The following is a 277,974-nucleotide window of genomic DNA, read 5'->3' as shown; positions in this document are numbered from 1 at the left end:
TCTTGCAGTGTTTCCGCTGTCTGAGGTGGGGCCACTGTCAAGTTAGCTGTGGACTCCAAGTGAAGTGCAACCGCTGTGGTGGTGATCACCACTACACGGCCTGCGCAACACTTAAGGAGGCGCCGGTGTGCGCCAATTGCGCGGGGGGCCACCCGGCCTTCCACCGCAGTTGCCCAGTCTACAGGGCCATGGCGCGGGCAGAGAGGAGGGAGGCCCGGCGCCATGACCCACCCCATTCCAGGAGGCCCCCGCCTCGGCGGGCTTGGCCTCATTCTGCGGGATCGGAGACTGGGTACGAGCTACCCCAAGAAGGTGGAGCCGTGCAACAGGCCCTAGTGATACTCGACGCATGGCTCCGCAGCCGGCAAAGACCGCGCTAGTCCCAGCAGTGCCCAGACGGACTGATCCCCAGGCGATGGAATGGCGAGGAATTGGTTTATGTTTTGTGCATGTTACCTGTTCCTAACTAACACAACCTCTGGTCTTTTTCCAGCCCACATCCTTGCATGTGGTATCAAAAGATGTCAAGTTTTACATGTAGGCTCTTTCTTCTTTCTGCCTATGTGGTTTTTCGCTGACCCTTCAATATCATACTTCAACACCATATACCTAACACAAATTCTTGCCGCGGTAGCGAGTCTGACTCGGAAACCGGCAGATACTCCTTGTATCACTTCCCACTCCTCCCTGCTATCTCTTTCTTCTTCTTAGAAATAATAGCATGTCGGAGGCCATGTAGACTGAGTCGCTGGTCACGCGGGGGGAGCGGGCTTCGGGGCCCCCCCGAAAAAAAAAAGCAGCGAAGCGTATGTGGACGAGCTTGACAGTGCTAGCGAGAACACATACGTGCCTCTCGCTTAGCCGTCTCTCTCCTCTTACCGAGACCTTCGAGAGATTACACTACCTGCCCCAACCGGTTACCGCTTCTCGTACCAAGGGTTAGATAGGGAACTCTGTGGTCCAGGGACACGCTTAACAACGGATCATCCCGGGCCCTCTAGCTCGATCTAGAACGTCCCCACATCTACACACACGGAACCAGGCTCGCAATTCCCGAAAGAGCAATAATTCGCTTCGGAAAGAGCAATTTGTCGGCGAGTCTGGGACCGCTACAGACACAATCGCCGAGCAACCAGAACGTCCAGAGGCGACCGAGAGGGAAGATTTGCTGTTATCACAGCGTTCTGACCAACCGGCGGTCGCCAATTCTATGGCGGAGAGTTAGACCCCCTCACCTCTCTACTCGACTGTGGCGACACTGTTTTCACAGCGCTGCAACCTCAATACCACATATCCGTGGACAAGGTTTGAGGGCAGGCCCACAGCAATGGTCGCTGGCAGGCGCACCGAGCCAGCCTTTCTTAAGGCTGACTCAAGTAGCCCTGCCACGCGCGGCCCCAACAGGTCACAGACGACCCTCGCTCCGGACACTGACCCCGTAGAGCAGGGAATTAATGTGACATATGTTGTTTCACTCACGAAAGACTACATATTACACATGCTAGACACAAACACTAACTCACACACGACCACTAAAGCGAACAGGAGTCTAGGCTCGCACCTTATGGTCCAGCCCATGCCGGCCCGCGCCGAACGCTGCATAGCTGAACCGACGCGGCAGCTGGCGTGGCCAAGACTGGGGTCGAAGTGCCGTCCGGCCCGGTGGCGCAAGAGGCCAAACCCAAAACGGAGAGCACCTCTCTCCCCAACGCAACCCACCCCTCCTACCCAACCTGGTGGTTGACCAGCCGGACGCCGGGAAAGCGGGACCGAGTCCCACCAGCCCGAGTGAAGAGGTGGCCCCCGGGAAGGAAAGAGAGCAATAAGAACCGGACTCAGCGGTTGGCGCCATCTAAAGTCCACCCCCACCCCCCCGTGCAAATCGGACTCCGAATCGGACGAGGCCAGGCTGGTGATGGACTTATCAAGTTCATCCCAGGAGGCCGACTCTGAAAGCTCGGAGGGAGAAGAGCTGCGTGAGCGCGGGGAGTCCGAAACCTTGGACCCAGCCACCCAGCCACGAGACCACGGGGACGGCTATCGGGAGGCTAAAGGGAGGAAGAGGGGGAAGGGGAAAGACAAAGGACCCCAGCCCCTGAGCCGCAAGGCTCAAAAAGGCGGGAGCGAAACCCGAGTACCCAGGCCGATAGCTCCACGGACACTACAATCGACACGATTATGTCATCACCAAACACAAACACGAGGCAAACACATCAGAAACTACCTCAACCAACACAGTCAACAAAACCAGCCACCCGTAAGGGGTCGAAACCCCCACCCCTTTCGGTCTACACCAACAACATTAAGCAGACTGAAATGGTGCTTCTGAAAAAGGTGACATATGAGCAGAGACATTACTATTTCTCTAAGCCGAGAATAAATGCGCACAAAGCAGTCCGGATACATATGTCTAACTTCGAAAGCTATGAAATCGCCCTACAAGTGCTGAACAGGCTAAATATCAAATTTGTAAAGATATTTCCCAACGCTACAGTTAAGCGATCGTAGTGAGAACGCCCAACAACACGTATGAGCCGGGTAATATCGGGCTTGCCATGCAAGCCCAGGGTATCAACGCTCTCACAGAGTATCGGATGCGAACAGAAAACAGGCCAGCCAAAGACTGTCTCTTCCTAGTTGCCGTGGCGGACACCCCAGGAGCAGACAACCTGCGGAGAATGCGGATGCTAAAGAACATGCTGGTGACGGTTGAGCCGTACCGCCCCCCGAGCCACTGGCCCCCAATGCGGAGTGTGTCAGAGGCATGGGCATTCAGGAGCGGCCTGCCATCTGGACCCCAGATGCCGCAGACGCGCCGCCTCCCACTTGTCTCACGACTGCCCCCACGACACCGACCCCGCGTACTCTAAGTGCGCTAACTGCGGGGGGAAACACGCGGCTAATTTTAGAGAATGTCCCAGCCGCAAGGACTACCTACCGCTTATCAAGGCAAAGGGCCAACAGGTAACAAGCGTGGCGACCCTAAATCCCAAGCAGGCCCTTCAGGCACAGGCGCTTCACGCAAGCAGAAAATATTCCCCTCAGGCAAAAAGGACCCTTCAAGTCCTGCAGGCCCTTCAGGCACAAAGGGCCGAAAACAAGACCAAACAGGCAAACTAGACCCATCAGGTGGAGGCAAAATTAACTTGCAACCGCCAGGGACGGAGGGTAAACACAACGCCGGGTCCTCAGCCCAAGCATCCCCCACCAACGTCCAAGGAAAGACCTCCAAAAACAACAGAAAGAAGCAGGCCCTACCCCCTAAAACTCAAGGCAGGTTAATCCCACACACACTGCACCCGAGTTGCCCCAGGGCCCACCCCAGGCCAGCTCCACCCCCCGCAGGGAACCTCCCACCAACAAACCAGCATCCGAAGCAACGCCCCCAATGCCCGCCCCCAGCACCACAACAACCCGACCCATTTTACCACACATACACAAATCACCAAGCCAGGTGCAACAGCCAGAGGGGGACACGGCAGGGAGAACGTTCAAGGAAAGGATATAAGAAATCCTGAAAACCATCTTCCCGAACTTGAACATCACTGCAATCATAACCTCTGCAGTTATGATAGCCAACTTGCTGCCTTTCCCCTGGCTGAGGGACCTGGCGAATGTGATCTACGAACTCCTAACCTAAGATAGCTGAACAACCCAACGATGATGAAAATAATAATAATAACAATAATAACACGCAGGGGCTTCGAGTATTAATATAGAACTGCCAGGGCGTCAGGTCCAGGAAATACGAATTCGAACCCTTCCTAGTCGTGAACACTATTCGTGTAGCAATCCTAACAGAAACGTTCCTCCCACCGGGGAAGAAGTTCAACATAAGAGGCTACAAAATACACAGAAGCGATAAGGCCAATGGAGTTGGAGGGGTGGTAGTTCTGGTAAGAAAGGACATCAAACATATGGGGGTGGACATACCAGAGCTGGTCGAACTGGAGGCATGCGGAATTGCCATGCCAGTCCGAGGAACACTCGTAAATGTCATGGCGGCATACTCCAGACCGAAAAGCCTAAACACACAAGACATAGAAGCAGTACTAAGGATAAATCGAAACACGATCCTAGGAGGAGACCTAAATTCGAAACACGCCGGCTGGGGCTGCCTGAGACCTAACTCAGAAGACACAAGGCTGTACAATCACATGCTATCCCAGGACTATGTGGTAATAGCCTCCAGCGAACCTACGTTCCTACCGCCAAACGATGAGGTCTCCGATATACTAGACATAGCCCTACTGCGACATATTCCTCAAGGGCATTGCACACCGGTAGTGAACGACCTTGGGTTGAGGCATCAACCAGTGATATTTACAATAAATGCGAACCCAGAAGAATATGAAAACAACCCCAAGGGCAGGCTCGACTATAAAGCAGTCAAATGGGGAAAATTCGAACACAAACTAGACACACTCCTACAGGGAATCGAGGGCATGCTATTAGACAGCACAGCCCACATTGACGAAGCAGTCAAAACCCTAGTAGAAACAATTCAGGCATCCGCAGCAGCGAGCATAGCAGTAAGCAAACACAAAGCATACCTTCATTTCGAAATTCCAGCCCACATTAAGGAATTAACACGCAAGCGCAACAGCCACAGACGCAACTGGGCACGACACCATGGAGCAGGGCCTCTCAGGGTGCATGCGCGTGGTGCATGCACTGTGCACGGTGCAAAAGACGACTTGGCTTGGTTGACCAGAGTGCAGACCCCCCACTCCTCGATTTGGAACAATAGCGCTTACTCTCTCTTTCCTCACGCCTGTCTTGCTCGCTCCGCCTGTCTTCCTCTGCCCCACTTGCGCCGTAGCGCTCCAAATCAGGGCTGACTTGAGCCGAGTATAGGCGAGTTGAGCCGAGCTTAGCCGAGTAGCCCAGAGACGAAGCGTTGATCCGAGACATGCCGAGCGGCAGCGATGCACAGTGCACGGAGCTCTTGCGCCTCTATCTGCACGCGTGAGATTTTGGGCGTTTGAGAGGCCCTGCCATAGAGGCTACGACCACATTATGAAAAATGAACTAAACACAGAAATACAAACAAAACTACAGGAATGCAGGTCGCGAGAATGGAACAATAAACTCCGTCTTTTCGACACAAACACCAGGCCTGTGTGGAACTTAGCGAGACACTTCACTCGCGAAACACACAGCTTCCCTACTATTAAGGGACCTAACGGCCCGGTATATGAGAACCGTGATAAAGCGGAAGTCATAGCGGACTCGATCGAGGCGGCATTCACTCCGAACGAAATACCATCTGACCCCGCCTTCACCAGGCAAACCGAGGCAAAGGTAGCTGAGTTCCTCGAAAACGCACCTAAGCCGGAGGTTAAGAGGACAAAATAATATACACGAAATTAAGTGGATTATGTATCATCTTAACCCCTAGAAGGCGCCTGGCCCAGACGAGGTACAGAACATTGTAATTAAGAAATTAACACACAAAGCCCTAACACTACTTACCAGCATCTTCAATGCAATGTTCAGACTCCAATACTACCCTGAACAATGGAAAAGGGCTAGGATACTCGTATTTGGAAAACCAGGCAAAGAAAAGTCAGACCCGAACAATTACAGGCCTATTAGCCTCCTGGACGCCCTTAGTAAAGTATTCGAGAAAATACTACTGAAAAGGTTAATACGGCATATCAAGGAAAAAGGAATAATTTGCAACGAGCAATTTGGCTTCAGGAACGGACATTCTGCCCCACAACTACTCACGCGATTCATAGGACAAGCTACCATAGGTTTCAATAGTCGAAGGGACACAGGTTCGGTTTTCCTTGATAAACAGAAAACAATTGACAAAGTCTAGCGAAACTAATAGACCTCGAATTCCACCCAGGCTATATAAGGCTAATCAAATCCTATCTGGAGGGCCGGGAGTTCCAAGTTGACGTACACAACACACTGTCAAGCATGCGAAGGATTAGAGCGGGCGTAGCCCAAGGGTCCCTTACTGACCCAATCCTCTTCGTCCTATATACAAATAACATGCCCACCACGGAATTTACTACCACGCACCTCTACGCTGATGACACTGCTATCACAGTCCAACACCCCCAACTAGCGTGCACACGGAAGAGGCTACAAGGAGCGCTACGCATCAAGGTCAATGTTGACAAGTGCCCAGCCGTGCTGTTTACTAGAAAGAACAGACGCACACGCAGACCAGTCAACATAAAACCGCTAAAGCTTTTCAATCAAGATATAACATGGCATGACAAAGCCAAATACCTAGGAGTAGTCCTAGACCGAAAGCTCGCCATGCTACACCACATCAAAGATATCCAAAGGAAAGTTCACATTACACTCAGCCAGCTACACCCTATACTGAACACAAAGTCCAGTATAAACACAAACGTAGCCATAAACATGCATAAGGCCTTAATTAGGCCAATAATCATGTACGCAGCCCCAGCGTGGGGGTTCACTGCAAAGACGAACGTGAATAAGCTAGAACGAATACAAAAAAAATGCATTCGAGCAGCGGCCAGACTCCGTTTCGACACACCAATACGCCAACTACGCGATATTGCGAAAGTCAGCTCGATAAGGCACCACATACGTAAACAAACACTAAGAATGTACACAAAGTCATGGTGTTAATAAGATCAACCCGCTAGTAAGCGGGATCGGACGCTACGACGTCGATCTTTACACCAAGTACCCCACACCGAAAACACATACTGTTCAGCCAGATGGTTGGGGGGACGGGGGGCCGATAGCCGGCCCCCTTCCCAAGCTGACACCTATATACCATATAAACCCACACACTGCAGTCAACATGTACATATGTAAATATGCAAATATGTTCCTTTGATTACAGCTGTATTTATCTCCAGGGACCAGGCGAGGAAAGATTGATAAAAGCACAACTTAAGAAGACGACGGCAACGCAGCCAGACGGCCAAAGGACGAATCAATCCACCTCGCCCTCCCCCCGCCACCCCCCGACGCAGACATGGGAGCGGAACAACAGCCTGCGCCCTATTATAGTTATTTATTATGTTATCTCACTGTTATTTAGGTAAAACACTGGACATGAGAACCGGCAAGCAAGCCGGCACTCCAATGAGCACATGCATATATACATAATTATGTTACTAATAATATTAGCATAGTTACAGATCTTCAGTGACAAGTGTGTTCCAACAACGCCGCATAGAGGGACATCGGCAGGCGGAAGAAGATAGCCCCTTGCACCAAGTAAGGCTTGGTTCTTAATCCCCCTCTCCAAAAGGAGACTTGGCACCAGGGACTGCTGGCTGCTGGACAATGGGACGAACCTGTGGCCCAAAGCCCAGACGCTAGCGGACCCGAGCCGACCCGGCAGTGACAAGAAGGACTGATACCCATAATATCAGACAATGGCAAGGAAATTGTTATGATTGCATGACACATATTCCTAACTAACACAACCTCTGGACTTTTCCAGCCCACATCCTTGTATGTGCTATCAAAAGATGTCAGGTTTTACATGTAGGCTCTTTCTTCTTTCTGCCTATGTGGTTTTTCCTGACCCTTCAACACCACACCTCAACACCACCTAACCAATACAAACTCTTGCCGTGGTAGCGAGTCTAACTCGGAAACCGGCAGATACTCCTTGTATCACTTCCCACTCTTCCCTGCTATCTCTCTTCTACTTAGAAACTAATAGCATGTCGGAGGCAATGTAGATTGAGTAGATTGCCACGGAGGGGAAGCGGGCTACGGGGGACCCCCCCCCCCCCGTAAAAAAACCTGCGAAGCGTATGAAAATATATTGTACCCAATAACCTTAGCATAGTTGCAGATCTTCAGTGACAAGTGTGTTCCAACAACACCGCATAGAGGGACATCGACAGGCGGAAGAAGATAGCCCCTTGCACCAAGTAAGGCTTGGTTTGGTTCTTAATCCCCCTCTCCAAAAGGAGACTTGGCAGCAGGGACCACTGGCTGCTGGACAATGGGGCGAACCTATGGCCCAAAGCCCAGACGCTAGTGGACCCTAGCCGCACCCGGCAGTGATGATCCTCATAATAATTGACAATGGCAAGGAAATGGTTATGATTGCATGAAGCATATTCCTAACTAACACAACCTCTGGATTCTTCCAGCCCACATCCTTGCAAGTGCAATCTACAAATGGCAGGTTTTACATGTAGGCTCTTTCTTTTCCCACCTATGTGGTTTTTTCCTGACCCTTAATGCCACGCCTCAACACCATCTACCCAACACAAACTCTGGCCTTGGTAGCATGTTTGACATGGAAACAGGCAGATACTCCTTGTATCACTTCCCACTCCTTCCTGCTATCTCTTTTCTCCATAGAAATTAATAGCATGTCGGAGGCAATGTAGATTAGTGACGACTGACACGTGGGGGGGGGGGGGCGGAGTACCCCTATTGAAAATGTGGTCTGGACAGGTGGACTGACGCAGGTTGTGAGGTTTAACTTCTACTCGCACAATCAGCCAATCCCTTTCTACCTCTGCGACTTCAGCGGTGTCAAGCGAAAGCTCATTGGAGGAAATTACTGGAGGTCCGTTATGTTTTCCGATGAAAGCCGATCCTGCCTTGGTGCCAGTTATGGCCGTGTATTGGTTAGAAGGAGGGCAGGTGAATGCCTACATTCCCCCTGTCTGAGGCGTCGACACATTGGACCTACAATGGGAGTTCAGGTCTGGGTAGTAATTTGCTATGACAGCACGTGGTTATCCCACGCACCCTGACTGCAGATGTGTGCATCCGTCTGGTGATTCGACCTATTGTGCTGACGTTCATGAACAGCATTCCCGGGGGTTTTTCCGACAGGATAATTCACGCCACCGTGCCGCTGTTGTAACCCAACGTGCTCTACAGAGTGTTGACATGTTTCCTTGGCCTGCTTGATCCCCGATCTGTCCCCAATCGAGCAAGTATGACACATCAGTGGACGACAACTCCAACGTCACCCACAATCGCCGTTAACCATCCCTGTATTGACCGACCAAGTGTAACAGGCATGGAACTCCATCCCACAAGCCGACGTCCAGCACCTGTACGACACAATGCATGGACGTATGCAAGCCCGCATTCAACAGTCGGGCGATTACACCGGTTATTAATAGACCGGCATGGCACATTTGCGATGGCTTTTCTCGCGCGGATATTAACCTGTAGTCTTGTAACTTTAATAAAATAAACATGTTACCTCGAAAAATATATTGCCAAAATGTTCGTATTCTACATTCCTTATTTCGCTGTTTCTGGATATTTTTCCGCTAGTGTTATAATAATAATAATAATAATAATAATAATAATAATAATAATAATAATAATAATAATAATAATAATAATAATAATAATAATATATCAGTCCGTCTGTCTGAACATATTGATGCTTCAGATGCAGGCTCTTAACGTATGATTTAAATCAATACTGTGTGACTAATCCGTACCTTTGGATGGATTCTAGAGTCCTTTTCAACAGAACCTAACCACGCAGCAGACGGTGATTACCAGTGGCTGAGATACGCCTCCTACATTCTCGAATTTGGAGCTTTCCGAAAAGAGGTTTATGAAGTGGTGAGTTTAATTACGGCAATTTTTTAATACTTGTGTATTCGTTTCTATAGAAATAAGCTAGAAATCGTACCCTTCACATTTCATTGTTACAGAATGCCAACCGTCAATGTAAAGAGCAGTGGTGGCGATAAGGACCCCGCCGACCCCGCGGGGCGGGGGTTGCCCCTGGCTTGTGAGGGGCCCATGAATGTTTCTTAAATTAGTACCGTAGCTGAAGTGTGATCTTACATATTTATAAATCTACAGCACATAACGCAGTATTATTTGTATTACAGAGTGTTATTCCAAACTTATGCCTTTGCTGGCGGGACCTAGTGTTTACACTGCACTATGTCTTCTGGTATGGGCTAGAGCAATCTTGTTACTTCCATTGATCTGTCTCACCTTTATCCTTGGCTTTGACAAAATGAAAGTGACTGAGGTATGAGTGATGCTAGCAATGCCATTCCTTCTGCAGCCAGTCCCTGCTATGAATGGTGTGAAAATATTGCTCATAGGGTCGGTTGGTGCATGCATTCCAGTGGGCTTGGCAGACTGATACGTAATAGCAACTTCTGGCTCGGTGAGGAAAGCAACGGGAAACTACCTCACTCTTCATTTCCCTAGTACGCCTCTTCAGTGATGCCTAGGCCATCTATGACAGCTGATGGCGGAGCTGTTGAGGATCCAACCAGCCTTCGGGCTGAGGACTAAACATACACATACATTCCAAACTTAGGCCGTCGTAGTGCAGAGTTTCTTTCGTCAATAGGATATGGTAGTTATTTCTGAAAGAAAGTCGCTTTCCCAACCTGTTCCAATAATGACCATCTCTTGCTGCCACTCACAACAATCAGCAGGGCTTTTGAAGTAATTAGCCAGTTCTGAGAACCAAGTAGTCGGCGAATATGCGCTAACAAGGATATCCTCCTTATCTAAACTATAAATACTGAAGTTTCGAGCCTGTTTTATAACTCTCGGCAGTCAGTGTAGTTAAGTAGGCTTACGAATAATAATAATAATAATAATAATAATAATAATAATAATAATAATAATAATAATAATAATAATAATAATAATAATAATAATAATAATAATAATAATAATTGTTACCGTGTTTTAGCGGTAGGTAGAGGTGAAAGAAGGTGCGGGCGTGAACGGGTCCCAAACTACGGAATCAAAGTTAATATAAAATTTAACAAGGTTATATTTTCTTTTTAAAATGAAGAAATAACAAGCATTGCAGGTACAGAGTAGCAAGTCAACAAAATGTAGGTACAAAAATTACTGGATTTGGGCTCAGCGCCCTTATTTCACAATTCGTGGGCAATCAGCCCAACCTTACTTCAAAATAAGTTTTACCAGAGGGGCAGAAAACCCCATTCATGTTCAGGAGCATTTGCTCCAAATTACACTGAAAAGCCTCCACAAGGCATACAACACTCAATTTTCGAAAAAGAGCCACTCGCTCTCAACTTTAAGCCTCTCAAAGGCCACACCAAACTCCACCTTCAAGTTGTCCTCTCAGGACATAGACACAGGGGTAACATACCCAACCTACTGAGGTCAATTAAATGAAAAAGGGTAATTACAATGACCTCTAAAGAAACAATTTGAGAGGAGGCGAACTGCACTCCTAATGTATTTGTTTCAAAACCTAATTTGGCACTAGGCCGCTGATGCAAGGGCTAATCCCATACTACGGAGGTGACTTTAGAAAAGAAACAAATTTACATAATGTTAAGGAAGAATAGGTTGAGAAAATAAGTTCACCTCAAAACAATATGAGTGGGAGCTCGAGAGGGTTACGCACTCTCTATCCCAATACGTAGTTTAAAAGATAGAATAGATACAAGTTTCTTTACATTTTTAAGGAAGGTTACATAATGGGAAAACTTCGGACCCGCCCCGAGAGTTAAACTGCTGAGCTAGCAAAGAAAGAAGTTATTAATTGGCCATTACCTTGTTGTTGACCGCTGCCGAAGAAAGAGGCGCTTCCCGCCCCCTGCTATGTACTTTACACACTGAAAGATGGAAGAGAAGTGGCCCGGAGACCCTAAAATCAGCAGTTTATATCCTCTCGCGGAAGGTTCGAGGCGTTAGGGGAATGAAAACACCCTCCCACAAACTCTTTATTGGATAGGATACAGCAACATATTCAAGTTGGGGGAAGATACCTCTGATTGGACAGAAATTAATAAAAGAAATTCGGGATTGGCTAAATACAAAACAAGGGGAAAGAGAGTGGTATACAGCCAACTTAAACAATAACAGAAAGAAATTTAACAAGAAACAAACTTTTGAAATACAAATTTCTCCAAAAAAACAGTTCTTTCACTCCGCACTAGGGTGCACTATTGTTGATCTTCAGTAGTGTCCTCTAGAAGAGAAAGTTCACACTTCTTACTACAAGCAAAACAAAAATACGTCGAAAATGACACAGTTCAAAAACTCCAAAATTTCCAGGTAGTGACATCTTCTGAGAAACTTGAAAAGTAATACCGTCAATAAAGTTCAGACTTCCTCCAGCAGAGGAGTTTCAACTGGCGCACATTTTAAATTAGCGGCGTGGAGGTGTACCGCCCGGTACAATAATAATAATAATAATGTTATTTTTTTACGTCCCACTAACTACTATTTTACGGGTTTTCGGAGACGGCGAGGTGCCGGAATTTCGTCCCGCAGGAGTTTTTTACGTGCCAGTAAATCTACCGACACGAGGCTGACGTATTTCAGCACCTTCAAATACCACCGGACTGAGCCAGGATCGAACCTGCCAAGTAGGCTTACGATGGACGGTTGAGTTATACATGATTTGATCCTAGGAACGAGATTATTTCTTAATACTGTGACGGTCAGCGTGTTTTGGTTACTATAGAATATGTATTTATTGTGTGTGTGTGTGTGTGTGTGTGTGTGTGTGTGTGTGTGTGTGTGTGTGTGTGTGTGTGTGTGTGTGTGTGTGTGTGTGTGTGTGTGTGTGTGTGTGTTCGTATGAAATACGTTGTAACCTTTTGATGACTACTTATAAATAATTTCATGAATAAAATATATAAATAAATAACATTACTCAAACACTTCATAAAATATTTGAAATAAATTAAATTAATAGAATAGTTAATCGAAATGTCCGTAGTTTGGGCGCCAGAGTTCACCAGAATGGATCCCTCGAATTTTGATAGAGCATGATAAACTTTACATCCCAGGGCGTGTACATAATGCTGCGTACTGGTACATCTGCTGCAGGCCTTACCTAATCTCCTGAAAACGACTAAATAGGTAGGAACTGCACCTAGGTTCATCAATAACTCCACTGATTCTAAAATAGCTAACTATATTCTTAACAAAATCCGTGGATGAGCACCTCATCAACACACAAAATTATACATATAATACACACATAAAATATTGCTGGAAGACTCCATACATACAACAACAATGAAAACAGTGGGGAAACGAAAGCGAAAACTACACTACCATTTGTAGATAGTCCGATGAACAATGTACATACATGTAGATAAATACCCTTCACTGCCTCTGTATCAATAATGCTTGCCAATTCTCATAATCAGCACTTCTAACATCACACAGATACTGTACCTCGTAATACTGTGTTCACGGACTTTAACACTTGTTGCAAAGATATATACCGTACCAGGAATGCATAGGACCTGGCACATATAAATTAAAAATATTATTTCCAGCATACAATTCCATTCCGATATGTGAACAGCTGATTGAAAGAACATTCTAGTACCTACCAGACTTCACGAGCAAGCCAGGCAAGGTCAGGTGACGTCACTGCCGCTTGTAACTTGCCTCCCCTATAAACGTTTCTCGAAGTTTTTCTCATGAACTTTTTAACGCCTGGACCGATTAAAACAGGACCAACGCTAAATTGTAGCTGACATTGTAAAAGTAAAACCCTGCAAATTTCAAGTCTATCTGTCCAGTAGTTTTTGAAATATAACAATTTAAAATTTGGAAAGAATGAGCACTCTTCGTCACATGAGTAATAGCGCCGCCCACCTGGCGGGGATATATAGGCCACTATGTCAAAGCCAGCAAGCAGAGAGAGGCAGAAGAAGAGAGAGCAGTCTGACCCTCGTGGCGAGTACAGTCTGTCAGTGCAGTCTCGTCGCGTTTCTCAAGTACATAGTTATGGCCATAATAGAACGCCGTTGAACTTGTAAAGAACGTCGCACCGTACTTATTCTAACGTGCCGCGACGACGATAAAATACTAGACATTTCCGGAATATAACACTTGTGAAATTATTGGAGTGATAATTCAAGTATTTGATATTTACAGACTAGTACATGGCATTATGGACTTTGTTAATTTTGCGTAATAGTGAACTACGACGATACCTCAAATTATCGTGTGTGATAAACAGAAACCATCATTTACGACAACTTTGATTATTCTAGGACTCATTTCTTTTAAGACAGTACATCCTTGAACTGTGTGTAACATTATTTTCTCAGTGTTCGTGCCATATTAGGGCAAGACTTTACTTTTTTCAGTAATAAACTCGGTGAACATTAAGAACTTTTTATTAGATAATTCATGCTAGTATAATATAATCACGACCAGAAAATCACCTCAATCTGCTTACGATAGTGGCTCAGAGACTGTGATAAAAATTATTACAAATTGCATTTTCAAGTGTTTGAACTGCACTTACTACTTCACAACCGTATTTACAGACGTTATCAGTGACGATTTTAAACTGTGTCTCATACAGCAAGGACTGTAATTATTCATTTAACGTCATAAAATTAGAATATGAACTGAACTGTGTTTTACGACAGTGAGTGATAATAACATCCGTGATTACTAAAATTAATCGTGCCAATTGAACTTTCCGTGTGCTAATATCACTTCCAAGAGCAGCGGAAATCTTGGTGAAATACTACAAGATCCAGTTTCTTCAAACATCATTTCATCTATGGTACCCATCGAGGGACGTCAACGTGGTCTCTTCATGGAACATCGCCGAGTTCGAGTCTCCGTACGCACTCCGCGGAATGTTCCAGACTTCCATTCTCCACTTCAACATTCGTAAGCTGATTTCTTTTTTGAGTGAGTAGTCACAAACTGACTGACTTTTTGCAAAACTATTAATCCAGAACAGTGATATTCCAGTGCTACGTGTGAATAATATTTCATAATTTTTCATCATTTCTAAGAAGTTCACGTTTGGTGATAAATTTATTTTTCCAATTTAATAACTAATTCACATTCACATTACGTAGAAGAACTTTAGGGTTTTCAAGTGTTTTATGATCCTTAATTTCAATTCTAACAAACTGAGAGACATTCAACAAGAATTTAAATCTTTATTTCAACTTTTCAATAATAAGTGTGTGTGTTCATTTTATGATTTAAGACTTAGAAAGACTTTAGGTGCAAAACTGATACTTAGTGCTTTCATAAAAGTTAAAAACACTATAGGATATCAATGTCCCATGGAGGAGTGATATTTATTTACTTTTTCCGAACTGATTTCAAGATGATCTCCGTTTAAACCTTTTGATTTTGACAGATTTTGATGACAGGTTTGAGTCCTATATTAAGATTGCAGGGTGATGAATCTTTGAATATTATTAATAAATGGTTTGGAAAAAGTATAACCATTTATTATTCGCCCTGCGATTCTGTCCTTCTCTGTATCGGCTCCAAAATCACCGTACACTACCTGAGGTCCTTCTCATGCCCAAAACCCACGAACATTTCGTGGTACAATACATTTGAGCAACACAAGCTTGTCGACCCCGAACATAAATTATGGAAAGTCTGAGATAGCTTTCACCAACATATAATGCCAGGCCGCCACAAGTGCTACAATACTTAATGCGCAAGCACTCCACAATCTGTCGATCAGCCACTTTCCACGAACATAACAAGACTACGCTCCACGAACGTTTGAAGTCCAGTCCATTGCAGCCGTGTCACTACAGTACCGTGTATCAGCACCACTTCCTTCCCGTACAGTGTGTCAGATGTGGGTCTTTCATACAGTGATGTCGAAGTTTTTATAAACATCCGCTTCTCCCTTCCTCTCGGATGATACGTCTGGATTGGTCCTTGCCAGCCAATCATGAGTGATGCTCTCGTCAAGACCATGTCCTGAACTCATACTTGGTCCCAAGAAATAAACAAACGCTGGGGTTTATCACATGACTCATAGCACTTTTCTAGTACAATAACATCAACAAACACATCTCATCAGACCCTAGGATGCCCGCATGAGTCATCCAAATTACCAGAGTCCATTATAGCAATGTTTTCCCACTCGGTGCAAAACAAATTACTCATACCTACATATGTGGATATCTCCCAGCTTACAAATATAAAAATATACAAATAAAATACAGATAATAATAATAATAATAATAATAATAATAATAAATCGAATACTGACAATAATATCTCTAACTTATACATATAATTCGGGGGTGTGATATATGTACTATCACAACGTGTATTATGTTTATTCCTTCGGATTTGAAAACTAAACTGTGTAGCTTATTATTATTATTATTATTATTATTATTATTATTATTATTATTATTATTATTATTGTCGTTGTTGTTCATTGTAATAATATACAACCTTGAAGTACGACATCAACTTTTAACTTTCCTTATTAGGAAACGAAGGACCCATTTTCAGTTATTGCGAGGGGGTGGGGTGGCGAGCTTCTTTGCGCCGCTACTGGTAAAGAGTGACGGGTTTTCAAAACGTTGAAGATATTTAACTATTGGTAGATTCCGAGAAAATGGAGTTTTGAAATATTAGTCTACTTACATTTATCGTTTCCAAGATATTGTCATTATATTCCTCTTAGATGGGCGGGAGTGGGGCAGACATGAAGCTTGAACTTCTCCGCGTTCTCATTGGTTGAGAATTTTAGATTTATCATTAGAACGTATTTTTAATTACGGTACAATAATTGGAATAATATATACGGGGATGAGTAAATGGAAGAAATGAGAAGAGCTTACTGAATTTCATTGCTCGTATGGTGTTAGTTAGTGGAACTTCATTCTTCAAGAGTTAGGCTATTTACCGGTATACTGATGGTAAATGTACCGGATAATAGATAATACCATTCATAAACGGGTTTGAATTCAAAATCAAAATCAAATCAAAATCTCTTTATTTGCAAATGAGATGTTTACCTCGGTGGCAAATGGTACACTAAAATACATTATTGTCAAGCACTAAATATTACATTAACAAGAGAAGAAAATGTTCCTATAATACAATATTATACAATTTACGCTAACATTTTTCTATTAAACACACAGTTCATCCTTAATAAATTTATTACGTTTACAAAATTCTACTTACAATGTCTCCTGTACTACTTACAAATATAGTCAACTGATATACAGTATGTGGAATTACTTCAAATGATACTATACAACTGGTATAAGATTAAACTTTACATTGTATTGGTTTAATTTTTAAAATTTATATTTTACCCATTCTGGAACCTAAGTAGCATAACGACCTGCTGCGTCTTAACCAGAGCCCCTTTTTGCCACCACTTTTCAGAGTTCCTGAAGGGCCTTCACAGCTACCGTAGCGGTCCCAGGGCCCTCGAAGTCCCCAATGTTCTTCACCCCTACAGGCAGTCCCCTACTTAGGCTGTTCAAACTCCTTAGACCAGGAGATGGAATTAATTTATTCACACATTTTTTTAATTTACAATAACCTGCACTGGTCAAATGCCCTCTAACACTTCATTTGTTTTCTCTGTTGCTGTTTATTCTCTTCTTGAATATCTGTACAGATTTTGGAAAAGGATCAAACACTACTCCTGGTAAACTGTTCCACTCCTTCAAACTCTTCCCAATGAATGAAAATTTACCCCAATCGCTTCTGCTAAAATTCCTTCTAATTTTATATTTGGGGTCTGTCCTGCCGATATAATTATTTTCCAACTGAAGCCTCTCACGGATATCTCCCCATGCTTCTTCTCTTGTATAGGCTCTATATAATCCTATAAGTCTAGTTTTCTCCCTTCTCTTATTTAAAGTTTCCCACCCAAGTTCCTTTAACATTTCTGATACACTAATCTTTCTCCTGAAATCCCCTGTTACAAATCTTGCTGCTTTCCTCTGCACACTTTCTATTTCTTTTATTAGGTATTCTTGGTGAGGATCCCAAAACACTGTTTGCATATTCCAATAATGGATGAACCATACTTAAGTAACTTCTTTCATTTAATTCTTTATTGCATCCTTTAAGTAGCCTCATTATGGGATGTAACGATCTGTATGCTTTCCCAACAATGTCAATAACATGACCCTTCCAGTGCAAATTACTTTCAAATCTCACACCTAGCTATTTGCACTTGCCATCTTTTGGGGTAACTACCTCATCCAAAGTATATTCAAATTCAGTTTTAAAGCTCCTGTTTGTAAAAGTTGTAACGGTTGATTTGCCTCCATTAACCTTCATATTATTTTCTTCAACCCATTGTTCGATACTTTCAAGGTCCCTTTGTAATTCTGAACAAACCTCAGTGTTATTTATTTCCCTATAAACAATTATGTCATCTGCATACAATCTTATTTTTGATGTTATATTGTTCCCTAAATCATTTGCGTATATTAAGAAAAGTGACGGACCGATTATACTACCCTGTGCATTTCCCTTCCAAACTTTCTCTTCCTGCGATACATTATTTCCTACTTTGACTTTCTGAACCCTTGAATTTAGAAATGTTTTTATCCAACGTGTAACCCTTACGTCCAATCCTATTCCCTCCAATTTCTTTAATAATATTTCATGTTCCACTCTATCAAAGGCTTTGGAAAGATCTATGGCTATGCAATCTAACTGACCTCCTGAATCCAACTGATCTGATATGTCCTGCTGAAATCCCATCAGTTGTGCCTCACAAGAAAATTTATTTCTAAATCCATACTGGCTCCTCATGAACCAATTTTTATCATCACATATCCCCCTGGTGTACTTTGATATTAAACTCTCCAGTATTTTACAAACTGTACTGGTCAGGCTGATTGGTCTGTAGTTCTCTGGTTTCCTTTTATCACCCTTTCCTTTATACATTGGTATTATTATAGATTCCCTCCATTCCTTTGGTATTACATTATTTATTTATGACATAGTCAAAGAGAAATTTTAAATAAGGCACTATGTACCACCCCATTGTCTTTAATACCTCTCCAGTAATTTGATCACTTCCTGGTGCGTTTCCTTGCTGAAACAGTTGGATTTCTTTGAAAATAGCTCCATTTGTGCATGAGTAGCTTCTTGTTTCCCTCTTTGTCTCTCCCTCTCTATCTTCTGTTTCGGTTTCCAACTCCTGGCAATCATCTACTGAATCTCTGAATTCCCTACTAAATAGGTTTGCTTTTTCAGTATCTGTTAAATAGTGTTCACCCCCTTCTCCCACCATTGTAGGAATTTGGATTCCTGTTCCTTTTTTATTCCTGATATATTGCACCCGCTCACCTCCCGAGTCCCAGACTAGCATTAATCACAGGGGTGATCAGTTCGAAAAAGATAAAAAAATTATTTAAAAAATTAAATTTACCTATCTAGGCGCACCAAATGAACACAGGGATGAACGGGGCATGCAAATTAAGGTAACGGGGGACGGCTCATTCATGGATATAAATTATAGACTTCACAATAGGACTGGGAAGTGACAACTTAAATTTCATGGGCATACTGGACTAATTACAATAAAAAGATATGGAAACTGTTTCCTATTGAAATTGCAATGAGGACCAATTTATTCACTTATTTTGCAAACTACACATGATGACAATTATTACATTGGGACACTTCCATCCTGAAAAATAAAAGACATACTACTTGGATTTACCTCACTACTGTGGTAGTATAAAACATTTGGTGAATTCGCCCCAGTTGGTTACTGGGGGTCGAATTCACATCCGTATGAGTGGACATTTCACCGCTGGAGATCTTCTTTCGGAGACGAAGGCATGACAGTAACTATTTACTGTCATCTCCTCGTTCCGTTTGGACATGAGACACTTCCGGTATGTACATTCTGGTGAGCCGGACACCCACCGTGGAAATGTTATCGTATCGAAAACGGGAATTTATAGTACGTACAAACTCTAGCCTATTATTTCCAGATTCACAAACATGCCAGGTAGAGCTCATTAACTCAAAGCCTATTTCAATATTTACACTTGTCAATACGACAAGACGTACGGAAAGGTTCATTACTACGCTCTGACAATGAAGACATGTGCCGTACGTGGGTTATCTTCGCATCTACCGCTAACAATCTCCCCCGTGAAAACCCAACATCTGGTTCAGACCAGTTCGACACATGACGACTGTCCCTATCATATCCTCCTATGATTATTAAATATTATTATCAATCTTTATCTGATCATTATCCTATTCTGTGATTACGATCAATTATTTTATTATTATCATTAATTTCAATTATAATCCTATATTTGATTATTATCATTTGTCATCCGGGATGAATATATGCTAACCCTTGCCGACGTTTCAAAAAACGAGTCGTTCTTCCTCGTACTTTATCCGCACAATTTAATGATCAGTTTCCTAATAAAATATTATTATTATTATTATTATTATTATTATTATTATTATTATTATTATTATTATTATTATCGTAACAATGAATCATCGCCCATTAAATATCTGAATTTCCTTTTATCATAATTATTATTCTCAAATTACTATCGCAAGTTTTTCTTCTTCTGCTTCGCCAATTTTTCATTATTATTATTATTATTATTATTATTATTATTATTATTATTATTATTATTATTATTATTATTATTATTATTAGTGGAGATTATCATTTTCGTATCACTTATTCATAATGGATTTAATATCTTACATTGATCTCACCATAATTATTCTCAAATTAATCGCATAAATTCTTCCTGTTATTCCCTTACATATGATTATTCTTATTATTATAGTAACTTAATTTCACGTGTTACGCTACCGTCAGCGATATTTATGGTTAATGCATAACCTTCTACAATTTTGGTCTACTTTGGCACTAAGCAATTGACTTAAGACAAGATTCACTTGGATTATTATTATTATTATTATTATTATTATTATTATTATTAAAATGGGAAGTTTGATATTTTAATCTCGACTCTTTAGAATTCAGTCACATATGTTAAATCCCGTTATGAACCACCAAGACCTGCTTTATATCGGTCGGGACAAAACGGTATTCGGTGCCGCAACCTTCAGTTTCGTACTGCCGTTAATTTTATGGGGACACATGTCCTCCCAAGACACATCTCACAACCTATGGCACGTCGCGGCTGGGAAAATACCTCCAATGCCGGCGATTGCTAACTATTCCTTCCTACTCATTTGAAATCCAACTTTTTCTTATTGGAACTCTTCAAACATTTAATTCATAAATTACTCCTCGGTGCGTGGATTCTGCCACTCATAACACCGGAATATGCATTTTATATCATCTTAGGCCTTGAGATTCATCTATTTCATCATTACAAACAGTACGGCTCAATTTTATTTCATGCCGGATTCTCGTCCATCATGACTTCCAACTCTAAATATGTGCTCAAACCACTCTGGGCTTTTAACATATCGTGACCATTCTAATTCACGTGCCTCTATCGCTTTTAAACAAATTGTAATGGTTAAGATAAAGTCCAAAAACGTGAAATCAACTATTTACGTACAAATCAAACTTACTGCCTGAATTAAAGTCTATAACGCTACAGGTTATCTCCACATTGATTATTATTTCCGCTAGCAAACTCACAAATCATTATCATGACTATGATAATATATCTTGAAAGCGCACAAAATCTGATTATTATTATTAATTTACTTTCCTTTGCCAACTCGCAAATATTATTATTTCACACTCGCAAACACACCGAGCAGTATTATTATTATTATTATATAGAACTTGCGAACGCCCAAAGCAGATAGAACAGTATCATTATTATTTTTAGGACCTTCCGTATGCAACACAAATTTTACATACTCTGGCACTTTCATAATCTGGCTGTCTGGTAGCAAATATTCCTAACTAAAATACAAATAATCACCGCAGTGATTGAAAATCAAATAAATTGGTTAGCACAAAAAGAAATTTAACACTTGAAATGAACTTAAATCAAAGTATTACAAACAGCATGCATTAATTGAAAGAAATATGTCCCATATTTACATTATATACAACAAACAAATACTCAATTAATTAATCTAACCCATTATTTCGTTGATATAAATTAGTTCGTCCGTCTATCATAAAAATCATGGATTCGTGAGGCGAACCATGTTAAGTAACCATGATTAATCTACACTGAACCCCGTTTAGTCGCGATAACATCCCCAAATATTACATTTGTGTACTCATTCCTATGTAGAATTCCATTGTCTCGTAGCGGATGAGAAGCCTCATGGCCCCATGGTGATTTATTCGGACATCATGTCGCACAATATAAAATTAACACAGCAAAGCACTTCTGGGCGATTACCCATGATTAACGCCTTATTAAATAATTTACAGTGATTTATACAAGAATAATAATAAAAACACTTATAGGTGCGTCTAGACCCATGACACTCGCACAATATATTCTTCATATGAGCCCGAAACACACGTCGTGACACATTACGACGAAGTGTCGTTTCATTCGAACCGGCGCGTATCGCGTCTTCAACCGGCACTTCCTGGTTTATTTCTAAGCCGTCTTGATAATCGCCTAGCTCCTACAGTTCCCTGTTCGGATAGTTATTCACCGTCTATCTTGAGCTATTTACTTCAGGCTTCGCACACTGCCTTCCAAAAGTACTATCGGCGTTCCGTTAGTTATTCATATTTAATCACATGACATATATTAAATTCAACATACAGTTGTACTGATTATTTACACTCGGTACTATGGATAGTCTCACTGTTCGTCTTCATTCTCATAACAACTCACGTACTTTCAGCTCTAACTGACTTCGAATGCGTCCCGAGGTACTGACTTACCGAGTCAACGTGTCAGAGTCTCAACTACTTCATACGACTGACACGACTGGTGACCGATAACAACTGGTGACTGGTAATAACTGGTGATGTGAGGTCCCACTGCTGGTTATTTATGGACGATATGGCTTCCCGCCGGGGTCATCCGTGGTCATACCAGGGAGAGGGGGGTTGGTTATCCTAAATCGGTATTTGCAGGTGGATTTGGATTTCTTAATTTATCCCACTTAATAAACTGGCGATACACATTCATGTGTCGTATTCTGAACTCATATTGTTCGGTGATCATGAAGATATCACCTGATTCCTGTCCTCCACCTTTCGCGCGCTAAGTCGGCATCCCTGATGGCGTGCTCATCTTGACCAATGGCGAGATAGCGTGGGTCATTTCCAAGAATTCTTTACTTTAATTTATTACAATTACAATTAATCAACATGGGAATGATATCACAAAAATCCCCTCTATACAATTCTGTGGTTGGAATAATTTAATTATTGTTATCGGAGAAGCTAACTGGAGTTCACTCTGAGTTTCTCTTACGTTGGTTCATCTGCGTGCCTCTGATAAATTTTGCCATTGGTCAACACCGCAGCGATTAGTTTAAAATCTCTTCCTTGCAACTTGACAACACAAATGCCTCGAGGAGTTGGAAAGTCTAGTTCGTCATTTTCTCCGTATCGCTGATTCACCTGGCCTCGCCCTTGTTCAGAAATAAATGCTCTTTCACTTCCTTATAGTCATTACTTCTGTTGTTGTGAACTCTAGATTTAATCCTCTTAACTTTTGACCAAGAAATATTCTCCCCATAATGACAGGCTTAACTGTGGCGACGGATTGTCGTGACCACGTCTGGCTATGTCGAAATTCTTCTTTCCACACCAAACTGACACTGTACATAATTTAATATTCCCATATATCTGCATTTATATTATAATCAAGAAATCATGATAACTAGGGCCCCTCTCATCCGGGTACAATATGAATACAGCTTTTTCCATTTCCCTTTGTGGTCATTACCCTCTTGAAGTATGCCATTCATATAATTCTTTGTTGCTTCCTTTTTCACTCTATTCAGTTTCCTCATTAGCTGTTTTCTAGTTTCTCTACTCTCCATACCCTCTTTGATTTTCCTGTTTACTATTCTACATTTTATTTTTTATTTTCTTATTTCCCTTGTATAATAAACAGGGTCTGAGGTCATTTTACCCTTCTTAACAGGTACAAATCTCTTCTCTCCTTCCCAAATGATTCCTTTAAATTTAGCCCAAAGTGTATCCACATTACTCCCTTCACTTATCCAACAACTGAATTGTGATTTAAGGTAAGTCCCAAATTCATCAAGTTTAGTTTTTCTGTACAATTTATTATCTTATGTAACCCTTTTATTAAGCCTTTTTGGTACGAGTCCTACATCCATTATTACAGCCTTATAGTCTCCTATTCCTTCAATTATCTCAGTTTTATCAACAATTTCCCATGGTTTAACCAAGAATACATCTAGTAAGTTATTGAGACGAGTCGGTTATTGTACTACTTGTGTAAATCCTCCCTCCCAAATTAACTTATTTGCCAGTTTCTGTTCATGGGCTTCACTTGCAGCTGCATTCCATTCAATTTCAGGCAAATTTAGATCTCCAAAAATTATTACCATATTATTATTGTTTTTATGAGTATAATTTATTATTTTCTCAAATATTTCCATGTCTCTTTCCTCTCTTCCAGGCCTGTATGTTCCTATAATTCCCACCTCCTTCATATTATCACAAACTAATTGTATCCCTAATATTTCATCCCTTTCATCGGTAAATCATTCATGTGAACAATAAGTTTCCTTCACCAGAATAAACACCCCCCTCCCTTTTTATCTCCTCGGCCTCTACGGTAGACTGTGTACCCTTCTAGAAATACTTCTCTATTACCCACCCCTTCTCTCAACTACGATTCCACTCCTATCACCACATCAGTCTCATAAGATTCCATCAATGTACCGAATTTTAATTGTTTATTTACTACACTTTGACAGTTTACCAAGAGCAATCTCAGACCCCCTTCCTCCCTCAAACTTGACTGTTGCAATTGGGTAACTTGAAATTCCTTACTCTTCTGAGTTTCATTTTCTAGTTGACTGAGCCAGCTTGAAGTACAGCTGGCTCTTTCTACTAGTTTTCCTGGTCAGTATTATAACTCAAGGGAGTTGCCTGTTTTACAGTACCGGGACATCGGCTATCTTAAGATTAATAAATCTAGAACAATATTTGATATCTTTCGTTTACCTGAATTGTTTAGATAGAGGCCATGTTTTGTATAACAGTATCTCTCAAAACTGCTGCATTGAATAACCTGACTATTCCGAAAATGTTTACAAATTTTAACAATATCTGTATTGACCTTGTCCACTTCAAGGTTCACACACGAGTCTCTCCTCAAATCATGCCTGTGGGGCACGTTCACTACAAAGACGTTAGTGTGGGTCAGCTTCCCTAGTGTATGTTTAAGTTGTGATCTTACATTCTTGGCGTCGTTGTGAGCTACGTCGTTCGTCCCACCGATGATAAGCACGGCATCGCCGCTCCCGAAGTTCCTAGTTGTTTCTTCTACGTTTTCCAGGACACTGCTGATAGAAGCTCCTGGATATATTTCTCCGGTTGCTGCTATATTCTCGTCGTTTATCACTCCCGCAATTCCCCTTCCTTGGTTATCACCAAACACAGCTACCTTTGCTGATTTAGGCCTAACTGGGTCTTGAATCTGAAATCCAGGCCTAAATTTTAACCTCGGCACGGCAACGGCAGCGGATCGCGATGATCTGGTTTCACGCGCGCGATCACTTTCTTCCAGAATTAAATTATTTAGGGCAGAAAACCTATTTCTGATGTTTATTTCCGGAAATTCAGTTGTAGATTTCTTCTTAGCCGGCGATCCATGAACTACTTGACACCACGTGCTCGAGTTTGTTACTGGTACCGGTATATCACTCGAAGAATGGTCAGTCCCAAATTCTAGCGATCGCAGTCTTTCTTTTAATTCTTGATTTTCAACTTTAAGAGCCTCATTGTCCTTTTGTAGAATGTTTATAATTTCTAACGCACTTTTGTATTCCTCATCGATTGTTTTCGGTGCTTCATCGTCAACGCCGTCGCCAACTACAACATTCCGAACGCACTGCTCACAAATCCAGTCAACATTTTCATTAGTTTTTACGTCTCTGGGGCAATTTCCGCACTTATAATGCCACCATCGATCACATGAATCACACAACATTCCATTTTTCACTAACCTTCGACATTTCCGCATTTTCGTCACATTTTACGGTTAATTTACTTGGAGGATAAAACACTACGTCGTCATTACCGAATTCAGAACACGTGTAAAGAAAGTGCTAATAAAGGGGGAAGGAAGGGGGCGGTTATATTCCGATGTGAGCGATCGCTACCTGATCTGCAGTGAGCTCTTAACAAAACTTGAAGTGCAGATAGTGTGAGTGTATCTGCCGTGTCGTCTCAAAACTCACGAATTCCAGGAAGAGGATTAGTAGCTACCTGGGCCAGTCTCAAAACTCACGAGTAGGGCCAGTTCTTCTTTCAATGGATTAATGTCCACCCTATTAGTTATGGAATAATGGAATACTTATAATAATCGAATAACTTCCATCCGATTATTTAAATAATCGAATGAATAATCAATTTAAATAGTCGAATGAGTTTCAGATATCATTCAGTTATATCGTTCAGTTATATCGCACAGAATAATCGGATGCGTCATGAATATTTTTTTTTCGGTTTAAGTGTGTCGGTTAGACAATCTACTGAAATAAGCGAATAAATGAACTCTTACGAAAAATAGAAATACGCCTTTCTTTCCAAATGAATCTCCAAGTGTTGAAACTAAATGAGTGAATTAACTGTCTTGATCTTTAATATCTCTCAATAGAGTTCTTTATTGAAGTGAATGCTGCGGTCTGGCTGTATGATGGAACTAAGCCCCAGTACTACCAACTGAGAGTTTCTTTTAACTAGCAGCGGGCAATATGCCAACTTTAAATTTATGTCGTCCGGCTGCATGCATACATTTTTAGCATGATGGCCTTTGGTCCAGGAGGTCCCAGGTTCGATTTTCGGTCGGGTCGGCGATTTTAATTTTCATTATTTAATTCCTATGGCTCGGGGACTGGGTATTTGTGCCGTCTTCAGCATTAGACTTCGTCTTATGTAGGGCTTCATCCTCACAGACGTACAGGTCACCTATACGGCGTCAACTCTAAAAACCTGCACCAGACCTCCCCGGAGGCCACACGTCATTACTATAAATTTATGTGAAGGGTAAAAATTACTTTATATTAGGTTTAAGACAACAGCAACATATTTTAATAATAACAACAATAATAATACACCTCGGTCTCTTTCATTCACCAGGCATTGTTTTTCCCCTGTGGGTTGGGGTGGCAGAATAACATCCACAGTATCCCCTGCCTGTCGTATGGGAAACGTGAGTCACCGGGCACCTCATCCCTCCTGCGGTCATCGCAAGCACCTGCTGTCCGGAGTCGTGAATTTTGAGACTCATTAGAATGTTTACTTTAGCTCCCAGTTTGTAGTCGTGAGTTTTCATACTATTTGTAACTAATTTTATCCCGTGAGTTTTGAAACTCGTGAGTTTTGAGAAGTAACCGTATCTGCAGACGGATACGAATAGATAAACTTCAAAACAAAGAATGTAAACAGACAAAAAAAACATTGGTCATGATAACTGAAAGAACCATAGAATGGTCAGAAATTAGATCCCGGATCAATGTTGCATCAGAAACTGTACGAAAAATAATGCACTTCGTCGTGAAACGATGGAGTTGGGACAGCTTGTAAACATAATATAGGAGGCGTATAACATGGTTCAAAACTAAAACTACATTAAGTGGCAAAATAAATAGTAGGACTACTGAAATCACAAACATGCTCTAAACATCGTTACCTTGCATGTTGTTCTGTTACCACATGAGGGCTAAAGTTCCCACTCTAAAATGCAATTATTTCTTTCTCTTTTTAGTCCGTTTACCCTCCAGGGTTAGTTTTTTCCCTCGGACTGAGCGAGGGGTCGAACCTCTACCACCTCAAGGGCAGTGTCCTGGAGGGTGAGACTTTGGGTCGGGGGATACAACTGGGTAGGAGGACCAGAACCTCACCCAGGCGGCCTCAGCTGCTATGCTGAACAGGGGCCTTGTTAGGGGGATGGGAAGATTGGGAGGGATAGACATGGAAGAGGGAAGGAAGCGCCCGTGGCCTTAAATTAGGTACCGTCCCGGCATTCGCCTAGAAGTAAACTGGGAAAACACGGAAAACCACTTCAAGGAGGGCTGAGAAGGGTCTACTCATTTGACCTCCCGAGGCTGAGTGGGCGTGTTCTGCGTATCTGTAATCATTTTATATGTTCATTCGAGGTACCCATAATGATTGAATAGTGGCGCTCACTATTCCTGCTGTCTTCTAGTCCGTCAACAGATATCTCGTTATGTTACTCCGGTTTAGGGAGAGGGACCGATGTCTTTCAGAAATGTAATACATGTGAAGAGATGCATAAAACTGGATCGCAAGTGTCTCTGTTGAAATTGTTAGCATTTCTACGTATTTCCACAGCTTCCCCTATAATCCTAGACCTGTAGTGTCTAGTGTGGGTAAGAGCTGGAGCATCTTGGAACATGACATCATGACCCGACGATAGAGCATGCCGATTTGTCTGGCTGGTTGAGACGAATATTACGTCCATGTTCCTTGAAACGAGTACCAATGAACCGGCATGTTTGACCAGTGTCAGTGGCTGCTCGTGCTGAATAATGTTGGTGGTTCTGCTCTGTGACGCCCAGTCCATTTCAGTAACTGTAATAGACAAAATAGACAAATCTAAATTTGTATTGCATACGGGAAGTGTCAGCTGAGCTCGTGTGAATCCGTCCTTCAACTCCGCGGAAACGCTTTACTCCATGTCGTATCAGTGAGAAGTTCTCGAAAATGTACCGAAAACATACAGGTAGACCTTCATCTCAATTTGTAAGACCCCGATTTCGAGGGACATCTACAATATAAATAACTGACTTGTACAAAAAACAACAATTAAAAAGTTACAAAAAATAAAGTCTCTCTTCCGCTTATCGAAAAAAATGTTGATCTATCGACACATTCATATTTAAGAAGGTTCCGAGACATGCATACCGTACATCTTTGGGAGCTGGCTTTCTTAATGAAGGGGGAACATCATTTGATGGTACTAGCGTTTCTGTTTTTATTTTCATGACTACCTAACTCGGAAGAATTCACTACCATTACGGAGAAATATAGTCATGATTACTTGTAGGCTTAAGAACTCGCTCATTCGCTTCATAAGAGAGAGAATGTTTTCGGTCGTTGAATAGAATTATGCTAAAATTCTGGTCATTTACTCAAAAGATAGAGAAATATACACACCCCTAATCTTAAGGCACGTTGTTTAAAGACTTAACAGGAACAGTAAATAGATTTTGTGTTACTTAATCACAACCGTCCTCTTTTATCACGCATTTATCCCGTATTTAAGCTATTTTGGCTTTATTTCTACTGAACAGAAGCATCACAACTATACTGTAATATCTGAGAATGTTGACATGTAAGAATTTTAAACCATATCAATATCCACACAGTTTTAAAAGTTCTAACGAACGGTGGCGCTGGTGCTACCTCTAGTGTATTATTTACTAACCGTATGGTCACGGGAATAGGCCAGACGTACACAACCTTATGGACGACTCTTAGCCACCTATCGGATGAAAGCTGTAGTTAAGTGTGCTCTCCTAATGTTCTGTCGTTCACAGCTCTAAACTGGGTTGCCAGATCACCAGCATCTGTATGGGTATCGATCTTTCGCTCGATATAAACACTCCATAAGAAGGGATCGCTAATAGCTATATATTACTGTACATCTTTCATTGTGGTGGTTCTGCAGATCTGCAGATCATATTATTGAGCCGCGCCTGGCCAGGGCATACCTTACCTCAAGTACAGGGAATTACGTATACCCCAGGATGTAAAAGTGGGGACAATTTGTCCTTGGTTTTACCCAGACTGTGAGCAATTTTAGTGACGGTGCCAAACACGATTTTTATATTGTGTTTGCGGAGGACCTTGGCAATTCGATCCGTGGTGTTGTGAATGTAAGGCAGTTCCCTTCATTTCTTCCTTGTGTGAGCTTTGCTTGGTCGTTTCTCTGGAAAACAGGGCTCTATGAATTTGCAAATTGCTGTAACCATTACCCTTGAAGGTGACTTTGAGTGTGTCCATCTCCACCTGGATACTTGATGGCTCGCAAATTCGTCTCGCCCTCTTGGTGAGTGTTGTGAGAATGTTGGTGGACCACCCGGTATAAATAGGCTCTATATAATAAATGCATAACACTTTTCGTAAAACGCAGTTGTAATTTTACAACCAACATAATGCCCTTGTATCCACTAACTTAATAAGAATCATTCGTGTTGTAATCGTCAATGGGCATAAGTAGAGAAATGAAACAAACAAACAAAATACACACAATTCATCGCGATTTGAACACTGCGCCACCGCTTCAGTTGAACTTGCTCCACACTAAAAGGCATATAAATCTCTTCGGAAAATTAGACCGTCATTTTCCTGGAAAAGGTCGAGTGTCTGCGAATAAGCCGAAACATGTGTTCACTTATTTCGACCCCTCTTCCACTCAGCGAAGTTTCTGGGTAGTTACCCTTGGCGGGTTCCCCTCGTCTGCCTTCCCCTTTTGTGTGCCGCCATTCAAACTCTCGGACTTCCTTGTTGGTTCTTAGCTAGCCATATCCTCCAAGTTGGTTTCTATGAAGTCCTGGGTCCAGCTCCCGTTCATACCGCGAAAATCCATGGTCCTGGTTCCTTCAATATCCACTCTTAATGCTGCGAACAAACACACAAGATATTTTCTTGTTTTTCGAACGTCGCCATACAACGCGCACCTTCTGATAGCGGAATGTTTCCCAGCGCACTGTTCTAAACGGGGGGACTTAGCAAGAGTCTCACTCATTCTTACATGTTTAACTTCACCAAGGCGGTTAGGGACGCACAGTTGTAAGCTTGAATCCGATAGATAGTGGGCTCGAACCCACTTGACCTTCAATGGAGGGGTAGTCGTCAGCAGGTACACCCCATGACCCAGATGTTCGTTCACTTTCATCGTGTTCGATCCACTTTGGTGAGAGGCCTGCATGCAATCCACAAATCTTGTTACTGATTGGATGATTACACCGCAGTACCTTCTGGCCTCGTCTTGTTCGATATCTAGAGCCTTGGCTTGGGCAATAGTTCTCTCCTCTGGATATGCTGCTGCTGGTTGTACTGTCATTCGATGAGGGAGACTGCTTTGTCATTTTGACCAGAAGTATGTAATGATTAGATCTCCCACTCACCGGTTCAATGTAGTTGGCGTCCAAAGCAGCTCTGCTGGGGAATATCCAATGATACGGTTGATACGTTTGATACGTCTTCGGAAAGCTAAGAATGATTGGGTAATTGATAGTCCCACAATTTGTGCTCTTTGTCCACCAGTTGAATCAGTTCTTGGTTCCGTCGTACAATCGGGTTGGACCTTACTAGTAGGCAAGGGGATTCTAAAACAATGGGTGACGAATCTGCATTTTCCCACGAGGTCATTGAACCCTGACAAGGTCGTTGACCCTTAGTACCACGTGCTGTTCTTTACAAACAAGACCACGTGCTTTTGTTTACCAACACGAGCATGTTTGAGGCTCGGATTTTGAATAAGAGAGCACGCCTGACCTCACAGACGTCATCTTGGAGGGGCCTAACCTCACACCACGTGCTCTTGTTTACAAACAAGACCACGTGTGAAGCGCGGATTTTGAATAAGAGAGCAAGCCTAATCTCACAGTCGCCATCTTGGAGGGGCCTAACGACACAGTCGCCATCTTGGGCGCAGTTTTTTATAGTTAGATGTCTCCCCCTCCTCACAGGCGCTATTTTGGAGGGGTCTAACTACACAGTCGCCATCTCGAGCTAAGTATTACGGTTAAATATCCTTCCCGTCGCCATTTTGGAGAGGCCTAACTACACAGTCGCCACCTTGAGCCCAGTTGTCCTGGATGTCCTTCCCTACGCCATCTTGCCAGATGCCCTTCCCGACGTAATCTTGCCAGAAAACCTTCCCGACACCATCCTGGAAGGGCCTAAGCTTACAGGGCATAGTTTTACGGCCATATGCCCTTCCCAACGCCATCTTGTAGGGGCCTAAATTTACAAGGCCTAGATTTACGGACGGATGCCCTTCCCGACGCTGTCTTGAAAAGCTTAACCTCACGGGGCCTATTTTTACGGGCAGATGCCCTTCCCGACATGATCTTAGAGTTTTACGATCAGATGCCGTTCCCGACGTAAAGGACCTAGTTTTATGACCAGATGCCCTTCCAGGCGCCATCTTGGAGGGGCCTAACTAGATCGTTACCATCTTGCGCCCAGTTGTACGGACAGATGCCTTTCCCGTCGCCATTTTGGTGGGGGAAGGCTTTACGGCTCCATCCGACGTACAAATAACTATGATCAATCCTACTCTTCCTTCTCCTAAAACGAATCTCTACTTAGTTGTGCACCTGCGTCATTGTGAGGTCTGCTCAAAACTTTACGTCCCCATTTGACAGATAGATGCCCTCCTCCTCCTCGCCATCTGGCCCTAGCTTTACGGATAGATGCCCTTCCCTCCTTCTCTTTCTCCCCATCGTCTGTCCCAATTTTTACGGATAGATGCCTTACCTCCTCATGGGCCCAGTTTTACGGATAGATGCCCTTCCCTCCTCCTCTCCCTCCTCATTGTCTCACTTTTACGGATAGATGCCTTCCCTCCTCCTCCTCCTCCTCATCGTCTGGCCCAGTTTTACGGACAGATGTCCGTCGCCATTTGGAGAGGCCAGTTTTACGGACAGCCACCGGATGCCCTTCCTGACGACAAGCCCATCAGGGAAGATAATAAGATGAAATGAATGACATGTTATATGATAGTAGGAAGGGAGAGAGTAAAAACTCGGTGGTAACACATGCCCCTTCTCCTATCGAATAGCATCGTGAGGTCAGCACAAGGCTTTACGTCCCCATCCGACACACAAACAACTGTGAACAGCGTTATATGCCTCCCTCGCTGCGCAGAAGATTTTGAAATGTAATCATGGCACACAATTGTATACTTACCCTGTTATCCTGGATGTCTCGGACGGCGCTGGTCTTCTCGTCGCAAAAACTGGGCAGGTTCAATCATGTTTTCAGCTGTATGGGTAGAAGGAGGGGAGAGGTCTGGAAATGTATTTGTGCGGTAAGAGCAAGATGGCTACACACCTGACAATTTTTTGAATGCATACAACATATATATATATATAGTTGGTGTTTAGAACATACGTTGTCTGTTGTTAACTTGTTCATAAAAATAAAATGATTTTACCCTTTTAGTCACTACTTACGACAGGCAGTGGATACCGTGAAAAAATATTTGACCTGGGTTTGAATCGAACATAGTCACAAAAATTTTTTTTGAATAAACGGAAATAATAAATTTAGTAATTACAATTGATGAGCTAACTGATATTATGTTGTTGGCATGCACGCAATCTAGATTGAGCCAAGTAAGTGTAGATGAGATAATACGATTATTATTGTTTCGTATTATTATTTTCACCACTAAAGTGTAGTAGTTATGCCTTTGCTGGCAGGACCTAGTGTTTACAGTGCATTATGTCTTCTGGTATAGGCTAGATCAGTTTTGTTACTTTCATAAATCTGTCTCTGTCTTGTCCTTGGCTTTGACAATATGGAAGTGACTGAAATATGAGCGATGCTAGTAATGCCAATCCTTATGCAGCCAGTCCCTGCTATGAATGGTGTGAAAATGTTGCTCATAGGGTCAGTTGGTGTATGCATTTCAGTGGGCTTGGCAGACTGATATGTAATAGCAACTCTGGCTCGGTGAATAAAGCAACGGGAAACTACGTCACTCCTCATTTCCTTAGTACGCCTCTTCAGTGATGTCTAGGCTATCTGTGACAGGTGATGGCAGAGCTGTTGAGGATCCCACCAACGTTAGCGCTGGCGGACTGAACACAGTGTAATAGTTAATATGATTATCTATTATCGCCAACCCACGCACCAAAGTTCAGACACTGGACCCCATTTAGTCGCATCTTACAACAGGTTTTTAGTGTTTAGAACACTGAATTTTTGATTGTAACACTTCGAACTTATAGATTTGAACACTAGAGACTTTTAATTGCCTGCTGTAATGTTCACATCACTTAGAAATTAAAAACTATGTGTTCAGAACCGAAAAACCTCAGCGCCATAATCGTTAAGGCGTTAAGTCTGTATAGTTTTACTTTGGTAGAAAAACCTACATAATAGACGTCATAGATAAAAGGAGATCGTATGTTCGAACCCACTGCCATAAAATGCCAAGCAAATGCTGGAGGGCTGTATCACGAATTTATCATTATCCCCCTAAAGCCTAGGAGTGGGAAGGAAGCGGACTGAACACAGTGTAATAGTTAATATGATTATCTATTATCGCCAACCCACGCACCAAAGTTCAGACACTGGACCCCATTTAGTCGCATCTTACAACAGGTTTTTAGTGTTTAGAACACTGAATTTTTGATTGTAACACTTCGAACTTATAGATTTGAACACTAGAGACTTTTAATTGCCTGCTGTAATGTTCACATCACTTAGAAATTAAAAACTATGTGTTCAGAACCGAAAAACCTCAGCGCCATAATCGTTAAGGCGTTAAGTCTGTATAGTTTTACTTTGGTAGAAAAACCTACATAATAGACGTCATAGATAAAAGGAGATCGTATGTTCGAACCCACTGCCATAAAATGCCAAGCAAATGCTGGAGGGCTGTATCACGAATTTATCATTATCCCCCTAAAGCCTAGGAGTGGGAAGGAAGCGGCTGTAGCCTTAATTAAGGTACAGTCCCAGTATTTGTCTGGAAAACTGACATCAGGACTGACAGGCAGGAGATATGAGAAATATTCTACTACTACTACGAAGGTATCGTTAGGAAAAGACAGCTGACTGTAAAGCTGTGCAAAGTGATGAAAACTACACAGCCACCACACATTGCAGTATGCTTGAACTCTCTGACGTGAGGAGGAAAACACCGGGAAACTATCTCACTCCTTATTTATCTTGTACTTCTCTTCTGCGTTGCCTACACCATAAAACGTAATTGAATGCAATTTATCTACGGGAAACTACTTCTTTTGTGTTGATTAGTTAATAGACACTTTTACATTCTAAACGAAACACGCACTCTCTACTGTATTATCCTTAAATCGAACACTAGACACAAAATACGGAATTGAACGACACATCGATAAAACATATTTGATCACACATACAGCTACACAGTACTACTGAAACGTAATTGAATGTGATTTATCTACATTGTAAAAAGAATCAAGCAACGGGAAACTACTTCGCTTCTCATTTCTCTTGTATGCTTCTTTTGTGTTGATTAGTTAATATACACTTTTACATTCTAAACGAAACACGCACTGTGTTATCAGAAAATCGATTACTAGACACGAAATACGGAATTGAACAACATATCGATAAAATAATATTTGAGCACACATACAGCGACACAGTACTTACCTTGAAATTAACATATTATGCATAAAAGAAGTGAAAAGATTATTATTATGTCAAAAAATCATCGCATTTTTATTGAATATGTACGGTCTTCGAGCAGCTTAAAGTACGTTCGAACACCCAATGCCAAGAAAGTGCTGGGAGCTGACGACACATGTACATATATCAACACTGCGCGCAGTAAAAAATAAACAGCACGGAAAACTACATACACACGCATTGGACTATATGACACCAAGCAACGGAAAACGATGTTTTTTTAGAAGCATATCACTTACGCAGCTTACATTTCTGCACTCACTTTATTCACGTTTCGTATTTTATTACTTACCTCAGAATTACCATTATATAAAAAACACGGCACTTACGCCCTTGAAAGGGTTTTGGTCTGCCCAGCGACAGCTGCTCAGAACGAAGGCCTGCAGATTACGAGGGGCCGTGTGGTCAGCACGACGTATCCTCTCGGTCGTTATTCTCGGCTTTCGAGACCGGAGCTGCCATCTCACTATCAGATAGCTCCTCAATAGGCTGAGTGGACCTCGAACCAGCCCTCAGGTCGAGAGAAAAATCCCTGACCTGGCCGGGAATTGAACCCGGGGCCTCCGGGCGAGAGGCAGGCACGCTACCCCTACACCACGGGGCCGCCAATCCATTATATATACTTAATGTAAAAATAAGGGAAAATAAACATGAATAAAAGTTAATATGTGAGGGCTGCAGGCGGTAATCTTAAGAAATGAACAAGTCTGCTGCTGTTTGCCTGTCCGCCGCAACCTGATGATTCAAATTTCAATCAAGTCAGCACACATGCACATGCGCTACAATATCCTTGAAATATCTCTGCTGTTAGCTTCTTGTGCAAGACAACGGCGATATTATATGTAGAGAGATGTCGAAATAATAATGAAAAATCCACAGCCTGTTTCCAGTTTTTCGTCAATGTCAGGGATGGAATGTATGAAGCCCCCATCTAGGAGCGAGGAGATATGGTGTGTTCTATGAACTTTTGCACTAGGCCCTGTGTAGTTAGGCCCCTCCAAAATGGTGACAGGAGGGACAACTAACCGTAAAACTGGGTTCAAGATGGCGATTGTGTAGTTAGGTCCATGACTAGGAAGTTGGCCGTGTGGTTAGTGGGCGCACAACTGTAAGCTTGCATCCGGGAGATAGTCGGTTTGAACCCCTACTGTCGTCAGCCCTGAAGATAGTTTTCCGTTGTTTCCCATTTTCACACCAGGCATATCTTGAGGCTGTACCTTAAATAAGGCCACACCCGCTTCCTTTCTACTCCTGCGCCTTCCCTATCCCATCGTCGTTATAAGACTTCTTCGTGGCGGTGCGACGTAAAGCAATTTCGAAATAATAATAATAATAATAATAATAATAATAATAATAATAATAATAATAATAATAATAATAATAATAATAATAATAATAATAATAATAATAGCATGTAGCCTCCGGAGAGGCTTGGTGCAAGTCTTTTGATTTGCTTTAGCCATGGAACCACCTCCATAGCTTAGGCGGCCGCCGCGCCGGCCTCTCACCGCTGAATACCGTGGTTCAAATCCCGCACACACTATGTAAGACAAAGGTGCGGCGGGGGACAGGATTTTTCTCTAGGTTTTCTTTGTCATCAACATGTTATTACACTAGGGATATGTAACAGGCTTCGACAGTCAGCACATTTTCTTATCCTCGCCGCTAGATGGGGACTTCAGTCGAATAACTGGAAAACAAGCTGTGGATTGATACAGCTACAGCATTTGCATGATGACAACGCTGATCATTCAGCAAGGAATCGTACAAATAACGAGCTCCGTCCCGTGGTATGTAAATGCAGATCAATACAACAGTCTAGTACATAGATAAAAGTCTGCAGGGAGGATGAATTCCAACACCTCATCTTCCCCGAAAACCTTCAAATGTAGATAGTGCGACTGTGTCTATGCGTCCATGCGTAACAACATTTGTAGAGCTACGATCTTTTACATTACAAATTATTATTATTATTATTATTATTATTATTATTTCCGGCTCCATGGCTAAATTGTTAGCGTGCTGGCTATAAACCACAGAAATTCATCTTTACGGCTGCTGACAGTGGGGTGCCTCCAAATACAGTATTTGGTGGCTCGTAGAGACGGATCGAAAGATAGCCAACACATGACGAAAGCAACGACAAGGCTTTACGTCTCCATCCAACAGACTGTAAAAATCTTGTACATTGATCATTCCGTTTACCTAATCTCACCTATTACATGCGTTCTCCTCGGTAGCGTAACGTTTAGTGTTATTAGCTGCCGTTCAAGGGGGCCCGGGTTCGATTCCCGGTATTGCCAGAAATTTAAGAATGGCAGGAGGGCTGGTATGTGGTTGAAATGGTACATGCAACTCACATGCAATGGGGGTGTTCCTGAAAAGAGCTGCACCACCTCGGTATGAGGACACGAGGTTTTTCCCTATTACATGCAGTTAACTAACGGTATAACACATGTATATAAATTAGCTGAGCTGGGTATGAATATGAACTATAGTATTTAAATCACATTGTACTTACTTTATTTATAAACACATAATCATTTTAAAAAATATTTCTTCATCCGTTTACCCACTAGTGTTGGTCACCCCCTCAGTTTTAGCGAGGGATCATACCTTTACCATCTCTAGGAACGTAAGAATTTTACGGTCTGGTAGGATACAGCTGAGGAAGAGGAGTAGAACCTCAGCAACAACAGGTCAGCATTTGGCTTTACGTTTCCATCCAACAGACTTTTTTAAATTTCGTGACAGAGCCGGGAATCGAACCCGAGCCTCCAGGTGTAGCAGCTAATCACAACAACCACGGTGGTGTGAAATAAAAATAATTGTACGGAGCTAAGGAGATGGATATGCTCCTATTTACGATTAATAAACACAGTATGAATAATAAACACTAATATTTTGATGTAATTTAAACACATCACATAGCACACGCATTGGACTACATAACACCATCTTTTAACGCAGTGAAGAAACCAACGGAAAAAGACGCATTTACACAGCCTTCGTGTACGTGTTTTAATTCTGCACAAACACTTCGGTCGCATTTTTTTAATTTTAATTATTTACCTCACAGTAGCATAATATATACTTATATGTAAAAAAAATAGTAAGAGGATTATTCATGTTTTGAAATGATGAATGTAATCTGCATTGTGTTGATAAGAAATGAACGCGCCTCCAGCACAGTACAGCATACTGTTAATGCAGGAAGGAAAATATTCAATATTTCACACAGTGGCATTTTCTTCAGCGGAGCGGTCTGCTCTCGCGCTCCGCGACTGAATCACACTTCTTCTTATTATTATTCTTCTTAATCTGTTTACACTCCAGGGTACGTTTTCCCTCGGACTCAGCGAGGAATCACACCTCTACCGCCTCAAGGGCAGTGTCCTGGAGCTTCAGACTCTGGGTCTGGGGATACAACTGGGGAGGATGACCAGTACCTCGCCCAGGCGGCCTCACCTGCTATGCTGAACAAGGGTCTCGCGGGGGGCATGGGAAGATTATTATTATTATTATTATTATTATTATTATTATTATTATTATTATTATTATTATTATTATTATTATTATTATTATTATTATTATTATTATTATTATTATTATTATTATTATTATTATTATTATATGTGCTAGATATCAAATTCGCGTAAACTAGAGTTCGACAATATGCCAGATGACACTAACACGCCTTAAATCCCACAATAATTTTTTATAGAAATCCGGCGTAACAAATCATGCCGTAAATCTGTCCCACACGACCCCCGAAAAAATATTTTCAAATTAAATTATTAATTATCGATGAGGACAATGACTTTTAAATTACACTAGATTATTAAATGGGACAGTTAGAATAATCGTAGAAGACAAACGCACGTTCTAACTATTCTAATAGAGACCAATAATCTCTCACACACAAATGACAACACTGCCATTTCCCATGTGAAAGAAGGATGAAAAATATTCAAGACTACTGCAAGACTAGAAGAAATACTACCACTAATGAATAAGTAAGCATTATTTCTACAAAGAAGAACAGATAAACATTAGAAAAATGGTACTTAAATGTATGATGAAACTGGATCTCTGCCGGTGATCTGGAACATGTGGTGGGTTATCTGCTTCCGTCGCTATCTCCCCATGTCAGAAGTCGCCTATAATTTAACACACCATTGTAGCCGTGATGTTCAATGCAGAATTGTGATAGGTCTCCTCTTCCAGGTGTAGAAACATCTTGACGCACTCGAAGAAACACGTGGCGATCCTCTTCCTTCTTCTAACACAGTAGAGGCTGAAACTGACAAGCAATTTTAGAAGATATTCTGCGCGCGCGCGCGCGCGCACACACGCGTTGAGTTTTGAAGATGAATGACACGTAACTTAGCCTGCGACAATCTGCCAGACTCGTTGACTAAGGTGTTATACAAGATAGTTGATCTGCACTGAAAAGTAGAAATATTCCAAGTCTAAAGCAGACCCTACACGGTCAGTAATACTGTCAGTACCGAAAAATATTGACAGTAATACTGATCGCGTGTGGACTGGAATGATGGAATGAAGGCCAGTACTGAAGCAGATCCGGATTTCCTGATCTGCGAGCGTCAGTACTGTAGAGTGGTGGGGATACTGACAGTTATACTGACCGTGTGAGTGCGCTTGTCATTATTTCTGTCAGTATCAACGGAGCAGCGGTGGACGACAAATGCGTTTCTCACCAAGGCCAAGTAGAGGTGCTTGTGGAACCGTCAAGTAGGCCTATTGCAAAAGTTTATCGAGCTATATGAAACGCTGCCAGAATAAACGTACTTAACACAATACTTTACATGTTTCCACAACTGCTGTACTGATGGAAACTGGTGACATTATAGCAGAAAACATTAAATCTTCAAAATTTATACCAGTTGTAAGATACCTCACTGTCACCGCTAATCACTCTGCCACCGATAAACAGCACGGCATGTTTGTATTTTGCTTTATTACAAAAGGCTCTACCAATCTTCAAAATTTATACCAGTTGCAAGATACCTCACTGTCACCGCTAATCTCTCTGCCACCGATAAACAGCACCGCATGTTTGTATTTTGCCTTATTACAAAAGGCTCTACCATTCGTAGTAATTTCGAAAAAGTACCCTCACGCATTCGGAGATAGTTCTGATAATCTTCTGCTTCGGTATATTGTGTTTCCCTCAACACTTCATATGAGAATACTTTTTTTTCCTAAGCCAATCTTTAACCCATCGTTTACGTTTAAAACTGCGTTTCGTGCAGTACTAATATGATAGCTACAAAATGCCCGTCTTTTACGATCCATTTTGATAGAATACCGCAATTGCATGTTATAAATCTCATTCCGTAGTGACGGTTATTGACTTTATTTGTAAAGTGAGAATGCCGCAATGGTAAGCTAGTGCACTGGTATTGACCAAAATATTGACAGTAATAATGATCGTGTAAGGTCGCTACAATATTGATGCGTACTGTCAGTATTATTGACTCAGTATTACTGATCAGTATTACTGACCGTGTAGGGTCTGCTTAATGACGGAGTGTCTGCAGTAGTATAATTGGATGGTTCGGGCGCCGCCTCCGCCTCAGGGCTCCCAGGGGCCCCTCCGCCACCGCCTCACAGGGGCCCTCCCAGAGGCCTCCTCCGCCTCCGCCTTCCGAGGGGCCTTCCAAGAGGCCTCCTCCGCCTCCCGCGGGAAATTTGAATTGGTAAACAAAGCCACGTGCTTTTTGACAGCTGTCATCGACAACAACGCATCGCTAACCTCACTGCTGCCATCTTGACGGGCCTAAGCCTCAGTGGTACCAACTTAACCTAACTAGCGCGAGATTTGAATAGGTAAACAAAGCCACGTGCTTTTTGACAGCCACGTGCTTTTTGACAGCCACGTGCTTTTTGACAGCCACGTGCTTTTTGACAGACAACACCACATCGCTAACCTCAGTACTGCCATCTTGACGGGCCTAAACCTCAGTAGTACCAACTTAACCTAACTAGCGCGAGATTTGAATCGGTAAACTAAGCCACGTGCTTTTTGACAGACAACAACGCATCTCTAACTTCAGCGCTACCATCTTGACGGACCTAAACCTTAGTGGTACCAACTTAACCTAACTAGCGCGAGATTTGAATCGGTAAACAATTCCACGTGCTTTTTGACAGCTGACATCCGCCATCTCTTATCAACAGAGCACAGTGCTGCCCTCTTTAGCTACTTACCTTTGAAATGTGGTGGCGGATAATTTGAAAAATGCTTTTTGATAGCAGCCATCTTTAATCGACAGAGCACCGTGCTGCACTCAGGTGACAGACAATTCCACGTGACAGCAGCCATCTTTAATCAAGAGAGCACAGGGCTACACTATATGTGGTGGCGGCAATTTGAAAAATTTCACATGCTCTTGTTTGGAAACAAAGCCACGTGCTTTTTTGACAGCTACCATCCGCCATCTTTAATCAAGAGAGCATTGTACTGCACTCCCTAGTTGAAATGTGGTGGCGGCAATTTGAAAAATTCCACGTGCTCTTGTTTGGAAACAATGCTACATGCTTATTTGACAGCTACCATCCGCCATGTTTAATCAAGAGAGCACCGTCCTGCACTCTCTAGTTGAAATGTGGTGGCGGCAATTTGAAAAATTCCACGTGCTCTTGTTTGGAAACAATGCTACATGCTTATTTGACAGCTACCATCCGCCATGTTTAATCAAGAGAGCACCGTGCTGCACTCTCTAGTTGAAATGTGGTGGCGGCATTTTGAAAAATTCCACGTGCTCTTGTTTGGAAACAATGCCACATGCTTATTTGATAGCTGTCATCCGCCATCTTCAATCTATAGAGCACAGTGCTGCCCTCTTTAGCTGAAATGTGGTGGCGGATAATTTGAAAAATGCTTTTTGACAGCAGCCATCTTTAATCCAGAGAGCACCGTGCTGCCCTCTTTAGCTAGATACCTTTGAATTCCACGTGACAGCAGCCATCTTTAATCAAGAGAGCACCGTGCTGCCCTCTTTGTGGCGGTGGCAAATTCCACGTGCTCTTGTTTGGAAACAAACTCACGTGCTTTTTTCTGACAGCTGTCATCCGCCATCTTGCATCACAAACCTCAGTGCTGCACTCTTTAGCTAGATACCTTTGAAATGTGGTAGCGGCAATTTGAAAAATTCTATGTGCTCTTGTTTGGAAACAAAGCCACGTGCTTTTTGACAGCTGTCATCCACCATCTTTAATCAATAGAGCATTGTGCTGCTATCATGCGGGCAATTTCGTCAGCTGTCATCCGCCATCTTTAATCTACAGAGCACCGTGCTGCCCTCTGTAGTAGCGGGCAATTTGAAAAGTTCTGTTAGCTGTCATCCGCCATTTTTAATCAAGAGAGCACCGTGCTGCCATCTTTAGCTAGATACCTTTGAAATGTGGTGGCGGCAATTTGAAAAATTCCATGTGCTCTTGTTTAGTAAACAAAGCCACGTGCTTTTTTGACAGCTGTCATCCATCATCTTTAATCAATAGAGCACTGTGCTGCTATCATGCGGGCAATTTCGTCAGCTGCCATCCGCCATCTTTAATCTACAGAGCACCGTGCTGCCCTCTGTAGTAGCGGGCAATTTGAAAAGTTCTGTTAGCTGTCATCCACCACATTTAATCAAGAGAGCACCGTGCTGCCATCTTTAGCTAGATACCTTTGAAATGTGGTGGCGGCAATTTGAAAAATTCTATGTGCTCTTGTTTAGTAAACAAAGCCACGTGCTTTTTGACAGCTGTCATCCGCCAACTTACATCGCAAACTTCAGTGCTACACTCTTTAGGTACATACCTTTGAAATATGGTGGCGGATAATTTAAAAAGAAAAATTCTACAGCAGCCATCTCTAGACGCTAATTGCACAAGATGGTGGCTATACATGACTCGTTAAAGGTGCTTATGCAAGATGGCCGCTATACATAGGCTCTTATGAGACGCTCTTGGGATGCTTGCGCAAGATAGCGGTTATACAAGGCTCCTTATGAGACGCCCTAGAGATGCTTGCGCAAGATGGCGGTTGCTCTTATGAGGCGGCTTAAGGGTCCTTGCACAAGATGGCTAGAGACGCCCTAAGGATGGCCGCTCAAGATGGCGGACGCAAGATGGCAGCTATACACGACGCCTTAAGGGTGCTTGCGCAAGATGGCTGCTGCTCTTATGAAGAAAGCTAACTTAGATGCTAACGTGTCATGCTAGTTCGATTCATTACATTTGGGGCTTAAATGTTAAATATCTCGAAAACGGTGCATCGTAGAGCAAAACGGACAAAATTTTTCTGCCCAATACCTCGGTTCGCAGAATGAGGAACAAGAAAAACATAGTCTAATGATGAGATCAACGGTTCGGTTCCTACTTAGGCCCTTTGGAATTCGCTCTGTTTTAGCTTGTATTGAAGCAAGTCTTTGTAACATGATCAGGTCTAGCTATGGTAGAGAGTATAACGTGCCGTGCAGGTTCGATTCATTACATTTGGGGCTTAAATGCAAAATGTTAAATATCTCGAAAACGGACAAAACATTTTCCACCGAATACCTAGGTTTGCAGTATCAGGAACATGATAGCATAAGAAAAACATAGTCTAATGATGAGATCGACGGTTCGATTCCTACTTAGGCCCTTTGGCATTGGCAGCTATCTAATTCTACAAGATGGCGGCTATACATAGCTTCTTATGAGACAGCTTAAGAGCGCTTGCACAAGATCGCTGCTGCTCTTATGAGACGCGCTAGGGGTGCTTGCGCAAGGTAGCAGCGACAAGACGGTGACTATACACAGCTCCTTATGATACGGCCTACAGGTGCTCACACAAGATGGTGGCTGCTCTGATGAAGAAAGCTAGCTTTGCATCGTGCAGGTATCTTTACAGCACTAAACCTCATACCTTTGAAATGTGGTGACGGGTAATTTGAAAAATTCTACATGCTTTTTCTTAACAGTAAGCACGTGCTGCAGTGATGACGTCATTATGCATGTTTAGACATGGAAATCACAAAAGAAACGTAACAACGTTGCTCTTTTAGCCCTTTAGCCCATTAGCCCATTAGCCCTTTTGCCCATTAGCCCTTTAGCCTATTAGCCCTACAAGGAACGTGCGGTAATCTAATATTCTTAGAACAAAGGTATCCCCTGACATGTTCTAAACAAATGTTGTATCGAGTACAGTGTTCTATTTTAGTCTTGATCACTTATTTAATGTTCTAAACACTTCAATCAATGTTCCGATCACATGATAGAGTTAACGGCATAGAGTGCACTGTTCGATTCTAGTCTTGTTACGTTTCTTTTGTGATTTGCAAGTCTAAACATGCATAATGAGGTCATCACTGCAGCACGTGCTTACTCTAGCTATCCCGTTAGAGCTATGCCTTGACATAAGAGGAGGCCTCAACAGCTTATGTCTTTTTTTTTGCTAGGGGCTTTACGTCGCACCGACACAGATAGGTCTTATGACGACGATGGGATAGGAAAGGCCTAGGAGTTGGAAGGAAGCGGCCGTGGCCTTAATTAAGGTACAGCCCCAGCATTTGCCTGGTGTGAAAATGGGAAACCACGGAAAACCATTTTCAGGGCTGCCGATAGTGGGATTCGAACCTACTATCTCCCGGATGCAAGCTCACAGCCGCGCGCCTCTACGCGCACGGCCAACTCGCCCGGTAGCTTATGTCTAGCCGGTATTGTTTAAAGATAGCTGCTGTTAAGAAAAAGCATGTAGAATTTTTCAAATTACCCGCCACCACATTTCAAAGGTATGAGGTTTAGTGCTGTAAAGATACCTGCACGATGCAAAGCTAGCTTTCTTCATCAGAGCAGCCACCATCTTGTGTGAGCACCTGTAGGCCGTACCATGAGGAGCTGTGTATAGTAACCGTCTTGTCGCTGCTACCTTGCGCAAGCACCCCTAGCGCGTCTCATAAGAGCAGCAGCCATCTTGTGCAAGCGCTCTTAAGCTGTCTCATAAGAAGCTATGTATAGCAGCCATCTTGTAGAATTAGATAGCTGCCAATGCCAAAGGGCCTAAATAGGAATCGAACCGTCGATCTCATCATTAGACTATGTTTTTCTTATGCTATCATGTTCCTGATGATGCAAACCTAGGTATTCGGTGGAAATTTTTTGTCCGTTTTCGAGATATTTAACATTTTGCATTTAAGCCCCAAATATAATGAATCGAACCTGCACGGCACGTTATACTCTCTACCATAGCTAGACCTGATCATGTTACAAAGACTTGCTTCAATACAAGCTAAAACAGAGCGAATGCCAAAGGGCCTAAGTAGGAACCGAACCGTTGATCTCATTATTAGACTATATTTTTCTTGTTCCTCATTCTGCGAACCGAGGTATTGGGCAGAAAAATTTTGTCCGTTTTGCTCTACGATGCACCGTTTTCGAGATATTTAACATTTAAGCCCCAATGTAATGAATCAAACTAGCATGACACGTTAGCCTCTAAGCTAGCTTTCTTCATAAGAGCAGCAGCCATCTTGCGCAAGCACCCTTAAGGCGTCGTGTATAGCTGCCATCTTGCGTCCGCCATCTTGAGCGGCCATCCTTAGGGCGTCTCTAGCCATCTTGTGCAAGGACCCTTAACCCTCTACTGCATGAATTATTTTTCGTTTCCGTTTGGTGAAGAAAATTTCAAGCTTTAATGTTCAACATACGCTCAGTGGTTTAGATATACCAGCAATTCTAATAGCTTAACACTCATATGTGATGTGGATTGCCATATTGGAATATATATATGATTTTCCACGATTTTACGCCAAGCTTTTAACATTCAAAGACCGAACATTACTGCCTACTGGCCATGGGTACGTATTGCAGGGCGCAAGTATACTTGCACGACCGTAGGTCGGTAATGTCTTTGAGGTTGAGCCAGAGGTACTCCTGAAGCCTGTGGTAATATGATGGGGAGGGCCCACGTAAAATAAACGGTGGTTGGTTCGCGTGGATGTTGACGGGGTGGAAGGAGTACCTTTGGTTGTAGGGCTGTTTTGTCTTATGTTATGTAAAAAAAAAACAAGGCATCACTGGGATATGTGTTTAATTGAATGTACAGTTGAAGGTGTGCCGTAAAACTACCTCTGTCTATAATATTTATCCATTTACACAGGTGAAAAGTTATTTGTTGCCTAATGGCAACAGTATGCAGTAGAGGGTTAAGCCGCCTCATAAGAGCAACCGCCATCTTGCGCAAGCATCTCTAGGGCGTCTCATAAGGAGCCTTGTATAACCGCTATCTTGCGCAAGCATCCCAAGAGCGTTCCATAAGAACCTATGTATAGCGGCCATCTTGCATAAGCACCTTTAAGGAGTCATGTAAAGCCACCATCTTGTGCAATTAGCGTCTAGAGATGGCTGCTGTAGAATTTTTCTTTTTAAATTATCCGCCACCATATTTCAAAGGTATGTACCTAAAGAGTGTAGCACTGAAGTTTGCGATGTAAGTTGGCGGATGACAGCTGTCAAAAAAGCACGTGGCTTTGTTTACTAAAGAAGAGCACGTAGAATTTTTCAAATTGCTGCCACCACATTTCAAAGGTATCTAGCTAAAGATGGCAGCACGGTGCTCTCTTGATTAAAGATGGCGGATGACAGCTAACAGAACTTTTCAAATTGCCCGCTATTACAGAGGGCAGCACGGTGCTCTGTAGATTAAAGATGGCGGATGACAGCTGACGAAATTGCCCGCATGATAGCAGCACAGTGCTCTATTGATTAAAGATGGTGGATGGCAGCTGTCAAAAAGCACGTAGCTTTGTTTACTAAACAAGAGCACATAGAATTTTTCAAATTGCCGCCACCACATTTCAAAGGTATCTAGCTAAAGATGGCAGCACGGTGCTCTCTTGATTAAAGATGGCGGATGACAGCTAACAGAACTTTTCAAATTGCCCGCTACTACAGAGGGCAGCACGGTGCTCTATAGATTAAAGATGGCGGATGACAGCTGACGAAATTGCCCGCATGATAGCAGCACAGTGCTCTATTGATTAAAGATGGTGGATGACAGCTGTCAAAAAGCACGTGGCTTTGTTTCCAAACAAGAGCACATAGAATTTTTCAAATTGCCGCTACCACATTTCAAAGGTATCTAGCTAAAGAGTGCAGCACTGAGGTTTGTGATGCAAGATGGCGGATGACAGCTGTCAGAAAAAAGCACGTGAGTTTGTTTCCAAACAAGAGCACGTGGAATTTGCCACCGCCACAAAGAGGGCAGCACGGTTCAACATACGCTCAGTGGTTTAGATATACCAGCAATTCTTAACTGGGCCTAATAGCTTAACACTCATATGTGATGTGGATTGCCATATTGGAATATATATATGATTTTCCACGATTTTACGCTAAGCTTTTAACATTCAAAGACCGAACATTACTGCCTACTGGCCATGGGTACGTATTGCAGGGCGCAAGTATACTTGCACGACCGTAGGTCGGTAATGTCTTTGAGGTTGAGCCAGAGGTACTCCTGAAGCCTGTGGTAATATGATGGGGAGGGCCCACGTAAAATAAACGGTGGTTGGTTCGCGTGGATGTTGACGGGGTGGAAGGAGTACCTTTGGTTGTAGGGCTGTTTTGTCTTATGTTATGTAAAAAAAACAAGGCATCACTGGGATATGTGTTTAATTGAATGTACAGTTGAAGGTGTGCCGTAAAACTACCTCTGTCTATAATATTTATCCATTTACACAGGTGAAAAGTTATTTGTTGCCTAATGGCAACAGTATGCAGTAGAGGGTTAAGCCGCCTCATAAGAGCAACCGCCATCTTGCGCAAGCATCTCTAGGGCGTCTCATAAGGAGCCTTGTATAACCGCTATCTTGCGCAAGCATCCCAAGAGCGTTCCATAAGAACCTATGTATAGCGGCCATCTTGCATAAGCACCTTTAAGGAGTCATGTAAAGCCACCATCTTGTGCAATTAGCGTCTAGAGATGGCTGCTGTAGAATTTTTCTTTTTAAATTATCCGCCACCATATTTCAAAGGTATGTACCTAAAGAGTGTAGCACTGAAGTTTGCGATGTAAGTTGGCGGATGACAGCTGTCAAAAAAGCACGTGGCTTTGTTTACTAAAGAAGAGCACGTAGAATTTTTCAAATTGCCGCCACCACATTTCAAAGGTATCTAGCTAAAGATGGCAGCACGGTGCTCTCTTGATTAAAGATGGCGGATGACAGCTAACAGAACTTTTCAAATTGCCCGCTATTACAGAGGGCAGCACGGTGCTCTGTAGATTAAAGATGGCGGATGACAGCTGACGAAATTGCCCGCATGATAGCAGCACAGTGCTCTATTGATTAAAGATGGTGGATGGCAGCTGTCAAAAAGCACGTAGCTTTGTTTACTAAACAAGAGCACATAGAATTTTTCAAATTGCCGCCACCATATTTCAAAGGTATCTAGCTAAAGATGGCAGCACGGTGCTCTCTTGATTAAAGATGGCGGATGACAGCTAACAGAACTTTTCAAATTGCCCGCTACTACAGAGGGCAGCACGGTGCTCTATAGATTAAAGATGGCGGATGACAGCTGACGAAATTGCCCGCATGATAGCAGCACAGTGCTCTATTGATTAAAGATGGTGGATGACAGCTGTCAAAAAGCACGTGGCTTTGTTTCCAAACAAGAGCACATAGAATTTTTCAAATTGCCGCTACCACATTTCAAAGGTATCTAGCTAAAGAGTGCAGCACTGAGGTTTGTGATGCAAGATGGCGGATGACAGCTGTCAGAAAAAAGCACGTGTGTTTGTTTCCAAACAAGAGCACGTGGAATTTGCCACCGCCACAAAGAGGGCAGCACGGTGCTCTCTTGATTACAGATGGCTGCTGTCACGTGGAATTCAAAGGTATCTAGCTAAAGAGGGCAGCACGGTGCTCTCTGGATTAAAGATGGCTGCTGTCAAAAAGCATTTTTCAAATTATCCGCCACCACATTTCAGCTAAAGAGGCAGCACTGTGCTCTATAAATTAAAGATGGCGGATGACAGCTATCAAATAAGCATGTGGCATTGTTTCCAAACAAGAGCACGTGGAATTTTTCAAATTGCCGCCACCACATTTCAACTAGAGAGTGCAGCACTGTGCTCTCTTGATTAAACATGGCGGATGGTAGCTGTCAAATAAGCATGTAGCATTGTTTCCAAACAAGAGCACGTGGAATTTTTCAAATTGCCGCCACCACATTTCAACTAGAGAGTGCAGTACGATGCTCTCTTGATTAAAGATGGCGGATGGTAGCTGTCAAAAAAGCCCGTGAGTTTGTTTCCAAACAAGACCACGTGAAATTTTTCAATTTGCCGCCACCACATTTCAAAGGTATCTAGCTAAACATGGCAGCACGGTGCTCTCTTGATTAAAGATGGCGGATGATAGTTAACAGAATTTTTCAAATTGCCCGCTACTACGTGCTTAAGGTAGTAGCCATAAAGAGGGTATTACGATGCTCTGTAGATTAAAGATGGCGGATGACAGCTGACGAAATTGCCCGCATGATAGCAGCACAGTGCTCTATTGATTAAAGATGGCGGATGACAGCTGTCAAAAAAGCACACGGCTTTGTTTCCAAACAAGAGCACGTGGAATTTGCCGCCACCACATTTCAAACTAAAGAGGGCAGCACTGTGCTCTGTTGATTAAAGATGGCGGATGACGGCTGTCAAAAAAGCGCGTGAGTTTGTTTCCAAACAAGAGCATGTAGAATTTTTCAAATTGCCGCCACCACATAGAGGGCAGCACGGTGCTCTCTTGATTAAAGATGGCTGCTGTCATGTGGAATTGCCTGCCACCACATTTCAAAGGTATCTAGCTAAAGGGGGCAGCACGGTGCTCTCTAGATTAAAGATGGCTGCTGTCAAAAAGCATTTTTCAAATTATCCGCCACCACATTTCAAAGGTAAGTAGTTAAAGAGGGCAGCTCTGTGCTCTATGGATTAAAGATGGCGGGTGAGAGCTGTCAAAAAAGCACGTGGATTTGTTTACCGATTCAAATCTCGCGCTAGTGAGGTTAAGTTGGTAGCACTAAGGTTTAGGCCCGTTAAGATGGCAGCACTGCGGATGACAGATGACGAATTTGCAGCTAATGCGATAAAGAGGGCAGCACAGTGCTCTGTGGTTTAAAGATGGCGGATGACAGCTGTCAAAAAAGCACGTGGATTTGTTTACCTATTCAAATCTCGCGCTAGTTAGGTTAAGTTGGTACTACTGAGGTTTAGGCCCTTCAAGATGGCAGTACTGAGGTTAGCGATGCGTTGTTGTCTGTCAAAAAACACGTGGCTGTCAAAAACACGTGGATTTGTTTACCAATTCAAATCTCGCGCTAGTTAGGTTAAGTTGGTACCACTGAGGTTTAGGCCCGTCAAGATGGCAGCAGTGAGGTTAGCGATGCGTTGTTGTCGATGACAACTGTCAAAAAGCACGTGGCTTTGTTTACAAATTAAAATTTACCGCGGGAGGCGGAGGAGGCCTCTTGGAAGGCCCCTCGGGAGGCGGAGGCGGAGGGGCCCCTAGGAGCCCTGAGGCGGAGGCGGCGCCCGAACCATCCAATTATACTACTGTCTGCGTCGCAAATCAGAGTACGGCGAAAGCAGCAGCAAGTGAAGTTCCTAAATAAGAGCGTAAAAATAAGAGAATAAGAGAGTGTTTCTTATGAAAACTGGGGTATTTAAGCACTTCACACTGAGGGCGTGACACCACAGTGGTTCGTAATTGGTCGTCGTCTTGCACCTGTCGAAAGTACTTTCATTTGAGACTTGGACATGCGTAATTTAGATCGGGACGACGTTGACTACACTCAGTGGATCACGTGGGACAGCTGACAGCTCGATATAAAAAATCAATACTCTGCTCCCCCACTGGCAAGACCGGTTCTGTACATGCGAGAACGTGTCTATAACTCAGGATTGGGAAACATCGCCCGTGCTAACGAAATAATAGCCCTGTACTTGCAGACAAAATAAAATACTTATTGTAGGTCAAATTTCAAGGGGACACTATGCAGACAGGGGTAGACAGATTCATAAAGAGCATACATTCATAAAGTGCAAAAAAATCATAGAACACATCATATCTCCTCGCGACTAGAGGGGGGCTTCATACATTCAATCCGTAACACATTGAATAAGTAGAAAAAAGGCTGTGGATTTTTCAATATTATTATTATTATTATTATTATTATTATTATTATTATTATTATTATTATTATTATTATTATTATTATTATTATTATTATTATTATACATACATTACATATATTATCATTTACACTGTTATGCCTTTCAGCGTTCAGTCTGCAAGCCTTTGTGAATTTACTAAACGTCCCCACAATCCTCTATTTGCAACTAGTGCTGTGGCCTCATTTACTTCTATACCTCTTATCTTTAAATCGTTAGAAACTGAGTCTAACCATCGTCGTCTTGTTCTCCCTCTACTTCTCTTACCCTCCATAACAGAATCCATTATTCTCCTAGGTAACCTATTTTCCTCCATTCGCCTCACATGACCCCACCACTGAAGCCAGTTTATGCGTACAGCTTCATCCATCGAGTTCATTCCTAAATTTGCCTTTATATCCTCATTCCGAGTACCCTCCTGTCATTGTTCCCACCTGCTTGTACCAGCAATCAATCTCGCTACTTTCATGTCTGTTACTTCCAACTTATTAATAAGATACCCTGAGTCCACCCAGCTTTCGCTCCCGTACAGCGAAGGTGGTCTGAAAACAGACCGATGTAAAGATAGTTTCGTCTGGGAGCTGACTTCCTTCTTACAGAATACCGTTGATCGCAACTGCGAGCTCACTGCATTAGCTTTACTACACCTTGATTCAATCTCGCTTACCATATTACCATCCTGGGAGAACACACAACCTAAATACTTGAAATTATCGACCTGTTAAAACTTTGTATCACCAATCTGACATTCAGTTGCGTTTAGTCTTCGAAAGGCTAATTTTCATACCATACTCATTGCACCTATTTTCAAGTTCCAAGATATTAGACTGCAGGCTTTTGGCACAATCTGCCATTAAGACCAAGCCGTCAGCATAGGCCAGACTGCTTATTACATTTCCACCTAACTGAATCCCTCCCTGCCAGTTTATACCTTTCAGCAGATGACCCATGTAAACTACGAACAGCAAAGGTGAAAGATTACAGCCTTGTCTAACCCCTGTAAGTACCCTGAACCGAGAACTCATTCTACCATCAATTCTCACTGAAGCCCAATTGTCAACATAAATACCTATGATTGATTTTAATAATCTACCTTTAATTCCATAGTCCCCCAGTATGGCGAACATCTTTTCCCTCAGTACCCTGTCATATGCTTTCTCTAGATCTAATAAACATAAACACAACTGCCTATTCCTCTCGTAGCACTTTATTATTATTATTATTATTATTATTATTATTATTATTATTATTATTATTATTATTATTATTATTATTATTATTTCTACATATAACATCGCCGTGAACAAAATCACAGTTAAAACTTTTGTACAGTCCACATCCGGTATCATGTAGATTGCAAACGAATGCATTCTACTATAAGCTTGTCCTACCGTCTGACTATACAAGTGTATGAATAAAACTAATAAATTAATATTCCTCAGCTGAATGATATTTAAGTGACAAATGCGGAGATTGTTACCAAGCCTGATCAACATGTGTTATGGTTGGTCCTGAAAAGGACTGTTAGTGGACATAGTACTTGCTGTCATCTGCTTGTTGCTGTGTAACAGCACCTTCGTGGAAGAATCAACTGGTGTACGACGGTTGCCCAGGGAAATATCAATCAATCAATACTGATCTGCATTTAGAGCAGTCGCCCAGGTGGCAGATTCCCTATCTGTTGCTTTCCTAGCCTTTTCCTAAATGATATCAAAGAAATTGGAAATTTATTGAACGTCTCCCTTGGTAAGTTATTCCAATCCCTAACTCACCTTCCTATAAATGAATATTTGCCCCAGTTTGTCCTCTTGAATTCCAACTTTATCTTCATATTGTGATCTTTCCTACTTTTATAAACGCCATTCAAACTTATTCGCTACTAATGTCATTCCACGCCAACTCTCCGCTGACAGCTCGGAACATACCACTTAGTCGAACAGCTCTTCTTCTTTCTCTCAATTCTTCCCAACCCAAACAATGCAATATTTTTGTAACGCTACTCTTTTGTCGGAAATCACCCAGAACAAATCGAGCTGCTTTTCTTTGGATTTTTTCCAGTTCTTGAATCAGGTAATCGTGGTGAGGGTCCCATACACTGGAACCATACTCTAGTTGGGGTCTTACCAGAGACTTCTATGCCCTCTCCTTTACATCCTTACTACAACCCCTATACACCCTCATAACCATGTAGGATTCCAGCAAGATATAGCATATATCTTGGATTCTGGAGGTCAAATGGACTGTATCGCGATTGACCTGTCTAAAGCATTTGATAGGGTGGATCATGGGAGACTACTGGCAAAAATGAGTGCAATTGGACTAGACAAAAGAGTGACTGAATGGGTTGCTATATTTCTAGAAAATAGATCTCAGAGAATTAGGGTAGGTGAAGCTTTATCTGACCCTGTAATAATTAAGAGGGGAATTCCTCAAGGCAGTATTATCGGACATTTATGTTTTCTTATATATATAAATGATATGAGTAAAGAAGTGGAATCAGAGATAAGGCTTTTTGCGGATGATGTTATTCTCTATAGAGTGATAAGTAAGTTACAAGATTGTGAGCAACTGCAACGTGACCTCGATAATGTTGTGAGATGGACAGCAGGCAATGGTATGTTGATAAACGGGGTTAAAAGTCAGGTTGTGAGTTTCACAAATAGGAAAAGTCCTCTCAGTTTTAATTACTGCGTTGATGGGGTGAAAGTTCCTTTTGGGGATCATTGTAAGTATCTAGGTGTTAATATAAAGAAAGATCTTCATTGGGGTAATCACATAAATGGGATTGTAAATAAAGGGTACAGATCTCTGCACATGATCAGCGATGAGGCTACAGAGGATTCAGGGTTTCGATTCGCCTACCGAATCGGCGGATACTGCTCTCGTACCACATTTCAAATTATTATGATCGAACTTATAAAATTATCAACGGTAACTGTTTGCTTCTAATAATATTAATATTTTTTCGATAATAAAGTGGTGATGGAAATTTAATAGAGTCAGAATCGATAACATTACAGCAGATAGTCAAAATGTTAACTTTTTAAAATAGTTTTCCCATGTTTTTCGATGTTTTTCCGTTTATTTTTGGCTTTATAGACCGGGGCCTCCATCTCACTGTCATGCCGTCAACCTCTCACTCCTAAGTTGTGAAGCCCTAGGAGTGAATACGCAGGCCTCTAGAGGTCCGAAGAGCCTGCAGATTACGAGGTGACATGTGGTCAGCATGATAGATCCTCTCAGGCATTATTCATGGCTGATCAATAATAACATTTTTTACATTTCCGAAACAAGAATAATAATATACATAGCCTACCAAGCAACTGCTGCTCAGCCCGAAGGGGCGGCAGATTGCGAGGTGTCGCAAGGTCAGCATGATAGATCCTCTGACACAATCTAGGTTGCCTGCATGTCAATTTCAACGTTTTGTTTTACTCTAATAAATAACAGAGAAACGGATATTTGTCTACACGGCACACAGCTGTTAGCTTGCAACCGGGAGATGAATGGTTCGTGCCTTCCCACCGTCGTCAGCGCTTATGTTGGTTTTCCGCGGATTCACATTTTCACATTAGACAAATGCTGAGAATGTACCAAAATTAAAGCTACGGCCGCTTTCTTCTTACTCCTAGGCCTTTCCTTGACCTATCTGCGTCGGTGTGATATAAAGCAAAAAGGAATCGGATTATTTTTACTCCTCCACCATATTCATTCTTCTTCTTACGATATAGTTAAATCGCATTCAATTACAATAAAACGAGGATCATTTACAAAAAAACATCATCAGAGATTTTTGTATATTGTTATAGGCTAATGTGTATTGTTATAAATGTTATAATTTATTTACGAACATAATCAATATTTCGAAAATACAGCTGAACTTATTGTTACATATTCAATATGTGATTTGAAAATAAAAATATCATCACCATTAATGATTTTTAAAAATCACAATATATTATTACCATCATTTATTTTTAAATTCTATTTTAATTTCTATGTTGATAAAAACGCCGATCACGAAAATTATGATTTCCGTAATGTCATTTAATAAAAATTAGGATGCAAGGATATGTTCTACGTAATTAGTAGTGTTGTCCGTCTCATGCGATCTTCCTGCTAGGAGATTCTTCATTTAATTGTGAAGCTAATTTAGTGCCAAAAGTCAACAACCACCTTTATTTTATTGCTTGGCATTGTCTGCACGTTGTTCCTCTCGAGGCAGACTAACTTACACGACACCAAATCTTGGAAGTTATAAAAGTTATATTTTCAAAACTACCATTGATCCAGCGCTAAGAATACTTACTGCTCTGATATCTACCGTAGTAATTATATGAGAAACAAAATAATATTCATCTCCTGCCACGTTAAAATAACATACTGAATTAAAATGCCTAACGTTGATTCACAGTCTAGTGACGAAATTCCATGCCCTATCTGTAATAAATGTTGTAAGTCGGAGTTAGGAGTAAATATTCACATAGCAAAAGCTCATCCTGAGAAAAGGAGAAATAAAATCATAACACAATATGCTAGTAACACGAATGTTGGGGAATGCTTACAGTTGACAGAAGACACCCCAATGGTCGCTGATCATGAAAGTGAAAATAGTAATCCTATGAAGATTTGGGAGGATAGGATTTCAAACATCATGCAAAATGGTGATGCTAATCAGCTGGAAGCTTTTACTTCTGGGGTTATGCAGTTCTTTGCATATCAGGATAATGAATTACCTGGTCCTCAACATCCTGCTGTTAGATATTACAAAAGTAGAAATTTACAAAATAATCGTAAATATGACCATAAAACCTCTAGTAACCCACAGCGGAGGTCTAAAAGGCAACGAGAAAGGAACATAGAGCGTTATGCCTACGAGGTAGCCCAATATCATTTCTATAATCAAAGGCGGATAAATGCTCGCAAAATTTTGGACAAAACTAATAAGGCCCATTCTTGTAAAATCCCAATAACTACGATTTCGGATCATTTTGAAAAGACTGTTGCTACCGAAAATAACAATTCTCCTCTATCTCTTATGGAAAAAAGCACTGACTTTCCTGCTGATATTAAAATTTCAGTAGATGATGTCCATAAGGCATTATTCAACATTAAAGTTGACACCTCACCAGGCCCAGACAATATACTTGATCCTTTTCCAAAATCTGTACAGATATTCAAGAAGAGAATAAACAGCAACAGAGAAAATAAATGAAGTGTTAGAGGGCATTCGACCAGTGCAGGTTATTGTAAATTAAAAAAATGTGTGTGAATAAATTAATTCCATCCCCTGGTCTAAGGAGTTTGGACAGCCAAAGTAGGGGACTGCCTGTAGGGGTGAAGTACAGTGGGGACTTCGAGGGCCCTGGGACCGCTACGGTACCTGTGAAGGCCCTTCAGGAACTCTGAAAAGTGGTGGCAAAAGGGGCTCTGGTTAAGACGCAGCAGGTCGTTATGCTACTTAGGATCCAGAACGGGTAAAAAATAAAAGTAAATAAATAAATGCAATGTAAATATTAATGTTATACCAGTTGTATAGTATCATTTGAAGTAATTCCACATACCGTATATCAGTTGACTATATTTGTAAGTAGTACAGGAGATATTATAAGTAGAATTTTGTAAACAATATAAATTTATTAAGGATGAGCTGTGTGTTTAATAGAAAACATTGTTAGCGTAAATTGTATAATATTGTATTATAGGAAAAATTTTCTTCTCTTGTTAATTTAATATTTAGTGCTTGACAATAATGTATTTTAGTGTACCATTTGCCACCGAGGTAGACACCTCATTTGCAAATAAAGAGATTTTGATTTGATTTTGATATTACAGTTCGCGTAATACGCACCTCAAGTCTACTAAATTTCTGACGTTACTTATCAACACGATGCTTCATTTCTCCTACGTACCTTCAAAACACAAAATGTCCAGAACAATTTTAATACATAAGGGTGGAGACATAAATGATATTAAAGAATGGAGACCTATAACAATATAGGTTGTTGGATGCGCTTGAGAACGGTTGGCTGTTGAGAGAGCTCTTGCATTATTGTAGTGATAAAGTCCTGAAAACCTATTGAAATAGCTTAATTTTGTGTAGATCTGATTCATTTAGTGCTGTTTATATAGTGGTGTTTAGTGCTTGTTGGTAGAAATTTGGAGTAGTAATAATTATTTAAATTTTGTAACAAGTAATTCAGTTGGTCTTCAGTAAATTACGTTTTCTAGGTTAAGTAGGCTAGCTAGGTGCACCTTGTTTCGAATTTAGGTTTAGGTAATACTTTAGGTAACAATATTAACTTTAAAAATATTTGTAAATACCGGTATCTGTAGGTTCGTTGGTTGTACTTACAAAGGCAGATTATCATAAGGAATAGTACCGTAACTTCTGCAGCAACTTCTCCGGTATTCCGTATAGATATACGTTCAAACTATCGCGAAGGTAATAATTTACTACATTAAAAAACACGATACGCCTGTAAACTTCCATTTAAAAAGAAGTTAAAGAGATTACACGGTAATAGTTAACAGTCGTATTGTTATTGATTATTGTCGCTCCTCATATTCAAATATTGCATTGTTGGCTACAGTCGTGAACAAAGGGTGTAGTGTAGTCAAGTAAATATAAATAAAATCAGCTGACCTTGTATTCCATTCATTTGTACTTCTGAGTAGGTAGTTAGTATCCGTAATTTATATTTCGCTCCCTCGATCTTTCAGTATTTATGAGCGGTTAGCTAATAATAATAAAGTTCATATATCCCAGTAATTGCCGTTCAAGTCCCTGGAGTAATAGTAGTAGTAGTTTTGACAGAAATATTTGAGATATTATTGTAGACAACCTCGTATTTTTCAGTAGGCGTAATTAAGGACACTTTTTTTTCCTCCGTCCCGTGGAGTAGGGAAAATAATAGTAATCCACCAGCTGTAATAATCACATAACCACATTTCAGTAGAATTGTAGTGAAGATAAGGTATAATATATTAGATAGTATCTTGCCAGTTATATTCGTGTTTTTCTTCGTGTACGGCAATCCTTTTGATACATAAGCATTTAACCAAACGCAGTATAGTGTAGTGTAGATACATTGTAGTATAGATACAGTACGGTACATTTAGATAGTGCCGTATCTTGCCTGCTATATTCGTGTGTTATCTTTCGTGTGTATCTATTATACCCTAATACTAATAATAATTTGTCTAAGCATTTAGCTTCGTTGGTAATCTTTGAGTACAGTTAGTCTTGCAAATTTCATTTCTGTTGTGCTTAGTAGTGACATACGGTACGGTACCGGTATCGTAATTAGGATACGTCTGAAAGTAGTTTAAAAATTACTGTAGTGTACTGTACAGTAGTATACGAGTAATATCCTATTAGAATTTAGTGTGCTTATTTTATTACTGTAAAATATTTGTGTAGTACTGGTGTAGTAGAGGTATCCGTAGAAACTCTTACTAAAATATTGTTGAAATTAGGATAGGCTTAATTGCAGTTTGGAATTGTGTAGTTCTTGTGTATTACTTTCGATATTCAGTAATTAACAGCAGTTTTTATCCTGTTAGGGGTTGTAGAATAAAAAAAATAGAGCACGACTAAGTAGTATTGTAGTGTAGTCGTATATTAATTACCTTATTGTTGTGTACTATCCCAGACAATATATCCCTCCGTTCATTTATTTTTTTTGCAAATAAGTTACTTCATTTTTTAATTTATAATTTTTCCCCCGTAAAGAATGGCTAAGGAGCGCGAGTATACTTATTGTGGGTGTGGTGAGGCATTGAGGGGTATGAGGGAGGAGTTTGAGGGAGATAATTAGGATTCTCACAGACGACAGGAAGGAAGATAGGACTCCCTCAAACAATGTACAGGTTACAGTAGGTGTACAAGAGGGAGGGGAAGGAAAGGGAGGATTGTAGAAGACAGGTGGTCTAATGTTCTAAGGGGAAGGAGATTGCAGGCCAAGGGCTCTATTCAGGATCAGAATTCAGGACAGGTGTCTGTGCGAAATCGGTACGAGTCACTCCAGGTAGAACAACAGAGGGAAGATGAGGGACAGAGAACTGTTGCTGAGATGCATGGAAGTAGGAGGAAGGGAAAAGGTAGGAAAGGGAAATGTAGAGTAGAGGATAGGAAAAGACAGGTGGAACAGGGTCATGGGACGGAGAAAAGCGAGAAGGAAGTAGCTTCTACAGCTTTCAGGAAAGATAGGGCTGACCAGAAGGGGAGGGGATCAAATGAGGTGGGTAGGGTTGAGACTCTGGTCATGGGGGATTCCATCGTTAGACACGTGGGGAAAGTGTGTGGAGGAAAGGGAACCAGGGTAGAATGTTATCCAGGAATTAGGTTGAGGCAGATGTTGAGGAAAGTAGAAGAGAGGGAGGAGGGGAAGGAGAAGGTGGTAGTGTTTCACGTTGGTACCAACAACGTAAAGCAAGCTGATATAAGTACCAACATAGTTGGAGATATGTGGGATCTGGTAAATGCAGCACGGGTGAAGTTTAAGAAAGCGGAGATTGTTATTAGTGGAATACTGTGTAGGAGGGATACTGACTGGAGGGTGATTGGGGATTTAAATGAGACTATGGAGTGGGTATGTGGGAAACTGGGAGTGAAATTTCTAGATCCTAATGGGTGGGAAGGAGATAGGGATCTGCGCTCGGATGGCCTTCATTTAAACCGCAGTGGTACATATAAGTTAGGAAATTTGTTTGGAAGGGTAATAGGGAGGTACATTCAGGGAAACGGGATGGCCTAGGGAGCGGTGATAAGGGAACAGGGAACTGGAAATCAAGTAGGGATGACATAAAATTGTTAGTGCTGAACTGTAGAAGTATTGTAAAGAAAGGAATAGAATTAAGTAATTTAATAGATATATATTTACCAGATATTGTAATAGGAGTTGAATCATGGCTGAGAAATGATATAATGGATGCAGAAATTTTCTCACGGCACTGGAGTGTGTATCGTAGAGATAGGATAGGAAAGGTGGGAGGGGGAGTTTTCATTCTGGTGAAAGAAGAATTTGTAAGCTACGAAAAAGTTAAAGATGAGACACATGAAATTCTAGGTGTAAGGCTCATTTCTAAAGATAATAGGCAACTTGATATATTTGGAGTGTACAGATCGGGAAAGGGTAGCACTGATGCGGATTCGGAATTATTTGATAGGATAGTCAGCTATGTGGGAAACGACATGGAAAGAAATGTGATTGTAGCGGGAGATCTGAATTTGCCAGATGTCAATTGGGAAGGAAATGCGAACGACAGGAAGCATGACCAACAAATGGCAAATAAGTTAATATGGGAAGGACAGCTGATTCAGAAAGTGATGGAACCAACCAGAGGGAAAAATATCCTGGATGTCGTGCTGATAAAACCAGATGAGCTCTATAGGGAAACTGAAGTAATACATGGTATTAGTGATCATGAACCTGTTTTTGTGGTAGTTAAAAATAAATGCGATAGAAAGGAAGGTCTTAAAAGTAGGACTGTTAGGCAGTACCATATGGCTGATAAAGCAGGTATGAGGCAGTTTCTAAAAAGTAACTATAATCGGTGGAAAACGGTAAATAAAAATGTAAACAGACTCTGGGATGGGTTTAAAGAAATTGTTGAGGAATGCGAAAACAGGTTTGTACCTTTAAGGGTGGTAAGGAATGGTAAAGACCCACCTTATTATAATAGAGAAATAAAGAGACTAAGAAGGAGGTGCAGACTGGAAAGAAATAGAGTTAGAAATGGCTGTGGAAGTAAGGAGAAATTGAAGGAACTTACTAGAAAATTGAATCTAGCAAAGAAGGCAGCTAAGGATAACATGATGGCAAGCATAATTGGCAGTCATACAAATTTTAGTGAAAAATGGAAGGGTATGTACAGGTATTTTAAGGCAGAAACAGGTTCCAAGAAGGACATTCCAGGAATAATTAATGAACAAGGGGAGTGTGTATGTGAGGATCTTCAAAAGGCAGAAGTATTCAGTCAGCAGTATGGAAAGATTGTTGGTTACAAGGATAATGTCGAGATAGAGGAAGAGACTAAGGCCAAAGAAGTAATAAAATTTACGTATGATAACAATGACATTTACAATAAGATACAAAAGTTGAAAACTAGAAAAGCGGCTGGAATTGATCAGATTTCTGGGGATATACTAAAGACAATGGGTTGGGATATAGTACCATATCTGAAGTACTTATTTGATTATTGTTTGGCCGAAGGAGCTATACCAGATGAATGGAGAGTTGCTATAGTAGCCCCTGTGTATAAAGGAAAGGGTGATAGACATAAAGCTGAAAATTACAGGCCAGTAAGTTTGACATGCATTGTATGTAAGCTTTGGGAAGGCATTCTTTCTGATTATATTAGACATGTTTGTGAAATTAATAACTGGTTCGATAGAAGGCAATTCGGTTTTAGGAAAGGTTATTCCACTGAAGCTCAACTTGTAGGATTCCAGCAAGATATAGCAGATATCTTGGATTCTGGAGGTCAAATGGACTGTATCGCGATTGACATGTCTAAAGCATTTGATAGGGTGGATCATGGGAGACTACTGGCAAAAATGAGTGCAATTGGACTAGACAAAAGAGTGACTGAATGGGTTGCTATATTTCTAGAAAATAGATCTCAGAGAGTTAGAGTAGGTGAAGCTTTGTCTGACCCTGTAATAGTTGAGAGGGGAGTTCCTCAGGGCAGTGTTATCGGACCTTTATGTTTTCTTATATATATAAATGATATGAGTAAAGGAGTGGAATCGGAGGTAAGGCTTTTTGCGGATGATGTTATTCTCTATAGAGTGATAAATAAGTTACAAGATTGTGAGCAACTGCAACGTGACCTCGAAAATATTGTGAGATGGACAGCAGGCAATGGTATGTTGATAAACGGGGCTAAAAGTCAGGTTGTGAGTTTTACAAATAGGAAAAGTCCTCTCAGTTTTAATTACTGCGTTGATGGGGTGAAAGTTCCTTTTGGGGGTCATTGTAAGTATCTAGGTGTTAATATAAGGAAAGATCTTCACTGGGGTAATCACATAAATGGGATTGTAAATAAAGGGTACCGATCTCTGCACATGGTTATGAGGGTGTTTAGGGGTTGTAGTAAGGATGTAAAGGAGAGGGCATATAAGTCTCTGGTAAGACCCCAACTAGAGTATGGTTCCAGTGTATGGGACCCTCACCAGGATTACCTGATTCAAGAACTGGAAAGAATCCAAAGAAAAGCAGCTCGATTTGTTCTGGGTGATTTCCGACAAAAGAGTAGCGTTACAAAAATGTTGCAATGTTTGGGTTGGGAAGAATTGAGAGAAAGAAGAAGAGCTGCTCGACTAAGTGGTATGTTCAGAGCTGTCAGCGGAGAGATGGCGTGGAATGACATGAGTAGACGAATAGGTTTCAATGGCGTCTATAAAAGTAGGAAAGATCACAATATGAAGATAAAGTTGGAATTCAAGAGGACAAACTGGGGCAAATATTCATTTATAGGAAGGGGAGTTAGGGATTGGAATAACTCACCAAGGGAGATGTTCAATAAATTTCCAATTTCTTTGAAATCATTTCGGAAAAGGCTAGGAAAGCAACAGATAGGGAATCTGCCACCTGGGCGACTGCCCTAAATGCAGATCAGTATTGATTTAAAAAAAACATCCCGCACAATCTACAACAAAAAATGCCTTTCCCAAAACACCAAGATACGTCACTATGAAACAGTTCTGAAGCCAGTAGTTCTATATGCAGCCGAAACCCTGTCTCTAAATGCCAACAAAGGACTCCTTGAAGAACTGGAGAAAAGAGAACGCAAAATTGTGAGAGGAATCTTGGGATCAAAGTACAGAAATGGAATCCATCAAAAGAGATCCAACAAGGAAGTCTACAGCAAAATAGAGAAAATTACCGACACAATCAAAAAAAGACGGACACGATTTTACGGCCATCTGAAAAGAATGGACGGAAGAAAGTTAACTAAAGAAATCTTTCACTTTTTTTATTCAAACCCCAAAACCACAATTCCCTGGTTTAGAAATACCAAAGAAGACCTGCAAATGCTACATATCTCAGCTGAAGACGCCCTTAACAGAGATCTCTTCCGCAAGAAAATATTGACGAACGGGCTAAACCGAGACGAGCAGCCGAAGAGGAGACATGGTGCCCCTTGGACAGAGGAGCGTAAGCAGGCCCACTCACAAAGAATGAGGGAAATTTGGGCTCAAAAGAAGGCCAAGTTCAGTGTCAAATGCAACAAGACTTAACGTGGTCCTTGATGGCCCCCGTTATATATATAACCATTAGGACAGGTTCGTTAGCTAAATTTTACTTTTCTTAGGAAATTGCCGGGCTGAGTGGCTCAGGTGGTTGAGACGCTGGCCCTCTGACCCCAAGTTGGCAGGTTCGATCATGGCTTAGTCCGATGATATTTGAAGGTGCTCAAATACGTCAGTCTCGTGTCGGTACATTTACTGGCACGTAAAAGAACTCCTGCGGGAGTAAATTCCGGCACTCGGCGTCTACGAAAACCGTAAAAGTAGTTAGTGGGACATAAAGCAAATAACATTATTATTATTATTATTATTATTATTATTATTATTATTATTATTATTATTATTATTATTATTATTATTATTATTGCCACCCCCGTGGTGTAGGGGTAGCGTGCCTGGTTACATAATGCTAGAGGTGATTTCTACGCATCCGGAGTCGAAAAGTTGGTTGGTCGTTCCGAGAAATGTTTATAGTCTCTTGGGGACTCTGTGGGAAAGTGAACTTACATTGTATGTTGTCACAGCCTTGTTGCCTATGTGTAGGTGATTTCATAAATGGGCATAACTTTGAAGTGTAAATTACTCTTTGATTCGCCCTCGTATCTGATGCCTGTTACTTTCTTAGTGTGTAGTCAAATACTTAATGGCTGTTTATTGTATAATCGCGCCGTACTCCTATTTAACTGTAATGCATGTGTAATTGTTCCTTTGGTGAAAGTTTTGTTCTATAAAGTTGAATCAAAATCATGAGAGGGCGTATAAGGCTCTGGTACAAGGGCGCCCATGCCCGGGGGCAAGGGGGGAGGGCGCGGCCGCTCCCTAGCTCGCAGGGAAAGGAAAAAATTCAATGTAGTCAGGTGTTTTTCTTTCAAGAAAATGATTTAAAAGTCGGTATTTCGTAGAAGTAGTAGTACCGCGCCCACCAACAGGCAAGGGATACCGTAGGTGTCATTCTACCGCAGAATATAAGTCGTCATTCATCTTCCAAAATATTAAAAAAAATACTACATATCCCCAGGTCTAGCCCCCCTTTCCCCCTACAAACTGGCATGTGGGCTCCCATGCTCTGGTAAGACTCCAATTGAAGGCATGCCCGGAAGAACGGGTTAACCCAACGCCATTCACTACATGATAAGCCTTGATGGTCTCGAATCCAGGAGTTGGAAGGAGTATATTCATTGTACAAACATACACCTCTTCCTTTCTGCTGCAAGTTACTCCACTCACTGAATGCCCTTTCTCTCAGTACTCTTCTCACTTTCCTGGCATCTGTTATTTCTAGGCGTGGATGTAGCAAATTGTCAGATGGAGGGACATTGAGGGATTGTAGTGAGAGAGTTATTTCTTCTTTCAGCTTTCTTGTAGCACGGATGTATTCGTCACCTGAGCTTAATAGTACCTTACGGATGTGAATGTGCTGAAGATGAGCTTCCCAAGTGGCGCAGAAGAGTCCCAACCCCTTACATTTTTTCTCAGTGTAGACCATTCCATTAGGAATGTCTGCAGGTATTTGAAGAATTTCCTTAAGAGCACTTCGAATTAGTATGTCTGTATCAGCAAGGAACTTTTTCGGAATCTTCTCTGGCTTGATAGTTTGGAAAGGGTATATGAGAGATGGGCATATAACTGTGTTTATTACTTTAAATGTATGTTAAATTTAAATTTCTTTAAATCTTCTTCGATCCTTCACAAAGCTATCTCCAATATTAAAAATCATATTTATATTCGCTACCAACACAAAAATAATCACCGCAGTCCTTCATTTAACCTTTTCTGAACATGTCATACTAAAATTATTGCACTTCCTAATTGACATTTTCCCAGGAAATTTATGGTTGAAGTTGTTATTGAACAGAAGTCATTGTTATCGTAAAATTTGGCTGATCAGAAATATTCTGTTATTGTACAACAAATTTAATGTTTTGGTATTATTAACGATAGATTAGCGGAACTTAATCCACCGGTTCCTATAAATATTTCAGTTTTGTAGGATTTATGGGCCCTGGACCATGATATTTGGCGGGGTATATCACACAACTAAGTGAGGGTCTAGCAGCCAATTTTGTTTTTCTTCTGAAAGATGAACCTTGGCATTCTTTCGTGGTGGTTATGTGGTGTGCACCCATTGCATTGATGTTATCTTTGTTTCGGGGGTGAAGAGGTGGACCCACGTTTCAACCCCTTGTGATGATTCGCCGCAGATACTCGTTGCCCTCCACAGAATACCCTTTCAAAAATGCCAGTGACGATTGGAAACGTTGTCCCTTGTGAACATCGGTGAGAAGACGTGGGACCCATCTTTGACACAGTTTACGAAGTCCAAGGTGCTGGTGAACAATGGACAGTACACTGCCATATGAAATGTTTAGCATGCTGGCAATTTCCTGCAGGGTTATGAGTTGATTATCTCTAATGATCCTATACACACGGTCAACATTTGCAACGGTACTGGACGTTGCGGGCCTGTCTTCGCAATATTCGTCCGTGAGATCCGTGCGTCCGGCGTCAAACTGCTTACACCACCTTACAATACCTGGGCTAGAAATTGCACGCTCATCATATACAGCAGTGATTTCACGATGAATGTCCGTGCAATTGAGCCATTTAGCCCATAGAAAACTGATCGTTGCGCGCACCTCCAATTTGGAGTGAACATCCAGTTGACACACCATCGAGCCTAGCCAGCGCTGCACACACAACACGACGGGACACCACACCAACCTTCCTGTCGGACGTGTCAGCAGTTACTGTAGCCACGGTCACGACACACAGTGTGCTCTCGCAGCGAGCTAGTGTGACTTACTTTTTGATTCGCCCTTGTAGAACTAAACAGGCACGTTGACTGACGGAATGAGAATGCCAGACTGATGAATGCGCGCGAGAAGCGGGTGATTCATACCTCATTGTCCATGACATTGGCAAAAATACACCCCTGCTTCCCTTCCTCACAGCTCATGCTAGAAGTGCGATTACTTTTCTGAAGATTCAAACCTGCGTGAAGCCCCGACCTTGTTGGATGGTAGTGGGGAGGGGGATTGGAGGGGGAAATTAGGGAAAGGAAGGCGGTGGAGGGGTTAACTACTGCTCAGTTATTGGGAGTGGAATGAACCCTTGTCACCCTAACGTAGTCGCCAGGAAACTATGTGAACACCACAGTAGCAACTAACAAAGAGAATGTGTAGCGAAGTAAACGTTTCCCCCCTCTCAGGCATGCTGTAGCACATGGACTTATCTGCATACAAAACTCATTTAGTTAGCAATTAAGGCTTTGTGCCATCAAATATACTAGTCGTGCTTCTACACGTTGCTGCACGAGTCTTCACTACTTGCTATGGCGCTGTACGAATCGGTTAGCTGCGTCGAATGACCGAGGGTATTTCCTCTGTAATTATTTTTAATATTTAAAGAAATTAAAGAAAAGATTACGGTAGGTGATAAGACAACAGGGTTTGCATATTTTTTTGTAAATTGTAGTTTTTGATGGCTAAAATGGAATAAAAAGTAATTTTCTCCACAAATTGGGGTGGGGTGATAGCGTTTGAGGAAAAGCCAGGTAAACAAACGATAGGGAATCTGTCACTTGGGCGACAGCCCTAAATACAGATCATTGATTATTGAACCTTTACTTCTCTGTTGAAATTCGCCCAGAAAACATCAAAACTTACCTTTATATAGCTATTTTTACATTTTTCTCCCCCCACACCTCCCGCTACTTTTTATTGTCTATAAATGTTTGTGCTCCACCCCGCTTCCCCTACCCCTTTCCATATTAGATGACTGAAACGGTTACCTTATTATTCAACCAGTCCATAGCATAAACTGTAATGTAAGGTAACGGTAATCATCATGTGCTTGCGTTATTTGCTCGTTTCATTAAACAAATATATGTCATGAAATACATTAGAGTACCGCCTGATATCGTGGTAATCGGGAAACACTTGCAAAACATGAAGGACATTTCTGACACTTTGACGGAACAATTTATTTTGATCTTTTGGCGACCCTGGATCGCTTCAGATTGGGAACATGGCAGGCATGTGTGCTTGGGTGTAATAACTACAGTAGCTTAAAACATTCGATGTGTTCTGCATTAATAATATTTTTATCGTTTTTGGTGTTATTTAAAGATAAGTAGTATGCCTCCCTTCTATAAAATTGAAATAAACAGGACAGAATGGGAAGTTCCAGAGAGATATCAAATGCTTACTGCTGTGGGATCTGGAGCCTACGGGCAAGTGTGGTAGGTATTTCATTAAAGTTGCGGTAGTGCTGTGTATGTCACTTCGCATAATGGGAGATTTTAAGCTCTGAAATTTAAAATAACGCAATAATCTTACAGAAATTGAATGTTAAGGGCGCGCCAGCTCTTGAATCTCAAGTTCATATTTGTAATGTAACTATTTGAAGGTTAGGACACCTGCGAAATTTTGATAGTAAAATATAGAACTATTGTATTTTTAATCATTTGCATGTTAAATAAACAATGGAATCATTTTCTGTTCATCGTAGAATCATGCAGTTTATATTCAGTATGAAAGGTGCAATTGGAAATTCAGACACACCGAGGAGTAGGCCTAGTATCTTTCACATTAAATAGTGTGCCTGGAATATTTATTTAAAATAAATATGAATAAACATTATTTGTAAAATAATGGGTTGTCATTGTAGACAAAGCATACTAAAATCTATCACAGAGGATTAAAATTGTGGTATTAAACTTAAAATGCATAAGTGTCTGTTGTACCATGGAAACTTTATTATTTGGTATTGCTGTAACATTAGTTTACACTGTAAGAATGATATCTAAAAATCCATTGGGAAACTGTAATTGCAGTAAGGACTATTTTGTTAAACTGTCAAACAGGTGGTCATTTATCCTGTAGTGGCAGGGATATTTTACAGGTAATGCAGACTCTGAGTATATATTCCGACAGTAATCACTAACAAGTCATATATCTGCTTCTGAATTCCAGTGAATAATACATTTTTTAAAAGGTGATATTTCTAAAACAAAAATTTCAAGTCTGAAAAAAAAAAAAAACTGTTGAAATAGGTCTTAGTTTAAATTATTAAGCTTGGCTAAATTTTTATTGTATGTTTTATAAGTTATTTAGGTAAATATTAAAATGAGGCATATGTAGAAAAAGAGTGTTGAAATGTCGTATGGCTTTTAGTGCTGGGATATCCCAGGACGGGTTCGGCTCGCCAGGTGCAGATCTTTCTATTTGACTCCTGTAGGCGACCTGCGCGTCGTGATGAGGATGAAATGATGATGAAGACAACACATACACCCAGCCCCCGTGCTATTGGAATTAACCAATTAAGGTTAAAATCCTCGACCCGGCCGGGAATCGAACCCGGGACCCTCTGAACCGAAGGCCAGTACGCTGACCGTTCAGCCAACGAGTCGGACTAAAAAGAGTGTTGTTTAGTAGCAAATGCATATAGTACCTTTCTGAATTGAAACATATATGGTTTATACTCACTGCAACTTCTGTATTATCTGCGCACTTTTTAGTGATAGATTTACACCCTAGTGCTGAAGCGGTCGACTTTGGTTATCTTCGAGATTCGTATTGGCAACCTTTGAAACACAAACTAAGAATCGCTTATCATCGCTGTGCGCCATCTGGCGTACACTTTAAGTACTCGTACTGTTGTTGTTTACACAACAAAGCTAAACTATAGAATTCATGCTAGGAACACTTTTCGCAACGGGAAATGTTATATAGTATTAAATATTGTGTGTGTGACACAGTTGTTTGCTTAAAATAATAAAGGTTTATAAAATTCATATCGATCTATCATATTATCGATTCATTTCAGATTTCATTTCCATTCAGTTGCCAGTATTAACGGAACCCTTCTTACTTCTCCAACGAGTACAAAAATCTATCACTAAAAAGTGCGCGGATAATACTTCACTTAGGGTCAGTTGGATGAGTCTCACTTTTCTGTCAATGATTGTCAGGCCTTAAGAAGTGTCGTAGCTTGTGATAACTGCACTATTATATGCCAGGAATATATTTCCTCCCTCTTCCTAATGTAAAATCCTCCAATTGCCCTCCATTATGTTCATCGATCTCAAAATCTGATTCTCCTCATCTCTGAAATTGGCCTTAAAGTATTTCCTGAATATCACTGTACAGATCTGTTACAGCAACATTTAGAGATAGAAACACAGCACGGAAGACATTAGATAGTAGAGTGTAAACAGGGAAGAGTAGTGCAAGATCATGCAAGTATAAGGCTTTCGTGACATTATTTCATACCGGGCAAGTTGGCTGTGCAGTTAGGGGCGCGCAGCTGTGAGCTTGCATCCGGGATATAGTGGGTTCGAACTCCACTGTCGGCAGCCCTGAAGGTGGTTTTCCGTGGTTGTGGCCATGGCCAATTCCTTCCCACTCCTAGATTTTTCCTATCCTATAACGCCATAAGACCTATCTGTGTCGGTGCGGCATGAAGCAAATTGTAAAAAATTTTTAAAAATACTTCATAAAATATTAACTTAGTACATTAGATTGTAAATTTGTATCTTGGAAATGATTCAACATTGATAAACAGTTAGTACAATATTTGATAAATAGGCCTGATAGTTTAATTGTTATGATGAGATAAAGAGCAAATCCAAACATCTGATACAAAGTTCTGCCACTAGGCAAATGGTGCATAAGCCTGTTAGATGTTTGCCTACTCAAGAGTTAATAGATTCTGGTTAGGAAAGAGAGGTGCTGGTCGAATTTGAGGAAAGAATGCGAAGTGATTCCTTGAAAATCAGTCACATCAGTGGTGCTCAAATTTATAACACCGAGCTCAACAGCTGCAGTCACTTCAGTGCGGCCAGTATCCAGTATTCGGGAGATAGTAGGTTCGAACCCCCACTGTCGGCAGCCGAAATGGTTTTCCGTGGTTTCCCATTTTCACACCAGGCAAATGCTGGGGCTGTACCTTAATTAAGGCCATGTCCGCTTCCTTTCCACTCCTAGCCCTTCCCTGTCCTATTGTCGCCATAAGACCTAGGCCTATCTGTGTCGGTGCGATGTAAAGCAACTAGCAAAAATAAATTTATTACAGTGGTTGAAAGAGGATTATATATCAGTTGGTACACATGAACAAATAGTTAAATTACCAAGCTCGATAGCTGCAGTCGCTTAAGTGCGGCCACTATCCAGAATTTGGGAGATAGTGGGTTTGAACCCCACTCTCTGCAGCCCTGAAGATGGTTTTCTGTGGTTTTCATCTTCACACCAGGCAAATGCTGGGGCTGTGCCTTAATTTAGGCCACGGCTGGTTCTTTCCCATTCCTAGCCTTTTCCTGTCCCATCGTCGCCATAAGACCTATTTGTGTTGGTGCGATGTAAAGCAACCTGTAAAAAAAAAGGTGTTAAATTAATGATAGGTTCTTTGGGGCGTTTTTCTTCCTCACTGTAAAAGAATTAAGCACATAAGTGTGATTTGAATTCATTATTTGGTATAAGTGCAGGATCTGTCAGCACGGGCTGCATGGCTGTGGGCCGTGCATCTCTACGACATCATTGATGATGTCTTTGGAAGGTTGAGATTTACAGTAATGATTATCATTCAAAGGGACATGTAGCGGCAGCTAAGTGAATAAACTGATGATCTGATTTTGTTTGGCACAGCCCAGTGTGATCATGGGGCCACTATATTGGGTTAAAACTTCATTAACTGGTTTGTAAAAGAGAAATTAATATAATCCAATATGATACGGCTGACCAACATGACAAGAACGTGACATAGTTTGAGATACGTCCAGCCAATGACAAATCCGGTCTGGATTGGTTAGGTGTGGCTAGTGACTAAACCATTTGTCTAGATTGTTTAGGTCTGGCTAGTGACTAAACCATTTGTCTGTATTGGTTTGGTCTGACTAGTGACAAAGCTGTTGGTCGGGGGGCAAGCAAAGTGGGTCTTGGGGCGTAAACCTCCAAGTTAGCACTGCAAAGCAGCCAACAGGCCTCTAATAACCCCTGGGACAGTATCGGGGAGTGACAAGAGCATTGTAATCTACCGAAAACCACTGATAGCAAATGAAATGGTGTATGGCTTTTAGTGCCGGGAGTGTCCGAGGACATGTTCGGCTCGCCAGGTGTAGGTCTTTTGATTTGACGCCGTAGGCGACCTGCACATCGTGATGAAAATGAAATGATGATGAAGACAACACATACACTCAGCCCTCGTGCCAGTGAAGGTTAAAATTCACGACTCTGCTGGGAATCGAACCCGGGACCCCTGTGACCAAAGGCCAACACGCTAACCGTTTAGCCATGGAGCCGAACACCGCTGATAGTGACAGGTTAGGTTGTGATTCATTGAAAACTACTGATAGTCACAGGGTTAGATTCGGTTAGGTGCGACAGCATTCCTAATTGAGCGACTGTTGTTGGTAGCACACTTTTAGTAATAATAATACTATTTTGCTTTACGTCCCACTAACTGCTGTTATGGTTTTCAGAGGTGCCGAGGTGCTGGAATTTAGTCCCGCATTAGTTCTTTTATGTGCCAGTAAATCTATAGACACAAGGCTGACGTATTTGAGCACCTTCAAATACCATCGGACTGAGCCAGGATCGAAACCTGCCAAGTTGGTGTTCGAAGGCCAGCTACTCAACTTTCTGAGCCACTCAGCCCGGCGAAGCACACTTTTGGTGACTAAGATTGAATTCAGTAAACATTAAAGTAGAATTAATTATTGGTCTATTAAAGGTTCCATCTGGTAGATACGTCAGGGGTCCCGGGAAGCAACACTGTACACACATAGTATACAGCAATCTGTAAGACAGGATATGAATTTGTAGTACTTACTCACCATTCTTGCCGGCACAGAACTGGAAAGAAGATTGAATTGTTTTTGCCTAGTTGTACTTCTTCTAAACAATAATCACCACCATGACAGAACTGGACAGACAGTTGAATTGTTTTACCAAGTTGTACTTCCTCTTAAAACAATAATCACTTCTATCACAGAACTGGACAGACGAATTGTTTATGTCGAGTTGTACTTCATCTTAAAACAATAATCATCGCCATGACAATAGTATCCCATCAGACACAAACCAAGTATTACACTTATTCTTGCACAAATACAGACAGATCAGGATCGTGGAGTGTTGAACGACGGTGGGCGGGATGTGCAAACTTACCAATCAATGTTACGGACTGTTTATAAAAATTTATTAAATTTGTCGTCTCCAGCATTTTTGCGCTGTTTGTTAAACATGTGGCTAGGTAGCCGGTATTGTATTCTGGGACGGATACTTTGATATGTCTTCAGGTGGACTCGATGATGGTTGAGAACCTATATTCCCGGATTTTGTCTGCTGAATGTGTGTGGTGGGCAATTTCCCAGGTGAGTAACAGGATTTCCAGGCTCTTCAAATTGCTGTTTGAAAACCAGGGGTTCTGGCGTAGTGTTTTGGTTGTCTTGCACGGGATTGCCTGGGTCCTTAGTTACATTCTCATCGTACGCCATCCCGGTTTGTTTGGTGTCCACCAAGGTCATGGTGGAATCGCACTTATGGCACTCGACGCTCTTTAATTAGCGTGGCATCGTATAAGAATTTCATTAGTCCGTCTTTGTCAGAGACCAGTTACTGAATAAATTGCCTGTTGGGAATTCCAGGTTTGCCGTGTACCAGTCTAGAATGCGACGAACGTGGAATTAATGTACAATTTCGGAGTTGCACGTCCGGCAATTATGGAGAAAAATTGAATGGTCTGTAGTGTACTGAATAACTGAAAGGAAGGTGGATAGATGGTCTTTTAAAGGAGTAATGTTTATGGTAAGAAAACTCATGATTTGGGTTTCATGTATTTTTCCTTCCTTTTGGAAGTTACGTTGGCAGCAATTCAGTGACAGATGGTGTCATATTTTGTGGTAAATACGAATTACTTTGTAGTGCCATTTGTTTTACTGATAATGTGCTATGTATCTGTATATATACAATTTTTACATATCAAACTATCAAGTAACTTAAATTAAAGAATGTAGGTTTTAGTGAGTCGTCCTGGAGTCATCAGTTCATAGACTGGTTTGATGCAGCTCCCCATGCCACCTTATCCTGTGCAAATCTTTTTATTTCTACATAACTAATACATTCCACATCTGTTGTAATAATAATAATAATAATAATAATAATAATAATAATGTTACTGGCTTTACATCTCACTAACTACTTTTTCGGTTCTCGGAGATGCAGAGGTGCCGGAATTTAGTCTTGCTGGAATTATTTTACGTGCCAGTAAATCTACTGACACGGGCTGACGTATTTGAGCACCTTCAAATACTACTGGACTGAGTCAGGATCAAACCTGCCAAGCAGGCGTCAAAAGGCCAGCGTCTCAACCGTTTGAGCCACTTAGCCTGGTACTTCTGTTTTAATCGGCTAGAACAATAAGATTTGGCTTATAGAGGAGGTGATATTTTTGTACAAGAAAAAGTCCTTTTTTAACCATAGATTGTTTGAGACTCACCTCGAAACTACAAGTTTACTGTCGGATGCTCACTGGAACCTATTTCAAGCTCAAGTTGACAATGGATTACTTATTGTATTATCGAAGAAACAACAAACCCTGGAGAAAAAGCTGTACATGTTAATGAACTCTAAACTCAATAATAGCTATGCTAAGGAAACCAGCAAAAACACTAACATGCCCAACCAATTTTACCCTCCGATCATAAATTTGTCCAGGGTATCATTGAATGATGACAAAAGTTCCATTTTAGCCAGGGTCCTAAACACAATTGACCTAATTTTAACACTCTGAATACAGCCATAACTACAATAGTAGAAGCAGAATTAGCCATTAGCAAATTGCCAGCAGAAAAATAGGATGAAGTGAGAATTGAATAAAATAATTAAACAACATTCTTAACCCAAAAAACAATATTAACTCTCCTAATTCACCCGTTTCTTCTCGTAACAACAATAGCTATAAGGATTTGATTCTTATACAAAAACAAATACTTGCTCTCAAAAAGAAGATCGACGATAATCTTGTCATTACGAAAGCAGATAAGGGCAACACTACTGTCGTAATGGGTAAAAATGAATATATAAGCAAAACAAATCAATTTTTTTTTGAAAGAGGGCCGATGACCTTCGATGTTAGGCCCCTTTAAACAATAAGCAGGCAATTTTTTAAAGATACCTCATTCTCTACAACAAAGAAGGACCCTACCCCGAGAATCCAACGTCAACTTAAGCAGATCCTGAAGAATACTTCATATTTATTGACCGATCAAGGAAAAACAAAACTAATATTACTATGAACCCAGGTCTACCCACCACCAAAGTCCACCCTAAGATACACAAAATCGGCATCCCCATTCACCCAGTCATTAACTATAGACCGAGTCCATTATATAAAGCATTACAATTCATTCAAAGATATGTTTTTAAGAAGAAACTGTCAGTTTTGGCTTAAAAAATAATTAAAAGCACTAAAGAATTGATCGATAAATCAAAAAGGTTTAATATTCAATTCAATCAGTCTCGTCATTCGATATTTTGTAAACGTATCCTAGTATACAAATTTCATTCAAAATAATTTAAGTAAATACAGCGGCATAAGTATATTAGAAATACAGGGTTTCATGTCTATGCTGGAATTAGTTATAAATAACAATTATTTCACTTTCGATAACATTATTTATCAACAAGAAGGATTGATTATGGGATTGCCAGCTTCGGGTATCTTGGCTGAGATTTACTTGGATGTTTTGGAACACACCAAAATTGACGTTTACAGCATCCTTTTCTGGGCATGATACATGGATGACACCATAGTAATTATGAATGAGAGCATTACAGATGCTGCTACCACTCTTATTAATCTAAATAACATTAATCTGCATATAAAATTCACACTTGAATCCGAAATTGCACGGAAAATTAATTTTTTAGACTTAACAATTATCAGGCTCCTTAAGATTTTCAGAAAACGTACCCAAACTGTCGCTACAATCCGTCAAGATTCTTCACACCCTCAAATTCACAAACGAGCAGCGTACAACAGCATGGTGTACCGAGCCTTCAATGATCCAATGTCAAAAAGAGACCTCATAAATGAGTTGAACACTATTCGTAATATTGCTAAATCTAATGGATACAACAGTTTCTTTATTGAAAGAATAATCCAAAAAAAAAAAAAATGGTTCATGTTTGTGGGTTACTGTAGTCACGTCCTAGTTCGTGAACCATGGGCAACGGCTGAGTGGCCTAGTAAGTGGTCCTGAGAGTCGGGATACCAGTTGCTATGGAATGGGAGTGGGCATCTCGGACATATTCTGAGTCGTGGCCCTCCTTGTGCTCAGGCGGCCAGGACTACACAATTCACCGGTGGTCCATAACCCGTTAGAGGAGAGATCCTCACTTGGACTATGTGCAAGTAGGACAGCATCCTGCTTCATGAATTTACCGAGCTCAGAACACTTTAAGCAAGCCTCGGACCTATGGGAGTAATGGAGTCCCACTCCCATTTGACAGGCGAGGGACTCCTTGGAAACAACTTGGCGAACGAAATGGAATTCGATGGGGAGCTATCAATATTAATGGGGCTTATGGAAGAAAGAAGGTAGAACTAGCTGAGTCAGCAAAGAGGATGCATCTGGATGTGCTAGGAGTAAGTGATATTCGGGTAAGGGGAGATAAGGAGGAAGAGATAGGAGATTATAAAGTGTACTTGACGGGTGTTAGAAAGGGAAGGGCAGAGTCTGGGGTAGGGCTCTTTATCAGGAATACCATTGCACGCAACATAGTTTCTGTTAGGCACGTAAGTGAGCGAATGATGTGGGTAGATTTGTCATTGGGAGGAATTAGGACAAGAATTGTGTCCGTGTATTCACCATGTGAGGGTGCAGATGAGGATGAAGTTGACAAGTTTTATGAAGCATTGAGTGACATCGTGGTCAGGGTCAACAGCAAGGATAGAATAGTGCTGATGGGCGATTTCAATGCGAGAGTTGGGAATAGAACTGAAGGATACGAAAGGGTGATTGGTAAATGTGGGGAAGATATGGAAGCTAATGGGAATGGAAAGCGTTTGCTGGACTTCTGTGCTAGTATGGGTTTAGCTGTTACGAATACATTCTTCAAGCATAAGGCTATTCACCGCTACACATGGGAGGCTAGGGGTACCAGATCCATAATAGACTATATCTTAACAGACTTTGAATTCAGGAAATCTTTTAGGAATGTACGAGTTTTTCGGGGATTTTTTGATGATACAGACCATTATCTGATCTGTAGTGAACTAAGTATCTCTAGGCCTAGGGTAGAGAAAGTGAAATCTGTCTGCAAACGAATAAGGGTAGAAAATCTCCAGGATGAGGAAATTAGACAGAAGTACATGGATATGATTAGTGAGAAGTTTCGAACAGTAGACAGTAAGCAGGTTCAGGATATAGAAAGTGAATGGGTGGCATGCAGGGATGCTGTAGTAGAAACAGCAAGGGAATGCCTAGGAACAACTGTGTGTAAAGATGGGAAAAGGCGAACATCTTGGTGGAATGATGAAGTGAGAGCAGCCTGTAAACGTAAAAAGAAGGCTTATCAGAAATGGCTCCAAACAAGGGCCGAGGCAGACAGGGATATGTACGTAGATGAAAGAAACAGAGCGAACAAATAGTTGTTGAATCCAAGAAGAAGTCATGGGAAGATTTTGGTAATAACCTGGAAAGGCTAGGTCAAGCAGCAGGGAAACTTTTCTGGACAGTAATAAAGAATCTTAGGAAGGGAGGGAAAAAGGAAATGAACAGTGTTTTGAGTAATTCAGGTGAACTCATTACAGATCCCAGGGAATCACTGGAGAGGTGGAGGGAATATTTTGAACATCTTCTCAATGTAAAAGGAAATCATCATGGTGGTGTTGCAAACAGTCAAGCTCATGGGGAGGAGGAAAATGATGTTGGTGAAATTATGCTTGAGGAAGTGGAAAGGATAGTAAATAAACTCCATTGTCATAAGGCAGCAGGAATAGATGAAATTAGACCTGAAGTGGTGAAGTATAGTGGGAAGGCAGGGATGAAATGGCTTCATAGAGTAGTAAAATTAGCGTGGAGTGTTGGTAAGGTACCTTCAGATTGGACAAAAGCAGTAATTGCACCTATCTATAAGCAAGGGAACAGGAAGGATTGCAACAACTATCGAGGTATCTCATTGATTAGTATACCAGGCAAAGTATTCACAGGCATCTTGGAAGGGAGGGTGCGATCAGTCGTTGAGAGGAAGTTGGATGAAAACCAGTGTGGTTTCAGACCACAGAGAGGCTGTCAGGATCAGATTTTCAGTATGCGCCAGGTAATTGAAAAATGCTACGAGAGGAATAGGCGGTTGTGTTTATGTTTCGTAGATCTAGAGAAAGCATATGACAGGGTACCGAGGGAAAAGATGTTCGCTATACTGGGGGACTATGGAATTAAAATCAATCAAAGGCATTTATGTTGACAATTGGGCTTCAGTGAGAATTGATGGTAGAATGAGTTCTTGGTTCAGGGTACTTACAGGAGTTAGACAAGGCTGTAATCTTTCACCTTTGCTGTTTGTAGTGGTCTTAATGGCAGACTGTGCCGAAAGTCTGCAGTCTAATATTTTGGAACTTGAAAATAGGTGCAATGAGTATGGTATGAAAATTAGCCTCTCGAAGACTAAATTGATGTCAGTAGGTAAGAAATCCAACAGAATTGAATGTCAGATTGGTGATACAAAGCTAGAACAGGTCGATAATTTCAAGTATTTAGGTTGTGTGTTTTCCCAGGATGGTAATATAGTGAGATTGAATCAAGGTGTAGTAAAGCTAATGCAGTGAGCTTGCAGTTGCGATCAGCAGTATTCTGTAAGAAGGAAGTCAGCTCCCAGACGAAACTATCTTTACATCGGTCTGTTTTCAGACCAACTTTGCTTTATGGGAGCGAAAGCTGGGTGGACTCAGGATATCTTATTCATAAGTTAGAAGTAACAGACGTGAAAGTAGCAAGAATGATTGCTGGTACAAACAGGTGGGAACAATGGCAGGAGGGTAGTCGGAATGAGGAGATAAAGGCTAATTTAGGAATGAACTCGATGGATGAAGCTGTACGCATAAACCGGCTTCGGTGGTGGGGTCATGTGAGGCGAATGGAGGAGGATAGGTTACCTAGGAGACTAATGGACTCTGCTATGGAGGGTAAGAGAAGTAGAGGGAGACCAAGACGACGATGGTTAGACTCTGTTTCTAACGATTTAAAGATAAGAGGTATAGAACTAAATGAGGCCACAACACTAGTTGCAAATCGAGGATTGTGGCGACGTTTAGTAACTTCTCAGAGGCTTGCAGACTGAACGCTGAAAGGCATAACAGTCTATAATGATAATGTATGTATGTATAAATATTGCCCTTCAACCACTTTGAAAAAATATAAAGCAACAACAACTCTTTTTCTACCTTTATGTTCAACGAACAAATTTACAAAGTCACCAACATCCAAAAAAAGCACGATGTAAAAGTAGTTTTCAAAACGAATAATAGGAATGCAGAAGTCTTACATAATGCCACATCCATAAACAAGTTCAGTAGTTTTCAAACTCAGGAGTGTACAGGATTCAACAGTTAATTCTTCTTACGTTGGACAAACTGGGAGGAGCTTCAGTATAAGGTACTCGGAACATGCTAATGCCCTGAAGTACAATAAATTTTCGGCTGTGGGACAGCATATGCATGACTACAATCACAAATTCACAGACATAAAACAAGATATGGAAATTCTCAAAATTATCAACAAAGGATCCTTCCTTAACATTATATAAAGCTGCTTCATACATATGGATCAATATTTTAACCCGAATTATAATCTTAATGACATTTCAGAAAAGCCAAGTAATCTGTTTGACTTTCTAATTCCCATTTTAGAAATGGCAAACCAAAAAGTCATAATTCAGTTTTTCAAAATATTCACAGCACCTTTCCTCAGCAGCCATCCTTTTTTCGACATCCTTTGCCCCCTCCTTAATGACCCTTTCCCTCTCTTCCCCTTCCTCTCTCCTTTCCGCGCCCTCACCCTTTTCTTTGAATCTCACAATCTCAACTCCTTCCTGTTAGTATGAGGCACACAACAGTAGGTCACGCACTACATGCCATAACGAAAGGCAAGTCTCATATAACTTGTGCCATTTGATTAGCACTCTCTCTCCTTAGTTCATTAATTTTGACTATCAATTATTCAGGTTAACTTCATGGACACCACATTGAATTGCGAATTTCTACTACCTGCAATCTAAGAAAGTGCCAGTTATTTTATCATATCTTTGTGTGCCGTCCTTGATTCAACCTTTGACAATTTCCAACAGAGGAACTTTTCAGCATTTTCATGATATTTTAACAACAAGCACTAATGGAACATTTTAACATGATGCAACACATCTAAGAATTTTAGAGCCTGATTTTAATTTTGTCATATTTTACATGTTGTGCTCAGTTCATCTCAGATGGTTTTAACACTTTTCAATGTCATTTTTTTGTGTGTGTGGAAGATAAACATTACATAATATAGTATTGGAAAGGTGGACCATTATGACATAAGTTTAGTTATTATGGTTATAATTTATTAAAAAATATTATTTCTGGATTAAAGCCACTAATTTATATTAACAAGGATTTAACAAAAAGCCGAGATTTCAGCCAAGTTTCAGTGACTTTGTCATAAAAGGAAAAGAAAGTTCCACCTGATCAATACTTTTTATTTACATGTAATGCAGATTATCACATGTCTAGGACCTTGTTAAGAGGTCGAAACCGGTCCTAGACATGTGATAATCTGCATTACATCTAAATAAAAAGTATTGATCAGGTGGAACTTTCTTTTCCTTTTATGACAATTGGTAATTATCAATACGGAAAAATGAAATTTATAAATCAAGATTCAGTGACTTTCATTAGGGCAAAGTACATGAAGGACTGCTGCTGACAGTATGCATAAAAATGTTTCAAGAAACGTGGAAGTCTGTTGAGAGAATCACGACCACATTATTCACGGTCCCCTACTGACTGGACTCGGGGATCGTCATGCTGTAGTGGTCAGGAGGGAAGTTGCTAACTCACCGCCCTCTGCCAGCAGTTTTTGGAGTGCATCACGCTATGCTATGGTGGTGTTACATATGTATTTCTGGAGTTCAGGCCTCAATGTCTTTGACAACTTGAAGCAGTCTTCCATGTTACAGTCATTTGTGCACAGTTCTTCCCTCACAAGTCGAGCATAGTAGTCTTTTATAGATGCAGTGACCCTCACCTGGTCAAAGAGGATTTGATGGTGTGTACTGAAGTGTTCTGCTGAGCCAGACTGGCTTATAGCATTTTCTGTGGAAGATGAAAGGATGACATTCTTAACTGATCTGACGTGTTCTTTCTAATCTCTCTAATACTCCTTGTTTCATAATTATATTATCACGATAATATTTAATAATCGTATGGCCTCGGCTACAATGTGCAGATACTTTAATTTGATGCCATCTGGCTGCCTGCTTGTCAATTTCAATGTTCCGTTTTACTCTAGACCTGCTAGATGGCAGAGTAAATTAAATCTCTCTTGGGCATCTGTGGTTGAGTTTTTAATTAATTTTGTCGGGTAAACACGAATTGTGTCACCAGAGATTTTTTACATGCCAATATTTTATGACATGGAGTGTCATATGGATTTGTTTCTGCCCTTCAAAAATCTGACTACCTCTGCTAGTGTGGAGGCTAACACTACCACTGATCTGCAGATCCAGATCCCTTTCATCACAACACAGTAGATTTGTTTAATACCGTGACAGCTATAGCTTTTGACCATACGAGGTATAAAATAAACTGTGGGTATCAGGAAGGGAAAGTTCCGAATAAATATAAATTCAATAATAAAATTAAATAAATCGCAATTATTGAAGTTCGTAGTAGTCAGGTCATGTTCAGTTCCGATGGTTGGCCTTACCTCACCCTAACCAGCACCAGAAAACGTGCTTTTGAGGATATGTATAGTCTGTGCACCTTTTAGCGATATTTCTTTGTACGGGACGGTGGAGTAAGGAGGGAGCTCTCACGGTTCCGGTAATACTGCCAATTGAATGAAAGTGAAATCTGAATTGAATCGATAATATGATCGATCGATATGAATTTTCTAAACCTTTATTATCTTAAGTCAACAACTGTGTCATACACACTTTATATAACATTATATAACATTTCTCGATGCGAATCTTGTTCCCAGCATGAATTCTATAGTTTGGCTTTGCTGTGTAAACAACAACAGTACTAGTACGTAAAGTGTACACCAGATGTCACACAGCAATGCATAAGCGATTCATAGTTTGTGTTTCAAAGGTTGCCAATACGAATCTCGAAGATACCCGAGGTCGACCTATTCAGCACTATGGTGTCCATGTATCGCTAAAAGGTGCACGTACGGTAAACTGGTTTCTAAGCAGGTACAAACAGCAGAAATTGCAAGTGAACAGGCCACACGTTTTGGGTGGTGTAACTGTGAGCGTGCACTCATAAGTTCGTGAGTATGATCCTGCCATCGGCAGCCTTGAAGATAGTTTTACACTGTTTCCCATTTTTGCACTGAGCTGTACCATAATAAATACTATGGCCACCACCTTCCCTATCCTAGCCCTTTTTCTATCTTGTGTCACAGGAAACCTTTGATAGATTAGTGTGATGTTAAACCACTCACAATAAAATGATATTAAGTGAAACACACTATTCACGTAATCACTGAATGAAATTAACAGATATACAACTAAGGTAATTTTTACCCTGCGTAGTTTTACAAACATTCCCACAGAAGAAGGAAAGAAGGAAAAGCGTACGGCCCCGGGCCTGTCTCAAGATAACATTGCTTACAAAATTAACCACTTTTATTATGAATACAAGTCCCCTTAGTGGGTTTTCCTTTAGCGTGTTAACACGTACAATATAAGTAATAATAATAATAACTTAAATGTTTCCACCTTTTCAATACAATATATTCACAAATTTACAAAATTATACGGTACTAGTTTCGACCCATCTAGGGGTCATTATCAGCCGTATTGAAGCAAAGATCATTTGTATTGAAAAGGTGGAAACATTTAAGTTATTATTATTATTACTTATATATTGTTCAATACGGACCAAAAACATGAAATTCATAACCATCAACGTACAATATAGTTTAAATCTCAAGACAGCCTCAGGCTGTGAAAGAAGTACATTAATACTGGGCATTGAACCCCAAGGTTTTAATATAACACCTCAGCCAGAACATTAAAAACAAATTCAACCTTTCAAAACTGCCCTCCGTTTAAAAGCACCCAGTGCATACAATAGCAGAGAGAAAAAAGAAACTAACTTCAATTCATTATCTTTAACCAATGACGATGGAGGTGGCAGCTAATTTCCAAGGTCCTGCATGTATACAATTACATTAAAAAGGCACTGGATTACAATCGTATCATATGCCTGAATATTTTACACACCCAATAGTGAGATCCTCCCTTCGTCCTACCCCGCACTAATACTTCAATTTTATCTCGTTAGTAGGGCTTACCTCCACACCGTGGACAAGGCAGAGTTCGAAACCCAAGCGGACGAGCCGCTGTCACACAAGGCACCGAGAATATCTCCAGCCGCTGGCTACGAGTGCAGTCAAGTCCCCTGTCCGTAGCTCGACAAGCGAGCAAGCGGCAGACGGGAGGGAGGGGAGGAAGGCCAGCCCAATTGGCTGGAAAAGCGGGGAAGGCACGTTGCCATAGGAACATGCAAGCGTGGCAGAAGTGCGAAAGGAGAATATCAACCTTTAGAAATACGTGCCAAGACACATAAAAATAAGCCATAAAAGGCCGAACATAGAAATAACAATAATAATAAATTGAAAAAATTCAACGTCAAACTTCAGGGCGCAACCAGGCAGCCAACAAAACCCAAAGGGGGAGGGGGAAATTGCCAAAACATATGGCACAGTAATTATGGCTTGATGACATTTACAAAATCTTAACAATGAATGCGAATACCCTCACTAGTCTCACATAGAAAATCTTTTGAATTCTTGATTTGTCAGTTACTGGACTTTCAAAAGCTTGCGCGAAGATAAGGTGGCAAATTAGGGAAAATGTGAGGCACTACTTCTGGATGTAATTTTCATCTCACACGAGAGATATCCACTTTTACACCATTCACTATAAAAGTATCTGATTTTACTATCAAATCATCGGAGAAATGAACATGGCAAATTCCGCTATTACGCTTTACCTCAGTATCCTTCCGTGGAATAGCTCTGGCCTATTTTTCAAATTGATTTCTATCCTTCGGTGGTGAAAAGAATCGCGTATCAACTACTCTGCCATAGTCTGACTTACAGCCAGGCACAAAACAGTACGGCATGTTGGACTATTAAATTAATCAAGCTTGAAGTACACAACACATAATGAACTGAGTTTAGGAACTGAAGGCAAAGATAATTCAACTTATTCACTGAAATATCTCATACGGTAACGTCTCCTGAACTTTTCTATACCGGGCCTGCCGGAACTACAGGAGCACATGTTGGATATAATCGCTTGCACTGCTTGCAGTGGTGGGACCGCTTAAACTACCATTCTATAATGGCTGAGTCCTCACACTTGGTCTTATATTCATCATGCTGAAACACTAGCACAAAACCACTACATTGCGATTGCCTATTTCAGTCAATTACTTTACCTTTGGAGAATGTATGATATGAAGAAACATTGATATTCACAAGCCACAGACTGCTGAAAATGTCTCTCCTTTTGATGTATGGAGTAGCAAAACGGCTACTTCACCTCCACTCTTTATTTGCTGTGTTTCTGAACCTATATTCCCAGTCATATTGCTGGTAGAATATCTACGAAGTACAAACTCTCCCAATGAAAGTGCAGGTATCGATAGCAGATCCTCACTCTCGGGAGATGGAGGGTTTGAACCCCACTGTGGGCAGTCCTGAACACGGTTTTCCTAAGTTGTGAGCTGTACATGCTTCCACTGAACTCTTTTCTTTCTAAGTTCAGAATAGCCTACAATAATGTAAATGAGATAGGTAAGTGAGTCATAATAAAATCAATCCTTCCCACTCAACCTTTGTGAAATTGCAGGCACAGTTCAGTTATGTTTCCATGGTGTACTGTATTTATTTTGTTATGATATGTCGTGTAGTTGTATGTGTGTGAATAGGACAATACACTGGGTTGCAACGCATTCAGCTGATCGGAATCTGTCCTTTGTATTAAAGTCTTGTTTCTTCTTCATCCTGTTTTAAATGAAGTGCAGAATTATTTCAGTGAAATTAGTTATTAATGTTTATTTTTATCTCTTTTATAGCTCTGCATTTGACACTCAACTTGGAATAAAAGTGGCTATTAAAAAGCTTGCAAGGCCATTCCAGTCTGCCGTTCATGCCAAAAGGACCTACAGAGAACTGCGAATGTTGAAGCACATGAATCATGAAAATGTAAGGAGCATGTATGTTACAGTTTATTAAAAGCTATCATTTACCATTTTACTTTTAAATAGAGTTCCTTAATTTGGAAATTCCATCTTCTACCTGTGAATAAACTTCTTGGGAGTAAATTTTGTTTGGGATTATTAGATGAGAAAAACAACAGGAAACTACCTCACTCCTAATTTTCTTAGTGATGCCTAGGCTCTCTACGATAGCAAATGGGAGAACTGTTGAGGTTCCAACCAGCTTTCAGGCTGAAGACCCAACATACTGTAATGGTTATAGTGTCCACCATGCCAACTTGCTACGGGCGCGCCTCGTCACCGTATCCCCCCCCCTTCAGCCGCGCCAATCACGTGCAGCACTTTAGTGCTAGGCCAGCCACTCTCGCCTCCGCCCGCGGTCCCGCAGCAGAGGACTACGGAAACGACTGGAAGATTAATCTGGAGTCTTCCATCTCGCAAGGTTCCTGGATACATCTAGCATCCGGACTGTTCTGGAAGGCCCAGAGCAGGTATATAAGGAGAGGAGTAACTTGGAGTCGGTCAGTGAGAGTTAGACGGAGTTAGTAAGAGTGAGTGAGAGGGAGATTGAGTTCGCTGGAGCACAGTCAGTGATGGCCTGGGAGAGTGCAGCCTCATGAATTACTGTATCTGCCTGTTGGAGCCAAGGACTCGTTCCTCTTCCCCTGACGTCATGTGTGTGTGTGCGCGCGTCCCTTGTGGCTGGCTGCTGGAGAAGAACCTTGGGTGTTCTGGAGCGGCGAAGAAGGGTACACTGGGTGACGACGTGTGTAGACTGCGAACGGGGTTCGACGGATTGAGTGAACAGCAGATATTATCCCGACCTGCGAGACTGACGTGTAGGCTGTGGACCATGACAGCGCTAGCGAGTGTGACCGAGTGGCTGAGTGAGTGTAGTGTACATAATTGATGACTCTCTCTGTGTGTGTGTGTGTGTGTGTGTGTGTGTGTGTGTGTGTGTGTGTGCGCGCGCGCGCGCGCCATTTTAGATGGAACATAAGAGAAACTAAGAGAGAGCGCGCGAACACTGTAAGTGTGTGACCATGTACTTGTGTAAGTTGTAATCTCGGCTGTCGTCTGTGTGTGTGTGTGAATCTGTAATTGTAGTGCTTAGTTAATAAATCGTAGAAATAGGACGCTACCAGGTGCTGTACTCAATTATTCACTTATTTACCCCGCCAACACGTTACAACTGGCATCAGAAGTGGGATGGACAAGTGTGATAAACTAGTGGATAAACTCTTGCGTAAAAACGGGTGTCAGAATCGAGTACCTGGTAGCGAATTTTGTAGTCAGCAGAAATTTCTTCGAGTGAAATGAATTCCGAACAGCATCATATTTTTCTAAGCAGATTTAGTGAACTTGAACATAAAATTTTATCTGGTTATGGCAAACTCATTAGTGAACTGAGATCTGAGCGGAGGTCAAACCCGGACCAGCTGAAAACAGACTTAAGTGAACGGAAGAGTGAGCAGTTAAAGTCGGAAAATGAAGTGCGCTCTCTTGAAACTGAGGTCGACAATGACGAAGTGCGGGACGACAACGAACTGGACGAGAAGCGGTTCGAAGAGATGCTCACGGTTGTGGAGTCCGGAGTTCGAGGCCCAGCGGTGGAAGTAAGCGCCCTGCGTGCGGAAATGATGGCTGTGGAGATGCGAATTAATCCTGCTAGCAGCGACGGCGGCTCCATCGTGAAGTTGGAAACCCTACGGGACGACTGGATTACTTCCAAGAGAACATGCCGGACCCAATTCGAGACCGGATTGACGTCCAAGAAAAGTGCCGAATACCCGATCGCCGGACTACGTGTATAGAAGATGACAGTACAACGCAGCCCCCAGCCAAGTTCAACCTACGAGGAGGTTGTGGGAGGACTCAGCGCACCGATATAACGCCGTGGATAATCGACGCCGAGATCGAGTGGCTAGGCGACGTGATTGTGGAAGAGTTACCCCGAGGAGACACCAAGCTCGAGGCGGCTGACTTTATCTTCATATTGTGATCTGGTTGAATGACTGTTTTGTAATGTTTTAATTTTGTTGCTAATGACAGGCCTCTTTTGTTGTAGATATTGGTGACATATTGTGCTCTGATCAGTTTATTTATTTTGTTATACCATGCTGGCTTTTCATTGAGGTTATATGTTATGATTTCTCCCAGATATTTAAATTTATCTACAATTTTGATTTCTTGGTTTCCTATGGCAATTTTGTTTATGAGTGGTGGGTCAGCAAACATGATTACTGTCTTTTCAAAAGATATTCCAAGACCAATTTTCTGTGCTATTTCCTGTAGTGATATAACTTGTCTGGTTTCCTGAATATTGTTGGACAAGAAAGCAAGGTCATCGGTAAAACCTAGGCAATTTAAACTTATGTTGTCTTTGGGTCTTCCAATTTGGATGTTCTTTGGGTTATTCTTGTACCATTCCCTCATTATATATTCCAAGGCACAGTTGAACAGCAGTGGTGACAAGCAATCTCCTTGTCTTAAGCCTGTTTTTATGATGAATGGCTCAGAGAATTCCCCTCTGAACTTGACTTTTGATTTAGTGTTGGTTAAGTTGAGTTCAGTCATTAGAAAATTCTTTTCATTAGTAAGGGCGTGGGCATTTATGATGGTATAAATTTTGTTGGATCCTTTTAAACTCAAAGTTGCAATTCTAGGTGAGATGGCTTGTAAATTATTATTATTATTATTATTATTATTATTATTATTATTATTATTATTATTATTATTATTATTATTATAAAAGCTGTTGTTTATATGGTAACATTTCCGAGTGGCAAGTACAGTACAGTCACGGTATGCAACCCGCCTGTCCGCTGCTCTCTTGTCACGTTACCAACACCCGTCCTGAGCAGAGCAAGTAACACCGGCTCCCTAGAGCAACTACGTGATGACGTCTGCCCTAAGACACATGAAGAATCGCGCCGTGAAATGAAAGGCTTGAATAATACCTGCACCCAATTTTTAGAAGCAATATTTTTTTTAAAAAAGTGTGGATGGTATTTGGGTTTATACGGTATGTGTATCCAAATTAGCTCATGGATTGCATCAGTAAGATTCAGATTACAGTACCTGTATTTTATGCTCAACATCTTTTATCAAATGACTTACCAGTAGATAAATCATCAGTAGAATCGTTGTTATTTGCTTCCTTGCATCATCCCACTTGACATCCTCAGAGTTGTCCATCGCAGTATATATCCCGGTCTTCTTAAAACTGTGGGTAATAATATTTTCCGTAATCAGAGCTCATGCCAGAGCAGTGTTCTCCCCAGAAATTTTCATCAGCCAGGTGTCAGGAATGAGTAGCCGGGTGGAAAATTGAGCGTAAAAAATGGCAGTGCCAGACTTTGTCTCATTATCAAAAATTGATGCCTGCCTGGCCATCAGTTGATATAGATGTTGATTCCCATAGGTGTGATGAGACAAAGTCTCTCATAGTGCATTGGCACTGCTGGTGGCTCCAAGTAGCCTATGCAGTGGCCTCCACAGTATGCACTAGCCGTGCGTCTTGATGAGCCCAAGTTAGCACACTGGGGCAAAATGCTGGCAACCAGGATTGAGTTAGCTGAAAATTTATAATGTCCAATAACGGATCAACTGTATTGGTATTACGAGGGCTTTTTTTTTTTCCAACCTCCGGAGGGTCATAAATGAAAAACAAGTGTACGTATCCAAATTAATTTATTACCAAACGTTAGGTACAAATGTGGTTACTTTTCAACATAATCACCATGAAGGTTGAGGCATTTGTCATACCTATGGACAAGCTTTTCGATCCCCTCTGCACAGTATGTTGCCGCCAGTGAGTTCAGATAGGCCCAAACGTTGGTTTGAAGATCTTCATCCTCCTGGAACCTCTGCCCTCCCAGCCACTTTTTCAGTCCCGGGAAGAGGTAGAAGTCACTCGGCGCTAAATCGGAACTGTACGGTGGGCGGTCAAAAACGTCCCACCGAAATTCCTCCTGCAGAAGTTGTTGGGTGACACGAGCATTGTGAGGGCACGTATTGTCATGAATGGAAAGGATTCCAGACGTCAGCATGCCTCGTCGTTTCTTCTGTATGGCCCTCCACAGTCGTCGTAAAGTCTGGCAATAAACAGCTGCATTGATCGTAGACCCCCGTTCCATGAACTCAACAAGCAACACACCTTTTTGGTCCCAAAAGACTGTAGCCATCATCTTCCTTTCGTTGAAGGTTTGCTTAAACTTCTTCGGTTTGTTTGGTGAGTGCGTGCATCCATTGACGTGATTGTCGTTTTGTTTCGGTGGTGACGTACGAAACCCAAGTCTCATCACCTGTCACAATTTTCTTCAACATATCGCCACCTTCAGCCTCATAACGGGCAAGAAATGTCAACACTGCTGCCATCCGGCGACTTTTGTGGTCATCAGACAATATCTTCGGAACTCATCGGGCGCACAATTTCCTGTAGCGCAGATGTTCTGTTAGGATCTTGTAAACATATGACCTTGAAACTGCAGGAAATTTCTCACACAACTCGCTTATGGTAAACCTTCGGTTCTTGCGAACCTCTTGGTCAATTTCGTGGACAATGTCATCTGTTGATGATGATGATGATGATGATGATGATGATGATGCTTGTTTTAAGGGGCCTAACATCGAAGGTCATCGGCCCAATGTCATCTGTAGCGACAGACTTACGTCCTTGCCCCCCTTCATCGTGAACATCAGTCCGACCTCCTTTGAACTTCCTGCACCATTCACGCACAACACCATCACTCATAACGCTTGGACCGTATACTCGACTCATTCGTCGATGAATGTCAGCTGCACTATTCCCTTCTGCTTGAAGGAAACGTATCACACTACGCACCTCACACTTGGCAGGAGCGGCAATAGTAGCAGCAATGTTTCCGTGCCAATACCTCGGCTCACACTGGTGTGAGGAAGTTGTCTGTGACCACGGGTAGAGGGGAGGACTTGCGCACTCACCTTCCATGCGCGAACAGTTCCCACAGCTGTGTGGTTCTTTACCTGAGCGATCGGAGGTTGGACAAAAAAAAAAAAAAAAAAAAACGCCTTTGTATAATAATTAAAAATTGTGCAATTGTCAATACGGAAATGAAGATTATAGTTTACGATTTGTATAATAAGCTGTGGAAGTACGTAAACATCCTAAGAACTTCAACAGGAACACTGGCTATCAGTTAAATAATACATGGTTGCTGACCATTAAGGATTTACGCAAGTAGTTCTCTTTCCTGTCCTTTCTATATTGTTATTTCATTTCGGTGTTTTCCAAATTCATACGTTCGTCATCACCAGTTGTTTCTTTCCAAGCTATGTGTGTACATGGTTATGGCTCCCCCCCTCACACCATCATCTTCCTCTGCTTTTCTTCCTCTGCTTTTTTCTGCATACTTTCTTTCCATTCTTCAACTCTGTTCTATTCTATCCTGGTGTCTTTCATTGCATTTTATTTTATTAGTTTCTATTTATTTCTTCTACCACATTAGTGCCTGATTCGTCTGATGTCCTGTGTTACTCCTCACGCACACACAGTGTGATATATCATCTTAATTGGAGCTTATTGTTGTCGTTAGCTCCTACTTGGAGCGCTGTGCCTGGTGACTAATAAGTGTACCCCTCCAACTCCAATGGTAAAATATTCTTAAATTCAGACCCTCAATTGTGTAAAGGACTATCCATGAACATTCAAGATTTTCTTCTGAAGACGCGGAGCAAAGTTCTCTGCTAAATGTAAAGAGTTTCACCTTGTTTTCTTGACACAGCATAAGCCCAAAACAGTGTTGCCAACCCACAAATATTTTCTCCGCTAAATTTTAGTTGAAAATACGCTAAATTCCGCTAAAATTTTGAAATAGCATATACCAGCTGTTTTCATTAAAGAGATTAACTCAGCACTCACGGTTTCAGAACAGGAGTTCATCATCTTCTCCTCCCCGAACTATATGCTATGAAGCAGATGTGCTGAGTTGAGGTCCTGTTGTTTCATATAAATCAACATGATACTATTCTTTTTCAAAGAATATGCTGGCAGTTCACAGCAGCAAAGTACATACGGAGATTTTCAAATCTATTTCGAAAGTTATTTTCACTTTGATTACTGTTTTCATTATTTTTGATAAGTGTGGAAAGAAATAATGTCAAACAATTTCGCATTTTATATTGCACTGCCAATAGATGCACCGTCCGTATTTGGGATCACTGGAAGCTCAATCAACTAATCTTACATACATACATACATACATTATCATTATAGACTGTTATGCCTTTCAGCGTTCAGTCTGCAAGCCTCTGTGAATTTACTAAACGTCGCCACAAACATCTATTTGCAACTAGTGCTGTGGCCTCATTTACTTCTATACCTCTTATCTTTAAATCGTTAGAAACTGAGTCTAACCATCGTCGTCTTGGTCTACCTCTACTTCTCTTACCCTCCATAGCAGAGTCCATTATTCTCCTAGGTAACCTATCCTCCTCCATTCGCCTCACATGACCCCACCACCGAAGCCGGTTTATGCGTACAGCTTCATCCATCGAGTTCATTCCTAAATTAGCTTTTATCTCCTCATTCCGAGTACCCTCCTGCCATTGTTCCCATCTGTTTGTACCAGCAATCATTCTTGCTACTTTCATGTCTGTTACTTCTAACTTATGAATAAGATATCCTGAGTCCACCCAGCTTTCGCTCCCGTAAAGCAAAGTTGGTCTGAAAACAGACCGATGTAAAGATAGTTTCGTCTGGGAGCTGACTTCCTTCTTACAGAATACAGTCGATCGCAGCTGCGAGCTCACTGCATTAGCTTTACGGCACCTTGATTCAATCTCACTTACTATATTACCATCCTGGGAGAACACACAACCTAAATACTTGAAATTATTGACCTGTTCTAGCTTTGTATCACCAATCTGACATTCAATTCTGTTGAATTTCTTACCTACTGACATCAATTTAGTCTTCGAGAGGCTAATTTTCATACCATACTCATTGCACCTATTTTCAAGTTCCACGATATTAGACTGTAGGCTTTCGGCACAGTCTGCCATTAAGACCAAGTCGTCAGCATAGGCCAGACTGCTTATTACATTTCCACCTAATTGAATCCCTCCCTGCCATTTTATACCTTTCAGCAGATGATCCATGTAAACCACAAACAGCAAAGGTGAAAGATTACAGCCTTGTCTAACCCCTGTAAGTACCCTGAACCAAGAACTCATTCTGCCATCAATTCTCACTGAAGCCCAATTGTCAACATAAATGCCTTTGATTGCTTTTAATAATCTGCCTTTAATTCCATAGTCCCCCAGTATGGCAAACATCTTTTCTCTCGGTACCCTGTCATATGCTTTCTCTAGATCTACGAAACATAAACACAACTGCCTATTCCTCTCGTAGCATTTTTCAATTACCTGGTGCATACTGAAAATCTGATCCTGACAGCCTCTCTGTGGTCTGAAACCACACTGGTTTTCATCCAACTTCCTTTCAACGGCTGATCGTACCCTCCCTTCCAAGATGCCAGTGAATACTTTGCCTGGTATACTAATCAGTGAGATACCTCGATAGTTGTTGCAATCCTTCCTGTTCCCTTGCTTATAGATAGGGGCAATTACTGCTTTTGCCCAATCTGAAGGTACCTTACCAACACTCCACGCTAATTTTACTACTCTATGAAGCCATTTCATCCCTGCCTTCTCACTATACTTCACCATTTCAGGTCTGATTTCATCTATTCCTGCTGCCTTATGAAAATGGAGTTTGTTTACCATCCTTTCCACTTCCTCAAGCATAATTTCACCAACATCATTTTCCTCCTCCCCTTGAGCTTCGCTGTTCACAACACCACCAGGATGATTTCCTTTTACATTGAGAAGATGTTCAAAATCATTTTTAAAGTTTAATTACTTAACCATTCCTTACGAAATATCTGACTACTTTTTAACCTATTCTTTCGACATATTGACGTACCAAAAGATCCTGATAGCAAAAGAAACACGTTATCAAACACGACACTACCCGGCTCATCAAGAGTACAGTAACGATTGTAACAAATTCTGACTGAGGCTGTGGGCCAGAGCTGGTCTAGGAAACGAGTTATAGTATGCAGCATAAGTTCAATACAACGGAAATAAGTAGACTATTATGCTGTAGTAAGTTCTATACTATTTTACCCCTGGTGATAAAAGGTGATATCGTTACCGCTGAAAATCGCTAAATGAGTTTGAAAATCCGTCAAAAACCCACTGTCCGCTAAATAGAAAATTTATCCGCTGTTGTATTTTAAAATCCGCCAAATTTGGCAGAAAATCCGCTGAGTTGGCAACACTGGCCCAAAAGGCCATATCATGTCTGTAGATTAAATAATGTCGTACCAGGCGAGTTGGCCATGCGGTTAGGCAAGGCCGCACTAGATAGACAGGCCACAAGGCTCGGATCGTGACGTCACGCCACGCGAGTGGCTGCCGTTCAGCATGGCTCTCACTTTCACCATGATATTGTTTATTTATTCAACCTTAACAATAAAACTGAACACTCCTTCAATTGTGGCTTTACTTAGGCTTGTATACTACACGAGTTTTATGTGGGGAGAAAACTGGCAGGGCAGTATATGTACATTTCTTTACGTAAAATTATGCTGACATCTGTCACTTGTAACTCAACACGGTATCTTGTAAAAGATCAGAACGCATAATATGTATACAAAAAGTTTTAATCTTACTAGGAAAATGCATGATGGCAATTCACAACAATAGTCTGAAACCTTTCTTAGAAATTAAGCTGCAATTTAAAACTTACCTAACAATTCCTAAGGTTTCAGTTTATACATTTTTATTTTCCTGAGGATTTCTTCTTCTTAGTCATGAGTTTGTCTACGGTAACTTTTCTATTGTTATTCAATAATATATTACAAAAGATTTATATACATTTGTCAACGAAATGTTTAAAACTATTTATTTAATCACTGCATGTTTAAACATGTTTTCGTTTTCCAGAACATTGTTGACAAGCGAAATCAGAATTTTTCTCTGAGAATCCTCATGTAAAAACATTAGTATACAGGTTTACATTTTCTAGCTCTAAAAGTGTCTGGTACAACATCTTTTGGTCCAGGGCAGGAGCAAGCCAGGCCGCACTAGATAGACTCAGGTAGACATTTTTTTTGTATGACTCAGAGTTGTCAAAGTTGTCAGCTTGATTAAGCCAGTTATTTATTAAGATTTTAAATAAATGACCAGTATCAAAGAACTTTTTGTGTGTGTGTTTCGTCAAATGGATTTTGAAAAGTGGTTTGTAAATTGCTTTTGCACAGCTTTTCAAACATTTTCCTTTTTATTAGAAATTATGCATGCTACCTTATAAGCTATAGGCGTATCTGTTAATACTTTAAAGACTTGCAAAGTTAGTTCTTCTAAGAAATGTCACGTTAGGTTCTTACATGAAAACAAATCAACGTCTTTATTTTTTTTAAACTGGATGACAACATAAAAGTTTGCAGTTGCAGTTGTAGCTAATGTAGTGTTATTTTCTCCGCTTTTACTACTAAAAGCAACTCCCTCTACCTTTCCTCCTAGCAGGCGATCTGGCCGTGCGGTTAGGGGCGTGCGGCTGTGAACGTGCATCGGGAGATAGTGGATTCGAATCCCACTGTCGGCAGCCCTGAAGATGGTTTTCCGTAGTTTCCCATTTTCACACCAGGCAAATGCTGGGGCTGTACCTTAATTAAGGCCACAGCCGCTTCCTTCCAGCTGTTAGGCCTCTCCTATCCCATCGTCGCCATAAGACCTATCTGTGTCGGTGCGACGTAAAGTTAGTAGCAAAAACAAAAACAAAAATAAAACCTTTCGTCCTTTATAGTTCAGCTCACGTTTTATGTAGACTCCATCCAACAAGTTACAAAATATTTCATGCTCCTTTAACAATTTTAGTTTCTTTTTCAAGTAATTCCAATGTGAATCATCAATACCCGAATTTCCCGTGCCTAGTTTTGCAGTAAAAGACTGTGAATAACCGGGTGAGGCATTGTAAGAAACGTTGACTGTCTTATCTTCTTTTACGCCCCAGGAAATGCGAAAAATATTGAAGTGAACTATGTTATTAGAATACAGGAGTAAAATACTTTCTTTGCAAAGGCTATATTTAACTGTTCTTTACAAAATTATAATTTATCAGTAATGATACACTCATCAACTTCACTTTCAATTTCATCGATTGTTTTGTGTACAGATTCTATTTTGTCGTGGACAGTCACTTTTGAGTTACAAGCAGGTCTAAACAGGAAGTTACAAATACTTCTCTAATTTGACCATTTTAATATCTTGCCCCCGTCACCTAATGCACGTATATCATGTTTAATGGATTTAAAATCAAGAGCCTCGTTTAATGTTAAGGAAGTACCAATTTTCGGAATATTTTCCTCAGTCATATACATTTTGAAAATACAGACTTTGGCTGTTAAAGTTGATGGAGGGGCCGATGACCTTCCATTATAGACCCCTTAAAACAACAAGCATCATCATCATCATCATCATCATCATCATCAAGTTGACGGAAACTTTGTCCAAATCTAATTTGCGTTTAATACTGAAATTACCCTGAACGTCATCGAAGTCCTTGATCCTGTCATATTCTTCCTCAGCTTTCTTTCTGTCCTTCCTCTTCCCGTTTTTCAATTTCTTCTTGTCTTTGAATAGGATTTTTGCTCGGTGTTGGAAGATTTTTAGACAGATAGGCAGGCACATTTTCAAACTTGGGAATAGCATCGTTTGAGAGTTTTAAATGATTAGGTTTTACAGTTAAAAGAGACTCATCAGGTCTTTTAACAGAATCGTCCCTAATTACGAAACTTTGTCGAAGTGTTTTATGCACACAACTGAGCTTGCTGAAGGGATGAATTCTGTTCGACGGATGGCTATGATCCACTTTTGTTTCCGAAACAAGCCAGTAGGAAATTTAAACACTGAAATATTAGGCTGTTTTGAACTATAGTTGATTCTACAACCAATACGACGTGGCCTTAATTCACAATATTCACACGCGTTTAAATCATTCAACACCATCGATAGCCTCACTGCTACGAGGTTCAGATCAGCCTACAAGTCACTGGCGAGAAGTGAAGTGGCTGGCGGCTCGTGTGACGTAGCGCCCGAAGTGGAGGGGGAGCCTTATGGCCTGTATATCTAGTTGGCCTTGGGTTAGGGGTGCACAGCTATGCGCTTGCATCTGGGAGATAATGGGTTCGAATTCCACTGTCGACAGCCCTGAAGATGGTTTTCTGTGGTTTCTCATTTTCACACGAGGCAAATGCTGGGCTGTACCTTAATTAAGGCCACGGTCGCGTTCTTCCCACTCCTAGCCTTTTCCTATCCCATTGTCGCCATAAGACCTCTCTGGGTCGGTGCGACGTAAAGCAAATTCTAAAAATAAAAATAAAAATACAGTTTATAGCTATTTCCCCTGCTTATTATGAAGACAAAAGCTAGTTCCCATAAATATTTGAGGAAATTGACAAGGATAATGTGTTAAATATCCTCACTTTTGAAATAATATTGGAGTTGGACAAAACTATAAATTGTCAAGAGAAGTATTAGTTGTGAATTTGCCCATTTAGGACCATACAAAGTTCTTAGAGGTATCTGCTTGCCTTCTTCTTGTCCATATTTCTGTTGTTCTTTTGCTATGGACTTCTTTTACCTCTTTAGTCCAAGTTGTTCCAGTTCTGTGGTTTATCTTCTTGGTCAGCTAGCCATTTTTGAATTATAATTGTCATCATCATAATCATCATCATCATCATCATCATCATTCCCCTTTTCCAATTTGATCTTAGATCATCTTGATCTGAATCAACAAGAAACGTTCATTAAAGGCTATTAGTATAAAGCGGTTGCCACCGACTGCCACAGGGACATGGGTGTTCTAACCTCCCAGTAAACTCCCCCTCCCCAATGGAATTTTTACAAAAGTAAATAAAGAGAAATCCCATTTTCACACCAGGCAAATGCTGGGGCTGTACCTTAATGAAGGCCACGGCTGCTTCCTTCCCTTTCCTAGGCCTTTCCTATCCCATCGTCGCCATAAGACCAATCTGTGTCGGTGTGACATAAAGCCAAAAAAAGAGAACCTGGCAATAAACAAGTGAAAGTCAACTCGATGGGTTGGCTCTTTTGAACATTCTCAGAAATATAATTGTAAAACCAGCAGATCTCTTGAATTTATTTTCTAAGAAGACCCGAAAGAAGAATTTTAAATTGAAATCTGAACATACCGTTTGCTGTAAAACTGTTCACCTTGGTCATATTGTTTTCATTCTGTATTTTAATGTAAGATTTTGTAGTGTACTGGTACTGCAAACAGAATGGTATCAGTGTCAATATAATGACGCTTACGCATGCGCATACCATACGCTCACAAGCACCTTCATTATGTCCTATCATCATTTTGTAACTACAGTATAACCTTCCCCATCGGTGGGTCCTGGTTACGCTACTGTACTGCCAGCAGTTGATCAGGCCCTTAACCTGGGAACAGATGCTGTTTGGTGAGTTTTAGTGTCATTTCCTACACTGAGGGAACTACCACTGCACTTAAGGGAACCTATCTGCCTGAAGCCATTGGTTGGGTGTAGGATTCTTTATTGCTGCCCAACACTGTGCTTTGAGACACTGGCTGTATGGCCTACCCATTACTGTAGTGCAGTAAGACAACTCTGGCCAAACAGTCTCTATTATTGTATGATGCATATTTCAATAAGTTTCCTTACAGTATTTCTTCCAAATCTTTATTGTCACTGGTCATTTTTTCAGCAAAGGTTATCTGTTTTAGGTAATCGGCCTTCTAGACGTATTTCATCCTGCCAACTCCCTCGATGACTTCCAGCATGTGTAAGTATCTAGTCCCGTAGTTCCATGTTGAGTGCATAGAGAGCAATTATTGGTAGCGGGTCATAGTTGACTAAAATGTCATTTTCAATATACAAAGATTGAATTCTGTTATCTTTAATAATTCCTTTTTCTTTTTTTTAAAGATAAATTTTCACATTTATGTGACTTCTGATAGTTAAGCGTAACCAACAAGTCGGTGGCCTGGAAAGTGGCCAAAAATTTTTCAGATACCAGTCGTGGTAGAATTGGAATCTCACGAGTTTTGAACATCATTAAAGACTGATGGCTAGGAATAACCACTTAACCAGGGATTCCAAATGCATTATGAGTTATAATCTCAGATGAGTATGAGTAAATAAGCTTATCTCCTGCTTCATAAACATACAGTACTTGGGAAAACATTGTACAGTGTATTAAGCAAGTGTCTGACCTATGTCATGTAGACAAGTCTACTTGTCAGAAATGAACCAACTGACACACACTGCTTTCTGATGGTGGCATCAACAAGAGTGAAGGAAGACGATAGAATTGACGAAAGGGGTTAAAAGGAGGGAATGTGCATGTCTAGGAATTAGTGATGCATGTGTAAGGGAAAGAAATGATGGTGTAAGGGAAAATCAAGTGTTCTAAGTACATAGGAAAGTCAATGAGTATCTGCAGTTTTGCTCTAATTATCTTTAGGTTGACTCTATGGCGTTGTGTGCTCACCATCCACTAGATGGCACCGTTGTCTACGTCTGTGGTAAGTTTCAGAATTATCAGATCAGTACAGCTTGCGTTGTTGTGACGTAAAGATTGCTGCGCCACTCTCTGTTTGCACCAAGGAAGAACAGCATTCCTTAACTCTTTCGCTGCACTATTTTTAAACAGAACCCTTACAGAAAAGTGTGATTTTTTTTTCTTTTCATATTTTCCAAATAAACTGAAACTTTTTTTTTAATGTTAGTGACATTCAACACCATTGCACCATTTTTAACTCAACTTTGGCAAACTAGCAGTGACATTTGACCTTGAAACACACATTACTGTGATACACCTCCGAACATGGAACTGGACACATTGCAGGCTGTCGTGGGCAGTTCTTACAAGAAAATGCTGTCTGTTTACTCTTGCACAGTGCCTTTCCTTTCTTTGAACATTTTGCTGGTAATATGGAACAAACAACACAATTAGGTTTGTGACTCTTGTCCTGCTGCTCCCCAAGAAAGTGCCTCTCTGTCAGGCGCGCTTGAGGTATGTAATCAGAAGGTCTTCCTCGTTTTGCCGGCAGACCGTGCTGATACTCTCATAGAAGTCCCATTATGACAGAATTTCTGAAGTCAGGAGCACTAATTGCCCTTTTTTGAAGCTTATTGTACAGTATTCTTCCATTCATTAGCGCAGTTTCAATGTCGTCACTAATATCCCACTATTCCGATACAAAATGAGGATATTCCTCGTTTGCACTTTCTTCCGAACAATCACTATGCACATCATTACTTGTTTCATTGCCCAAATTTACTGAACAGTCTGAATCAGAATCCCCCACTAAAAGATTGAAGATTTCTTCACTGTCATTACTAATGTTGTTCTGCACGCTCATAGATGCTGAGTGAAGCCTGCTATCGGCCAGACAGCTGACAGGAATGTTGGTAGACGGGCGGGTGAAAAATAACAAATAAACATAGGTCCAGTATTGGCGGCAACATCTTCAAACAATGCTTAGTACATAGTCAATACATGACTACAGATGTTTGTATTATTAAATGCGCCTTTATTAAAGAAGCGCGCGGAATCTATAGCAGGAAAGTACCAAGTCGACAAAAGTCGATTATCGCAGCGAATGCTATAGGGAAGTAAGTCGACAAAAGTCAACTTCCGCAGCGAAAGAGTTAATCTGTTTTTTGTGGTCTGGGGGTGTACCAGGAGTGGAAATTCATAGAAGACTTTCAGCACAATACGGGGACAATGCTATGCCACAGCGAAGTGTTTACCAGTGGATTGAACAGTTCAAAAGGGGTCGCACGAGCGTGAAGGATGAGGAAAGATCCGGGCAAACATCTGCAGCCGTAACTGATGCCAATATTGAACAAGTGCGTGATATGATCCTGAATAACAGACGAGTGACTGTTGATGTGGTAAACCATGTGCACATTAGCCATGGTTCTGCATATGAAATCATGCATAACTGGCTTAACTTTCACAAAGTCTGTTCGAGATGGGTTGATGTGTAGAAGAGCAACCGTGTGAGAATCTGTCAGCACCTACTGGACCGTCATGTTAATGAAGGTGAAACGTTTCTGAAACGGATCATCACTGGAGATGAAACACACTGGGCGAGTTGGCCATGCAGTTAGAGTCGCGCAACTGTGAGTTTGCATCCGGGGGATAGTGGGTTTGAATCCCACTGTCGGTAGCCCTGAAGATGGTTTTCCGTGGTTTCCTATTTTCACACCAAGCAAAGCTGGGGTTGTACCTTAATTAAAGCCACTGCCGTTTCCTTCCCACTCCTAGGCCTTCCCTATCCCATTGTCGCCATAAGACTTATCTGTGTCGGTGCTACGTAAAGCAAATAGCAAAAAAAAAAATATGTCAGAGCATGGAATAGAAGCATCCCAGATCCTCAGTTAAAAAGAAATTCACAAGTCAACCTTCTGCAGGAAAAGTGATGGTCACAGTGTTTTGGGACTTTCAAGGGCCAGTCCTGGAACATTACCAGGAAGTGCAACCAAATACCTTTTTTTTGCAGAAGGAGCCTACAAGTTCATAGGATTACTAGATTCATTTCATGAAATGTAGGACTCTAGTCTCAACTGTAGGACTTATAGAAAAATGTTATAACTTATGTAGGAAAATTAAACTTTAAAACTAAATTACCACTCATACATCTATGCATAATGCATAGGTTTAATATTTTCTTAAGTATTCATATAGTAAAAAGAGTAACATCAGCTGTCAAAGAACCTTAACAATTATACTTATCTGAAGAACATATCTTACATGAAAGATAGAGTATACTTTTATATATAATCATGAAACAGAGTGAGTTGGCTGTGTGGTTTGGGACGCATAGCTGTGAGCTTGCATTCTGGAGATTTGCAGCCCTGCAAATGATTTTCCATGGTTTCCCATTTTCACATCAGCAAATGGTGGGGCTGTACCTTAATTTAATTACAGACACAGCTGCTACCTTCCCAACCCTTTCCCATCTCTCCATCGCTGAAAACCTTTGATTTGTTAGTGCTACTTTAAACAACTAGCAAAAAAAAAAAAAAAAAAAAAAAAAAATTGGGAAATTCCACACAACTAAAATTAAGTTATATTTCACTAGAATGGTACCTTCGACTGAGTCAATCGTACCCTGTTCCTTTTATCTGTCCACTGTGCTATCAGTAAAAAAATCCTCAACATTAGTGTTATGTGCATGAATAGCAAAATAATATACTCCACCATTTTCTACAGTTCACCATGACTGTCTTCATGCTTTTGCTCTCTACTATTGAAATATCTAATCCACTTACCATTACAAGACAAGTTTTCAAGCATAGAAATATTTTGTTTCAGAAATTTGTTCAAATTGCACACCACATCAGTCACAACACTTTACATCATCGATTGCGATACCTTTCTCCCTCAGAAATTAAATATACCAGTAATTTCAGCAATAGAGCCTCCGTGGCTCAGGCGGCAGCGCGTCGGCCTCTCACCGCTGGATACCGTGGTTCAAATTCTGGTCACTCCATGTGAGATTTGTGCTGGACAAAGCGGAGGCGGGACAGGATTTTCTACGGGTACTCCGGTTTTCCCTGTCATCTTTCATTCCAGCAACACTCTCCATTATCATTTCATAGCATTTATCACTCATTAATAAATCACCTTGGGAGTGGTGACCCCATTGTAATAACAGCCTATATATGTTTCATTCATCACATCCCTGACCCAGTCAATGACTGGAAAACAGGTTACAATTTATTAAAATTCGTATCCACCTTATTCAATACCAAAAATGTTGTTAAGATGAAATTACATGTATATTTATTTTATCAGGACTAGTTTTGACGCTTTATATTACGTCATCATCAGCTGATATACACTGGAAACATTGGCAAACATATATAAGTTTATCTACGTCACACACATTATAAAAACTATGATAAAGATTTAAAAACCATATTATAATTATACTATTTCCGAGTCCATATTGTCCAAGACTTGCAATTATTAAACTTTGGATTGCTAAAATCTGATGCAATTTGGTTTAAATAATCATTAAAATTAAACAAAACTAATAATAAAATCACGATCTTCTTAAAAACATTCACTTTGTTTGACGTTTTAAAAAAAATGTTTTTGTAGAACCATATTAAAACCATTCAATAAAGTCCTCAGGCTATTGCCATGTAGTGAACATAATGTCGCAGAATAAGGTTAAACAATCTTCTTAAATGACATTGACACTGTTTGACACTTCAAAATCTTTTAAAACCATATTAAAATTATTCTATGAAATCTTCAAAATGTTGAAATATGGTGATCGTGAAAAGAGGCGGACTCAGAAGCCGGTGCTTTATGAAGTTACCAATTATTTAATTCTCAATGCAATGCGGACCTGAAATAATATGAATATTTTAACCTTCACTTTAACTGAAAAAGTGTGAAACTTTACGTCTTATAACATGTGACTCACCTCGTGAGATCGCTGTCCTTGCAAAGCACTGTGTAGCTAAGTGAACCTTGTTGTGTCAGCAATCCAGTGTCCAAGGTTGGTTTTGGGTCAAAGAGGGGAACTAGGGGAAGGAGGGAGGAGCAACTAAGGGGCGGCAACCTGTTGGAGCTCCGGAGGGCGTGATCGTGGAAGGCAGTATGTAAAGCTACTGCGCATAATATGAAAAATCGCCTTATTGTCCGGTATATGTATATTTTTAAAAACCTCAATAAGAAAATCAAAAAGAATATTTGGTTTTTCGGAAATTTCATTTAAATTAAAATTTGGATGGAAATACTGATCTAAATGTATATAACAGCCCTCCGTAACATCCAGCAAATTACCTTTCCCTAAGCTCTCCAAAATTTCAATGTCTTGTTCTATAGAAGTGAATTTATGTTTTAGATCATGTACATGCTGGCCTACCGCTGAAAATCTGTTATATTTTATTGCATTGACGTGTTCTGTGTATCTAATTTTAAAACAGCGTCCTGTTTGGCCTAGATATGTACTATCACAGTCATTGCATTTAAATCTGTATACTCCCGATTTGGTATACGGGTTCGACCTATTAACCTAAGTTGCATTGTGCAATGCTATAGTATTATTATTATCATCAGTGCGAAATGAAATTTCCATGTTATGTTTTTTGAAAATATTAGTAAACTTATAAATATCTTTGTTATAAATAAAAGTTGCAAATGTCTTATGATTGGGTTTGTCCTTGACCAAAGTGGTTTGCAATTGGAATTTAAACTTGTTAATAATACGTTCAATAAAGCCTTCACTAAAACCATTAGCCTTAGCTATTGAACGTATTGTATTGAGTTCTTTTTTCAAATTATCTTTTGTCATAGGAATCTTAAAGGCCCGTTCTACTAAACTATTATAAGTAGATCTTTTTTGACTCTGTGGATGTTCCGAGTCCTGTCTAATAGTGACTGCCGTTTGTGTAGGCTTTCTAAAAATACTATACTCAAAAGCAGAACCCGATCTGCTGATTTTTAGGTCGAGGAAATTAATTGATTTATTACTTTCTGACTCCAACGTGAACTTAATCTGAGGGTCAATATTGTTAAGTAAATCAAGAGTAGCCTTTGCATCTCCAACACTTTCGTCCAAAATTACTAATGTATCGTCTACAAATCTAGCCCAAAACAATATATTATCAAAGACTTTGTCATTCTTCATCATGTATGTTTGCAAAGCATCCAGAAAAATTTCTGCCAAGATTCCCGAGGCCGGCGATCCCATTGCCAAACCATCTTGTTTATAAATGACATTATCAAAGATGAAGTAATTATTACTAACAAGTAACTTGACCAATTCCATGAAATCTTGTATTTCAAGCTCACTTAGCTGACTGTAGGATCTTAGATTCTTAAGAATAACGGGAAGTAACCTATTAGTGTTAATACTTGGAAACATGTTGACAACATCAAATGAATGTAAGGTATGGTGCTCTTGTAATTTGAAATTCCTTAATTTAATAACCAGTTCTATGGAATTCTTGATGGATTTGCTTGCCGTAAATTTATAGTGCTTTTTAAGGAACTTCTGAATGAATTTAGCTAATTTATATAGAGGACTAGGTCTATAGTTTATAATAGGTCGAATGGGAACACCAGCCTTGTGAATCTTGGCGAGTGCTCTTGCTGTGGGAAGGCCCGGGTTCATATTTACTAGTTTTTGTTTCTCCTGTTCGGTGAAAAGGAAGGATATCATCTTTAATGTCTGCTTTAATTGGCATCATAGCGCTTGTGTTGGATATTTCTTGATCAACAAAAAATTTTCATTCTCGAAAAATTGTTTAGTCTTATAAATATAATCATCTTTATGCATGATAACTGTCACATTCCCTTTATCTGCTTTTGTGATAATGAGCTCCTCATCTTTAACCTTCTTTTTAAATTCTATTATACACTTTTTATCAATATTAGTGTCCTTGAAAACGGCATCATTTTTGTTACCAGTAGCTAGACTGATATGCAACTTTCTTTTTAAATCTATTTTAACCTCTTCCTGTACTTCCTTCGGTAGTTTACCAATTGCAACCTCCGCTTCCACCACAAGTTTTGTGGTCTTTTTAGCTACGTTAAAATTAGGCCAGTTTCTAAGTTATGCTTTGGGCCTTTAAGTTTCTTTCTAAAGGCCCAAAGCATAACTTAGAAACTGGCCTAATTTTAACGTAGCTAAAAAGACCACAAAACTTGTGGTGGAAGCGGAGGTTGCAATTGGTAAACTACCGAAGGAAGTACAGGAAGAGGTTAAAATAGATTTAAAAAGAAAGTTGCATATCAGTCTAGCTACTGGTAACAAAAATGATGCCGTTTTCAAGGACACTAATATTGATAAAAAGTGTATAATAGAATTTAAAAAGAAGGTTAAAGATGAGGAGCTCATTATCACAAAAGCAGATAAAGGGAATGTGACAGTTATCATGCATAAAGATGATTATATTTATAAGACTAAACAATTTTTCGAGAATGAAAATTTTTTGTTGATCAAGAAATATCCAACGCAAGCGCTACAACGCCAATTAAAGCAGACATTAAAGAATATATCCTTCCTTTTCACCGAACAGGAGAAACAAAAACTAGTAAATATGAACCCGGGCCTTCCCACAGCAAGAGTACTCGCCAAGATTCACAAGGCTGGTGTTCCCATTCGACCTATTATAAACTATAGACCTAGTCCTCTATATAAATTAGCTAAATTCATTCAGAAGTTCCTTAAAAAGCACTATAAATTTACGGCAAACAAATCCATCAAGAATTCCATAGAACTGGTTATTAAATTAAGCAATTTCAAATTACAAGAGCATCATACCTTACATTCATTTGATGTTGTCAATATGTTTCCAAGTATTAACACTAATAGGTTACTTCCCGTTATTCTTAAGAATCTAAGATCCTACAGTCAGCTAAGTGAGCTTGAAATACAAGATTTCATGGAATTGGTCAAGTTACTTGTTAGTAATAATTACTTCATCTTTGATAATGTCATTTATAAACAAGATGGTTTGGCAATGGGATCGCCGGCCTCGGGAATCTTGGCAGAAATTTTTCTGGATGCTTTGCAAACATACATGATGAAGAATGACAAAGTCTTTGATAATATATTGTTTTGGGCTAGATTTGTAGACGATACATTAGTAATTTTGGACGAAAGTGTTGGAGATGCAAAGGCTACTCTTGATTTACTTAACAATATTGACCCTCAGATTAAGTTCACGTTGGAGTCAGAAAGTAATAAATCAATTAATTTCCTCGACCTAAAAATCAGCAGATCGGGTTCTGCTTTTGAGTATAGTATTTTTAGAAAGCCTACACAAACGGCAGTCACTATTAGACAGGACTCGGAACATCCACAGAGTCAAAAAAGATCTACTTATAATAGTTTAGTAGAACGGGCCTTTAAGATTCCTATGACAAAAGATAATTTGAAAAAATAACTCAATATAATACGTTCAATAGCTAAGGCTAATGGTTTTAGTGAAGGCTTTATTGAACGTATTATTAACAAGTTTAAATTCCAATTGCAAACCACTTTGGTCAAGGACAAACCCAATCATAAGACATTTGCAACTTTTATTTATAACAAAGATATTTATAAGTTTACTAATATTTTCAAAAAACATAACATGGAAATTTCATTTCGCACTGATGATAATAATAATACTATAGCATTGCACAATGCAACTTAGGTTAATAGGTCGAACCCGTATACCAAATCGGGAGTATACAGATTTAAATGCAATGACTGTGATAGTACATATCTAGGCCAAACAGGACGCTGTTTTAAAATTAGATACACAGAACACGTCAATGCAATAAAATATAACAGATTTTCAGCGGTAGGCCAGCATGTACATGATCTAAAACATAAATTCACTTCTATAGAACAAGACATTGAAATTTTGGAGAGCTTAGGGAAAGGTAATTTGCTGGATGTTACGGAGGGCTGTTATATACATTTAGATCAGTATTTTAATCCAAATTTTAATTTAAATGAAATTTCCGAAAAACCAAATATTCTTTTTGATTTTCTTATTGAGGTTTTTAAAAATATACATATACCGGACAATAAGACGATTTTTCAAATTATGCGCAGTAGCTTTACATACTGCCTTCCACGATCACGCCCTCCGGAGCTCCAACAGGTTGCCGCCCCTTAGTTGCTCCTCCCTCCTTACCCTAGTTCTCCTCTTTGACCCAAAACCAACCTTGGACACTGGATTGCTGACACAACAAGGTTCACTTAGCTACACAGTGCTTTGCAAGGACAGCGATCTCACGAGGTGAGTCACATGTTATAAGACGTAAAGTTTCACACTTTTTCAGTTAAAGTGAAGGTTAATATATTCATATTATTTCAGGTCCGCATTGCATTGAGAATGAAATAATTGGTAACTTCATAAAGCACCGGCTTCTGAGTCCGCCTCTTTTCAGGATCGCCATATTTCAACATTTTGAAGATTTCATAGAATAATTTTAATATGGTTTTAAAAGATTTTGAAGTGTCAAACAGTGTCAATGTCATTTAAGAAGATTGTTTAACCTTATTCTGCGACACTATGTTCACTACATGGCAATAGCCTGAGTACTTTATTGAATGGTTTTAATATGGTTCTACAAAAACATTTTTAAAAAAACGTCAAACAAAGTGAATGTTTTTAAGAAGATCGTGATTTTATTATTAGTTTTGTTTAATTTTAATGATTATTTAAACCAAATTGCATCAGATTTTAGCAATCCAAAGTTTAATAATTGCAAGTCTTGGACAATATGGACTCAGAAATAGTATATTTATAATATGGTTTTTAAATCTTTATCATAGTTTTTATAATGTGTGTGACGTAGATAAACTTATATATGTTTGCCAATGTTTCCAGTGTATATCAGCTGATGACGCAATATAAAGCGTCAAAACTAGTCCTGATAAAATAAATATACATGTTGTAATTTCATCTTAACAACATTTTTGGTATTGAATAAGGTGGATACGAATTTTAATAAATTGTAATCTTGGTTCAATACGGACGAATAATGAAATTTATATACTTAACTGGAAAACAGGTTGTCGGTTTTCATTTTCAGCAATAGATTCTAGTTCACTTTCAAGTTTATTTATACCATCATGAAACACAGACAATAATTAATACAAATGATACAAACATGCCTTACTCAGTCTGTTTTTGAAAAATATTTTCTACACTGTAGGGGAATTGATAGATGAGAAATAAAAAGGTGGCGGGGATCAAATATAAACAGGATTTTATATTTTATTTAAATTTATTTATTGAAAAACACAAGGCAATTACATTTATATTTCCATATAGTTTCCTGCATTGGAAATGCATTTGTCCCAGCATATTTGCAGCTTTTTGATGACCTCGTCGTAAAAAGAACAGGGTCATGTCACCAGCCAGTTGCGCACGAAGTCTTCCACACTCTCGTCATCTTCAAATCGTTGCCATCCTAGAGCTTCTGTAAGCGGTCCGAGCAAATGGAAATTGCAGGGCGATAAATCCAGGCTGTAAGGAGGATGATCAAGTGTAGTCCAGTGCATTTCCTGTAGCTTGGAGACAGATTTTCGGTCAAAAGGCGAGGACCCATCTGGAACACACTTTATGCAACTGATTGCTTGACAACCCTATAACTGATTCCGACATGTCTGCAATTTCTGATACTCTCGCCCGTCGATCGTCATCAATAATGTCTTTAACCGCACAAATGTTTTCGTCTGTAATACTGGTCCGAGGACGCATGTTGCTCATTTTCCACATGTTCTTATTCTTCCTTGAACTTTTTATGCCAGGCAAACACGCGTCGTTGACAATGTTTGATCACCGAACTGTGCAGTCAATCTCTGGCAAATTTCCACCGCTGTAACTTTTTCACAAGCAAGAAATTTTATAATTATGCGTTGCGCACTGGAGGGGTGCACCTGCTGCTCCAACATCGTGAGCGTTACTGATGAAACGGCGGGAAATATCTAACAGCACGCTCTCCCCACTCCTAACAGTCCCGCCTAAGCATAGCAGAAGCACACGGCCAGTCCTACCAACTGTTAATGTTCTGGAACAAAAATCCCGTTTATATTTGATCGACCTCAAACATCTCAAACATCTTGATTATTCTTTCAAGGGCTGGAAACATTTATAACCATTTTCTTTTGCTATGTCTAAGAAGTCACTTGAAATTAATTTCTAAAAATACAATAACCGTGAAGTTTCTCTGTTCTTGCTGTATAGATAGAAAGGTGATTATAAAGCTTAAACACAGTACACTCCAAATCAATGCTTAAAATGTCTGGCCCATGTTGAATTGCATTATGAAGAGCAATAAAACCTTGTTAGACCATTTCTTTAGGAAACAATGAAAGCTAAAATATTAAGCAAGAAAACGCACTAATGAATTCACAAATAAAAGCTATCCAGCAAGGATATGTAAACACTTGATATGTTATTTCCGATGTGCATCCATTTTACATCATGTACGTAGAGATACAGTGAAAGAAATAGGCTACCTACAGTTTCTAAAGATGAGATATGAGTATTTTAAAGCGTGAAAAAGACGAGAGAACAGGTACGAAAATCTTTTCCACTGGGGCTCATTAAAAAACGGCATTGTATTAAAAGGTGTGTGAAACATCAGCCAAAAGCTTATCATGTCTACAATTACGGGCTATGAAAGTATCAGTCTAAATATTTAAAAGATTTGCATTGGGGGCATAAAAGTATCACCGCATTATTGCAGATCACACTCTTTCTAAAACAAATGTTAGCTGAAGCCTTATATTTTAGATCAGTGGGTTATTAAACATTGTTTTCTGGTCACACCCTTTAACCTGAATTATTTGAAGGTTAAACTCGGCCATGTGCAAGGCAATGACATTGACTGCTATCTTGAATGCGACAAGTCTTCGATCGACTTGAGTCGAAACTCAAAGGTGTGAGTTTTCAACATACGCGCCACCAGTGAAAGATGCAAATGCCTGTCCACTTCTTGGATTTTAATTTTGTCTTCATTAGTGAACAATTTTATAACTTTTTTGATATTCATAACTGGGCTATCACAAGTCAAATTTGCACAACGCTGTTCAAATTCACACAATTATATTCCTAATACATAGTAGGGTATCATGTGACAAATATTCGCTACCCTTCACTTTATCACTCAACACAATTAATTTCTAACTTCTGAATGGAATGAAAAAAACAAGCAGAAACAGGCTTACTGTCTGCATTTGACAGATGAATCACATCAACAGCATTATATGTGTCCTCGCTCCATATAAACACTGCAGTGATGTTTAGAATTGAATCTAGGCTTTTGGCACATATCTAAAACAAAAGTAATTGGATGCAGTCAAAGAAATCAGGTGATGCGGGCAATATTATATTAGGAAATGAGGTCTTAAAAGAACTTACATTATCAAAAGAATATACATTATCATTATAGACTGTTATGCCTTTCAGCATTCAGTCTGCAAGAAGTGGATGAATATTGTTACTTGGGTAGTAAAATAACTAATGATGGCAGGAGTAAGGAGGACATAAAATGCAGATTAGCACAAGCAAAGAAGGTCTTCCTTAAGAAAAGAAACTTGCTCACCTCGAACAGTGATATAGGAATTAGAAAGATGTTTTTGAAGACTTTCGTCTGGAGCGTGTCATTGTATGGAAGTGAAACATGGAAGATAACTAGCTCAGAAAGAAAGAGAATAGAAGCTTTTGTAATGTGGTGTTACAGAAGAATGCTGAAGGTGAGATGGATAGATTGAACCATGAATGAAGAGATACTGAATCAAATTGGTGACAGGAGATCGATGTGGCTAAATTTGACAAGAAGAAGAGATAGAATGATAGGACATACCTTAAGACACCCAGGACTTGTGCAGTGGTTTTTGAGGGAAGTGTAGGCGGTAAGAATGGTAGGGGTAGACCAAGGTATGAATATGGCAAGCAGATTAGAGCAGATGTAGGATGCAGCAGTTACGTGGAAATGAAAAGTTTAGCGCAGGAAAGAGTGGCATGGACAACTGCATCAAACCAGTCTGTGGACTGATGACTCAAACAACAACAGTCTAGTGATTAGAAATTGTATACCACCACCTCTCCTTTTCTGCCAGCCAACATTCTGATGGTGAATATCTTTTCCACGTATGGGAATCGAACTGGCTAACCACGGTGTCAGACCTGACATCTTAATGATCATAGCCACCAGGTGGATCACTGTAAGTTTCTGTTGCTCGGAAATTTCTTGATAACTGTAGAAACTCATTTGTTACTTTGTGTGATTAATGAATGAAAGAGGAATTTATTGGAAGAGATCTCACGCTTTTATACATTTTGTATGCTTCTGACAGTATCTCAACTCACTGTACATTAATGGTAATTGGTTTTACTAGTGGTTATTTTACAGCAGTATTTTGCTTTATTATGCTGAATTTAGAATGCATTTTCTGTTACAGATACCTGGTAACACATCTTATGGGTGCAGATTTAAATAATATAGTGAGAACACAAAAGCTCTCTGATGATCATGTACAGTTCCTGGTGTACCAGATACTCCGAGGACTTAAATACATTCATTCAGCTGGTATTATACATAGGGTAAGACAAGAACTTTCCCAAAAAAAGGACACAATACTAGCAATAGACATCTTTTGTATTAAAACATTTTGGCTTCTGGAGTGCATTTGACCTTGTTTTAACCCTACTCATGTCTGATTTATTTTCGATAGAACCAGTATAAAAGTCTGCAGATTAAGTGCTAACAGTTATCACAAAATGGTGTTACATATATGAATTTTTAGAGCATATTCTGTAGTTTAATTATATGTAGGAAATAACTTTGTTCAAGAAATGGAAAGACCTAACAATCACTTTGATAACTGAAAAATAAAATAAAATTTTAATCAGTTCAAAATTCAAGGCAAAATGATCGGAAAAGCACTTAACTCAGTCAGAGGTGCACAAATTCCTGGTGCCAGATTGCTGCGGCAACTTGTGTTTTTGCTACTGGCGCCTAAGTTTCCGTCTCCTGAAAAAATCTTCTTCAACTTTTTCATACTTTCTTTCTTCTCCTACCCATCCATCTGCAATAAAAGCCCCGTGACATGTGACGTCACTGAACAAGCTTAAAACCATGCCACAATCTTCTCAAAAATAAATAACTGCAAAACCAAAGAGAATATGCAAGATTGTTGGAAACAACGTAAGCTGCGTATATAAGTGTTGGTCATGTTGATTAATTATTTGAAAGAAATAATTCGATATCTCACACTGTTGTCATTTTATCAGCTAGCCAATCAGATCACTTCGTGGGCGAATTCATATGGGTTTTGCATGACAGTATTGCTAAATCTGCACATGACTGAAGCATGCCTTGAGAGCCATGCCGAGAAATCAGCCTCAAACACAAACACATCGTTGGTTTCAGCGAGTGTCACCGTAGCGCGATCCTGTCAGCTCAGAGGTCTGTATTCAAACCCCTCCCCTGGCGAAGTTTTATTCTTCGACTGGTGTTCTCCTGCCAGTGGATCCTAAACTTATGGGCTGGCTCCTCAATTCAGAGAAAATTTCTGCGTCCCTGATCTAAGTTGAAAAATGTATTATATATTAATTTTGCCCTGATATGTTCTCAGTCACTGATGAAAGTTTGGTGGTAGCAATATTTACAAAACTAAGGGTCACAACAGAAAGTAATATTAGAGGGAGCTTATAAATTGGAAGTAACAGACATGAAAGTAGTGAGAATGACTGCTGGTACAAACTGGTGGGAACAATGACAGGAGGGTACTCGGTATGAAGAGATAAAGGGGTCGTGTGAGGGCAAATGGAGGAGCTTTGGTTACCTAGGAGGACAAATAAATCTGTCATGGAGAGTAAGGGAAGTAGAGGGAGACCAAGATGACAGTGGTTAGATTCGGTTTCTAATAGTTTAAAGACGAGAGGTATAAAACAAGGCAAGGCCACAGAGCTATGACTTGCTACTTGTTTAACATCGCACCAACACATTGAAGGGTTTCAGGGATGGGAAAGCGGCCATGGCCTTGATTAAGGTACAGCCCTAGCATTTGCCTGGTGTGAAAATGAGAAACAATGAAAAACCATATTCAGGGCTGCCAACAGTCTGATTTAAAACCCACTATCTTCCGAATGAAAGCTCACAGCTTTTCAACCCTAACTGCACAGCCAACTCGCTCGGTGCAGAGCCATTTACAAATAGAGGATTTTGGAGGCGTTTAGTAAATTTGCAGAGGCGTGCAGACTGAAAACCGAAAGGCATAACAGTCTTAATGAAGTATGTACCATGTGTGTATGTATATCCTTGCCTAGATGATTTCTTCTTCTTCTTCCCACACCTGTGGGGTCACGGTTGCGGACTGCATTGCACACGTGGATTTGGCCCTGTTTTACGGCCAGGTGCCCATCATGATGCCAACCCTATGTGGAAGGACATAATATCACTATTGCATGTTTCTGTGGTGGTTGGTAGTGTTGGGTGGTGTCTGACTATGAAGAGGAAAGTGTTGGGGAAAACACAAATAGCCAGTCCCTGAGCCAGAAGAATTAATCAGACACGATGAAAATCCCCGACCCGGACGGGAATTGTTCATTCCCTTGCCTAGATAATCTAATCTCAATTTATTATCTTGTTTTTGACATCCCTAGGTATTCCAATCTCCTTATGTGTCTCCCTGTCTATCAACTTCGACTTTTGTAATGATTAGTAGAAGAGAAAGTATACTCTAAAAGTATTTGCTAACTTTTTCAACTGTTTTCCTCTAAGATGGTCAATTATTTAGGCACTATATGACCATCATCATCCTTTTACATTTTCGTAAGAAGTTACCAATTGTGTCTTTCTTTATGTAGGATCTGAAACCTTCGAATATTGCCGTAAATGAAGACTGTGAACTTAAAATATTGGATTTTGGTTTGGCCAGGCCAACAGAAAATGAAATGACTGGTTATGTTGCAACTAGATGGTACAGAGCTCCAGAGATTATGCTGAACTGGATGCACTATAACCAGACTGGTATGTATGATTTTTCTGTGCAAAAAAATATTTCTTATTAGACTTCAGCAGTGTCATATTACTGCTCTATTAAGAAAGCAGTGTGACAGGAGTAGGTGAAATGAGTATTCCACTTAAAATCACACAAACCCACCCTTTCATTTTTAGATACTATCATTTATTGAAATTTTCAGTAAGTTAAAAATGACAGTAAACAGGAATTGTAAATCCTGGTAGATTTATAGACAAAATATGGAAATTTATGATCAGTTTCTGAAAAGGCTGGCAAATTTGCCTTAAAGAATAGATAGAATACTGGGATATATCTTGAGACATCCAGGACACATTTGCATTATTTTAGAGGAATTTTATTAATATATAAAAGTGACAGGTGGCCTCCGTGGCTCAGGCGGTACCCCCTGTGAGTTTGGGACGCAGACGAAGTATACACTCGCGGTATCCCCTCTCTGTCGTAAAAGGCAACTAAAAGGGGCGACCAAGGGATGATGATATTGGAACCCATAACAACTTACGGAGCAGAAACTTGGACAATGACAAAGAAGGATGAGAGTCGAATACAGGCAGCCGAAATGAAATTCTTGAGGAGTATGATACAGAATAGTAGAAGAGACAAAATAAGGAATGAGAAAATCCGGGAAGAAAATGGAGTGGAAAAAATGAATGATAGAATAGAGAAGAGCCGACTAAGATGGTTTGGGCACATAAAGCGAATGAGCGACGAAAGAATGCCAAAAAAGGTGATGGAAATGCAAATCCAAGGAAGGAGAGGCCGTGGACGACCACGATTGAGATGGAAGGATACCATCCAACGCAGCATTATAGAAAGAAACCTGGACTGGGACACAGTGTTGGAGGAGGAGTGGTGGAAAGACCGAAGAAAGTGGAGAGGAACCATATTTGCCCCTACCCGGCTACAGCTGGATAAAGGGATATGATGATGATGATGACGATCTTGTGATTAGTACCATTACATGCGGCACACCATGGGTCAACATTACTTGCTACTAGTACCACCTTGCAAAGAAAACCATTGGTCTACATTACATAGAAGCAGTACCATTATGTGAGAAACACTGCGGGTCTGGGTGTTGTTTGTGATAAGTGCCATCGTGTGCATTCCGACTGTGTTCAGAATGGGTCTGCATTATCTATGAGTAGTACCACTTTATAAGGAACACCATGGGTCTCGTTACCTGTGGTTGGCACCACTCTGTGAGAAAAACCACGGGTTTGACTAGCGCCTGTGATAAGTACCACTATGATGAAAACCGTGGAGCTGCGTTGCCTGGAGTAATACCATAATGTGACGAAAACCATGGGTTTGTATTGTCTGTGGGTGTTGCCATAATGTGTGATACACCGTTGGGTGTACATTACCTATGATTAATAGCGTTATGTGAGCAACACCATGAGTATATGTGGCCTGGGATTAGTTCCACTAAGTGAGGAACTCCACGGGAATACCGGCGCCTGTGATTAGTCCCCCTATGTGAGGAACACCATAGTTCTGCGTTGCTTGTGAGTAGTACCCTTATGTGTGAAACCCCCATAGGTTGGTGTTACCTGTGAGTGGTGCCATTGTGTGTGACATACCATGGGTCTGCATTACCTGTGATTAGTACCACCATGCAAGAAACACCATGAGCCTATATTACCTGTGATTAGTACCACCATGCAAGAAACACTATGGTTCTGCTTTACGAGTGATTAATACCATTATGAGGGGCCAGTGAACTGGCTTTTAGACCCCTTTTGATAAGTATCATCCCAGTACTTACGGCACTGTGAATGGAATCCGCTGATTATTTTTCTTTCATGATCATTTTTTCATCATCATTTGTTTTAGACTCTAGTCAGTGGATACATTTTAAAGTTTTAATTTTCATTTTGTTCACCTCGTACCATTAGGGGCTGATGACATAGCTGTTAGGCTCCTTTAAACTACAAACATCATCATCATCGCTCAGGCGGCAGCGCGCCGGCCCCTCACCATTGGGTTCTGTGGTTCAAATCTTGGTCACTCCATCTGAGATTTGTACTGAAGAAAGCAGAAGTGGGACAGGTTTTTCTCCAGATACTCCGGTCTTCCCTGTCATCTTTCATTCCAGTAACACTCTCCAATATAATTTCATTTCATCTGTCAGTCATTAATCATTGCCCCAGTGGAGTGGGAAGGCTCCAGCAGCCGGCACAATTCCTATCCTCGCTGCTAGATGGGGACTTCATTCATTCCATTCCTGACCTGGTCAAATGACTGGAAACAGGCTTTGGATTTTTATAAATGACAAATTTATTAATGTTGATGTGGGCTGTGCTAGTTTCATTGAATAAAAAGATGAGCTCATTGTGTATTGTGAAGATATGTGTTAAACTATCACCACAACTCATGATTATTTGACATTCCTCTTGCTGACCTTTGATTTCACTGTGTCTATTCATCTATTCCTTGGTCTCCCTACTGGCCTCTCCCCTTCACTTCTTTGTCAAAGCACTTCCTTGCTGTTCTCGTTCCTCCTCACAACATGTCCAAACTATTGTAGCCTATGTCTTCCTAAAAGGTCGGTAATTTTGATGTCAGCCTCCTCCTTGTTTGCTGGCAGGAAGAAACAGTGATAAAGCTACAAGATGATCTGAGAAGCTAAAATGATCTTTAGCCTTGGAAATGATCACATCGCACACTTTCTTTGCTTCTCTTTTTCACTCATTCTTGTTCAATTTCTTTTTTCTCCGATGAGCTATCAGTAGGTTCATTACCGCTCATGAGGTCAATTTCTTCTCGGATCTTGGTGATATTTATTTCAAATGCTGAAACGGCCTTATGTGCTGAACCCACATCAGTGCCTCCGTGTTGTAGCTGACCAAAGAGAACTTTGACTAGTTGCATTACTTTACGGAAAAAGTCCAGCCAGATTGAAACTGGAAATAACTTTTTATGACCAAGAGCCTGACAAATTGTAGTTTCACTCATTATAGAGTCACCTTCCAATATCTGGTTCATAACTCAATGTCTTCTTTGCAGTCATAAACTGTGTTTTTGCATCGTAATTGAAAATTCCACCTAGTAGGACAAGCCTGTGGCAAACGTTTCCACACCACCTCGTCAAGTATCGCAGTCCTCTGTGGGCTGTTGGAGAAGAATACCGTTGTTAGTAACATTGTGGGTGGTGTGGTACGGCGTAACCTAGTGGCATGGAAATTACCGTTGCAAAAGGAGAGAAAGCAGGGAGGAAATCATCTCCGTAGAGTGATGCAATCTAACAGGGACATTTGGAATTGTTTCTCGATAGGGGACTTGCTTGTCTCATGCATCTCCCTAAGACCAATACTGGCGGACGTGCTACCTGATGCTATAACCTGTATACAGGATTAGGGTCGTCCCTGCTGAAACTACTTTTTTTTTTTTTCCAAATTGCTGTATGTCGCACCGACACAGATAGGTCTTATGGCGACGATGGGACAGGAAAGGGCTAGGGGTGTGAAGGAAGCGGCCTTGCCTTAATTAAGGTACAGCCCTAGCATTTGCCTGGTGTGAAAATGGGAAACCATGGAAAACCATCTTCAGGGCTGCCGACAGTGGGGTTCAAACCCACTATCTCCCGAATACTGGATACTGGCGGCCCTTAAGCGATTGCAGCTATCAAGCTCAGTGTTGAAACTACATTGCGGCACGCTGTGCGCTAGGGAGTTGCCAAAGGAAAGCAAATCCCCTGAGTTTGATTCAAAGATGTCAGAGTTTATTGGTCCATTGTGGAGCATTAGTACATCAAACAACCAAAGATAGTTGGTTTTAATACATTTTGGAGTATATACTAGGTTTATTAAAGTACAAAATGGGAACAAAAGACTGCAATTGAAGTGTAAAATTACTGGGAATTGTGCAACACTGCAGCAATACCACATGCCGCCCTTGATCATCATCATCATCATCATTTTCGCTTTTTCAGCTCCTGCCGGATGTTAACACATTGCGGACCCGGGTGATCATCACACTGCTCAACCCATGTGCCCGGCCATTTTCTGTGTAACAAATTGCTACAGTGCATGCACATACCCAAATGAGTCGAGCTTCACTAACCTTGTACTGATTATGGTGAAATTTACTGGAGACCTTTGGTAAGAGTCCTAATAACATTTCCTGGTGTGGTAGCTGCTCAAATCTATTTCTACTCACTGTATATGGTGGTTTAAATGAGGGGATCAGTTGACCAGTAGTCTTTCCAATACGACTTTTTTTTTTTTTTTATCTGTCCCATCAAAAATAAACAAAGCAAAGAAAACATCGTGTCATATCATTACATCAGGCCACTTCAAGCCCTTAGGCTCCTTTCACACTACACGGTTTCGACCATACGGCAAAAAGAACCATACGGCTCTTTGCCGTGGATATGTTGCTTTCACACTGCAACGGTTTTGTTTGCCATGGGAAGCTCAGTGCATGTCTTGATGCTAGTCATACAAGAGAGTCATTTTAATAATAGGATGATTTCTTAATATTAGTAGTTTGTGGCTGAACATTAAACTGTGAAATTGTATAAGTATATATTTGTGAATCTGCATTATGTAATAATATACACTATCTATATATATATATATATATAATATACTGAAAATACACTTAAGTTACCAAACACATTTTTTTCTTTGTCTTAAATTAGATCAAAATCTGGTTTCATTTCTAAGTACACTTCACGCCAGGCACTTCCTTGTCGCATTCTGATCTTTATAAATGTGGTAGCATCGATTAGGGGGGCGAGGGGGTGCGGTCGCACCCGTCCCACTTTGTGGAGAAAACATTACATTATTATTCCATTTTAGGTGGCTGAAACTAGGACTTATTTTAATTATTTAAAAAAGCAATTTGTACAAGCCCTGTTGTCTTATCAGATATATCTGTCTTTTATTTTCTTTAATTATTAATACAATTAATAGCGGGAATATGCACAAAATGTAGTTTGTCGCGGCTAACCGACTTGTATAGCTCCATACCAAGTAGTGGATACTTTGCATATCCTGTGAGGAAGAGTGGCAGGGGTATATTTTATTGCTAAGGTCATGAACACCGAGGTATGATTCACTCCCTTGCAGCGCGCATTTGTCTATCTGGCAATCTCTTTTAGTGTGTTAGTTTCGTAGTGTGTAGTCAAATACTAAACGAATTTGAATTGTATTATCACGCCGTACTTCTGTTTAATTTTAGTGCATGTGTAAAATTGTTCCTTTGATGAAAGTTGTATTGTATGGTATTGAATCAATATCTTAAAAAACACTATTACCGCACTTAAGTTGGTAGTCTGACAACCTTTACCTCTCTGTCGAAATTAGCCTACCACTTCGAGCTTTTTTGAAAAGTTTTTGTGTATATACCTACTCCCACCCCCCATGCTATACACCACAAACCCGGGTACGTTTTGTTGTTTGTACATTTCGCCTTCACCCCACCTCCCCCAACACACACGTTCAATACCCAATTGCACTACTGTGTAAATGTCTAGAGTTATGTCCCAGTATGGACCAGAGTAATAAGAATTTCAGAATCTGTGTCAGCCATTTCACAAAACCAACAATAAATCCTACAAAGCAATACACTGAACAACAAAGTAAAACAATAATGTTATTGGCTTTACGTTCCACTGACTACTTTTACGGTTTTCGAAGACGCCAAGGTGCTGGAATTTAGTCCCGCACGTGCCAGTAAATCTACCAACACGAGGTTGCCGTATTTGAGCACCTTCAAATATCACTGGACTGAGCCGGGATCGAACCTGCCAAGTTGGGGTCAGAAGGCCAGCGCCTTAACCATCTGAGCCACTCAGCCCGGCAAACAATAAAACACTACGATACTAATGCGTATAAGTTGTGTCTAGATACCCTCGCGTTATCTCCTCTACAGCTGCTCGAGAGCTGCCGTATGATTAAAAAACCGTACAGTGTGAAAGCACGCATTTAGCTGTGTGCGCCACTGAGTCAACGGCAGCCGTCCATTCCAGTGGCGAGACACGGCTGCTACATGGCACGGCAACGGCATGGCTGCCGTGCCGTGCAATGCGAAAGGTCTAATGCTCTTCTTCACGCCACTAAAGGAATGCCGCCGTACTTTTTTTTGCCGTACGGTCGAAACCGTGTAGTGTGAAAGGAGCCTTAGGGGATATTTTGTGTGATGAAGAAGTTTGCTCGTGACACAATTTCATATGCTCGGCAACAAGTTCAAAGAAATCACCACAAAAAGTAAGCCCTACTACTCCATATTTTGAGGTTCATCCAGTCTTACCGTTTTTGCCAGCAACTCCTGGGAAATCCTCTAAAGTTGGTGAACTATTATTTTCTACACATTCATCAGAATAAATAGGCATATACTTCCATTTACGCTCACAATATCACTTTCAGCCTCGTTCTCGACCACTTCTACGTCACGTTGTTTTGGAGGGCGTACATCATTATCAAGCGAAACACTTTTGTTAGAATAGCTTTCAACTTCGAACTCACGGTCGTCAACATCACTGGGGGCAATCCGGTTACTTATACGGATATTATTAATTAAAAATCTCATCTGCATCTAAGCTCGTGTTCAGTCTGGGAAGCGCCATCTTACCCACCACATGGCTCCTTGAACAATGTAAACATGAGGTCAGAAAACTTAGCAAATGAATCAGAAAACAGAAGAAGAATGTAATGGAAAGCTATCATGGAATAACACAAAAGTATCAACACCGAGATTCTAGTAACCTTGGAAGATAGGAAACTTAAAAGGGTCCACCTTTTCAATACAAAAATGTTATAGTTTATTTACAACAGATATTTACACTTGGAACTAGTTTCGACGCTGTTTGGCGTCATCTTCAGCCAAAATGTGGGAAATAGGCTAGCATGTAGACATTTATATTATACAAGGCGTTACATTAAACAATACACATCTTACGAGGAGATAAAAACAGGGACGAATATAGAAACAAATGAATCGTTGGGAAAGCAAAAGTTATACATATTAAAAATAACCTTAACCACACATCTTGCAGTGCGAAAATATTCGCCTTGAATGGTTCCTGAATACATAACGCACGCGCACACATTTCTGAAGAGCAAGCAGGCTGGAAAAAGTAAAGTGAAACCTTAAGAGTTCTTCTGAGAAGAGTTCATCATTTTTCTATGTTCTGACTAACTAATGAAGTCTCCCTTGAGTTCCTGATAAACATACACACAGGAAATTCTCCTTCACTCTCAACAATAGCTATAAAGACCAACGGTAAATTGCATTTTAAATATTGTGCAGAGACGTGAAAGCATGATCTTGAACATGATATAACTTCTTCATTTAACCCAATTTTTTACACAAGGTGCTACATTAAACAATACACATCTTACGAGGAGATAAAAACAGGGACGAAATAAATGAATTGTTGAGAAAGCAAAAGTTATACATATTAAAAATAACCTTAACCACACATCTTGCAGTGCGAAAATATTTGCCTTGAATGATTCCTGAATACAAAACGCACGCGCACACACTTCTGAAGAGCCAGCAGGCAGGAAAAAGTAAGGTGAAATCTTAAGAGTTCTTCTGAGAAGAGTTCATCATTTTTCTATGTTCCGACTAACTAATGAAGTCTCCCTTGAGTTCCTGATAACATACACAACAGGAAATTCTCCTTCACTCTCAACAATAGCTATAAAGACTAACGGTAAATTGTAGTTTAATACTGTGCAGAGACGTGAAAGCATGATTTTGAAAATGATATAACTTCTTCATTTAACCACCTTTGAAAGTCTCTCTCTATATTACATAGCTTCATTAACACCACCATTCTGTAGATGCACAAAATAATCTTGTAATCTTCACAGGTCCGGTATTCAGCTCGACAAGAATATAAAATTGGTATTAAGGAATACGTTTTCTGAGAGATTGGAGGTGCCACTATTTGTGGTGTATTGTTGCAGCGTTACGTGTAGGGTGGGGGCAGGTTTCTATGATGTTTATTGGGGGACATAATGCGGTAAAGCTATGGCGCGAGATGAAGAGGAACAGAGAGTGTTGGATAGTTTAGGTCTGGGGAGCGGCCATTGTTGGATTAGGAGGGGAGAGGGAAGGAGCGGTAGGGGAGGAGGAGTGGAAGGAGGGGAAATATGGAGGGTGATGTGGTGAAAGTGTGTGGCGTGACAAAGTATTATGCATAATGTGAAAGACAGATCTGTTTTTCGGGATATTAATGTTTTTGAAAAATTCAATGAGAAAGTCGAATAGGATCTTTGGTTTCTCTGAGATATCATTTAAGTTTAGGTTGGGATTGAAATATTGGTCTAAATGAATATCGAGGTTTTCAGTGACGTCTAGGAAAGAACCTTTGTTTAGAATATCTAATACCTCAAGATCTTGATCTATTTCAGTAAAGTTGTGCTTAAATTCTTTTATATGTAGGCCGACCGCGGAAAAACGGTTGTGTTTTATGGCATTGACATGTTCTACATATCTGATTTTAAAGCTGCGTCCTGTTTGCCCTAGGTAAGAACTTTTGCAGTCTTGGCAAGAAAACCTATATACACCTGATTTAGAAAAAGGACTACTTTTATTTATTGATGAAGAGTTGTGTAGGATCTCTGTGCTTCTATTGTTGGTACGAAAGGCTATTTTAATGTTGTGTTTTTTAAGAACGTTAGTGACGTAAATTTCTTTATTGAAGGTAAATGTGGAAAACGTGGCAGTGTTAGTATTGTCTTTTATTAGGGTGGTTTTTGGGCGGTGTCTGAATTTATTGATTATTCTTTCAATAAAGGATTCATAATATCCATTAAATTTTGCTATAGAGCGAATGGTGTTCAATTCTTTAAGTTTTTTCTTGACATCGGAATTTTGAATGCTCGGTCTACTAAGCTATTATATGTAGCCGCTTTGTGTGTTTGGGGGTGTAGTGAGTCATTTCTTATAGTAGTGGCCGTTTGAGTGGGCTTTCTATAGATACTATATGTGAACGAAGAGGGGTGCCTATTGATTGTTAGGTCTAGGAAGTTGATGGAGTTGTTTATCTCTGATTCTAAGGTAAATTTAATGTCATGATCAATGTTATTAAGGTTTTTGAGGGTGGAAGGCGCGTCTATGGAGCGTTCATCTAGGATTATAAATGTGTCATCTACGTACCTAGCCCAGAATTGGATATTAGCAAATTTGATGTTATTGTCGATGGCGGTGTGCTCTAGGAAATCAAGGTAGATCTCTGCTAAAATTCCTGAGGCTGGTGAACCCATAGCCAAACCATCTTGTTTGTAAATGATCTTATCGAATGTGAAATAGTTATTGTTAATTAGTAATCTTAATATGGTCATAAAGTCTTGAACTTCTAGTTTACTTAGTTGATTGTTAGCAAGTAAGTTCTTTTCAATGATCGGGAATAATGAGTTGGTTTTTATACTGGGATACATGTTGACTATATCAAAGGAGTGCATTGAATGATATGGTTGAAGCTTGAAACTGTTTAGTTTGTTCACTAATTCTACAGTGTTCCTGATGGATTTATTTGATGAGAATTTATAATGTTTATTAAGAAATTGTTGGATAAATTGAGATAATTTATATAAGGGGCTTGGTCTGTAGTTTATTATGGGTCGAATAGGGACACCGGTTTTGTGGATTTTGGGTAGTGCTTTAGCTGTTGGTAGGCCTGGGTTCATAGTAATTAACTTTTGTTTGTCTTTCTCAGTGAGGAGAAAAGATGTGTTCTTTAGAATTTGTTTCAATTGCCTTTGAATTGATTGTGTTGGGTCCTTCATAACTATCGAAAAGGAGTCATTATCTAAGAAATTTTTGGTTTTTTGAATGTAATCTGTTTTATCCATAATGATTGTTGTGTTGCCTTTGTCGGCCTTTGTAATGATGAGTTGGTTGTCTTTGACTTTCTTTTTAAGATTGAGAATTTGTTTTCTTTCAGTAAGGGAATCTTTGTTGATTTTGGTGGTAGGAGTCGCAGTGCGATTTTTTGAGAAAAAACTTTTGTTTAATTGTTTTTTTACGTCCATTCTGAGTTCGTCTTGTAGTTCATATGGCATTTTGCTGATAGCAACTTCTGATTCAACTACGAGTTTGGAGGCTGTAAGGGCCGAGTTGAAACAGGGCCAGTTGTGCTTTGGACCTTTCGAAAGAATTCTTATATCGTCCTCATCTAAGTTGGTGGTGGAAAGACTAATTACTGGTGGGTGGAATTGTTGTAGAGTGTCATTAGCGAGTTTAGGCTTGCTAAGATGTACAATATTATAGGTTAGGATCCACCTTTCAATACTCCGTAATAAGATGGTAAAAAGTAGTTACAACCTGTTTAATGGGACCGGTTTCAACACATTTTAAGTGTCATCATCAGCCTATTTGCGAAGATCTTAAAACAACTAGCACATTGAATACAGGCAAAAAATTAACATTGTATCATAACGTAGCAATTCAGTAAATGTTCAAAACACAATAATCACAGTCAAGAGAGTAAACAGAACATCACTATCTTGCGCCGAAAACAAATATAGCTGAAGTTCATAAGCAGGTCAAATATTCGCTTATGTAAAGTCGTTGCTAGGCAGGTCTTGTAGGCATTTGTTTCTCCGGCCGAAGAGTAAAAGGTGACGTGAATGAAGTCCTAGGAAAACAGTGTAGGATTTAATTTCGTCAAATTTCAAAGTGGATATATAGGTTTTATAAAATAATTTAAAACGTTAAAAAAGAATAAAGCCAAATAAAAAATATATTTAAAAAATAGGAAGAAATAATGAAAGAAATACGAGGTTCAACTCGAAACAACTTGCCGTAGTAATTGATAAAGAAATGATAAATAGAGAAAGGGGGGGACGTTAATTAGAGGGTGGTGATGGTGGTGGTGGTGGTGGTGGTGGTGGTGGTGGTGGTGGTGGTGGTGGTGGTTATTGTTATTAGAGGAAATACAATTGGGCAACAATCCTTAATATAATACTAATTCGAAGAAAAAAGAAAAAGAACCGACACTTCGAAAAATGAAGATATCGGTTAAAGGAAGACAAGGGCCACGAAGGGCGTGAAAATGAAAGACTCCCTAGCCCTCGCAAACCTAATAGCATCGGGGTCGGAAAAGAACAAGAATTGACCAAGGGAGGTCGGACAGGATAGATGAAAGTGAGGAGCCTGGCACAAGTAAGTGGAAGCAATGCCAGGACTCAGCTAAGGGCCCCGTGGTCGCCAACCCACGCTCTGAAGTTCAGAGCCCCTAGGACTTCATTCACGTCACCTTTTGCTCTTCGGCCGGAGAAACAAATGCCTACAAGACCTGCCTAGCAACGACTTTACATAAGCGAATATTTGACCTGCTTATGAACTTCAGCTATATTTGTTTTCGGCGCAAGATAGTGATGTTCTGTTTACTCTCTTGACTGTGATTATTGTGTTTTGAACATTTACTGAATTGCTACGTTATGATACAATGTTAATTTTTTGCCTGTATTCAATGTGCTAGTTGTTTTAAGATCTTCGCAAATTGGCTGATGATGACACTTAAAATGTGTTGAAACCGGTCCCATTAAACAGGTTGTAACTACTTTTTACCATCTTATTACGGAGTATTGAAAGGTGGATCCTAACCTATAATATTGTACATCTTATTTCTCTATTCAATACGGAACAATAATGAAGTTTTTAACTTTAAATTTAGGCTTGCTGTTAGGTTTTGGAGGGGAGTTGCTGTGTTTTACCTTATTTTTAAGTGCTTCAAGTTTTTTCTCTAGTGTTATCTGTTTTTTGGACAAAATATTGAACAACTTGATTTGGACTTCGTCTTGAAAGAGATTCCACTGAGCACTTGAGAGTAAGGTGGCTGCCTCTAAGTGAGTTTCATATAAGCGATGATTTAAAAACGACTTTTTCTTATAGATAAATTTTAGTTCATTTTCTAACCAAAGTTTGTTTGTCCTAACCTGAACATCCTGTTGATGGGGAGGAACAAAACGTTGTTTCGTAACGCTTTTCAAAAAATTAGGGGTTAAATTCTGTGTAATGCACTGTTTGATAAAAAAAATAAAAAAAATAAAAATTCTAGTAACCTTGCCCACCAGCTAGTTTTAGACGTTACAACAGATGTCACCGAACATACGAGTCTTGTGAAGACGAGTTAACTCTTCTCCCGTCTGCAACACTCGGCCACCCAAAGACAAGTTAACTCTTCTCCCCTCTGCAATGTGTTAATGTCACCTTTCCATCCAACCACCATTGTTTCTTGTCAACTGAGTTCTAATCCAGATTCTTTCTCATTATGCTGTTCTTGATCAGGTCTAAATACCTTAGTCTGGGTCTACCTCTTGTTCTTCATTCAGTTAACCTCCATCGTCTGCTTTGGTGTCCTTCCCTCTTCCATTCTCTTAACCCTTAGCTACTATCATGGATTGTTGACATCAACACTATCCTCAGGTCTGATATGACCCGAAACATTTCACTGTCAAAATCGCAAAAAAAATAGAAGTATTACAGGCTCATTATTGTATGACTATTTGAAGATGGATCCTAATGTTTCTTAAATGTTGTAGGATACTTACCACTTCCCTTTAAAGTAAATCAGTGATTCACAATTTTTTTAAAATTTTATTTATGAGTTCCAGCACTTCTTGAATGTTATGCTCAAATTAAGCCTTGAGAACAGTTTAATGGCAACATGAGCTAACATAATTGCCTCAATCGTAAACTTGTACGTGCTGTTACTGACACTCGTCTGTCTTATGACAAAGCCAGTAAGTGTACAACTTGAAACAGTTTATCTTTCTTCTGCTTGTAGTACGTGGCCACTCTCAGCTAGTTTCTGTACCTTATTCACTGTTTATTTGCGACTGTTTTGGTAGTGCATGTACTCAAAATCATATTTTATTACAACTTCCATACCACTAGTTCATATCTTGATGACAGGATGCAACAGTATTTTTCGCCGTGACTGTGACTCAGTGGGACGCACTCTCCCATACTCTTCTGGCAGTAATGCTGTGAACTCTGCCAGAGTTCTCTGTTACCAGTAGTGCGCACGCTCCCTATAGCAGACCCAACAAAGCTTTTGTCTCCAGAAGTTTGGGATGGCTGACGAATGAAGCTTTACTACCATAATTTGAGCACTGTTCTGATACTTTCGCATTCGTATGGGTGACAGTCGTATTCAGCATCTATTCAGATCTAGCCAAAAATCTACAGCTGAAGCAACCTTACCTTGATTATGTTTTCTGGTTTCCGAGCTGGAGGGAGGCAGAGTGGTCAATTTGAAGCAATTTTTGCCATAAACACTATTCTTTTGGCAGTTCTAACAGCATTTGTCACAGGACATAACTCCAATACAGAATCCTCTTCATTGAGCTAGTCAGGGTCTAAACGAGGGATTTGTTGTCCTGGAAGATCTTCATTCTGGTAAGAATTACAGGGCCCTGGGAATAACTGTGATATCTCGTCAGCATCTTCATCCTGTATTTCTTGTTCATTTTCAGTACACTTTCACCATTATTGTCTGTGTCTTCATCATTAAGCCACTCGTTAATCTGCTTATTACACATTCACATGTATTCTGTACTTTCACTTTAACATCCAACGTGGAAAGGATTTAATAGGCACATTAACACTATCCTTGGGTCATTCGTGATCTGATGTACTTATCCAGATCAAATTACACGTTGCTGGGACTGAATTCTGTTAGTACTGGGCGAGTCAGCCATGCGGTTAGGGGCATGCAGCTGTGAGCTTGCATCCGGGAAATAATGAGTTCGAGCCCCACTGTCGGCAGCCCTGAAGATGGTTTTCTGTGGTTTCTCATTTTCACATCAGGCAAATGCTGGGGCTGTACCTTAAAGCCACGGCCGCTTCCTTTCCACTTTTAGGCCTTTTCTATCCCATCGTCACCTTAAGACCTATCTGTGACAGTGCGACGTAAAACAAATTGTAAAAAAAAAATTAAGAAAATAATTCTATTAGTAACTGATGAAGAAAACAAAGAAGAATACCTGCAGCCACAACAATTTAGATATAAACTGCACAAAATATAACAGCATGAAAGTCAATCGGGTCATTGTTGATGTGGATGTTGCTGGATGTGCCAGTATGAGGCAGTAGTTCTTTATATTCTTCATGTACATCACCTCCTTAATACACTTCTTTGGTACTTTAGTCTTCCAGATAGTCACACTTTCGTAAATTTCATTTCTCTCTTGCACCCTTGTACTGATGTCCATGTTCAGTCGTGTAAGTTCCTTCTGCACGAATATTGCACTCCGCTACTAATTCATTCCTGCCTTCTTTAAAAGCTGTATACTTATTTGCAAGAATATCTGTAAGTTTACTCTTCCACTTAGGCATTCTGAATGCATTTGTGCTGATTTTAAAATCCAACACGGAATTAACAAAGCATATATGATTAACACACGAATAACTGGTGGGAAAACACCAGCATGTGAATAATGCATCAACCATCATCACTTGCATGTGGAGATGGAGCCTGAATGCGAATGTGCAAACTGAAAGAGAAAACACTAAATTGATTGCTTGTATCATTGGAGGAAATTCAAGAACCAAGGAAAGTATCATTTTGTACCCAGAAACCACTTCCTTCTTACCCTTACCCCACTTATCGCCTGTCACTTGTCATGTCATCTGTCACATGTTAACGTAGCAATGAACTGACAGGGTGTTGCTGACAGAGAAGCATGCAATACACATAATGGTAAATGGCATCTTTTATCACAATTCAAGGTATGCATAGAATAATCGCATGTACTGTATATCCCTAACCTCATTATATCGATGTGATATTGATGACACACTCATGTAATGAAGAATACTACTTTGTAAAAACCAAGTAATAAAACAGATTACCCCAAAATAAGCAGATTCACTATAGAAAGGAGGACAGTTTAGGTTTTTAAAATACTCCACCCAGGCCCATACAGTACTCTAAGAAGGAGTACAGGTCTGGATAAAGGAGTGTGTCTGGTCACCTTATTCCCATGATCACTGTTAAGTATCTGTTATACGTGGGTTCACCACTAAAAATCATTAAAGTAACAGCTTCATATCTTCGTGTGTGGTTGCACAGATCTCTCTTCACCTCCAAACCTCCACAATCCCATTCGTCCCATCACCATAAAAATATTTAAGACGGGCAAGGTGGGACGAAAAATGCATGGTGTAACAGCAGGCAGAATGGAAAGGACAGCTTGTGCTTCACAACAGGATAGTATAGGAAGGCCATAGCGCATGAAGCAGGCAGGATGGGATGGTTTTGCGGAACTGTAGTAGGCATCCAATGCCGTATATACACAAATACTCCGCGCTTATATATTTTTATTAATTTATCAAAGAAAAACTGGACTGCACGCAATATTTGAAATAAGTTGGGCACTGTTTCACCTCAGACGTGGAGCCAGTTATACTGTAACGTTCTCTGGCCTCGGTCTGTGGGCTGTCAGCACGTTAGAAGTGACGTGTGGACCCCGTTTTAAGTGTGACTACAAGTTCTCGTTATCACTAGTTCACGGCTAAAGAAAAGCTAAACATTATTGAAGATGCAGAGAATGTTGGAAACCATGCAGCAAGGAGGAAGTATGATGTCAGAGAAAGCTGTATTTGTGACTGGCAAAAATACAAAATTTTGTTAAGAAGGAAGCCTTACTTTCCAGTTTCAACAGGATGGGCAGTTCCACCTATTCAGTATTCAACCATATGTTTTTTATTGAATATTGAATAGGTAGACCTGCCCTTCCTGTTGAAAATAGTTAGTCATCAATATGGATCAATGAAACGAAATTAATTTCATATATTACTTTCATTTTTTGACTCAGTGAATGTAACTTTAAAACTTTTAAGTATGTCTGTCCCACACTTTTTTGTTTTTAATGAAAATTATTTAGAAATGTGGAAACATGTATTGTTTAAATTCTTTTTATACCCTTAAAAACTTGAAGGTTGGAACATATCTTAATTGGCTGCTCCAGTAGAACGTCCTCTCACCTCTCAAAGAAAAAGTGTGATTTGATAGAAACTGATGATGTTCTTAATAGTATGTTTTGTAGGTATGTTAATGTGTTACAGGTGTTATATTTCATGTTCGACAGACTGAAAAGTTAAAAAAATAAAAAATGTTACTTCAAGAAACAAATAGTAATTGCCAGGCATTTCACGCCCAGACAGAACCTCAAAGAAAGGCTGTGTGTTTATATGTATGGATACACAGTTACAGGTGAAATTTTGCGAAATGAAAGCAATCTGAATGGGTTAGACTTCTGGAGAAGAACTAGCATCGCTCAATGGCTTCCAGGTGATTACGAAGAAAAGGTAGCGAATTTTCATCACGATGTAATAAATTTTTGCCGAGAACATTCCTATATGCTATCACAAATTGGTAATGAGGATTAAACACAGGTCTGTTTTGAAATTCCACTCAAAAACACTGTCAACAGGAAGATGTAATCTGGGGTACTGATAAGAACTGGTGGCAGTGAAACAGAGAGGTGTACGGTGATGTGTAAAACTGGTGATGGACAAAAACTACCATTCTAAAAGTATCAATGAAAGGTGTGCTGGTGAAAGTGAATCTGAAAGGAAAAGAGTGGTTGGACAGTGATCTTGTGGTTGATTGGATGATACATGTTTGGCAACATTGCTCAGGCGCATTGCTAAAGGTATGTAGCATGTTGGTCCTGGACAGCTTCCGCGGACACACAACTCGAGAAGTGTGACAGAAGTTGCAACACGGGAAAACTTATTTGGTGGATTATCATTCTCCAATACGAATTCATGCAGAGTGGAAATATCAAGTGGCGGGATATGACTCAGATTTGTGAGTGGCTATAATGAGCATGAAAATCAATTGACCTACCACCGGTGGAAAAATCCTTCAAAAACTGCGGTATCATGAATTGAACTGAGGATGACTTTTGTAGGTCAAGTCCTGGATGCTTCTGCAACAACATGTGAAGATTTTTGTGTTTCTTAAAACAAATTTATATTTTATTCAGTTTTGGAGTCTTCATTATGTAGGATTGACTTCTTGTAAATGAAACACAAATTTAAGCCTATCTCTTTATCTTTTTTCCTTCTAAAATTAGGGTGCATGGGTTATTCGATGGCACAGATTATTTGCGTGTAACACAGTAGTTCTGAAGAACTGGTATTACAGGAGTAAGTGGAGATGATGCAATGTGCGCATTAAATATTGTTCAGATGTTAACATTTTTGCTCAACATTCTCATGTGAACATTTATGTATGAGCATCAGCAAGGGAAGAAGCGTTAAAATAGACAGTTCTACTTCCAATAAACTTACTCAACACATTGTACATAATTATTTTAATATTATCCATTGTCATCTAGAGAGTTGTGTAAAGCTCATGAAGTTGTGTTGAGGTGTTTTGTCAGTGTGATATGTTACATATTACAGGCTATAAAACTCATGTTAGATCCGTAATGACAGTTGAACTTCTTACAAACAATTACATGCAAGATATACAGAACACCGCAAAACGCTTTGAAATATAATTGTTTCTCTGCCATGAGTAACCATCATGAAGACCATAATCATAATTATACCATAATAGACCAAGATCTAAAAATTCTACTTGAACAAAAAGGTCCACCACTCAACATGGATCAATACAAGAATCCAGCCCTCAACTTAAATGAGATAAATGAAAAAAAAAAGAAAGTAAAATTTCATTCCAATTATTTGTAGTAAAAAACAAGACCAGAAGAAATCACAATTATTACACTCAGTTTCAGTCACCACCCCCATAATCGTGCATACTCCCACTTTAACTAGGAAATGAAATTTGTAAATTGTAACAATGACTCTCTCTCTCTCTCTCTCTCTCTCAAGCCCTCTCCCATTTCCCCACTCCACCTCCTCCTAACAACACGTCGTACGTCTCGACTGTGGTAGCACGTCAGTCAAAAGCTGAACTCCGTAGTGAGAGAACATGGGTAATACAAGCATGCCACGTAACATAAGTTCATTTTCGTTTCATCGGAACTTGCCTTAAATGTTTCCTGTCAGTTACCATTTTTTAATTCTTAATTTGGTTTTTATTTTCCACTTTGCAGACTAGAAAGCAGACCGTTCAACTCGATAACAACTTGCATATATCAGCCCATGATTGAACATAATAATTAAGTCAACAGTGTATTATTATTATTATTATTATTATTATTATTATTATTATTATTATTATTATTATTATTATTATTATTATTGTACCGGGCGGTACACCTCTACACCGTTTATTTAAAAATTGCGCCAGTTGAAACTCCTCTTCTGGAGGAAGGTTGAACTTTATCTATTCTATTAATTCTCTACTTTCTCAGAAGATGTCACCACGTGGAAAATTTTGAGTTTTTGAACTGTGTCACTTTTGATGTGTTTTTGTTTCGCTTGAAGTAAGAAGTGTGAACTTTCTCTTCTAGAGGACACTACTGAAGATCAACAATAGTGCGACCTAGTGCGGAGTTAAAGAACTATTTTGTTGGAGAAATTTTTATTTCAAAAGTTTGGGTTTTGTTAAATTTCTTTCTGTTATTGTTTAAGTTGGCTGTATACCCCTCTTTTTCCCCTTGTTTTAGATTTATCCAATCACGAATTTCTTAAATTAATTTCTATCCAATCAGATGTATCTTCCCCCAACTTGAATATGTTGCTGGGGCCTATCCAATAAAAACATTGTGGGCGGGTGTTTTCTTTCCCCTAACGCCTAGAAACTTCCGCGAGAGTATTTAAACTGCTGATTTTAGGGTCTCGGGGCCACTTTTGTTCCATCTCTCAGTGTGTAAAGTACATAGCAGGAGGCGGGAAGCGCCTCTTTCTTCACCAGCTGTTCAACTTCAGGTAATGGCCTCTTAATAACATCTTTTCTAGCTAGAGTTGGCAGTTTAACTCTCGCGGCGGGTTCTAGGTCTTCCACCATGTAACTTTCCTTTCAAATGTAAAAGCAACTGGTATCTATTCTATCTTTCAAACTACATATCGGGATAGAGAGTGCTTAACCCTCTCGAGCTCCCACTCACATTGTTTTGAGGTGAACTTATTTTTCGCAACCTATTCTTCAGTAATGTAATGTAAGTTTGTGTTTTCTTAAGTCACCTCAGTAGTATGGGATTAGCCCTTGCATCAGCGGCCTAAGAGCCAACGTAGGTCTTAGAAACAAAGTGTATTAAGGAGTGCAAGTTCGCCTCCTCTCAAATTGTGATTTTAGAGGTCACGTAATTAACCTTCTTTTCATTTATTAGACCTCAGTAGATTGGGTATTTCTCCCCTGTGTTTTGGTCCGTTGAGGACAACTTGAAGGTGGAGTTTGGTGTAGCCTTTGAGAGGCTTAAATTTTGAGAGCGTGGGGCTCTTTTGAAAATCGAGTGTCATATGCCTCGTGGAGGCTTTTTAGTGTAATTTGGAGCAAGGGCTCCGAGGTATGAATGGGGTTTTCTGCCCCTCTGTTGAAACTAGTGTCTTTGAGGTAAAACTGGGCTGATTGCCCAAGCATTGTGTTTTCGGGGCTCGAAGCCCAAATCCTGTAAATATTGTGACTCCCCGTTGATTTGCTACATTGTACCTGCCATGCTTGTTATATCTTTGTTTTGAAAAGAAAATATAACCTTGTTAAATTTTGAAATTAATTTCTCTTTCGTAGCTTGAGATCCATTCACCACCCAGCACCTTCTTTCACGCCTACCTACCACAAAAACACGGTAACAAGTGGTAGCAGAGCGTGGTTGAATGGGTCTCAGTTTAGCCCCTTTTGTCGGCTAAACATTGCTTTGATTCGAACTCTAACAATTTTCTCCGTTGCTGGAATTTTTTGAGTTTTTCAAAATTGTTCTGTCATCATGCCCGGCCCTCGTGATGTTCTCCTCCTTAACTATTTGCGCAAAGAGGAGTTGATATACGAGTTAACTATTAGAAATGTGCAATCTGGAGGCACGGTTGCAATCGACACCAACAAGCTTAGAGAGTCCCTTGATTTGCCCATTTCCATCCCCAATTTGGGAGAGAAAGAAATTGATGACTCTCTTTCCACGATCGTCGAGAATATTACTGGGCTAGCATCTGTAGTCAGCTTTTTTGATGAAAACGATCCGTCTCCTAATCAAATTAAGCGGGTGCAAGGCAGGCTGTATCACTTTGCAAATAGAGTTAATGATCTGTTGTCTCTAAAGGTGAATGACGTTCAGAGGAAGGACGCTAATACGCTCCTTGAAACTATTTCTGAATTGTCTAATAAGGTCACTCAATTGCTAACCGGCGAAGTTCCTCCCAAAACTGATCCACCCGCCACGGTGAATGTAGGTAACGAGGAAGAGCCTCCTCAGGGAGAAGTCAATAGGAAAACCATAACTGCTCAAACTATCTCTGCCCCATTAGACAGCGGGTCTGAACGCCGTGCATCATTGAGTAACATCCGTTCTGATTTAACTTCGTTGCCATTGAAACCTTTACCTACTATGTCACCTGGGTTTAGCAGCTTGCCTCATCCATTGGCAATGTTGCTAAGAGGTATCTCTAAGTTTTCTGTCAACACCACTAGTGATGTAATTTCATTTTTAAGATTTCTAGTGGAATTTCAGGATCATGCTCTTGTTTTTTCTCTTTCGCCATGTCAAATCTTGCAAATTATCTATCCGTATGCTATTGGTATTCTCTCTGATAAAATCGTAAGAGCCATTGCCGAGCAATCATCTATTGAGGATTTCCATGCCCATTTGCTAGCTAACTTTATCCCGGCTAGGGCCAGGTCCTCCCTGATTCAGAAGTACTATTACCGTGTACAGCGCTTGGATGAAAACTTGGCTGATTTCATACAAGATATCAAATTCTACACTAGGGTGTTTGCTCTGCACTTTCCTGAAGATCAGATTGTACAGGCTATTGTAGAGGGAATTTCACCTCCCTATAGGTCATATTTGTGTTTCGCGGCGTGCCCGCAAACGTTCTCTGAACTTGAAGCGTTAGCCGTCTCTGCGGAAGGAGTTAGGTATGCCGATTCCTTGCGCGTGGCAAAAGAACCCCCGCCTTCTTTTAGTAACACTCGGCCTCCACCTCGCCGACCAGTCAATCCCCGTAAATGTTATGCGTGCGGGTCGCCTGATCATTTGCGCAACAAGTGTCCACTGATCAAGTCAAGTGGGACAAGGAATGGAGCAGGGTCATCACAAGGCTGTTTTAAGTGTGGGGCCTTCTCACATATCGCCAAGAATTGCCCAAACTCCAATAGCACCCCCTCCTGCTCAACTTCTGGTGCAAATTCCACCTATGCCAATAATAAAAAGTGACTAACGGCTTCGGCTGAGTCGACTAATTCTGCTTTCCAAGGCTCAGCCCCGGGCAAAAAGGTCAAGAATTCAGGGAATGAGCAATCTTCAAATTCATTTTTTGAATGCCCCAGAGAGTGTCTTAGGATTGCGGCGGATACCCCCGCACCTGTTCCTTTTCTTAAGATTGAGTTAAATAACGAGCCTATAACAGCTCTCTTAGATTCAGGCAGTGTTTGTTCAATTATTTCGGCTGAATGGTATTCTAAATTGAAATCTGTTTGTAAACTCCCTAACTATGACTCATCTCCTGTTAAATATGTTTCGGCTAATTCATCTCCATTAGAAATTCTAGGTTCCTTACATGTCAAAATTCGTGTTTTTAAATTTACATGGAAATTCAAATTGTTTGTGGCCAAGCATTTGTCTTGCCCCATCATACTGGGAGCGGACTTCCTGTCTCACACTGGTCTTGTGCTCGATCTTCAGAGTAAGTCGTGCACATTCAAATTTGCCTCTAATTGTAAAATCCCTCTATTAAAGTGTAATTCTGCATCATGTTCATCTATTTCGCCTACCCAGGATGAGATGTTGTTAGACCTTAGACATCTACCTGAGGAGCAGGCTGATAGTATTCGTAAATTGTGTCAGTCGTTTCCCGAGGTGTTCTCTGATACTCTTGGTGTTACTGACCTTATTGAATACAAAATTGAGGTCACGGATTCGATTCCTGTTCGCTTTCCACCTTATAGGCTGTCTCCTCCTAAAATGAAAGCTCTGAAAGAAATCATCGATCAGATGTTGAAGGATGGTATTATTAGGCCCTCTAAGTCAGCGTATTCTTCGCCTATTTTTCTAGTCCCGAAACCCCAAGGAGGCTTCAGGCCTGTCATTGATTACAGGGCTCTCAATCGGAAGGTGGTGTTGCAATCTGTGCCCCTTCCGGACCTTCATTCTTGTTTTTCATGGTTTCGTAAGGCCAAGTTCTTCACTATCTTGGACTTGAATCAGGCCTATAATCAAATTCCCCTTGCCGAAGAGTCTAAACACCTTACAGCGTTTGCCACGGACTGGAATTTATATGAATACAACCGCGTGCCTTTCGGGCTCCCCACGGGGGCAGCTGTGCTTACTAGGCTACTAGATAGGGTCTTCTCCGACATCAAATTCGAGTACTTATATCACTATTTAGATGATGTTGTCGTATTTTCAGAGACTTTTGAAGAACATCTAGATCATTTGCGAGAAGTTCTCGATCGCCTTCGTAAGGCTGGGTTAACTGTTAAGTTGTCCAAGGTTGCCTTTGCTAAGCCCTCTATGTCTTTCCTAGGGCATATTGTGTCACCTGATGGTGTAGCAGTCGATCATTCTAGAACACAGGCCATCCGTGATTTTAAACCTCCCAAGGACATTAAAGGTATCGCCAGGTTCATTGGTATGGTGAATTTCTTCAGAAAGTTCATTCCTAACTTTGCTAATAGAGCGGCGCCCTTAAACCTTCTTCGTAGGAAAGGCATCAAATTCGAGTGGGGACCTTCTCAACAAGCCGCTTTTGAAGACCTTAAATTAGCACTTTGTAATGCCCCTGTACTTGCTATGCCTGATTTCTCGAAGAAATTCATCGTCCAAACCGACGCGTCGTCGTCAGCGGTAGCTGCCGTCCTTCTTCAAGAGACTGAACTAGGGAGGCGACCTATCGCCTATGCCTCTAGGACCTTGTCGGCTCAAGAAGCCAAGTATTCCATCTATGAGCTCGAAGGTTTGGCAGTCTTATTCGCCTTAGAAAAGTTCCGTCTCTATCTGGAACACGTCAAATTCGACCTGGAGACAGATAATCAAGCATTAAGCTGGGTCTTAGGTAGGCCGGGTCGTACTGGTCGTATAGCCCGCTGGGCTATTCGTATTTCCGCCTTCCAGTTTGAGGTTAGACATATCAGAGGTACCGAAAATGTTGTTGCTGATGGACTCAGCCGTATGTTTCATAACGACGTCGAGACCCACGAAACGGTCGACAGTTCATCACCTCCCGAGTCCATACTATCTGGTGTTAATGCCATCTTAACAGATGCTCCCATGCTTTTTAGGGATATTGAGAAATACCAACGTGAAGATCCGACGCTGGCTCCGATAATGGAAACCCTTTCTTCTGGGGAACATGTTGTCCCTTATGTTCTGAGGAATGGTGTTCTATGTTGCCCATCGAGGCATGATAGGATGATGAAAGTTGTCGTTCCAGCTGTTCTTGTACCTATGATCTTCAAGTATTATCATGAGACCCCATTAGGAGGGCATCTTGGAATCTTTAAAACTCGTGAGAAGATTCGTGAAATGTTCATCTGGAAAGGTATGGACGGTGAAATCCGTGAACTTGTAAAAGCTTGTAAATCTTGTTTGCTCAGTAAACCCACCATGTCCACCAAGGTAGGCCTTTTGTCTTCGCATCAAGCGTCGCGCCCCATGGAACGTCTGTATATCGATTATGTGGGACCCTTCCCCCAGTCAAAGGGCAATGCTAACAAGTTTATCTTTGTGTGCGTAGATGGCTTTACTAGATTTTCTTGGTTATTTCCGACTAAGCTGGCTACCGCTCAGTCCACCATTACTTGCCTAAATTCTATTTTTGCTTCTTTTGGTCCGTGCCAATACATTGTATCTGATAATGCTAAAGCTTTTACATCAAATCTGTTTCGTAAATTCTGTTTTGACTTGTCCATCTCTCATGTAACTACATCTGCTTATTACCCTCAACCATCTTTGGCTGAACGGGTTAACCGTAATCTCAGGTCCGCACTCATTGCCTATCATCATGAAGATCCTTCCAGGTGGGACACGTCCCTGCATTGGATAGCTTTTGCTTTGAATTCGGCGGTTCATGAATCTCACAAGTTTACTCCAGCTTCTTTGATGTTTAAGTTTGTTCCCAACTCGCCGCTTTCTAACCTCTGGTCTCTGAATGACATTCTACCCGAGACAATAGATCCAGACAATATTAAAGATCTTTGGAAGAAGGCTAAAGCCAATCTTAAAGTGTCTCATGAAAAGATTAGGGAAAGGTATGATCGTGGACGGAGACCCACCCCTTTGAAGGTAGGCGACCAGGTTATGGTCAAAAATTTTGTTCCCGCGGGCAAGCTTGCCCCCAGATTTCATGGGCCTTGTGTCATTCTCGATTTTCTCACACCGGTTACCTTATTGTTAAGTAATCCAGCCACCGAGAGGATATTTAGAGTTCACCTGTCCCAGGTGAAACCGGTGTAAATTCTGTGTTAACTTGCTTCATATTATTTTGAAAGGATATGAAGGTTATATTTTTTTTTTGAGTTTCACTTTTAAGGCATTCTGCCCCTTCTGTAATATTTTGGTTTTAGATGTAAGCCTTTTGTACTACCTGCCCCGATCCGTTAAACTGCCATCCTGTCCTTGCCACGGCCATTACCACGCTCCCGTCTCCTGCTCCACCTTACACTGTGGCTTCATAATAGTAAATGCCATGGATATCTACACGCCGCTGGCCCCTCAACCTCTCCACAAGCCTGTACCCTCAAAGAAGATGATAGTCCAACACAATTCTGCCGTCTAGCTTTAATGTTTCAGCGCCCCCGCAGCCGCGCAGCGCCGTGCAGCGACTGGGGAGGGGGATGGGCCCCCTCCTCTCCAGCGAGGACGACATGTGCACGGCGAGCCGGAACTCTCCTCCCGGCCAAGGCTGATGTGCGGCGCACGACCTGCTACACGCCCGCAGCCTGTATCTGTTCACCGCGGGCGCGGCGTACTTCAACACCTCTGCTCCCCTCATAGTGCGGGCGAGCGGTATCTCAGGGTACTTGAGGGGTCCGAGCGGCCTCCGTTGGACGCAAGCTGCAACGGCCGGTCTGGCCATTCAACTTAGCCTACATCAACTACATAGACATTTCTGTTCAACCTTAATTCCGCTTCATGGGAATTCAACAGCAATATTTGGTGGACATTGCAAATTTTTCCTTCAATTTCAAGTATTAAATGTTTATCTTCAGAAATTCAACTTTTACAAACATAAAGACTTTCATTCACCTGCAACAACAACATTTTGAAACTGAATTAAGAAATCTTGTAAATGCTTCTGCTATCTATCTTCGTATCAACATCATTACTTGGACTTTGTTTCAAACTGATTTCATGTGTCACCCCTGGAGGAACTTTTGGGGGGGGAGGTCTGTACCGGGCGGTACACCTCTACACCGTTTATTTAAAAATTGCGCCAGTTGAAACTCCTCTTCTGGAGGAAGGTTGAACTTTATCTATTCTATTAATTCTCTACTTTCTCAGAAGATGTCACCACGTGGAAAATTTTGAGTTTTTGAACTGTGTCACTTTTGATGTGTTTTTGTTTCGCTTGAAGTAAGAAGTGTGAACTTTCTCTTCTAGAGGACACTACTGAAGATCAACAATAGTGCGACCTAGTGCGGAGTTAAAGAACTATTTTGTTGGAGAAATTTTTATTTCAAAAGTTTGGGTTTTGTTAAATTTCTTTCTGTTATTGTTTAAGTTGGCTGTATACCCCTCTTTTTCCCCTTGTTTTAGATTTATCCAATCACGAATTTCTTAAATTAATTTCTATCCAATCAGATGTATCTTCCCCCAACTTGAATATGTTGCTGGGGCCTATCCAATAAAAACATTGTGGGCGGGTGTTTTCTTTCCCCTAACGCCTAGAAACTTCCGCGAGAGTATTTAAACTGCTGATTTTAGGGTCTCGGGGCCACTTTTGTTCCATCTCTCAGTGTGTAAAGTACATAGCAGGAGGCGGGAAGCGCCTCTTTCTTCACCAGCTGTTCAACTTCAGGTAATGGCCTCTTAATAACATCTTTTCTAGCTAGAGTTGGCAGTTTAACTCTCGCGGCGGGTTCTAGGTCTTCCACCATGTAACTTTCCTTTCAAATGTAAAAGCAACTGGTATCTATTCTATCTTTCAAACTACATATCGGGATAGAGAGTGCTTAACCCTCTCGAGCTCCCACTCACATTGTTTTGAGGTGAACTTATTTTTCGCAACCTATTCTTCAGTAATGTAATGTAAGTTTGTGTTTTCTTAAGTCACCTCAGTAGTATGGGATTAGCCCTTGCATCAGCGGCCTAAGAGCCAACGTAGGTCTTAGAAACAAAGTGTATTAAGGAGTGCAAGTTCGCCTCCTCTCAAATTGTGATTTTAGAGGTCACGTAATTAACCTTCTTTTCATTTATTAGACCTCAGTAGATTGGGTATTTCTCCCCTGTGTTTTGGTCCGTTGAGGACAACTTGAAGGTGGAGTTTGGTGTAGCCTTTGAGAGGCTTAAATTTTGAGAGCGTGGGGCTCTTTTGAAAATCGAGTGTCATATGCCTCGTGGAGGCTTTTTAGTGTAATTTGGAGCAAGGGCTCCGAGGTATGAATGGGGTTTTCTGCCCCTCTGTTGAAACTAGTGTCTTTGAGGTAAAACTGGGCTGATTGCCCAAGCATTGTGTTTTCGGGGCTCGAAGCCCAAATCCTGTAAATATTGTGACTCCCCGTTGATTTGCTACATTGTACCTGCCATGCTTGTTATATCTTTGTTTTGAAAAGAAAATATAACCTTGTTAAATTTTGAAATTAATTTCTCTTTCGTAGCTTGAGATCCATTCACCACCCAGCACCTTCTTTCACGCCTACCTACCACAAAAACACGGTAACAATTATTATTATAACAACTTCCCCCATCCGGAGGCTGCCACAAGGACACAGTATGTCGACTACACAGTATTTTGTCTTCTAAGTTACTGTTGACGTTGCTAGTTGAATTACATCAGGGGACAACGAAAATATTGAAACAAAAAGGCCTCCAGCTCAAAAACTGTTTGAAAAATCACCACCTCATATTTTTAGTTTTCATCGTGTTTTTAAGGAAAACTTTTTAACAAGCACTTCATATTGTGTGTCTAATGTTCTTAATTTATTTTATATATATATATATATATAAAATAACTTCTGACTGACTGACTGACTGACTGACTGACTGACTGACTGACTGACTGACTGACTGATTCATCATTGCCGAAACTACTGGACATAAAGGAATGAAATTTTGAGAATACATTTATATCACATTGTAGGTGCTCCCCAAGGGAGGATTTTTGGATTTTCTGTCGCTAAGGGGGTGAAAAGGGGGGTGAATTTTTAAAATGAGTATATCTATATCTCGAAACTTTAAAAGTTTACACATGTAAAAATTGGCATTTAGATTCTCCATTAAAAATAAAAAACACATATTTTTTGTTTTCGGAAAATCCCACTAGGAGGGGTGAAAAATGGGTTGAATGCCTTTAATGAGGATACTTATATCTCAGAAACTGAAGATATTACAGACCTGAAAATTGGTATTTAGAATCTTCTCTAAAAATAGAGAAACATGTATTTTTATATTTTTGGAAAATCTAATTAATGGGGGTTAAACAGGAGTGACAAATGGGGTGAATTTATAGAAATTTTTAAAATTAGAGTTCACAGATGTAAAATTTGGTATTAAGAATCTCCTTTAAAAATAAAAAAAACATGTATTTTTGTTGCTAAGGGTGTGAAAAGGCAGGGGGAGGGGGGCAAAATTTTGAATGAGGATATCTATATCTCAAAAACTTAAAAGTTTACAGACGTAAAACTTGGTATTTGGAATCTCCTTTAAAAATAAGGAAACACGTGGTTTTTTTGTTTTTTTGTTTTTGCAAAATCCCATTAAGGGGGTTGAAAAAAGGGGGAAAATTGGTTGAATACCTTTTATGAGGATACTTATCTCAGAAACTGAAGATGTTACAGACATGAAAATTGGTATTTGGAATCTCCTTTAAAAATAAAGAATAATGTATTCTTTTGTTTTTGAAAAATCCAATGAATAGGGAGTGAACGGGTGTGACACATGGGGTGGAAATTTTAAAAAAAATTATATCTAGGACTACAATATATCTCAGACACTTAACATGTTACAGACTTGAAAACTGGTACTTCTGTAAAAGAAAGAGATGTAGATACTTTTTTTCAGAAAATCCACTTAAGGGGAGCCAAAAAGGGGTTGAATTTTTAGAATGAGAATATCTATAGTATATCTCAAAAACATAACATGTTACTGAAGTGAAAACTGGTATTTTTAATCCCTTTCAAAAATAAGAAACACGTATTTTTTGTTTTCGGAAAAACACTTGGGGTAGGGGGAGGGGCGGATAGAAAGTGTTGAAAAGCGGGTTGAATTCTTTGTATTAGGATACTGATATCTCAAAAACTGAAAACGTTACAGACGTAAAAATTGGTGATTGGAATCACATAAAGAAATGCATATATTTTGTTTTCGGAAAATCCACTTAGGTGGAGGTGAAAAAAATTGAAAAATTAGTTAAATTATTTGCATGAGTCTACTTATGTCTAAAAAAACTATAGATGTTGCAGACATGAAAATTGGTGTTTGGAATCCCCTTTAAAAGTAAAGTAACACATATTCCTTTGATTTCGGAAAATCCCATTTAGGGGGTGAAAGAATTGAAAAATTTATTGAATTATTTGTATGAAGATACTTATACCTTATGAAAACTAAAGTTGATACAGACATGAAAATTGGTATTTGGAATCTCCTTTAAAATAAAGAAAAGCGTGCTTTAGGGGGAAAATAAACTTGGGGGGAGGGGGTGGAAAGGAATTGAATTCCTTTTATGAGGACAAATATCTAGAAAACTGAAGATGTTACAGTCGTGATAATTGGTATTTAGAAGCTACTTTATAAGTAAACACGTATTTTTTTGTTTTCGGAAAATTCACTTGGGGGGGGGGGGTGAAAGGAAGTGAAAAAATTGAATTTTTTTAATATGGGTACTTATGCCTCAAAAACTGATGGTTGCAGACATGAAAATTGTTGTTTGGAATCTCCTTTAAAAGTAAAGAAACACGCATTTGGGGGGAGGGGGATCAATTTAACGGGAGTGGGGTGAAAAATGAGTTGAATTCCTTTTGCGAGGATATTTATATCTCAAAAAAAATATGTTACAGAAGTGAAAATTGGTATTTGTAATCTCCTTTAAAAATAAAGAAACACATCTTCTTTTGTTTTCGGAAATCCACTTACGGGGGGAAAGAACTGAAATATTCGTTGAATTATTTGTATGATGATACTTATATCTCTAGAAGATAAAGATGTTACAGACGTGAAACTTGGTATTTGGTATCTCCTTTAAAAATAAACACGTATATTTTTGTTTTCGGAAAATCGACTTGAGGGGGAGGAGGGGGTGAAAGTAAGTAAGGAAGGAGTCGAATTCTGTTTAAGAAGATACTTATCTCAGAAACTGAAGATGTTACAGACGTGAAAGTTGGTACCATATTTTGAATCTCCTTTAAAAATAAAACACGTACTTGTTGTTTTTGGAAAATCCACTTAAGGGGTTGAAAAGAATTGAAAAATTGGGTGAATTTTGAAAATGGGTACTGGAATATCTGCAGTATATGTCTAAACTTAACATGTTACAGACATGAAACTTGGTATTTGGAAAGCCCTTTAAAAATACAGGAACACGTTCTTTTTCTTTTTGAAAAAGGCACTTAACGCGGGGGGTGGGGGGTGAAAGGAAGTGAATAATTTTTAATGAGGATGCTTGTATCTTACAAATTGATGATGTTACAAACGCGAAAATTAGTATTTGGAATCTCCTTTAAAAGTAAAGGAACATGTGTTTCTCTTTGTTTTCGGAAAATGGGAAGGACTGATAAAGAAGTTACTTATTTTTATGGGGATTCTTATAGCCTATCCCAAAAACTGAAAATGTTACAATGTGGAGATAGATATTTGGAATCTCCTTTAAAAATAAGCATTTTTTTTATTTGAGAGAAGACTGTTTCTCATATGTACAGTTCTATGTTGCATGGTCATCTTAGCCCTAAAAGGCAATAACACAAACGTGGTTTACAAGGAGTTTGTGGGGTAAATGAAACTCGATTTGTTGGTGAACGTTTATACATTAGGGATTTTCAGATATTGTCTTAGTACAGTACTGAGGAACGATTACTTTTATTATTTTACGAAATCCACGCGAGCGAATCGCGGGTAACTGCTAGTATATATATATTACTGAGGATGACCCTATGCCGGGTTGAAACCTGTGTATGTAAAATTTCATCTTAAATGGATGTAATATTGAGTATTGACGAGGAGGAGAATCAACACAGTTTTGTACAATTTATAAGAAAATATGTTACATAGACAATCATAATGGTCTTGTTTGCCTCTGTGCGGATATTCCACTCATTAAATCCTTTTTGTGGCTTTCATTTTGATAAGTGGTGTTTTAATGTTGAAACTGTCACGTATTTCTTCATACATCATCTTGCATGTAATTGTTTTTCTTTTTTTTATTTGATAGTGGACATCTGGTCAGTTGGCTGCATCATGGCCGAACTTCTTACTGGAAGAACACTGTTTCCTGGTACTGATCGTATCCTTTTCAGGCAGTTGTATTTTAAGTGGTGGTTTATTAAAAATGTTTTTTTAAATGATGCAGAAATATTTGCCCAAAAATTTTTGCAGTATTTTCTTTTATATTTTTCTCTCTTCAGAAAATTCTCTGTCACTTTATATTTTTGAGGGCACTCTCTTATTTCTTAGTCCCTGCAATAATGCAGTACATTCAGCCCTTGAGTTCACTGAAGGCTGCAGTTAAAGAACATCTCAAAGTAAATCAGTATGTGCTCAAAAATGGTGTAACCCTCTTAAGTCGAAACATTCCAGATTAATGTAGTAAGACTGAAATTGTTTGATAACCATGAAGAAGCCCCTCCTCCCACCCCCTCCCCTCCTGCACATTCTCATGCTATTTCACTCATCAACATCACAACTTACTTGCATGTTATTTGCAATATTTTTGGTTTTTGTTAAATAAATAACCTCAAAGTGTGTTCAGTGAAAACTTACAAGAGAATATTTTTCAGTGAATTTTGCAGATTAATTAATTAACTTATTTATTTTATTTTTTATTTTCTCACTCAGTATTGCAAAAGTGAATAGTGAGGGTACCAGGTTCCTCGATGAAATCTGCCCTTGGTCAAAACTTGTTCTCTTCTAACCTCACGTTATTACTCATAGATTTTCAATGTGAATCATATTAATTTTATAAGATATTTGTTTCTTAATTCCTGTTTTGTATACAATCAGAATGTGCCAAAATACTTTAATTGATGATGTCACCCAGGTGGCAGATTCCCTAACAGTTCTTTACGTAGTCTGGTCTTAAATTATTTCAAAGAAATTGGAAATTTATCATGCATAATAATTTTGCATCCTGTTGTGGTAATGAAATTTTCCTTCTACCACTCCCAGCTTTTTGGGTAAAAATACCCGAATGTCCATAATTTTACCCCCATCTCTGAGTTGTCCTTTTTGAAACGTAGAAATGCATAGCTAGTTTGGATTTTTAAAAATCAATTTCAATCACAGCCCGCATTACACTTTCTTGCATTCCTTCACCACTTTTTGGAGCCGTATTAAACAGTCAACTGCCAAATCTCAGACAAAAGTGGCATCATTGGTTACCTTGTAGTGTGTTAGCCTCTACCTAGGTCTTAAAATAATGGCAGCGTATTCACAAAGAAATTAATATACATTTTAGAATTAAAGGTGAAGAATATAAATAGATTTAGAATTTTATTAATTACTATATTTGCAGAGATTTGAAAAGAAAATATAGTTCATAATCTTGACCTATGAGTTGTAATTTGTTTGCTGAAGACCTGCATTGAGAGAAACTGTATCCACAAAATAATTCTTTAATCATTGCTTTGGTTATAAGTTAAACATTTCTACTGCAGCTGCTACTACAACTATAAAATAATATTGTCATAAAATAAACCTATTTGTATAACATTAACAAATAATCAGAATAGAATCTAAATGAATATTAAGTTGTAGTGGTTATGCAAATGCACTGAATTGCATCAGTATGAAGTACAACCTGTGTAGCTCAGTAGGAAGAACGTTGAAAATTAGATGGCAATATCTCAGGGTCAAATCCTCGTCACTTCTTTTCTTTTTTTCTTTTTCCTTACATGATTATATAATCAAGGATTATGAACTTCATGTTGTTGGTCCGTATTGAACTGAGATAACATATAAATTATAAGCAGGAGAGTTTTCCACCTATTCAATACATAGTTGTATTTACGTTATTTACATTACATGGGACTGGTTTCAACCCTACTCGGGGTCACCATCAGCCATATTTAAACATACACAATATTTGACGAAATCCCAAAACATGTTACTAAGCAGTAAGAACCTTATGAATATATAATTTACAATATGATTTGTGGTTGAACTAGGCAAGGTGCTATGGCGCTCAAAATGTTGCAAATGAAAGTGAAATATTACGAGTGACATAGGTGAGCAATATATAATACAAGTACACTAAACACGCTAAAAAGTCTGGGTATAAAAGTACAAATGAGATGCTCTGTGTTGTAGGTCAATTTCAGTATGGTGCAAATGTTTAAAAAAAGTTTCAATTTGCACTGAAACTAATTCAAGCTGCAAATCCAGTCTTTCCTTGACTGTTACCACTGACTTCTATGGAAAAGGGTAGCAGACAATTGAACACTGACTTCCCGCAGTGCCATGTCTTGTAGTACTTGTGGTTCCTGAACCAGTGAATTTAGGTGAAACGTATCACATATATGCTACTGGCGTCCATACGAGTAAGACTCCTATAAGGCAATGACAAGCATACAGTGAAGTGTTTGTTTGTTTGTTTTTAAGGCAGTTAATCTTGTTGTGTTCACCTTAAAACTGCAATTGCCAATACTATCTTATCAGTTTAATGTTCTTAAAAATACTGTAGCTTTATTTGATTACTGTCAGTTGTTGATGTTAATTGGAAATAACTGATTCTTTTTCCTCATTGTTTCAGTGCAATTTCATACCAAGGAAGTTATTAGTGAGTGAAAATTTGAGTAATAAATATAAGGTCCTGGGAGTATTCAATTAGAAGGGCATGGATTTTACTAGCCTGTTATTGTATGTGTCAGTGTTTGTATTGATTGTATATGTAAATATCTAGTTCATAAAACTCCATTTATGAAGTAGTTCTTAAGTTTTAATTACAGTAATATGGTTGAGGATAAGGTTGCTGGAGCTCTTTGTTATTTTAATATGCTATACATACTTGCGCATGTTATTCTTGATCAAATCTGATCTCAAATGTATTGTTCCCAGGGAAACTTCAAAAGGGGTTTTCACAAACTGTTTCCATTGAAAGAAGGCAGCAATCCGTATTAATCATTTTATGTTTTTTTTTAACTCACTACAGTAACTGATAATTCATTCAGTTTTTCTTCTGGTATGTTTTGATAGCTTAATGAGTTACGCAGCTTGAGTTTGAGTATTTCAAGAGCCCTGAGCAGCTGTTTTTCAGTGTGTTTACACTTTGACTCTTGCTAATTTCAAATTACTATCACTAGTTCAACTTTGCCCACCTGATAGCATGTCTTGTTTCTTTCAATTATCATTTCTAAGTTTATACCAAAGTTCATACTTTAGAAATACTGTGAGTATGACTTCAGCTTGATTCAAAATCTTTTAAAATTTAAAATTTAAAGTGGTATGAATTATATTGCTACATAAACAGTTCTTGATGAGAATTTGTCAAGTAATTAAGTGAATCACATTCCTGTTTTAAATATGAGTGGGTTTGCTATTTGAATATTATTAACTTAACACATTAACTGCCGTGGTCCCCATTTGGGGATTACTTTGCTCTATAAGTTTTAAAGCACTCTTTGGTGTTCAGTACTCGTTCAAGCCCGAGCATGAACTTATTGTTGCTTTGTTAACAACATATTACTAGTCAAAGAACATAAGTACCACTTTGGCCTGAATTTATGACAGTGCTTTTTACATTAAAATGTATCTCTTGGTCAACTCTTGTTCTTTTCCGACCCCTACGCTATTAGCCTTTGCGAGGGCTAGGGATTCTTTCATTTTCATGCCCTTCGTGGCCCTTGTCTTCCTATAGCCGATATCTTCATTTTTCGAAGTGTCGGATCCCTTCCATTTTTTTCCACTCCACAAATTCATCATTCATCAATCCATATTTCATTAATCATCCTTCCAGATCACATCTGGAATGGTAAACCCTGACTACGGTCAGAAACATTGATCATTGATCAGATAATCAGCCAAATATGATTAGTCTTCTCACGAATAAATCCACCGGTTTGGACATACAAAATCAGCAGGTCCAAACAAAGACATCACTCGGATACTGTGGGGTGTCACTTAGAAGATCAAGGCGAGTCGGAGCACCTGGAAGGCCAACAGATGACATGCAGACACATACGGTTAAGAAAAGACTGAAATTCAATAAACCAGGACAATTTTCATTTTTTGCAACATTAAATATCAATTCAATTATGAAAGTTGGCAAGTTAAAACATTTAACAGATGTATTGGACCAGCATAAGATAGTAATAACAGCTCTTCAAGAATTGCGCAATACAGATCAGGACCCGTTAGAATCAGGAGGATATCGCCTTTACAAAGGTCCTCCAGGGAAAAGAGTGATGAAGAATGTTCCTCAATTTGGAGTAGGATTCTTGATCCATAACAGCATATTAGATTCAATTGAAGCTTTTTCTTCGACCTCCCCAAGAATGGTACTCCTAACAGTTAAAGTAGAGAATAAAACATACACATTGATAAATGTCCATGCCCCAACGAATGACAAAAATAACAAAGAAAAGGAAGAAACAGAAAAATTTGGGGAAGAATTGGACCAGTTGATATCAGGTATCTCTGATGCACATATTAACATTTTACTTGGTGACTTTAATGCTAAAATAAGAAAAGAAAAACGATTTCGTACAGTAGTGGGTAAATGGCCAGCACATAAATTTACAAATAAAAATGATCAAAGATTAATTGATCTTTGTATAGATCATGGCTTAATTTTGGAATCTACAAGGTTTAAAAGAAGACCACACAAACTAATGACTTGGAAATGCCCTAATATTAAATTGGGGGAGTTCCAGATTGACCATGTGGCCATGGACAAGAATTATCACAAAGAAATTTATAATGTGAAAGTACTCCGTGGGGTAGACATAGATTCAGATCACTATATTTCCAAGATTAAAATAAAATTGACGCCAAAAAAGAAGAACAAAATATCCAAATCCAAATGGAGGAAGAAGTATAACCCTAGTTATTTAATTAATAATAAACTGTATTTTGAAAGGTCTAAAACTCCTCTAAGCGACAATTTGGGGACAGTAATTGAAAAATTAAAAATCATAGCTGAAGAAATTGCTCCTGTTAAAAAACGAAAGAAACATGCTTGGTGGAATGTGGAGTGTGACACAGCAATTCAAAACAGGCACAAAGCATGGTTGAATGATCAACAAAAGAGAACAGAAAAGTCTCATGAAGAACTAAATAATGCTAGAAAACAAACAGCCAAAGAAATTATAAGGGTTAAGAGAAATTATCACAAAGAATCATTAAAAGCCATACAACATAAGACGAGGGATTTTTATAAAACGTTTCGACAATACCAATCAAACTATACTCCACCAACACTTATGATGAGAAATACAAATGGAAAACTGGCACATAGTAACCAAGAGAATGCAGAAATTTTAGCTCAATACTTTCAAGAATTACTAATAGCAAAGAACCAACACAATACCTAGAGTATGACCTTCATTCAAAAAATAAAACACCGATAGAAAAGATTATACCACCAGATTACAATGAAGTGTTGAAAGCCATCGATTCACTTAAAAATTACAAAGCTTCAGGGGAGAATCAACTAACTGCAGAAATATGGAAGAATGCTAATACACAAACCATTCAGAATTTACATAAATACCTCATAGACATTTGGAATACTGAAAAAATGCCCGAAGAGTGGAATATGGCGATAATACACCCTTTACATAAAAAAGGTGATAGATCAGATCCCAACAATTATCGGGGGATATCATTGCTGGATATCACTTACAAAATTTTTTCAAAGTTATTATACATGAGAATTCAAGAACAGCTTGACTGTGAACTTGGAGAATACTAAGGAGGCTTTCGTCCAGGGAGAAGTTGTCCAGATCAAATTATCAGTTTAAAGTGGATTATGAAGCATCATAGGGTTAGAAACAAAAGGTTATCACTTTTGTTGATTTTAAAAAGGCGTATGATAGTATCCATCGTGAGTCATTATTGAATATCCTAAAAGAATTTGGTTTACATCCAAAACTTATTCGCCTTATTGGAATTACCCTTAAGAACACTAAATCTAAAGTCAGATTTAGAAATGAACTCTCAAAGCCATTTGACATTAATACTGGACTTATGCAGGGAGATGGACTCTCACCATTATTGTTTAATTGTGTGTTGGAAAAAATCATGCGGGAATGGAATAAGATGTGTCAACCTAACATCAAGATTGGCAGAAAAATAATACTCAATTGTTTAGCATTCGCTGATGATCGTGCACTACTTGCTAATGATATGGAAGAAGCTAAATTGCAAATAGAAGAACTTGATAACATAGCAAGAAAAGTTGGATTGCAAATTCCATATGAAAAAACAGAAATAATGCCAACCTTCCCTGTTACAGCACCAACCATTACCTTAGCCAATACCAAACAAATTAAAATTGTGAATAAGTTTAAATCATCATCATCTAAAGGCTTCGCCTTGTCGCTGCAACCATTGATCTCTTCTCTCTGCGATCCTTTTCATCTCTCCATAACCTTGGCATCCCATCATCTCAACTACCTCTTCAATGATCTTCTTCCGTGGTTTCCCTCTGCCTTTCTTTCCCATCACCTTGCCTTCGAACAAGTTCTTTATGAAGTTATTATGCCGGAGAATGTGACCGAAAACTATCTTGGTGAAATTATAACTTGGAACACCAATGAAAAATCATCAATAGAAAGCAGAACATTTAAGTTAAAAAAAGCACAACGAATTACATGGCCAACGTACAAGAAAAAATCTCTTTCAATAAATGCTAAACTTCAACATTACTGTTCCGTCATTAAACCTGAAGTGACTTATGCTTGTGAAACACTATTTAAATTGAACACCAAAGCAACAACTGATACACTGCAAAAGGTTGACAGAAGGGTACTCAGAACAATCATTAATAAAAAACATCAGGTGGATGGACAGTGGAGATTATTGCCTAATGCAGTGGTTTATAGGGAAAGTGAATCTATAATAGATACGATGAGAATCTATTTTCTGTCGTCTTTCTAGATTAAATGATAATAGGATAATAAAACAACTATTTAATAATTTTTGGAAAAGTAAAACAAAAAATAATTGGTTTAAAGAGGTTCAGAATGATTTAGAAGAGCTGAATATTACAATGAAGCAAATTGAAAATAGAGAAGAAAAAAGGATTCTCAAGAACAAACAAATAAGATTGTCATTAAAAACTGTACAACACAAACAATATGTCATATCTGATGAAGAAAGGGCAGCCAGGTTAGCCAGAATGAAGAGGTTTTGGGAAAGGAAGAAGATGATGCAAGCTAAATCTTCAGTTAATTCTTTGTTAACGTAAATGTATTTGGGTTTGATTTAAGTGCTCCAATGTGGGCGTAAACTATGTAAATAAATAAATAATAAATAAATAAATAAAAACTGTGACCATCTTATATGTGCACAGCCTAAAATGTGAAGGTTTCTTTGTACCATTCCCCAACCATTCTGGCTGGTATGGTGGGAACAATCATGTGCATCACCGCTGAGCTCAAGGTTATGAGAAAAGGCAATTGAGTTTAGTTGAGATATTTTTCCAGTTTGTGGCTTGTGATCTAGTGTTACTTGGGTTAGCATCATGCAGTTTTGGTCACTATTCCAGTCATGAAAGGAGAGTTTTTCACTTCAGTTAAATAAAGGAGAGAGAGAGAGAGATATTTTGATATAAACTTCAAAATGCAGATTTTACACAGGGCAAAACATATTAATTTGTATAGACTGCAATAAATTTTGGTGTTTCTGAGTGTAACATAAGACATTGACAGAAAGACGAAGAAAGGTTTACCAAGCGAGTCAGCCGAATTTATTAGCATAATCTGCTAGTAGTCATTGTGCAGAAGTTGTGTGACGTTGTGATCATTCATTTACACCACCCAAGGATTGTCTTAAATCAAGTTAAGCTAGTGTCAGATAGGAATTTAAAATGTAACCATTTTTATGAAAATGAATGTAATACGGTATTTTCTTCCATTCCTCCTGGCTATACCACATGTTAAATGATGCAGGTTTTGGAACATGCTGGCTAAACAATGTATTTTTAATGCAGTTGCCTTTGCTGCCAAGCCTCGGAGTAGACCATTATGCAGTTTTCCAAGAAAGTATGTATTTTGAAAAGTTGCATGCAATTAGGTGCTGCGTGGAATTATACACGGTAGATAAACATGGTTACTCGGAGCAGTGAGGATTCAAACCCTCCTGCACTCATGCCTTCCATTCAGGAGATAGTAGGTTCAAACCCCACTTTTGGCAGCCCTGAAGATGGTTTGCTGTGGTTTCCCATTTTCACACTAGGCAAATGCTGTGGCTGTACCTTTATCATGGCCATGGTTGCTTCCTTCCTACTCCTAACCCTTTCTTGGCCCATCTTCACCATAAGACCTATTTGCTATCTGTGTCAGTGCAATGAAAAGTTCCATTAACCTTTAATTAGTCGCTCACAGAGATTTCCTCCGGGCCGATTACATTGTGCACGGTACTGAACTTTCCAGTCGAACCTATACCTTTCTCCTTGTTCATTTGGACTCGTCCTGTCAGCATTTCAGCACGATCATGCATCCTGTGTGTGTGTGTGTGTGTGTGTGTGTGTGTGTGTGTGTGTGTGTGTGTGTGTGTGTGTGTGTGTGTGTGTGTGTGTGTGTGTGTGTGTGTGTGTGTGTGTGTGTGTGTGTGTGTGTGTGTGTGTGTGTGTGTGTGTGTGTGTGTGTGTGTGTGTGTGTGTGTGTGTGTGTGTGTGTGTGTGTGTGTGTGTGTGGAATCATTGTTGTGACGAGTGACATCGCCTGGTCGTTTCCTCCGTGTGCGATTAAATTACCTTATATTTTAGTGCATATTTTTTATTTTCGAGGTCGATGACATTGTTTTGTTCTTCTAAACGTATTTTAGAAAGATATTACTTCATATGATGAAATCGTCGTAATGGTGAGTCTCACGAATTTAATACCATAAGATCATTCAATATAGTTAAGGTCTACACTATTCTGCTTTTAGATCAAACAAACTGTGTAAAAATATCCTACAAGTACTTAAAATGGTTTCTTTTAATTATACCAAAGAATACTGCAAACGTACATGCCAAAACAACATATCAAAGGACGAAAATGATGCGTATTTTTAACCCCGGAGGTTACCTCCGTGTGCGACTAGTAACGTAATAATTTTCGTGTGACTAGACAAGGGTTAAGGTTATGGCATTTTGAAAAGTAACATTTGACTAACGCATAATATTATAAATTTGCTCATAATTGTATGAAGTATGACGTGGCTTAGACACTACGGGAAGTTATTGCACAATATCAAAGTACAAAGTCGTCCTAAAGTTCAGAACACAAATGAATGGATTGCAGCCCATGATTTTCCAATATAGAATGCAGCTCTATTAACGGCTACACATACTTGAAATACTGTACAAGTGATCAGGTGGTCGATCCCCGATTATTGGTTGTATCCACTATTTTCTCTGGCATTTCTCTTTACGTTGTCATCTTAACAACCAGTAATGAAACAGTTGCTTTTGATGTTATTTGTAATTGTGTCATGACTTTTCAAAATACTTAATTTCTTGGAAAATTGCATAATAGTCTACACCGAGGCTTGACAGCAAAGATGAAAATGAAAATCCACAACCTGTTTCCTGTCATTTGATCGGGTCAGGAATTGAATGAATGAAGCCCCATCTAGCAGCAAGAATAGGAATTGTGCCAGCTGCCGAAGCCTGTCGCACTCCTCTAGGGTGAATGAATGACAGATGAAATGAAATGATATTGGAGAGTGTTGCTGGAATGAAATGACAGGGAAAACTGGAGTGCGCTGAGAAAAACCTGTCCTGCCTCCGCTTTGTCCAGCACAAATGTCACATGGAGTGACCGGGATTTGAAGCACGGAACCCAGCAATGAGAGGCTGGCACGCTGCCGCCTGAGCCACGGAGGCTCTACAGCAAAGATAATTGCATTAAAAATGCATTGCATGTTCCAAAAACTGCATCATTTAACATATGGTATAGCCAGGATGAATGGAAGAAAATATTACATTAATTTCCATAAAATTGATTACATTTAAAAATGCCCAGTAGCTTAACTGGATTTAAGACAATCCTCAGGTGGTGTAAACGAATGATCGCAACATTCGGAATGTATTCACTATATTGCACAACTTCTGCACAATGACTATTGGCAGATTACACTGATAAATTTGGTTGCTTATCAGCATTATATAATAACAACCCAATAAGGGCCGTTTTCCCCAAATGAGTTTAAACTAGGTTTATTTTAATCTGGTTTAAGTCTGAGTTTAAACTAACATTCATTTTCCCCATATTGGTTTAAACTTTGTATCTAGTTTAAACCTGGCTCAGAGTTAAACCTTCTATATTGTTGGTTTAAACTGCTGTTTATATTCAACCTTCTTGATATTTTATTAACGTATCTGTAATTTTCCTAACAGAAGGGTTAGTTTTGACTACCAGTACTGCAGCACTTTAATGAAAAACGTACTAAAATTATAACCTAGTATTAGTATTAGAAAAATGGGAGAATTTATTGAAATCTTTGGTTAAATAGGAAATAATTTTGATGTGCAAGAGAGGTTAAGAAGCCGCGTTCCAACAAAAGTTTACAATCTTGGAAAATCGGATGTAACTGAGTTCTTTGATGGATTTATAATTCATAAGCGAACAGCAAGGATTGTCTAGTATCGAAGAAGGATTAATTTAAAACGTCAACTGCACGAAATAATGCTATTTCGCTAGAAGCAATGATTCTGGTTGCTTTAAGATATGATGCAGCAGGCATTTTTTTCATTAACAACGGGGACCACAGACCTTAAATTGCAGTCTCCTTATAATATTATATACTGTAAAATACTGTTGGTGGCATGAATACTGTAATGTGAAGCATAAAAATATTCCTACATAAGTCGTGTAATACGTCCGCTCTTCAAGCGGTATCTGGTGGCTGTAGTCGCTAAACCGTGAAGTCAGCATCGTCTGAATCCGTGACAAGACGGTTCGAATCTAATTTGTCGAAAATATTTTTACCATCAGAATGTTGACCGGCACGGTAGGAGAGGCGGTGGTATACAATTTCTAATCGCTAGATTATATATTTATAGGATCAGAAAAACAAAGTGTTACATGCTTGCTAGTAAACTTGTAATAGAATAGATTATAGTTAATAATGTTTCATCGTATCTATTGCCCGCATACCAGCAATAGAAATATTAATGCTGTAGGGAGAAGAGTATTATGCATACAGTACGACATATCGCGAACTTGGTTATGTTATAAACGAATATGGAATCAAGTAATACATCTCCAAATAATACATCCTCAGTGGTCTGTCTGCTGGATCCAAGGTTTGTGAGATTGATCGCGGCCGAGGGCGATGGATTTTGATAGGAGATAGATCCCGAGCATGCTTGGAATTTGTTTACTTGAAATTCACATAAATGTTGATTTTCTGAGGAAAGGAATACCGTAGGCCTATTGCTGAAAGACCAGAATTTTAATATTTCAACGTTCCCGTGTGTTCCGTAAGACAATACAGACATCAAAAGACACGTATTAGGCCCACGGTACTTGTTTATGGTAAAGCATGACAGAGAAAAATAAGAAATAAAAGTGCATTCCAATAAATTGTAGACAGCAATAGGTAGAATTATATGACACAACACTTCGCACAAATGTAAACAATTTATTTATCAGTAAAGCTAATATCCCGCCGAATTTGTTCTTTATTCACTACGTACGATAGCATTAATTCGCCACAAACAGCTGATATTATTACAAAAATGTCGGTCATTGAATTACTTGGCTCTGATTGGCCAATTCCAATCGACCATGCCTTCGACTATTCCTTCAGTGCAGCCAACGTTAGCGCCAACGACAGCTCGCCCGTTTAAACTAAACGAGTGTCAGAAATTGGTGGAGAAAATGGACGCAACTTTAAACTAGGTACTAAAGTTGAACGGGTTTAATTTATACCAGGTTTAACTCGATTTGGAGAAAATGGCCCTAAGGGTTGAAACATGTTCTGAAAATAATTTTATGACAGAAACTCGACTCTCAATTTTAGATGGTTATGAATTTCATGTTTTTGGTCCGTATTGAACAATATATAAGTAATAATAATAATAATAACTTAAATGTTTCCACCTTTTCAATACAATATATTCAAAAAATTACAAAATTATACGGTACTAGTTTCGACCCATCTAGGGGTCATCATCAGCCATATTGGAGCAAAGATCATTTGTGGCGAAATCCTAAGACAATATTATTTTAAAGAATAACAAGTGAAATGAGATGTTATGGTAATAGTTAATAATACAAGGAATATACATAATCAGAGGTTTTTAACAAAGAATAAAGTATAAATGGGGTGTTGTAAAAATTATAATCATGGAAATCAGTAAGTTCTTGTATTGAAATGAAATATGGCTTAGGAAGAGGGCTTAAGGTGGGGCTGAAGGGTGCGGGAGAAAGTGTAATTGTCTTGGAAAAGTACTTTTGATTAAATTTAGGATTGAGTTTAGGTTGGCTGCATTATTGTTTCTGAGGAAAGTGATAAATAGATCGAAGAGTATGTTGGGTTTCTCAGAGATTTCATTGAGATTGTGACTGGCATTAAAGTATTGGTCTAGGTGTATGTAGTAATTTTCCATTATGTTCAGTAAAGGGCCCTTGTTTGCTAATACGAGGATGTCCATGTCTTGTTCAATATTGGTGAAATTATGGTTATAATCTTGCATGTGTTGGCCAACTGAACATAATGGAAAATTACTACATACACCTAGACCAATACTTTAATGCCAGTCACAATCTCAATGAAATCTCTGAGAAACCCAACATACTCTTCGATCTATTTATCACTTTCCTCAGAAACAATAATGCAGCCAACCTAAACTCAATCCTAAATTTAATCAAAAGTACTTTTCCAAGACAATTACACTTTCTCCCGCACCCTTCAGCCCCACCTTAAGCCCTCTTCCTAAGCCATATTTCATTTCAATACAAGAACTTACTGATTTCCATGATTATAATTTTTACAACACCCCATTTATACTTTATTCTTTGTTAAAAACCTCTGATTATGTATATTCCTTGTATTATTAACTATTACCATAACATCTCATTTCACTTGTTATTCTTTAAAATAATATTGTCTTAGGATTTCGCCACAAATGATCTTTGCTCCAATACGGCTGATGATGACCCCTAGATGGGTCAAAACTAGTACCGTATAATTTTGTAATTTTTTGAATATATTGTATTGAAAAGGTGGAAACATTTAAGTTATTATTATTATTATTACTTCTCAATTTTAGTGTTTAAAATGTGACATACATTTTTTATTGTGGTATAATTATCACCATAGCTTACCTGCAGTAACACATCTGTCAAGATCTGCCTGTTTTGTACAGTTGTATCAAGAAGATAAAGCCGTAAATATACACATTCTTTTAAGAATTACTAGTTGTTTGATGAAAATATGACATAATTTTAAATTGCTGGGGAAAAGTGGCAGTTAGTGGGTGAATGACTATACTTCTAGCATTGTGAGTTGCTGCTATCAGTTCAAGAACTAAATAATAATAATAATAATAATAATAATAATAATAATAATAATAATAATAATATATTTAACCTTCCTTTACTCAAGGGCTGGTTGAGGGGGACAAGATATGTTGCACGCCTGTGCAATAACTAACAATCCTGATGTTGGCAAGGGAAAATAAAGGCTTTAGAGACAGCCTACCCCACTTCAACTTCATATAGAACATATTGTACATGCACTTGCTAATATTTGAACATGAGAAATATTGACCAAATGAGAAATATTAGCTAAAAGCCAATATCTTACTATCCAAGTTACAGATGGCTTCAACTTAATTGTAAGTTACATGGCTCTTCCATATTATTTTAACAGTATGCTTTATAAAGAATGCACTGCTATTCACACCTCAAATCCACATGGTCTCTGACAGGCTTTTTACGAATATAGGGTACTGTTTAGCCCATCTTTCCACTTATTTTTGAGGTGGCAGCAAAACATTGAAACTGACTTGAGAATGTTCAAAACATGACATATTTTTTTTATTGTGGTATAATTATCACCATAGCTTACCTACAGTAACACAACTGTGAAGATCTACCTGTTTTATACTGTAATCAAAATTCAAATTTGATCTCATTCATGCTATGAAAACATCAAATATGTTTTTTTGTAATGGACATCACAATGATCAGTCACGTGCTTTGTCATAATTCCGGACATCAGAGGTAAACTATTGTGACATTTCACTAGCTTTACAGGAGAACAGAAAAAAAGCTGCTAAGGCACATAGTTTACTACCTTTAGGGCAGGTGAAACCCACAGTTCTGACCATGGTAAACTATCATAAGAGCCAATGGAGTAAGGAGTGTGGTTGGCGGCATTGAGATTGAAATGTTGTATGATCACTTACCATTGTTTATCGCTGGGTTCTCCTTGTATATATGATAGCAGCACATAGCTTATCTTCATTCCTACAAAACATACACTTACAATAGTGTATCCACAAGAAGACATGACCAAAACAAGTCACATATGATAAAAATCTTTAAAATGTTGTTTTTTGCATTTATGATATTTTCCTCTGATATCCAGAATTAGGATGTCTACTTATCAAATGTTTGTATTTTACCCTATAATAACAAAAGCCTCCATTCTGATACTCTTCCATATTGTGCATGCTTTATTAAAGCTTATTTCTTTGTTGGGTCAGCTTTGTGGTGATCGGGCTTTTAGCCTCTGTTACTGGTATACCATATAAGTGTGGATTTTAACATATTATTTACATAAGCGGTCGCAAAAGAAACAACAGTAGAAGTATAGGCATGTGATAGTTCTGTCAGTTCATAAAGGATATTTAAGAGGATCACCAAAGAAAGGCAGAATACAACGTATATCATTGGTTGGGATATGAGAAATCATTTATCATGGGCAAGGATATATGTTGAGCACATCACCGCAAAGAAAGAAATGATTTATCATGCCAGTATAAAGTGATTCTGTAGTCTAATAGCATTCAGGATTGGATTTGTTGGATTTGTTATTCCAGGGGGTAAGGAGTTATTCATGAACTGGAAAATAGCAATGAGTGCAAGGTTACATGGTAACTCATGTTGGATCAGCTCTTTTTTCTTTTTAATGAACAGATGTACACTCTTAGAGTCTAAATGAAGTGAAAGAAGTAGTCATGTATCTGTTGATAATATGATATTCATGGTCCAATATATGTGATACTTCTCCAGCACCATTCCCACTTTCCTCAATGGTGTCCTTTCCCTCAGTTGCTCCATCGAAGCATGTAATCCACCCGTTATAAGCAGTACCTGCATTTCAATTGCATACACTACTACCAATCCAAATGCTGCCTGCTGTACAGGCAAGCACCGAGCTCGCATTCGGGAGATGGTGAGTTCAAACCCCTGAGGATGGTTTTCTATGGTTTTCCATTTTCACATCAGGCTAAGGCTTAACTTTAATTAAGGCCACAGCCACTTCATTCCTTTCCTATCCACCAGTCGCCTAAAACCTGCACCATATATATATGCCTGCCTGGTGGCTTTGATCATTAAGGTATCAAGTTTTTATGGTCTGACACCATGGTTAGCTGGTTCGAGTCCTGTTGGTGGAAAAAAAAATTCACTATCAAAACATTGATCAGGAGGGTAGGAGAGGCAGTGGTATACATAATTCAAATCACTAGATTGCATACCAAAAGCCTGGACTCAATTCCAAACCTATCCAGTGTTCATATGGAGTGAGGTCATGTGATGCTGTTGATGGTGATTCATTCGACAGGAGTAGGCTGTGTGCCAACACTGGGTTTCGCTCTCTCCCTACCTCATTGTCATTGTCATTACATACCTAGCAGCACAGGTTGCCCGTGGGCATCAGATAGGAAGACCTGAACCAGCGAGTTGGCCGTGCAGTTAGGTTTGCATAGCTGTGAGCTTGCATTCAGGAGATAGTGCGTTTGAATCTCACCATCGGTAGTCCAGAAGATGGTTTTCCATGGTTTCCCATTTTCACACCAAGCAAATGCTGGGGCTGTACCTTAAGTTACATTCAATCAATCCGTGCACATATTTAAACTTTTAACAAAAATGAAATTACAGGAAAGTTATACAGGGTAGATAAATGGGTAAATCTACTACGTTAAAAGCTCAAAACCAGCTCAAGAATTTGTTTCCAAATCTTTGGCATATCATTTACAGGTGAACCTGCTTCCACATTGTTTTTATTTGACAGGGTAAGTTATCTGCTGCAGGTCATTTAATCCTCACTAAAAAAAATAGAATATTGCACACTCGCTTCTCAAATCTAGAACAGATGTAGATCTGAACATTGGATAATCCCACCCAGGCCAACCTTTTCCACCTTGTAACTATTGCTAAACCTTCCACTTGTACAGTACTCTGCTCATTGCCTCTGCCTTCTCTGATAAAGTAATATTGAAATATTTCTTCGTCAACATACTCTACAGTTGTACGGCCTATGCATCCTAGTGCTTTATATGCACATTAATGAGTACACCTGAAAAACATATTTCATCCAGTAGGGCACATTACATATTTTGCTTCAACCAATCAAGGATTCTGTTTTCTTTTTATCCATGAGGAGTTAACAAACATCAGCAGTAGGGAACTGTTCTCTTTATGCTACTTTTAAAACCTTACGCGTATGTCAGTCTAACTTTAAAATGGAGTAGATGTATGTACGTCAGGAGGAAAACAACTGATGTTGTCTACAAGGAAATCTTATAAGGCCAGTCACCACAAATTCATATTTGCTCCCACGCAAAGCTGGAGCAGGTCGCTGGTCTTAAACACTACCGTAGCATATAAACCGATACATTATCCATAATCCTGAAGCCAACAATCCAAATATGAATGTAAAACTGTATTTGTTGTACGAAGTAAAAGTGCATGTGAGAAATGCAAAAAGGACAAACATTTAATGGTTTTAAACCTTTAATTGATTAGAAGTTAGATAGCTGACTTTCTTCCTATTTTTTGCAACAACCTTGTTCTTAAAATCATATAAGAGAACTACTATTGGATAAAATTAGGCATTCTAATGTCTAATGTCTCTGGAAACCATTAGGTTAATGGAACATTAAATGCCATGTTTATCAACTTTATGTTTTGTTTGTTCTTCACAAAGTATGTTGAAGGGAAGATACCATTGACTCCTTGTTTTTAATACCCTTTCCTGATGTTAAATACAGCATTAATCTTACAGTATCTTTGTAGAATGAAGTCCCTTCACTAGTTATATGTATCTTCGATTAGCAATAAAAAATGGCATTATTCTACTACAGTGCTGTTTAGTGGTAAAAAGTAGTTATGTTTGTGTTTTGTGTCCAGTATTTGGATCAGTATCAGTCTAGTCTTTGTTATTATATGTGGCTACTGTAATTTGGCTTTTTATGTTGTAATACCTTCATGGCTCAGCAATGTTATTGCAGTGTATTCTAATCCATATATAAAATTTTGGCTTTTAAGTATGTCCCTGATTGCCGCATGTCTAAAAAATCTCTCAATGTGCTCTGTTACTTGTCTGATGGGCATGCATCTCAATAACTAACTCATTTTTATTGCTGTAAATATTACTTTTTCCCTGATATATTAATGAATTGCTTCAGGGTGTTACTAGCAGATGATTTAATGTAGTAAAGGAAATAGTTTGCTGGCCTTCAATTTCTACAAGGGGTTATCATTGTGCATCTCACTACTTGGTTTAACTCGTAAAGTTTGCATTTTCCGTAGATTAAGTTAAAGAGCAGTCCTGTGTAAAATGATACAAAGCTGAAAATAGAGGGCTCGAAGAAGAAAACAGAACCGTATTTTCCACATAAGAATCCGATCGTACGTTTGGGACATAAACAGCTGAGTGTCGAACATAGTGACGTCACTTCTACCCTTTGCTAGTTCAGCATCAAGCAGGATCATGCATGCAACAAAATTACTGCCACTCTTAAAGAAATCAGTGGCAGTTGCAAGATCCCTCATCTTTTCATCAGTTTCTTAATTATAAAAAGTGACTCAAACAATATCATTTCTGGGAAATAAAAATAGCTAGAAACAACTTTAAACCTTCTAAAAGAAATGTAATGTGTTCAAAATACTTCACAATGGCCGACTTTGAGACTTCAATAAAGAAAATCATAATTAAGGTCTGAAAAGGAAATCTTCTGACTTGCCTAAATCTAATCATAGTACCAGTACTTATCTGAGAAAAAAAAATTGTTGCCAATTTATTTAGCTGGTACAGGTAAAGGTAATCTTGAAACTGTTACGGATATTAGAGAAAAACTACTTCTGAATATATGGAAAATAATAAATCGATTCAATGCAAAGGTGGGTTGGGAAATTTTCCGCTACTTGGAGGACACAAGTGAAGAAGGACCAGCAGATCTGGTTATCTTCCTAAATTGTAGACTGAGAGTAGGAAGAGGAAATATCTGAAGAAATGGCAGTCATAAAACTTTCTTCAGCTTATCCCACTTATTTCTGGGGTCACTGGAGCCACCCAAGCTCATTTTGGTTTTGGCTGGGATTAAAGGCTGGATGCCTTTCCTGATGCCATATGATTTAACCCTGCTGTTCTGTTCACTTTTACTTGACGAATATAGTGTTCGGGTCAATATGACCCAACGTACCAAAATGCTGAAAAAAATCATGTTAAAACATTATTTTTGTACAGTTGTTAGCTATCGACATTGTTCTATTCCAATACCTTGTTGATAATAATAATAATAATAATAATAATAATAATAATAATAATAATAATAATAATAATAATAATTTTATTAAGGAATATGTCCTATTTAAATATTCATATAAATTGGAAATAACAGACAGTTTTCAATACAATTATCTCAGAGAACACTACAGTTCTTTTCTTACTTTCTTCTTATTGATTGCAGTGTTGACACAAGTAGGTGACATATGTTCTACAAATATGTTTACTACATTTTCCAAACAATGTGTTTCTTTTATTGTCATTGCTAGATGGGTAGAACTTACAGCGTGCACGTTTCATAGATTTTCTTGTTGTTACTGACTCTGACACACAGTCACATTTTTAGGCTTTTGGATGCTTCTGATCATTCTCAAAGAATCTTCCGTTCTTGGAAGATGCATCCTTCATGCAACGTGTTCTCTTATCAGTGACTTTCCAAGTTCCTCCAAGAATATTCTCCTTGTCAATTTGCTCGTATTCCATTTAGGGTCAACCAAGTCCACAAGAAATGCACTATATGCAGAGACATCAAGAATATCGTAGAAAACTATCATTGGCCACCTTTTGGTTTTTCGTTTGCATGTATATGTACCGGTTAGCTGATAAAAATGTCTACGCCCCCTTTGGTTGAATTATAGTCCAAAATCCTTTTTGGCTTCTTATCAGCCCTGTCAACGATTTCCTCATTATGGTGGAGAGTGCTCATACGTACAATATTCTTACTTCTCTTAGGAATATTATAGACCACAGTAGTGTTATTTGTGAACTAAAATGAAGAGCTAGTACCTCCATGTTGGTCATTTTATGTGGAATATCCGGCTTATTTTTCCATATAGTTCCCAAAGTAGTTATTTACCTTTTCAGAAGCAGCTGTCCCAAATCATATGACGTAAAATAGTTGTCACACGTGATATTCTGATCATGTAAGTCAAAAGTGAGATCATATACTGCCCTCATTCCCTGATTTCTTTCTGGTGCCAGTCCGATTTCCTGCTAACTCCAGGGGTACTCTTGGTGATGTCCGAACCTAGTAAGAGGCGTTGTTGTGCTGGTGGATGCAACTGCCATTTTATATTCTGATTTTTAGAAAAATGTCTACACTATTTTGTACAGGCTGTGGACTGTTGTAATTGTCATCAGAACAGACTCTTTCAGATGCATTACTGACATGATCTTCGAACTCAGGAAGAGATTCTTCATATGCCTACACACTTACTAATTCTTCCAAATCATAATCTGTCAATGGTCTAATCGCCATCACAATTCAAACAGAGTAGAAACAAAGCATTCAGGTTGTTGAGAGCAGGTAATTATTTCCTAGGAAGAGAAAGAAACAAACCTGTTGTTGTAAACGCATGGAGGCTTAGGTAATTGTTGAGAGTAAGTTGGAATGACAAAAATTGCTATTCCATGAAATATAACAAAAAACAAATTTCAACATTTCCATTCTTTAAAAATAAATCCGAATAACAGTAATCGTATTTGTGTCGGGTCACAATGACCCGAACGTTACATATGTAACTATTATAGTTTATGCCCAAACGACTTAAACTATTGAAAAACATTTTTAAACATGTGCTGCTTTTCTATTTTCATACAAAGTCACCGGGTTTCATAAATGTTTATTGGTATTTAAAATATGAAAAATGACGTGTATATTCATTTCGGGTCATATAGACCCGAACAGAACAGCAGGGTTAATAGATGAAAATTTCAACCCAGGATGGACTGGGATTCAAATGTCATTTTTTCTGTGTAGGAAGCCGGCAGCTTAGCCACTGAGTCAATCGTGGCCCCAGAGAAATGGTTGCCATAATAGATGATAAAGATGTAATGCATTTATTAACTACTGAGCTCGATAGCTGCAGTCACTTAAGTGCGGCCAGTATCTAGTAATCCGGAGATAGTGGGTTCGAATCCCACTGTCGGAAGCCCTGAAGATGGTTTTGCGTGGTTTCCCATTTTCACACCAGGCAAATGCTGGGCCTGTACCTTAATTAAGGCCATGGCCGCTTCTTTCCCATTCCTAGCCCTTTCATATCCCATCGTCGCCATAAGACATATCTGTGTCGGTGCGACGTAAAGCAAATAGCATTTATTAACTAGGGTACTTCTGTGTTCCTGCTGCAAGCTCATATCAATACGATGTTTACTTTTTGTGACATCTGACTTGCCAACTAGGCTGCATCAAACCAGCTGTAAAATAATCTGATGTATAAAACATTACTGAAAATCCATATGAACATGAGTGATCTGAAACCATATGCTTTTGAACCCACAAGAAATCTACACAGTCAAATAGTGACAAATTGTAATTGGGCAGAAGCAATAATATTTCTTGGTTTAAATGTGAAAGTTGTAATCCCATGCCAGTGGACATCAGAAGTGTGTGTTGTCATGAATTCCAAAATATAAATGAAGTAGATTCTGGATAGAGAGATGCTTAATTCAACACAACGCAATTTAGCTGTAAAAGCGAAAAAGTAGTGTGGCTTGACCTGAGATATCCCAGTTCCTAAGATATGGAGATTCACAGCATTAAACATTTTGTGAGATGGATTAATTCATGAGCTGTAATTGATCTTAAAAATCGTATTGTTATAACATCATGTGCAGTGAATCAGATAAGAAATGAGTTCCCTCATTTTAATGGAATTTATCAAAATTTAAGAGCTCCTGAGGGTGTTCCCCCATCCTAAGTTGCTGTTTATTTAGAAAGATAAGTAAATTATCACAATATTTTGCATTCAGTAGTAGAATTTTTGCAAGCCAATTGTGTTATACTCATATGATTTTAACGCTCGAATGTACAATAACATACCTCTATTATGTATACAGCTGATGGCTAGTGGAATAAGTGATGTCACACATAATTCATTAATCATTGTTTTTCCACTTCTCATACCCATAATACCGAGTGAGTTGGCCGTGCGGTTAGGGGCGCACAGCTGTGAGCTTTAATCCAGTTGATAGTGGGTTTAAACCCCACTGTCGGCAGCCCTGAAAATGGTTTTCCATGGTTTCCCATTTTCACACCAGGCAAATGCTAGGACTGTACCTTAATTAAGGCTACAGCCGCTTCCTTCCCACTCCTAGGCCTTTCCTATTCCATCATCGCCATAAGATCTATCTGTATCAGTGCTATGTAAAACAAATTGTAAAAAAAAAAAATTAAAAAAATAACCACATTGAGTTTGAACAAAAATCAGAACTCTTGTAGTTTTTCTTCCTTTTTTAAGCAGTGATACTGACAAGTAATTTAAGACCGGGCTTGTCTGATCAGCTACAGGTACAGATTAGATTGTCATAAAAATTACAACTTCATTCGTTAGGCACTCTCCTCCTGCGCTCAAGGTAGTCTGGTTGAATCCAATCTGCACAGTGGTTTGCTTTCATACGTATGTAAGTTAGGGAGACCCATGTCATTAACTTTCTTGATACATTAAAGAAACATTTTTCAGGTCAATATTTCAGCATTTTATTGTCTTATAAGATTGATTGTAGCTGTCGGAAGTTTAAATGTATAGACATTATCATAAAAATGTCCTCGCCGTGGAGAACAGAAGTTGCCATATATACATGAATATTCCCAGCCGTCAAATAATCCTTGCACCTAATTTTAGGAAGAGAATTTTTTTTTGGTAGATCAATATTTACTGTGTACTGAAAACCGTATATACTACAGCAGAATAAGTTATACAATTATTAAAGGACTAATTGCACCGTAATCTTCATTCGTATAGTCCAGCGGCATTTCAAAATATACTAGTGTCTGGTGTACATTACCAGTTTAGGAGAGTAAATACAATTTCTCTGGCACAAACCAATAACACATTTATGGAAATTGACTTTTTTTTAATTATTTTTTTTATTGACAGAGATTTTGCGCAGTGCTAGTCTCCTTGTGAAAACTGAAGTTATTTCATTCAAAACTATGCGTGAACCATCCATGGCTAGCCGTACAACTCATAATTTTAAACTCTCTTGCTACTGCATAACTGTGAGCTTGCATTTGGGGGATAGTGGGTTCGAATCCCACAGTCAGAAGCCCTCAAGACGGTTTTCTGTGGTTCCCCATTTTCACACCACGCAAATGCTGGGGCTGTACCTTAATTAAGGCCACAGGCACTACCTTCCCAATCCTAGCCCTTTCCCATTCTTGCGTCACCAAAAACCTTTGAGTTGGTGTAACATTAAAACCACAATGTAGGGCTTTTTTTGTTTTTCTATTTGTTTTAAATTGGACTGCAACAGACAGATCTTATGGTGACCATGGGATAGGATTAGGAAGAAAGTAATAAATAATATCTGCTTTACGTCCCACTAACTACTCTCTCATAATTCTCAGAGACACCGAGGTGCCAGAATTTTGTCTCGCAGGAGTTCTTTTACGTGCCAGTAAATCTACTGACATGAGTCTGACATATTTGAGCACCTTCAAATACCACCAGACTGAGCCAGGATTGAACCTGCCAAGTTGGGGTCAGAAGACCAGTGACTCAACTGTCTGAGGCACTCAGCCCAGCAGGAAAGAAGTGGCTTTGGCCTTAATTAAGGTACAGCCCTATCATTTGCCTGGTGTGAAAATGGGAAACCACAGAAAAATATCTTCAGGGGTTCAGGCACATCATCTTCCGAATGCAGGCTTACAGCTACATGACCCAAACCCCATGGCCAACCTGCTCCATTTGGTGCTTTTCTGTCAACCTATAACAAGAACTCGCCCTAGCCATCTAAACACGTTGCTACTTAAACTGACACCACACAAATGATGCAACATACTCACAACATGCTTCTCACTTGTGCAGGAACATGGTTGCTAACAGGGTGGGCAGAAAAATTATGTACCAACTTTACCGCAAGTAATACCCGGATCCCAACTTTTCACCCCCAAATTTTGAAAAAAATGTGCAGAGACTATTCACGTATATACGATCTTTGCTGCTGAAAACAAGAGTTTATGAACATAATACTTCAGTTGTCGTTTCACTTAAATGGAAATCTGTCAGGTCGGCAATTATGACAGTTGTAATTAGGAATACAATGGATATTATGCCATTGAAGGCTTATTATCAAGCTTTCGTAGAATTGAACTGTTAGGGTTGAAACAGAGTAGTTGCAATAAAACTTGACAGAAAGATGAATCAATGCACATACTTAATGGTAATGGTCATTCCACATTAATACTTATGCATTTTTTTTTTAATGTAAATGAAACATAGTGTATCAAAAGTATGGATAACAATGAAACCTGCTAGGGTGATAAGACCTCAGAACATCACTGCATGCCTTTTGTTACATAGAATGTCCACAGCATGACAAAACGAATGCTTCTGAACATGAATCTGACAGTTTCCTTGTTGCACCCCCAGCCTGGAGAAAGGACTTTGTGTGATGGGTTGCAGTGATATTTCTTCCACTGGTGGACATCACCCTACCTGAGAGGGGAAAGCAGTTGACCCCTATTAAGAAGTCCAGTTAGTTACCATCACTTGATATTCAGCATTGAGTTACTGGCTGTGTAGTCTACTCTCTTCTGTAGCAAGGTGTACTTACACTCTGGCCAGAAAGGTGTTTTATAATTAGAACTATTGGTATATTTCCACAATGTATGTGAAGGGTCATTCTGCTTGATCATCAGCTAACTGCTCTGAGTCGCCCAGCTATTTTTCAGTCATTTATTACGGCACTACAGCACTACCATTGATTTTATGACAAAGTTATTGAATTTAGTCTACATTCAATGATCATTCACCCAAGTTTCATTGAAATCTTGTCTGATCCAATACAAACAGTTCTCTTGTTCGTACCTAATGTATAGGTGGGCTTTTAGTGAGAATGGTTGTTGGATAACATAAGTTTATGGTTGTTTTACTTTTTACCATATAATAATTTATCATCACAACTAAACAAATGAATTAAGCAGTTAAAGTACTGAACTGATGTGTGATAATTCTGACATACCATTTATGTGCTATAAAACCATTACTAAATTTTTTATTTAATTAACAGCATCCAGTGAGTTCCCCCAGAAAATGTGCGTGACTGTCCTTTGTCCCTGAGGGAATATTTAAGGTCGTAGAAAGGATGACAGTGACCTTCTTATGGTAAAGAGCAAAATTTACAAACTTATTACAAAATCTTCTGAACAATCTAAAATTGTTTGATAAAGGGTGGATCAGTTTACTAAAATTTGTATCATCTCTTATATTGTTGCAAATCTAAGTAAACCGAGCTCGATAGCTGCAGTCGCTTAAGTGCGATCAGTATCCAGTATTCAGGAGATAGTAGGTTCGAACCCCACTGTCGGCAGCCCTGAAAATGGTTTTCCGTGGTTTCCCATTTTCACACCAGGCAAATGCTGGGGCTGTACCTTCATTAAGGCCACAGCCGCTTCCTTCCCACTCCTAGCCCTTTCCTGTCCCATCGTCGCTATAAGACCTATCTGTGTCGGTGCGACGTAAAGCAACTAGCAAAAAAAAAAAAAATCTAAGTAATGAAGTTTCGGTTTTTATTCACATTGTTCATCACTACTTTAAATGTGTGCCTGGCTTATTTTAGTCACAATCATACATAGTTTGTTGGAAATTATTTTATTACTAACATTAGGGGAACCCCAGATTTTGTTTCTTTACAAGTACTGTGTTGTTTGTTTTGAAACATACTCTACTACTGTAGTCCATAAAACACATTTCTACAAAACTTGACCCCCACCCCACCCCATTTCATACGAAGTACCCCTCATAGCATTCTTTCTGTAGATCAGTCATCTTCATGAAGAGCATGCGTAAGTTTGGCCTGGTATAGATTCTTCCAGAGGGCTTTTATTATGCATTTCCAAACTGTTCTTAAAATTTCAGGCTTTGGAGTTGACACTGGTAGTTAATTTATGTAGACTTTCAATGACAGATATTGCCAACTTCTATTTTCCCATTGCATGGAAAGATCCACTGCCTTACGTATTTTCAAATTTCAGGCCAGGTTATGAATAGACCTTGTGAGCTAAATAACTCAAGGAAATTTCTCAGAATTCCTCTGTAAGAGAGAGAATAATTTTTGTGCTAATACCATGTAAACTGCATGTTTTTAAAATGGAAGTTTAAGATCCGTACTGATTCTAATTTAAAACATTAAATTAAAGCTGCCATTCTTACAAGAAGCGAATGCTGTCATTGAAACGTGCCGACCTACCATTTGGTTAAACTGAAACTTATCTTCATGTACAAATACTCATAGATTCAGTAAACTTACGTGACAACCTGTACATTCATAGTTTTGCAATTCTTGTATGACCAAGATGGTTCATACTCCATGTCACTTCATATGTAGAGAACAACTTTAAATGATTGCTTTTGGTATACAGTACTTGGAATGTTTTTTAAAAATCATGCTTTCAAAATATTGGGAGGAAAGACATTCTGCAGGACATACTACTACAAAAGACACTGTTTATATGTATGTTATTGGACTAATTCCACACTTATATGAGCCCCTCCATATCTGGCATGTTCTGCATTGCACTTTTGTTGTGAGCTTCCCTTAGCACTGTGTGTAGACATCCATCAGTTAAACCTTATTATGGAGATCCTGGGAACCCCACATGATGATTTCATGAGGAAAATATCCAGTGAGTCGGTGAGTAAAGCCTCTTTTTTTTTAAAAAATTGAGAGTAGAACTTGCTTATAATTTCCATTATCATGCATATTGTGCTAATATCCTCTTTATTTCCAGTGTGGCTTTTATTTTGCTATATGTGTTTGTTGTAAATTTAGAATATTTCTGATCTGAAATTATGTGTTAATTTAGAACTGTGTAGTTTGAATTAAATTTAAAGTAGATCCAAGACCTTTTTCTAGAGTTTGCTTATGACACAGAGGCATTGCTCTAAGACTATTATTCTGCTCATTAGCATTGCATGAACCTGTTTGGTTAGAAAACTGAACTCCTTTATAGTGCATGTCATATTAACTGCATGTTGCATTGCAGGGTTTGGAGGTTCATACTATGTAAAATTACTTTCCTATCTTTATTCAGTCGTTTCTTAGCTGTTTTATTACACAATTCACATATTGTCTTAGGAACATTAAAAAAATGGTATATATTTTACTAGAGCAGTGAAAACTTGACCATTTTGGCATATTTAAGTATAGCTAGCACTAAGGTGCATTCAGTCTGATTTTAAATATTTGTTTCAAATACTTCTTTTATGCTAATCCTTTGTGTTTGCTTTGAATGACCAAAGCCACGTATGATGAAGCATAAGCCATTTGAGTGTAGGGTTCGGTAGATAAATGAATGACATAGTGAGACCATTCTGTCTTTGTAATTGTATTTTGTTTTATCTACATAAGCTTTTATGCCAAAGTAATAAAATGTAATTTTTATGTTATAGATAGAACATATGTTTTGCTGACAATTTTTCATTATTAAGGGTGATTCAAGTCTGTTCTGCCAAATAGTAGAACTGGCTTCCTAATTCATAAGAGTAAACTTTTACTTGAAATTAAATAGCGACTTACAGAACCAAATAAATCTGAATACAACAAATATCTTATATATCTTTTCTTCTTAGATACTCCTGGCCAGCTGAGAGTTATAATTGATGAAGAGGACAGTCTGGAGCAATGTTGTCAGATCCAAAAATAATATTTTAGAAGATACGGACTCAAAAATTTTGGAAGATTTGGTCAAAGTTTTGGAAGATTTTTTTTTTTTACAATTTGTTTTACGTTGCACCGACACAGAAAGGTCTTATGGTGACAATGGGATGTGAAAGGCCTAGGGGTGGGAAGGAAGCAGCCGTGGCCTTAATTAAGGTGTGAAAATGGGAAACCACAGAAAACCATCTTCAGGGCTGCCGACAGTGGGGTTCGAACCCACTATCTCCCGGATGCAAACGCACAGCTGTGCACCCGTAACCACGTGGCCAACATGCCCAGTCAGAAGATGTTCATCAATATATCGTAACAGGCTATTGATGATATACCGTAAACATATCATTGAATCACTTAAAATTAAATTTGTTTAGGTGGAAGCCATTAATTTTGTGTTTATTTGGTAAGAGGAGATCAATTTGGTAAAATTTGACCAGAAGAAGAGATAGAATGATAGGACATGTCTTAAGACGCCCAGGACTTGCACAGTTGGTTTTTGAGGGAAGTGTTGGTGGTAAGAATGGTAGGGGTAGACCAAGCTATGAATATGAAAAGCAGATGTAGGATGCAGCAGTTACTTAGAAATGAAAAGGTTAGCACATGATAGGGTGGCAATGAGAGCTGCGTCAAACCAGTCTATGGACTGATGACTCAGGCAACAACAATGCAGTTAAGATAACTTCTAAGTTTCTCTGTTTGTCGAACACAAGATACAACACTATTTTACTGCTAGGAATGTACTAGTGTTTTATAAATTTGTAAGTGTGATCGATGGACTGAAAAAAAAATTAATATTAAGTAGTTACAGAACCAACACTGAAAGACAGATTTTTCATGATTTTCACTCATTAATGTATGATTACATTTAATTTTACAAAATAGTATTTTATTTTTTTCCTGTTCTGTTCAACTTCTTTTATTTTTAACTTTTATACTCTATGTATCATATTAGAAACCCTTTGAAGTTGGGTTCATGGTTTATATTGCATAGCTATCCGCTTGGGAGATGGTGAGTTCGAACTCCACAGTTAACAGCCCTGAAGATGGTTTTTCCATAGTTTTTCATTTTTACATCAGGCAAATGCTGGACCTGTACCGTAATTGAGGCTATAGTTACTTCCCTTGCCAGTCGTAGCCCTTTTCTATCGCAGCATTGCCATTCCTGTGTCTCTTGACCTGTCTGTGTCAGTGTGGCATAAAAAAATAACAAAAACCTTTTTATGGAAGTTTTAATTGTAGGATTTTTTTTTTTTTCAGACCATAGGGATTGTTATACCTAAATTTTGATACAAAGAATTTTTTTTTTTAATTAATTTAGTCACTTTAACACTAAGGTCTTATCGTGACTTCTAACTGTAGAATTTACATTAAATTACAGTAGAGTGAAGAATGAAAGGAATATAAAAGATTTTGGTATTTTAAACTGAACAGTTAAATTTTTTAATACAGACCAGTGTCTTTGAAAAACTTGATAATTTGTTTGCACAATGAAGGAGATGAGACTGCCCCCTTAATATCCTTAGGTATACCATGGTACTGGCGCCATTTGTCATACAGTGAACAGTCTGTAATGATGTGCTTCACAGTCAACACACTATTGCATGCTGTGCAGATGGGAGGCAGTTTCTTCTCAAGGAGGTAGCTGTGACTTATCTTGGAGTGGCCGATCTGTATTCTAGATATTAGGACTTGATCTTGTTTCGGAAGGTTTGGAAGATAGTGTTGTACTGTAGATTCCGTTGTTACTTCGTGGAGTTTGCTGTTTGAAGTTTCAAGCCATTTTATCTTCCACTATTGGTATAATTTTTTTTTAGCATAGGCAATAATGTCAGTGTGAGGGGTAGCTATTGGTAGATCGCCTAGCTGGACGTAAGTAGCGTCTTTAGCTGCTTGATCAGCAGATTCATTGCCTTGAATACATCTATGATAGGGTACCCACACAAGGATGACTTGTTTGCCTTCTTTCATGATGTTGTTAAACAACAGTTGTATTTCTTGTACAAGGATTTGTTTTGATGATGGACTTTCTATTGCATTTAATGCACTTTTTGAACCAGAAAAAGGCATTATTGCAGGTGCTGGTTTTCAAAATATGTAGCATAGCCTGCTTTATTGTGTACAGCTCATTAGAGAAGACTGTATAGTAGTCAGGCAATCGGTACAGCATGGTACATTCAGGATATATAATCCCACATCCATTTCTTTCCTCACATTTTGATCCATCAGTATAGATTGCAGTGTGCCTTGGGTATTTATTAGAAAGTTCAAGAAATAATTGATGGTAGTGAGATCTGTCAATTTCATCTTTGACACTGTAATTTATTTCAAAGTTAATTGTTGGAAGGGTAATAGTCCATGGTGGGACATTAAGAGAGTTGTCTGCAAGGAGTATTGGAGGGATATTTAAATTTAATTCTTCAAGAAACTTGGTTATTCTGACATTGAAGGGCTGTGGTTGTGATCCTGATTTAATATGTGTACCTTGGTGCTTGTTAGGAAAAGCATACAACTTAATTCTTGATTCACTCATAGTTGCTATCTTGAGCGTGTAAGTCAAACTTAGTTGTCTACGTGTAATTGTGAGTGGTGGTTCATTTGCTTCTATTTGAATGCTGACTACTGGACTGGTACGGAAGGCTCCTAGAGCAATTCGAAGAGCTGTGGACTGGATGGAATCAATGATTTTGAGTGAAGACATTCTTGCAGAATTGTATACAATGCTTCCATAGTATAATTTAGCCCTAATAATGGCTTTGTATGTGTTCATTAGCACTTGGTAGTCTGCCCCCCCAGTTCTTTGCTGCCAGGATCTTCATTATGTTCAGCCTTCGCAAACAGTCATCTTTAAGGTTTTTCAGGTGAGGTATCCAACTTAACTTAGTGTCGAATAAAACTCCTAAGATTTTCATAGTTGTTACTGTTTCAGTTTTGTGATTCTCCATGTATAGCTCAGGGTCTTGTACAGTATGTTTATATTTGGAGAAGAGAATGCATTTGGTTTTAGTTTTGGAAAACTTGAACCCTGTAACTTTAGCCCATTTTTGGATATTATCAATTTATTCTTGAAGTAACTGTTGAGTAGTTAATTTATTTCTTCCTGCACTTATTATATTCAAATCAATGGCAAAAAGGCAAGCCTTTACTAGTAGGTGAATGTTGGAGACAATGCCATTTATTGCAACGAAGAGTAATGTGACACTGATGACTGATCCTTGGGGAACTCCATTGTCAATGGCTACTTCATGTGAAAGAGTTCCATTTGTCCTGACTTGAATTTGGCGATCTTTATGAAAATTATAAATGTAATAAAGCATGTTTCCTGAAATATTATGTTTCATCAATGTTTCAGTTAGTCTTTCCACACCATGTCATATGCCTTCTCAATGTCTAAACTAACAGCTATGAGGTGCTGATTATTCAGGAAAGCTTCTCGGATTTCTGATTCTAAACATATCAGAGTGCCTGTTATTGAACGTGCTTTACGAAAACCATTTTGTGCATCACTAAAAAAGTGTATTTGTTCCAAATACCAGCGTAATCTCGTGTTAACAATTTTCTCCATTAGCTTACACATTGTATTTATCAAGGCGATGGGACAATAATTATCTGGGATCAAAATGTCCTTTCCTGGTTTGAGTATAGGCACTACAATAGCACAACGCCATTGATCTGGAAATAGTTTGGAACTCCATATATAGTTGAAAATAGCAAGTAGATAATTGAGTGCACTATGTGGAAGCTGTTTTAAAAATTCATATGGAATGGATTCTGGGCCAGGACTAGATCTGCTGCATTTGTTGAGTTCTGTAACAATTTCTTGTAACTGTAAAGTATCATTATAAGCATAGTTCGGTGTAGGTTCAGTTTCACTTAAGTCTATCGGATCTCGAGTTGTTTTCATGTGAAGAAATTCAGGTTCATAATTGTTATCGCTAGAGATTTCTGAAAATGATTTAACCAATTGATCAGCTATTTGTTGAGGTTCATTTACAATTGACCCAGTGACTGGATCTCTTAGAGAAGTAATACAGAATTTATTGTATTTACCACTTATACTTTGGATTTTATTCCACATACCTTTTTGCGAAGTTTGGGAGGTTAAGGAGGAGACGAATATTAACCAGGAGGGTTTCTTACTTTATTTTATTTTATTTCGTGCTATTGCTCGATATTTCTGAAAATTGATTTTATTTTCAGGTGTAGAATTTCTTTTGTATAGGTAGTAAGCACGGTTTTTATTTTTGATAGCCTCTTTACAGGAATCGTTCCACCAGGGAACAGTTTTCTTGAAGGGCATAGGAGTGGTTTTTGGGATACTCTGGTCAGCAGATTTAATTATTACTTCAGTGAAGTCTTGAACAATATCATTGATGTGCTTAGAAGGAAATTTATTTAGTTGGAGTTAGATCATTTAAATAGTTATTTACAGTCTTTCTAAATGATTGCCAAATTGCCTTTTAAATTCCATTTACAGTATTGAGGTTTTGATGTGTTGTCTGGAGAACTTTGATCATCGTTAATTATGATGGGGAAGTGGTGACTTCCTTGTAGAGTTGAATAAATGGACTAGTTAAATAGTGCAGCTATGTCTAGCGTACATATAGTTAAATCTATGCTACTGTATGCTCCGTGTACTATATCAAAACGGGTTGAAGCAGTTGAGTTCAATAATACTAGAGTAAATTCATCTAGTATCTGCTCTATTTCTTTCCCCCTTGCATCAGTATTGCGACTACCCCATAAACTGTTGTGGCTGTTAAAATCACCCATCAAAATGAAGGGTTTGGGGAGTTGGTGTATTAGGTTTCTTAAATCATCAGCATGAGATGTACTATTCGTTGGAAAATAAACATTACATACGCATATAGCTTGTGGTAGGTATAATTAAACTGCAACTGCTTCTAAATCATTAGTTAAAGGAACCTCTTGATGGTGTAAATTATTTTTAACATAGGTAGCTGTGCCTCCAATTGCATGATTTGGATTAATTTGGTTTTTATAATGTAAGTTGAACTGTCTTAAATGGGAAACAAAGTTATCTCTAAAGTTAGTTTCTTGTAGACAGACAACTGAAGGCTACACAAGTAGAAGTTGTAAATACTCTTGCTGTGATCGAAAACTGTTGAGGTTCCATTGAAGTAATGTTATATTCATAAGAATGACAAACAGGTGTAGAGGAAATTTTATCATCATTATGTGAGAGAAGTAGAGTCATCGCTGGAGTAATCTGGAACTAAACTGTTAATTGCTTCACCTCGGTTTTCGCTGCTAGCCTTAAGCAGTTTCTTGACTATTCGAGTACTCCTGTTCTTAATGGATTTTTCAGTGTAGTATGGATATAGTTTTTGAAGAGCTTGAGCTAAACCCTCTAGATCTTGGGTGTAATTGGAAGCTCTTGTTGCTATGTCATTAACTCCAGTACTGTCTTAATTGGAGTTGTAAGTAACTGAGGGGAGAAACTGAGGGTTGGCTTCTAGAACTTGCTTAGTGTTTCCCTGCCTGTTCACTTGTCTTAGGTTCAGTTGTTAGAGGAGGTTTCGTAAAATCAAGGTCTTTTCTGCCTGTAGTTTCACTACTAAATAGTGATACTGGCCTCTTTGATCCAGCAAGATGAACACATGAGGGGTTTTGAGGACATTCCAAAGGAGAAGTTAGAGTTGTTTGGACTGAGGGTAAAGGCCCACAGTTTTGATTTTGAGAACACTGAAGAGATGTAGATGTAGCAGTTGTCTGAAGAGTAGTTTGTGAGGGAGTACAGGTAATATTTTCTTGACAGTTTGTTTTTATTTTTTGTGTATCCTCTACTAGTTGGGGAAATTCCGTTCGATTGATCTTGCCACGAGAATGACTATTTTGATTTAATGAGGAGCCTTCATTTATTATTTCATCATTATTAGGACAGTTTCTAGCTAAGTGCCCCTCAGTTTTACAAAGAAAGCAGGTGGGTGTCTCAGAGGATAAATAAATAAATAAATCCAGTAATTGGTACCCTCATATTCGATTTGGAGTGAGTCTGGAAGTTTGTTAAAGTCTTCATTTTGAACATAAATCTGTCTCTGAAAACTGAGAATGTGAGAAAATCCAGGAATTGTTAAACCTGCTCTAATAGGTGATATCTTTGACATTGGTTTAATGCTAAGTTTGAGAAATTCTTCTTCAATAACAATATTAGGAATCACAGGGCAAACATTAGATAGAATAACTTGTTTGTTTTTAGTTAGGAGAGGTCTTATTGTCCGCACTCAACCTTGTCCAGTCCTCACGTTGACTCTTGAATCATCAAGGTAGTGATGAGTATAATACAGAATTCCATATTTCACAAGTCTCTTCTCGGCTGTAAAGGAGGAGTATTAGTGAGGGCATGAAGTCAAGTTATTGCAGTACAACATGCAATGTGTAGAAACATAAAGGATGGCGCATGCTGGACTTCTGGATGAAACCTTACTGTACGCTTGTGTACCTGATATTGCATCCACATCATTTCCTTCAGTTCATTTCGTATAAGTTTCATATAATCGTGTGACTCCTGTAAGAAGCAACACATGAAAAACAAGTTGTATCTATTAGTTATGCAATTGTTTTTAGATATGACAAAACAATGTGGCATATTTTAAAAAACTGGGACTCCTTTTATATTGTTAACAGGAGCATTCATTAGTAGTTGCCATACAGGGATCTACAATTGAATTACTCAGTGGGATGAGTGTAATAGTTCTGAAACAATATTTTTACAAGGGTAATCCCAAGAATAAGGTCTCATATTTTTTTTATAAATACAGAACTCTGTTTGTTTGGCTGTTGGTCACAATATTGTGAAGAGCGTTTCCCACGCTCACATATAAACATGCGCACGCCCCGCTGAGCCACTCAGTCTTGCTTTGGCAGCCATTTAGAATGGGGCTCCCATTGGATGTTACCGTGAAGTGCGCGCAGTTATTTGGTTTTTTAATGCAAAAGGTACTGAACCGTTTGAAATCCATCGCCAATTGATGGAAGTGTATGGTGAGTCGTGCATGGATGTCAAAAAATGTTCGTAAGAGGTGTAGAGAGTTTGCAGACGGTCGGACTGAAATTCACAACGTTTGAACAAAGGAGCGGGAGACCATCCAATATCCGTCGAGACAGTCATGAAGGTTGAGCAAATCATGCGTGAAGATCGGCGGATCACCCTGGATGATTTCTGCACTTTGGTTCCTGAGGTTTCCCGAAGCGCCGCTGAAACTTCCTGAACAGCATGGCTGCAGGCTGGTATGACATGGGCACACAAAAACTGTCACAGCGTCTACAAAAATGCATCGACCGAAATGGTGTTTATGTAGAAAAATAGCTAAATGTTCAAGCTATAAAATGTAAACCATTGTAGAAATAAACAGGTCTATGTATTTATAAAAAAGTAGGAGATCTTATTTTTGGGATTACCTTCATAGTAAGAGGTTGTGTTAATAGCACCTAACATGCATTTGATATTACAGTAATGCACAATGCATCCTTTTGAACAATGTTATTGCTAAAATGTCGGAAATGACACCGAAAATTTAGAAGTAGTTATTTTCTTTTTTTGTCAAATACACTCATAAAGAAAACTCCATTACTGAAGAAACCAGGTGAATCTGATCTTTAAATAATTTTTTTTAAATGAGGCTGACGTTGTTCTGCTGAGATGCCCTGTCTTAGCTTAATTGGGTGAATTTTATTTGAGGGCAACACTCCATCTCAAGCTCATCCAATACACACAATAGGAAATTTCTATGTTAAAAGTTTGTATTGATATAAACATAAAAACTAGTAAGTTTTTTAAAAATTTAAGCTCTATTTATAAATTATGTATTCAGCAATATTCTATGCCTTGTGTTTTCAAAAACAAATATTCCTTTCCTTACTTAATTTCCAAACCACACCTCATTCAGAGCTGTTGATTTTAATATCCTGTTATCCATGCACATTTTCCCTTCTTTGAACATTTATTTATGCTTTTTATACCGCTAGAATGAAGACTTACTGCTAAAGTGTGTGCCATTGTTCTTTCGAGAGATGTATCAACAATTTATTCATTTGACCATTTTTATTAGTCTTTTTTGGTTCATATTTTATGTGACAGTCTCACTGAACTGGAAGACAGGAGATGATGTGAGTCCACCTTGCCAATACTGTACAAAAAACTGTTTAAGACATTATCTAATCGTACATTTTTCTGGAACACAATATGTTCTCTTATCAGCGAAAATATTTCCTAAAAGTCTTAAGGACTTGATAATCACATGCTCCAACATAATATAAACATCTTACTAATAAAAAAACTATTACTATAATTAATTTTTTTAAAATAAGAAATTGATATTTCCATTAACAGGATTACAATTTAAAAACTTCAGCTGTTAGATGTAAAGAAACTGCTGTCCAGTTTACTTTAAAATTATTTTTAAAAGTCCCTCCTTCTTTATTATAAATTATCCTGTACACTCATTATAATCTCCTTAATAATAAAAATCATGTGTGTATCAAAATCTTGTTAAAACTCAGTTTCATATTGTGGCTCCATTTGTACTCCTTGTGTGGGAAGTTTTTAACACCCTGTTTTTCAGTGTTGTGAGATTTCTAGATATATCAAGCATGAGATTGTTAAATCTATTTACTGGTATGACAGTCATCAGGAAGTGATAAAGCACAGATAAATCACAATGATGCAGAGAAGGCAGACTTCACATATCTGGCAGAGATCCCTATCTCGCCGGCTTTGACCGGTGCACAATTACATGAAAGATGTGGGACATGGTGCCAAGGTCCGTAGCCAAGTATGTGATTGGAAGTCGTTTCGTTCTGTGAAATAAGTATGGAATGGAGAGCTTTTTGGAGGAAAAAAGCCTGGATCATTGCAAAATGATACTCCCAACATTTTGGGAAGGACTATAATGAAACTTTTTTCCCAGTTACTCAATTGGATTAAATTTGTTTGGCCATCACATGTGCAGCACAGAACAGAATGAATATTCTTCAATACAATGTCACTACAGCCTATCTCAGTGGTTTGTTGCTATAAGACCTATCTGTGTCGGTGCGACGTAAAGCAAATTGTTAGCGGGGTGTAAGGTGTCTTGGACAAAGATGTGTTTATGGAGTTGCCTTACGAGATGGAAGAAATACTTGAATACATCGTTAGAAAGAAGAATCATGATCAAAAATTCATCTATGAAGCAAAGGCCATGTTGCAAAGGCTGAAAATGGGAAACTGTGTTTGTCACATGAAACAGACTAGTAGAGCTTGGCTCTGACACCTTGATCAACAATTACATAGTCAAGGAGCAGTATCAACGAAGAGAGATCCCATCCATATATATGTGAAGGACCAGGGTGAGGATCTAACCATCTTTGCAGTATACGCAGTATACACAGACGATATGTTGCTGATGTGTTGGAACCCTGAGAAAATTATTCAGTTCAAAAAGTGAGACTTTTGAATTAAAGAATCTTGGCAAAGCAAAGTGTTCTCCAGAGATAGACTTCTACATAGATAACATTAAGATTACATTGAATCAGAGGTCGTACGTAGAGAACATTCTGCATCATTTCAACATGTCAGAATGCAATCCCATATCCGTGCCTGCCATCACTGGAACAAAGCTCACCAAGGCCGATGTGTGACTAGTTCAGATGGTGACAAACCACTCTTCCGCAAACTCTTTGGATGTTTACTGTATCCTTCAATAGCTATACCTCCTGACATAGCCCATACAGTTAGTTGCCTCAGCCAGTACAATGATTGCTTTGGAAAGTCTTGTTGGATGATAGCAAAGAGGAGTTTCTGTAATTTAGAGGGTACCTTGGACTTGGAGATCAGTTACAGCTTTGGAAAGGGATCAATAATGGGCTACGTGGACACAGTTTATGGAGAGTTGATCGACAGCAGACTCCCATGGACTGGATACATCTTTTTTATTAATGACAGTCCTGTCACATGGTATTCCAGTAAACAATCCAGAGTAGCTGTGTCAACCACTGAGGCAGAGCATATGGTGCTCAGTGATGTCACCAAAGAACTCTCCCACCTTGGACATTTTTTGAAAGAGTTAACACATTGTATGACAACAATTTCAGTGCTCAGAAACTTGCCACAAATACTGTTTTTTATGCGCAAACAAAGCACATAGGTGTTCAAGGAATCGTTCAGTCTGGAGCCATGAATTTGGTGCATGTAGCATCTGGAGACATGCCAGGTGATATCTTGTCAAAGGCCTTGTCCAAACCGAAACATGAACAGTGTGTGCAAATTTTGGGATTATCAAGACCGAGAATTGAGGACCTGCAGATTGTCTTGAGGGGAAGTGTGGGAAACACCTATAGAGCGATCCAACTCTGCCAGTGATTCCTGACTGACGTCACCAAAGGGCACAGGTCACACTGACGTTAGGTTTTTTTTTTACATAATTTTTTGCATTGTTTTATAAATTGTACCTAACTTACTTGAGTACTGAATATACACTGACTGACAGTGACAATGCAACACCAAGGGGGAGTGGTTCGAAAGGGATGAAAGTTGGGGAAAAAACAGAGACGGCACGGACGAATAATTGATGTTTATTTCAAACTGATATGCAGGTTACACAATGCGCATGGCATCGACTCAGTAGGATGTAGGACCACCGCGAGCGGCGATGCACGCAGAAACACGTCGAGGTACAGAGTCAATAAGAGTGCGGATGGTGTCCTGAGGGATGGTTCTCCATTCTCTGTCAACCATTTGCCACAGTTGGTCGTCCGTACGAGGCTGGGGCAGAGTTTGCAAACGGCGTCCAATGAGATCCCACACGTGTTCGATTGGTGAGAGATCCGGAGAGTACGCTGGCCACGGAAGCATCTGTACACCTCGTAGAGCCTGTTGGGAGATGCGAGCAGTGTGTGGGCGGGCATTATCCTGCTGAAACAGAGCATTGGGCAGCCCCTGAAGGTACGGGAGTGCCACTGGCCGCAGCACATGCTGCATGTAGCGGTGGGCATTTAACGTGCCTTGAATACGCACTAGAGGTGACGTGGAATCATACGCAATAGCGCCCCAAACCATGATGCCGCGTTGTCTAGCGGTAGGGCGCTCCACAGTTACTGCCGGATTTGACCTTTCTCCACGCCGACGCCACACTCGTCTGCGGTGACTATCACTGACAGAACAGAAGCGTGACTCATCGGAGAACACGACGTTCCGCCATTCCCTCATCCAAGTCGCTCTAGCCTGGCACTATGCCAGGCGTGCACGTCTATGCTGTGGAGTCAATGGTAGTCTTCTAAGCGGACGCCGGGAGTGCAGGCCTCCTTCAACCAATTGACGGGAAATTGTTCTGGTCGATATTGGAACAGCCAGGGTGTCTTGCACATGCTGAAGAATGGCGGTTGACGTGGCGTGCGGGGCTGCCACCGCTTGGCGGCGGATGCGCCGATCCTCGCGTGCTGACGTCACTCGGGCTGCGCCTGGACCCCTCGCACGTGCCACATGTCCCTGCGCCAACCATCTTCGCCACAGGCGCTGCACCGTGGACACATCCCTATGGGTATCGGCTGCGATTTGACGAAGCGACCAACCTGCCCTTCTCAGCCCGATCACCATACCCCTCGTAAAGTCGTCTGTCTGCTGGAAATGCCTCCGTTGACGGCGGCCTGGCATTCTTAGCTATACACGTGTCCTGTGGCACACGACAAGACGTTCTACAATGACTGTCGGCTGAGAAATCACGGTACGAAGTGGGCCATTCGCCAACGCCGTGTCCCATTTATCGTTCGCTACGTGCGCAGCACAGCGGCGCATTTCACATCATGAGCATACCTCAGTGACGTCAGTCTACCCTGCAATTGGCATAAAGTTCTGACCACTCCTTCTTGGTGTTGCATTTGCTCTGTCAGTCAGTGTACTTGTATAAAAGATAAACGGTATTGTATTAATTACTGTGCAACAACTTGCCACAGTTTTCTAGAAAAAGATCATTTCTTGAAAACCAAAAATCTCTAGCTTGAAAATTGAGCATTTGCTGTAAGTTTATATTTGTTAGGCAAAATGTAATGAATTTCAAGAAAATTAATTTCAAAATTTGGTATTCTGATGCAATAAATTAGTTAATATTTAAGGCAATTTGGCTGTTTCATTAGATAGAGGAATACCAGTATGGAATATTAAAATAAGTTCCATAAATATTTAGTTGGATTATTCGCAGGGAAATAAAATAAATGCATATTTTAAAAAAACCTGAACTAGTTCAGTGTTTACATAGGAGGCACCTAGAATCAAACTCCCAAAATACTATATTTTCAAGGGAGAACTATTCATTAATGAACAGAAATTCATGGAATATAAGTAATGCTTTTATAAAAATAGTTCACTATCTTTCGATGTAATTGTATTAATTTCAGACTTGCCTCTACACAGAAACTGACAACATTGAAGATTTTAATTTGAACATAATTGTTTTTTGAAACAGTTATTGGATGTTTAAGAGTTTGGAAGTAAGGAAAACGTTTCTGAACATAAAAATGTTACAAAAATAGGGATATTTTAACCTAAACCGAACAGAATTCTGCAGTAAATGAAAACCAGACAGAAATTAACTATATAAAGGATTGTGATATTTACAAAGCAGTGTCAATTTAGAATGCTTAGGATACAAAATCCTTTATATGAGTTCATGCAGTTTTTATACCATATTTTCACACTCTTTTGCTTCTTCTCCTTTTTCTTGTAACTCATTGACATTACCAGTAACTGACCTAGTGGATCCGTAGTAAATTGTCGGCCTCGGGATCCCAAAATCGCCACTTCAAACCTGCAGAGTTAGATTGTTTCAGAGAGAAAAGATGTCCATTTGATGCTCCATGTCGTAAGATGTTAGCCTGTAAAAGATCTCTTGTGACACATTCATTGAAAGTAATAGTCTGCCCAAGAAAGATCGCTTTACTCTGCCATCTGGTAGAGTAAAATAGAACATCAAAATTGATTGCGCCTATGACTACTACTACTACTACTACTACTTGACTTTATAATCTTCACAAGGCCAGTCTGGCCCGAAGTACTTCTCCAAAAGTTTGTTCATATCCTTTATTTTAGTTGCTTTCAAAACAACTCCAAAGCATAGAATATAAGGATCCATCATCAAAATGTTTCCTTCTCGCTACATTTCAAACAGTCATGGCCAATATATAGTTCCTCACCTTGCACTGTTAGCTGTTCCATCAATGCAGATCTTCTTAAAATAAATATTTTACAAGAACTGTTCTTGAGTTGCCAGTTACTAGGAGTTTATAAAATTTGGTGTGTTTCCTTCTTTCAGTCTTGTTGAGTTATGCCTTTGCATCCCAAGTTAAAGATTGTTCCATATTTGCCAATGATATCGTTATAAAATAATAAAAACTGTTACCAATCACAAGTTTTATTAAATTACTAGCTGATGTACCCGTGCTTCGCTACGGGATTCTCAGAAAGACTGACTGTGGTTTTCCTAACTGAAATCAACATAGGTCATTACAAAAACGTGAGTATGAATGTAGCGATTAAAAGCAATGCTATCATATAAAATACTCGATCAAATGGAAAGCCGCATGTTTTATTACTTTTAACGAACAGTGCTGCGGTTAGATTGCGGTGCCAATCTAATACTCCAAAGTTCCAGAGCTGGGATCACAAGGCCGCAGATTGCCATGAACACTCATCTGCCATTATTCTGCTAAATATGCACACTGTTCATTCCAATCAGTGCCTCAAAAGAGAGGTTGAATAGCCCGAATGCTATGATGATCCAGTGTGTTACGTACCAGTAGTATCAGAAAATTTATAAACCAGGGGAATGGCATGCTAAAGAAGAAAGTTATCTAACTCCGCAGCTACTTCCCATCAATATTCAGGCAGGCTGTTACACTCTGTACGACTGGGCGAGTTGACCGTGTGGTTAGCAGTGCGCAGCTGCGAGCTTGCATCCGAGAGATAGTGGATTCGAACCCCATTGTCGGCAGTGCTGAAGATTGTATTCTGTGGTTTCCCACTTTCACACCAGTCAAATGCTGGGCCTGTACCTTAATTAAGGCCTAAGGCACTCCCAGCCCTTTCCTATCCCATAAAACATATCTATGTCGGTGCGACGGATATCAAATAAAAAATACTCTGTACGCAGCAGTAATCCTATCTACCGGAGATGAGGGGCAACAGAAGCCACAAAGCACATCACGACAAACAATGGTCAATGTACTGTTATTGTTGATCAATGTTATGAGATTTCTATATTGTAGGCCTTCACATTTAGTTTTCTTTCGACTCTGTGATTTGTAAAATATTTTATACCGTAAACTGTAGTTTCTTATTCTCCGACTTTACATACCGATTTTCATTAAATACTGTTTACCCATTTTCTCGTTACTCGGCGCTGGTAGGGACTTAGTAACAAAAATCCAAATTCATGAATATCTTTGTGATCATAGCCAGTACGGCAACAATGTATAAGACATGAATAATAGGAAATTTAATACTATATAACCTTAGTTACGTAGCATTCATCAATTACACCTCTAATAAGAAATATTTGAGAATTAAATTTTAGGCCTTCCCCTAAACTACCATTTCACTCAGCGTGAGTAAAATGATTTATAGCCTAAATTATAGAGGCTCATCCCCCAACTTCACATACCGATTTTCATTAGACCACTAATAACATAAATAGTTGAGAATTCAATTTTAGGCCTTCCCCTAAACTACCATTTCACTCAGCGTGAGTAAAATGATTTATAGCCTAGATTGTAGAGGCTCATACCCTGACTTCACATACCGATTTTCATTAAATTCTCTTCAACCGTTTTCTCGTGATGCGTGTACATACATACAGACAGACAGACAGAAATTACGGAAATGTAAAAAGTGCATTTTCTTGTTACTATGGACATGACCGATACAGAAATACCATTATTTTCAAATTCTGAGCAATGTACAGACAAAACTCTTATTTTATATATATAGATTTACTCCACTATGTGTGCTCCATCGATGAAGTGGAGTAAATAATGTAATAAAATGTGCGACTGGTAACAGATTGTATTATTTCAAAACGAATTAATTCACTGTCACAGACAAGGCCTTCTTTAAAAAATATGGTTATGTTTAAGACGTTCTTATATTTTTTAGGATTTATAATCACTTCCTTCTCCCATAGTTCTTTTTTCAGATACTGTGAATAGCAATCTGGAAGGAGAAATGAGTGGCAGGCTACAAATTTTAACTTTCTCATTTGCAAGTGCTTGTGAGTAACCACTTAAAGCACACGGAAATCAATGTTGTCTTTTTATTTTGTTACATATCCATCAACATAAAATCTTGTTGCATTTTTTCTATTAAGTTTATAGTTTAGAAGCTGTTGATGTATACTGCTCATTCTAGCAAAGGAATTCTGATAATAATTCAAGATCTGATTGGCTGAAAATAGACTTGACAGTTTTTGAAACTAACAATGGTGGCAAGACAGTTTGATCTAGTGGATATTGAAACTAACGTGGATTTTCATCCAGCATTTTAAATGGAATCAAGCATATTTTAAAGAGCAATGTTGGCATCAAATTTGCCACGCTAAGTTACACAGAAAAGCAACTTCACTTCGCTATTTCCTTTCAGTGGACTTGGCGAGTCTCTCGTGTATTTTAAACCATAAAATGTATTATTAAAACCTGAATCCAATAATAATGACAGAAACTCAAATGAATAATATACAAAATTAAGAAAATTGGTTTGGAAGTTACCTCTTTTTACTAAGTTAAATTTTACGTATATTGCTGATCAGAATCTTATCTACTATAGCAATAAAAGTACATAAATATCTACTATAGCAATAAAAGTACATAAATATTATCACTATAGTCACATAAGCACATCCGATATTACGTTTGTGTTGTCTACTGAAGAATCACATCTGCTGTCACATCATTTTTGGACTTGAGACATGATGAAAAGTAATCATCATAAACTTCCTGAATATCATCAGGAATATCGGTGCCAATAGGAAAAGAGTGACAAATATCTACAATGCCTTTCTGTCGCTCAATATTTCTCCCCTACCTGCAGCCATTAATTTCAGTCAGCATGAACTAAAGAAGGGATGCCTCTGCCTCATAGCAGTGTGACAGGCCTCCTGCACAGACAGGAATAAAATACACACTCTAAATAACATTCTTTCATTTTAATCGTAACTTGCTATTTGCGTGAGATATTTAATGCTGCAGTGCAAGAATACTTTGCAGGAACTTCACAAAAAGAAAGTAAAATTCACATTGCAACTTAAGGTATGGTTTCGTGGAGTGGTGCCTGGAATAAAAAATTCAAACACTGTTATCAAGTTAGTATAGTAGAAAAAGTTATCTAAATATTATTTTTTTAATTACACTCCTTTACACCTCTTTGGCTTGTAAGTTGAGAAGCATTGTTCTCTTACTTTTTTTAATGAAGTGTATGTGGTTTGTCTAAAATGATGACCTGCAATAATGTCTGTAATATGGTACGCATTCTGTGCAGTGATTTGGTAATATGTGATTTTAATGTAGTTCAGACTTAACATTTGCATGGCCAGCATTATAAATTAGGTATGTGACTAATCTTTGCTAGAAAGTAGTCTTGTTGCTTGGTGCAGCTCCTTAACCCAAGGTCTTCTACAGACATTGATCATTTAATGCGCATCTTTATACTCGTTGGAACTCCAGATAAGGAGACCATTGCCAAAATAACAAGCGAAGAGGTAACTTTATTAACTCAATAACATTTGATTGGTTTTTATCTGTTAAATGCTTATTTGGTTCTCAGTTATCTGTGATTAATGTTAGCAATTAACTCATTTTTAATGAAATTACTGATCTGTTGATAGTTGCATTTAATTTGTAGTGAAGTAAGAAAAACATCCAGGTAATAAATTATTGCTAAGATAACTGATTTTTTGCAGTAAGAATGTCATGCAAAATGCTTATAAAGGCTTGTACTTATGTATTTTCATTTTTCACAACTTGTAAACCACTTTTTAATGTGTTAAATTTTAAGTGAATGGAGAACAAACAACAAAACAAAATGTTCAGACATATTCTGTGATTTCCTTCAATAGTTATGCATTCACGAACATAAATTAATTTTGTATGTTCTCTTTTTATTATTCTGCTCTGTATCATTATAAAAGAAATCTGATATGCTTTAGCTTATCTCAATTTAAAATAAGTGTACAATTTTATTATACTTCATTCATTTTTATTTTACTATTAGCAATTTTAATTTCACATTAATATTATCAATATTATTGGAATTAACTCATACTTTGTATTTCTTTTCAAAATACTATAAAATGTAAAGATACCGATAATCCCGAATACCACCCGCTACCGAACAAGACCCGCACATCTGAATTTCTAACAACAAAATTTGGAAAAAAATAAACATGTTTACTTACCAGGTTTTTTTTCTGCAAATGTGTTACAAAATTGCTGTTTAAAACACTTTACAAGGAATAAAAATTCTAAACACACCATAATGAGAAATAAAACTAGTTCAATATACAGATCACTCACCATTCAATCTCATCAGAACTATCACCATGGGAACTTTGATCACTGTCACCTTCTAGTACATAGTCGTCCTCACTAACATCCATAGAATTTGAAATTCCTCATTTCTTGAAACAATTCCACCCCAAGTTATTGAAGATGCAGTCACATGCAGTCTTTATCCATGTACATAGAAGTTCCTCCTCGGGTCGTTTCACTTCTCCAGTTGGTGTTGGTGCATGATCTCGGGCAGACGCCATCCACTCGCTGTAGAGCTGTTTCAATGCAGCTTTGAAAGGCCAGTTCACACAAACGTCCAATGGCTCTAGTATAGAGGTAAGCCTTCCTGGAATTATTGCCAGATCAGTTTTCCTTTACTTATCACTACCTGTATGGTGTCTGTAGTATGCCCGTGGTAACTGTCGAACACAAACAGGTGCTGCTTCTGCAATAAAAGTCCCGGGTGACGTTGCCAAACACACTTCATCCAGTCCTCGTTAGCTCACTGTCCATCCAGCCAGATTCTTGGGTTAAAACAAAAGTAACAGACAGCAAATTTCCTTCTGGAAATGTTTTTCTTTTCAGAACCACATATGGAGAAAATTTCGTTCAGTCAGCTAACGTGCATAACATTACTGTGCAGCATTGTTTTTCGTTACCACCTGTCCTGATAGTAATGCTTTTAGAGCCCTTAATGTGAACCATATTGTCTAGTGGCATTTCAAAATAAACAGGCGTCTGATCAGAGTTCCCGATTTGAGAAAGCAAATGGGAAGTTTTCTTCCGCAAACGAATAACACGACGATGAAAAGTCGTCAACTTTTCTTCGTAGGCAACAGAGAGACGGCGTGAAATAGATGTACGGCTTCGCATACACAACCTGTTGCTTTAATAAAATTTTCTTACCCACCCACAGCTTGCAGTAAAAACCCTCCTTTTTAAGTTCCTTTGCAATCTCTAATGATTTTATTTGACACCTTTCAGTCGATTACTATAACCTAGTTCATGTCTTTGTCACGAGTTTATAAAGCCTTTCTTCAATTTCAGGAAACTGTGCGCTCTGCCCTTGGACAGCTTTACGATCACAGTTAATATTTAATAAAATTTCCTTCTTCCTCCAATCACGAATACATGATTCATCAATGTCATACTTTTTGCCAGTGGCACGATTTCTGATAGTTTCAGCTTCCATTACAACTTTAAGTTTCTCACTCACAGTAAATGACCACAAATGCTTTTTTGAATTCATTATTTGTTACCACTGATGCTTCTTCGCTCAGAACAGAATACAAAGTATTAATCAGTTGCCACACTACGTGGTTCCTTTAACGCGGAAGTGAGCGACGGAGTGAAATTTCAGCTGTTGCCATGTAGTCGTCATCGTCTTCTTCTTCATGTGCCATGTCCTCGCAGAACATTGGCGTGATCTGTTGTATGTTCATAGCTGTTCTGAACAAAGTAAGCTTTGTCACCCCGAACCACTGGCTCAAGTTGCCGAGCCATGATGTCCTACTTCTCCCTGGACCACGTTTTCCATTAATTTCCCCTTGGAGTATTACTTGCAGAAGGTGGTATTTACTGTTCCGCACCATATGACCAAAGTATTCTAGCTTCGTTCTCTTGATAGTAGTGAGAATTTCTGGTTCTTTGTTCATACGGTGAAAAACGTGTATATTGGTCATTTTAGCTGTCCAAGGTATCTTCAGCATCCTTTGGTACATCCACATTTCAATTGCTTACAACTTCTTGCACATGGTCTCAGTTAGTGTCCTCAGCGCTGTATAGCAGAATGCTGGAAACATAGCAGCGGAGTAGTGTCCGTAGTGTAATAGAAAGGTCACGGCTTGTCAAAAGTTTTCTAAGTCTCTGGAAAGAAGTTTGGCCTGCTCAATTCTGCATCGGATCGCGTGAGTAAGGTCCCAGTCATCATTGATGTGACATCCCAGGTATTTAAATGTTTCCACTCTTGCGATCTGGTCCTTTGCTACTGTGAGATTACCTCGAATGCCTCTTCTTTCCTACTTATAACCATCCACTTGGTCTTCTTTTCATTAAGCCTCAAGCCCATGGCACTGCTGGCTTCAGTGACAGCATTAAATAGTTCCTGTAGATCGTGGAGATTGGTTGCAAGTAGCACAGTGTCATCGGCGTACGTGATGTTATTTATAATGAAACTATAAACCACAACTCCTTGAGTCTTTCCGTAAAGAGCATCTCAAAAAAAATTTCTGAATAGATGTTGAAAAGCATGGGGAAAAGAATACAGCTTTGGCGAACTCCTTTCATAATTGAGACTTTTTCTGAAACACGACCATCAACTCATATGTCAGCACTCTGGTCCCAGTAGAGATTACCAATAATACGGACTTCCCACCCATCAAGTCCTAATTCTCAAAGAATGTTCATAAGTTCATCATGGTGGACGGTATCGAAGGTTTTTTCGTAATCGATGAAACAAGCAAAAACATCGACATTGACATCTCAGTACCATTGGAGTAATACCTGCAGACTGAATAATGTCTCTCTAGTACCAAAACTATGTCTGAAGCCAAACTGTGAGGTTCCGATATGCTCCTCACATTTATGATAAATTCTCACATGCAAGACCTTTAGGAATGCTTTCAGAACGTGGCTCATCAAACTAATTCATTGCAGAATTTTGCATTGGCTTTCTTAGGCAATATTACAAAAGTCGATTTGAGCCAGTCTCGAGGAATGGTTCCACTGCGGTGAATACTGTTGAATAGGTCAACTTATAATGAAAGGGATTTTTCTTTCTCAAGCAGTTTCAATATCTCAGCATACATCTCATCAGGGCCTGGAGCCTTCCCATTCTTCGCTGTTTTGATGGCATACTATACTTCTGCACGTGTGACATGAAACCGCTTTTGGCTTGTTTTTGGAACAATTATGAGACTATAATACGAAAGGCTTAAATATGACCTGCAACCGAATTTAAGGAACAATATTTCTGTAAAAAAAAAAAAAAAAAAAAGGTGTGGGTGGTATTCGGGTTTATACAGTACTGTGTATAAACTCTACGAAATGCTAAGTGTATAAATTAAAAATGCTATGTTTCTAATTTCCAAATGCTAAAAATCACCTCCCCCCCCAGTCATTAGTCATTAGTGACCACCCTATGAGAAATTCTCAAAACTAGAATTTACCTAGAAAGAAAAATAGTTTAAAAATTAGGAATATGGCATTCTTTATACCAGGGTTTTTTTCAGTTAAGATCCATTTGCTAATATCTTTTGAAAATGAAAAATAAAAATTCACAGCCTGTTCCCAGTCATTCGACTGGGTCAGGAATGGAATTAATGAAGCCCCCATCTAGCGGCGAGGATTAATATCTTTTGAAACTGTACTAAATTTTGTCATTAAACTTGGACTTCAGGAAGCTGTGCAATCAGTAAGTTCTGAAGATACTGACAGAGCAAGACAAAGTGAAGAGTTATACACCATTGCTTTGGCATTTTTGACCTGGTACCATGAGGAAGGAGATGGAAAATTGTACCGTATCTTCATGGAGGGCGAGATATGGGTGACTCTTAAAATCAGGCAGCAATCAATCCAGTGGCAATGAAAGTGAAGTTCAAGTCCATCCCACAACATTGTGGCAACTGTGTTTTCGGATAGACACAACATTTTGCTGGTGGACTTCATGCCAATGCGAAGCCCCATGCTGCTGTTCAAATGAAAGCACTTATCCAGTCTTTTGGCTAGCAGCAGTTCAACAATTCTCCCAACATCCTGACTTTGCACCTAGTGACTATTGCCTCTTTCTGCATCTGAAGAACTTCCTTGGAGGCAATTGTTTCCACACCGATGACGAAGTGAAAACAACGATTTAGAAATTATTTTCCTTGTAGGTGGTAGACTTTTATGATGAGGTTCTACATAACCTTGTCCCGTCTATGACAAATATTTGAATAAGCATGGAAATTCTGTGGGAAAAGAACCTGAAGGTTTGTAGAATGTAATAAAAAAAAGAAATTAACCAAAAATATGTATTGGTTCATCCTGAATTTAAATAAGTAGTTTTTTTACATCATGTCATTGTAACTAACAAAACAAGAATTTGAGTCAGTCAACAAAAGTGTATAAAATTAGGACTTATTGTCATCACTAGAGCCTGGTTTTCCATGCTCTATCAAATCTCAATATATGCATGCATTCATGCACTATCATATGGCAAAACATGCACAGTAAACTGAAAAAAAAGCTCTATCAAAACATGGTGCAAAATTTACCGTAATTTCTCCAAATTGTCTTGATTTAAGCTCATCCGTTTATCTGTCAGCATATTCTTCAACACAGAAAATGATCTTTCTACATCACAAGAAGTGACAGATGCATACTTAAATGAAGAATTTGGGACAAAGTGAGGTCACATTGTACGTCTTTTGCATTTTCACCACAATACGTCTTTTGTAAGCTTGACGAGTTCAAAATTAGGATTTGAACAAATTAATTTGTTCAACTTATCTCTAGCTGCCGCAGTTATTTTTCCATGCAATGGTTGCAGACACATTTGAATGTCCTCAATAACTGGTAACGATTGTCTGCTGCGATAACAAAGACATGTGATAAGTGAGAGTTCCGGGTAGGAAATTCCAGGATAACAACGGAAGAGGGTTCAATGCAAAACCAGGGTTTGTAAGCTGCTCTCTCAGTAACGCGGTGTCATAAAGTGTGATTTAAAGATAAAAATTTCATAATGTTCCGTATTGAACTGTGTCACAATTAAATTGAAATAAGAAATAAAAGGGTTCAACCTATTCAATACAATTAAATAAGAAATGTAGTGTTACCGGTACCGCTTTTAATCAAATAAAATGTAACACTACATTTCTTATTTAATTGTATTGAATAGGTTGAACCATTTTATTTCTTATTTCAATTTAATAGAAGTGTGATACAAGTTTTGTGAGCCATCAATAAGTAATGCACAATTTACGGTTCAATTTATAGCAGTGTACAGCTGTAACACTGGGACACCTTATTCCTAAGAATTAGAGATCGACGTGGGGCCTTCCGACTTACGTCATTGTTTACTCAAGTAACAAATAAGAAAGTGTTTGGTTAATTGGATTATAGGATCTCTACCATATGTAGGCTACTAACTTTGGTTGTCACATAGGATGCCAGGAATGAATTCTCTCCGTCTCAGTAATACACGTAGTATATTCTATAAATGGGAAAATTGTCCCAAATTCTACAAACTAACATTCAGAAAAGGCACTATCATATAAGTTAACAATATACAGTATATGCGCCAGAGTCAGAAGAAGAGTCATATAATGCAATATTAAGCGTCCAAATATTCGCTATTAAATCCTAACTCTTCCAAATATGCATTATGAATTTTCTCCTAAAAGGGCCAAAACATGTAAACATGCATGGAAAAAGAATGGTTATTTAGAATTGTTGAGCCATAAAACGAATATGTGCAAAGTTTGAGAAGTGTAACTAGCTTATTTAAAAACATGCATTTGCATAGAATTCCGGGCTCTAGTCATCACAATACAATTCCTCTAATATTTAGTTAAGTTAAAAATTTGTCATTCATTTAACGCAGAGAGAAAAATATTAACAAATTCTGAGTATTTTTAAATTTTAAATTAGTTTAGGGAGCCACCCTGTTTTTACATTAAAGACGTGTTTAACTTCAATTATATGTAGTATACGAAGGTCACACTGAAGTTACTGAGCTACTGTAAAAACAAAAAATTTAGTCCCATTAATTGAGTGATGTTATCAAGTCCATCACAACATGTTGAGATATTATTACTTCATTGTATTTGATCCTGTTAGCACTGGCTGACAGTAGAAACACGAGCATCCAAAAGTAGTTTTGTAGCAGCTGCCCTTGAATGCAATGCGAAAGGAGTTAAAAGCACCTTTGATAGATGTGTCACACTGCATATACAGTTGCAGAAAAACTTCTGTTTGGACACAGTGCAGTGCAAGAAATGATTGCAAGCTTAGGCTGTTGAAAAGTTTGTAGCTGCTAGTTCCCATGTTTATTGATGAAAGACCACAAAATTCAAAGACAAGCTATCATTCAAGACCTCCTTCAGAGATACCAAAAGGAAGGAGATGATTGTTTTATGGAGTTGTGGTAGGTGGTGAAAGCCCTCAAAAACTGTACTAAGGGAGTCCATTGGAATACTGAGACGCCATTCCTATGAGCTATAAATCTCTTGCCATGGTTGTCTTTTTCTTTCTGGCAACCTGTACTAGATCTGGGAAGAATTTAAAATCTTTATGAACCAGAAGCAAAACAACAAAAGCATGAAATGTTACCATTGTAATTTGGCAACAAAAGTGAAAGCAAGGACAGTGCAGTCTGCTGAGAACGTTATAGTCGCCATTTTCTAGGATGAAGAGGGTTGCATTCGGGTTGAATATTTGAACCTGGGGAAAACATAAATGCTCACCATTATGTGGAAACGCTTCATAAGCTACATTGTGCATTGCATCATAAACATCTTCAAAACATAATCATCTATAACCACTCTCTCACTCTGCTCAGTTCACTCAGGAGGAAATTGGGTGCCACACCCCACCAACAGTACCCAGGTAGATAGTGCACATCAAACCAGCATCATAATTTTAATCATAAGTAGCTGCAGATGTCACATGAAGTGTTTTTTTTTTTCTTTTCGCTATTTGCTTTACGTCGCACCGACACAGATATGTCTTTCGGCGACGATGGGATAGGAAAGGCCTAGGAATTGGAAGGAAGCGGCCGTGGCCTTAATTAAGGTACAGCCCCGGCATTTGCCTGGTGTGAAAATGGGAAACCACGGAAAACCATCTTCAGGGCTGCCGACAGTGGGGCTCGAACCCACTATCTCCCGATTACTGGATACTGGCCGCACTTAAGCGACTGCAGCTATCGAGCTCGGTACACGAAGTGTTCTCTAACCAATTCACAATGAAGAAACAACTGATTTTAGAGTGCACACTACACAGGGAACTGCATTAATTACACATAGGAGGCCACTTTTAACATCTCTACACAAAAAATCATGACTTCATAGGGCTAAACGCTAAAAGAACTGTACATTAAAGAATTTGAAACAGTAACTGTTTATATCTTTACAGTAACCCTGCCATACAGTGCCATACAGAACGTATGAAGCATTCTGTCAAGACTGTTCAAGGTTTGATACAAGCAGGAAGTGGCTCTGTTATGTTCTGTAGGTGTTGCACGTATACATAAGTAAGCCCTTTTGTCACCTTGACATTCACTTGAACCAACAAGGCTTCGTTGGGCTTCTCAACAAACAAATGTTGCCTTTTATGTAACACCTCCTTGGTAATCCAGTGAGAATTGATGGTAAAATGAGTTCTTGGTTCAGGGTACTTACAGGGGTTAGACAAGGCTGTAATCTTTCACCTTTGCTGTTCGTAGTTTACATGGATCACCTGCTGAAAGATATAAAATGGCAGGGAGGGATTCAGTTAGGTGGAAATGTAGTAAACAGTCTGGTCTATGCTGATGACTTGGTCTTAATGGCAGATTGTGCCCAAAGCCTGGAACTTGAAAATTGCTTCAGTGAGTACGGTATGAAAATTAGCCTTTCGAAGACTAAATTGATGTCAGTAGGTAAGAAATTCAACAAAATTGAATGTCAGATTGGTGATACAAAGCTAGAACAGGTCGATAATTTCAAGTATTTAGGTTGTGTGTTCTCCCAGGATGGTAATATAGTAAGCGAGATTGAATCAAGATGTAGTAAAGCTAATGTAGTGAGCTCGCAGTTGCGATCAACAATATTCTGTAAGAAGAAAGTCAGCTCCCAGACAAAACTATCTTTACATCGGTCTGTTTTCAAACCAACTCTGCTTTACAGGAGCGAAAGCTGGGTGGACTCAGGATATCTTATTCATAAGTTAGAAGTAACAGACATGAAAGTAGCGAGAATGATTGCTGGTGCAAACAGGTGTTAACAATGGCAGGAGGGTACTCGGAATGAGGAGATAAAGGCTAAATTAGGAGTGAACTCGATGGATGAAGCTGTACGCATAAACCGGCTTCGGTGGTAGGGTCACGTGAGGCGAATGGAGGAGGATAGGTTACCTAGGAGAATAATGGACTCTTGTCATGGAGTGTAAGAGAAGTAGAGAGAGACCAACACGACTATGGTTAGACTCAGTTTCTAACGATTTAAAGATAAGAGGTATAGAACTAAATGAGGCCACAGCACTGGTTGCAAATAGAGGATTGTGGTGACGTTTAGTAAATTCACAGAGGCTTGCAGATTGAACACTGTCTGTTACTTCTAACTTATGAATAAGATATCCTGAGTCCACCCAGCTTTCGCTCCTGTAAAGCAGAGTTGGTCTGAAAACAGTGATAATGTACGTATGTATGTATGAATGAATGTGTGTGGTAATCCAGCCATGGACATGCCCATTTTTCAAGACAATAATTATTGTGTGCATTGGGCCTGAGCTGTCACTAACTGGTACGACAGATATTCCAAGGAGATCTTGCATCTTTCATTGCAGAGTGGCTTCACATTGATGCAAACCTCTTCCACAGACTTGCTTAGTCTATGCCCTGGTGAGTTGCTACTGTATTTTTCTATCGAGAATGTCTAGTTCTCTATTAGTTTTGATTCTCTGAAGGGGTCTAACATTTTATCTGGTATGTTAATAAATCAGTGGATACTGGCCTATATGAAGTGGCTGAATCATACAGTAATAGCTAATCATCTGTCTGTTAGGTCATCAGCCCAGAGGTTGGTTGGACACTTAGACATCACCACCAAGAATTATGTGATGTTAAATGGGAACCGCAAAAACCAATAGCGGTGCCAAAATCAGGTGTACTAGGCAAGATGAGGAGTACGGTAGTTTGCCATTGCTTTCCTCTCTAGGCCAGAAAGTGACCCAATGAGCAACACCTTTCATAACACTCAGATGCACTTGTCATGAACAGCACTACCCATATTGTTGCAACCATGGACGAGACTAGAACTACAGTGAAAGCTACACTTTGCTCTGGCCTGTACCAAGAAACAGATGCAAAAGTGCATAAAACTGAAGTTGAGTGAAAATAAAGAGTTGACCCGGGGGGATTGTATAGGAAAGGTTATACACTACTGAAGGTGTGCAAGAATCTGTTCACGACTTCTTGGGTGAACCAAATTTGAAATTTTAAGTTAATTTTGCTTAGAGAAATGAATTTTACACTTATGAAAATAAGTGAAATCTTTACTGTATCGTGGCTAAATATAACATTAGAAGCCATGAAAAACTCCAGGATGCTGTGATTCACATATTGAGTACAGATTCTTCTTGATTCCATATAGCCATATAAACTTAGAAATTAGTACATTGTTAAATGAGTTATCAGAAACAGCATATAAGAACTGAAATATTGTACTCGGTACAATTTATAGCTTTCTTTACTGAGGAATTACTACCTAGAAATAACGGGAGATTTATTCCTGAAGCTTTGTGTATGTGATAGTGAACTATTTGCCCTAATCAATGAAAGTAAAAAAACTAACCCCTGTTCATTTCATTTTTTATAAACAGATCCTAGCATAATAAGTGAATCATCTGACAGATGATGATCAGGTTTTGCTCTTGCTATTTTAGAACATTTATCTTTAAATTTCAGGTTTAAATGTTTTATTATTATTTACATAATAAGGCCTTCATTGGACCACTCGAGCCAACTTTATACAAAGAATTTTTCAGTTTCCTGTCAGCCCAATACTTATTTATTTTCTCAGATCTTATTTTTCTTTCTTCATCGGAAATCACCCGTCCTATTGTCTGTTTGTCGATTCTGGTTTGCAGTCTGGTTTGTTTTTGAGTTTCCTGATTTTATCGGTTTTGCTTCTTAGGTCTTCCACTGTAATTTGTAGTTCATCCATATCTTCATTGATTTCTGTAATCCACTTAATGTTGCACTAACTATTCCATAATTTTTCTATTATTTTCCTGATCCTGTTCCCTGATGTCCTGATTAGATGTCAAAATAATGAAATGCGTTTCTTCCTGATTATGCTCATTACTGGTTCTATTTCCTTGTAGACTGTTTCAATAGAATCCAGAGTCCATCTTTTTGGTATGATTTGTTGATGCACATTCTAATGATTCTTCTCTCTGTCTTGAGTATTTTGTCTATTTGTGCAGTGTTAGTTGTTTTGAAGATGGTTTCACTTGCGTATGTTATTTCTGGTTCAGTGACTGTTAGTAGTGTTTTAATTTTGTTGCTATTGACGGGCCCTTTTTGTTACAGGTATTCTTGGTGATATACTGTGTTCTGGTCAGTTTATTTATTCTGTTATGCCATGTTGACTTTTTGTTGAGGTTAAATGTTATGATTTATCACAGATATTTAAATTTATCTACAATTTTGATTTCTTGGTTTCCTATGGCAATTTTGTTTATGAGTGGTGGGTCAGTTAACATGGTTAGTACTGTATTTTCAAAAGATATTCCAAGACCAATTTTCTGTGCTATTTCATGTAGTGATATAACTTGTCTGATTTTCTGAATATTGTTGGACAAGAGAACAAGGTCATCAGCAAATCCTAGGAAATTTAAACTTATGTTGTCTTTGGGTCTTCCAATTCGGTTGTTATTTGGGTTAATGTTGTTCCATTCCCTCCTAATATATTCCAAGGCACAGTTGAACAGCAGTGGTGACAAGCAGTCTCCTTGTCTTAAACCTGTTTTTTATGAATGGCTCAGAGAATTCCCCTCTGAACTTGACTTTGATTTAGTGTTGGTTAAGGTGAATTCTATCAATTTGATTAATTTTGGATGGAGCCCAAAATTTCTTAAGATTTTTAACATTGATATTAATTAACATTTAGTGTTTATTAGTATCCATATATTAAAATTCAAAAGAACTTTCTTCTTGAAAGATGTAAGGGAGAACTGTGTCTTGACACTAAATTATGGTTAATTCTTATTTTTCAGGCCCGTAATTATATTCAGTCTCTACCACCTCTTAGGAAAAAGGATTTCAAAGAAGTATTCAAAGGAGCCAATCCACTGGGTAAGTACTCTTCATAAAAAAGGAGAGAATAAAAGTTGGAGATGTCGATCACAGTAAACTATAATCATAACATTGTGGACCAGGAAGTATCAGATTTCTGAGTCAGTGAATTAGAAGTCCAAAATGAGATTAAATCTTCTGGTATGCAGGGGTAACTGTGGTGATTATTATTTTTATTACTATTATACACTGGTAGAAAAAAAAATCCAAACCCCATGAAATAAGGAATGTAGAATATGGAAATTTTGGCAATATATTTGTCGAGGTATCACATTTAATTGATTAAACGTACAAGGCTACAGATGAATATCCATGCAAGAAAAGCCATCGGAAATATGCCATGTTGGTCCATTAATAACTGATGTAATCGTCTGACTGTTGAATGCAGGCATGCAAACGTGCATGCATTGTGTTGTACACGTGCTGGATGTCAGCGTGTGGGACGGAGTTCCATGCCTGTTGCACATGGTAGGTCAAAACAGCGATGCTGTGGTGCCAACTGCCGCTCGAGTATTGTTGCTGCAGATGCAGTCCGCTGCGCCACAGCCATACGTCGAATGTGGCGGTCCTACCTCACGGGGGTGCCACGGGGACATCTGGAACGCGGTCTTCTTGCGAGCGTACCTTCTCGTGACCACTGCTGCCAGCACACGTGCTCAGTGGAGACATTCCTGCCAAGTCGTTCTGCAATAGCATGGAAGGAAAATCCACCTTCACGTAGCCTTATTATACGGCCTCGTTCAACCGCAGTGACTTGTTGGTACTGGCCTTTTCCTTGTCATAAAGGCATTCTTAACCTACTCACAGTCACTCCGTCCAATCTCACAGGTAATTAACGCTCTCGCACAGTACAGCCCATATTTAAAGCAACGTCATGGGGCCGCTATTAGCACCACGCTAATGCAATTAGCAGGAAATTTGAATCAATGTCATCTTTCAGATGTATAAACACGCCTACCAACGTTCGTTAACCTAGCACAACCCTTCCTTAGTGTTTGGATTTTTTTTTTTCCGCCAGTGTACGTTCATATATATTCACGAATAAGCGCGTTAGGGCTATGCAAAGTACATAGAGGCATGCATTTGCCCTCTTTTGTGCCCATATTTCTTTCATTTTCTTACTGTGGGCTTCCTGTCTGTCTTCTGACAAGGTTGCTTTGATCTTCCTCTTGATCAACTTGCCATTTATGAATTTTGGAGCCTTGGAACCGAGCAAGTGACTGCGCAGTTTTGGGCTACAGAGCTTTCAGCTTGCATTTGGGAGATAGTACTGTAGGTTTGAAACCCCCTGTCGACAGCCTTGAAGATGGATTTCCTCGGTTTCCCATTTTCACGCCAGGCAAATGCTGGGGCTGTACCTTGATTAAGGCTATGGCTGCTTCCTTCCTACTTCTAGCCTTATCCTACCTCATCATCACCAAAAGACCTATCTATGTCGGTGCACCATAAAGTAAATTGTAGAAAGTATGTATATGTGAATTTTATATCTGAATATTACCTGGTTTTGGACATCTGCAGTCTGTTTCAAATCAGTTTAGATTTCACCAATCTGCTTCTCCTTCTTCTTGTTTCGTTGAGGCCCCTTGGACCACGTGGTTCCTAACTCTGGTGGAGCTTTCTTCTTAGCCCAGTATTCCATCATCTTTGCACTGTGGATTGCTTTCCTTTCCTGAGTCCACTTCACTCTCACTCCAGGACAATGTCAGTGACTGGAGAGTGTCGGTTGTTCTGATCAGCATTCTAAATGTATCCCTGTTGAATATATCCTTGATAATTTTTTCAAAATTCTAGGTCTTTTCGAACCAGTTTCGTCCATTTAGCACTTGTCCCATTCCCTCTAGAAATTGTGTTGAAGATTCTTGAAGTCAGTCTCTTGTTGTCCATTCTATGTGACCATAGAAGATAAGTCTCCTTTTTATCATTGCTGATGTTATGCTCTCTAAATGTTGATAAAGCTTGTTGTTTTGCTGGATTCTCTATTCACCTTCCTCTTTAATGGGGCCCATGATTTTTGACAGAGTTTTCATTCTTTCAGTTCCAAATTCCTGAGTTGTCCCTGTTTGACTGTGTTCAAGCATTCTGAGGCATTCAGTACTGAAGGTCTTACTACGGTTTCATATTGTCGAAGTTTGAGGGGAAGGGAAAGGGATTTGGACTTGTAAATGTTCTTGCAGAGATGGAAAGCTCACTCCAGTTTCATGGCTTTCATGGCTAAATCCTCACTAATGTTTGAGGTTATCCATTCTCCAAGGTATTTGTAGAGGTTAGTCTTCTTTATTACTTGTTCCCCTTGTGGGATTGAGTTGGGTACATCTGTGATGTTCGTGATGATGTCAGTTTTGTTAATGGCAATTCTCAACCCTGCCTTAGCTGTTATTTGACTGAAGGAGGAGGGTTGGTGTGTAGCTTCCTCTATATTTCATGCTAGGAGTGTGAGGTCATCCATTTCATTCTGTCTGTTTTAGCTTTACTCCTGTTTTCATAGAACTCAACTATTTGTTTTGTAAGTCTGTCTGGATCCATTCTTTTATGTCCATGGAATCTTAACGTGCATTTTCTAATGTCACATGTCTGCTTGCCTGTTCAAAAGTATTTTTGATCCATAAAGACATTCTGGTTTATTGACTGTATTGTAATGTACAGTGCTTGGAGATACATTGTTTGTTGTGGTTTTTTTCTTTTTACAATTTGCTTTACATTGCACCGACACAGATAGGTCTTATGGCGACCATGGGATACGAAAGGCCTAGAGTGAGAAGGAACCGGCAGTGGCCTTAATTAAGGTACAGTACAACCCCAGCATTTGCCTGGTGTGAAAATGGGAAACCACAGAAAACCATCTTCAGGGTTGCTGGCAGTGGCGTTTGAACCCACTATCTCCCGGATGCAAGCTCACAGCTGCACGGCCAACTCGCCTGGTATAGATATTTTGGGTTAGTCGATATGCAGTCTCCATCTTTTGGCATCTAATTTTGTTGGCTTTTGCCTCAAGTCCATTTTCCTGAATTTGTTTCACCAAGATATTTAAATTGTGATACTCGTTTAATTTTGCCATATTTTGTCTCCATGAATTTTGGTACTTGCTTGTTGCAGGTCGTGTATTCTGTATTTTCAAAAGATGTCTGGAGGCTGACTTTTCCTGCAGTTTCTTTCAGGAGTTCAGTCTGATTTTGGGCTGTTGAAATGTGTTACAGGTGTTGAAATTCATTTTTCAGGTTCCGTATTGAGTATAATGATGAAAAGAAGAAGAGTCTATGTGTCCACATATTCAGTACAAAGGAAATATGTATTGAATAGGTGGACACGTACACTCTTCTTTTGACTGTTGAAATGTCTCTAGTTAAGATTGCTAGTTCATCTGCAAATGCTAGGCAATCGATCACTAATTTTCCTCTGCCTAAAGTGATTGGTTGGTGAATTTTGAGGACATTTCTGTTTGCACCATTTTTGTATCACTTTTTCCAAGACGCAGTTGAAGCATAAAGGAGAGAGTCCATCTCCTTACTCCCATTTTGATTCCAAAGGGATCTGATGTTTCCCCATAAATTTAACCTTGAACTTCGTGTCTGTTTTGTAATTGCAAGTGTTTTCGTGTCTAAACGTTGTTCTTTCAGTATTTGGAGGATTGATTTGCAATCAACTGAATTATAGGCTTTTTTTAAATAAAAAATCTGCAGACTAAATTTTTGCTACAAATTCTCGATGTCTTAGGATTTGCTTTAGTTTCAGAAGATTTGCTCTGGACATGATCAGCCTGGTCTGAATTCTGCCTGATATTCTCCAGTTTGTAGTTCTAGTTGGTGTTGTCCTCTATCGAGAAGACACTGGGATACAATTTTGTATGCAGCTGATACTAGTGAGATTCCTCTGTAGTTATTTACATGTGTTCTGGCTTCCTTCTTGTGTAGCGGGTGAATTAATGCATTTTTCCGGCCTTCTGGAATTTAGTAATCGGGAAGGATTTCCACCTGTCATTATAGATTACGATACTTCTGGAATTTGTTCTGTTTGCCAAGCGTCTTGCATGATTTTTATGATTTTGTTTATGGTGTTTGGGCTTACTGATTTGAGGACTTCCACTATGGTTCCATCTTCACCCAGTGCTTTATTGTTTTTAAGTCATTTGGTGGTAATAAATTTGGAATAGTATTTTTTTTTTTGCTTTACGTCGCACCGACACAGATAGGTCTTATGGCGACGATGGGACAGGAAAGAGCTAGGAGTGGGTAGGAAGCGGCCATGGCCTTAATTAAAGTACAGCCCCAGCATTTGCCTATTGTGAAAATGGGATGGGAAACCACGGAAAATCATTTTCAGGGCTGCCGACAGTGGGGTTCGAACCTACTATCTCCCGAATACTTTTAGGTTCTTGTGGTGCAAATCTTTGTGTTGTGTCTGGACAGTTCAGTAGTTATTTAAAATATCTGGTGAGTTCCTTGCAGTTTTCTTGGTGGTTTTGCGCCCATTTTCTTTCTTGAAGCAGAGACTTCGTTGCTGATGTCATGTAAGCTTAGTTTTGAAGTTCTTATAGACATTTTTTGTGTTGTTTCTTTCAAAGTCTCTCGTAATTTCAAGTAGTTGATCGTTTTCCTTCTGATCTGTCTGATTAATTGAGCTGTTTCTTTCCTCACTGCCAAGAATGTTTTGTAGCTATTCTCTGTCCTCTTGCTGTTCCAATTGTTGTATCCATTCTACGGAGATTGGATTGCTTGTTCACATTCCTCATTCCACAAAGGGTGCCTTTTCCTTTTCTGCAGAGGAATTAGAGTTTGTGCTGTTGTAATCAGTTTTCTTTTGAGTTGTTGCCAATTTTTTGCCTCCTTTTTCTGTGCTGCTTCTGTGACAGATCGTTGGATCCTAGTTGTGGCTTCTTTTTTTGTGAATCTCTTAGGTTTCAACTGTAGTTTGATTCTTGTCAGGTAATGATCCGAGTCTATGTTTGGGCCCCTTCTGACTTGAACATTAATCATTTCTCTGTGGTTTGGATAAGAGATGGCTACAGGGTCAATTTGGAATTTGTCGATGAATGTGTTAGGTGATCTCCATGTCATTTGTTTTTATGGTTTCTGTTTGAAGAGTGTTGATATGATTTTAAGGTTGAATATTCTGCAGAGTTTGATTAAACTTTGTCCATTTTGGTTGGTCCGTTTATGTGCTAGGAATTTTCCAAATTTTTTTCTGTGTTTTCTTTCTTTGCCAAATTGTGCATTGAATTCACCTGTTAGGATTTTGACATGGTTAGGAGGAATTTTGGATACTACTACTTCTCTAGCATTTCCCAGGATTTGCCTACCTTTTGCAGTCTGTTTTATTATCACCATTAATTGGCATGTATGCATTAATTAGTGTGTATTGTTTTGTTTGCACACTTTACAGTGATGGTCATTAGTCTGTCGTTTACAGGCTTCACGTTTGTTATTGAGTTGAGTAAGTTTTTCTTGACTGAAAAAGTGACTCCTAAAAGTGGTGTGCTTTTGAGAATGAATTTGTCTGTTTTGCTTTTGAAGAGTCTGTAGTTCCCAAAATATATTATGTTTTTGCCAGTCAGTCTTGTTTCCTGGAGTTCCAGTATTTATATTTCTTATTTGTTTAGGGTTTGCTCTAGGTGCTCTGCTCATATGAGAGTATTTATGCTTAGTGTTCTGAAAAAGGTTTTGTGTTTGGGTGAAGTTGGCCAGAGAACTCCAACTCCCTCTGTTTGCGTGTCAGTCCAGACTTCCCAGAATCTGACTGTCTGGTTGTACTGTTCATGACAGCAGTGGATTGGTTTGATTTCTGCCATGCCTAATGGTACTTGATAATCACAAATTTGGACCACAGGCCAGTTTTTAGGACTGGGGTGGTTAGTTCCATAACATGAGTTTCTAGCTGCACCTCTGGTGATGAGACACTGACCACTTTGCCGCTTGCTGCAAGTGAGACACGAGGCGCGTTTGAGTTGGTTCCTCTGTCCCCTCTGTCATTCAGATATGTCCTCTTTTGCCTTCGAGGCCTTTGACCATTTTTCTTTTTACTTCAGTTGATCTGTGGGTGCTAATTTGGCTATGCCTTATTCACTGCTGTCCTGCATATCTACAGGAACGTACCCTATCAGCCATTGGGATGCACCGTGTCGGGGTTGAGGCCCCCCACCCCAGTGTCTCACACAGGTTTATACCTAGCCCTTACTCAGTTTGGAGTTAAAATAATAATAATTATTATTATTATTATTATTATTATTATTATTATTATTATTATTATTATTATTATTATTATTATTATTATTATTATTATTCCGGGGTATTTGTGGAATGCAGAGATGGTGAAAGAAGGTGCGGGCTTGAATGGGTCTAACTACATCAAGAATTGAATTAAAACTTTAACAAAGGTTATATTTCTTTAGAATTTCAAAATTTAACAAATAACTACATAACAGGTACAATCAGCAATCTTGAAACAAGACTTGGAAAAATACAAGATTCAGAACTTCAACAATTTTGGGCTTCAAGCCCCTAGTTTTCTGGGCTATGAGCTCAACAAAATTTCAATCCCAAAATGAGGAACAATTTAGTCAAGGGCAGAAATCCCCTAATTCACAAGCGCTTGCTCCCTAACTTACAATATCTAGCCTTCCAGAGGCACTCTTTACCGTTACAAAACTTTGAAAAAGAGCTAATAGGCTCTCAGTTTTTCCAGCCTACTCAAGGCAACATTACATAAAAATCTGACAATCTCTGGCCTCTCAAGGCACTATTTACAAATTGAAATATTATTACACAGAGATATCTCGTTCCCAACCTACAGAGCCTTTGCGAAAAAAGAACAGGATAAATAAACGGCCCGAACACAAACTGAATGGAGGCGAACACTGCGCTCCAGATAATGAAATATAAAATCCTGCAGGGCTCTTGGCCGATGAAACTGGGGCTAGTCCCAAACTACTGAGGTGGCTCGGATAGAAATAACTTCAATTCATTACAGGAAAGAAAGGTTGCGAAAACGGAGTCGCCTCAAACCAAGAGGAAGGGGAGCTCGAGAGGGTAACTCACTCTCTATCCCTGATTTACAGTTAAAGATTTTATGAAATTTTTTACATTAGCTGAAGAAGATTTTCATTTTAGAAAAGTTTGTTACATAATTAAAGATTCTGACCTTCCCCTCGGATTAATTGGCGGATACAGCAAGAAAGATAGAATTTATGTGGCCATTACCTTGTAGATGTTCTGCTGGCCAAAGAAAGAGGCGCTCCGCCTCCTGCCTTAACACACACACACTTAGAAAGACGGCGATCAATTGACAAGGGAACCGGAAAAGCCGCAACTTATATACCCTCTGGGAAGGTTCGAGAGAATTCTAGACTAAACCGGCCACCCCCTCTCAATTTATATTGGTAAACACAAAGTGAACAAGAAATGCAGAATTGGTTGAAAATTAATTACAAAAATTCCTGATTGGCTAGATTCAAAACTGGCAGAAAGAAAAGGAAGTGTTGCCAACCCAAAAATAAATGAACATAGAGTCAGTTTTGGACAACCTAGAAATACGAAACTTCTTTAAGTTGTAAGTTCTTTCACCTTGCACCAGAGTGCATGATCAGAGTTGTTTGGTAGTGTCATCTGTGGAAAAATGTCCAAACTTCTTGATGTATAGCAAAACAAAACAAGGAGACATTCAATCAGTTTAGGAAACTTCACAATAACAAAATTACTTAATATTTCAGTGGTGACATCTTCTGATAAAGTTCCAACTTCATATAGTATCGCTTTCCACTTTTGGTTGATAAATGAGTTTATTAAGGCACTTATTTTTAATGAGCGGAGTTGAGGTGTACCTCCCGGTACAATTATTATTATTATTATTATTATTATTATTATTATTATTATTATTATTATTATTATTATTATTATTATTATTATTATTATTATTATTATTATTATTATTATTATTATTATTATTATTATTATTATTATTATTATTATGTAGTATCCATGGAAGTGGCATAAGTTCATGCAGAATGAGTGACCACAGGGGTCCTGAAAGAAAAAAGTGATTTCTTACCATAGCTAAACCCTCCCTGTCACCATAATTGAAGTTTAAAATCCTCATACCATGACTAGTGATGTTGGAATCCAAGTTTAGTTGTGGGCCTTACTTCACTCACAGCTGGAAATGTGCTTGTGAGAATCAGATAATTGGTCACTAAAGAAATGAGTACCACTTTAAACACCCATTTATTAATACAACTTCCCCCATGAGGAGGCTGCCGCAAGGACAGAGTAGTTTTGAATTACACCCAGGTAATCGCACTTCTTCAGCTGAAGATGGAGTTGTTATGAATCTGATGTTCATACGCTGTATATCACTCATGAGGAGAATTGCTACACTTATCACCAAAGTTGGTGCCGCCTTTTGTAAGCTCAACCAGTGAGTTTGGAAATCAAGTGATCTATGTCTAAAGACCACATTGGTTGTTTATAAGGCAGTGATCTTGCCTAATCTTTTCTTTGCCTCAGAGACTTGCTATTTACATAAACAAGATATTTATTAGTGAGTTTCCACATGAAATACATCCATCTTCATTATAGACCATTATACCTTTCATCATTCAGTCTGCAAGCCTCTGTGAATTTACTAAACACCACAACAATCCTCTGTTTGTAATTAGTTCTGTGGTCTCGTTTAGTTCTATACTTCTTATCTTGCTGGGCTGAGTGGCTCAGACGGTTGAAGTGTTGGCCTTCTGATCCCAACTTGGCAGGTTCGATCCTGGCTCAGTGCAATGATATTTGAAGGTGCTCAAATGTGCCAGCCTCGTGTCGGTAGATACTGGCCCATAAAAGAACTCCTGTGGGACTAAATCCTGGCACCTCGGCATCTACGAAAACTGTAAAGTAGTTAGTGGGGCGTAAAACCAAAACATTAATTAATACGTCTTATCTTTAAATCGTTAGAAACTGAGTCTAACCATTGTCGTCCTGGTCTCCCTCTACTTTTTTTACCCTCCATAACAGAGTCCATTATTCTCCTAGGTAACCTATCCTCCTCCATTCACCTCACATGACCCCACCATGGTTAGTTTGAGTTTGAGTCCCATTGGTGGATTTATTTCTTGCCCTTTGCTGGCAAGATGTAGTGTTCACAGTGCACTATGTATTCTGGTATGGGCTAGAATAAATATGTTACTTTCCTTGGCCTGTCTCAGTCTCATCCTTGGCTTTGACAATATGAAAGTGACCGAGGTATGAGCGATGTTAGTTATACCATTTCTTATGCAGCCAGTCCCTGCTATGAATGGAGTGAAAATATTGCTCTTAGGGTGAGTTGGTGTATGCATTTCAGTGGGCTTGGCAGACTGATTTGTAATAGCAACTTCTGGCTCAGTGTGGAAAGCAGTGCGAAACTACCTCATTCCTTATTTCCCAAGTATGCTTCTTCAATGACACTTGAGGCTACCTATGACAGGTGTTGGCTGTGGAGGATCAAACCAGCCTTCGGGCTGAATACCCAACATACATACATACATACATACATACAGTACATTAATCATCAAAAACACACAGGAACACCCCCTGTGGGTCGGGGACGCAGACAAAGAATACACCCATGGTATTCCCTTCCTGTTGTAAGAGGTGACTAAAAGGGGTAACCGAGGGATGATTGAATTAGAACCATAAAACTACTTGTGATTAGTACCATCACGTGGGGAACACCATGGGTTGTCTTTACTTGCGAGTAGTACCACTGTTAGGTACACAACAGGTTTGTGATTAGTAGTTCGTTGCCATAAGACCTATCTGTGTCGGTGCGATATAAAGGAAAATAGCCCCAAAAAAAAAAGTTTGTGATTAGTAGTGGCAGCAGAGAGCGGTTCACTGTGGGTTTCCAGTACTCGTGATTACTACCATTGTGAGATACACCATGGGTCTAGCTATTGCCTGTGATTAGTACCACTATATGAGCAACACTGTTGGTCTGCGCTGCCTGTGATTAGTACCCATTATATAAGGAACACCATGGGAAGACCGGCGCCTGTGAATTGTACACCTAGGAGAGGAACACCATGGGTTTGCGTTGCCTCTGAGTGGTGCCATGTGAGAAACACCATAGCAGTGTTGCCAACTTAGCGGATCTTCTGCTAAATTTGGCGGAATTAGAAGACTGTCGGTGGAGAAATATATCATTTAGCGGACAGCGGATTTGTTGGCGGAATTCTACATTTATTATAGTGGAATTTAGTGTTTTATCCATTTTACTTTTTTTTTAATTTGTACTCCAGTCTGTCTCCGAACTATTCCGTATTTCTTGTCAAGAGCTAGCAGTCACATGAGGAAAGCATGTTATTTGGATCTGAAGTTATGAGATCATGGTATCATAAATTTGTAATGCGTGAGGAAAGGTTACTTATCTCTTAGTTGACGAATGACGACAGATAGTGAAACTGTGAGAGAGTAGCATTTATTTTATGCTATGAAGGGAGACCGTTTAATGAACTGGCCTGTTCTGTGTGTGGCCCTTGAGGTAGGGGATTCACCTAGTTTGCACCCGGCAGTAAAACGCCTACAAGTTTTACCTCGCTGGCTTCAAGGCAGGGGACTAATCCCAGTGAAACTCCCAGATCAGGTGAGGGCAGACATTTACTACTATTATTATTATTATTATTGCTCTTTTTTTTTTTTTTTTTCTCATTATTTGAGATCGAATTTCTTGGCGGAATTTTAGCGGGTTTTTAGTAGTAGTAGCATAATGTGTGGAACACCGTGAGTGTATGCTACCTTTGATTAGTACTGCAACATGACAAATACCATGGTTCTACTTTACTAGCGATAAGTACCATTATGAGGGGCTGTTGACCTGGATTTTGGGCCCTTTAGACTACAAGCATCCTCGATTCACAATTATGCTTTAGAAGCAGTCCCCTGGTCAGTAATACTATTGTTTGTGATAGTTTCTGGGTCGGATCCACAATTGTTTTAAATTCATATCCATCCATTCATTCTTCATCACATTTTTTATTCTGGTCAGTGGATGATTTTGAACTTTTAAATTGTCATTACATTTCATACCATTAGGGGCCAATAACCTAGATGTTAGGCCCCTTTAAACAACAAGCATCATCGCCATCAAACGCACAGGAACACAATGTACCACATGAAACTCTTTCTTGCGTGAAATGTTCCAAATGCTCTCTGTTGCAGGGATATCAGCGCAAGTGCAAATCAGACCTTGTACTTGTTTCCATTACTTATTTTTACCCCTTGGGTTGCTTTTCTTTCTTTCTTTCTTTCTTGTCCTAGTCTCTTACCACCATATTCATTTTTATCCTTTTCTTTTTGGTCTTCCCTTTTCCTGTGTCCTACACTTCGCACATTAAGAATGTAGATCTGTCGAGATGAGTATTAAAGCACACAATCCTGCTGAAGCTGGGAAGCAGGAACGAGATCATCAGCAGCTGAGAAGAACTGCGATTGATGAGGAAAGAGGCTGTCTATTTGAAAAGAGCAGTGGATGAAGATATGTAGATTGTCCTTGTCCTTTTGTGTTTTCTTTCTGTTCGGCACTCTTCCCATTCTAAACTGTCATGTTTATGCACTTGTGTGTTCCTTTCGATCTTTCTGTGAAGGGAGTTCAGCGTATAATGCAACACTTTTTTATCTTCTAAAAGTAGGTTGGTTTTGTTGAGGATTCAAATACACCATGGTATTCCCAAATTCTTTTGCTACAATACCCTTTTTTTCAACATAGTTTCCATTCATTGCTACGGCCTTTCACCACCGAAATGTGAGGGCCTGTATGCCTGCACGATACCACTCGACTTGTCAATGTCAGAGCCAACGTCGTGTTGCATCGTGAACTTCCCCATCATCCACGCAGTGCTTCCTACAGAGTGAATCCTTCATTGGGCCAAACACATGGAAGTCAGTAGGCACTGTAGGGTGGATGAGGAAGAAGAGCACTGAAGTTTTGTGAGCCCCTGTTGAATGCGCAGACTTGTGTGAGCCAGGCAGAGTGGCTCAGACGGCTGACGCGCTGGTCTTCTGACCACAACTTGGCAGGTTCGGTCCTGGCTCAGTCTGGTGGTACTTGAAGGTGCTCAGATACGTCAACCTCATGTCAGTAGATTTACTGGCACATAAAAGAACTCCCGCAGGACTACATTCCAGCACCTCGGCGTCTCCGAAAACCGTAAAAGTAGTTAGTGATACTTAAAGCAAATAACTTTAATTATTAAATAATTAATTAGACTTGTGTGAGGTCTTGTGTTGTCGTGGAGAAGGCTTACAATGTTTTTGTTCACTGCCAGGTCTCCATAGACATTGTGCAAGTGCCAATGAATATCTGCGATGCTCTGGTTTTCCGCCAAAGGAAACTCAATAACTGCTCTCGGTTTGGTACGCTGCTCCATTACAGATGCCTGTTTGAAGGCTAGTTATAGTGCTGCCACCTATCAGAAATTAATAAAACTACGAGACGAAGCTGGAATATTCAAAGATGACCCAAACAATATTCCAATTTTCTAAAGCCGAAATTGGCCTTGAAATAAAATGTGTTGCATTATATATTGAATGCCCCTCATATATATGACCTTACTTAAGTACTTTCATATAAAAATGAAGTAAGTAAATTGTTGTGATTTGTTTTCAGCAATCGACCTTTTAGAGAAAATGCTAGAACTAGATGCAGATAAGCGAATCACTGCTGAAGAAGCTTTAGCTCACAAGTACCTGAGCCAGTATGCGGATCCTACTGATGAGCCTGTGTCAGCACCATACGATCAGAGCTTTGAGGACATGGACCTTCCTGTTGAGAAATGGAAAGGTATTGCTAATTTAAATTAGAGAAAGGCTTCGTTGAATTTAAAAAATTCAGATTTATCAACTGTAAATTACTCTTTCTTGTGATTATAGGATCCTCTTTTCAAAACAAATTATGAATTTTTAAAATTGAAAGTCTTATTTTGAAAATTTTTCTTAGAACTGAGTATCATTAGGTATCATTGAACTTAGCATCTACCATAAAATGATATTTTAACCATGCCCTATCAGTTCTTAAAGAACATTAGCATTGAGACACTGGCTGTTCAATCTACTGTTACTGTAGCAGGGTCAGACAATACTTTCGCTGTAATAATAATGTGGTCTCAGTTGTCATGTGCAGACATTTTAATTTGACATCATCTATCTGTCTGCTCATCAGTTTCAATGTTCCATTTTACTCTAGGCCTACTAGATGGCAAAATAAACCGAATCTCTCTTGGGCGCGTATGACAGAGCCTTAATTAACTTTGTCCAGTAAACACCAGATGTTTCATGTGCCGACAATATATGACGTGGAGTGCCGCATGGACTTTTTTCCGTGCTTTAAAAATCCTACTACCTCCGCTGGGTTTGAACCAGAGGTGTATAGATTCTGCTTTTAACTTACTCAGCATGCTTGGGGAGCAGGCAGGCAAGCTGGTCGCACATAAACAACAGTACAGGCTACAGGCAACTTGGTGTGGTTGCTTTCCTCCTTTTTCGTACTGTGCTATAAAATGCTACAAAACGTAGCACTAAGGTCGGTTCCTCTTTACCGTAAGATCAATCCTAGCATTGTATCAGAGGGGCCCCTTAATCTCTAAAACTGTTCATGGCATCTGCCTGAGAGTGAATTGACCACATCCTCTTAAAATAGCTGTTCCAGTGAGTAATAACATAATATTTTAATGATCATTTTAATTTCGCTAATTAGCAACCAGAGATTTTACTGAATTGCTAATACATCAAGAACATTTTCTTTTAAAAGAGTCCACTCAGAACATGCTTCAAGACCATGTTAATAGTAGTCACGGATGACAGTGTTTTGTATATGCTGATGACCTTAACTGTGTTACTTTCTTGGTCTGTTACATTCGTAATATTGCAAATATGTTCATGACAAATGCCTAAACCTTTCAGATGATCTTCAACAATTCACTGCAACTATTTGCACCAGTTTGGGGGCAGTCATGGAACATGGACCGCATTAAAGCAGTATATATTTATTCAAATATCACGCTACATTTATGTATTGCATTCCCTTGAGATTATTTGTCCACAGATCAGTGATACATGCACAGACACTATACCGAATAAAATGCATTAATCAGAAAACATTTTACTGCTCACTTTGTCTGCAAATGTTTGTACTTTCCTACTAACTAGACTCAAGCAACGTCACACTGTGGAATGTTACTGACTCACCTCCCTCTGCCGACAGTTTCTGAAGTGCATCACACTGTGCCATGTTGATGTTACGCATGTATTTCTGGAGTACAGGTTTCCATGTATTTGATAACTTGAAGCCATCTTCCCTGTTGAAGTTATTGTGCGCAGCTCTATCTCTATGGCTTCCCTCAGAGATCAAGCATAGAAATCTTTTACAGGTGTGATGACGCCTCGCCGGGTCAAATTGGATTTGATGGTCTATACTGTAGAAGTGTTCTGCAGACTGACTTATAGCATTTTCTGTGGAAGATTAAAGAGCAACATTCTTAACTGACTTGATGTGTTCTTTCACCCTCTTGTTAACAAGCCCTTTTTTGTCGTGCCAGTATATGAGCGACCACAACCACACGGAGCTTCATAGACGCTCGGTGTTTCAAGAGGTGGTTTTTCTATGACTGATCAAAACAGGGATGAAAACTAGAATTATTTTGTACTTCCTAAGAATGTGCCTTATTCTGTCAGTTATACCTGCCATGTAAGGAAGGAATACCTTTTTTCTGTAGTCTGGTTTGTACTATACCTGTTAGGCACCTCGATCTTCACTGCTTGTGCTGTCTCTTGATGTATAGCCGTGTTTCTTTATGGATGCTGTCAGTTCTCTTAATGCACTCGAGTGGTTATCAACGTCTGCAATGTTATTCACCCTAGTAAATGATGTTACAAGGAGAGCTGCTTTTTGGCAGGGGTGATGGTGTGAGGCCTTATGAAGGCATCTTTCAGAATGTGTAGGTTTCTTGTACATTGCATGGCCTAGTGTACCATCGTTCTTCTTGTACACATCAAGAAAAGGTCATTTACCTTCATTTTCTATTTCCATTGTGAACTTGATCTTCCTGTTAATGGAATTTAGGTGCTCCAAAAATTCATTTAATGCTTATCTTCCATGTTGAATCCAAGAAGAAGTCTTGGGAAGATATTGGTAATAACCTAGAAAGACTAGATATTAGATATACTCTCATTTTTCACCTTTGTAAAGTATAAAGACCAGGTCAAGCAGCAGAGAAATCTTTCTATACAGTAAAAAAATAATCTTAGAAAGGGAGGGGACAAGGAAATGAATAGTGTTTTGGGTAAATCAGGTGAACTCATAATAGATTCCAGGGAATCACTGGACAGATGGAAGGAATATTTTGAAAATCATCTCAGTGTAAAAGGAAATATTTCTGTTGATGTCACGAACAGCTAAGTTCATGGGGAGGATGACAATGATGTTGGTGAAACTATGCTTGAGGAAGCGGATAGCATGGTAAATAAACACAGTTTTAATAAAGCAGCAGGAATAAATTAAATTAGATGTGAAATGATAAAATATAATGGGAATACAGGGATGAAATGGCTTTATGGAGTAATAAGATTAACATGGAATTTTAGTAAGGTACCTTCTGAATGGATGAAAGCAGTACGGTAATTACACCTATCTATAAGCAAGGGAACAAGGAGAATTGCAACTACTATTGAGGTATTTCATTGATCACTATACCAGGCAGGGTGCATTTTGTAAGAGAGGGTGAGATCAGTGGTTGAGAGTTCAGTAAAAGCCAGTGTGGTTTCAGACCACAGAGGGGCTGTCAGGATCAGATTTTCAGTATGCGCCAGGTTATTGAAAAATGCTACGAGAGGAATAGACAGTTATGTTTATGTTGCCATTGATGCTTACACGGCCCGTACTTATAGACATGATACTGTATAGGCTTTTGGGCTTATGCTGTGTCAAGAAAATAATGTAAAATTCTTTACGTTTTGCAGAGATATGTGCTCTGCATCATCAGAAGAAATCTCCACTGTCCACGAGAAAGGCTTCTTAAACAATGACTCTTTAAATTTAGACGTTATAATAGAAGTGCAAATGGTACGTTCATTCACCACCAGATGGCTCCCAGGACGTGGCACAGTGCTAGCGTTCGAAGCGGAAGCTGACCGAACCATCAGAATCGGTCTAAGAGGTTCAGATAACGTGTACGTAACATATGACATTGACAGGTGTATGACACTGACACAAGCCTGGAATGAAACATCTGACAACGATCTTGCTTATAGATAGGTGTAATTACTGCTTTTGTCCAATCAGAAGGTACCTTATGTTTATGTTTCATAGGCATATGACAGAGTACCAAGGGGGAAAATATTAGCTGTACTGCGGAGCTCTGGGATTAAAGGTAGATTGCTAAAAGGCATTTATGTTGACATTTACATTGTGTTGAGAATTAATGTTAGAATGAGTTCATGGTTTAAGGTACTTACAGGGGTTAGACAAGGCTGTAATCTTTCACCTTTGTTGTTCATAATTTACTTGGATCTCTACTAAAAGGAATAAAGTGGCTGGCAGGGGATTCAGTGAGGTTGAAATATAGTTAGCAGTTTGGCCTATGCTGACGATTTAGTCTTAATGGTAGATTATGTTGAAGCCCTGCAGTCTAATATCTTGGAACTTGAAAATAGGTGCAATGAGTATGATATAATAATTAGCCTTTCCAAGACTTAAGTGATGTCAATAAGTAAGAAACCTAAGAGAATTGAATGTCAGGTTGGGAATACAAAGCTGGAACAAATGGATAATATCAAGTACTTAAGATGTGTATTCTCCCAGGATGGTAGTATTGTAATATTCCTCAAGGTGCAGCACAGCTAATGCAGTGAGCTCTCAATTGCAGTCAGCAAGCAGTATTCTGTTGGGAAGAAGTCAGTTCCTGGACAAAACTATACTTACACCGGTCTGTTTTCAGACCAACTTTGGTTTGCAGGTGAGACAGCTGGGTGCAGGCACTCAGAATATCTTATAAGTTAGAGGTAACAGACATGAAATTAGCAAGAATGGTCGTCAGTTTCTATGAAACACTTTCCCGCCTTGTCAATACTTTACATCAACTTGTGAAAATTTGAATTTATAATTCCACCTTTACAATACCGTAATTATCTTTATTAAAAAGACTACATTAAATTATGCTTGTGAAACTTGTTTCGTCCTCTTATGGGACATCTTCAGTCACAAATACAAACATTAAAAATAAGGCGAGGACACGTTGTAATAAGTGAATAAAAGGTCTTTGTATCCTGTGACGCGGCATGATGGCGTCTTGTCAATCTTCAATGTTAAAATGGTGCGGCGTGAACATGATATGAAGCATGAAGTCCAATTAAAATCACAGATTAAATTGTTGTTCAAAACAACGAATTTTGAATTATAAAACAATGTGAGTGGCTGTGCGAATAAAATTATATGCATATTGTACATAACACAGTGTGGTGGTAATGCCACATTGAAATAGCTTTCTTGATTAAGAGGTGGAGTTATACTGATAATGCAAGTTGAACTTGATTATGTGTTGACAATAGGGGACTAAAAAGAAAAAGAAAAATATGAAAGAATTGAGGAACAAGTTCAATTAAAATATGAACTAAGCGCCCATCCAGTCACTCACCTCCTTGCCCGTCCTACGTCGACCACCCCACCTCAAGTGCTAAAGCTAACTGAGTGACGTCCTCGAGGGTCGTTGAGGACTGACTGTGAGGGGAGGTTGATGTAAAGGGAGAGGCGTAAGGTGGAGTATTACGCACCTTCGTGAAAATAATTTATTGATTAATTCCTCAAAAAGTATACTGATATTCTCCGATATCTCATTAAGATTATAAATCAATATTTATAAAAATGTTTTCTAAAATATTCAGTAGATTTCCTTTCTTACATCAATAGAGAATTTGAAGATCTTGTTGTATGCCCGTGAATGTATGATTAGTATCGTCCATATGTGAACTAAATGCTGAGAATCTGCCGCACTTTGACGCATTAACATGTTCATTATACCTTATGTTAAAATTGGCGTCTGTCCAATATAACTGGTGGAACACTGCTGGCACTTTAATTTGTAAACACCTGATTTCTGAAATTTGCTGTTGCCGTTATTGATAGTGTGCTGATTAAAGAAAAGATGGACGTTGTTATTGGTTGTTTTAAAAGAAACTTTGATATTAAGTTTCTTGAAAACATTCGTGATTTCATATATTTTACTGTGACTACAGGTGAAAAGGGCGTAACTATCTTCTTTCTTTTTGGTATCCTTGGTTAATGTGGAAAATGATTTCTTTTCAATTTTGCTAATAATTTTGTCTACAAATTGCCTGTTGAATGTGCAATACTTTATATTTTATTGTAATTATCTACCGTACATGTTTCGAGAGCTACTACTCTCTTCTTCAGCGATGCCAAAACATCAAATTAAATCCTTGGACTTGATACATTTGTATAATACAGTCATCAACAAAACAAATTATACATAAATCTTGAAATCGTTAAAATATATCTTTGTGTCAAAACTGTTCACTTACACTAAGGGCCGATCGTATAAACCGTTTGATCTTAGATCAGAGACGATCTCGGTTCACGCAAAACTCGGACATTTGTATTGTATAAACATTAATCTGAGATCTCTTGGCACTGAACTAAGATCAACTTTGACTGGAGAAATTTCTCCAATCAAACCCTTTGATCTCAGATCAAGGAGTTGTTTTCTAATTGAGATACAAGAACAGCTGGTTGTTAACAAAATATTACCTGTGTTATTACGATAAATAGTGAAAAAATACACTGGTCTAACCTTATATATTGCTAGCTATAGTTGTCTGCATATAGGCAATATTACGCTTCTTACTGCAGTGTAATGTAATAATTCTATAACATAACCTCGATAAATTGCTTATGTTATTATCTTATCTTGCTTGTATTTTACAGAGGTCTGATTACTCTGATTTCTCTGATATATCTTCTGATGATGAAAATGATGAATTTTGTCGGGCTCCCCATGTGTTCTGTGAAAGAGGAAATCCAATAGGAGAATTGAATGATAAGAAGTTTAATCTGAGGTGTCGCTTGGGAAAAGATAGGCCTACCATAGAACAGCCAGAACTCAGGTTATATGCACATATGCCTATATGCACATGTTGTCACTAATTTTGAGGTTCTTTGCCACGGGAAGTTTTCAGTTAGTCGTTGGTGATTTACAGCATGAAGACTCAGCGACAGTCTGCAGAGCCATTCATCGTGTATCTAACCTTATTGCTGCACTGAAATACGAGTTTATCAAAATGCCTTCCAAACAAATTGACGTGAGGAAAATCATGCATGATTTTTTTCGATGTAAAACACTTCCCTGGTGTTCTAGGCACTATAGATTGTACCCACATACCTATGATATCTCCTGGGGGCAAAAACGCAAAAGTTTATAGGAATCATTATGGGTGGTTTTTGTTACATGTTCATGCTTTTGTGATGCTGGGCTCAGGTCCCTAAATATCGTTGCAAGATGGCCAGGATCTGCTCACGATAGCAATATCTTCATTAATTCACGAGTGCATGCTCAGTTCGAAACAGGAGACATTTCAGAAAGCATACTCCTGGGAGACAATGGCTATCAATGTTGTCGTTACCTGCTGACTCCACTACTTCATGCCGAAACAGCTGCAGAGCGAGCTTATAATCGAGCCCATGTCTTTATATTTTCCCAAGACATTTCAATTTTTTAAAACTTTTAGAATTGGCTTTACATCGCGACAACATAGATAGGTCTTATGCCGACGATGGGATAGACCTAGGAGTGGGAAGGAAGTGGCCGTGGCCTTAATAATTTGCGCGGTGTGAAAATGGGAAAACTTGGAAAACTATCTTCTGGGCTGCCGACAGTGGGGTTCAAACCCACTATCTCCCAGATGCAAGCTCACAGCTGCGTGCCCCTAACCGCACGGCCAACTCGTCCGACACTATTTCAACTAGGGCATCCTTGTCCTCCTTGGAAAAATTAGGAGAACGGTCCTTTTTCTGCTTCATTTCAGTCATTTTTTCCTTTCTTTCTTTCTTTCTTTCTTTCTTTCGCTCGGCACAAATATGAAGGAAAACATATTCACATCGCTAAATGTGACTCGCGATACTCAGCTGTTTCTGTGCTGTTGCCAAGTGCTCATATATGAACTGGGATCAAAATTGAACTTCGATTAGTTGATCTTAGATCAGTGTTATACAACACGACACCAGTCTGATCTCAGATCGTTTTCTAAACTTAGATTAAAACTGATCTCCAGTCAATGATGTGTATACAATCAGCCCTTAATATATCATTTAATAAAAACTTTAAAATTAGAATAATTTTCAAATCATAAAATGAATAAAACCTATTAAGTTAGTCACAATATGCTAAAATTTTAAAATACTTTCTGTTCTGTTCTTGAAATTTCTCCTTTCCTTAATTCCTTATTTACACTGCTATAGTTCTGAGACCTTTCATATAAATCAGAATTTCTCCCTTTACTCCCGTCTGACCATGCGAGCCATTTTTAACCGTCAAGTTCTTCAGTTTCAGCTGGTACCAAATTTGTCAAAATTAAAACAACATTACACTGAACCAAACAGACATGTCCTTGCTTCTCTGCTTGCTGCCAATGACCTTACGAGGTGAGCTACTACTTGTCACTGTGCTGCTGATTACGTAGTGTAAATGAACCAGTTTAGATACAAAGAAATATTTTGGTGTAAATTAGGACTTAAGGAAAGGAGAAGTTTCAAGGGCAGAGCAGTTTTTAAATTTTACTATTATATAGTGACTAACTTAATAGGTTTTATTCATTTTATGGTTTGAAAAATATTATATTTTAAAAGTTTTTACTAAATGACATGTTAAGTGTAAGTGAACAGTTTAGACACAAAGATATATTTTAACGATTTCAAGATTTATGTATAATTTGTTTTATTAATGATTGTATTATACTAACGTATCAAGTCCAAGGATTTAATCTGATAATTTGGCACCGCTGGAGAAGAGAGTAGTAGCTCTCGAAACATGTACAGTAGATAATTATAATAAAATGTAAAGTATTGACAAGGCGGGAAAGTGTTTCATAGAAATTGTACATAAGTCAATACGGACAAGATTGAAATAACATGGCTAAAATAATCAATGGTCGTCGGTACAAACATGTGGGAACAATGGCAGGAGAGTACACAGAGCGAGGAGATAAAGGCTAACTTAGGAGTGAACTCTATTGATGGAGCTGTACGCATAAACTGGGTTCAGTGGTGGTCATGTGAGGCAAATGGAGGAGGATGGGTTACCTAGAAGAATAACCGACTCAGCCATGAAGGGCAAGGGAATTGTAGGGAGTCCAAGATGATGATAGACTCAGAGAGGTACAGAACTAAATGAGGCCACAGAGCTTGTTACAAATAGAGGATTGTGGTGGTGTTTAGTAAATTCACAAAGGCTTGCAGACTGAATGTTTGAAAGATGTAACAGTCTCTAATGAGTGTGTATGTAAATTCCATTAGATCAATAAAGACTGGAAAGTCAATTATATTTTAAATTTATAAACATAACTTGTGTACATTTTCTTAGAAATAGTGACAGAATAAAGAACTCATCAATATAAATAAAATTATGCTCAATATTCAGTTAAATGTAATAAAATTGGCATTTATATTCAAGTTATGCATACGACCCAATCCTTCTTCCATTGAATTGCGACCCTTAGGTAGAAAAAAAGTTAATAATTTGTAATGTAAGTAATAGTGAGAAAATAAACAGGGGCCAAATAAAATTAAATACAGAAAGATAGGAACACATACTACAGCAAACACAATGACATGGCAAGTTATTTATATATATATAGTACCCGAAAGGGTCACATGTATGAATCCATCCCAATGTTTCGTGGGCATGCGTGTGTCGTCTTCACGATATGTTCTTTGGACTACCCGGTAATAATGGGAAGCGATACATCTTTCCGCCCAATGTCTTTGGATAATATGGAGGGAATAAAATGGACGCAGAAGAGGATTTTGTTCTCTTCTCATTCTGGAACATCGTCATTACAACAGCTGTAAGGTACCATTTCATGTACACTCATGTTCATAAAAAAAAAAAAAACAGAACATCTTGAAGGACTAGAGATAGGAAGTTCATATTCACAGAACATGTTCTGCAGAAATGATTAGCATTTCAGTCATCTAGGTTCAGCATGTGTCCTGTTGCCTAGTAGGCACTGGGTCCTCCATGGGCACCAATAACTTGTTCCATGCGTGATGGCATCGATGCGTATAAGGCGCAAATGGCGTCCTGGGGTATAGCCATCCATGCTACATTCAGCTGGTTTCACAATTCATCTTTGGTGGTGGCATTGGGTCACAGCGCCGCACCCGTCGTTTCACCATATCCCACATATTTTTGATGGGCAACAGCAGTCTGACATCCTGTGACAACAACAAGGCACGTGTTCATGCAGCAACATGTGGTTACAAGATAATAGAATCATTCCGTATTGACGGTTTTCACTTTACAAAAGAAATTTGTAAAACATGTGGTCATGCATTGCCCTGAAATATGGAGTCTGGGGTGTCGTGCAGAAAGGGTATGGCTACGGATCGCAGGATGTCATTCACGTAGGTCAAACTTGTCACAGTGCCCTGGACACGCACCAACTGTGATTTGTGGTTGTACCCAATAGCACCCCACACCATAAGGCCTTGAGTTGGCGCTGTATGTCTTGTGCGAATGCAGTCATTGTGATGCTTCTCCCACTGACTGCAGCAAACCAAAATGCGGGATCATTTTCAAACAAACAGAACCTGTATTCGTCCAAAAATACTATCTGCTGCCATTCCTGTCCCCAGTGACATCGTTCCATACACCATTGCAGTCTAGCATGTTTGTGCACATTAGTCAAAGGTAGGTGGAGAAGTGGACGACGCGCTGGTAACCCAGACCATAATAAACGGCGACGGACTGTCACTCCTGATAGTGTACAATGTTTTACACTGTTCCACTGTTGCACCAGAGCCGAGGAAGACACAAATCTGTCCTGCAATACCATTCAGATGAGGTGTCGGATCATCTCGGGGAGTGGTCTGGGTGGTGCGACCAGACCCATCTGGCCAGGCAGGCATCTATTTTTGGAAATGAGACATAGCTCTCATAGTGCATTGGCACTGCTGGTGGCTTCAAATAGCCTATGCAGTGGCCTCCACGGTATGCACTAGCCTTGCGTCTTGGGTGGTGTGCTAAGTCCCAACTGACGAGCCTAACTTAGCACACGAGGGCGAAACGCAGGCAACCAAGAATGAGTTAGCTGGAAAATTTATAATGTCCAATAACGGACCATTATATTGGTATTATAAATTTACTCATTCAGGACAAATATTTTAGGTTCCCTATGGGAATCAACATCTACATCATCAGACCCATCTCGTCATGTTCCTCGGCCTTCTGTGAACTATTTTGTACACACTCGTTGCACTGCCGACACACTTCATCGCACGCTAGCAGCAATTTCCCAGATGGATGATTCACATTCTCTCATGCCAATAATGCGCCCTCTTTCAAACTCAGTTAACGGTACAGTTCTCGCATATGTGTGAGCGTGTCTGTAAGTCACACTGATCCATTACCTTCAGTTTATAGCAACAGTGTGAGCCGCAGGTACATCTTACCATTCGGTGGTGGTGCACCAAGATATCGAAGTGGACCTTGAACCTTAGGGTAGATATGGTTCAAATGCTAATCATTCCTTCAGAACATACTAATTCACGTCCTGTGAATATGAACTTCCTATCTCTAGTCTTTCAAGGTGTTCTGGTTTTTATGAACATGAGTGTATTTGTTAAATTGTTAAGTTGAACAGCGATTTTGAAGCACAGTAGTACAAGCTAGTAGAAGCCCATGTATATTTTTGATAGTGTGTTCCAGTACATTAGTAAATGTGAGTTATTTAAAATGAACTGTCAAACACAAAGAGATCATGCAAATCAATGAAAATATCCAGTGGTTTCTATTAATAGAGCAGCGTTGTTGTATTTGGCAAAGTGTGACAGGTGGACATTATTACCTGGTACATAGTCAGGTTACGTCGATTTTTTATGTTGTTCATCATACTAAAATTGACTACATTTAAGCATGATTATCCTGTATTGCAAAGTAGAATGCAGATCTGTGTGTTTATTTCATTGAAATGGTCACTATTTTACATGGTAATGCAAATTCAGTTGCGCTTATTTTTTTCTACTCATTGTGCTAAATACCAAGCAAGTCAGAGCAGGAGTGATTATTTTGCAAAGCGAAATATGAGTCTACAATTTTATTTCATCATGTAAGTGTTCATCTTGGATAAAAATATAAAATTGAGAACTACAAGGCTTCGCGGAAACCCATCTCCCTTATCGTCTGGACCTGACATGGACATGGACATGAAATTGGCCGCTAACCCACCAGCACCACCTTTCATCACCAGAATGGGAGTTTAAATCCATGGGGGAGAGCTGAGGGGTAGTATTTGTGTCGTGAAGGATTCAACAACAACAGCCAAGATGAGGCGTGAGTTGTGGGAACCGCCATGACCATATGGTACGACAGATCATCCGTCAGTGTAAGTCATTTTTATCTTACCTGATTTTCTTTCTGGATGAAATCACGTTGAAAGAGATTGTTGCAATTCCAGCTTAAAATTAACATGGTTAAGATCATTTCCTGTATAAATATTTTGAGTTAAAGTGGAGATACTGATAATACATTTAAGGCAGATAAATTGTTTAAGAATGCATTTCAATCTTATGATGGCATGTGTTTGATAGATACCACACGTGTGAAAATTTAGTCTCCGAAATATATATTTTGTTTTATTACGCTCAGTTCTCAGTGGGTGTACTTTGGTAAAATCACATGTAAATAATTATGAGTTTATTTTGGAATGATTGGTTAATATTTAAACTATTAAGAATTTCCAAATGTGTATATTTTCCTCATGCCAGAGTATCGTTGTGTAAGAGTTATAAAGAACCATTTCTTTTCGAAGCTCAAGTAAGGTAATAGAATAGGTGTGTGAATACAGCCTTGTATAAGTATACAAAATTAGATAATGAGTAATAGTACATCCAGAACTGTGTATCATTTCTGGTGGTGCTGATGGGTTAGCGGCCAACTTCTTCATGTTCATGTCTGGTCAAGACGATAAGGCAGATAGCTCTCCGTGAAGCCTTGTAGATCTTAATTTTATACTTTTATCCATGATGAACACTTACACAACGAAATAAACTTGTAGACTCACACTTCACCTTGCAAAATAATCACTCCTGCTCAGACTTGCTTGATATTTAGCACAATGAGTGGAACAAAATAAGTGTAACTGAATTTGCATTACCATGCAAAATAATGACTTTTTTAACTAAATAAACACGTAGATCTGCATTCTACTTTGCAATACAGGATAATCGTGCTTAAATGTAGTAAATTTTTAGTACGATGAACAATATAAAAATCAAAGTAACCTGACCATGTACCAGGTAATAATGTCCACCTGTCACACTTTGCCAAATACAACAACACTGCTCTGTTAACAGAAAACACAGGATATTTTCACTAATTTGGATGATCTCTTTGCATTTGACAGTTCATCTCACTTACATTTAAATAACTCACGTTTACTAATGTACTGGAACACACTGTCAAAAATGTACTTGGGCTTCTACTAGCTTGTACTACTGTGCTTCGAAATCGCTGTTCAACTTAACAGTTTAACAAATACAATACAATGACCCACTTTGCAACTGTTGCGTTGTACAACTGTTGTTACGACGATGTTCCGGAATGAAGAGAGAACAAAATTCTTCTCTGCGTCCGTTTTATTCCCCTCCATGTTGTCCAAAGATATCGGGCAGAAAGATGTATCACTTCCCAGTATTACCATGATCCAAAGAACATATCATGACGACGGGACATGTGTGCCCGGGGAACATCAGAATGGATTCATAAATGTGACCATTTCAGGTATAATATATAGGGAGAGAGGGGAGGGGGAACAAGAAAATAACACATAATAGGACAAACAGTTCTACATCCATCTCTTCTCAGCCCTCTCCGACCTTGTTTCTGCTTCCCAGCTTCAACAGGAGGGCAGGCTACAACACTCATTGAGGGGCCATCTTGATGCAGGAAGTGTAGGATAAGAAGAAAGACGGAAAGGGAAGAAACATAAGACAAAGATAAATACTTACAAGGAAAGGTCACTTTAGGAAGTGGGAGAAACAAAGGACAAATGTGAACAATATGTATATATATCATACAAGAATAAGAGCAGATCCCACATCCTCACTTTGGGCATCTTCTTAGAAGGGCTCTCCCCTCATCAGTCCCTGTCTTCTTAGCCTCCGACAACCTCATATCTTGTTGCAAGCTGTCCACTTCATGGCCGTATCGATGAGTTTAATCAACAAATTAATCTAAAAAGCCACCTAATCGATACTTTATTTCTTTTGCCTTTGGCAAACTTAAAAATACATTAACAAACACAGTACATGTTTCGACCACTTAGTGGTCATCTTCAGCTGTATATAAAAAATCTTAGATGATAACATTTAAAAGCAAGCACATTGGATCGTAAAAACTATATCCCATGGGAATCCAAAAACTATTGTTCTAGATGCTTTAAATGAATTGGAAGATGGGGGGGGGGGGGGGTTGGAGGTAAGGAGATTTATGTGAATGATACTTAAATTACAGCATCGTTTACAATTGTGTTTAAAAAACTTAAATGTTGAAAAACATATTTAAAATATTTAAAAGCGTCTATGGTAAAATTCTTTTTGATAAAATTAGGTGGTGTGAATAAAAAGTTTGTGTTTGTAAAAATCTTCAGGCATTTGTGAGAAAATAATAACTTAATTAAAATTCGCGTCTGTGGTGCTGTTAAACACTTTGTTTTTAATAAACACACTTTAAAATATTCTAGAGTGTCTATGGTAAGGCACTTATTCAAAAACACTTGTGCTTGAATGAAAGTTTATGTCAGATGCACCAGTCTTCAGGTATTTATTGTTTATATTTAATAACTTCTTTGAGTGATATTCTTGTGGTTAAAAGGCCGTGTTGACTGTTTAACTTCCGAGAATTGCTCTTCGGAATGTGATAAAAGAAAGAAATTGTGTTAGTCGTTTAACTTGTTAAAACCCTGTCTGTCACACAGACCATGTCACACCGCTATCACACTAGGTCGTGCACGAAGGCAGTTCTCCAAGGCAACGCGGATTAAACATTTGCCAGATAAGATCGCGAGGCAAGCTGCCAGAATCAGATCGCCATTTTGTATAACAGAAGCCACCACAGGGTTTTAACAAGTTAAATGACTAACACAATTTCTTTCTTTTATCACATTCCGAAGAGCAATTCTCGGAAGTTAAACAGTCAACACGGCCTTTTAACCACAAGAATATCACTCAAAGAAGTTATTAAATATAAACAATAAATACCTGAAGACTTTGCATCTGACATAAACTTTCATTCAAGCACAAGTGTTTTTGAATAAGTGCCTTACCATAGACACTCTAGAATATTTTAAAGTGTGTTTATTAAAAACAAAGTGTTTAACAGCACCACAGACGCGAATTTTAATTAAGTTATTATTTTCTCACAAATGCCTGAAGATTTTTACAAACACAAACTTTTTATTCACGCCACCTAATTTTATCAAAAAGAATTTTACCATAGACGCTTTTAAATATTTTAAATATGTTTTTCAACATTTAAGTTTTTTAAACACAATTGTAAACGATGCTGTAATTTAAGTATCATTCACATAAATCTCCTTACCCCCAACCCCCCCCCCCCCCCCATCTTCCAATTCATTTAAAGCATCTAGAACAATAGTTTTTGGATTCCCATGGGATATAGTTTTTAAGATCCAATGTGCTTGCTTTTAAATGTTATCATCTAAGATTTTTTATATACAGCTGAAGATGACCACTAAGTGGTCGAAACATGTACTGTGTTTGTTAATGTATTTTTAAGTTTGCCAAAGGCAAAAGAAGTAAAGTATCGATTAGGTGGCTTTTTAGATTAATTTGTTGAACCTCATATCTGCTTTTCATCGTTGTTATGAAAGTCAATCAAATATAAACGGGATTTTTGTTCCTGAATATCAACAGTTGGTAGGACTGGCCCCGCGCTTCTGCTATGCTTAGGCGAGACTGTTAAGAGTGGGGAGAGCATACTGTTTAATATTTCCTGTCGTTTTGTCAGTAACGCCCACGATATCGGAGCAACAAGTGCACCCCTCCACTGCGACACGCATAATTATAAAATTTCTTCCTCGTGAAGGAGTTACAGCGGCAGAAATTTGCCAGAGATTGACTGCACAGTTCGGTGATCAAACATCATGAAGGACGTTTGTGTAAGGAATGGCGGAGGAAAGGGGAGGCAGCACCAGTGAAAGCCAAGACTCAACTGTCAGCTGGGAAGGTTCTTGCAACCGTTTTTTCGATCGGAGAGGCATTTTGCTGATTGATTTTTGCATGAGTGATGTACAATCAATGCTGCTTACTACTCCGAGCTGTTGAACAAAGTGACGGTTGCATATTGCCACAATGCGCGGCCCCAATCTGCAGCTCTGTCTCCAAGCTACAGGAAATGCACTGGGCTACACTTGATCATCCTCCTTACAGCCCGGACTTATAGCCCTGCGATTTCCATTTGTTCGGACTGCTTAAAGAAGCCCTAGGAGGGCAATGATTTGAAGAAGACAAGAGTGTGGAAGACATTGTGCCCAACTGGCTGGTGACAGGACCCTGTTCTTTTTACTATGAGGGCATCGAAAAGTTGCCCATACACTGAGACTAATGCATTTCCAAAGCAGGAAACTATGTGGAAAAATAAATTGTAATTGCCTTGTGTTTTCCAATAAATAAATTTAAATAAAGACCCGTTTATATTTGACCCCCCCTCGTAGGAGTATAAGCATCCACATGCACTGAGGTGGGCAGACCATTCTCTAGAATTTTGCTCCTTGATGTGGGAAATTAGGAGAAGCCTCCGTGGCTCAGGCGGCAGCGCGCCGGCCTCTCACCGCTGGGTTCCGTGGTTCAAATCCCGGTCACTCCATGTGAGATTTGTGCTGGACAAAGCGGAGGTGAGACGGGTTTTTCTCCGGGTACTCCGGTTTTCCCTGTCATCTTTCATTCCAGCAACACACTCCAATATTTCATTTCATCTGTCATTCATTAATCCTTGCCCTAGAGGAGTGCGACAGGCTTCAGCAGCCAGCACGATCCTATCCTCGCCGCTAGATAGGGGCTTCATTCATTCCATTCCTGACCCGGTCGAATGACTGGAAACAGGCTGTGGATTTGATGTGGGAAATTAGGACAAAGAGAAAGCCTGATAAATACAAGAAACAGGGTTAATACAGGTAATGAGGACAAAGAAAGCAGAACCTACTATTATATTTATCCTAGATGATCATATCCTCATTCTTCTTTTTCTTTATTTCACTTGTAATATAAATATACGTTATCTCAAGTTACTCTATTAGTTCTTGTAGTTCTTGGTATTTTAAGTTAATGTCATTATATGGAATAATAACAATATGTGTGTGGTTAAGTGTATGAAAGGGCCAAGAGCCCTAACTTCGCCACAGAAAATTAAGGCTTTATCTATCTATGTATCTAGTAAGGACACCTTAGAATGAAATTCAAGTGTACAATACTAAAATCAAAGTTAAGATTCCAGTAAAGTTCCACATTTTCAATACAAATGGAAGTTGTACAAGATGTTGTCTACAACATTTAGTTATTTATTTATAGGACCAGTTTTGACATATATGTCATCATCAGCCTAAATTACTAAAAGATTAAGTACATAAATTTTATACATATAAAGATACATAACATCATACTTTATTTTCAACAAATAGAATTAACATTTTCATTAAAATTACGAACTTGGCATGTTTTGAGACGCATAATAGTCCTATGCCATACAATCAAGTCTTGTGATGTGTTTTGTATATTGTGTATTGTATATAATACCAGTTCAGTAAATATGAACTGACGTGTATTTAAAGTCGGGTGTCTACCGATTCCAATGTAATAACTGTGATATCTCATACATCGGGCAGACCAGAAGGAACTTTAAAATCAGATATTTGGAGCATGTAAATACCATCAAATATAATAGATATTCGGCGGTAGGACAGCATATTCAAGTCTCAAAGCACAGCTTCAGCAACATAAACCAAGACATAGAAATTCTCATGAACATAAATAAAGGCTCCGTTCTCGATGTTGCGGAAAACTGCTTCATCCACTTGGACCAGTTCTTTAATCCTAATTTAAATCTTAACAAAATCTCAGAAAAAACGAACATCCTCTTTGACTTTTTAATTAAAGTCTTTAGGTGTGCCAATCTTTTAAATAGACATTCAGTATTCCAAACTATACATAACACCCTATCATGTTACAAGCCTCCACCACACCGCCCTCCAGACTCGCCTTAAGCACTTCCCACTATCCTTCCCCATTCCCCCTCATCTCCTGCTCAACTGCTTTAGTACGGCCCACACTTCAGTCCGCACCTCCTTTCTACAGGATAAACTTCACAGCGCGCTGATCAAGGTGAGCCTTATATATCACAATCACACATGTCGCTAGCTTGTCTAGGCCCATTTTACTCACATATTTATTTATTTATTTATTTATTTATTTATTTATTTATTTATTTATTTATTTATTTTTTAATTTTTTTATTTTTTTTTATTATTTTTTTTTCCAGGCTTCAATAAACTTCCTTATTGGACTGAGAAATCTTAGCCTACAGACATCACTCCACCTAATTACGTCCAAGAAAAGAACAGAATAATTTATTTATTATACAACAACCATCGTGTCTAATGACACCGTTAAAAGAAAACTATAGAAGTGTTTTAGCAAGTTTTTAATAAGTATACCAGTTTCATTATAACATTTTAATGCAGTATACAAATGTGTAACTTCTGAAGGATCATCACACGATCAGTGTGTTGGAAATTACATTGCTTGATTTAATTGTGCGGCATAGGACTAATAGGTGTTTAAAGAACACAACAAATATTTTATTGAAGTTATTAACTATTATTGTGAAAATGATGCAAGGTGTTATGTGCCCTTATATGTAAAGCACGATAAGTTTAACATGTATTTCTTCTGTGCATATTATTTTTATGTATGGAATAGGTGGAAAACTTTCATGTTTATATGTAATGACAGTTCAATACGGACCAACAACATGAAATTCATAACCCTTGATATTATTTTAATTCAACATTCAATACGTGAAACTTCTCAAGACTGTCACACAATCGGCGAGTTACAAAACACATCACAAGACTTGATTGTATGGCATAGGACTATTATGTGTCTCAAAACATGCCAAGTTCATAATTTTAATGAAACTGTTAATTCTATTTGTTGAAAATAGATGTTATGGATCTTTATATGTATAAAATGTATGTACTTGCTCTTTTAGTGATTTAGGCTGGTAATTACATTTATGTATGTTCAAACCGGTCCCATAAATAAATAAATAAATAAATAAATAAATGTTGTAGACAACATCTTGTACAACTTACATTTGTATTGAAAAGGTGGAACTTTACTGGAATCTTAACTTTATGATCACTGTTCAATACGGAACCGTAATGATGTTTATATCTTTGAACAACATTAAGATACTTACTATACTGGTATCCAATGTATCATTTGAAAACCTTGTTTTTTATGTTGTTTATTTTTTATATTGTTTTGATAATTACACTGAAATTCCCCATTTTTCAGAATTGGTGTACAAGGAAGTAGTAGAATTTGTCCCACAACAGCTACCTGCGCCTCAGGAGATACCGCATTAGTCGTCAAGTTCTATTTTTTTTTAAGTATGTGTGAGGCTTCCTATTGATTGTTGTTATTGTTGATATTATTGTTTGTTTTTCTTTCTCTTGTGCTAGGAGTCGCTATGAGTGGCTTATTCTTTCATGTAACGAACTGAACATGAAGTTCAGATGCTAATTACTACTGATTTTCTCAAAACTGCTCATGTTGTTCTGATCAGTAAATAGCATACTCTGTGTCATTGTCACTGTAGCTTGGCCTTATTTGGTTACCTCCTTAAAATGTGCTTCATATAGTGGCATAATTTGTTTGTGAAAGCTTGGAAGGAAATCTTTTGTTGTGGATAGGCTATAGTGTACTTTCACACTGCTACACAGCAGTGCTGAATTTGTGATTTCTGGAAGATTTTCAGTAGATAGAATCTGTCTAGAAGTTCAGAGCATAACAGAGAATTTGTGCAGATTACTTACCAGTATTTTAAGTTATATGGGAGAATTGGAATAAGAGGCTTTATTGCTTTCATAATGAATGCTATATGTCTTATGTGATATAGTTTTATATTTATGCATACAGAACAAACAGGAAACGGTGACTTACCAAGTAATCATGCATAGATAGAGCACACTTAAAAGAAAACATCCTAAAATGTTCACCTCCAGCCTTCATCAGTGGAGGATAGAGGAGAAGTGGCAGTGACCATTGTTGGAAACTAGATTCTGCTGCAAGTTAGAGGGAAGAGTTGAGAGAAGAGAATCAGAAAAGGGTTGGTTATATGATGTTAGGCCAGATTCTTCCCTATGCTTCAGCACCAGCTGATGTTCAACTAGAATCTCTAAGAACAAAACCAAACTAAACCCCATGGCGCAACAGTCCCGAAGGGCCATAGCCTACAAAACGACCGCTGCTCAGCCCAAAGGTCTGCACATTACAATGTGTTGTGTGGTCAACACGACAAATCCTCTCAGCCGATATTCTTGACTTTCTGGACCGGGGTCGCCATCTCACCGTCACATAGCTCCTCAATTGTAACCGTTCAGACTGAGTGGACCTCAAATCAGCCTTCAGATCCAGGTAAAAATCCCTGATCGGGCTGGGAATCAAACCCGGGGCCTCCGGTTAAGAGGCAGGCACGCTACCTCTACACCGCAGGGCCAGCTTTCTATGAACAATAGGGTCAGAAAATAGGAGTAAATGTTGAAGAACTTTAACAATGAAACATTCTCCAAATATAATTTGGTGGCATTGAATGTGATCAAGGGTAGCAAAATCCATTTTGTGTGTTTTGCATTGAAGGTGGTAAATGATGCTGGATGGTATGCAATCATGCCAAGTGAGTTGGTTGTGTGATACAGGTCATCTAACTATGAGCTTCCATTCTGGAGATGGTGGATGATGGTGGATTCAAACTTCATGTTCGTCAACACTGTTGATGATATTCAATTTTCATATCTGAGAAATTCCAGGGCTGTATCTTAATTAAGGTCATAGCCACTATCTCCCTGGTCCTATCTCATTGTCACCAAAAATCTGCAAGTTACTGCAACATTAAATATGTAGCAGAAAACAAAGTGTAGCCATGACAACGTTGTAGGAGTCACTGGCTTTAGAGTTGAGCAAATTTGTCTCCCATGGATGACAAGACTGAAAGGTACTCTTCTTTGATGTGGTACGGATGGAAACTGTTATAGTGGAGCTACTTTTTTAGCTTCCAGCATTGTTTATTTTATCAAATTTGAGACATTGCTTTTGACTCCACCTGTTTATGGGAAAACTAAAGAGGGATTTCCTCCTGGGGGAATGATAGCCTCATGACATTGTCACTGACTTCTCCCCAAGACAACCATGGTTTGAATACCGGCAAATGCATGTGGGATTTTTTAAAAGAAAAGTCACGTTCCTGTGGTTTGGATTCCACTTTAAACTGAAGGTCATGTGACTTTGATCACTATTTCAACAGTAACGTAAACCTACAAACTTCCTTTTTTCCTGAGCCTTTCCAGCCAATAGTCTGGTGGATCACTCAATAGACCCACTCCTCTCACTTTCCTCAACATTGACCTATAACTCGGTGACAGCAGAATCGACACGTCTGTACACATATCCACCAACCATGAACACTGCCTCTATAACAGTTACAACCATGCCACTTCAAACAATGTCTACCATTCTCTGTTGTTATCCAGGGCCCTGTTTCATAAAACTAACTAATAATATTAGGCCTCATAAAAATAGTTATTAATTAACCAAATTGTGTTTCACAAAGATTTATACATGACTAATAAATGTCTTTACCCATAATATTAGTTCGTTAGCTGATACAAATGGAGGTTAGAATCAGTTTATTGTATATGTTCTTGGTTTGCATTTGTTCCTAACAGTGAGCTAGTGCTTGACTACATCTGGCTATTAATCCATATATGTTCGATAGGCTCACTTGATATTTTTGTTGTTGTGACTTTTGATACATATGAGAATGGGTAAAAGAAGGGAAAATAATGTGAGACAAGGAAGTTTCTTTGCAAAAAGTGCTCGAGTTAAAGCGTCAACTATCCACAGCCTATTACACACACTATAACCCTCCTTGTTCTTTTTACTTTATTTGCTCTTAAAAATCTCTGTTGAGATGGACTAGAAAAATCTTGGTTTACTGGTGGTATAAGCCAAGATTTTAAAGGATAGATGAAGTCTCCAAGCAGAACTGCACCAGGGAAAGGTTTCTAACCATTAGCCATCTTATTTTCAAGTCACTTAATCTTAGAACCCTAGCATCACTGACACTACCAGACCAATTCACACAAACATAGTAGAATTCTACGTTTGGTCCACATACGAGCATTACGTTCAAGGAATGTTACCCATGTCGATCAATAAATGCTGGTCCATATGCACTTGGTGCATCAATTTCAAGCGTTACATCAAGTACTCCACAAAGTAAAGGAGTCCAGTGAATGTGGCAAATGATGATGATGATGATGATGATGATGATGATGATACCAAACACTCGTAATCGAGTAGGTTTGTCTTCCAGGTGGAGCAGTCATGTTGTTTCTATGTCTCCTCACCACTTCTTTTTCTTTCGTACGTTGCCTCTTGTCATTCGCTGTACGTCGGCGGTTTTCTTCAAAAGACAGTGTGCTGTAATGGACTAGTGATCTCCAGGATGAACGGTCAAGGGCCAAGTTCTCCCTGTTATCAACATCAATGTTACATCTCTTCAAGTTAGCCTTGATTACATCTTTAAATCACTTCCTCTGACCGCCTACACAGTGTTTACCTACTGATAGCTCGGAGTAAAACACTTGTTTGGGAATGCAATTATTGGGCATGCAAACTACGTGCCCTGTTCATCGTAGCTGGCATCTTAAAACCATCAGTTCTATACTGGTGGGGTGTGCCTCTTCAAGAACGCTGATATTTGTGCGCCTGTCTTGCCAAATTATTTGCAGTATTCTCCTCAAGCAATGTTGACGATACTGTTCCAGCTTCTTAAGATGTCGACTGTAGCATGTCCAGGATTCAGATCCGTAGAGTAAGGTTGGAACTACAACAGAATTGTAGACAAGAATCTTTGTTGTGATATTGACATCATGATTGTCAAAAACTCGAGATCGTAACTTAGCAAAGGATGCTCCTGCATGGTTAATTCTGTATTGGATTTCTGAATCTATATTTGCGCTTGATGAAAGGGTGCTGCCAAGGTATTGGAAGGTGTTTACAACTTGAAGGCTCACTCCATCAGTTATGACATTGATATCTCTTTGACCTTCCCCAGGGGCTGGTTGGTATAGGATCTGTGTTTTGCTGGTATTCAGTTTGAGTCCGATCTTGTTGTACGCAGCAGAAAAAGCATGCAGGATTATCACAAGCTCTTCTTGTGTCTGAGCTACGACAGCATTATCATCAGCATACTGTAACTCAACTAATGCTGCAGACGATGTCAGAGTTCCTGGCTTTAAACGGCTCAAATTAAAAAGTTTACCATCCATCCTGTAAGTTATATGAATTCCTAGAGGGAGATCATCTCTGACAAGTTCCATGACAGCGGCAACATACAAGGAAAACAAAGTGGGGGCTATCACACAGCCTTGCTTAACACCGGTATTGATATGGACTGGCTCTCCAGTAGAGCCGTTGCCAATGACAGCTGCCATCATATCAGTGTAGAGCAATTTCAAGATGGCAATAAATTACTGCGGAAAGCCATATAGAGCTAAAATTTTCCACAAAGCTTCTCGGTTCACAGAGTCAAATGCCTTAGTAAGATCAATGAAGGAAGTATAAAGAGGTCTATTTTGTTCCCTACATTCTTCCTGGAGTTGACGAGCTGTGAATATCATATCTGTGGTTCCTCTAGAAGGCCTGAAGCCGCACTGACTCTGGAAGTATTTTCTCCACCAGGGGTACAATACGATTTGCCAAGATTCGAGCAATAAGCTTTCCCAGGCACAACAGTAAGGGTATTCCCCGATAGTTATTGCAGTTTGTTCGATCCCCTTTCTTAAATATGGGAACTATCAGACTGTCTCTGAAATCAGGAGGCATTTCTTCTGTGGTCCAAATTTTGACAATCAGTTCATGTATGTGTCTTATTAGTTCCTCACCTTCTTCTTTGAGAGCTTCCATTGGTATACCAGCAGGACCGGAGGCTTTGTGATGCTTTGCTTGATTGACAGCATGCTTAACTTCATCTAGTGTTGGTGGGGAGCCAAGTTCTTCATTGGTGAGAGCTTGTTTTAATATATCATGCACCTGTCCATCAATAATCGAATCCTGGTTCAAGAGGTCTTCGATGCTCTTTCCACCTATTCATGACGGAGGACTAATCTTTTAAAAGTGTACTCTTATCGCTGGACCAAAGAGGATTCCTCCCAAAGGTGGTGGGACCATAAACTGCTTTTGTCACTTGAAAGAACTGTCGTGAATCTTTATCTACTAGATATTCCAACTCCTTTGTCTTTGCTGTCCACCATGCATTCTTGAGCTCACGGGGTGTTTTTTTGTTTGTTTTTTTTTGTTTTTTTTTTTGCTATGGGCTTTACGTCGCACCGACACAGATAGGTCTTATGGCGACGATGGGATAGGAAAGGCCTAGGAGTTGGAAGGAAGCGGCCGTGGCCTTAATTAAGGTACAGCCCCAGCATTTGCCTGGTGTGAAAATGGGAAACCACGGAAAACCATTTTCAGGGCTGCCGATAGTGGGATTCGAACCTACTATCTCCCGGATGCAAGCTCACAGTCACGGGTTTTTCTTTGGACTTTTGCTTTGGCAATACTTATGGCCTGTTTCTTAGAGTAGGAGTTCATGTCCCTTCGCCATGCTTGTAAGGCTTTTCTCTTCTCTGAGATCAATGCTTCAATTTCTTCATCATTTTCATCAAACCAGTCCTGATGTTTTCTGGTTTTATATCGTACTGTTTCTGTGCAAGCATCTTGAATAGTGGTCTTCAGACACTCCCAGTGTTGCGTTACATCAGGTTGATATTCCTTCGGCAAAGTCCGATGAAGGAGCTCTCTGTATCTTGAAGTAATTTCTGTATTGCCAAACTTCTCGGTGTCAAAAGTATGTCTGAAGCTCTTCTGTTGTTTCCTTCTCTGGGTGGACAGTGACAAATGCATCGCTGATCTAATAAGTCGGTGATCTGTCCAATAGTCATCAGCTCCCGTCATTGCTTTGGTGATGAGAACATCGCATAGATCTTGCTTGCGGACGATTACATAGTCAATGAGGTGCCATTGTTTCGATCTAGGATGCTGCCATGATGTTTTGAAGCGATCCCTTTGGTGAAAGATGGTGTTGGTGATTATCAACCCATGCTCAGCACATTTTGAGAGGAGTCTAATACCATTGGAGTTTTCACTGCCAACTCCCTGCTTACCAATGACACCATTCCATACTTTAGGGTCCTTTCCCACTCTGGCATTAAAATCAGCAAGCAATATGATTTTATCTAGGCGATTGATGTTTGATAGGATGTCATCCAGATCTAAATAGAATGTTTCTTTGATGTCATCATCAGAGTCTAATGTGGGGGCATATACGCAAATTACTGTGGCGTGCTGATCGCCATTTAATCGAAGCCACCATAGTCAGCCGACCAGCATACTGCATACTGAAGAAAGGTATCATCTGTCGCAGTCACAACTCTGCAGACTGTCACTTTTGAAATACCATGCATATCACAAACACAATTATAATGTGTATCACTACCAATTCGTGGAGTGCAACTGAAGCTGCTATTTTGAAATTCCTTGCAGTGGGACATTCTAAGATATTACTAATCCTGTCAAGGACATACTCAAAAGTTCTCTAATCTAACTTGATCTCTCATTGTATTCATTTGTTTGTTACATATCAGTACAGGCTGTTTTTGGCCTAAAATTTATTGGATGGTAAATACCTACACGTGCTTCTCATCACTATTTGAATCGGGTCGACAATTTCACTGACCTTCACGATTATATACCAAAATATTAAAATATCACTGGCTTTTGTTTCACTGATAAGATGGCTTATGAGCCAAAATACACTCATGGAAATAATCACAATAATATGAGTAATCTTTATTAGTCATGTTGTCTATGAAACAATTTACTAATATTATTAGGAATATCTACTAACAATTTTGACTCATAAACTAATTACCAATATTATAAGCTAATAACTCTATGAAACATAATACTAATAATATTAGTTAATATTATTGGTTTCTTACTAATAGTATTAGTGAAAAATATTTTATGAAACAGGGCCCAGGGTAAAAATATTTGCACCGGGCGAGGTGGCCATGCAGTTAGGCGCGCACGGCTGTGAGCTTGCATCTGGGAGATAGTGGGTTCGAATCCCACTATCGGCAACCCTGAAGATGGTTTTCCGTGGTTTCCCATTTTCACACCAGGCAAATGCTGGGGCTGTACCTTAATTAAGGCCACGGCCGCTTCTTTCCCATTCCTAGGCATTTCCTGTCCCATCGTCGCCATAAGATCTATCTGTGTTGGTGTGACATAAAGCAAATAACAAAAAAGAAAAAAAATAGTTGCTCAACCTTAAAGCCTTAAATCTGTGAAAAACCTCCTTCAACTGACAGGTAATCCCAACCTTTCAATTGACTACCTCATTGCCTAGGGTACAATTTCTGGAGCCATTACTAGCCTCTACTTTGGCTGAACTACCAACACACTAACGAAACAAACATGTAGTCTTTGCAGTACCACAGGGATCTTCCTATCCCTGTGCACACCTGGGCCAGTCAAATGACATTTGATGAATATTTCATTGTTAAAAGTACTTCACCATAAACCTCCATCTCATCCTCTTCCCCCGTAAGATTCTTGCCCGTTGTTCATGTCTAGGGAAACACCTAATTTTAATATCAGATGACTTATCCTTTTTTCCATTCTCTTTTCTCTGCTTTCTTCCCCTCTCACCTCTCAGCAGCACTGTAGGTTAGTAACCATCATTTTTTGTATTTTCCACTGATGAAGGTGAAACCAATGATTTTGGGTATGTTATGTTATCTTTTATGTGTGTGGACATACTGACCTGATAAGTCACTGCTTCCTATGCATATAGATTTCATTCTTGTTAGCTGTCTTACTCAAACATTTATACTTTCATATTTTTTTTAGTTGGTATTTCCTGCCTTAATATTTCTATGCTTCGCCAGTATGACATACATGGAAAATTTTGTTTTAGTTTGCCATATTCTATGGAAACTATTCCTTTCATTACTTTTAAACTGGTGCAGCTAAGTAATTTTTATGTTTAATGTTTAATTTGTTATTTTCACTTCAATATTAAATCTGTTCCTGTTTTCTGAACTGCTGAAAGCACAAATGACTGGAGAAATTTGCACAAATTAGTATAGGTGTCTCGAAAATTGCAGTACAGGGCAATTGTTTGGAGAGTAGGTAGATGGGAATGTGTTCTTTTCTATTCATGCTGTAAGAAAGTTATTTATTATTATTACTGTTATCATCACATTCATCATTATACATAACATTTTTTCGGAGGGGGGGGGGAAATTCCCCACTTAATGGAAACATTTCATTTTCAACAAAAATTGTCTTTAGAGTAAAACTAGTAAATGGAGACTCAGTTATGGTGACCACACAATACACTTTGCGTATAGTATAGCAATTATTTCCATAATATATATGACAGTGTACAGCATTTTTATTGACAATAATAAGAAATGGACAAAGTAGTCTTGTTCTGATTTAAGAATTGAAAACTCTAATCGCAATTGGTTTTTAACGTAAGCGTGATGCTGAAACTGATAGCAGATGACGTTAAGTCTACGTGTTAATAGTAGCAATAAAATGATAGCAGCATTTTGTTTAACCATAATTACTACTGTACTTTATTTCCAATTTTAAATTACCGTACATTATAACCATACAATCAGACAAAGTTATGGTCGGTCAGCATAGTTGTGGATCTTGCTTGAAAATACATATGTGTAGTTTTCCTTTATGATAGTGAGTGAGTGAGTCAAATAAAAGAATTATGTAATCATTACTTAAAGGTGAGAATATGAAAATCTTTCCAGTTGGTCCAACACAATTTATAATATAGTACAAGTAAAGTATTAAGTCATAAGAGATGAAACAAATGATGTCATTAACCCATTGGTATACTAGTTTTTTAGCCCTTCACATACTCAGAATTGGCCTGGTCGCTTGAACACTGCATTATCTACATGTAGTCGCCAAAAGTTGTGTACTTTACTGGAAGATTATAGGCCACGATCCATTTATCGGTGCTGCAACCTTGAGGATTGCTTTGTATTTTTGATATTGTGCGATAACTTTTACCATACTGGGTACCACCATTGGCGTATTTCTTGTGTCATTCATCGGATGAATTTTACATATAAAAACGCATTAATCTCTCCTCAATTGCATCTTTCATAAAAAAATTAGTAGAAAACACACTGATGGCTGCAAACTTTTGCATAATCTTGGCAGGAAAATATGCAAATTTAAATTTTTCCTCAAAATCCAGTTTCAAAATTAAGGGTGGGAAAATTATGTAGGCAAATACGGTATGTATGTGTTTACAAGTTTTAAACTTGTTATTGTACTAGAAAAGAAAATCAACCTTACAACTTTTGCCATCAAACAATAATAGTGCATACCATTAGATTATAATTTTATATACACAGCAATTCCGTGGTCCACGTAGATATACAGTAAGTACATGAAGAGACTGGAAGTAACTTCCAATCATCGCTTAAAACTGCATATAGTTTTTACTAGGGCTTAGAAGTTGAAAATTTGCCTTAAAAAAGACCTGTAAAAAGAACCTTAAAAACTAGCAAAAAAGGACATAAAAATTTGATCTAAATTCATTCATAAGTTTGGTTTTATTACATATTCAGTGAAGGAATATGATGTTTTAAAATGCAAAATTCTGGTGGTATGCGACATAGTGCAAAAATATATGAATGAAATACTTCTTCTTTCAGGCATTATATATTTTTAAGTTAACAAAATTCAAAAAAAAGGAATTCAGTTTTTGTTAAAAATAAGTACTTGCAGAATTTAGAATGATTTTTTTTTTTTTCCGCCTACAATAAATTCAGAGAACCCTCAGTGAACATCCTGGAGAAAGAAATTGAAATTAGTATAACTGGAATCGTATTTGGCTCAACCACACTAGGGTTACAGATATTGGAATTCGAAAACCTTTCCTCGGTTGGCTTTGCAGTATATCACGATAGTCATCTCCAGGTAAAGCATCATCGGTTTTTAGACAGTGCATTGCAAAACATCGAAAAACTTCTCTCCACATCAATGGATGTTAAGGGTTCATACTTGAAGCAAGTGAGTCTCCCTCTTCAAAAACACTTTCATCAACATTTGACTTATCATGCACATAATTTGATACCCCTGGTTTTTTCAAGCATTAGTTTAATTTTTTCTCTTACTACATGGATGAACTAATGATGATCAAATTGAGAATGGACAGTATGAATGTAGTCGGAAGAAAGTGAAGTTGCAAAACAACCCGTTAAGACCCAAAAAAGGACAAATCCCATCATTTTCTGGCCTACAGTGGCCCAGAATGAACATATATTATGTTGTGCCTCGTCTTCGGACACTCGAGGGGGAAAAAAGGACTTTTCCTCAACTTCCAAGCCCTAGTTATAACTGTCATTTTATCCAGCTCCTGGGATGAAAGCTCAGCCTAGTAGCCTTTGGTTCAGCGGCCCCGGGTTTCATTCCCAGCCAGACTAGGGATTTTAGTCACGTCTGGTGATATCCTCTAGCTTACGGGCTGGATGTTTGTGTTTGTCTTAAGTAAATTTACTCATTCAGGACAAATATTCCAGGTTCCCTATGGGAATCAACATCTACATTATTTTTCTTAAGACATCTTCATTTACATACAACACTTCACCCTACAAACGACTGCAGAAACACACAATAGTGAATGCATCCCTCCACATCTCGTTGGTGCCAGGAAAGGCGTCGGACTATAAAATTGGGCCAGATTCAGATTTAGTATTGACTCCAAGTAAGTCGGAGAAGGCCAGGAAAATGATTAAGAAGAAGAATAGTATAACTGCCAATTCATATCTTTTTGCACTATCAGGGTCTCCAAACCAATGCATCAATTGAGAGTGGCATAATATTAGATAAACATACACCCTTAGTTCAAAAATCTTACTTCCTCTTCCATCTCTTTACTCATCAGTACCTGTTACTGTAATAAGATGTCTTCTAGGTAAAATATTTAGACTTTTTTAATATTTTATCTCTGTTTTGTATGAATTCTTTCTCTTTAAACACTGTATAAGCTTTTCTTTTTGTGGTCGTTCTTTACATTGTATAAAATATGGCATAAATGTGTTGTGGCAAAAATGATTGTTCCACTATATAAAGCATTCTAAATTTTGGTTTTGTTTTTGTTCGCCTAATATTAGAACTAATCTCTCAAATAGGTTCCAAATGGAAATTCAGTGAATGATCATAAATTTGTACTTTTTAGTGATAAATTCTTCCTCCTCATGTCATTTATTTAAACCCATAGGCACTGAAAATAGTAATAGCTTGCCTACTGACCAGTTTAACATGAAATGAAGCATAATTATTGTAAAATAAGACTTCCATAACTAGAATAACAGTGTAAAGGTAAAATAATAAGCAATGAAATGAATTATTTTAGGAACATAAACATTAACTAGAACTTCTAAAGGTTGTTAAAATTAGTTATATTGTGTGATTGTGTATTTCTTTAAGTTTTGTGAATGGAAATCTGAAGTGAGCTAGGTCCTTTATTAGGTTCCGGCCACTCATGTATTACATTAGAATTATAAATTAACTGAAGTCTGCAGTCCTCGCCTCAGAAAGTAAAACTGAAGCCTGAAACACAATGTCCCTGAGGCTTAGTTATAGAAAATAAGACAGTTATTTTAATTTATGTATATAGTCATGAGATATGGATGATTGCTGAATTTTAAGAACTCTGACACAGCCTGCCTTATTGTCTTTCCTCTGCCAATGTTTGTGTGTATATTTCTGTTTGTACAAAGGCTTATTGGATATATTTAACAGTACTTCCTTCCGTCGTTCATAGAAAGCAAACGGTAACAAATGAAATGCATCCAAAATGCAAGATATCCAACGTTGAAGTGAGAGGAGGAAGAAGGAAGAGAAAAACTTCATAAGAGTTCTGTTTAGTGACATATTTTTACATTCTGTTATGCACACTGAGCAAACAGTTCAGGAGCCTACAAGCTCTTGCTTTAGATTCTTATCCTTACTGTCCACAGAAATAACAAATATTGAATGGTTTTTAAGGCATGGTTCTATGTCACAGTGTATTTAATATGACAGTGTAATTGATTTTACATCTCACTAACTATGTCTACAAGTTTTAGATATGTTGCGGTGTTGCGTTGCAAGAGGTTTTTTTTTTATTATTTTTTTATTTTATTTTTTATTTTTTATGCCTCTAAATCTACCGATGTGAGATGGGTGTATTTTAGCACTTTCAGATAATGTTGGACTGAGGATGTCAGTACTCTGCCATCTGACTCACTCAGCCTAGATATGGGATATGAAATCCAAATATTGTTGACATGACTTTGTTGTGAATTGGAAATGAATAGTGCAATCATACTGTTTCTCAGGGCTAAATGTAAACTTCATCGTCCTTCTTAAAGGGTTAAGAGATGCAAAAATTGATGCTATCTGATGCATTTTAACTTTTGATTAACAGGATGGTCACTCAGTATGGAGATCAGGAAAAGCAAAAACAAACTAGGATTAGGATCCTGTTTTAACCTGGAAATAGGTGTGAATTAATGATGGCTCGTTTGTATTTGGTGGAAAGTTGAAGGAACAATCATTTAAATCTTCCATATGACCTGTTGTGTTGTTGGAGGTTGGTCAGCTAATTATGTATATGTTGAGATTGTCCATGACAGTTTTACATTTTGCTTTACATTGCACTGACACATAAAGCTCTTATTGTGACGATGGGATAGGAAAGGGTTCGGAGTGGGAAGGAAGCGGCCGTTGCCTTAATTAAGCTACATCTTCAGGGCTGCCAACTGTGAGATTCAAACCCACTATCTCCAGAATGAAAGCTGTTAGCTATGTGACCCAAACCATGCTGACACTTGCTCGGTATGACAGTTTTATTGTGTTCAGTACAACCCTGGGTATCATTTGGAGTACAGCTTTGTGTGCTTTGTACAGCTTTATACGAGATCATTTAGCTGAATTTGTAGTTCAGATTTGGTGATTTCAAGAATATCCTGATATTAACTAAATTTATAATGCCTGCATTAATTATGGTTGAAATCCTCCGTTGCGTAACTTTTAGTACTATTAGCTGCCATCTTCAGGGGCCCAGGTTTGATTCCCGGTACTGCCAGAAATTTAAGAAAGGCAGGAGAGTTGTTGAAACAGTTCACCTCCATTGGGGTGTGCCTGAAAAGAGCTGCATCACCTCGGGATTAGGACACAAGTTTACTTTATGGTTTAAATGTAGCTGGAAAAGGCATAATTGGCAAAATGTGATTATAATTTTTATTAAGAATTGTTTTTTCCAATACCCTGTTATCAGTGTGAGTTTAATCATTTACAGAAAAATTAAAACTTGTATTTGTCTTCATTACTATTGTGTTGTGAATGTTACAAAAAAGAAATAAGAATCAAAGTTTACATAAAAAGTGCAAAATTTAAAACTGAGGATTTCTCCTTGAAAGAATTCTAAACATTATGTCAAAAGGGTACACAACCATTACCATTTTAGTGATTACATCTAGGCAATCATCCTCTCTTAATACTAAGCAGAGGAGAAATTGAAGGGGTCTGACATTTCAGAGAATGAAGGTATTTACAAAAGAAAGGGAATGGCCATGAACTGCATGAAAATGAAAGACTCACTAGACCTCCCGAACTTAATACCATGCCATGAACTGCATGAAAATGAAAGACTCACTAGGCCTTCTGAACCTAATACCATGCCATGAACTGCATGAAAAGGAAAGACTCACTGGACCTCCTGAACCTAATACCATGCCATGAACTGCATGAAAATGAGACTCACTGGGCCTCCTGAACTTAATACCATGCCATGAACTGCATGAAAATGAAACTCACTAGGCCTCCTGAATCTCATACCATGCCATGAACTGCATGAAAATGACTCACTAAGCCTCCCAAACCTAATACCATGCCATGAACTGCATGAAAATGAAAGGCTCACTAGGCCTCCTGAACTTAATACCATGCCATGAACTGCATGAAAATGAAAGACTCACTAGGCCCCCTGAACTTAATACCATGCCATGAACTGCATGAAAATGAAAGACTCGGCTAGACCTCCCGAACTTATTACCATGCCATGAACTGCATGAAAATGAAAGACTCGCTAGACCTCCCGAACTTATTACCATGACATGAACTGCATGAAAATGAAAGACTCATTACGCCTCCTGAACCTAATACCAACGGATGAAAGCCTGCGTTGCCTCTTGCAACAGGCAGCAGATTATCCCTCCCAACCTTCTGCAGGTAGTAGCAATATTGAGGTGTGACAGACTTGTGCAGTTGTCACTGGCTGCTCACCAAAATGGTTGCTGTTTGCGCCCCAACCAATGAACGTGGAATTTTCACGTCACTGAGGCTTGGATTCCACATAAAACTGGAGGTCTCTTGGCCATTATGACGATATCAGCAGTCACACACACACAAAAAATGTTTAGTATGTATAGGTACATAAAATAAGCTGAAATAAGGCACTCCAAGTTAATAGATTCTTATGATTCAAGAAACTTTTATCTTCTACAAACTTTGTAATAGTAATTTTTCTAAAAACCACTGAAAATAAGATATCCAGTAAATATAACATTTTTAGATGAATTTCTTTGCAATTCACCCAAAATTTTGGGCTCCATTTATCGGTATCTGTAGTAAGATATGGAAATTTTATCCTCTAAAAAATCGGTAATAGTAACTTTTTCCTCTAAAATGCTCTGAAAGTAAGATATTTAGGAAAACAAAATTTGTTCATGAATTATCCGTTGTGTTTGTTAGTGGGAGACCAAGTTGTAAAGCGTATCTACAAATCAAAACTATGCAACCATTTGCATGGTATGAATGTAACAAAGATAACAGGGCATTGGAAAGTACAGTGTTTCATAAAAAGTCTCCTCAGTTTGTCTTAATAGGCTTATAGCGGACCCTTTGACATAATTTTCAGTTGACTCAGGTGATATATTTACGGCATCTGTCTCATCCTTGGCTTTGACAATATGAAAATGATTGAGGCATAGGCAATGGCAGGAACACCATTCCTTATGCAGCCAGTCCCTGTTGATCTCTCTTAGCACCGTTTAGGTCTGTGAGGCAAGCAACAGGAAACTACTTCACTCCTCATTAGCCTAATTTGTCTATCACAGCTGGTGGAGCTGTTAGGGATCCAATCTCAAAATAGATACCTTTAAGAAATTCTCTATTTTTTACTGTTTTACACAAGTTCTAACAAAATCACTGTAAGTAATATATTATTTAAACCCAAATTATTTTTAATTAGTAAAATCCAAAATTAATTTCTCTAACAGTACTCCTCCTTACTCCTTAATCCCACTTCTTAATACGGATTGGGGATGAGGTGAGATGATTTTTTTAATTTTGTGGCCAGATGCCCTTTTTGACATCAACCTCAGTTGAGGAGCTAATAAAGATGAAATGAAATGGTGTGTGGCCTTCGGGGAGGCCTGGAGCAGGTCTTTTGATTTGAAGCCTGTAGGCATCGTCATGAGGATGAAATGATGATGAAGGTGGCACATACACCCAGTTCCTGTACCAGGGGAATTAACCAATTATGGTTAAAATTCCCGACCCTGCCAGGAGTTGAACCCGGGACCCCTGTGACCAAAGGCCATCACGCTAACCATTTAGCCATAGAGCCAGACAGGATGAAATGAATGGTGGTGAATGAAATTGGGTAACGAAGTGGAAAGAATTGGCTGTGGCCTATGAACAGGAACTATTCCAGCATTAGCGTGGAAATGAAAATGGGAAACCACAGAAAACCCTTCTCAGGATGGCTGACGGTGGGGTTCAAATCCCCACGTCTCCCAAATACAGAGCTTGACACCGTAGCCATAGTGCATTAACACAGTGCTTGCTTGAGAGACCCGTGTAACATCTATAAGAAGTTCTTCTAAGCTATCTTGTGCTCTCCTTGTAGTATTTATCATTGCCTATGAAGTGCATTCTGTCAGTCATATTCCCTGTTAATGAAGTATACTCCAGAATGTACAAGAGTATCAGAGTAGAAGAAAGATGATGGGAAGTGATAAGTGAAAATACAGGATATTTAACTCTAGCAGAGTTGCTACTGGTCAAAAAAAAACTCATCCGGAGGGAAAATTTAGTCAAAAAAATAATAATAAATTGTGACAGATTGGGCATAGAACCTAAAGCAAGATGAAATTGGCCTAACCTGACCTAATTCACCCATTCACATTTGTTGCATTGCCAACTTCTTCCTCTTCATTTTGTACTTTTAGACTAGTAACTCCACTCCTACGAGTTCAGCCATGCTAAATGAATAAATATTACAGACAAAATTGTGAATGCAGTGATTTACAAACACACTCCTAAAATAGTTTGGTATATCATATTGATATTAAAATATTATAAACATTGTAATATAAATGTTTATCTCCAGCTTGCAAACAGCTTACTTACTGACATACAGTAAAACCTCGATAAGACACTGTCAAAGGAACTGCATGAATACCACGTATTAAACAGGGAGAACTTAAGCGTTATAATCATCTAATTTGTATGTATCTCATTGTAAAGGGGACTGTATACTGACGTATCATTTTATAGTTAAATAACATAAAATACACCATATTGTAGCTACAGTATTACATAATTTCAAAGACAATGCCGTATTTTATATAATAGCATTTATCGCAGACAAGCTTCAATACACTGAACACAGTTGAAAGGCAATCTTAGAACTGTCCAGGTTATATTTTAAGTGGTGAAAAGCTTTCTTCTTTCACTTCTTTGTTCATGATTTCTACATTGGCATGTATCAACTCGTTTCCAAGAAATCCTAAATTGACCTCTCCTCGCTTCTATAACACACTATACACACTACAGACTTCCCATGACAAGATTAAGGTAAGCTGATTGCTAGGTCTGAATGTCATTACTCTACTTAACCATTAGCTCCAGGTAAAATTTACAGTTTTCTTCGCGTACACTTGTGACGAAGAAGCAAAACTTTCCATTTCTTCTGAGCTTTGCTAAAAATTAACCGAAGAATATTCCCTCAGAAAAATGTGTCTTAAACAGTAGTGAAGCACAGTATAACGGGGTATTTTATAATGGCTTCCTATAGGAAATATCAAGGGACAAGGTAAAAATTGTATATCACCAAAACAGTGTAATAAATGGGAGCATCTTATCAAGGTTTTACTGTGTTACTTTAAAACTATTCCCTATTAGAAATCTTAGTTAATGTTAAAGCTTCTATACCATAACAGTAAGGTTGTGGCATTTATAAGCTTCATTGTAATAAATGTATGTTATTTTTGAAAATATTTTTTTATTATCCCAACTTCTATTTACTCTACTTGATTTTAAAAGTATGAAATGCCAGTATGAAAAGTGGTCTTTGGTGATGAAGGTGAAGATTGATATGTAGCATAATCTTACTAAACCTATGGATAATTCAGTCAATTTTTTTTTTATAGAAACCTGTGAAATTTCAGAAAAATCAGTATACTAATAACAAGGGAATTCCTACTATCCTTGGAGATAATAATAGATCCAAAGAGAAAATGAATTTTTCACATGAAAGATGAAAGTGCTAGCCACTATCCATCCATCCTAGTTTTCCAGTGAGATGGGAACTGTCCTTAAGTTTCCCAAGAACAAATATTTTTAACTTGCTGGAATGTTATTTGAGTTTCAGTGCAATATTTTACTCTTACCTTTTCAACATATGTTTGAAGAATGATACAATTGTGTGTAAGTAAACACTTCATATCACCATTATGTGAAAACAATTAAGTGTTTGACAGAAGCTCGAAAGAAATCAACTACTATAGAATTCTAACTGAACTTTATAGGAGATGTGAAACAGTTCAGAAAATATGGAATTAAATTGGAGATGTAAAAGACTGAAGGGAAAAAACTACCTGTGCAGCTTAATCAACCTCTTTACCTGTTCAGTTCTCTAAAAGCAGTTGCTCTTTGTTGACTATGTGTGCATATTTATTCTCCCTTTGGATATATTCTGAGATATGTTTTGGTGTAAATTTTACTGTGTTTTCCTCAAAACATGTTGTATTAAATAATCTCCCCACCATATGACTGATAAACTAGACTTCAGAAACCGAATTTCTTGGAGCTTGTAATTATCTTTTCCTTTGAGGTAACAATATTTTCATACCTTTGTTATGATAAGGTAAGGGTGTATTCTGCTCGAAGGCAGGTCCGAACCTTCGCAGAGGTGTGCCTGAGCCGGAATTTACGTACGGTGGGATGGCCAGTTCCTTTCCGCTCCTCCATTCCCTTACCCACCACCAACAGCACGTGGCAACCCATCCAAATCTTGACCACGCCCAGTGTTGCATGTTGTTTCTTTTTTTTTTCCCCAGATCCAAAGCGAAATTCATGTTATTCAAAAACTAATCAACTTTACTGTTACAGTATAGATAGATATTGACTTAAAATTTGTTTGTTATGTGCAGTTGGCAGCAAATGCTGTACTCTCTGAATATTGGAGCTGAAGTTTGGTTTTATTGTCATTGGCCTGTTCTTATTACAATAGAAGTTGACATTGTGAAAAATTGGTTCTGATGAGTTTACCTCAGCTAACATGTTTTAAGAAAATAAAAATTTTAAGGATAAAACATGTAAAGTTAATATCCATTTAACAGAATGTAGAAGAATGTTACTAATGATTGGGAAGCTTATAATGAAAATAACACAGAACTAACACACTATGTAATTTAATTTTCTATCCGAAAGCTGGAAACAGTTTGTATGACTCTTGATAACCATTTTTGTATTGAACATGTTATTAAATAATGAAAATCAGTTAACAAGTTAAGTTGAATTTTCTGTTACTTTCTAAAGCAAGGTATAGAAATTGAAGTTACTTTGAGACCCTATATGTATGAATTAAATACAGAGAAGTTATGTCGCACAAGTTACAAAGAAGATGGTTTCCCATTTCTGTCAACACTTCAAGAAGACTTTGATCATATTTATAAAAAAAGAGTTACTCTCAATAAATTTATATAAAACATACAGTAACAGTATTATACTTCAAGTATTTCTTGTTCATAAATTTATTACTCAAAGTTACTTTCAGCAGACTGAAAAACGTAACAATTATAAATTAACTGAGTCAAAACTGAAGAGAGATGACTAAGATATTACAAATTACTCTCAGTATTTGTACTTTCGTATATAAAGCTTCATTTCTTGTAAGTAATATACACTTTATCTTTCAATTGCTAGATTACTTTAAAACGAATACGTTTTGAACTTGGAGTACTTTATAGGAATCCTGAACAACTATCCCAGTGTTGGACCTGGTCGATCTGCGCCGTAGTCTAAAACGAGCTGTCAGCAGACCTCGTCATCCCTTTTATGAGGGTTAGTGGTTTGTTTTATTGCGTATAAATGTAGTGTTTCATATTAGTCTTTGTATTATTGTTCACTATGTTTTATTGATTTGACTCTGTTTTAGTTTGTATATTTTAATGTGTTTTTTAAGATACTAATTTGCATGATATATTATTGCATTTTAAGGCAATGTCTTATTCTACCATAACCTATCATTTTATCACAAATAAGACATTGCGAATTAGATCCACTGATTATTTTAAAATCACAATCATTGTTCATCTTCATTTTTTAAAATTTCAGTGAGTGGATACATTTAAAATTTTAGTTATCATGTTATCCATCTCGTACTATTAGGGGCCGTTGACTAGAGCCCTGCACGAATGCAGATATCCACAGATATCCACGAAGTTAGTATCTTGGTGGATACAAACTGTATGGCAGTGTGGATAATTTTGCTGATAATTTCTAAATAATGACGTTTATTGATTTTCACTCAGGTATACTCTTGTTTTTGCTTGTGGTTAGGCGACCCTTGACATTGGTATGGGAGAATAGTGATATATAAAGAGCCTTGAAACCATAAAGCTGTAAATCTGACCTAAGCCTATCTGGCTCCTTCCCGCAATTAATGGAAGGAAGGAACAAAATTCAATACGTTGGTAGTTGTCGCAAGAGAAGTCCCTCATAAACCTGCGACTGTAGGAGTTCTGGTGCCAGGTGTCAGGCCTATTGTATTAAGTTAACAGATCTATCCATTTCAATACCTTGGGTGTAATATACTGTAGTTAAATATTTAAATTATCCGCGGATAACCATTTTGCGGATGCGGATAATCATTCGTGGATGAGGGAAGTGCGGATGCGGATATTATTTTGTATATCTGCGCAGGGCTCTACTGATGACCATAGATGTTGGGCCCCTTTAAACAAGCATCATTATCATCGCTTCTTGTTGATGAATATTTTTGTGACCTTCAAACAGCATATTGATTTATCTCAAAACTTTAAAAACTGAGAAAATAATGTATTTTATTTAATGCTTACTGCTGTTAATAGTGCATGTTACAATATTTAACTTTCTTTTGGTTTTAATTTCAGTTCCTAACCTGTCTCAGAAATGTTTGCTTCAGTAAAATTATCAAATTTAAACTGTTAATTGTTATGAAATTTAAATTCAAGATGCTTGTTATGTCTTGCTTATTTTATAATTTTGGACTAGTGTAGATAAGGAAATTTATGTGTTTGGTCACATATTCTGTCAGTTTTGTGCACAAAGTACTTCCTTTAAATAGACTTTGTCATTTTCCTTACCAAGAATCTGTTTAATATCATAACATAAGAGTTTTTCATCTAATTGTGAAGAACTACAGTGGAACTCCGAATAGTTTGTTAAGAAGGAAGCCATGCTTTCCAGGTTTGACTCAGTTAAATGTAACTTAAGAGCTTTTCAGTCTGTCGAGCACACAAGTTCAGTATAAATATTACACTATAACATACCTGTAAAAAAACACATTATTAACCCTCCAAGTGCTGATCGTTTCACTCTTAAGTGCTGAGCATTCTTAAGGCAGCGTGCAGATACATTTTTTTAAAAATTATATAAGTACAAATTTGTAACTATATATGGCATATTATATATCAATTTGTTCAGGAAGAATTAGAGAATAAGATAATTGTAGGATGTTTTACTTACAAGTATCCAGTAAAAGTATAATGGATGATTAGTCATTTTTTTTTTAAATCAAAAGATTTTCCAATTTTTGAGGTTGGTCACAAGCACTACATTACCTGAAATTAAATTCCAAGATATACAAAATATGCCAAATTTCATTACAAGCACAATGATATATAATAACAGAAACTTTAATAAATAATTAAAATGTCACAGGTAAAAAGACTCGGAGAGAGTCTGTTGTGGTGGGTCATTAGGTGTAATGTGCCTTGTAGGGTTAGCATGTTTGGGTTGTCTACATCACTACTTATGCAACACTATAGTCATGGGTATCTAAATTAGGTTCATATTCTTCCCCACTTCCCGAAGAAAAGTCATCTAATGATTAATCATCAGGAAAATCTTCTACATTACTAATATCGTCTTCACTTTCATCACTCCTAAGCTCCTCCAATGCTTCTCGAATTGCACTTGAACCACTTAGTTCACTCATGTTTATATTATAATAAACCAAAACCAAACCTCATGGCACTACAGCCTTGGCCTACCAAGCGACCGCTGCTCAGCCCGAAGGCCTGCAGATTACAATGTGTCGTGTGGTCAGCACGACAAATCCTCTTAGCCGTTTTTCTTGGCTTCCTAGACCGGATATTATAATGATCACTAAACTAAAATAAACCAGTTAAAATAGAGTAAATCAGGCACACAGTTATCTCAAATTGGTTAGCAAACAATAATCTTCAAACGCTCAAAGCAACTGGACAGTTTGAGTAGACATAAACAAAGACCAGTTCACAGCTGACAAAATTGCCGCTCACTGCTTTCCTTCCCCAACCAAAGACCAACTTGCACTGCCTACCAGATGGAGAATTTCATTTCACAGCGAGAATATTTGTAAAATCAATTGTTATACCGGTTTTACGAATTGTCTCACTGTGAGATGATAGCACTTGAGCCGGGATCCGAATCGTCTCACTATGAGACGATAGCACTTGGAGGGTTAAACAAGGAATAAAAATACATACTATTATTGTTTAAATCTAGTGTGTGTGTTTACATGTATGGTATAGTATGTCTATATTGAACTTGTATGTTCGACAGACTAAAATGCTTTTAAGTTACAGTAGAACTCCAGTAATCTGAACTAATTTGGCTACCAGTATAAAAAAAAAAATTTAAAAATTAATTGTAGCTGCAGCATTAGCAGCCGCAAGGCAGCGTAGAATAGTGATGAGACGGAGAAGTTAGGGTAGTGTGGCTTAGAGTGAAAGTGTCTGTTAGTGCTGCCAATGTGATGCAAGGTGAAAATACAGTGTAGTTAAACAGTGCATTATAAAGTGCATAATAATGTTTCTATGCAACATACTGGTACCTGTTTTGTAAGTTCATTATAGAATGGAACACAAAATTGCTTAGAGTATTTGTCATTGTTATATTATAGCTTGACTTCTATTGAAGCTACAGTTAACAATAATACAATGATAGATTTTATTCCACTAAATGTTATCTTAAGTACAATACTATGAATAAATCCAGTCCAATTTTTTTTTTTACGGCCCTATTTCAAGTGGGACTTTTTTTTTTTCCTCTATCACAGATTCTGTTTGGATTATCTGAAATTTCAGATTTGTGGGGTTTGGATTACCAGGATTTTAACTTTTAAACACTTCCTGTTTTCATACATATTAGCCTAATATTGGAGATGGGTCTCTTGTACATGTTTGTATAGTCATTTTGTCATTGCTTTGGTCTTGACAGTTGGATTAATCTGGCAGTCGGCACAGTTCCTCATAAACAGAATTTATTTAACTCAGCCAAAATTTGTGTCGTTTATAAACTGACCTTGTTGAGCACAGTCTCACAACTTTTAACTGAATTCCACTTAGAGAGATAATCCACCTGATAGCCGCACCAATTAGGGAATCAAAAGATCGGCCTCCTAATCAATTCATACAAATAATATTTATTTTATATGATGTTCGGATTATGCAGGACTTGAGTCATAGCTCAAAAATGACTATTGCCACAATCAAGCAGATTGTCTCTCTCAGATTTTATTTGAGAAAGAAAATCCAGTGCATGGTTCTTCAAGTTACGCAGTACAAGTGGTGTCTTACAATCGCCAATGAATTTTTTAACGCTGAGTCCGCTATGGTCTGGATAACAGTGTCTGGGATTTTGTCTATTCTTAAGAAGTCCAGTGTCTCCTTAGGAATTGTCCCTCTGCCACCAATCATAAGGCCAGTGACTTCCCATTTTGTAATTTAATACTTTTTTCTGAGATCCCTAAGGCATGGTTCATATATGGCCTTTTTCTCCTCACACACTAATCGAGGTTGCTGTTCATTTTCCTCGATTCTTGCAGTGGAATCAATCACCATACCTGTACCTACAATTACATCATCTGCTAATCTCAATTTAGCACAACTCCAAATTCTTGTAAAAATGAAATACAGATCTGTTAATTAAAACAAAAGTTAACAAAATTGTTCTCTTATGTAAAACTATGAATTGAAATTCAGTCAATTTAATCCCAGGCTGTATGCCTCTCACTGTGTGTGTGTGTGGGGGGGGGAAGGGGTTGGATATTTTTTATTTTATTGTACATATATTTAACATTGTAGAATATTAATGTATATTTTTATAGCAGTAGTATTTCCAGATTCTTAAATCACAGTGAGATCCCCATTTATATTGGTCTGTGCAACCAAGCTCACAAATATAATTTGCAAACAAATTATTAATATCCAAAAATTGTTCCTAGAACCACCTCAAATAGGGATTTGACTTGTGTTAGTAGATATTTATTTTCCCCTTATAATAAGATTAAAAGTAAGATGTTCTGCTGTGGAGTGGAACTGACCAATATTTATATTCTTTCTTGATGAAAGAGAAATTTGCCTGCTTTTAAATGCATAAATGTTACTGTTTAATCCTAATAAGACATGTTTATTAACTCTTTTAAGGTAGCAATTAATTGCAAAAAAAAAAAAAGCTTTTATTCTGACTAATGCAGTATACTGTATAATGAGGTTCACATAGTGTAGACCTTTGATAATCATGATTTTATACTAAAGTTATTTATACTAAAGACAAATACATACATGAAAGGTACAAATAGATAAGAAAAACTTCTAGGTCATTGTCCAGTTATTCTAACCAAAATACAGCTTTGGGGCAGCATCCAGTAATTTGTTTAAGAATCCTGAGAAAGCATGCAGTTGGCATTCTTGCATGGCATGCTGAATTGACTGTGTTACTTCCCACCCACAGCTGTAGAGAGTAGAAGCAATTCTTCCCATTCCTCACCTGATATGTACGATGTAGCACGAGGAAGATTGAATGTTGGAAGTTTTGCGGTTGAATTGGTAACTTGCATTAAGCCTTGTGCAGGTGATGATCTCCACTCCGTCCTCCAAGCAGCCTTGGACTTGAAGCCACTGGATGTCGACTTCAAGGTAGTTCTCCAGGCAGATTGGCGAGACTTCAGCTGAGTTGAAATACATTGCTCAGTATCCACTTATTCTTCAGGATTCTCAAGCATAATTGAGTAAGCGCCTTAGATCTCTGATCCACCAACATCTACATTTTTATCCCATTTTGAGTAATTATTTTTTAACAATAATTACCATGAATTAACAATGTTCTATAATTACTAAAGCCTCTGTGGCTCAGGCGGCAGTGCGTCGGCCTGTCACCGCCAGGTTCCGTGGTTCAAATCCCGGTCACTCCATGCAAGATTTGTGTTGGACAAAGCGGAGGCGGAATAGGTTTATCTCTGGGTACTCCGTTTTTCCCTGTCATCTTTCATTCCAGCAATACTCTCCAGTACCATTTCATTTCATCTGTCAGTCATTAATCATTGCCCTAGGAGTGCGACAGGCTTCGGCAGCCGGCACAATTCCTATCCTCGACGCAAGATGGGGGCTTCATTCATTCCATCCCTGACCCGGTCAATGACTGGAAAACAGGTTGTAGGTTTTTATTTTCTGTAATTACTATGCAATTACACAAGTCTGTATTCACGTGCTGTTACGCTGGAAGAGACTTGTTTTTTAAACAATGCTGGAAAAATCTGTTTTTTCATTATTATTTTTTCCTGCACTTTGAGTCTTCATTTACATTGTTTAGACCTGTGCAAAATCATACATACATACATACATACATTATCATTATAGACTATTATGCCTTTCAGCATTCAGTCTACAAGCCTCTGCGAATTTACTAAACGTCGCCACAATCCTCGATTTGCAACTAGCATTGTGGCCTCATTTAGTTCCATACCTCTTATCTTTAAATCGTTAGAAACCGAGTCTAACCATCGTAGTCTTGGTCTACCTCTACTTCTCTTACCCTCCATAACAGAGTCCATTATTCTCCTAGGTAACCTATCCTCCTACATTCGCCTCACATGACCCCACCACTGAAGCCGGTTTATGCGTACAGCTTCATCCATCGAGTTCATTCCTAAATTAGCCTTTATCTCCTCATTCCGAGTACCCTCCTGTCATTGTTCCCACCTGTTTGTACCAGCAATCATTCTTGCTACTTTCATGTCTGTTACTCTTAATTTATGAATAAGATATCCTGAGTCAACCCAGCTTTCGCTCCCATAAAGCTGACTTCTTTCTTACAGAATACTATTGATCGCAACTGCGAGCTCACTGCATTAGCTTTATTACACCTTGATTCAATCTCGCTTACTATATTACCATCCTGGGAGAACACACAACCTAAATACTTGAAATTATCGATCTGTTCTAGCTTTGTATCACCAATCTGACATTCAATTTTATTGAATTTCTTACCTACTGACATCAATTTAGTCTTAGAGAGGCTAATTTTCATACCATGCTCATTGCACCTATTTTCAAGTTCCAAGATACAGGACTGCAGGCTTTCGGCACAATCTGCCATTAAGACCAAGTCGTCAGCATAGGCCAGACTGCTTACTACATTTCCACCTAACTGAATCCCTCCCTGCCATTTTATACCTTTCAGCAGATGATCCATATAAACTACGAACAGCAAAGGCGAAAGATTACAGCCTTGTCTAACCCCTGTAAGTACCCTGAACCAAGAACTCATTCTACCATCAATTCTCACTGAAGCCCAATTGTCAACATAAATGCCTTTGATTGATTTTAATAATCTACCTTTAATTCCATAGTCCCCCAGTATAGCGAACATCTTTTCCCTCGGTACCCTGTCATATGCTTTATCTAGATCTACGAAACATAAACACAACTGCCTATTCCTCTCGTAGCATTTTTCAGTTACCTGGCGCATACTGAAAATATGATCCTGACAGCCTCTCTGTGGTCTGAACCCACACTGGTTTTCATCCAACTTCCTCTCAACAACTGATCGCACCCTCCCTTCCAAGATACCAGTGAATACTTTGCCTGGTATACTAATCAGTGAGATACCTCGATAGTTGTTGCAATCCTTCCTGTTCCCTTGCTTATAGATAGGTGCAATTACTGCTTTTGTCCAATCTGAAGTACCTTACCAACACTCCATGCTAATTTTACTACTCTATGAAGCCATTTCATCCTTGCCTTCCCACTATACTTCACCATTTCAGGTCTAATTCCATCTATTCCTGCTGCTGTATGACAATGGAGTTTATTTACCATCCTTTCCACTTCCTCAAACATAATTTCACCAACATCATTTTCCTCCTCCCCATGGGCTTGGCCGTTTGCAACACCACCATAATGATTTCCTTTTACATTGAGTAGATGTTGAAAATATTCCCTCCACCCCTCCAGTGATCCACGGGATCTATTATGAGTTCACCTGAATTACTCAAAACACTGTTCATTTCCTTTTTCCCCCCCTTCCTAAGTTTCTTTATTACTGTCCAGAAAAGTTTCCCTGCTGCTTGACCTAGCCTTTCCAGGGTAATAGCAAAATCTTCCCATGACTTCTTTTTGGATTCAACAACTATTTGTTTCGCTCTTGTTTCTTTCATCTACGTACAAATCCCTGTCTGCCTCGGCCCTTGTTTGGAGCCATTTCTGATAAGCCTTCTTTTTACGTTCACAAGCTGCTCTCACTTCATCATTCCACCAAGATGTTCCCCTTTTCCCATCTTTACACACAGTTGTTCCTAGGCATTCCTTTGCTGTTTCTACTACAGCATCCCTGTATACCACCCATTCACTTTCTATATCCTGAACCTGCTTACTGTCCACTGTTCGAAATTTCTCACTAATCATATCCATGTACTTCTGTCTAATTTCTTTATCCTGGAGATTTTCTACCCTTATTCGTTTGCAGACAGATTTCACTTTCTCTACCCTAGGCCTAGATATACTTAGTTCACTACAGATCAGATAGTGGTCTGTATCATCGAAAAATCCCCGGAAAACTCGTAAATTCCTACCAGATTTCCTGAATTTGAAATCGGTTAAGATATAGTCTATTATAGATCGGGTACCTCTAGTCTCCCATGTGTAGCTGTGAATAGCCTTATGCTTGGAGAATGTATTTGTAACAGCTAAAACCATACTCGCACAGAAGTCCAGCAAACGCTTCCCATTCCCATTAGCTTCCATATCTTCCCCACATTTACCAATCACCCTTTCGTATCCTTAAGTTCTATTCTCAACTCTCACATTGAAATCGCCCATTAGCACTATTCTGTCCTTGCTGTTGACCTTGACCACGATGTCACTCAATGCTTCATAAAACTTGTCAACTTCATCCTCATCTGCACCCTCACATGGTGAATACACAGACAAAAAATCTAGTCCTAACTCCTCCAACTGACAAATCTACCCACATCATTCGCTCATTTACGTGCCTAACAGAAACTATGTTGCGTGAAATGGTATTCCTGATAAAGAGCCCTACCCCAGACTCAGCCCTTCCCTTTCTAACACCCGTCAAGTACACTTTATAATCTCCTATCTCTTCCTCGCTATCTCCCCTTACTCGAATATCACTTACTCCTAGCACATCCAGATGCATCCTCTTTGCCTACTCAGCCAGTTCTACTTTCTTTTTTCCATACGCCCCATTAATATTGATAGCTCCCCATCGAATTCCATTTAGTTTGCCAAGTTGTTTCCAAGGAGTCCCTCACCTGTCAAATGGGAGTGGGACTCTGTTACTCCCATAAGTCCGAGGCTTGCTTAAAATGTGCAAAATCAATAGCACCAAAATTTAATACAACCAAAATTTGAATGTAAACAATGTGTTGTAACAAAGGAAAAGAAGAAATTTTAAAAAATACAGCCTTTCCTATTGGATTTGTGAAAAAGTGTTACAGTACATTATTATAACAGTGGTGTAAAATGTAATTTACAAAAGAATGTTGAACTTTAGAAAATTTCAATAGAGACAACCAAGAATGTGCCAATGATCAGAACTTATGAAGCCTTAGCACCATAACTATGACTTCCTGCTGCACTACTTCATCCAAAACTCCCAAGATTCGTAATCATAATTCACCTTAACCCCTTAATGTTCACATTTCTTCATGCCCTTTTTGCATAGATAGATAGTGGCTGCATATGTGGATACTCAGTCCATAAATATTTCGCCATCTTTCATATACTGAACTGAATACTTAGCCACCCAGTACTGGAACAACTGTGATAGTAAGCAGTCAAGACACAACTTGTCTGATCAAAATTACATCCATACAAACTGCACAAACACGATACCTTGCAAACTAGGGAGAAAATTTAAGTTGAGCGTACAGAGAGAAAAAAAGTGGTTAGCCAGTAACCTTTAAGGGCTTAAAAGAAAATACTATCAAACTGTTGTTGGGATACAGTAAGGGTAAGTGTACTTTTTGCTCCAGATTCCCCTGATGTGTCTCTTATTCTAACCCTCCGTAAAGGTGCAGTGGCATCATGTAGCTAGCCTCTGTCTCTACAAATCTGTCGTGGGCATAGTGGATTGCTTGTTGCAGGTTCTCTCCCTTGATATCATCTAATAAATTATATTTTTGAATGAATGCCGGGTTGAGTAGCTCAGACGATTGAGCCGCTGGCAGCTTCGATCCTGGTTTAGTCCGGTGGTATCTGAAGGTGATCGGATACATCAGCCTCATGTGGGTAGATTTACTGACACACAAAAGAACTCCTGCGGGACTAAATTCCAGCACCTTGGCATCTCTGAAAACCGTAAAACTGGTTGTGGGACATAAAGCCAATAACATTATAATCATGTTGAAATTCAACATTTGCAGTTTCCAGTAAACATGTGACTTGTAAGAACAGATTCTTGAAGTTACAGGGATTGATCTACTCTCAGGCCACTTCTCACACAGCCAGCTCAGTGTCACTTGTTCCTGTGTCAGCATTAGTTCTGTACACTTCATTGTACATTTTGATGTGCAACAATTTGTTGTCAAACTAATAAACTTATGCCAGTACATTGCAATATAGTACAATTGTACCTTAAATTCTCATGAGCTAATGATGGCACTTAGTCTGGGTAGTAGCTTCAGTATTCCAGAATCATAGAAGTCTGCCACCTGCCTCTTCACTTCAACCCTGTATTTACTTACTCTTTTAACTCGTCATTGTCGGCCAAGTTGTTTCTTTCAGTAAAGAATGAAATAATATTGTTAAGATCAAGATCACAAATGTCTACTGTGCATGTATCAAGAATATTGGTGCTGCCTCTAGAGAATTCTTGGAACAACTTTATCTGTTCGTAGTGTTTCCATAAGTGCACCCAAGGGAAAAGCTAAAGGATCATGGTCAAAGCCACTGTAGCCACAGTGCAGGTTACAAGTTTACCCTTTGGTCTGTATGAGATGCATCTTTATTTTCCGGACACACCTGATATGATCAGTTAGTTTAAATATAATCTTCAAGAGACCTATTTCATAAAACTTACAGCCCAGATTTCCATACAAATGCGTGTTCCTAAATAAATTGGTTACACTTCTGAAACTTTGCAAATATTCATTTTATGACTAATCAGTTCCAAACAATCATACTTTTTCTGTGCATGTTTTGGCCTTTTGGCAAGAAAATTCATGCATAATACATATTTTGAAAATTTAAGACTTAATACCAAATAATTAGACATTTATATTGGATTATGTGATTTTCTTCTGACTTTCATGCATATATTAACTTGCATGATAGTACCTTCTTTGAATATGGGTTTGCAGAATTTGGGACCATATGTCCATGTTATTTGTCTATTATTGAGAGAGAAAGAAAATGTACTCCTGGTATACTACTTGACAACCAAAGTTAGATGCAGTTAATCCAGTTAGCGAAGCTTTTATCTGTTGCTTGAGTAAACATTGACATAAGCGGCAAGAGCCCACATCGACCACTCTAATCCTTAGAAATAAGGTGTACCAGTAAAATCAACCCTAAATTTTACATTACTAAATGCTATTTCTTTTTTTCATCTATGTTAGACAAAGAAGTCAAAACTTGAATCACACTATTGTGACGTCATGTTACTGAGATAGCAGCTTACAAACCTTGGTTTTGCATTGAATCCTGTTTTGTTTTACCGAAATTTTGTACTCCAAACTCTCACAGTTCACACATCTGAGGCCAGAATAATTCAGAAAAGAAGGGAGTTTTAAATCAGCATGCTTACACACTTCAAACTGTAATTTAGTGTTGGACTGTGCTGTGAAGTGTTGGTATCATGCCACCTGTTAAAAATCTACAAAGAGACCTCGTGTCTAAGTGGATTGAGGAAAGGAATTTTTAAGTTAATTTTTGAAAAAAGATAACTTCAGATATACTCTGTCTTAAATGTCTTCATTTAAATATGAACCTGTCACTTCTTGTGACAGAAAGATCATTTTTTGTGTTCAGGAGTGTTCTGTCTGATGAAGAAATGAACTTAAATTAAGAAAATGTAGATAAATTAATTGTACAGTGTTTCAAAAGGAAGTGAAAATATAACAGTGCATAACTGAATTTTGACAGTGCAAATTTTCCAGTTTATTGTGCATGTTCTGTCATTTGATAGTGCATGGAAATCCAGTCTCTAATCATAATCATCCTCCTCCTTTTCCCTTATCCAGCTCCTACCGGGTTGGGGCATTTATGGCACTTCTCCTCCTTTCTCCTTTCACCATTCCTCTTCCATCATTTTGTACTAGTCCAGGTTTCTTCTTCTTCATGCACTCCTCTTTATTGAATCGAACCACCTTGTTCTAGGTGTCCCTCTCACTCTCTTTCCCTCAAACTTCATCATCTGTTTTGGTATTCTTTTCTCCTTCATCATCTTTACATGCCTAAACCACCTTAGTTTAAGGCAGGAACACACTCACCTCACACTTCGTTTGATGGCATGTTACCCTAGTACATCCACTTCATTGGATTCTAATGGACTTCAGATTGCCTGTGCTGTTTCTGTTGCCACAAATATTGTATGCCTCAAAAGACAGTAGGTAGATGAAACAAATTTGTGGAGGAATGAAAAGTGAGAATGTCATAATTTAGTAAGCTAAATGGACACTTGCATAATCTCATAAGGACGAAATTGAAAATATGAAAAATCCTCAGCTTGTTTCCATCATTAGACCCGGTCAGGAATTGAATGAAAGAAGCCTCCATCTAGTGGCGAGGATACAAATTGTGGGTGGCTGCCAAAGTCTGGAGCACTGATTAATGCCTGACAAATGAAATGATACTCTGGAGAGTGTCACTGGAATGAAAGATGACAGGGAAAACTGGAGTACCCAGAGAAAAATCTGTCCCACCTCCGCTTTGTCCAGCACAAATCTCACATGGAGTGACCGGGATTTGAACCATGGAAGCCAGCGGTGAGAGGCCGGCGCGTTGTTGCCTGAGCTACGGAGGCCCTAAATATGAAATTATTGGGCAAAATACACAATTTCAAGAAGCTAATAATAATAATAATAATCCTGCAGCATAAGCTACCATGTGCAAGAAATTTAATTTTGATTTTATCTGGCTTCTTGGGCATCTGTGGCAGAGTTTTAATGAATTTTCTCAGATGAACACCAAAATTTTCACCCGAGATTGTTAACATGCCGACATCATACGACATGGAGTGTTGAACTGACTTTTTTCCACCTTTTAAAAATCCGAGTACATCTGCCGGGTTTGAACCTTCTACCTTGGGATCTGGAGGCCGACACTCTGCCACTGATCCACAGAGAACGTTTTCAAGAAGCTATTTGCACTGAACAGAAGTTAGCTGTATGCTTAAGATAAGTGTATTATTACCATAATTATCATAAATGTAGGTGGCTGGTTTCACTTTCATTTCATTTTAGTGGTCACCTGTGAACTGTAATTCCTTTCCTATTCCTTTCCTATTGTGAGATGGACAGCAGGCAATGGTATGTTGATAAACGGGGCTAAAAGTCAGGTTGTGAGTTTCACAAATAGGAAAAGTCCTCTCAGTTTTAATTACTGCATTGATGGGGTGAAAGTTCCTTTTGGGGATCATTGTAAGTATCTAGGTGTTAATATAAGGAAAGATCTTCACTGGGGTAATCACATAAATGGGATTGTAAATAAAGGGTACCGATCTCTGCACATGGTTATGAGGGTGTTTAGGGGTTGTAGTAAGGATGTAAAGGAGAGTGCATATAAGTCTCTGGTAAGACCCCAACTAGAGTATGGTTCCAGTGTATGGGACCCTTACCAGGATTACCTGATTCAAGAACTGGAAAAAATCCAAAGAAAAGCAGCTCGATTTGTTCTGGGTGATTTCCGACGAAAGAGTAGCGTTACAAAAATGTTGCAATGTTTGGGTTGGGGAGAATTGAGAGAAAGAAGAAGAGCTGCTCGACTAAGTGGTATGTTCCGAGCTGTCAGCGGAGAGATGGCGTGGAATGACATTAGTAGACGAATAGGTCTGAATGGCGTCTATAAAAGTAGGAAAGATCACAATATGAAGATAAAGTTGGAATTCAAGAGGACAAACTGGGGCAAATATTCATTTATAGGAAGGGGAGTTAGGGATTGGAATAACTTACCAAGGGAGATGTTCAATAAATTTCCAATTTCTTTGAAATCATTTCGAAAAAGGCTAGGAAAGCAACAGATAGGGAATCTGCCACCTGGCCGACTGCCCTAAATGCAGATCAGTATTGATTGATTGATTGTCTCGTACCTCGTTTTGCGTTTACTATTTTCTGTAGTTAATTGAACCTACGTCACAGAGATTCTCATGCATCCACACCAATTCAATTAACATTTCTTCCATATCGCTAAAAGAAACTGCTTCTATTCACACCTTACATCGCCAGATATGTGCTAGAGCAGAAAATTATGCTCTGCTGAGGAGTGCTGTCACCAAATTCTACGTCACAGTGTCAGCCGATGTGTACATTTCGTACAGTGTAGAAAAGGTGTAGCACATCTTTCGGGATAGGTTAGGTTGTGACACAATACGTTAACTCATGGAACATGATGATAGTCCTATCAATTCTCTCATTTAGGTTTTCCATTCCGACCTCCTTTCTCACATCTTCGCTTCTCAGTTTGTCTTTCCTATCATATTTTTTAGGTATTTCATTTCACTGGCCTGAATTCTACTCTCCTCCTTAACTGTCATTGTCCAGGTCTCAGCTGCATAAGTTGGTTTGAGTGCATAATATATTTTGTAGATTCCCTCTTTACACGTCCTTGGTACTTCCTTGCCCTATTGCACCATGTTGCTAATCTCAATGTCCAGCCTTGTATTCTGCATTAATTCACCCCTTGTTGTATGTTGGGTATTCAGCCCAAAGGCTGGTTTGATCCTCTACAGCTCCACCAACAGCTGTCATAGATAGCCTAGGTGTCACTGAAGAGGCATACTAGGGAAATGAGGAGTGAGGTAGTTTCTCATTGCTTTCCTCACTGAGCTAGAAGTTGCTGTTACATATCAGTCTGCCAAGCCCACTGAAATGCATTCACCAACTGCCCCTATGAGCGATATTTTCACACCATTCATAACAGGGACTGGCTGCATAAGGAACGGTTTTACTAGAATTGCTCATACCTCAGTCACTTTCATATTGTCAAAGCCAAGGATGATACTGAGACAGGTTAATGAAAGCAATAAATTTTTTCTAGCCCATACCAGAAGACATAGTGCACTAATTTTCAATTTGTTTGTTCAGTACATCAAGTTCTTGTACTTCTTTGCTGTTTATTCCCCAGACCATAATATCATCTCCTAATAGTAATAATTTTATCTCCATATTCTCATATACTTCTTTTGTCTCCTGTACAATTTCATCCTCCCAAGTTCATTAATGCCTGGTTCAACATGCTGTAGACACAAATAGCATTGTTTCTAAAGAGGGCCAGGCTGAGTGGTTCAGACGGTTGAGGTGCTGACCTTCTGACCCCAACTTGGCAGGTTTGATCCTGGCTCAGTCCGGTGGTATTTGAAGGTATCCTTTAATGCTTTGAATCATCAGTATGTGTATTTGTGCAAATGTAATATTTAGAGATTTAATTCAGCTTACGATTTAATTTTTAATTATCCATACAGGTTCATGCCGAGTGAAGTCATCACATGGCAACTGCTGCAACTATTCTTCTCCTTCTAGTATGATAGTTATTGACTCTTTTTTTTTTTTTTTTTTCCCAGGAGTGTGAATGTTTCATTACACTGAGTAAATTCAATGTGTTTCATGTCCCATACAATATGGGTTCAAATGCATGAATCAGGCAGTGAACTTGTCCTCCATCCACTGACTTGGTTACTATAAAAACAGCTGAGAAACATATTAGCAGATGTATAAAATTTAGTTTGTTTCTGTATGTACATATATTCCCATACAACAAACTGTAAATTCCATTATCAGTCTTTTAACTTAATTATGAACTTACTTTCAGTGGGTATGAAAATAGATCATTATTATAGAAAGGTTGTATTATAATCTGAGAAAATGAAATCTAAACTTGCTTAAAGCTCAAAGTTCTTAGCTTTAAACAAGTTATACCTAGTATTTGCCATGCAGTTAGCTGGAATTCCTATTAATGGTCCAAACATCTACCCTCAGTTATCGTGTTTTAATATGAAGAAATGGGAGAGGCTGTAAGTTTTCATCAGCAGTATATGTCTTTTGGTTGGAAGCTATATCTTCATTGAAGTAGTATGTCGATACAGTAACATAGTGTAAGTTAATAAGTCACTTAACACAAAGAAAACATTTGTCAGTAAAGAAGTTATCTCCTATGTTAATCATTAAACCAGTTAGGGCCAGTTCTACCACCTACGGGTAAAGCAGCGCATACCTTGACCTCAGCATAAAAGGATATTTCTGTTCAACCAGTCCTGAGTAGCGCTACCAGCAGCATAAATCATAGTTACCTGGCTCGTAATTTATTGGCCACATCGAGGGTCCGATAAGACTTTACTTGCTGGGCAAGTTTTGAGAGCTGAATATTATTAGCTGTATTTTGCGTGATATACAGCTTAAATTAGCTTATTGTATTCATAAAAGTATAACGTAACAGTGATCGCTGTTGTATAGCAGGATTTTGAATATGAATGCTTCCCTTCAGTTGCAACAGTCACACCAGCCTCTCGCATCTACAACGTCGGGGGCACATATTATATGTCAAGCCTTCGCAGAGAAAACATTTGAAATGATTTTACAATTTATATTTCTGGGAGATTCACGAAATCGTTCTAATACTTGGTGTGTGGTAACCCCTATGAAAAACCTCCTTTCAACATCAACTGTTTATGGAACATTAACCTGCATAAACTTTGTTTGGAGATTAATGGGGAAAGGTTTGCTATAGACAACTGGCACAAAGCTACAAAGGAAATTTTAATCTTTGCGAGTTCACTCCTGCACAGATACCATCCTCCTAATACATGGGCGAATAAGACAGAACGTCTGAGCTGTGAAGTATTGCAAGATGCCATAAAGATGAATGGTATTAGAACTATGTTGACCGGGTGAGTTGACCGTGCAGTTAGCGTCGCGCAGCTGTGAGCTTGCATCCGGGAGATACGGGTTCAAACCCCACTGTCAGCAGCCCTGAAGATGGTATTCCGTGGTTTCCTATTTTCACACCAGGAAAATGCTGGGGCTGTACCTTAATTAAGGCCATGACACTTCCTTCCCACTCCTAGGCTTTTCGTTATCCCATCGTCACCATATTTGTGTCAGTGCAACGTAATACAAATACCAAAAATAGAACAACTATGTTGGAGAGGTCCAACCACTGTTGACAATACCCTTGTGAGAATGAAATACGTACCACATATTTTATGTTCTTTTCCGTATGGTATAATAATGACGTGGCCAGACGCTCATGGATGACATGCACATCTGTGAGGATAGAGTCCCACCTAAGGTGGTATCTGTTGCTAAAAATGGCACAAAACACCCATTCCCTGATTCAAAGGAAATCGCCAATGAAGTTTAAAATTCCTGACTCGGTCAGGAATCAAACCTGGGATCCTTTAGGCCAATGTGCTAACCAGTTATTCATGGAGCCAGGAAAAATGTCAATTTGTGTCCTCATTCCTGAAGTGATACAGCTCGTTTCAGACCTACCTCCAGTAGAGGTGAGCTGCATGTACCAATCAATCAGTACTGATCTGCATTTAGGGTAGGTGGCAGATTCTTTATCTGTTGTTTGCCTAGCCTTTTCTAAAATGATAGCAAAGAAAATTGGAAATTTATTAAACATCTCCCTTGGTAATTTATTCCAATCCATAACTCCCCTTCCTATAAATGCATATTTGCCCCAATTTGTCCTCTTGAATTCCAAGTTTGTTATCTTTCCTACTTTTAAAGATACCACTCATACTTATTTGTCTGCTAATGTCATTCCACGCCATCTCTCCACTGACAGCTCAAATCATTTCTAACCATTCTAATCACCGGGGATTGGATTTATATGTAAATACATATCTCTTTAGGAAGGTAAAATTAATTATATTTTTCCATATTTTAAGTTTAGCACATATGTTCCATTTTCTTCATCATTAAATATAGTCCATATTTTGGCTAAAATGTATTAAATTATATTAAATTAGCAGTCCTCTCAGTAATGGAGAAATAAATTACAAATCTATATTTGAAAAATTAATATTTTAACTGGTGTGCAGGTCATTATCATGCCTGTCCACGTGTGGGCTGATAAAATAAGCTGATAAGCGGTGGGAAGAAAGAGAGAGGTTGAGCCTGGAAGTGGTGGAAATTAGCCGGTCAGTACCGTGACTATCTGAATCACATAACATAGACTGTGTCTGTGCCATTATTTCGTAACTAGGGAAATCTCATTCATCGACGATGTGCTAGTGGTTTCCGGATTAGTTCGTAATTCATGCATTCCCGTTGATTTGCTTCATAACTCCATCTAGTTTACTACCAGTCATTCACAGTTTGAATTAGCAGTGAGACAGATTATAGTGTTCTTGTACGTTCAGTATGTGCAGTTATATATTGATATTCATTGAAGACATTAACGTTGTTACAATATACGTACAGTAGCTCAGTCAACCAGTTTAAAAGTGAAAAGTTACGTATCAGAATTGAAAGATGATCAACTTACAGTAAGATGATATTTTGTCATTTGTGTCATTGTACAGTGACATTACTCAAAACCCCCTGTGGGTGGGGGACGCCGACGAAGAATACACCCACAGTATCCCCTGCCTGTCGTAAGAGGCGACCAAGGGGGTATCAAATTAGAACCATGAAACTACTCGTGATTAGTACCACGCGGGGAACAGCATGGGTCGTGTTTCCTTGCGCGTAGTACTGCTATGTTAGGTACCAAATAGGTTGTGATTAGTAGCAAACGAGAGCATGGTGGCTTTTACAGTCCCTGTGATTAGTATCACTATATGAGTGACACCATGGGATGACGGAACCCATGGTTCTGGGTTGCCTATGATTAGTACTCAGTATATTAAGAACACCACGGGATAGTACAAGTTCCTGTGGTTAGTACACTTAGGTGATGAACACCATAGGTTTGTGTTGCCTGTCAATGGCACCGCAATGTGCGAACACAGTAGGTCTGTAATACATGTGCAAATTTCATTACCTGTGAGTAGTACCATAACATGTGGAATACCACGAGTCTACACTACTCTTGTTTAGTACCACAATGTGACAAATACCATGGTTCTACTTTTCTAGTGATAAATACCATTATGAGGAGCCGATGACCTGGATTTTGGACCCATTTCGACAACAAGCATAATTGATTCAGCATCGTGCTATAGAAGCAGTCCCTTGTTCCGTAATACTATTGTTTTGTACGAGCTTCTGTGCATGTGAGGCACTGTGGGTTGGATCCACTGATCGTTTTAAATTCATATCCATCCATTCATTCTTCGTCCTCATGCTATGAATTCTGGTCAGTGGAGGATTTTGGGTTTTTAATTTGTCATCTCATTTCGTACCATTAGGGGCCGATGACCTCAATGTTAGGCCCCTTTAAACAACAAACATCAACCAATCAGTTATCACATTACTCAGTTTCCTTGTGCAACAGCACGTTTCAATCAGTAAACACCAGGCTAACAAACATTGAGATGGCCGGGCTGAGTGGCTCAGACGGTTAAGGCGCTGGCCTTCTAACCCCAACTTGGCAGGTTCGATCCTGGCTCAGTCCGGTGGTATTTGAAGGTGCTCAAATACGACAGCCCCGTGTTGGTAGATTTACTGGCACGTAAAAGAACTCCTGCGGGACTAAATTCCGGCACCTCGGCGTCTCCGAAGACCTTAAAAAGTAGTTAGTGGGACGTAAAACAAATAACATTATTATTAACATTGAGATTCCAAGCAGAGACAGTTGTTTCTGACACAACCACCAACTTCCAGTGTAACGTCCGAGTTCAACACCGACCTCTGCCGTGCTCTCATCTCTGCTGACATACCTCTCTTCAAACTGAATAATCAGTGCTTCAGGGAATTCCTCGAGAAATATACTAAACGACCCATCCCGGATGAGTCAGCGTTCAGAAAAACGTACTGTTCAGCCATATACGATGAAACTGTTCGGAAGATAAGGCAAGAGATTAAAGACGGTCCAATTTGGGTTTCCATTGATGAAACAGACAAAGAAGGTAGGCTAATTGGCAACATAATAATTAGTTTGTTAAGCTAAGATTATTGTAAACGGATTCTCTTACACTGTGATGTTCTAGAAAAGTGCGATAACAAAACTATAGCAAAACTGTTCAATGAGGCTATGGGTATCCTCTGGCCACAGGGCATTAAGTATAATAAAGTGTTACTTTTTATTAGCGATGCCGCACCTTATATGATAAAAGCCAAAGAAGCATTATGTGTTGTACATCCTAAGATGACTCGTTTAACATGTGTAGCACATGCCTTTCATTGTGTGGCAGAAGTGGTAAGAGGCAGTTGCCCCAAAGTGGATTTATTGATTTCCTCAGTGAAAAAAGTTTTTCTCAAAGCCCACACCACAGAAGTGATCATCTTTTGAAAGAAATGTACCCAGAGATTTCATTACCGCCTAGGCCGATTCTAACTAGGTGGAATATGTGGCTGCAAGCGGTTCAGTATTATGTTGAATATATAGATTGTATTAAGAACGTTCTGCATGCCATGGACTCTGAAGATGCAGCCTCAATTGAAGCTGCGAAAACAGTTGTCTGTGATACAAGTGTGAAAAATGACTTATGTTACATTCAGCATAATTTTTCATGCATCACAGAAACACTGAAAAGGCTCCAAAACTCGCATCTCTCACTTTCTGAAAGTTGTGAAATTGTGAATAAAACTGTGGAACAACTAAATCATTGTACAGGTAAAGTTGCAGATGTAGCAAACATAAAGATGGCCACTGTACTTTCAAAGAACCCTGGATATGCAGAAATGACAAAGGTTGCTGCAATGGTGTGTGGAGATTTAAGTGTAAAATTAACATTGGATTTAACCCCAGCAGATATTGTGAAGTTGAATTATGCCCCCATTATCTCTTCCGATGTTGAACGCAGTTTCAGTCAATATAAATCTGTCCTTAGAGATAATAGAAGATTCACTTTCCAGCACTTAAAAAAAACATTCGCTGGGCTGAGTGGCTCGGACAGTTAAGGCGCTGGCCTTCTGACCCCAACTTGGCAGGTTCGATCCTAGCTCAGTCCGGTGGTATTTGAAGGTGCTCAAATATGTCAGCCTCGTGTCGGTAGATTTACTGGCACGTAAAAGAACTCCTGCGGGATTAAATTCTGGCACCTCGGCGTCTCCGTAAACTGTAAAAGAGTAGTTAGTGGGACGTAAAACAACATTATTTATAAAGAACATTTTGTAATCCATTGTTTTGGTAACAGAGAATAAAAGATTGTGTGTTCTTCAAATATATTAAAATGAGAGTAGATCTACTTTGTTTAGCTTCTTTGAACTTTTGATATTAAATAGAAATTAATGTTATATGTGAAATTTTAAGTTCATATATAATTCCATATTTTAATTAAAATAACTAAATATATATGTACATATTTCAATAATTATTAGTATATATAAATCTGTTCCCTGCTAATCACTAAAGTCCAAATCTTTATGCACTGAAAAAGTACAAAATATGCACAAAAATTATAGAATTATGAACTTAAAATCATGTCATTTTATTCCAAGACTTGATTCATCTGTGATCTTTCGATTTAAGCAATATTTCCCCAGAAATGATCACAGAACTGGATTAATTTATTTCACAGAATGTTGCTGCATACTAAAGCTTTACAAAGGTCAGACAATTATGTATTAACATAGTACCTGTGTAAGAAATAGTTCTTGGTGTGTGCTGTCCTTCTTCACCTCCTTTGCAGTTGCTCTTGAATGATGTTCAAGTTGAAATTTTTCACATTTCACTTCCCTTAAACTCGACAGTGCAAGACGACACCATCTGTTGAATAACCACTATCATCCAACAAAAATATCTCTTTCTTACTGTTCTTTCCTTTGGGCATTTTCAACAAATGAACAATTAAAAATGAAATGCAGACTACTAAAGAAAAGGTAACACATTACCTGAAGAGACTCCTCATTAGACTGACCCTCGTCCATGGGGAAATTAGGAGGAGAGTATGAAAATCAAAATAATTTAGAAAAAAGAAAAGAGCCTTGAAGCACAAAGAATTCCCTTAATCTTCACATGAGAATAAGGGATTGTCAGGCTGAGTACCTCAGATGGCAGAACACAAGTTGGCAGGTTTGATCCCAGCCCAGTGCAATGGTACTTAAAGGTGCTCAAATACATAGGAGTCATATCAGTAGATTTACTGGCATGTAAAAGAACTTCTGTTGTGTGTCATAATTCTGGCACTGCCAAAAACTGTTGAAGTTCTTAGTGGGACATAAAAATAAAAGAATAAGAAAGGGTAAATGGGAGGTTTCATTTCAGTAAAAAAGGAAACAGCTAGAAAAATCAATTACATTCTATTATTGTTTGGAATAACTTCTTTTGCTATCACCCAATCCAGAATCAGAAGGATGATGAAGAATTAGTAATTGGCATTCAAACCTCAAACTTGGTTAAGGCGCTACATGATTAAAGACAAATCTCTGTTTTTCTCGTCAGTCAGGTGCTATTGAAGAAGCACAGTTTTCTTCTGTTAATTGCTTTTTGGAAAAGTTTCCTGTTATTTTGTGTAAAAGAGAAAATGAAACAAGAGATGATGCTGTGAATGAACTCCAGAGCCAGTTTGTGGCTCTTCAGATAGACAACTTATCTAGTATTGTAAGTAACCAAGCTTCATATGATTCAAAATGGGCACAGTTGTTGAATATCCATAGAGCTGATGGACATTATAAATATGACAGGATCTCTAGATTTGTGCTGTCTCTTGTTACCATATCACATAGTAATGCAGAGTGTGAACGAATTTTTAGCCTGCTTAAGAAGAACAGAACATATTTCAGGTCACCATTGTTCATTGGAACTCTGGAAGCCATTTCCATTTTGAAGACCAGAAGTTCTGAAGCATATTATACTAACACATATTCTATCAACTTTCTGAAGAAAGCAAAACAAGCCACAACTTTAGCTGTTAAACATAAAGAACTTGTGTACATATAATTATGTACAGCAACATATTCTTAATTTCAAAGTTTTTAATTAGTCATGCGCATAAACAAATTATGTTGTGTAAGTAGATTTGATTTGATTGATGCATTTTAAAGATATTTGTGTTAGGTTAACTGAGGTGAAATATTTTGTCCCTTATACTATCATCGTTTGCATGTAGTGTTTTATATGAATGCTGTTGAACTCGCAATTATCTGAACTGAAGAAAATACATGAATTTTGTTGTGTTTTACTGCATTTTGGTGCATTAGGTTCCCGCGTATTTTGACGTACAGGGATTTTACTGATAAGTCATTTGGAAAGTTGTCCGGCTCCATGGCTAAATGGTTAGCGTGCTGGCCTTTGGTCACAGGGGTCCTGGGTTCAATTCCCGGCAGGGTCGGGACTTTTAACCATCATTGGTTAATTTCGCTGGCACGGGGGCTGGATGTATGTGTCGTCTTTATCATCATTTCATCCTCACCACGACGCACAGGTCGCCTACAAGCGTCAAGTCAAAAGACCTGCACCTGGCGAGCCGAACATGTCCTCGGACACTCCCAGCACTAAAAGCCATTTGCCATTTCATTTTTATTTGGAAAGTTGGCAGTTATGCACTTTTTTATTTTTAAGGAAAAGGATATCTTTATACCTGTAAGAAGATGGGTACTGGTACTGTTCTTATCAGTAGAATGTCTTTTTTCCTCTCCTCAGTGAATTGTTTGTTCATAGGCTTGTACCAGTGTCCCAGATTCTATGGTCTACTTTCTGTTATTTGTTGATTGTTGGGGACTTCATCTTGTTGAGTGTTATGAACACTAAAAGAATTTATTTACTGTATTTTGTAGGATTATTTTACTTGTCTCCTGTAGCTACAAAAAAGATTTTTTCATGTTACCGGTACCTGAAAGTGTTGCGAAGTTAACATGCGTAGTTTGTCAGTGTTCAGTTGTATTTTATTCCAGTGAATATTTGGCCATTAAGTATAGGTGTACCGAGGTACTTATAGAACTGTTAAATGATTTTTTTACTAGCTGCATACATGATAGTTGAAAATTGTAATTTGTAAATACAAAGGGAAGTGCACGATAAATTTTATAAGAAATAGAAATTAACATATTAATTCTGAGTCTTATTTATATATCCTCCCCTTTCCTGTTTTATAGTGTGTTTTCCCGCTAGCATCTCTCAAATTCCTTCAAAATTCAACAACCATTTCATTGTGGTTCCAAAGGAAACTCTTCTTCATGAATGGCTTGTGCTGTGGAATAGGTTGTAAAGAAAATATAGTCTTTGTTTCATAAGTTTACAGTACATTTATTAAGGCTGCGATGGCCCTTTCATATTTTGAGACTAGAAATGAAATTCATCAGAGGTCAGGTTTCTAAATATCTAATTAGCTTCTTACTCAAGATATTTATTTATTTATTTATTTATTTATTTGTTTGTTTGTTTGTTTGTTTGTTTGTTTGTTTGTTTGTTTGTTTGTTTGTTTGTTTATTTATTTGTTTATTTATTTGTTTATTTGTTTATTTATTTGTTTATTTATTACAAAAGGTCCCATGAGCCTCTGGCTCGTGATAAGGACAATACAGTACATACTTTTTTAAGGCGACACAATAATTACATTTCATATACAATAGCTTTTTCTGTAAAGTGACAAGTACATTTTTGGATAACTAAGGCTTTTTTTTTTTTTTTTTTTTTTTTACATGGTAGGATCATAGTTTTTCAGAAGTATATTCAGATATTGCATGGCTGTAATATATTAAATATGGACAATATATATATTATTGTATTAAATAAAGCAAGTTATATTGAGATATCTGTAAAAGAGTAATATTCCTTCAGTTTTTTCTTAAAATATATAACTGATTTAGAGTTCTTTATAACAGGAGGCAACACACTGTATTCCCTAAACATTGATGATTCTATGCCTTTCACTCCATACTTTACTGAATTAGAGTGAGAGGGATATATCCTTAATGATCCTCTAGTTTCACAGTGGCGGCCGGTCAATACGTGCTACCGGGCTACAGCACGTAGCTTGGAAGTGTAAGGAATTAATTATATTCAGTACAATTATTCTGGTGTCTTTTCTTTGTTTTGAGTACAGTTTGAATTTGTGCTTTGTGAAAATCAGGGCGAGATCTGTCGAACAACTAGCGCCGTTCTCCCGCGGAACCTGGCTCGTGCTCACGAGAAATGAGCTCGGGCGTGTAGCCTGAAGGAAGCAATACGCAGGCGCAGCCAAGTTTGAAACACTCCCCGTAGCCGGTGGAGTATACCGTCAACCGGGATCAACTTTCTCTGATCCCGTCTATAGTTACTTTTTCTCCCGCAAGGGGGTAGAAATGCTCGATGCCTCTTGCTACCGTGATGTTCACGGCCGACTTGATGCGTCGCTCTAGCTAGCGGAGCGCAGTGAGGTATCCAGTCGGCCGTGTGATGTTGAACGTGATAAGCGATTCTGCCACCAGAGAGTAGCATCGTCTGGGCTCAAACTGTAACTGGGGGCAATCTATCACAAACATAATGTTGTTATTAAGGTAACCAACCAATGCTTATTAAAATATCCATCTTCCTTTTGTGTCAAAAATAAGGAATTCGTACGTGATTAAAAGAATCTTGGACTGACCCTAAATGTTATCCCGCATTAGAATGTATTTATGCTGGTAATAGAAGAGGTCTCAATGATTCTGTTGGTAGCACTTTCAGTTGCTTTGTGCGGTGTTTGATCTCGCGGTTATATTGTTGGTGCGTGTTTTTCTATCACTGTGTTGGTGCTTAAGTTCATACGGAGAATTATCCAATTATTTATCCTCTACAGTGTATATCAAGTGAAATTAAATTATTCTTAGTGAGGATTTATATTTCCATCATCCAATTTGGGAAGTGAGTATACAGCATGAATAGTGTGGACAGTTTGATGAAAGAACCATTTTCTAGGAGAACATTAGAAGAAAAAGTGAACATAAAAAGAATAGGTCGTCCCACTCCAGTCTTAAATTTAACTCAGAAGTCTTCGAGAGGGCGAAATTCCAGTTATATCAGGCATTTCAACTGTAAAGTTTACGACAATAACAGTTGGATATGTGGCTGTGATATAAGAAATGCTTTGTTTTGTTTTCCTTGCGTCTTATTTGGAAATAATGATATCTGGAGTACGAAAGGTGTGAAGGATCTGGGGCATTTGAACGAGTATATGAAGAAGCATTCGTCGAACAGAAAACACATCAATAATGTAGTGGACCTAAGTGCTCTAGGAAATGTGAATATTGCAACACAACTTAGTAGGGCATATCACGACAATTTGCAGAGACATAATGCAGAAATAGAGAAGAATAGGTATATTTTGTCTAAAATCATTGACTGTATAAAATTTTGTGGGGCATTCGAACTAGCTTTACGTGGTCATGATGAGTCTTCCGTATCTGAAAATCCAGGAGTGTTCTTGGGATTAGTTGATTTCATGAGCAGTCTAGACAGTGCCATTAAGGAACACATGGAATCCAATAAGGTATTTAAGGGCACATCAAAAACCATCCAGAATGAATTGCTAGACTGTATGCTGGAAGTCTGCCGTGAAAAGATACTGGAGGAAATACATAACTCTAAGTACACTGCTATTATAGCAGATGAAACTACTGACGTTTCTGAAGAGCTACAGTTAGCAATTGTGTTCAGATACGTATTAAATGGACAACCACTTGAAAGATTTTGGGGATTCTTTAATCCAGATGGACAAACTGCAGATGCAATATCTGAGTGCATACTGCAGCAGGTCAATAGCATTTTTCAGGTTAATCCAGATAAAATTATCGCCCAAACTTACGATGGAGCATCCGTGATGAGTGGTGAAAGAGGTGGAGTTCAAAAGAAAATCAAAGCTCACTATCCCCTAGCCAATTACATTCACTGCTACGC

General features: G+C 39.0%; 1 protein-coding gene across 1 annotated transcript; it reads left to right on the top strand.

The window, feature by feature from the left end:
- Nucleotides 1–67,790: 67,790 nt before the first annotated feature.
- Nucleotides 67,791–234,510, top strand: LOC136877599 (mitogen-activated protein kinase p38b). The gene is made up of 10 exons (XM_067151763.2): nt 67,791–67,996; nt 85,111–85,240; nt 98,072–98,130; nt 111,293–111,434; nt 113,703–113,865; nt 144,497–144,568; nt 170,729–170,808; nt 200,314–200,392; nt 213,014–213,187; nt 232,223–234,510. Exons 1-10 carry the CDS (start codon nt 67,893–67,895, stop codon nt 232,291–232,293), a joined length of 1,074 nt encoding a protein of 357 aa, XP_067007864.2. The 5' UTR covers nt 67,791–67,892; the 3' UTR covers nt 232,294–234,510.
- Nucleotides 234,511–277,974: the final 43,464 nt, after the last annotated feature.

Source organism: Anabrus simplex, chromosome 7 (assembly GCF_040414725.1).
Source record: "Anabrus simplex isolate iqAnaSimp1 chromosome 7, ASM4041472v1, whole genome shotgun sequence".
NCBI classification, from domain to species: domain Eukaryota; kingdom Metazoa; phylum Arthropoda; class Insecta; order Orthoptera; family Tettigoniidae; genus Anabrus; species Anabrus simplex.
Note: the sequence above shows the minus strand (reverse complement) of the source record. Positions and strands in the feature narration are given on the sequence as shown.

Excerpts from the sequence above, each read along its gene's own strand:
- LOC136877599 (XM_067151763.2), top strand. The coding sequence starts at position 67,893 with ATGCCTCCCTTCTATAAAATTGAAATAAACAGGACAGAATGGGAAGTT. Across the intron at positions 111,435-113,702 it reads CAGCTGGTATTATACATAGG|GATCTGAAACCTTCGAATAT; the intron begins GTAAGACAAGAA and ends TTCTTTATGTAG. Across the intron at positions 113,866-144,496 it reads GATGCACTATAACCAGACTG|TGGACATCTGGTCAGTTGGC; the intron begins GTATGTATGATT and ends TTTATTTGATAG.